The sequence below is a fragment of the Xyrauchen texanus genome, chromosome 20 (genome assembly GCF_025860055.1).
Source record: "Xyrauchen texanus isolate HMW12.3.18 chromosome 20, RBS_HiC_50CHRs, whole genome shotgun sequence".
Taxonomy (NCBI): Eukaryota; Metazoa; Chordata; class Actinopteri; order Cypriniformes; family Catostomidae; genus Xyrauchen; species Xyrauchen texanus.
The window spans coordinates 27572974-27861331 of record NC_068295.1 but is presented as its reverse complement, the minus strand read 5'-3'; the positions used below and the strand labels follow the sequence as shown (position 1 = coordinate 27861331).

The window sequence follows — 288358 nt, the reverse complement described above, 5'->3', positions numbered from 1 at the left end:
TAAGTTAATAAATCCAACCATAGGTGCTTATTGATCCATGATAACTTGCCTGCAGGCTCTGATGGAGCAGCTTCTAGTTACCATGTGAAACAGTTAGAGGAGCAGAATGCTCGTCTGAAGGAGGCTTTAGTAAGGTGAGACTGTATTCAATGGTGAGAGTGAGCTCAATTATTTGAATGTGCTCTGTGAAAATCAATGAACCAATAATGTCAACTTCTATGTGCTTTAGGATGCGTGACTTGTCTGCATCAGAGAAACAAGAGCACTCAAAGCTCCAGAAACAAATGGAGAAGAAGAATTTTGAATTGGATGCTCTAAGATCTCAGAAAGAGAAACTACAGGAGGAAATGAAGATGGCTGAGAGAACGATTGACGAACTCAAAGAGCAGGTGAGTTGAGGCTGAATGCACTGACACATATTAGACCTTACTCAATGTCATGATTTCTAGAAGCCTTCAGTATTCCAGTGCTACTTTTACTTTTTCAACTTTCCAAACTGAGTTTGGAGAATATCTAACATTTATTAATAGTTTAAATATTTACAGTAATAGTTTAAATATTTACAGTAATGTAGAAAGCACCCTTACAAAAAGTACTGTGGCAGTACCTTGTTACAGTGAGGATATCATATGGTAATTACCTGGTATTTGATTTATACCATGGTACTGACTGATTACTATATACATGGTATAAGAAAATTCCATGGTACTGCCGTAGCATGTTGGCGTCATTTTGTTTTAAAAAGTGGTGGGGACAGTTTTGAGTGGGGGTACAGACATGCTGGTTGTGATGTCAAAAAGTTCAAATAAGTTCCAAACGTAAGATTTGGAGGAGCTTGTTCATCTAGGCCTGTCAAACAAACACATCCCAAGGATATATAAGGGACTGCTTATGGACATCGTGCCAAATCTGTTTGAAAAACTTTACTACACTCCAGGACTATATGAACCAGAGAACTCGTGAATACTGTTTGGATTAATAGTCATTCTTGATGACCAATTCAAGCGATCCATTAAATATATCACATAATGTAATATAAATGTAACTTTACATTGGCCGCTGTCGTCTTGGGATTTTGTTGCTCATTTGATGAATACATGGATCAGCAAAGCATCAATCAGGATTACTGATTAGTTGTGGGGTAAAATGTACACCTCCAGAAAAAGGAGTTCCGGGTTCTAATCTGCCCCAATATAAGTTATTATTTTAATAAACCAAGATTGCATCAGTACGCCAGTGGATGTACTGGATATCATGAGAGGGAAAACATTTGTTTATATTTATTTTGTGTGATTTCACTGGAAATCTGTGCGCACGAGAGAACATTGCTGCATGCTGTCACTCAACGCCACTGATAACAGCTGCAGTGAGCACTCATCATAACCTCCATAAAGATGACAAATTCCTGCCCTGGATCACTAGGTATTTTAACACTCTTGAAGGACATGGGATCTCCTGCTCAAGAACTGAAGATGTTTCTTTTGCATTAGACAAAAACTTCAAAAAGTGGTGGGGACAAAATTGCCTATTACAAAAAGTAGTGGGGACATATCCCACCCATAAATGACACCTATGCATGTCCAAATAAAAATGAAATTACAATGGTGCATATCCAGAATACATGAGCTTGGGTAGACATGTCACTCCAATATGTGTGTGTTTCAGGTGGATGCCGCTCTTGGGGCAGAAGAGATGGTGGAGACATTGACTGAGCGGAATCTGGACTTGGAGGAGAAAGTACGAGAGCTCAGAGAGACGGTTGCAGATCTGGTGAGTAATCACATCTTGGCATCCAGTGTACAGTGCGTTATGAGTTGCATTAGGATGTGTCTTAAGTACACTTGTATTTGTGTGTTTATGTGTCTGTGTGTGTGGTGATGTAGGAAGCCATCAATGAGATGAATGACGAGCTGCAGGAGAATGCCAGAGAGACAGAGCTGGAGTTGAGAGAGCAGTTGGATCTGGGTGCTGCCAGTGTAAGGGATGTGGAGAAGCGTGTGGAGGCGGCACAGGAAACAGTAGCAGACTACCAGCAGACCATCCAGAAATACAGGGAACTCACAGCTAACCTGCAGGTACTGCTGCAGAACACTCTACTTAAACACTATATCACATAAAAACACTTCACAAAATATACACTACATAAAAAATATATAACTTATACACACAATGTAAACAAAATCAAATTTTAAGTTAATCAAATACAATCAAGTTAATCAAAGACAAATTGTGCATAACACTGATTTGCTTAAATTTATACTGCTGAAATTACCATCTTGTGTGAATCTCCATGCTGGTTAATGATTCAACCAAAAATGAAAATTCTCTAATCATTTACTCACCCTCATGCCATCCCAGATGTGTATGACTTTCTTTTTCCTGCTGAACACAAACAGATTTTTAGAAAAATATTTCAGCTCTGTTGGTCCATTGTTGTGCAAGTGAATGGTGGCTAGAATGTTGAAGCTCCAGAAAGCACATAAAATAAGCAAAAAAGTAATCCATAAAACTCATTTGGATTAACCTATATCTTCAGAAGTTGTGTGATAGGTGTGGGTGAGAAACAGATCAATATTTAAGTCCTTTTTATTATAAAATTCCAAAAACCAAAGAAGGTTTTTTCACCTACACCTATCATATCGCTTCTGAAGATATACAGTATATTTGGGGCGTCCCACATGACTCCACATGCCGAAGTGTCCTTGGGCAAGACACTGGCAGGCTAGCGCCTTGCATGGCAGCTCTGCTGTGAATGTGTGTGTGAATGGGTTAATGAGACGCAGTGTAAAGCGCTTTTATTACCACTAAGGTTAAAAAGATGCTATATAAGTGCAGACCAATTACCATTTATGTTTAACCACTGAAGTCATATGGATTACTTTATGCTGCTTTTATGTGTTATTTGGACCTTCGAAGATCTGGTCACCATTCACTTGCATTGTATGGACCTACAGAGCTGAGATATTCTTCTAAAAATCTTCATTTGTGTTCAGCAGAAGAAAGAAAGTCATAAACACAGCATGAGGGTGGGTAAATGATGAGAGAATTGTTTATTTTTGGGTGAAATATTCCTTTAATGCTGGTTTAGCTGGTGGACAAGTATAGCAATGGATTTCACCAGCAAAACAATATTTTGCACAGTCTTTCTTGTGAGAAAGTATCCCATGTATTAGACCAGCATCTAAAATGTATCATACAGAATGATTTCACCAGGGACATGTGTGATATATCTGCAAATCACAGAAAGTGTACATGTTTGTGTGTGTGTGTGTGTGTGTGTGTGTGTGTGTGTGTGTGTGTGTTGAGCAGGAAGTGAACAGGGAGCTGATGAGCCAGCAGGAGGCCAGCACTGAGCAGCAGCAGTCTACTGAGATCTTCGATTTCAAGATTAAATTTGCAGAGACCAAAGCCTATGCCAAGGTTAATGCCCTGAACACAACACACACTCATCTAGACAGCTATATGTGTATCTCATATGAAAAGCATGAATGTGTGTCTGTTTGTAATCTCAGGCTATAGAAATGGAGCTGCGTAAAATGGAGGTGGCTCAGTCTAACAGACAGGTGTCACTGTTGATCTCTTTCATGCCTGACTCCTTCCTCAAACATGGAGGAGATCATGACTGCATCCTCGCACTACTGCTCATCCCACGACTCATCTGCAAGGTGACCTTTATACATATGTGTGTGTGTGTATACACTGTAGATGTGGTGAATAATTAAAGTACATGCCATTTTAATAGTTTTAGAGGAATAGTTCACCCCAAAAACATTAATGACAAAAACATTGTCATTATTTACCCTCATGTCATTCCAGACCCATATTACTTTCTTTCTTCTGTGGAACACAAAAGGAGATATAAAAAATAAATAAATATTGAAATTGCTAATTTCCATACAATAGCAGTTATTGAGCTTCTAAAGCTTGAAAAGGCAGCCAAAAGTGTCATAAAAGTACCCTTCTTTAGATCATGAGGTTTGATGTTATTGAAGTGTCATCGTATTGGATTTGTTTGCTGTTTACATCAGTTGATCAATGGTTTGATTTATTTAACCAAAGGATTATGTGAGTAACAATTGCATTTGTGGTGACGGATGGGGTGATTTTGTCACTTTGTAATTGACAGAACAGCAGAGAGGAGACAGTTAATTATTTTGTGTAGAGAGAGGTGGAATTGGATCAGGGCATGATGCTGGCCAGACCTGAACCTGATCTCCCATTTGCGCACCAAGGCTTAACATGTACTGTATGGTGCACATGCGCTAACTGCTTGGCCATGGTTCCAACCTGAGATTTTGAGAACTTGAGAACCTTTTTTTCTTTTTGCAGGTTTATATTGAAGGTGTTTGTGATTGAATGTTGCAGGCAGAGCTAATCAGTAAGCAGGCCCAGGAAAAGTTTGAGCTGACTGAGACCTGCTTACAGCGGGCTGGCATGAGAGGGGCTGTTGGAGAGCAGCTGAGTTTTGCAGCTGGACTCATCTATTCTCTCACTCTGCTACAGGCAGCACTGCACAAATATGAACAGTAGGTTTACACAAATGTACACTTTGGAACATAAACATCCGCAACAGTATAAAAGATTCAGTAAAATGGTTTATGTACACAGTTTTATTTCCTGTGTTAGCAGAGACTTTTGTTTACATCATACCTTGGCATGTGTACATGTTTTTTTTAAGGGAAGAGATAGCATTACTGTTTTTGTAAATGTATTTGAATGTCAGGTTGGAACCATCCAACCCTTAAAGGTACTAAGAGATTTCTTTGAGGCACATAGTAGCAAATAAACAAGTTATACACAAGCAGAACTGTACATTCCTCTTTGTTTTCTAAATTATGTCTGTGAAATTATTGACATTTATTACCTTTGGACGGACAAAAGAGTAAAACTTTTCCACAAATTTTTTGGTGTGTACTACGGAGCCCCTTAGAGGACAAAGCGAGAATTTACAAGTGAGAACGTAGTGCACAATGGACATTGTATTTCTATAGAGTGTGAGGCCAGAGATTACTTATCAGAATGAGATGAGTCATTTCTATTTAAATGAATGGGAGAAATTGGAACCCCCAATCAAGAAGCTCTAGCACCCAACAGTCAATGGGTGTAGAAAGGAAGTCTCACCTTGCAGGTAAAAGAGCCAATCACCTTTTAGATACAGACATCGCCTGTCAATCAACTCTTTTTTTTGTGTGAAGTTCGGTCAAGCAGTTAAACGCGATTGATTCATGTGTTAATTCACACTGCATTAAAAAATCTGTAAACTTGTTTAGGCAGAGGGATTATAAGACTAGTCTTAAACTTGCCACTACATGATACATTGAGTGAAATATTCGCTCAATTCACTGACTTTTGCAGCCAATTTGCTCTGTTACAGCTCCCTGTAACTGGGAGAATGGGATGAGATAAGCTGACTCTGGATCAGTGGCTCCGAGCAACATTCTACATCGATTGTGTACACAGAGAAAATGTCTTAGTTTCTTTAAAATGTCAACATTTTTGTTTTATAATAAACAATTAGTTTGATTCATGAAACAGTTTCTATTACATTTTGGTAGCCTTTTGAAGTTGTGGCATCTGTACGCACTGTGGATCAACTCAAAAAAAGTGTGCACTGAGATGACTTATGTGAAAAATATACATTTAGTCATCAGATTTAGCGTTAGACGGGCATTCAACACTGAATTTTACCCTGACTTCTGAACAGTACCGCTACTCCCTATAAGTAGTCTACGCTGTCTGCGTAGGGCACCAACTCCCAAGGGGGGCACCATCTTACCCTAGGAGGGCACCAGAAAGTCCACCGGCTGCCCTTACTCGCAGGTTATACGTTATTCAAGGACCCGAAAGCAGTTGCGGATTGCAGATGATCACTTCACGCTCATATCACGTGAATTTTATCTTTACTGTATACATATGGATGGGCTGACAATAAAACTCTCTTGATTTAAATAAAAATAAATTATTATTATTTATATTATATTATTATTATTCAAATGGTTGAAGTTTCCTGAACAGTAAAATACTGCAGACTGCATTTGTATGTTCCCATACAGTATCCCATAATGCATTGTGTAAAGTACTATAAAGCTTAATAACAGTACTTTTTGCCTTGAAATTCTCCTGTAAATTTACAGCAATTTCTTACAGTTTTGCCTCAAACCTAACAGACTTGAACTAAATGCCACAAAACTCCAATTTAGATTGCAAGGGGTCTTTAAATACAGTAAACCTGATGAATTTAGAAAGGAATGATGCTCAAATGTCTCACTCTTTATCTCTTTGCTGCAGTGCACTCAGTCAGTGCAATGTGGAAGTGTACAAGCGTGTGGGTTCACTGTACTCTGAGATGAGTGTGCATGAACGCTCCCTAGACTTCCTCATAGACCTCCTGTACAAAGACTTGCTAGACGAAACTGTCAATGTGGAGCCTCTTACCAAAGCTATTAAATACTATCAGGTATAGTAAACATATTGTACTGCAGTTTTGTTATTGACATTTATTCCACTGTGACAATAAAGCAATTGCTGTATTACAAACTATGATTACATCACAGACAGAAGATATTACAATAATGATTTAATATCATTAGCAATATCATTGTCTCTTTGTTGCAGCACCTTTACAGTATTCATCTTGCTGAACAGCCTGAGGACTGTACCATGCAGCTAGCTGACCACATCAAAGTAATAAACCCATCTAGACTTACATATCCAGTACACACATTCACACAATCATCCTAAACGCATCTTTATATTTCTCTGTAGTTTACCCAGAGTGCTCTAGACTGTATGGCGGTGGAAGTAGGGCGTCTGAGGGCCTTCTTACAGGCAGGACAGGACGAGGAAGGGTTTTGTGTGCTGCTGAAGGATCTGGACACTTCCTGTAGTGACATACGACAGTTCTGCAAGAAGATCCGTCGGCGCATGCCAGGCACAGATGCACCGGGCATCCCAGTTGCCCTATGCTTTGGCCCACAGGTGCTGTGTATCCAGATCTCACTTATTTAGTAAAATCTTACACACACCTTTAATAAATAAGCTTTCCATTTTTCTTACAAATATTTGATGTGCTGCCATGTGTTTAGGTGTGTGAGACCCTGGCAGAGAGCAGAAGGCAGCTGGCCTGGGTGAATGCTGTGCTCCAGGAAGTGGCAGCGGCAGCAGCTCAGCTTGTCGCACCTCTCAGTGAACAAGAGGGTCTTCCTGCCCTCAAACTGGAAGACATGGCCTTTAAAGCAGCTGAACAGGTATCACATGAAAACATGTCCACATTTAACCCCTATATGAAAAGAAAAAATATATTTTATCTATTGACAAATCTATGACAATTCCTATGGAATGCATCTAGATGTTTAAATTTTGAATTTTCACATTCCCATCATTGTCAATTGTCACGATTCACTGTTGTCTGCAGTGTTTTTGCCTCTATCATCTGTTCCCCATGGACTACACTTCCCATAATTCCCTGCCCTCATCACTGCCAGCTGTCTTCTATTGTCCTCACCTGTGTTTTTTTTTTTAAAAGACTAATGAGTAAATGAAAGAGGACAATAGAAGACAGCTGGCAGTGATGAGGGCAGGGAATTATGGGAAGTGTAGTCCATGGGGAACAGATGACAGAGGCACAACACAGGGCAGACAACAGTGAATCGTGACATCAATGGTGATTCTCATTACTTGTACAAAGAACACTGTAATAAATTGTTTTTTAAATTGATTTATCTTAAATTAAAATAAATTAAAAGTACTAAATAAATACTATAATGATATGTAAATAGAATTTCAATAATATTTATAACCCCCCACCCCTTTAATTAAAAATTGTTGATGGGGTGCTTAATTATCATGGCAATAATGTCAAAATGCAAAAAAGCATAATGGTCCTAAAATAATAATAAATATAAATAATAAAACAAAATAATATACATAAAATAAATATAATAAAAGTATACAATATAATATATAAAAATAATTGATTATTAATTATTAATTAATGAATAATAATATAAATATAATTTCTAAATTCTTCCTTTTTGTTTTGGGGTGAGATATGACCCAGACCTGTTCTTGATGACCCTCTTAGGTTATGTAAAGTGGGTGTATTTTGTGTTACACGATGCTATAATGCAATTGCATGTATCATCTCTTGTTCAGATCTATGGGTCACAGGGCATAAACCCCCAAGAGTGTCTGCGTCAATCGTGCAGTGTAGTTATAGCAACCATGAACAAGATGGCTACTGCTATGCAGGAAGGAGAATATGACTCTGAGAGACCACACAATGGGGTAAGAAGGGCTCTTTCACTTAATACCTGTATAGCACTATGACTATGAATATTTGTGCATGGATCTATGGATGTGTGTATGTGTTGTTGTAGATATCTCCTGTGGAAGTCCGAGCAGCTGCGTTAAGGGCAGAGATCACTGATGCTGAAGGACTTGGCCTCAAACTTGAGGACAGAGAAACTGTCATTAAAGAGCTTAAGAAATCTCTAAAAATAAAGGTATAAACACTTACTTTAGACACACTAAAATGCATGTGATGGAATAAACAATAACATAAAATACTGTTGATTTACAATTATGCTTATGTCACACAATATGAAATATGGTTCTGCTTTAATGATCTCAGGCTTTTGCAGTATTCTTGACTATATCACTTGATCTATGTAGAGATCAACAAATGAGTTTGTGAAATGGTCTTGTCTCTAGGGAGAGGAACTAAGTGAGGCCAGTGTGCGACTCAGTCTGCTGGAGAAAAAGCTGGACAGTGCTTCTAAAGATGCAGATGAGCGAGTGGAGAAGATCCAGACCATCCTCGATGAGACACATTCACTCCTGAAAAAGAAGGAAAAGTAAGAGAGGACAGAGGGGTTTATATTTTGTCTAGTAGCTTGCAGCTCTCGACTGGATATTCACTGAAGCTATGCAGGGTTGAGACTGGTCAGTACCTGTATGGGAACCCTCCAGGTGCATTCCAATCCACCGATAGTGGCCTGTGAAGTGGACTTCACGCTGCATTCAGCCATCTTAAGGGAGATTTCAATTCCGAAAGGAGAGTAAATGTTGATTTGGAAGGGCACTCTGAACAGCTTAGGGTATAAGTGTACATCAATGCATTGTGAAGTAGAAAGGAAAATGTACTCACCAGTCATTACGAACCATCAAAGTAATGGTTAAATGGTGTGGTTAAAATAAACTATAAAATAAACAAAAGGGGTTTGAGACACTGCCGTTTTAATTAAGCTCAAAGGCGGTCGCACACTGGACGAGAAGAGCCAGTAGGACAAGGCATAGGTATCAAACACAGAGCATGTCGATGTAGTTCATTTGGCAGACAGTACACACAAAATGTTACCAAGGGTTTTTCCTTCTTCAACAATGAACAAAGTGACGTTGATGAGTTTGCATGTTAGTGTATGAAACTAGTGTAACTGCAGCTGAACTATTAGAAATGGCTATGTTAATTATGCAGTTATGCAGCTGGAAGAGATGTTAGTCAGTCCAGCCTGGGGTAGTCACCATATGGTCTGTTTGGTACCTAATCCCCAATATAGTGCAGGGATACTTTGTCCCTTTGGATGAGATGTTAAACCAAAGTTTTGACTCTCTATGTTTTTACAAATCCCAGGGTGCTTCTTGAAAAGATTAGGAGTGTTACCCTGGTTACCCACTCTATCCATCATTGCCTCCTAAAGGCTAAAGTTAAACTTGGTTTTCTGTGTGCCGCTTTCTTTATCAGCGTGCCACTTTCTTTATCAGCACAGTTTGCGAGGACTGTCTGTGTGCAGCCCGGTTTTTGTAGCATTTTTGTAGTTTTTATACCTGTACGCATCTGTGTGCATCCTCTTTGCGTACACCTGGAGTAGACGGTACTAAAGATGATAACAAAGCCGTAATATTGCTTCAGAAGGGTATACTTTGAAAGAATAGAAAAGGGTGCTGTAAATCAAAGTTTTTTTTTAAAGATTATCTTTTGTTTTTTAGGGAATTTGAGGAGACAATGGATGCTCTCCAAGCTGACATAGACCAACTAGAGGCAGAGAAGGTAGAGCTGAAGCAGAGAATCAACAGTCAGTCAAAGATGACCATTGAGGGGCTGGGAGGAAGTCCCGCCTCTGGCATCGCATCCATTGTGACGTGTGGAATCACTTCTGGTAAGAGACAGTTAAGGGAAACAGTTAAACTGTATTTAATTAAACTCAAAGTTTAAGTTTTGAACTCTAAAATGTCTCCATTTGTTTACGTCTTCAGTTTAAACTATTTAATATGTTTTCCCTTGTTTGTATCCCTTTTAGAAGAGCAAAAAGGTAAATTTGTTGTCAGCGACTGACATTTAAATATCATCTGTTTCCTCTCTCCTTCTCTCTGCTTACCTCTTGTTGTCCCTTCTGGCACCCATTGTTTACTTTGCATGACCCATGTGTGCATGCAAGTTATCTTGGCATATATTACAGTATACCTTTATATATTTAGTATGTGTTTTACACAGATTTTACAAAATTTTATGTTTGCTTTTCTCATATCACATTCTCATATACTTTTTAAACCAAATGCTATTTTGAAATATCAATGATTGCAGCTGTTTTATTATGACACCCATTTAGTGGATTGTTCTGAAATTCTTGATTGGATTTTGTAATGTAGCGTGTACCTAGGAGAATTTGTTCTCACCCTTTTACATGCTTATTTAATAAGGCAGGCTTATTTTAATAATTTGGTCTTTCTTAAAATTCTAGAGAAACTTTATTGTATCTGTAGACTGGAGTTGTATCTGTCTATTTATGTGCATTCTGTGTGTGTGTGTGTGTGTGTGTGTAAAGGTGTGTGTGCAACTGCAGGAGTGCCAGTAATAGACTCTCCACTCCTGACTCAGCAGATTGAAGCTCAGAGACTCAGTATAAAGCATCTGAAAAACGAGAACAACAGGCTGAAGGTCTCTCCTTTACACTTACACAGACAAAAGCACAGACCCACCATGCAGGCACTAAGAATTTATTCTCGTGTGTGTGTGTGTGTGTGTGTGTGTGTGTGTGTGGACTGCAGGCAGAAAAGATGTGTGCTCAGCTGGCATCTCTCCCTCCACTGAACGTGCCAAAGTTGGGCTGGAGAGAGGGCTGCAGGCCTGAGGTCTTATCTAGTGCCCTCTACCGCAAAACAGACCAGCTGCTAGATACTCTGCTCCAGATGAGTGCCAATGTTAAAGTGGTGGACATCACAGGAAAATCTCCAGGTCTGTCATAAATAGACAGAAACAAATACTAATTTCTTTGCAATTGTGTTAATGAGTGTTTGTATTGATGTTTTTGTTTACAGTGAGCCCCAGTGCCCAACTATTAGAGCAAACAGCAAGACTGCAGTCACTCAGTGACACTCTTGATAGGCTAAAGGTAAAACAAGAACTCTATCCTGCTCTTCTTTAAAGGAATAGTTCACCCAAAAATGAAACTTCTCTTATTATTTACTTACCCACATGTTGTTCCAAATCTGTTTTGCATAAATCTGCTATTGTTTCCATTGAACACAAAAAAGTGATTTTTGAAGAATCTTCAAATAGTTTGGAGAAACACCATCTGTATGAAGATGATGCGGCTTGGACACATCATCAGTGATGAACCCAGGCTGTCAGGTGTTTCGGGTCTAATCATCAAACACCCTCACCTGGGTGACCCAACTGGGGATGATCAGTCCCTAGCTTGTGTCCAAGCGGCACGCTACAACATGGATACCCCTTCTTGATCCACAACCATCTTGAAGCTTTTTCCCTGCAACCCTCTGATGCCAAGGAGCCTGAGTGCCCGGTGCAGAGACTCCCCTGGAAATCTCCTACAGCCCACCTCGATAGGCTCACAGTGGGCCTTCCATCCATTCCCTCTACAGGCCTCTAGCAACTCAAGGTAGTTGGCCCTCTTCCGCTCATGGGCTTCCTCTATGCAGTCTTCCCAGGGGACTGGAAGTTCCAAGATCACTACTTGCTTTGAGGAGTCAGATGTTAAGACCACGTCTGGCCTGAGTCTTGTCTTCGCAATGTGCTCTGGGAACTTCAGCTGTCTCCCGAGGTCCACTTTCAGCTGCCAGTCACGAAACGTGGCTAGAAGCCCTGTCGAGGTCTTCCGCTCTGCCTGCGTTTTCTCCCTGATGAAGGAGATGTTGTGCCTTGCTGGGAGCTGCTGTTTGCTCTGTTGTATTCCTGTAAAAATGGTATCTGCTACGGCCTTCAACACCTGGTCATGGCGCCATGTTTACCTCCCCTCTCCTAGGGCTTTCAGGCAGCAGCTCAGGATGTGCTCTAGAGAACCTCTTGCCAGCCACAGTGGGCATGCTGGAGTTTCCACAAGACCACAAGTATGCAGATTCTCACTGGTTCTGACTTCCAAATTTCTGTCCAGGTGATCTATCTGGTAGATGCATGGTCCCAGGTCATCCAAGCTCCGTGTTGATAGATCAATGCTTTGAACTTCCCTGGGAGTCCTGACTTGTCCACTGCTGACAGCCATGATTTCAGTTCGCTCTGTGTTGACTGAGCCGCTGCGGTGTCTCTCAGGGTTCTTTCGAAGATCTTCCCCAGGCTCTTAATGGGCTTCTTGGACACTGATGGAACTAGGATTCCCTCCAGGTGGAAGCGATACTTATCGACCACTATCCCCTTCCTCAGGACCAAGGACCTGGATTTGGCTGGCTTGAAGGCCATCCTTGCCCACGTGATGAACCTCTCCAGCCCGCGAAGGAGCCAGCAGCATCCTGTCACTTAAGTTGATGTGACTGTCAGATCATCCATGAAAGCTCGTATCGGAGGTTGGCGAATACCAGATCTGGACAAGGGGCCCCTGCATTCCACTTCTGCTGACTTGACGAGCATATTCATTGCCAGGGCAAACAACACCACTGAAATGGTGCAACCAGTAATGATGCCTTTCACTAGGCGATGCCATGCCGATGTTATTGTCCCGGAGGTGAATCTCAAACTGAAGCTGCCATAGTAGTCCTGAATGAGTTCTTAGATCTTCTCTGGGACATGGTATGCTGCCAAGGTTTTTGTCACCAGCTTATGCGGAATGGATCTATAAGCATTCGCAAGGTCAAGCCAGAGGACTGACAGGTTGCCTCTGTTTTCCTTTGCTTCACTAATCAACTGGGTGACCACTCCTGTATGCTCTATACAGCCTGGCACGCCTGGAACTCCTCCCTACTGCACTGTGGTGTCTATATAGGAATTCCTCAGGAGGTACTCGGTGAGCTGGTTTGCAAGGATCTTGAAAAGGACTTTGCCTTCCACACTTAGCAGCGAGATGGTGCGGAAACTGCGTGATGTCACTCGCCTTCTCCTTTGGTATCCAAACACCTTCTGCATTCCTCCACTGCTTGGCTACCTTCCCCCTCCACCATACTACCTTGATGAGTCTCCATAGCCTCTGCAGGAGTCTTGGACAATGCTTGTATACTTTGTATGGCACTCCACTCGGCCCTGGAGCTGCACCTGTCCGCGCCGCTCTGACTATATCCCGGACTTCTGCCAGGGTGGGCTCTTTGTTGTTAAACTCGATGGATGGGTCTGGTGGTGTAATTAGCTCTCCAAGGGGGGACAGGTCTTCCTCTCTCCTACTGTCACTGTAGGTGTCACAGATGGCAATACTGTGGTATTTTAATGTACACCATGGTGTTTATATGATAACTCCAATGTAGCCTACATTTCCAAAAAGCCAAAAATTACAATGATACTTTTTTGGTACTTTAAAGAGCCCATATTATGCTCATTTACAGGTTCATAATTTTATTTTGGGGGTCTACTAGAATAGTTTTACATGCTTTAATGTTAAAAAAAAAATGTGTTTTCTCATACTGTACATTGTTGCAGCACCTCTTTTCACCCTCTGTCAGAAACGCTCTGTTGGATCTCTTGTCTCTTTAAAGCCCCCCTTTCCGAAAACCCCAGTCTGCTCTGATTGGTGAGCTGGCTCAGTCTATTGAGCATGTGTCAGAAATGTAAAGCCTTAATGTAAAGGTGGGCATTATGCAAATGTATTGTATAGTGACATAGCTATTTCATGGACGTAATGGCAGGACTGCATACCAGGCCTTTCAGGCAGTCCAGGAGCAGTGTTTTCTGTGGGAGAGTGTAACTCCCTTTGGAGTGGACTTTGTAACTTTGCAGACCTTTTACATGCCCAAACAGCTATATAACACACTACAGGAAAGGTAAAATCCCAAAAAGCATAATACAGCCCCTTTAAAGCTGAAGTGTGTAATTTCAGGGACACCAAATGGAATAGCAAAAATATATATAAATTTTTTCAAAACCGCATACTGAATAAGCCCCTCATCTGCTGTTGATCAAACAAAGAGATAGACCCACCCCCAACTCACGCCATTCCATTGGTTAAGTATGGGGCTATGTATTTTTATGGTTCTTTTATAGTGTTATTTTCTTGTAATTTTTAGAGCTTTACAAAAATCTACATTCACTGAGCACTTTATTAGGAACATGAATAAAGTGCCTGACATGGTTTTCTACTGTTGTTGCCCATCCACCTCAAGGTTCGACATGTTTTGCATTCTGAGATGCTATTCTGCTAATTGTACAGAGTGATTACCTGAGTAACTATAGCCTTTCTATCAGCTCAAACCAGTCTGGCCATTCTCTGTTGACCTCTCTCATCAACAAGGCATTTTCGTCAACAGAACTGCTGCTCACTGGTTGTTTTTTGTTTTCTATAGACCGTTGTGTGTGAAAATCCCAGCAGTTACAGAAATACTCAAACCAGCCCGTCAGGCACAAACAATCATGCCATGGTCGGAATAACTGATCACATTTTTTTCCCTATTCTGATGATTGACGTGAACATTAACTTAAGCTCCTGACCCGTATCTGAATGATTTTATACACTGCACTGCTGCCACACGATTGGCTGGTTAGATAATTATACGAATAAGCAGGTATACAGGTGTCCCTAATAAAGTGCCCAGTGAGTGTATGATAAGATTCTTTAAAAATACATTTTGTGTTCAATGGATACAATAACAAATACAGGTTTAGAATGACATGAGGGTGAGTAAATGGTGACAGAAAGCTTTGGGTGAACTATTTCTTTTAAAGGGATAGTTCACCCAAAAATTTAAATTCTCTCATCATTTACTTACCCTCATGACTGCCATCCCAGATGTATATGACTTCCTTTCTTCAGCAGAACACATTAGAAGAAAAATAGAAAAATATCTCAGCTCAGTAGGTCATTATAATAGAAGTGAATGGTAACACGATTTTTGATACTCCAAAAAGCACAGACAGTCAGCATTAATGTCATCCATATGACTACAGTGGTTAAATGAATGTCTTATAAAGCGATACAACCGCTTTTGGTGCGAAAAGATCAATATTTAAGTACTTTTTAATTATACATAATCGCTTATGCACGTTCACGAGAGGGCTGAGGTCACATGGTCTCTCGAGTGAGGTATTGGCGTTGGCCTGTTCACATGAGAAGTGACGCATGCACGACACACCCAGAAGAGCAGCACTGTTTACAACTGAGTAGGAGGAATGCTGTACAGACCGAATGCCATAAACAAATTTAAGCAAATTTAAACAAAGATGTCAGAAGATTTAGATTGAAGAGGAGATACAAATTTTTGCACTGCCATATTTATTTGAACCTGAGTACTCTGACCAGGAGCACAAGGAGATGGAGGAGGCAGACAGAGAGCTCAGGACACAAGGTGGTGCACATGTTGCCAATGCCAACAGAGGTAGAGTGCATCTGCTGCAATGAATACCATCGCTGGAAAGACCGTCTGAAGATTTTATAAGACATTCATTTAACTGCTGGAGTTATATGGATGACGTTAATGCTGATTGTCTGTGCTTTTTGGAGTATCAAAAATCATGTTACCATCCACTTGCATTATAAGGACCTACTGAATGGAGATATTTTTCTATTTTTCTACAAAGTGTTCTGTTAATTCATATACAGAACATCTGGGATGGCATTAGGATGAGTAAATGATGAGACAATTTTCATTTTGGGGTGAACTATCCCTTTAAACAATTTTCTCTCTTTCTTGTAAGGATGAGGTAGCTGAACATGTAGTGACTCATAGGCCTGGTGCACAAGTCTCATCTGACTTTGCCACTTTTCCCTGCAGTTCATTTGTGAAGGTACAACAAATACTAAAATCTTTTCAAAACGGACTCTATACATACTTTTTTGAGATTTAGATCTGTTGAGCATCTCTCGTTCTGTCTCTTTCTGCTCTCAGGCAAAGGAGGAGAAGAAAGGAGATGCTGTGTTTGTCGGGCGTGTGATGATGCCTTGTACCCGAGGGCAGGAACAGGTGCATCGCCTGGTACTCTCACAGCCTCAGCTCCAGAGAATTCATTGCCTCCTCCAGACTTAAAACCTGCTTTTCATGATACTAGCCCCTGTCGCCTCTTTCCAAAAACAAAACCTGCTCACTCCAATTCTATCCCAAATAATGTAAGACAATAGTTGAAACAACAGGCTCAGTCTAAACTGATCAGTACAGATAATTAGTGTTCCAATTAAAGGTCCTGGCTTTATCTGTCAATCATTTATGAATAATGGAGAATTTATCTGTGACAGTTTTTTTAATAATGTTTCAGACAAGGAACAACAGACATTACTGGGTAAAGGACACAAAATGTCATCAGTTAATGAAGTTGTAGATTCAGACACCTGGTAATCTTTTGGTGTGATTATATCGAGCCCACCAACATTTTGAAAAGTTATTTAAAAAAAGACAACAAATTTGAAACATGAGATATGCTAAAGAACATGGCATGAACTGGATGATTCTGCATGACCTCTGCTGCTTTCTATTTTTATCCATTCAGTCCCTTTCTTCCCAATGAATGTCCATTGATCCTTGTTTAGCTTGCTGGATTAGAATTCAAACCATATGTGTCTATAATGTACTAATTAATAATCAGGCATTTCAGATATAAAGGCCGCTACCAAACCTTTGATTCTATCATTTCATATACAGGTGTATATCCAGAACATTTTGAAAGGGGAGGCCAAGGGAGGTAAATCCTTAATCAATTTCTTCAATAATTTGCAACTGTGCATAAATGTAATGATTTGATATAAGACTGGTACATTTCCCTCTTCAAAACATCATAAGGGGCATCTTGGCACATCGACCTTCCTACATTCATACAGTGCAAAACAGTTACCTGAGTATCAGAAAATGTATTCTCTTATTCACTGTTCATATATAATCAATCAAGGATTTAACAGCTCAGTGTGCTTAAATGTGATACTTGAATGTGCAATGCCAATGTGCTTTTGTTTACTTGCAGTAAAGAAAATACAAATGTCATTTCTGTCTGAAGGGTCAGAATTAGTGCCAAGCAAGGGAGAAGAAACAAACATCAAGCCAGTGCTGCTGTAAGTGAAGGGGATAGACAGGGAGAGGAGGACATTAGGAGATGATATTTAAAAACTTTTTAACTGCTGTATATTTGCTCAAAGAGGCTGTCAGTATTCAAATTGGAATCAAGTTTGCAATGGTATGCTTTGTTACTATTGTCTATTGGTAATCTATTAACTGTATAAAATGCGTACTGTTGCCTACAGTATTGTTGAATGTGTTGGCATATTACAAATATTGTGACTCAAATAATTCATTTAAAAATAAATAATAAATAAATAATTATACTATCAAAAAATGTACTGTATATTGTTTGAATTGGTCAGAACGACAGTCATGTGCAAAAGGCACAGAAACATTTTGTAAAATTACAATGTTTTAAAAAAATAATGGCATGCAGGGCTCACAAAATTTACTAGCCCATATAAAAAAAAGATTCTTTTTTTTAAAGTAGAAAATTGGTTAGGAGTCAAAACATCAATCATCAACTTTTTCAAAACACAAATATCGACAATCTGACATAAAATAATCAAATTAGAATCATGAATACAAATATGTATCTGGTTGTTACTGAACTGAAATTTCTATGAATTTGTGTGAACAGTATGGAACATGAATCAGCCTGTGTCAGATTCTGAATCTAAAATATCAACTGAAGTCACAGATGCTAAAATGCTTCTCTATGTTGAGGGCACAGCATCTCCTTCAGCTTTCTCCTCCACTGCATCAGTCTCCACTTCTCTGCTCTTTGTTCTTGCTGGGGTTTTAGGCGTCTTGAACCTCTTCCAGAAAACATCCAGGAACTAACTGCTTTGTCATGGCAAAAAGATTCAACCAATTCCCCATTTATAGAGAGTTGCATGAGATCATTCAGTGTTTCAGACTGTAGAGTACAATATGAAAATCCTCACACAGATGGCTGTCTATGGACTTAGTGTCAGCATTAATTTCACCAACAACAAGATATGAGAGAGGTGTTCTGGATTCTCAGTGAGGAGATCTTTGTACAAGCAATCTAGATTGCTACCCCGGTGCTCTGAAAGCCATTTGACGCTTTTCTCTGATTGTTCCGGTAAAAGATTCTAATCATCAGGAGTGTTGAAAACAGTGTCACCTTGTGGCGGGTAAAATTATAGCAGCCATAAACCCGAGCGCGTCGCTCGCTCTGTTGTTTGATCCATTAAGCAAATAAGCCTGACAACGCTTAATGTGTTCATTTTCTGATTGAATAATTCACATATTAAAGTGTGGCAATAAATTCGATATAATAATAATATCAGAGTTATTTGAGGCAAGTAAATGGTGCTATAATTATTTTATGCTGTTTATATAGCAGAATATATGATTGTGTGTGTGTTAGCACATGGTTTCAAACATTCTGACACGCAAAGTGAAGCATTCACGTGAAAGTGGAGCTTCATTTTTTATTGATCCTGTGTTTCTCTTAAAACAATAGCTCCTGCACAGAGATTCATGACAAATTGCGCTGCGTACTCGATTTGAAGCTAAACTTCAATGTGGACAAATCAGCATGATCAAAAATTTCCGCGATCGTATTTTTCCTTAAAATTACAAGTCAAGAGAGTGAATAACGTGAATCAAGGGAGGAATTTGACTACACCATTTCAGATAGCCCGTTGGGCAGCCGCAGGCCGGTGATGCATTTTGATAGCCTGACTGGAAAACACAATAGTTCGCTAGCGATTTTGCGAGCCCTGGCATGGATCATATTCATTTGTCAACTGACTTCATTCAAAGTGCAGTAAACATAAAACGAAATCAATATTTGGTGTGACCAACCTTTGTTTTTAAAACTACACCAATTCTCCTAGGTACACTTGCACACAGTTTTTCAAGTTTGTTGGCCATGTAGGTTGTTCCAAGCATCTTAGAGAACTTGCCACAGTTTTACATATCAAGCCTGTTGCAATTGCTTTTGTCACTTCATGTAATCCCAGACTGATACAATAGCCACTTTTCCACCATCGGGCTATAGTGCGAGCCAGGGCTGGTCAACTGGTCAGCCGGGGCCAATAGCCTCGGACCTCTAGCCGTGGCCCAAAATCGATCCACTTATCGGGCTAATAGCCCTGCAGCGTTGCCCTAAAACCCACCCTTAATATGCTGCCCTAGTGCCAACTTCAACCCCCACTCATTTCACAAGCAAGAAGGAAACTCAGATTGAGGTATCAGACTCTGGAGACTAGCGAAATGAACAAAGATTTTAACTGTGTGTGGCAGGGCGGAGCCGGGTCGTGATCCTACACACCCGATCCCATATTAGGCTAATTAAACCTCCTTCCCGGGTTTCGGCACCAGTGTAAAGGATTCAATGGAAAAGGAGGAGGCGAGAACCGGCTTTTCAATGTAAATAATAGATTAAAGACAAACTTAAAAGAAGACACAAACACACACATGATGGACATGTCCGTAAACGATCTCTCTCTCTCCCGCACAATCCTCTGCTGTCGATCTTTATCCCTCGGAGGCTTAATTAGCCTCATATGGGACCGGGTGTGTAGGATCACGACCCGGCCCCGCCCTCCACCCTACCACACTGTGAAAGCAAATGTTTAAAATATTCCAGAACATGCTGTGTGCTGGATAGGCTACTCAACTTGGCAAGTTTGGCGATAATACACTTAATCGCACCTTTGTTTCGCCAGACACCATCAGTCTGATGCTGCACTTTCTTATCAGCCCAAATATGCAGAAGAGACACAAATTTTGTCTACTGATCAGTACTGACGATTCTCCTGTCTCCGTTGGTCTGTTGAGATAAGCTTATAGCTAAATTTGAAAAATTGGGTAATGAGTATCTCAAAACCTCTGATCTGACTCAGTGAAGCTCCACCTTTGACACTGACCCCACCTCAATCCCCAGTTAGCCTTCGTTGGCCCAATGGTAATCGGGTGCTTGGCTATTGGCCCAGAGGATGAACGATGAAGCCCCAGAAGTGACAGTGTGAACACAACTGGACCTGGTATGCACTAGCAGGCCTTCATTTGGACTGAAAGTGGAAACGCAGCTATTGATTTTGAGATCCGATCTGTGGGGCCATACCATCTGATGCAGAACTCCTTGTTTTCCTTTTATTCTATTTGCAATAGATATATTTAAAAATCTTACATTAATATTTCCTATTGATACACTAAATGAGAAGATATAAAATAACCATCTTAAGACAATTGTTTTTGTGAAACGTCTTATGTTAAGTATTTTTTTTTAAATTCAAGTAAAAAGCCACTACCATCAACGCTCCTCAGAGGTCCAAACGTGCATCTGGAAAGCAGAGATAAAACTGAAATGTAAAGTATTTGCATTGAGTTCAAAGCCAGCAATGAATTACATTATGGGAACAGTGGGAATGGTTTGCTGAAGAGCCATAAAATTGTTGATAGCTCAAACTATTTTGAATAAATGTGCACTCTTTTTGTTGGTCTTCTTACAAAATAGTTTTATTTACCACAGTAGAAAGGCACAGAGCTCTGCATTACTCTACTGGAACTGGAAGTTCATTGTCTTCTTGACATTATCTGACATCAACTGGGTTATATGAATCACCTTAACAGCTACAACTTTCTGAGAGACTGTCTCTTTTAAATTCATAGCAGATTGGCTTGATTGACTCAATGATTCTGCAACATATGGATACCACAAAATTATTGGATGATAACAATGCAGTTCTCAACAGCAATGACACCAGCAGTGTAGGTAAAATCTCAGAGATCATGAGATGGATCACTATTGCTCTTGCACTTCCTGGCATCAGCTTTTCTATATACCTCATTGGAATGCAGGCGAAGAATGGCAAGGCTGCTCCAGTCTACCTCATCACTCTGATTGCATCTGACATCTTCAACATTTTTGGATGTCCAAAAGCCTCAGTGGATCCTCCTGCTACTGAGCAAATATTTTACTTTGGTATCATCTCCAACAAAATGATCTGCATTGCTCAGGAGCGATATCTCTTGGTAACTTGCCAGCAGTATAACGACTGTTTCATGAAACTCATGCAGTCAACCATGATTTCATTAGCTGTGTGAGCGCCTCCGTTTGCAATACTTTTTCTGGCTTTGAAGGGATACCATCTCTTATTCTTCATAGCTCTTCTACTTCCACTACCCCTGCTGGTGTGTTTCTTTCTAGAATGTTTTAGAGCTTTAAGGTGAACAAAAAGACCAGTACCTGTAACTAACAGAAACAAGATATTGGGTATGCAGGCTGCTATCTCTTTACTTGCCATTTGTCCTTAAAACACTGCTAAATGCAAGTTCCTATGTATACTACCTAGAACTTGTTGCTGATCTACTCTTGTACTTTGGCCCCCTTGTAGACCCATTCCTCTCAATCTTTCTTACAAATGGAGTCAATAAAATTTTGAAGGCCTTCCCCTGCTGTGTGAAGAGTAACACACAGGATACAGACAATTTGAATACAGAGACCGTGGAGAAGGTGTCTGGGATCTTAACTCTGCTCTAAATGGCTTGTGATGAGGAAAATTGGAAATGAACTCAAAATGGGAAACCAAAAATATTTTGTTAATCTAGATTGTTTCTTGTATTTTACATAGTTTTTATTTGGCTCAAGTCCACAATTCAATGCCACAAAGATCATGTTCAATCTCACCCCAGAAACAATGCATGAGTTCAGGCAAACTGGTACAACCGAGTTGAAACTCACCAGTTTAAATCTATTTAACATTGTATATACTGTTGATTTCTAATGTGTTATTGTTAATTTGCTGAGTTTGAGACTAAGTGTGAAGACTCAAACTGCATCCACATTTGTGTACTGTCAGAGTATGTATTGCTATTTGATGAAGAACACACTTATCAGCTGTTAATAAATGTCGTCTTTAGGTATGTAGGTGAGTTGTATGAAAACATTATTGGATGTACTTCCACTTCCATCCGTGAACATGGGCATTGTCCCATGACCCAAATATATGACCTAATAACAACAACTCAAGTACAATTTCATTAGAAGGAACAACTTTCTATTACTTGCAGTTGAAAAGAGCCGCCCTGCTCATGGAGAGCAAGAGGTCAATTAAGCAAATAGGTAAAACAGAGTTGAAACTTACCATTATAATCTTAACTGATATTGTGAATACTGTTGATTTGTATATCCAAACAGGGAAATATTGCTTATTTGACATGAAGACGACAGTAAGTGGACAGACTCAAGACCACAGTCCAAATACCTGTGTTCCTCAATACCCTTCAGCTATACTGTCTAGAATACTGATGCAATGCCTGTACATAAGAGATTTACACTAAACACATTGGTAGATTTCCATTAAGTTTTCCAGGATTAACTCTAGATTTGAGGACAGAAAGTTGTATATTTTCTTTAATAATCATAAAATGGAATACAAATGTTGTCTCAAATACATAGAAGACTCTAAAAACTAAAAAGGTGTAAAACATCTGAGGAAAGTTTCGTAGGATAAGAAGTCTGCCACTCATAGCAGACCAAACAGTTAGAGACAGAGTGCAGAGCTCTCTTTAGCACATAACAATAAAAATCTTCAGGCACAGTCACCATAGTGTAGGATGTATGTCATTACAAAAGTGTGGAGATTTGGCTTTTGTAATCAGCACACACAACACAATCATATATGGATTGTAACAAGAAATCTGTAAACAAATGTTCTCCTTAAAAAATGTCATATTCACTGACTAGGCGCTTTCTGTAGGAATGAGGGGAAAAAGGCCATCGAGCAACTCCAGCGTAAGGGGCCGTTCAGACCAAACACGTACTTGCACTAAAAAAACCAAAACTTTGCGCAAAGAATGAAACAGAATGCAGGTGTCTCGAGGTGTGTTTTTACTAACTTGACACGTCGTCTTATTAATGCAAGACTATGAAAAAACAGTGAGATTTGGTGGAATGGTCAAACGCATAGCATGTTTACATAGAAAAAACTTAAAACAGTAAAGACCGACATTAATACGCATTCGCTGTGAACGACCCCTAAAAATAGCATAAAAAAAAAAAAACAACAAAAAGAAAGGTGAATAAACAGAGCATTGTTCAAAAAGTATTCACGTCCTGAGTTTTTAAAACAAAACATAAAAGGCCCAAAAAAAGTATAATTCCAAACTCATGTAAGGTTTTACAGTAAACAAGTTTGATTGTTTTCAGGCCCATAATGGTCACTTGAGCATACTTAAATAAATCAGTTAACACAGAGGGTGGGGCTCATCTATTCCGCTGGTGAATTGCTAGTCTGTCAGGAAAGGGGGTGGGGGGGTCTATTGGCAGCAGGAGCTGTGGTCCAGCTCTAAACAGAGATGGCCTGTCATTCAAGGCAGCAGCGTTCATCGGCGCGGTTGGTGTCGGGTTGGTCTGGGTAAAGGTGCCACGGCATAGGAAGGCGTTGAGGCAGAGGCTGCAGCGTCCTCTGCCTCCTCCAGCTCTCCCTGGAGCTCCTGACTAACACTGGACTGCAGTGCTGCCGGTGTCAACCACTCCTTTGGCAGACAGCTCTGCAGAAAGGGCACACAAGAGCTGAAGTAGGCCAGCCGGTTCACCCAGCGCGGGATCTCTCGACCACAGAGGATCTGGTACAGACATCAAGAGATAACATGAGATTTTGGCTCTTTGTGGCAACATGGATCTATCCAAGAAGGTATGTTCACCCCAAAAATAAAAATTCGGTCATAATTTACCCACCCTCATGTCATTCCAAAACATATGTTAGGTTTTCTGTGTAACACACAGAAAAAAACAAAAAAAAAAACAGGAAAGCATCATAAAAACATCTGCCATTTTACATGTGATTTGTGTGAGAAAGGGAATAAGTAATTGTTGTAGCGCCTGTAGTGTTTATTCCACCAGGAAACTGTCACCATACGTACAATGAGCCACGCAAAAATCATTTTGCAAAAATGAAGGTATAGTAACGTGATTCTAGGAGAACAGGTTGGACAAAATTGCAGAGTTGTCAGTTTTGGATGAAAATAATCCTTTATCATTTAATAGATTATAGTTCTTTCAACTTACCTCTGAAAGTGCAGAGGAAAAATGATTGCAGTTCTTGTGCATAAGGTGGTAGGCGTTACCCTTATATTCCTTTCCCATTTCCTCCACAATTCTCTCCACATCCTCTTCTGTGAAGTCTGTACTCCCCAAAACAATGGCTTCTCTGATAGGGCAGATAAAAAGGAAAGAGGTGTGTGTGTGTGTGTGTGTGTATAAGAGAGACACCGAGTGAAAAAAGAGGAAGTGGTTTTTACTGACATGACCTTTGAGTCAGATCTGTACAGTGATTTCTATTCTAAGACTCACTTAAATTTGAACGTCTCTCCGAGTTCTGTTGCATCACCAGGTGTTATCTCAAAAATACCTGAAAAGGGATAAGGGTGCCCTCCATAGGCAAACTCTGCAATAAAAGGGAAAATGTAAGCATTGGGATACTTTCATCAGACTTTAAATCTCAAGCAACTGTATCTTAAGGATGTGTGTACTGTACATGTGTCAGTTAAAACATTTATGAGTACATACTTACTGAAACAAAGATTTCTGCTGTAAAAATCTGCTACAGGTCAAACTGTTATCTGTCTGACCTGTAGCTCAGCTGCCTATATATCTGAAAGTGTTATTCAATATTTAACATACTCTGGCTATGTGCTTTGATTAGTCTATTGATCTGGGTGTTTTTATGTTCACACAGATGAAATTCAAGAATGCAAACATTACAGATTTGCCAAATAAAGCCTCCTCTACTTATTCTAAACTGTGGAAACTTTTGGGGGCAGTACATGGCAAACAATTTCAAGGTATTTCCTGTTGCATCAACAAGACATCTATGATGTGAGGATTAGTCATATGTTCAGACAACCTCCCTTTCTTTCTTTGATGCAGTCATTGAAGATAAATCCAGGATTACTGAGTAACTTGACTCATTTCTGTGGCTGAGTCATAGCAAAAGCCTTACCTCTGCCATAGATCTCAATTCCTGAGTGAAAGACTCCAATTCCCAGAGAGGTAGTGAAATCATTGATCCAGTACTAGAAGGAAATAAAACATGTGAGTCACAAAAAGTAAAGTGGAGTTGTCCTTCTGTTTTGATATTGAATTGTTGTTTAATGACATGGTCATGAACAGTGGTTAAATCGTATATTATGTTTAATAATGGGTCTTTGTTTACTCAAATTCTCATTCCTTATAATGTACGGTTCATAATTATGGACTTTAGTTCACACTCTCACAAATAAAGACTAAACAATATCAAAAAGACATCTAACATTTCCATTTGAAGTGAGACATCACAAGCCAGCTATAAACATTTTTAAAGAAACTGGGCCTAAAATGAATTATGAATGTTTCAGTTTAACTGAGTGTCTACCATGTAACTATTAGTAATCAATTGGACTATATGCATTGCTAAGAGAGTAAAAAAATACTGATTCAGAGCCAAGGCTATTCAAAATGAACAAATAGTTACGTTTGAATATGTACGGATTCGAAAACCTTTGTGGTCACACCCCAATGTGTCTGATTAACCCTTTTCTTGTCTTAGGACAGGTAAAGTATGTGCTATAAATTCTGCATGGTTTTGGTACTAGAATCTAACAATGTGACTTTGTCAAGACCATCAAAACAAACAAAATAAGAAACCTTTTTTATATATAATTTTTTTTAAGAGAAAGGTACATTTAAAACAAATTGTTCCTTCTATTGTCTTAACTGGGCAATTTTGACCCGTACAGGAAAGGAAGAACCAATTGTGGCCCCTCACCTTCAGACTTTCTGGATGTTATGCAGCTTTAAATGCTAAGTGGGTGAACAAATCTTTATGACTTGTTACTAAAGGACTTTTGGTGCTAATTTTGGATATATCGCTCTTGTTTTTGAACACATCTCTTGTATATGTGATGTTGAGCACTCGTGATGTTTGTTAGTTGACAATCACAGTGACAACATAACTGATCTATATCAGACATTCGAACCGTTACACCCCTTTTGTTTAAAATAATTACTAATAAATAACTACTTTCTTCTGCAGAACATAAATGAAGAATTTTAGGAGAATATTTCAGCACTGTAAGTCCACACAATGCAAGTGAATGGTGGTCATAACTTTGAAGCTTCAAAAAGCACATAAAGGCAGCAGAAACGTAATCCATATGACTCCATCTAGTTAAATCCATATATTTGGATGCAATATGATAGGAGTTGGTGAGAAACAGATCAATATTTAAGTCTAATTTTTACTAAAAATCTCCACGTTCACATCTGTAAGTCACATGTAGCATCTGTTTAGTTTAACTTTCACATCTGAAAGTGGAGATTTATAGTTATAGAACCGAAGATTTTAATATGTCTCATCCACAGAGCAGAGATATTTTTTTTCTAAATAGTCATCACTTGTCTTTAGCAGAAGAAAGTCATACACATCTGGGATGGCATGAGGGTGAGTAAATGATGAGATCATTTTCATTTTTAGGTGAACTATCCTTTTAACTAACATTTTAATAGTAAGAATGTTAATGTATACACACACAAAACAAAGATCCCCCATTTAGCCTTAACAGACTGTAGAGGCAAGTGCTGTTAGCGAGCACCTATGAAGGCCGGAACGGTACACAAGGGGGTGGGTGGCCAGCACCAAGCCCGACCGCCTTTGTCTCCCCAGTGGCGATGTTTACACACCGGTTCAGATAATCGTCACTGGTGTTGGCCATGAGTGGGAATCGAATTGAGGTCACCAGGTTCATAGCGCGCACGCACACACACACACACACACACACACACACACACACACACACACACACACACACACACACACACACACACACACACACACACACACACACACACACACACCTCAGTATAGCATTCTGACATGATATTCTTCTCACCACAATTGTACAGAGCGATTATCTGAGTTACTGTAGACTGAACCAGTCTGACCATTCTCTGTTGACTCTCACCAACAAGGCATTTCCATCCGCAGAACTGCCACTCACTGGATGATTTTTGTTTTTGGCACCATTCTGAGTAAATTCTAGAGACTGTTGTGTGTGAAAATCCCAGGAGATCAGCAGTTACAGAAATACTCAAACCAGACCGTCTGGCACAAACAATCATCCATGCAATTATCTAATCAGCCAATCATGTGGCAGCAGTGCAGTGAATAACATCATGCAGGTATGGTCAGGAGCTTCAGTTAATGTTCACATCAACCATCAGAGTGGGGAAAAAATGTGATCTCAGTGATTTAGACCGTGGCATGATTGTTGGTGCCAGCATGAGGGCTGGTTTGAGTATTTTTGTAACTGCTGATTGGTTGAGCTGACGGTTCATCACTATCATTCCAGGTTTTAATAATGCATTGGACAGTTCTCAACCCAATTCCAGTGATTTCAGCAATCTCCTTAGTTGTTTTCTTTGCTTGATGCAGGCCAATAATTTGCCCCTTCTGAAACACAGTAACATCTTTTCCACATCCATGGGATGCATCTTCCGATATGGCTGTTTAAGAAACAAGAAGCTACACACTGCATCAGTTAGGGTTGAAACAATTGTTGCCAGCTGAAACATATTAATCACTACAATAATGATCCAATCATAGGCTCATAAGGAACCACTTATTTAAATCAAAATGGCAACTTTTTTTTGGTCAGGCAGTGTATTTAAAAATGTTGCTGACTTGCGAGTTACCAGCATGCATTGCAACAAGAATAAATTATGCGGTTAGTGGTATAGGCTTATTTTTAGCATTTGTTTATTTATGCTGTTATTGTTGTTTTTAGTTGCCACTGTTAGTCAATTGCGGTGTGGTGATGTAAGGAGCTTATCTTTTAAATTAATGAGATTTGTTGGTTGTCATTGTTGGTCTATTGTGTGTCTAAGTCAAACAATTACGTACTTGCCTTGTAAGACATAATTTTCTTCAGACAAAGATTACAGTTAGACTTATAAGATTGAAAGGAAGACAAAATGAAAGTTCTCGTATTGTGACTTGATAGTTGGCTGAACAAGACATTTCTATTTTTCCTAAAAAAAAAAGTGCATTCAGTATATGGTGGTCTGCACTTATATGGAGCCTTTTTAACCTTAGCGGTATTCAAAGCGCTTTACATGGTCTCATTCACCCATTCACACACACACGACGGCAGAGCTGCCATGCAAGTCTAGCCTGACACTGGGAGCAACTTGGGATTCAGTGTCTAGCCCAAGGACACTTCGGCATGTGGAGTCATGTGGGCTGGGAATTGAACCACCAACCCTGCAATTAGTGGACAGCCCGCTCTACCACCTGAGCCACAGCCGCCCCACAACATTACAAATTCCCATTGTCTAAAAGCAATGTTACTGAAGACAATTATTAAGACAGTTGTTAAGAGAGTTTTTTTTCCCCCAGTTTTAAACATTAGATGGCACCTTCCTAAACCCCTGTAACACTGCAACAAGTTGTTTAACATTAGTGGGAAAAGATTTGATGAAGTGGATGTGCAATGTGGGCCCATTTTGACTGCTGGAAAAAGCAAAAGAGATTCATTTGTGAAATGGGCATAACCTTTCAACTCTAAAATATACTTTTCTACAAGAAGAATTTAGAAGCTGAGATGTTATCAAATGCCAAAAGTGACTGAAATATCTGTAAAATGAGAAATCCATTGCTAATGTTTAACTTTTTAAATTCTGTTACCCCATTTATATTCAATATAATATTCAATATGTCCATTTCAATACGGCTCAAAAATTAACCCAAGGACAAAAAAGGTTTGCACTTTCTTAAGTCAGTAAGAGGGTTTTTACCAGTCTGTTGTTAGAGAAAGTCGGTGACAGCTGCCCTCAATTGATTACGTGTCACTAAAAATACAATATCAGCAAGCCAGCAGGTTTCTAGAGGCAAGATAACACTCTGTGGCATAGTTTCAGTGCATTGCACAAAAATAACAACATTTGTAGTACATTCTTACCAACACCTAAAAGCAGCCAAAATGGACCCATTCACAATTTTTCCAACACAAACTGCTCCATATAACAAAATAAAAATTGTGGTACAGTGATAAGTTAAGTGTAATTACCTTCTCTTATGTTGTAACATTTTATTTTGTTTAGCTTTAGGTTCATGAATTCCAAAATAATCATTACAAATATGTGTAAAGGGGTGACAGTTATCCAACCCTCCTCCTTCAGGGTTGTGAAATAAGATACTTATCCCTTTGCCCTCAATTACATTAAAGCTTATTAGACATATCCTTCATCATAGAACTGGGGATTAGTTTCTCTGAGATCTAACACCTCAGCAACAGAGTGATTTTCTGCAATAGTATTCTCATGTCAATAGAACCGTGATTAGACAATAAAATAAGCTCAGGCATGAACGAAGTATTCGCCACTGATCATTTCCTATGGGAACGGCTGGGGGCCTCTTCGTTTCAATATGACAAACTAAAGCCTCATTGTTAAGCTAGAACATGGGCTTACGACACCAATGTCTTTCAAGAAAACAAATATCTGAAGACATGTGTATCCACAGATATCATGGACAAATTACACTTAACATGACTCAAAATTACATACTGGACTTGTCTGTTAAAGACAGATTACTAGTGACAAAGTTCTGATTTCCACTTTCAGATATGTAGCTTTATTGGACTGTTGATCTGTCACCCATTTGTGTTCTTGGGTTAACCATGGCCATACAACTTGTACTGCAATTCTTAGGCAAAATTAAGATTTATTACTTTTCTTTAATTTGTTTATATATATATATATATATATATATATATATATATATATATATATATATATAAAATAATATTATATATATATATAAATATATATATATATAAAAATATAAATATTTTTTTTTCTCTCTTTCGGAAGTGGCACAAATAATCTACTCTTAAAGGGATAGTACACCCAAAAATGCTAATTCTCTCATCATTTACTCACGCTAATGCCATTTAAGATGTGCATGACTTTTTTCTGCTGATCACAATCTAAGATTTTTAGAAGATTTTATAGTGAAAAAGGAGTTATATTTTGGTCTGTTCTCACCAAAACCGATCGGATCACTTCAGAAGACATGGATTAAACCACTGGAGTCATATGGATTACTTTTATGCTGACTTTACGTGCTTTTTGTAACTTCTAAAGCCTGATTACCATTCGCTTGCATTGTATGGAACTACAGAGCTGAAAGATTCTTCCAAAAATCTTTGTTTGTGTTCAGCAGAAGAAAAACATACATCTGGGGTGGCATGAGTGTGAGTTAATGATGAGAGAATAACTTAATCTAGTCTTCAAAAAATTCTAGTTTTAAAGTAATAGTTCACCTCAAAAAGACAATTATGTCAATATTTACTTTTCCCTATGTCTTATTTCTTCCGTGAAACACAAAAAGCTAAAGTTTTCAGTGACTCCGGTGTGTCAAGCACAAAAAAAACCACACCATAAAACTACAGTAAAATTAGCCCAATTGTAACAACCCAATCAAAGTCTTCCAAAGCAATAAAATCACTTTGTCATGACGCTTGTCTGGTCAAGAGCTGCCATTTTTTATTTAAGTGCTTTAGTATTTAATTGATTTGAGAGCATTAGATGATTTAAATTTAGTTCTGTTCTTCTGCTCAAAGTAATCATAATGCTTCAGAAGACTTGGAATACAGTGCATAAGTAATTTCAATTAATTCTACTTGGTTTTATATTGTTTTTATCCTTTTTCAAACTTGACAGACCAGAGTCACAACTTGGTGTGACATAAATGACTGAATTATTCCTTTAAACTCTATGAGAGAGCAAGGCCTAAAATAGTACAGTAGCCAAACATACTACTCTGCGCAAAGAAGCATGAGAAAAGCATACCGTATTTCCATGACCCTGTTTCTAGGGGTCACTGAGACACGAGGCAAACTAAAATTTTAAGTGGAGACTGTTCACGTTACTCTTCGATAAATGACACTTGGAAGCTTGTCAATTTTTCCAGTTATTCGTTTTAATCTTTCACTCACCCACTCATATTGTTCAGCTATAGCCCAACAGTCTAATTTAATTGTCATTTATATATATATATATATATATATATATATATATATATATATATATATATATATAATTATATTATTTAGATGCATACTAGCCTGATTTTGTACCTCTTTAGAGAGCATCTGAAGACGTTCTCCATCACTTCACAGCTGTCTAAGATCACACAGGTGGAGTCAAATGACAGTTGAATTAACTGGGTCGCAGCTCTCAGTTGATGACACTGAACTAGACTGTCAGATTGCAGTGTATAATATTATTTAGCTAACAAACTTGATGATTTGTTACTGCAAATTTAGAGACTGTGATATTGTTAATGAAAGGAAATAGACTGGACATGATAAGGTGTCAAATCCATTTAACTCAAAGTGCCCACACTGCACACGTTTCTGTATCTCCTTTCCATTGCTTTTACAAATGGAGCTGAAGTCTTTCAGAATCGCATTTTAACTTCATTGATGTCTGTGGTGCCCGAAAATGTTGTCTTATCATCTTTTGAGCCACAGTCAATGGCTCTGGGCAAACTTAAGACAATACTACACCTCAGTCACAGGAGCGAATTACTTATATTTGAGGATCATTGATTAAAATTACATACCATATCATAGACGTTCAGAATAACCGGCTCGTTTGCCATCACAGGGATGTCCGTGACGTGTTTTCTTTCACTTTAGCTGCCGACCAGCTGCTGCTGCTCTCCCCCTCTCGCCTTTTCACTTCTCACCACACGTACTTCTCGTTCCCTTCAAAGCACCGTTGCTTCGTCCTTTTGACCTTTGCTGGCTTATAACGGTTTAGAGACATCTAAGAGCTGGTCTTGAAAGTTTTTTCCATTTATAATTTTTTTTAGGCCACTTTTTTGTTGTCCAGTTACAAGGAGTAGCGACGCTGCTATGCTAACTACCGTTTAGCTTCATGACCAGCGGAGAGAAAAATTAACGATAGACAAGGATAAAATAAGAATATCCTTAAAGACTCAGCCATTCAGACGACGACGAGACCTTGCACTTGAAGGGAAATGAAAGCAGATGTTTGTCAGTAAAAGAATGACGTTTTAGCACCCGAGATGAGAGCAGCCTTCCCCGTTTTGTTTGCTGGTGAACTGAGTGCGCGTGCTTGATGATGATGCCCAACCTCACAGCAATGTAATACTGTCACTCAAATGCTTTTATAGAACACAAACAACATCCACTGGCTACACAGTTTATCTTTATATTAGTGCATTTTGATATGTGCTTTGAGTTCGTGGAATTAATGCAACGGTGGTTACGATAAATATGCACAGCCTTTTTTAATATGTACAATGCTATTTAAATGTATTTAGTCCACATTTAAAATCTGGGATTCGAAATCTAATTTGAAACCTTTCTAAATCACTAATTTTGACATTGACACATGCTAAAAAGGTTACATTTTCATGTTTTCATTGAAGCACACACAATGCTTTTTAGAATGTTATTAAAATCATACTGGGATAGCATGGATCTTCTGATTTTCCCAAAATTTGTGGAGCAAACTTTATGGGATGAATATAGTATCAAAATTATTCACAAATGCATAAACACTTATATGTCAATTTGATAAATGGCATACATGCATCTTACGATCCACATACAGATGCCTTTCAAATTGTGCCTGAAATTCAGATTTGTATAAATGTAACACAATTTGCGTGTCTAACCAAAGGAAGACGTTCCAAATTAAACACAAAATGGCATTGTCAAGCATTGAATGTGCATTTGTTGATCAAGTGACATGTGTGCATCATCCGTGTCAAATGTTTTGACTGTAGCCCTGAATGTAATTTTAAATGTAGGCAACACAAGCTTAGGTGCAGCTCAACAACAACAAAAATATTTCTGTATGAATATGCAATAATCTTCATGACGCAGCAGGTCTACGAAGAATGTAGGCTACTCACAATAATATTGCTACATATTGTTTGAAGTCCATGTGGCGTGACACGCTACTAGAGAAAGGCAGCTTGTGTCACTCTGGAGGAAAAATTAAACGTCAAGAAAAAAAGCAAAGCAGCCTTTTGGACTTTATTGAAAAGAAGAATAATGGTGAGGATTTACTGATGTTACATATATGTTTAGCTTAATGTGTTTAAACTTGTGGGCTGGTCAAGGATGTCCATATGTAGGGTGACCATGCGTCCTCTTTTTCCCATACATTTCTTCTTTTTTGGACCTTAAAAAAGCATCCGGCCGGGATTTCTAAATTTGCGAAAATGTCTGTGATTCAGCTTTAGTTACATTATGATGTGCATCTGGTCTAATACATCATTGTGTGTGTGCGCGCGCGCATATTTGCATCGCTTTAACCCCTCTTTGTAAGTCCCGCCTTCTCGCACACCAATTGGTCGATTATAAGAGTCTTGCAGCAACTATTGGCCAAATTCCTGCCTGTCAATCTCTCCGCGAACACTATTGTGTTCGCTATCAAACAGTTGCTTGACACTGTCAGTAGCAGCAAATGACAGCTGAGTGGAAACAATGTCCAAATGAAAGTGTAAATTTTCAGAAGATTTGCAAAAACAATTCCCATGCTTTCGTCCATGTCGAGATCCATGGGAAGCAGAATGTATGACATGTAAAGCTGGCACTTATGTGTCAATTGCTAATAAAGGTGCAAGTGATTTAGAAGCACACATTAGCTCTGCGATGCATAAAGGCTCAGCAAAAGGTGATGAAAAAGTTCATCAAGTAAATTAATGGACTACTTTTTGTGACCAGGTAAAATTGTTTTCACATTTCTTCAATTTCCATGGCCATTCAAAATAATAGTAATGGTAAATGAAGGTGCAACCATATCATCAAATATTTTATTTTAGTACATGGACACTCAAAAGAATGTTGGACTTTATATTTATTTATATATATTTATGTAATAAATATATAATAGAGTGTCTTTTTCACTGTATTAAAGTTTGCATTCATAGTAGCACTGTTGTGAACCCTATTATAAATGATCTTCATTGGGTGTGCTAGTCCACTTATACTAGTATTCAGCAACTGACTGACTTAGATGTTCATATTAGAGTAAACTAATGTTACACCAAAATAAATTGTTTTACTGTTTAATGATAAATCGCGAAATTTGCCATTTTTGAGGTACACATTGAAATTACCAATGAACAAATGTACTTCAGTGTTTCCCATTAATTGACTAGACTCTGGCGGCCGCCACAGTCTCATAATGAGCCAAAAACATTTTTGCTAATCTAAAATATTTTTGCACTTCTCAGTCTCATAATAACATAAAATGTTACAATGTTTGTGAACAGGTTCGTTGAGCAGTGGAGGAGTCAGGAGACAGCGAAGCAGGTTTGAGGTTAGTACTTTAATTTCTAGGACATGAGGAGGTTTGGGGCTTAGCCTGGCCCCATTAAAGCGGGTGTGGCTTTAGGTGACACCCCCCCCCCCCTTATCTAATTAAAATAAACACGATCTACCTTTATGTTTTTTTTCTGCACTCTGGCACCTTACTTACAATTAAAGTACAGTGATTCCCACAGGATTTTCTGAGTATTACGATTCCTGGTTGTCTGCCCCGTGTTTCTCGTGTCACCTCTCATGAACTACAATTCCCACAATTCCCGGCCCTCATCACTGCCAGCTTTCAATCATTGATCTCACCCGTTTGTCATTTGATCTTCATTACCCCTCTGTATTTAAGCCCGGTTGTTCAGTCTTTGTCAATCGTTGTTTGTAGCTGTCTGGATGTTGATGGTTTGCCCTGCGCACTCTGTTCATGTACCCTTTGAATGTTTTCGTGTTTTTGTTTCAGTTTTCCCATCGTGGATGTTTCCTTTGTTCCTGTCTGGTTGTTTTCCACTTTGATTAATAAAGACCCGCATTTAGATCCGCACTCCTCGTCTGCCTCCTCCTACTAACGTTATACTGAGAGTTTGGGGGGGGCGGACCTCTGCTTTAATTTTTCTCTCGTACATACGACGGTCACCGCCGTTGAAATGAAAACATAAACACAAACAATAGCACACTCAGAGCGTGCCTCAGCTGCTGTTAATTAATTACCATTGACACCTTCAAGCTTGCCTACCGACTGATCTCCAGCAAGCACGGAGAGAGAACTGATCGCAATTACATCAGGAATTAATAAATAACCTTTGTCAACTGTGCATTTATATCACGTAGTACTCCTGCATTCTGTTTGTCTCTCACTATCAGTCTCACCTTCAGCTAAGTGGAACATTGCATGCACAGATATTTGCATATACCACGATACAGAAACTTTTCTACCGATTGACAATTTATTCCATCACCATTCCGCCCAGCCGTATTGGATACTACAACATTAAGAACTGTACTCATGCTTTTATTACACAAACAGATATTTCTAGAAACTTAGTTAAGATTGAAGTAGCAGTCTCTAACGCTGACCTGGAACAAAGACTTGTTTTCCAGGTGTTAGAATCCTACTAACTAGAAAGCTTCGAACATTTAATACAAACATATTGTCACCAGGATTATTATTTATTTTTTTTTTTGCAATTTAGAATGTGACAGAACATTATCCTTGTGAATAAACCATGCTCTGCCTGATGGCACGTCTGTAAAATGACACGTCATCTAGTGGTAGCTGCTTTTATTACACAAAGTTACATGTGGATCATGCAAGGCAAACCAGCGGAAAGGAAGTCTCAAAATTCAAATGAATGAAACCCAAAACACACTAAAAGATGTCAATGAATGCACATGTCACTTGATCCACAAATGCACATTCGATAATTCACAAGAAGTTTAATTTGGAACATCTTCATTTGGCTGCATCTACAAACTGTGATTTTTTTGGTACAAAAGGGAACATTTATATTCACAAATATGTCTCTATTTGAACAAATAGGTGCACATTCATTTAATAATAAATTATGCAGAGACAAATAAAATTACATTTTAAAAGGCTAATAAAATGCGTTTTTAAATTTTTCCCAAATTGGTGGGTAGACGTGCCCACATTAATTAATTAATTTATGACTTATTCAGTGGTACTTGTTTGTGTGTGGGTCAGCCATGATAAAAAGAGTGAAACAAAAGTCTCAAAATTCAAATAAATAAAACAGAATACACCATTTTGTGTTTAATTTGTAACGTCTTCCTTTGGTTAGACATGCAAATTGTGTTACATTTATATAAAAGGGACCATTAGTATTCACAAATATGTCTCTGTTTGTACAAATCGCTGAAGTTGAAAGGCATTTGTGAGTGGATAATAAGATGCATGTATGACATTTATCGAATTGATGGATGTTTATGCATTTGTGAATAATTTTGATACTATAGTCATCCCATACTTTAAGCTTGAGCGCATACTACTATTAAAGCAAAACCCAGACAAAAAAAATACTAGGAAATTCTAAAATTCATGTTAAAGGAATATTCCGGGTTCAATACAAGTTAAACCCAATTGACAGCATTTGTGGCATAATATTTATTACCACAATTAGATACCAAAATGTGATTTTTTTTTTCTTTAAAAAAAGAAAAAATATGGGTTTCAGTGAGGCACTTACAGTGAATAGGGCCAATTTTTGGAGGGCTTAAAGGCAGAAATGTGAATCTTATAATTGAATAAAAGCACACATTAATTCTTCTGTTAAAACTCATGTATTATATGAGCTGCAAAGTTGTTTAAAGCAAAGTCATTTTTGCTTTTTTTTTTTTAACTAAAGAAAAGGAGAGGCAAGTCTAAATAAATTTTTGTGGTAATCAACATTATGTCGATTTAGGCTAACTTCTATTGAACCAGGAATATTCATTTAATTTTTCCACGATTCACTGATATTGTTATGCTGAAAATATATGTTATGATAAACAAAAACATATATGCCAATTAAATTAGAAAAATGCAAAATTTAAGTATTTTCACAAGTGGCAATGTACAGTTTATTAAACAAACATTGGAAAAAAAATGATTTCTAAACACAAATAACAAAGCTCACTGTGAGAGTATTAATTTCATTGGGGGGCTGGGAAGGGAACACAAATAAACATACATTGGTTGTGTGATTTTAAATAAATGTGGCACTGAGAGTAAACTAACAGTATCTGAAACTAAATATAATAATTAACTATTACACTGAGTAATAATTCACAGATGTTTTTTTCTAAGCATGTTTCGAAAGACGGTGACATATTTGTAGAAGATGAGACACAGCATGATGAGTGTGATGCAGGTAAGAATCAAAACCACATACATGGGCAAGCGCTGGTCCTTGCTGTGAAGGAAGCAGATGAATATGCATGAAATAAAGCAGACAGGAAAATCCTCCCTCCATTAACTACACTAAAACATATACATTATTAATGTGCAATTTGCAAACATAATAAGTTTGAATAAGTTGAGTTTGAATGACTAGCCATATTTTATGGTCATTTTCAGAGGTATAACACAGGAGAAATGAATAGCTTACATTTTGATTCCATATGTTTTAACAGCAAACACAGCACGAAGATCACAAAAGCTGAGTGGAAAGAAAAAAACTTCTCACATCTCTGTTGTACTGGACCACACTGATGATAAATAATTTCTGCCACCATGTGGTCAAGATCCTGAACTACAAATCATAAACTGACAACTAGAAATTACTGACAAGTAACCTCAAAAGCAGCACCAGGAAAACACGTAACAATATGTAAAATAAATGTCTAACCTGCAGTGGTTTTCAAAGTTTCAGTTGAAAAACTTTCCGTTGCAATTACCTTTGTAAATTTAAGCACCAACCAGACATAGATTACTTTCAGCTAAAACAGATGAAAGTGATTTGTACCTGTAATTTGGGTCCAGAATCTTTACAATAAAGACATAAGTAGCACTATCTTTCTGGGAAAAGGTGAGGTAATTCCTGGAACTCTTATTCATAATTTCATAGGGTTGGTCAAGGTTTCCCAGTTTTTTAGAGGTATGAACAAAACAGCTCCTGTAATTCTTAAAGAAATTAAACACATGCCCTTTTATTTCACTGTTAATAAAATAATTAAATAGTAATCATGTAATCAGATGATTACACATATCTCCAAGGAGAAAGCCAAGGTTATTAAAACTAAATTGAGATACAAACTGTAAATGATACCTACATGAGGTCCCCAGGCCTCTTCAGAATGCTTCTTGTCGACAAGCATGGATTTCCATGTTTGTGCCTCATGAAGGCAAGCTACCTATGGAGCCAAAAGGGAGGTTTGTGTTTCTAAAACAACATAATAACAAGCACACATACTGTATATGCCTGATATATATTACCTGTTGCATGGTTGCATTAAAATAATAGTCTTTTCGACCAAACTTCTCCCACACTATGAAGTTGGCATCAACACTATGCACAAATGTGTCTCCATCATACCTAAAGAAAAATTTAAATATCATAAGACATATAACATTACACTTTATATCCAAAGTATAACAACTGCACTGCAATATCAATCTATTTTCTCATAGAGCATTCAGTCTGAAGCATTTAAAAGACAATAAAAAGTGGATATGTAATTGATTGGGGAGGTTTAAGGACTTTTTTAATTGTTGCATTTCTCTAACACTTTGCTTTTGTCATACTCACAGATCGATATCAGGGCGAAAGGCAGCTTTGTAGTTAATTTTCAGCACACAGCCAATCCTCTTCCAGTCATAGTGCACAAGCTGAGGGACATTATGAGAACTCATGACTATCAGTTGCTTCACATGTGCTTGTGGTGGGAGAAAAACTTGTTTTTTTTAGAAAACCATGCTGTCATAGCACTTGTCCTCACAACATAACCTACACCTCAACAGAACTTCAGCTGACATAAAAATATTTGCACTTCTGGCGCACACATTAATAGTTGAATAGCATGGGAACTGACAGAAAATAAGAGACTACTAGCTGGTTTGAGTCATTGCTTTCCTATTCTTGATAAAAAATAATGATCAAACTGATGTCTCCTTAAAGCAATGTAAAAGTCAGACTTCAGCTAACTTTAACAAGTGAAGAGGCTTTAAAAACATGCTTCGTAAAGCTTTGAAACATTTTGAAACAATTTTTTCAGATTCCAATGCAAGCATACATCATTCTGGCCAATGTATATATAATGGGGTGGTGGCGTAGTGGGCTAAAGCACAGGGCTGTTAATCAGAAGGTCGCAGGTTCTAATCCCACATTGTGTCATTGAGCAAGGCACTTAACTCCAGGTTGCTCCGGGGGGGATTGTCCCTGTAATAAGTGCACTGTAAGTCGCTTTGGATAAAAGTGTCTACCAAATGCATAAATGTAAATGTAAGTCATATGAAACATCTGTTCCGATATACACAAGTCCAGATGTTTATGTGCTGTAAGTAGTTATAACTTGCATGATATGACTTATATGATAGCCGTAGATTGACCATATACTATTTGCACAATGTTGTCAAGCTAAACTGTTTGCACAATGTTATCAAGCTTATTAAGTAAAATAAAGGTGTTTTAAAACCTATGTGGTTTTTGTGTTATTCTTCTTCTTTCAAAAGGGAAATTTGACTTAATTCACAGTAAGACAAGATTGCTTGTATGAACATATTATTATTATTTTTTTTATACGGTATATAAATTGGCAATATTGGAATGTTGTTGCGATGATGTCACAACTAGCCCGAGTTGTTTTATTTTTTATTTATTTTCATTACTTGTACTGTTGTCAAGTTCCAAATAAAGAGAAAATTATATAAGAGGAAGTATTTTGTACTAGTATCAGTAGTACTAGTAGAACATAGTATCTAAAAATATCAAGGCCTACTGTGTCACACGAGCAGGACGAATTCTCACCAGATCTTCCAGTTTTGGGTTTCTCAGCACAGATCTGTAAAAAAAAAATTATATATTGAGGGGGTTAAGTGGTACAGAAAATCCAATACACTTTATTAACAAGTGCCATGTGTTTGTGCATGTTACCCTGGAATGGTATATTTCTCAAAGGTGTGCATCTCGCATGGAATTTCCTGTGGTCTACACACACAAGGCACAAAACAATAACTCAGTTCAGAAGGTTTGACCTACGACATGATTTTACGATATAACATAACTTTTCTGAAAAATATTGTTACATTATTAGATGACACTTACTTTACTACACGAATGTGCCTGTTTGGTGGGCACCCCACAAGTAAGTGAGAAACCTACAGAAAATGTATAACTTTTCAGTGCAATAGTATCTAGTTTCTCATCTATTTCTCACATTTACCACTACCAGCAACAAGAACAATACCAGCGAAACAACTTATTATTACCTGATTTTTTGGCAGATAGCAAGCATTTCCAATCTGGGTTGGTAGCAGCTCCATAGAGACAGTACCACTTGATTGCGAGCTGTTTTTAATTATATGACAATATGTTTTTTATGATAGTTGGAAGACCTAACAACTAATAAAGTTGAATTAGTCTGCACAATAATCTTATTTTCCACTGACATGCATTTTAAAGGTGTAAGCACTCACATTAGACCTGAGTTGTTAGGCCTGCTTCTAAGGTGTGTTTCCTGATAAATAATAAATGTCTGGAAAAACAACATATTAATACATTGTTCTACCAGGTGAAAGAAACAACTATTTTTTTTTAGGAAAAGTAGGAACAGGAATTTTTAGTAGCAGTCAACATTATGCCACAAATGCTGTCAATTGAGCTTAACTTGCATTGAACCCTTCAAGATCAATTATCTGAAATAACTAGCTATGGGCATTGTTGCTTAACAAACAACAAGCTATCAAACAACTACTAAAATCCAATTTTAAACAGTTCAGTGCAGAGTTTTCTAAAAGTGCTCTTGTTAGGAGATCCTTTTTGTCCAAACCTTGTTTATAGTTTCCACACCACGCACACTCTCAAAATGAGTCCTTGATGTGATTTGCAGCAGATGTTTGTTGTTCATGTGCAGCTTCACATCAATTCTCTTACCTACATGGTAGACTATCTGGAAAAAAAATCAGGAACTGTCCCATTATGTTGTTCTATATTAGACACCTGATGTACTTGGTGTACACAATGTACCACCAGCTAAAACCACTAACATTCTTCTTTGCATCTGTAAAAACTATCTTTATTTACTAGTCCTGGTACAAAATGAAATAAGTTACTAGCTCTGTAGTACTCTGCATGACTAAGGGAGAGAGGAGTACTTCTGTGAGGAAATATTTCCCACTCATGATACATCAGCTAGTGTATTCCAATTCACCTGAGCCCACAACTCCTTGCGATCTCCCTTGTCCATGAAGTAGACACGCCTCTTCATCTTGTGTGTGAAACCAATAAAGGGACAGACGTGGACCCCTCCTCGCATGGCACTCCTGATCTCCATCAGCAAAGGGTATTTCTGCACATGCAGACCACTGTCTGACAATATTAGCATGTCGATCTGATTCTTCTGGTTTAGATAGAGTACCATTGAACTTCCAGAGTCAATCCAAGTAGGAAGCCGCAGCAGTTTATTTATACCAGCTTTACAGAAGAACAACGCATTGTTCTCCATCTTAATCAGCATATTCCATGAGTGGTCTGCATAGATAAGATTCAAATAGAGTGAAACAAAGTTAAAAAAATACTTTTAAAATTAAACATGTTTTAATTCTCCTTTTGCTTTGTAAACTAAAAAGCTTTTTCAATCAAAGTCATATTAGAGATTCAAATCCATCTTCATTGGCACTTCTGATCATTTAATATCTGCCACTCACCCATGACAACTTGATGAATGTGGCTCCCATTGGCTGCTTGGCTTAGGCTGGAAAAATTAGTTGGTTGCATGTATCCCCATTCACTATTATTGTGAAAACTATAGAGCATCACATCTTTGTTCCACACCAACAGAGTTTCCAAAGCTGAGCCTACAAAGAACATCTGAAATGGGCCCTGAAGAGCATCCTGCTCTTTGAGGTTACTCAAGAAAGTGCTGGATCTCCAGATACCTTCTGTCTCATAGAATGTGATCAGGGAAAGTCGTACAGGGTCGTCATTGTGTGTGTACATGACCAGTGCGTCCAAAGCTTCTGGATGGGAGCCAAACGAGGCAGTAAGGATGGTGGCAGTTTTGGGAAGACTCAGTACCTTTGTCATATAGTTGTTGTTATTCTGCCAGTCCAGACTTTTTCCACCTACATAAAGTTCATGGTCTTTCCATGCAAGAACTGAAGCAAGTTCAAAGTCCTACAAGGGACATTTAAGTAACAGTCCACATTTTAGTAACTGAAAACCCCACAATATTTGTTTAAAGCAAATCATCAGTTCAATCACTACTTCTGATTTTTACAAATCAGAAACACGTACTTGCAAGGGGTAGTAATCCACACACTGAGTTCTGAAATTGAGGCCTTTAACCCCATGATCCAACAATTTATTTGGATTCATCCTCAATATTCTGTCCTTGTTGTCTCTCCAGAGAAGAGCATCTCCTACGCGGAATATTAAGGCATTCTCCAATAGGGCAGCCTCAAAAATTGTAAAATAACCCTCAGCTGGCACATGCAAATCTCCAGGGTCGACCTTGACCTCCTCATAAGTGAGGAAAGCATTCTTGGTCATGAAAGTGCCTTTTTCAGAGAGTAGTAAGGCTCGGTAAGGGGTACATACACCCCATACTAAAGACAACTGGCTCCCTGTTGGCAGGTATAGGGATACCTCTCTATCACCATATGGTTTCTCTGGGGATGCCATGTAAAAAGTATGTCGACTAGAAACAACACACTGTCCATGAAAAGAGACTGACTGACCAAATATGCAAAAACTATGATATTCAGGGTTACCAAGAAGCCGAGCTTCCCAAAATCTGAAACAAATTATGATTGTGATTGATGTTGTCATCTTATACAGGTAATTATTATGAATATGAAACAACATTAAAGTAATATTAATCACATAATAAAAATTATATTAAAGTTATGCTCAATCGATAGCATTTGTGGCATTATGTTAATTACCACAAAAATTTATTTAGACTTGCCCCTCCTTTTCTGGGTTACAGTAAGACACTTACAATGAAAGTAAATGGGGCCAATCCGTAAACATTAAAATACTCACTATTTCAAAAGTAGAGCTACAAGACATAAACAATATTCCTGTAAACATAATTTTGTGTGCTAAAATCACTTGCTAACCTTTTCTGTATAAAGTTATAGCCAATTTTACAACTTCGTTGCCATGACGATGTAATGCCAACAAACTCTAAACCCTAAAATTACTGTAAAAATTACGATATAAACAAATTTACAGCTCAAATAATACATGAGTTTTAACAGAAAAGGGAATGTAAGTGCTTTTATAAAACGATTGGCTTCACATTTCTGCCTTTAAACCCTCAGAAATTTGGCCCATTCACAAGACCTTTGCTGTAACTTCGATCTTTGTTTTTTTTTTATGAAAAGGATTGAATAGTCAAATGTTTTTGTGGTAATCAACATAATGCAACAAATGCTGTCGATTGAGTTTAACTTGAATTGAATTCAGAATATTCCTTTAAAAAAAATTATAATAAAATGGAACAGAATTACCCCTGATTTGTGAAGTAACTCTGTACTGTCTGAGAGGATGAAGATGACTCAATGACTGGATATGCTCCACTGATGAGGAATTGCTTAGTAAGATATCTAGAATGCTAGAAAGGTACAAAAGTGTATAAACGGGGAGCTAAAAATTTTGCAAATTGGAAGAATCGTACATGGAACTCAGTACTCATAACAGATCATTAATATATTGTTGATACATAACCAAATTATTTGATAGGTCTTTGGTCCTACTATAGAGGGAACAAGTGCAGTGTTGTAAATTTCAGTCCTTTCTGCTCGGTCTGGATCAATGATCCATATTCTGACAATCTAAAGTACACACATAAGACACCAGTATACATTATCTCAACTAAAGGAAAAATTATATTTGCTTGGAACAAAGGAAAGATTTCTGATCCAAGTAAATGTCTAACCTGGGAGTCACTTTCAGATGCATTTCTGTTAGTCATGAAAAAGATAAAAGCAATAAACAAAATATTTATATATTCTTTTTGCAAGTATATTTCTAAAGCATGTTGTACATAAAGCAATTATTGGCATTTACAGTGTAATTTAAAGTTGAAAGATGAAATGAACAGACTTATTTGAGCTGGTAAATACCTGAGCTCAGGAATAACAGCATACCACGAAAAGCGGAAAAATGAGTCACTTATATAAAGGTGTCGCTCCTCTTCCCCTGCGGACACATCCTAGAAGAAAATAACAAAATAAAGGGCTAACTGATCAAATGAAAAACACATAAAACATAATTGTGTGTGTGTGTGTGTGTACTTACAGAAACCAGTGGCTTTACAGTGGCAAATCCAGAAGATTCGCACCAAATAGCAGCATTGGGTAAGCTAAGTGGATTAAATTTTGGCAAACATAAATGTACATTAAAAAAGTATTTATAACATTTACTATACATTATTAAATATGAATAGACCTATACATTATATGTGCTTTACCTCTTGTTATTGACGTCACAACTCTCAGGGTATTGCCACTCTAAAAAAGAGGATCCTTCATACTCTAAAAAAAACTACATAAAACACAATATTTGTAGTTTTTAACATAACTAAAATAATTATATTTTTATTTTTGAAGTGATTCATCATCTGAATGTGTTTATGTTGGGTGGTGAGAAAAACATTTATTTAGGCTTCTAGGATGGCTAACCTTAAGTTAAAATACCATAAACAAGACCATCCCTTACAAATATTTACCATGGTAACAGTTTCCACACTGCACTTAAGTATTGATACTGCCTGTACAATAAAACTGATAACTTTGTATTAGCCACCATTGTTATAAAAAAAATAATAATATTTTTTTTTAACAAAATAGCAGGAAATTGTTGAAAGCTTCTTAGAATGCTTGGAGACCTATACTAATGTATAATGATTTGTGTGATTTTATAAGGGACTTTCAGTCACTTACAGCACTGTGTGTGGTGTATAACTCTTTCTCCTCGAAAGTATTCTTATATCTGATAAAAAACAAGCACATAAACAGTCAGAAAATAAACATACTGTATATATAAAACAGTTGTTAGCTATTGTTATTTGCTAGCTTAGCTGAGTGCCTCCATAACTGCCATTTGATCGCTGGAGTTTTGAGGTTAGTAATTTACCTCCAGACTCCATCACCAATATGAAAATGTGTTAGTAAAAGGCATGTTACCACTCCCAAAAATCCAAACATGTTGTGGCAGTTTTTCCAAAATATAATGCTTAATTTGTTGACATTCGAAGAACACGTCAAAATACTCGCTATGGACTACAGGTGTCGCTGTTCACAAAAAAAAAAAAAAAAATTTTTATTCGTTCACTCTTTGTATTTGTAAATCTAGATATAAATGTATCCACGCACTGTGAACCGCTAGATACGTATAAATATTATATATTTTACAATATAATTTGTTTTTGTAATATATGAGTCACAACAGTTCTCTTTTTGAAGGATAATTCCAATGTTGGGAGTTATTTAAAGCTGAAGTACGTGACTTTTTCTGTGTTAAAATACTTTCTTCTATACCAGCTTAATATGCAGAGACAAATATTAGTAAGCCATTCATAAGTTAATTTACTAAAAAAAAACTGTAAGCACTGTGTTTCTGTGGTATGGTGAAATGTCTCTGATTGTTTTGAGAGGCCCGCTTAGAACCCACCTCAACAACGTTACTCTACCAATGGCGTGAGTTGGGGGCGGGACTCTTTGTTTGGCCAACGACAGAGGGAGGGCGTATTCAGAAGCTGTTTTGAAAATAACGTTTATTTTTGTAATTCCATTTGGTGGCGCAAGTTGCGCAGAAATTACATACTTCAACTGTAATGACAAGGTAATTAATTACTGTAATTTGATTATTTACTGGTACAAAAATAGTGTAAACAGTACATTTCAAAGACTTGTAATCAAATTACAGTTACTGACTTTCAATTAAGTTAATTATTTTTGATTACTTGGGATACATATTTTTCTCAAATAATTGTATATATGAAGAATACATTTCAAACATTGATTACATTAATATGTAGATCTGTTTGGGTTTTGTGATGCTGAATGGTGCCTCCTAAAGCCCCAGGTATACTTTGTTTTTGCGCAATCCGGACAGGATTGTGCCTGGCCGACAGCGTTGCCATTGTGAGTATACTTTTCTGACCACAGCCGAGGACCGCGTGTGCGATTCAAGAAAATCTAGGCGACGGGTGCTCAAGCTGCGCTGTGCTGATGATGCAATTTTCATCACGCATACAATGCGCACACCTGAAGCATACTTTGGCCTTAACAAGTCAATGAACAGTAAGGAAATATAGACATTATTTTTTATCAGTTTAGTGGAAAAACAAAAGCTTATCTGTGAAAAGTGTTGTAGAAAGTAACTTAAAAGTAATGAATATAACTTTTTTCGACTAAGTAATCAGTAGTTGTAGTAATAGTAATCTGATTACAATTTTAGAGTAGACATTAGTCATTTGTAACGAATTACTTTGGAGTACATTCACTGTCTGATCAGGGGGCAGAAGAGGGCTGTGTCTAGAAGGTAACCGTGTGAATATCAAAGTATCGCGAGACTCGTTTTTGTTGTCACTGAAGTGAGGGCTAAGGCTAGATTTAGGTGTAGGGTTAAGGTAAGGGTTATATTCAGAGGTAGGGTTAGGGTTTCTGTGGGACTCCAGAGAAACATATTGTACACAGTGTGTGAACGTCGCATGCGAATCTCGCGAGACCTTTGTCATTCGGATGGTTACCTTCTAGACACGACCTCGGAAGAGCCTTGCGGAGCTGCGGGCAGAGAGCAGAAGAGGATACAGTCATGTCAGAAAGCGGGAATGCACAGTCGCAGGACGGAGGATCCCAAGGCGATGTCACGGCCAGCCGGGTGACGACCCCAAATGTGGGAAATAGGGTGACCGTGGTGCTCGGAGCTCAGTGGGGTGATGAAGGGAAAGGAAAGGTGGTGGACGTGCTGGCCCAGGATGCAGATATTGTCTGCCGATGTCAGGTAGCCTACTTTTTATGATCACTATATGTACTTCAAAAAGAGGCACTTATCTCGCCAGATCCTTCTTTGGCGGCATACATCTGTTCACTTAACCCCGTTTGCTCTTTGAATTACTTTGAGAAGGTTATCTAACATTCATTCAAGATTGAATGAGGAACCTGCACGCTAAGGGTTTGTTCTAGGTCTAGATGACATTCGTGGAAATGAACAAACATATTTGTCAATATGTCCTGTGAGTTGTGCAGTTGTTTTAATGGCGTGACTACATGGTAACAGTGGCAACAACACAATGATTGTTAACTATAATTCTCACACATACTGTACATTAATATTAATTGCTGATCAGTCAGCTTCATACGTACTGTAGGCAGGAGTAGTTTTGAATGTTATTTATGTGTGTTATTTCTTGTTTGCTGGCTAGGTTGTTGTTTGAAGCAGTTAGCTGATGTATTATTAAAGCGGAAATGCACAAAGCGCCCATTCTGTTGGCGACGCGACAAATGAACTGTCTGGACTGCGCGAGAGCGACGTTGATTAAAATGCATTGATTATAATTAGAGCTCGTTCAGCCGAGTCGCTAGCCGTGTAGATGGTTGCTAATGTCACCTTGAGTACATTATGTTGTACTGAAATCAACGTGATGTCTGACAGATCGGCCTTGAAATTTAATATAATTCTAGTGCTCTGCTTAAAAATATTTAATTGACTAGAAATTGCTGTTTTTTTCTCTTTAAAATTATATATATATATATATATATATATATATATATATATATATATATATATATATATATATATATATATATATATATATATAAAACCCTGTTTAAAACTGATATAATCCTATGGCTAGTAATTGATTTTAATGTATTTTTATTTGTCTTATTAGAGTAAAATGAAAATGCACGGCTGGGACAAAGAAAGATTTAATTGTGCACATGCTACCATTTGTCAACATATCTTCCATTGCATGTCAGAAGGAAACAGGTGTCACTTTATGAGCCACTAATGATTTGCAGATGTAGAACTGCTTTCACTCATTTCAAGGGGTAGTTCACCCAAAAATTTTAATTCTCTCATCATTTTCTCACCCTCATGCCATCACAGATGTGTATGACTTTCTTAACACTTCTTCACAAACACAAATTAATAATTTTAGAAGAATATCTCAGCTCTGTAGGTCCATACAATGCGCAGAGCACTAGATGGTGCTGTAGGAAGTGTATTAGAGTCTTATGGATTACTTTTATGTTGACTTTATGTGGGTTTTGGAGCTTCAAAGTTTTTTCACCATTCACTTGATCTGTATGGACACACATAGCTAAAATATCCTTCCAAAAACCTTTGTTTGTGTTCAGCAGAAGAAAGAAAGTATATACATCTGGGATGGCATGAGGGTGATTAAATGATGAGAGAATTTTCATTTTTGGGTGAATTATCTCTTTAACTGATGTTTAAACTGTTGTGCATATACACTGGCAGCCAAAAGTTTGGAATAATGTACAGATTTTGCTGTTTCGGAAGGAAATTGGTAATTTAATTCACCAAAGTGGCATTCAACTGATCACAAAGTATAGTCAGCACATTACTGTTGTAAAAAACCACCATCATTATTTGAAAAAAGTCATTTTTGCTCAAATCTAGACAGGCCCCATTCCCAGCAGCCATCATTCCAACACCTTATCCTTGTGTGATCATGCTAAATTGATAATTTGGTGCTAGAAAATCACTTGCCATTATATTAAACACAGTTGAAAGCTATTTATTTCATTAAATGAAGCTTAACATTGTGTTTGTGTTTGTTTTTGAGTTACCACATTATGCAATAGACTGGCATGTCTTATGATCAAAATTAGGTCAGAAATGGCAAAAAAGAAACATCTTTCTGTTGAAACTTGTCAGTCAATTATTGTTTAATTTATTAATTTATTATTTATTAAGTTAAGATTTCATACAAAGGTGTACACTACAGTCTTCAAAGACAAAAGACAACTGGCTCTAACAAGGACAGAAAGAGATGAGTAAGGCCAGATGTACAAATAAACAAGAGGATAATTACATCAGAGTCACTAGTTTGAGAAATAGACACCTCACATGTCCTCAGCTGACAGCTTCATTGAATTCTACCCACTCAACACCAGTTTCATGTACAACAGTAAAGAGAAGACTCAGGGGTGCAGCCTTATGGGAAGAATTGGAAAGGAAAAGCCACTTTTGAAACAGAAAAACAGAAAAAAAAAGGTTAAAGTGGGAAAAGAAACAGACACTGGACAACAGATAATTGGAAAAGAGTGTTATGGATCTTAAACCCATTGATCTTTTGTGGGATCAGCTAGACTGTAAGGTGCGTGAGATGTGCCCGACAAGACAGCCACATCTATAGCAAGTGCTACAGGAAGTGTGGGGTGAAATGGCACCTGAGTATCTGGACAAACTGACAGCTAGAATGCAAAGGATCTGCAAACCTGTCATTGCTGCAGGTGGAGGATTTTTTCTTTGAAGTAGTTTAAGAAATTGTAATAGTAATTGTTCATGCTATTAATGTCCTGACTATACACTGGGATCAGTTGAATGCCAATTTGGTGAATAAAAGTACCAATTCCTTTCCATAAGAGCAAAATCTGTACATTATTCCAAACTTTTGGCCGCTAGTATGTGTAAAGTTTTTATTTTTTGACCTGCCCAAGGTGGGGTTCTAAGTTTTTAAAAACCACAAGAAAAGCATTACATTTATTACATTCAATTTCCATAAATGTAAAATGGATTTTTTTGGGGATTGTAGACCTTGTGATTTTGAATCCATTCCTAAGGTTTGTCAAGAAATTACTCCAGAAATATGCTTCCACCAACAGTTGTGTTTTCATGTCTTATGCTAGAGCGTACACCACAGCACAGAGGTAGCAGGCTGCTTTACGTCCCCTGTCACAATGCATGATACTGATAACAGCTTCACATTGCTAGGATTCTCTAACATGAAGTTTGTATCTGCGAAGGTTGTGACTGCATTAAAATAAGCCCCTCAGTGCTGCACTATGCAGACTGTCATGTGTGTGTCGTGCAAATGGATGAGACAGACAGCAGATAGTATAAGGATTTTTATAAAAAGTGCTGCACTCAGCAGTCTGATTGGTTTTCCTTATGGGCAGATGGAATGGAAAAAACCACCATGCTGTTCCTATGTCACACCAATTTGGGAGGATCAAACATCAGGCTACCAATTCAGACTATCTAAGTATTGTCATTATAGATGTATGCAGCGGAAATAAATGTTTCACCAGGTCTGCATTTAAACTTACAGCCAGTACAATAAAGACTTTTAAGACTGTGACTTTTTTGTGTCCTGTTAAGACTGTTAACAGGACACACTGTAAAGAATAAATACTACATAAACAATTGGGATCTGTATCGGACTGAGTTTATATTTTCTGTGTTAAGTTTGGGTAAAAATCTGTGGAAATCTGTGTAATTAATTTAAATGTATTTGAATGTGTTAAATTGAGCTGAGAGTACTACACTCTTATTGGTCAATGTAAGCATGATCCAATTAGCCAAATTATCAATGAACAAGCAAGGAGAGGGGAGTGTGTAGAACTGAATGGTAGTTTTCCGCATGTACAGTCATGTACATTAAATGGCATTGCATGCAAAGAATAAAATAGCCCACAGATCTATGATGACAACCAGCTACATGCTTTCATTCCTGCCTCTTATGTAATAGGAATGCACTTGTGTTGCATATCTCAAAAGTATTTGATGTATCTTGGTTTATGAAAATCCTCTAGTCAAGTCCTACTGTTCTTTTGGATTCACATTTCTTTCTTGATCTGTCACTGTATCACCAATTCTAAACACAAGAATGAAAGGCCTTCTGTTGCTTTGGGAGACAAGTTGACTTTCGCTTCTCTCTTTAACAAAAAATATTTGAGTGCATTGAGCTGTACAGATACCACAGTATAAAACTGTGAAAAATCTAAACAAATGTTTCAAGTTCAATACAAGTAAAGCTTGATCAGTATCATCTGTGACATTCTGTCGAATACAACAGACAACTATAAGTTAATTGTGTGTACAGTAATGTATTTACAATGGGATTTACTGACCTTGTCTGTGCACAGTTAAGGAGGGGGAAAAGGACTGATTACAACCACCAATAGTTTGGTTCCTGAAGTAAAACTCCATTTCATCATTTCCATAGACTAAACGATTTTCAATGATAACTTAAACTTTTAAAGACAGGCCTGGTTGTTCATACATTTTGTTTCCATCAAAATTATTTAAACGTTTTAATCACAAATCGTTGAGTATTTCCATCCACTATGTCACACTCATTTTCTTGAGGGAACTCGCCTTGTCTTGATGGGGCAGCATAACCTCCTTGCATAGAGGATATTTTTTATTTGCAGCAATTGTACTTTGTTTATTAAATTCTGCCAGGAGAAGTCACAGAATAATTGTAATGTAATTCAGGCTGAAATTCACAGACGGAGATTATTAGGAGGAGGAGGCCATGATATATATAGGGGCCAATTTGGCCAGGACACCAGGGTTAAACCCCTACTCTTTACAAGAAGTGCCCTAGGGATTTTAGTGACCACAGACCATCTTCAGTTTAACGTCCCATCCGAAAGACAGTGCTTTTTTTTACAGTATTGTGTCCCCATCACTATACTGAGGCATTAGGACCCACACAGACCGTAGGGTGAGCACCCCCTGCTGGCCTCCCTAATACCACTTCCAACAGCAACCTTGGTTGTCCCCAGGAGGGGTCTCCCATCCAGGTACTGGCCAGGCTCAACCATGCTTAGCTTTAGTGGGCACCCAGGCAATAGCTGCAGGGTGATATGGCTACCGGTACAGGTTCACGAATGATCAAAACAAGTAATCGCTTTGTGAATAAACTGTTTCCATTACCTTAATGTGCATTTTAACTAAAGCGAAACTCTAGAAAATCCACTTTCTCTTAGGGCATTAAATTGTATGCGAGTTTATTCGCATATCAAGCGTTTCCATTCAGGATTTCTTATGCACATTTTGAAATGCGCATTAAAAAATTTGGGATGGAAATCCAGCTAATGGTATATGCTTCCGTTGAAGCCATCAGTCTGCATTATTTCAACTTCATTGTTTAAAAAACATATTTAATAGCACACTTCCTGTTGAACAACTACATTACCTGTTGTCCAACTGAGAACGCTTCACTAATCAGAGAACCTGCGGACAACAAAGCCTGAAAAATAAGCTCGGAAGCGACTGCTCATTGTGAATGATGCAAACAAGTCGGTCTCCCTGCACTCTCAAACTACTTATATATTTGTGTATATTGGAATATTTCACAATAAACTTAAACTATATTGTTTATATACTTATAATCAACAACCTAAAATCAATCGTTTAATATATATCCATAGTTTTATAATCAGTTATATCATTCACAGTGCTTCATTGTAGGCTGTACCTTCATGAAAGACGGTAAGTAGGCCTAACTCTTTAATGGACAATTTTATCAAAAGTCTATGGAAGAAATGAATGGGAAAAATACTTCCTGAACCAAGACAGCTGAAAAAGTGGGTGGGCAGCACTGTTGCACTCTATTACGATGGTAAAGCTTTATCAGACATCCATCCTCCTAGAACAAAAGTCTTACTAAATGGACGACAGACTTTGTATCTCAAATAAAGCACATTTTGTATAGAAGTATTAACTTCAGCACTTTAACAAAAATACGAGCCACACAGTTTAGCTCCTAAACTCTCCGAATGCCTTAACTCATAGACTTCCATTGTAAGTGCATTACTGTAAATGCGTTTTTTGTCTGTTTATATAAAACTGAGGGACAAGTAAAAATTATTCTTATGTGGTAAGTGACAACATGTAGATACTGTATATAAATAGAGCTGATCTTGTATTGAACCAGGAGCATTTCTTTGTAAACAGTAGCCAGAATTTAAGAAATGCCTTTTATAAAATGCAAGTAAAATGAAATACAAAACATTATAATAATAATGAGAAACCAACAAAACCAAACTAACATCACAACATCATATAACCTCATAAAATATTAAAAACACTTCAAATGTTCAGGTAAACTAATTTATTAAACAGGTGCAGTACATTTTCAACAACTTGTTTTAATGCATCGGACTGCCTGGTATGCGCGGTGTCATTGTGGGTAGTAAAGTGGTAACTACCAGTAAGCCCTGTATAGGAGACCTTTGCCCTTGTTCCTCCAGACATTGCAGCAGATCAGTCACACTAGCCTTTTTTAGCCTGCAGGTTTGGAATATGGGACATCATCCAACACAGCCTGACACTCCAATACAGAGACAGCCAAAGGAGCAAAAGTGACAAAGATCACATGAATGTTTTCCCCATGTTATAGACTTGGCTCTGTTGAACAGTCAGTACATTGTGGTTCTATGACTATTATTGTAAAAGTTTCCAACAGAACGTTCCCATAGAAACCTTGTCTTGTAATGTATGTTGTAATTTCCCTTGAAGTCAACATGAAATTCAAATTGACACTATTTATTTTAAGACATGTTCCTGGTCTTACTGTGCATGTCTTACTTAATTCCAAAGAAAAAACTTTCCTTTTTGGCTGACATCACCAAGCCCTCTTGTTTTTGAACCCGTCCTCTCCAACCACCTGTCATATAGAGACCACTTTTCACAATCCAATCAATTCCCAATGGATATAATTAAGCCCCACCCCACATCTGGCAATTTCACTCTGAAACATGTGAAATTCTTGAAATAAAATAGGTTGCGAATCCTTTTCATCTTGATTTCAAGTGCATTTATAATTGTTACCAATAATGTAACGAAAACCATGCCAAATATAATTTGCATACATGCTTCCCAAGTGTCTAGATTGTCAACATGTTGCAGAGGCCAGTATGATATTTTAGTTCAGCCTGTGGCTAAACTTCCCAGACTGGTCCCTTTGATTCAAAAGCAACTTTGTAATAAGAGCTCATAGTAGTAACACTAGAGTGCCTCCTACAACACTTTTGGTGTATGGGAACATCGTAAATGGATCTAAAAAGGAGAGTCATCTATACATACACCAATAAGTTGGTCAATGGAGACCTTTCCAGAAATAGCTAAAAAGACTGATTTATTGAGAACACATTGTTTGAACTCCCTCAGATATGCCATGAGGTCAGAGCTGATTGAGGCCATGTTGAAAGCAGACACATGTGAGGAGGACTCTTGATGATTCTTAAAGATTGAACATTTTGCAGTGCCAAGTGTGTAATCTATGTATACCCTGCTCTATGCACCAGCAAGAAAAGGAATAAAATTTGCATTCTGTGCTGTATGTAATTTCTTCTGAATATAAATGGACAATTTAGCACAGAAATAGCAACATAGGAATGACCATAAAACAAAAACAAATGTGATTTCATTGCAAGAATCTATCTCCTGAAACTAGTTGTTGAAACGTTTCTTAAGTCCTCAAGATAAAAGTCAAGGTAATTGTGTGCACTACTCTCATAGTAAGTGAATGTGATGTATCAACGAGAAGAGATAAAGCTTTTCTCACTTTTAACCCACACCCTGCAACCAAATTGTTTACATGCTTCAAATTGTAAGAGTTTAGAGTTTAAAATCTCACAATTGCATGTATGCATGTCTATACCATTCCATAGTAATGGTTGATGTAAATTCAACTCTATTGAATATTGTCTTGAAGCATTTGTTGTTTCACCTAAAGTTACTTTTAGTCATTTGACTGAATGAATGGGATGTTTGTTGTATTATGTTTGCTATGAAGGCAAAAAGTAAAGCTTGAAAGTTCTTTATAGCTACTTAAAAATGTCATAGGACATGAAGGATTCACCTTCAAACTGCACAATCTGTTCTTTCACCATCAAAACTATTTGTGTGAGTTATTCTAAAGGAATAAAAAGCAGGCTTATAGTGATTCAATAGACTTTATGCTTCTATTCTCACTGTAGGGAGGCAATAATGCTGGACACACAGTTGTGGTTGATTCAGTGGAATACGACTTCCACCTTCTACCCAGTGGTATTATAAACCCAAAGGCTACAGCCTTTATTGGTAAGTATGCCAAATTACACCTCGTCTGTTTGGTATGTGAGTTGTGCGCACTTGCATGCAATCAGTGCAGCAATACACAATAGATCTTTATTGGTGAATTGATTCTCGCTGTACCCCTTACCTTATTGTTACAGGACAGTTAGAGTGCCTGGAAGCTGGCCAGGCTATTAGACTAATATAGCAGAGTGCAGTGTATGGCCATTATTTGCAGAGATCCAATTTTGCTAATGGCCCTAACTGTGCTCTGCCATTCTATATCATAGGTCAGCACTGTAGAGATTAGTATGATCTATAGGAAATGCATAGTAAATAGTAAAGAGCACTTTACCACTTGAAGGGATAGTTTAACACAGAAATTAAAATTCTGTCATTGTTTACTCTACCACATTTTGTTTCAAACCTGTGTAACTTTCTCTCTTCTATGGAACAATACGGGAAAAATTTAGAAAATGTTTTAAGCTGCTCACATCCATATTTTGAAAGTGGAGGGGGCAATGAGCTGTTCAGCTTCAAAATGGATAGCAATGTGTGAGGAAAAGACTGAAACTGAAGTCATTATTGACAGAAAAATCTTGCCTTGAAAATATAGGTTGACAACTGTGGTGGTCACCATTCAATTTTATGAAGAAAAAGCATTTCCGCTATAAATTACTCCTTTTTTGATCCATTTAAAAAAGAAAGTCATAGAGGTTTTTTAAATTTGGGGGTAAACAATTACTTTAATGCTTTTATAGTTTGTTTAGGTTTCAGAGATCTTCACTGATCTTTGAACACAAGCATTTGAGCGAGAGCCAACCCTTCCAGTCCAATTGGCGCTGGTAATTTGCACTTAATTTATAATGGAAAGTAATGACTGTCAGTTTCTCATTTGATTGCAGGTAATGGTGTAGTCATTCACCTGCCGGGCCTTTTTGAGGAGGCAGAGAAGAATGTGCGTAAAGGGAAAGGTTTGTCTTAAGGATTTGTCTGTTTGTGCCCTTGGTGGGCGTTGACATTCAGTAAGATTAATTGACAGGAGTCTAATTACACTCACTATCTCACAGGTCTGGAAGGCTGGGAAACGAGGCTCATCATATCTGACCGTGCACACATCGGTAAGCTGACAACTCCTGTGAAAAATAAACACTACCGATTTGATTACATATCTCATTTTCATATCCCAGAATTCAAATCACAGCTTCAAAAACTTGTCTTGTAGTGGTGTGTGGCAGGGCGGAGGGCAGGGCCGGGTCGTGATCCTACACACCCGGTCCCGTATTAGGCTAATTATGCCTCCCGTGAGGGTTAAAGGTCGACTGCAGAGGATCGTGCGGGAGAGAGAGATTGTTTACGGAGGCATAATTAGCCTAATACGGGACCCGCCCCACCCTCCGCCCTGCCACATGGTGTAAACTATTTTATTTGATTCGGATTCTGTAATAAACGATGGCGTGCATTATAAAATCGGAAATTTAAGATTTCAGTTTGAAAATCTTCCATTGACTTGTTCAGCATTTAAAATGTGATGAACAGGAGTGACTGCATCATACTATTTGCTAACTGATTTGCAAATATTTTCTTTCACACTAGGCAATTTGTCACTTCTTTATGCAGCACCAAAGTCTAAAAACTAGGGCTATGGATCAATAAAAAAATTACTACTAAAGAAAAATTTTTATCCCACAACTTTCTGTGATTAATCGTGAGTAATCATGGTACATCGTACATTAAAACAAATATAAAAATATCATCGGAAATACATTTACTTTATACATTGTCTCCAAGAACTTGCAAGAAATTCATTTATTTATTTTAATTATTTAAATATCTACATGTTAAAATTTTCATTTTGAGGACAGAGTCAAATTGGACACCTTTTTAGAGGTATAAATCTTTCATACAAATGTATGTACACTTGCCATAAAATCAGTGGACATCCTGTAATTAAAAGTTTGACAAAATCTTCTCCCGTTTGTTTAGTGGACTTTTTTTTTAATAACTGGATCAAATTGGCAGATTCAGTTAATATCACGACGTATTGTCATGATAAACTTAAGTGTACATTCCAATTAATTATTAATTACATCATTTACAGATATACATCTAATTAAATGCTTAAGTTTAATTAGCTGAAGTGTAAAATCTAAAAACTATTATATTCTCAGGCTGCTGTTCAGTCTCTATCGCACTCATGCTGCGTTTCAGTTGACAGTGAGAGAGCGTTTTCAACTTGCCCATATCTCTCCCACACCTGGCTCACCGCTTGCGGGTGACATCTTCATTCTCCTTACAGTTAAGGTCCTGTGTTTATTATGCCCGGGACATCTGTCGCACATAATGAATAAGCGTGCACTGCTCCACACAATCAGTTTCTGTGCTAAGATGTGCAGTCCAGCGTGTGCCTCCTGGAAATTTATATATGCCAATTTTAGCCACAGTATCGGCATTTCAGGAAGTGCCAAATAAATAGACACTGAGATTAATTGTAGGCAAAACATGTATTTTTATGGTAAGCCTGTCTTGGCTTGTTGTGTTTAAAACACTGAGAGATGAGTTCCAGCACAGTCGCGCTCTGTCTCACTGTAATGTATACGCTCTCCTGCCTCCAGTGTTTGATTTCCATCAAGCTGTGGATGGAGTCCAGGAACAGGAGAGGCAACAGCAAGCTGGCAAAAAGTAAAAACCCTGCTTGATGCACATGCACACATTATGCTAGTTACATGTTATGAGTTTATGAAAAAAAAAAAAAACGCTTTTCAGAGATGAGCTTTTTTAATCTCTGGTTTACCATAGTGACAGACCACAGACTATTTTTACATTGCTTTTATAATGGACAAATGTGATATTCTAGAATAGTGGAGTAGATGAATGTTCCTATATCAGAATCCTCAATTATCTTATCCCAGAATTTGTTTGAGCAGGGGTCTCAAACTCACATTAATTTGGGGCAACTAGCTAGGTGGTGTTCTCTGTTTCTATACCCAGCCCTCATAATTTTCCTTTTTGGGTGAACTATCCATTTCATGGTGGAAAAATATATGTATATGTATTAGGACACTGTTTAACAATTTAAAGAGAACTAAGGCTCAATAAAGAGAAAAAAAAAACTAAATGCAGAAAGTGAAAATTGATTGCAGGCTGGATTTAAGGATAAACTGTTAAAACTTGAGGGGGCAAACCAAATGTTGTCCTCGAGCTGGTAGTTTGATATCCCTGTTCTAGAGTATACTTGTAAACCTAACATGTGGAGAATGTTTGACCATAACCTTAATGTCTTTTACAAGTAACCCATCTAAGGAGTGTGAAGTCACAAGTCTTGCCCTTGCCTCTGCTTCTCTACCTAGTTTAGGAACAACTAAAAAGGGTATTGGGCCCGTATATTCAGCAAAAGCTGCTCGCAGTGGCCTGAGGATATGTGACCTGCTGGCTGATTTCCAGGAGTTCTCAGAGAGGTAAGGGTGTGCTAAATTTTTCAACTGTTTTACTGATTCATGCCACATTCAAATGGCTATTAAATCTCAACTTTTGTAATAACAGTTACCTAATACACACAATATTATACCAGATTCAGTGAAACTGCAAATGATCCTGCTACTAATGTATCACAGTGTCATCTGAGCATTTTCATGTCCTGTCTTACAGATATAAACATTTGGCCTCGCAGTACAAGTCAATGTACCCTTCTCTGGAGATTGATGTTGATGGGGAACTTGAGAAACTGAAGGTGAGATGTCTAGATGTGGTCATACCAGATTATACCTTGTAGATCAAGACCTTTTGTGATGGTCACTTCATGTAGATTAGGATTACATGATTTTAAAGGATTTTTATAGGATTAAAAAAAGGGAGATTTAAAGTAAAGGAGGTTTATGCACCCTAAGTGAGTGGTCACAGGAATAAGAATGGGAGTACAATCGTTAAATGGTTGGCTTGCTTTGCCAGTTGTATGTGGATAGGATAAAGCCCATGGTGAAAGATGGAGTCTTCTTCATGTATGAGGCTCTACATGGACCTCCCAAAAAAATTCTGGTGGAAGGTGCCAATGCTGCCTTGCTGGACATCGACTTTGGTGAGTAATGTATACATTGATACATGTAGTACATTCCATTCCCTGAAGGTTTTGTAAGAATATGATATGTGCTAACCAGCTCACAGCCATTTGTATACTTCTGGGAAAGTCTTCCACTAGAAGATGCATTACTAAGTAATTAATTACTGTAATTTAATTAGTTTTTCAGTTAAAAAAATAAAATAAAATAAGGGGTTACTCTAAATTGTTCTGTAATTTAATTAGAGTTACTTCTGATGTAATTGTGTTAAATACTGCGTAGACTATAGAACAATTCTATATAAAACAATAGTGAATTTAAAAAGGAAATTTAACATCTATTGTTAAAATATATGTTCTCTAATTTAACGCTGCTCCCTTAAATTCTTTGGCCAGTTTGTGAGTAATTTATTTGATTTTATATGATTTATTTGAAAAAATTAAAAGACTATTTTACAAATCTTTATTGTAAAGTGTTTAAACAATGTTTTCCATGCTTGTTCAATGAACCATAAACAATTCACGAACATGCACCTGTGGAATGGTCATTAAGACACTAACAGCTTACAGATGGCAGGCAATTAAGGTCACAGTTATAAAAGCTTAGGACACTAAATAGAACTTTCTACTGAAACATCAAAAGAAAGAGGCCCAGGGTCCCTGCTCATCTGTGTTAAGTATGCTGCATGGAGGAATGAGGAGTGTAGATGTGGCCAGGGCAATAAATTGCAATGTCCGTACTGTGAGACACCTAAGACAGCGCTACAGGGAGACTGGAAGGACAGCTGATCATCCTTGCAGTGGCAGACCACGTGTAACAACACCTGCACAGGATCGGTATATCCGAATATCACACCTGCGGGACAGGAACAGGATGGCAACAACAACTGCCCGAGTTACACCAGGAACACACAATCCCTCCATCAGTGCTCAGAATGTCTGCAATAGACTGAGAAAGGCTGGATTGAGGGCTTGTAGGCCTGTTGTAAGGCAGGTCCTTACCAGACATCACCGGCAACAACGTCGCCTAAGGGCACAAACCCACCTTCGCTGGACCAGACAGGACTGGGAAAAAGTGCTCTTCACTGATGAGCCGTGGTTTTGTCTCACCAGCGGTGATGGTCGGACTTGTGCTTATCGTCGAAGAAATTAGTGTTACACTGAGGCCTGTACTCTGAAGCGGGATCGATTTGGAGGTGGAGGGTCCGTCATGGTCTGGGGTGGTGTGTCACTGCATCATCGGACTGAGCTTGTTGTCATTGCAGACAATCTCAACACTTCCTGCAGGCTCATCCTGACATGACCCTCCATCTGATTATGTTCATACAAATATTTACAAATGTTAAGTTTGCTGAAAATAAAAGCAGTTGAAAGTGAGGATGTTTCTTTTTTTATCTGGATGAGGTTGATTAGGGTTTTTAGAAAGTAATTAGTAATAATTAATGCAATTACTTTTCAGACAGAGTAATTAGTACAGTAATCTAATCACGCTGTAGAAGATGTAATTAGAGTTAGTAATTAATTACGTTTTTAGAGTAACTTACCAAACACTACTTAGGCTAGTTAACATCAGGCTGTTAAGATTTGGAAGATACACCTGCAGGTGTTGTTCTTGTTTGGTTTTGATTAGTTTTGTTTTTTGTTTGGTTTGGTTTTTGCATTGTTTGTTCTATGTTTGTTTTGGGTTTTGTTCTGTTGGGTTTGGTTTGGTTTTTATTGGATTGTAAAAAAGAAAAAACATTACAAGGTTAATTTAATTTCTAAAGTCTTCCAATAGACAAAAGGCCTAGAAACATCAGTGAAGTAGATTTATTATTTTTAATGGTTATTTCATAAAATGTTTTGATTTTAACACTTTGTAAATAGACTTAGACTTTGAGAGATACAGGGCCTATTACTGTATATTATAACATTGTCACTACATTGTTCCTGTACATTTTATACATATTATATAAATGTTGACTGAGAGCCTGATGTGATGCTGTTTTTTCAGGTACGTATCCCTTTGTGACCTCCTCAAACTGCACAGTTGGAGGGGTGTGTACGGGTCTGGGCATGCCACCTCAGAACGTTGGCAAAGTTTATGGAGTTGTCAAGGCCTACACCACGAGAGTTGGGATCGGGGCTTTTCCTACTGAACAGAACAACGTGAGCTACTGACTGCCTAACTGCCTCTTTTGTTTCCACCCCGTGTTTGGATACTTAATGAGGTCTTGCTACTGTTTACATTCAGCAGTAATGACCCTGACTTCTGTTGAGCAGGTTTAATGTTGTTGGTGGATTTAATTAAGACAAATGAGGGCAAAGGAACAGAGGAGTCAGCAATCAATCACACTAGATGACAACAATGAATATCCTGTATTTGTGATGTGTGATATGAACTACCGTCACACTGATATACTGTAAAACAGTATATGATCATCATAAATACTTATATGTAATCATAAATATAATCAACATTTGTTGATGTTTGCTATGTGTGATATGCTGTTCCTTATGAGTTTTCATTACAGTGATATAATATGTGCAATATATATATATATATATATATATATATATATATATATATATATATATATATATATATATATATATATATGTAATCCAGTAATCAAAAACATGGAATCATGGAAATTCATTGGGAACCCTGTAAAATGTTATGTGTCTGATCTCGGTCAAGAGTCAGTATCTAAATGATTAAAATACTTGATTTTGCTTCTTACACTTCGAAATGGCTCCATCTAGTGGAAAGAAGGGTTATTGGGCAAAACAGTAGTTTTGCATAAGCTAAATAAATAAATATAATAAAATAATTTTACAGTATATCATTACAGTAGATTATTTGTGGCACATATTGTCGGCACATAACTTAAATACTTTATATACTTTTATAGTCGATATTCAAGTACATGCACTTAAATACCAGTCATTAAAGTACTGTTCATTAATCATGTTACACTGACATGTATAGGAAACTGGAGAGCTCTTACAGACAAGAGGCAAGGAAGTGGGGGTGACTACAGGTCGCAAAAGGAGATGTGGTTGGCTGGATCTGGTGCTTATCAAATACGCCCACATGATTAATGGCTTCACAGCGTAAGTGATCAGCAGTTGTTTATAGCATCTTGAATCTGAATTCATGTGAAACTGCAAAAATGTTGTCGTCTCACATGAATCCTTCTACGTGTCTCTTTAGCTTAGCTCTCACCAAACTTGACATCTTAGATATGCTTCCCGAGATCAAGGTTGGTGTGGCATACAAAGTAGATGGTGAAGTCATCCCTCATTTCCCAGGTAAGCAGCACTTTTCACATGTTACATATAGATTTGAATAAAAAGAAAACCAAATAAAAAACATGGCAGGGTTGAACAATATTATATATATATTCACAGCAAACCAAGAGGTGTTACAAAAGGTGGAAGTCCAGTACGAGACTCTCCCTGGCTGGAATACAGACACATCTGCTGCCAGGACATTTGAAGAGCTTCCAGAAAATGCTAAAAAATATGTGCGCTACATTGAAGAACACTTGGGTGTGCCTGGTAAGGATTTTAAACCATCGTTCTTACATTTCTGAACTCATTTAAAATGCAGTGGTGTTGTTGAATTGCCATTACATCCAGCTGTGTCATGTACCTATATTTTTATTTATAGTAATATAATAATATATAGCATAGCATTTTATTATTATAAAAATAATTAACATTTTAAATATTAGATATTATAATATGCATCTATATAATACTCAGGGATGTGATTCTTTCAGAATTCTGTTTTGTCCGAACTAAAATGCGGCCTGCATGAATTGGGTAAATCCCTTAAAAAAGGGGGGTTGTTAATATTTAATCTGTTGTTCATATGTTATTGACATTGTCCTGTCTGGTTTATTCTTAATAAGCATTTTTCACCCAAACAACTGTGTTAATCAGTGAATATTATGAACCTTGTTTGAGGTCAGTGGGTCACATGTCCAGAGAGCTATAGAAAGTTGCAGAAATTAAAAACAAAAATTGTGTGTAATATTTAAAGCTAGTGAGTGGATGTTCTTAAAGTAGTTTGAGGGTTGTAGGTCACATGACCAAGGAGCTATTGAATTTAAGAATTTGTAATAAATAATTTTAAATAGTGCAAGATGTAAATATACAAAAACAAAGTGTCTCTTCTATTGGGTCAGCTAGAACAAGTTTTGAAAGTTTTTGGAGTAATGATAAAGAGCTATTGAAATTTGATCACATGCTTGAATACTACATTTAACACATTTTATTAAAATATAGACTATTTAAAATATTAAATATTCTATATTATAATCATTTAAAATATTTATTTATATAAAACTATATTTAAAATGTCCCATATTTTAGTATATTATAAAACAGTTAAAATATAAAAGTGTATTATAATATAGAATATTTATTTATTGTTATGCTATATATATATATATATATATATATATATATATATATATATATATATATATATATATATATATATATAAAAGCATATTTTAATTTAATATTTAACATATTTAAGTATAATATAAATTAATTCAAATATAAAATATGTATTATAATATGTTATATTTATTCATTTGTAATGCTACATATAAAAACATATTTTATTATAATATAAATATTTAAACTATTAAATATTATATATGTTATCATAATATATATATATATTTTTTTTGTGGGGGCACCAGTGGCTGTCCTGGCTCACTTGGTGCTCTGGCCAAGATAAGTTATGACCAATGGAGAGACAAAATACTTGGAAGTAATTTATGCAAGTGTAAGACCGGATAGTGTAGTGGTACAGTTTTTGTTTAGTGTGAAAGGGGACCATGGTTTTAATCCATAGTCCTGATTTAACATTTAAGCAAAATTGCTCCTAAACTTGACAGCCAGTAAAAGTGAAAAAGGGTAGCTGTGAAATTTTGTTCCGTGATGAAAAGTCTGAATGTGTGATTTGATTCTTATAATCAAAGATACACATAATTTTTTGTGAAGTTGCATTTGAGTTCCACTTGGCTCAAAAATCTAAGGGGGCATAGACATGATGCCTCTGGTTAATTTACATGTAATCTATGGTATTGTTATATTCAGTGAACCTTTGACCAGATTAAAATGAATGTTGTCGGGTAATAATTAATGAGATCTTCCATCTTTGCCTTAGTAAAATGGATTGGTGTTGGGAAGTCACGGGAATCAATGATCCAGCTCTTTTAAGAGGCTGCTTGACCTGCATGTAGCACTGGCTGGATGTTCTGGACTCATCAGGACCTTACAGAGTCTGTGCCAGGGAAAGGAAGTTGCATCACACGTCACCTCTCCAGCCTGAATGCAGTTTCTTCATGGCAAGAGGGTTGGACATTCTTTTGTCACATTATTAATTAATTGTTAATCGAAAAGGGGCTTTCAACTTACTAGTATCCATTGGTCTGCAATGTCTTTGCTCCGTACGAAAAGCTTTTTTTTTTCTGCTCTGGAATTCCGAGCTATTTTAAGCTCAGTATCTCCAACTTGAGTCTATAAACTGTACTGTATAAGTGCTACTAATTTAAACAGTCAGGCATCAGTAGTGATGTACATTGTTGTGTTGATACTGCAGGTTTTCCATACAGGATGGTTAAAGCGATTCCTCATACTGTACATGTTACGTTTTTTTTTTCTTTTATCGTACAAAAATCAACTGTTATGCAATGTGTGCTATCACACTTTGTCCTTGTTTTAAATGGACTGTAGATTGTATTGTTCAAGTCAACTTAAATTAAAAGTACAGTTTTTAAAAAAACTGTTACATATTTCTTTACCAGATGCATAAAAACAAATGATTCGACTTATATAATTCAACATTCTTTTATTCTGAATGAGAAATGTTTACAATACCATCTCAAAATGTAACACTATCACAGTGGGTGTTCTAAATTGTATTGCCACATATTATTGAAACATTATAATCTACCTTTTTATGGAACGGAAACATGCAATGTTGTTTCCATAAAGTTTAAAGGGATAGTTCACACACAAATGTAAATTCTCTCATCATTTACTCACGCTCATGCCATCCCAGATGTGGATGACTTTCTTTCTTCTGCTGAACACAAACAAAGATTTTTAGAAGAATATTTCAGCTCTGTAGGTCCATACAATGCAAGTGAATGGTGACCAGAACTTTGAAGCTCCAAAAATCACATAACGGCAGCATAACAGTAATACATAAGAATCCAATGGTTAAATCCACCTTCTAAAGCGATATAATTGGTGTGGGTTAAAAACAGATCGATATTTAAGACCTTTTTTTACAATAAATTTCCCCTTTCACATTCTGAAAGTTTCTCACCCAAAGTGATTGCGTTATTGTCTTCTTAAGCAATTAATCCACTGGAGTCATATGGATTAATTTTATGCTACCTTGATGTGCTTTTTGGAGCTTCACATTTCTGGCCACCATTCACTTGCATTATATAGACCTACAGAGCTGAAATACTCTTCTAAAAATCTTCATTTGTGTTCAGCAGAAGAAAGTCATACACATCTGGGATGGCATGAGGGTGAGTAAATAATGAGAGCATTTTAAGCCTTTAAGCATGAATATTGTGAATTTTAGATAAAAATGTATGGTTTTGAGGATAAAGCCACTTTGAGTAATGATATAATAAGATAAAGAGATACTTATGGACTGTCAAAGTATAGATTCTAAAGATATTTAAATGCATTTATACACCAACGTGGAAGGCCACCTCAGGACGTGCAGTATGACTGTAAAAAGCACTGATGTTTAAATGTTGCAGACACTCCTTTTCTTCTGTGGTTGCTGCTGCTGTAAGAGGTCAGGTGTATTGATGACTTTCAGTAGTACATTTACAAAACCTTTAAATGTTAGAAATTATCTAAGCAATCGAATGTAATAATTACTACAGCTTAATTTATTAGAACTGTCATGATTCTGAAACCCTGGGACATTTTTTCGCTTTCTATTGACTCAGATTAAATTTTGTATTCTGTTCTGTCACACCCGTAGTAAATATCCTTCCAATAAATAACCAATATAAGAAAAAGTGTGCCTTGTTAATACAGAAGAACAATGAAACTTTTATGGATTTTAATTGATAAACCTCAATATTTTACCTTTTCAAGGGCATTTGTGTCGTAGCCATTTGCCAAAAGTGTAAAGTACATGTATCCAAAGAGGTATCTTAAATGTTAAATGAATGCTGTGATATGAAGAGCCTTTGTAAATGACCCATAATGACCGACAGAAACCTGTTTCAGATTTATGATAAAATGCAGTTTAGGTTTTGCTCATACCTGCTGAAGAAATTATGTTTATTTTTAACAACGTCTATTATGTCACACATTTCCTCTGAACAAAATAAACAGAGTCACTACTAAATTGCAAGAAATAGTCCTAGGACAGGTGCAACATTCAAATCACATTTTGGGCAAATATAACTGTTTTTGCAAAGAAAATCTGTTCTTCAAATTCTTTCTTTTGAATTCTGTATTGTGTTGCTGCTGATTGAGTTTTATGTATGTATACAGAAAACAAAGCCATATTCCATTGATCTTTTATCATTGTATGGTGTTGTTATGTACACTCTGCTGGTGGTGATACTGATAGCTGTGCATGTTCAGCTTGTGGAATTTGCACAAGAGTTCACTCATTTTGTAATTAAAAATAGCAGTAATTATCTTGGATGGGTGGCAGACAACTATCTTTCGATCCAATCAATAAAATATGGTGTGAATTTTTTTGTTGTGTTTGTTCAGTTTTAATGTAGTATACTAACGAGACAGAAAATTACAATGAAACCGCCCACATGAAGCTCTCTGTCTTGTAACGTTGCTATATGTATTTGATGTTTAATACTTTGCCACCAGGGGGAGACATTCACCTTATAATAAACGTTGAACAGGACCGGTTCACCGCAATCTCTGTTCTTTCAGCGCTAATAGATTTCATATGATAAACACAGAGAACTCTGTTATATGTTTGACAAGAACAAGTGCTGGCACGATACTACACATTTATTTAAAGCAACAATGAGCACATGTTTGAAGTGTAGTTTATATAAAACTAATAACTAAACCTTTTTGTCTTTCTTTTTTTTTCTTTGAACATTAAGATTTTTGATTACAGTTTACAGTAACAATTTACAATAAGTTTACATTTGTTAACTTTGGTTAATGCATTAGGTATCATGAACAAACAATTAAAAATATTGTTTACAGAATTTTTTAATCTTTGTTAATGTTAGTTAATACTGTAAATATAAAAAATGTCATTGTTAGTTCATGTTAGTTCAGAGTGCATTATATAATGTTAAAAAACACAAATTATATTAGTATATGTGTATAGTATATGTTAGTATATTTATTAGTATTGTATTACTATATGTTGAAATTAACATGAACTAAGATTAATAAATGCTGTAAAATTGTTGTTCATTGCTAGTTTATATTAACTAATGTTAACAAATTGAACCTTATTTAAAAAAAAAATTAGATATATATATATATATATATAAGTATAAATATTCTATCACATATAAGATGAGGTCAGTCAAACTGCATGCATAATAATGATAATAATAATAATAATAAAAAGAAGAATTAGACAATGCTGTTTCAGATTAAGTAGAGCATGTCATTTCATTTCCCAGCTACTACAGTAGAGACCACTGGACTGAATGAGTGAGACCATTTTTAAACATTTTTAATAAGTCAAAAGTGATTTGATTAGCCAATATATTTAATGCAGAGGACATAGGTATGTTGATATTGCTTTAGAAAGTTTAGGTTATTAATAGAAAAACAAAGAATGTTAGCATATTTCCATATCTTCATGCTAGATAAGAATTTCTGAAATCAAATAGAGATGTTTTGTTTTCACAACCAGAATCTATATGTTAGATTTATATGTGTTGGCCTGTTTGGCTGGGGAAAGTGGCTGGATATAAATGTACACATATGTGCGATGTAGTAGGAGGTGACGACTATGGTGAGAATGATGAGATCTCTGCTTTTCTTTCTCATACTGTACACCCTGGAGATGCTTGATTCACTCATTAGATATTCATTGCACTCTTCATAAAAACAGACCTGTTTATAAATCATATTAAGTTAACCTCATTAAAGGAATATTCTGGGTTCAATACAAGTTGAGCTCAGTTGACAGCATTTGTGACATAAAGTTGATAACCACAAAAAATTATTTCGACTTGTCTCTTCTTTTCTTTAAAAAAAAGTCAAAATCAAGGTCACATTGAGGCACTTTCAATGGAAGTGAATGGGGCCAATTTTTGAGAGGTTTAAAGGAAGAAATGTGAAGCTTCAAATTTTATAAAAGTACTAAAATGAATTCTTCTTTTAAAAGTTGTATATTATTTGAGCAGTAAAGTTGTTTAAATCATCATTTTCCAGGATTACAGGTATTACGTCATCATAGCATTGAAGTTGTAAAATTGGCTTTAACTTTACTCAGAAAAGGTTAGTAAACGATTTTATCTCGTTTACTAACTCGATTTTATCTCGTCTTTATCTCGATTTTATCTCGTCTTTATCTCGATATTATCTCGTCGACATATTGTTTGTCTTATGACTATACTTTTGAAATAGTGAGTATTTTAATGTTTATGGATTGGTCCCATTCACTTCCATTGTAAATACCTCACTGGAACACACATTTTTCCTTTATTTTTAAAAAAATCAAAATTATGCTACAAATGCTGCTGATTGAGCTTAACTTGTGTTGAACCCTGCATATTCCTTTAAGATTTGGATATTTCTTTTTTATGTTATTTCTTTTTTTAAAATGTTCTTTATCATTATTATGTTTGTTTCATTATTTTTGTTAATATTGTGATATTTTTGGCATTAAAATTTAGCAATTACAGTAGAATAATAGGTTAATTAAGTGCAGCCCTCCTGTTCTCTAGATATCGGCATCGGCCATTGAAAACCCATATCGGTCGACAACTAATTGATATATTTTGTCATATAAAAAATGTTATATAAAGAAAAATTATGGGATTTGATTTATTAAGAATAGCAGCAAAACATATTAACTGGCATTATTTGTGTAATATGGTTTTAAAACATGAAGACAGATGAGTGATAATTTGGTTTAAGAATAATAATAATATGGGGGATATAATATTCCCTCTCACAAGAAAAATGCTTCATATAAAAGCTATGTTTTGAATATTAAACATTTTCTTTTTACACCAAAAAAATTAGTAGATAAATTCAAGGACATTGATGCCTGCTTTCAAATGTTAAAAATGTGCTTCAAAACCTCAGATACACTAAACATGTAATTTATTAATGTAAATGTCATTACAGGTCTTCCTCTTGTTACAGCGGACTCATTTCACAATACAGCTCTGAACTTTTCACTAAACACTCTACACAGACACACACACAAAGGGCTCCATTCTGGTCTAATGGTCTGGTGAGTGTGTGAAGAGAGGTTCAGGGGAGGGCCAGATATGTGTGTGTGTGTGTGTGTGTGTGTGTGTGTGTGTGTGTTGTGTCTGTGCGTTAGTAGGTTTACACACTCATTAGAGCAGATGTGCTGCTTCTGCAGTGGCGGCTGCCACTTCCTCCTCCTGGCTTGTGAACATGGGCAGCTGTTGAGCAAAGGGCCAACGTCTGCCTGACCCCTGACCTCAGCTCCACCCCAACCCCCAGCTCCAACATGGGGCAGGGCCAGGGGCCTGCCAGATGGGGTTTGGCTGAGTGTAATAAGGGGGTGTTTATGAGTTTAGAATACTAGCTGTTGCTTTTGGGGGGGAAACTTGTGGAGTTTGTATTTGTATGTGGGGCATAAGTGGAGGGAGGGGGTTATGTGAAGCAACATTATGGACGCAACACATGGCACAGTAAAACATTAGCCTGAGAGGGGTTTTGGAAGTGTTTACAAAGAGGGGTGTGCATTTTATTTGATCGTTCTGTAAATTATAAATTATACCTACGCACATGGGGATCATTGCTGGAATTCAGAATACTTTGAAGCTGTATGGAAGTCCACACATGGAACTCTTACTCTTCCCAGCGTGTCCCTCTATAAGTTTGTTGTCCACCCTGTGGCTCCAAAGTAGTGCGAGACTGTGGCCAGCTCTGCCTGGACATTTGCTTCTCCGTGTCTCCAGAGCGGACAGGTGTTGGCGTCAGCAGCGTCCACACTCGTTTCTGCAGCTGCTGTGTTTGTCCCCACACACACACAAATGCACTCTCATACACACCTCCCCCAACTGACAGATGTAGCCACACCACCCAACTAGCTTTATGGAGCCAGAGCTGTTTTGACTTTAAATATTTGCCCAGGAGGGATTGCCCTGTTTGGGCAAGGCTTGTAGAGCAGCATGTCTGGGTGTAATAGGACGAGAAGAACATGGACTGGCCGATATAAAGGCATGGCCTGCACAAACACATAAACCTGCCAACAGAACTGGAAGTCTGGACAAGTGTGAAGCTCTTGTAAAGTCTCAGTCTAAGTTCAGAAGTTCGGCTCTAGTGATATGTGAGGGATAGCTTATATCACTAAGACACTACATGTACACCAGCAACTTATTACAATGTGACAAGAGATGCTATCTGAAAATTGCAGTGGTTGTCAACAGGTTTTGTTTCAGCTGTGACCCAACATTATACCAAACCTGTTACCATATTTAATGTAGTCTGGATCTTGTAGTTTTAATCATGGTTTTCTAAGATGAGGGTATGTAATGCACACCTTTTAATTTTTCCACCTGTCTAATAGCTAGCTTTGAAAAAGTTACGTTACACAAACTACCACAGAATTTGAATGGATAGACAACCTTTGAAATCAACAACAAAAGTTTGTCCATGAACAGACTTTTTGGGTTGTGCCCTACGAGTTGAGATAGGCTGTTCTATAGAATACTGTCATTTATTTGATTTATATGTCATTGACAAATAAGGTTGTCTGAGATCTTTTAAAAATATAGTTTAAAACACATGTCAAGAAGTAGAAATGTAATCTTTGAGTCCATGTTGGTTTTTATACATTTAAAAAACACTGATAGCATTTTGTACAAAAATATAAACACATTTTTAATGAATTTAAAGAACAGTCACCCCCAAAATTTTATTCTCTCATCATTTAATCACCTTCACGCCATCCCAGGTGTATGACTTTTTTCTTCTGCTGAACACAAACAAAGATTTTTAGAAGAATATTTCAGCTCTGTAGGTCCATATAATGCAAGTGAATGGTAAGCAGTCCTTTAAAGCTCCAAAAATCATCCAATAAAGGCAGCAAGACTCCAGTGGTTTAATTTATGTCTTCTGAAGAGATGCAATCACTTTGGGTGAAAAACAGATCAATATTTAATTTCCTTTTTTTTTTTTTTTACACATTAAATCTCCACTTTTACTTTCAGAATGTGAAAGTTTAAGTGAAAGAAGTGAATTATATCACTTCTGAAGATATGGATTTAACCACTGGAGTCGTATGGATTACTTATGCTGCCTTTATTAGATTTTTTGAGCTTCAAAGTTTTGGTAACCATTCACCATCCATTGTATGGACCTATAGAGCTGAGATGTTCTTTTAAAATCTTAATTTGTGTTCTGCAGAAGAAAGAAAGTCATACACATCTGGGATGGCAGTCATGAGGATGAGTAAATGATGAGAGATTTTGTAATTTTGGGTGAACTATCCCTTTAAAAGTGTCATTTAAAAAGTTTCTTGCACATTGAATATGTGTGACTATAAACATATTAATCATTAATTTCAAAAAACTTTTCAAGCATATTTTTAAAGGTAAAAAATTCATGAATGTCAAGTCGTTTTCTCAAGATTGCTCCATGTGACCTAAATCTTTTTTGCCTTTTCATAAAAAAATATCATAATATCTGATATCTAAAAAAACTTTAATGACCTTGACACTCAAGAAGGTCCTCTATGTTTTATCGTTTTGTTGTCACATGATAAAAAATGTCTACCTGCATGTTGGTTTCACCAACTGACTCTGAATTGGTGGACAAAAGTTTTAAAAATATTAAACATATTTGTAACCAAAATTCTATCACTGGTTATTTTTGGTATAGAAATAGTAATGAAAAAGTATTCCATACTTTTTACATCAACAGTCTCCAGACAGTTGCACCACTTTAAACCCCAGGAAAAATATCAAAATGACTTTGAAATTGAATGCATGTTCATCACAGTAAAGCTGTATTCAATTAACAGTTTTGTGTGAATGGCATTTTTGTAAGTATTTTTGTATCACAAAAATATTATTGTCACATCATTGTCACAACGGAAATGTAAGAAATTTCAAAGCTGCCCTAAAAAAGTGAAAGCTAATCCAGCTGGATTCATAGCCTAAGAAGAAACGTTAAAAGGCACTTTGTCACCATCTGGGCCAGTACACTCCCTTCCCATTAAGAAGCCACATTAAAGAGCAGGTACTGTAATTGTGAGAGCTGGCCAATAGGAGTGCAACCAGCAATACTTTCACTTGTCCAAAGAGAGAGGAAGGCAGAGGGGAAACAGAAAGGGAAAAACTTTCCTAGCACAGTGAATTCATCTTGCAACAGCTTCTAAGGACTGCCAAACAGATGCCAGTACAATTGCTTGTCTTTTTTCCCTTCTTCCCCTGCAATCTAAGTATGGCGCCCATATGGCTGCAGCTGAAGGAAGTGATTGTTAGTATTGCTCACTTTGTCAGTGATTCTGGGTGATGTGGGAGCAATAATAATAATGCGATGTGCAGATGTGTGTTGGGCACAGACACCAACGGCTCATTGAAGACGGTGACTCTTCACTTATTCAATGTCTGTGGCCTGCTGTATCTCAGGCTGGGACAGTGAGTTAGGCCATACACACCCATCAGATGACATTTATTTGAAAGGAATCAGCAGATATTTTTGTTGGTGGAACTTCACATAATGTACGGTATGCATTCACATGTGTACATTTCTTTTACACATTTCCACCAACAATCAGTGGGTGAAAAATAAACTAGACACAAAGACACAAAGCAAGGGGAAATCAAGATTTTCTTCCTTGAAAGCAGATTTGTGTAATTTTCAGATGTTAAAATACTTTCCTATCCCAGCTTAACATGCAGAGACAACTATAAGCCTTTCATAGGATGATTCCCCATAAAAGTGTTAACATGGTGGATCTGTTGCACAGCAACATTGGCTTACCTAATGGTGTGAGTTTAATGCTGGGACTATCTTGTTTTAAAACCGTCATTATTTTTGCAAACATAATTTTGTACTCTTCAGCTTTAACAAACTTAAATGTTGAGGTCATGCTAATCTTATTTGACAAAGTTGGGCAACACATGTCATTCCTGTGGTGTAACTAACTGTAAAGTCTGGCATGTGTCAAAATTTGAAAAATGTTTAGTCTGCCAGTAATCTGATACTTAGAAGCCAATCAGTTTAAACAGCTGTAGGAATCAAGTCTTTCTGTGAACTTGTGGCCCTCGTCACAAATGGCCCATTAACCTTACAAACACAGTAGCACTTTTTGCAAAATTGCCTGCTACAAAATCCCAGAGCACTGTTAAACTCTGTTTACTGGAGCACAAGCCCTAGTAAATTTCAGCTGTGCACCATAAAACGTTTTACTGATAAATCCTTGTCTAATGAAGTAGATTACTGTACCTGAGAAACAATTGTCAGCAATTTCAGCAATTATGACGTGTGTTCCGTATTTCTGTATGCGTTTTAGAATCTGAACTGGGTCAATATATAATTGTGGGAGATTTTGAGTTTGAATAATTCTGGGAAAAAATATATTTATTTACAAAATATTATTATCTTCCCTGATAAATCATCCCTGAAATATTTTGTTTTTAGTCATTGCCAAGCTCAGGCATAATTGATTTCATATATTTAGTTTTAAAAACAAGAAGTTTACTCATTATTTGGTCAACTATGTTACGGACAAAACCTATAAGTTTTAACTTTAAGTAAATGGCAGACATTTAAAAAAATCATTACTCTTGGAAGAATATGTGTCTATTTACCTACCTTTTCAATTAAAATACCCAATTAATTAAGAAAATACACATTTTGTTCAACTGAAACCCCAAATTTCAAGTACTGAAGTAACCGGTCTGTATATTTTGTTTCCAAACTGCTTGATTCATGATAATTTTCTTGATGAAATTATGCTGTGGTATATATTTGACAGCTACTCAGTTTCTAAATATTTACTTGGAGATTAGGGAACCATTGAAATACATATATTTTTTAAAAAAAATAATGGTAACTTAATTGACAGCCCAGTATCATAGTTGACAAAAGTAACATAGTTGACTGGACATGACAAAGTAGGATGATGTATTTAACAAAAACAATCCTAAACTATATCAATTATTATATGTTAGCTAATCTTTTATTGCATTTAATCAAGACCTGTTGAATATTTCATGATATAAAGGAGAAATACAGAAGCACATCAGTTTACAAGGATCAATCACAACTTTATTAACAAGCACATATATCATAAGCAAGAGATCCTAACATAGAAAACAACAACAACAAATGTATCAAAAACAGCACTTACACAAAAATTCCACCATGTAAACATTTTGAAAATGTTGTTTGTGGAATGAAATACAGTAGTGCATTGTATTGAACAAAAAATAATAGTGCACTGCAATAAATAACAATAACCAAATAGTGTTTTATTCTGTTGGTTAACAGAATAAGTGTGCTGCTTATTTTGAAAATCTTGTTTGTGGAATGAAATACAGTAGTGCATTGTATTGATCAAAAATTTAATAGTGCAAACAGTTGTATCTCAAAAACATTCATATGTCAGAACCCAAGTAAAACACTGGCATACCCTCCAACTTCCAGGCACCCATGAAACCGGCGGAGACAGAACACACTCCTCATTTTCTAACCCAAGAACATGGCCAATTATGGTTTGTTTTTCAATGACTTTGTCAGGCTCAATCAAGTACACATATTTGTACTTTGAGTGTGAGTGTGTGTGTGTGTGTGTGTGTGTGTGTGTGCGTGTTTTTGTGATTTACGAGGACAATTTTGTAAGTTACAAACTGGTAATTACAAGGGTATTATGCTATAAATGTGATTTATGAGGACATTTCTAGTGTCCCCATAATTCAAATCGCTTAAAAATCATACTAAACAATGTTTTATTGAAAATGTAAAAATGCAGAAAGTTTTCTGTGATGATTAGGTTTAGGGGTTGTGTTAGGTTTAGAGGATAGAATCTATAGTTTATACAATATAAAAGTCATTATGTATATGGAAAGTCCTCATAATGATAGGTAGACCAACATGTGTGTGTGTGTGTGTGTGGTGTGTGTGTGTGTGTGTGTGTGTGTGTGTGTGTCTTTATCTGTGCGTGTGTGTATATCAGAGGTGTATAGTCCAGGTGCCAGAAAGTAGAAATCCTGTCCAGCAGCTGTTCCAATCATCACTAAACCAGCTCCTCAACCAGGTAGATGAGCTCGTTAGTGAAAACACCTGTTCTAGATGTAGAGGCAGATCCAAAAACATGGCAGGATTTTTACTTTCTGGCACCTGGACTATACACGTCTGGTGTCTATATGTGTGTGTGTTTGACCGTGTGCTTGTGCCACGTGTTTGTTAGCGTGTGTGTGCATGTCCTTAGCCATGAAGATGTTCCCACACATCTCTTTTTATTTCAACATGACGTGCTGTCACGTGCTGTGGGGCAGGAATCAACCTGAGCACATCCTCAAATGGATACCAGAGCGCATCCTCTCGCATTGGCCAGTAGTAACGATTGTGTCCCACTCTGTGCATGCACTTAACATGAACATGTGTCTCACTCACTTCAACAATGGTTCCAGGGTAAACCTCATCGTCATATCTGATGACACGCCACTGACCAACAATGTCATCTCTATCCCACTGTACTTCAAGTTCTGGTTGTTCTTGGTGCAATGCAGGAACAGCAGAGTTGACTTTGAAGTCGAAGGCCTGAGTTTGGTAACACTGACATTGCAGAATCTGCAAGTATGCCTCCCTTTTTGCAGGATCAGCATCTCGCAGTGCACGTAACGGCGCTGCTTTTCTGCAGCAGATAATCGTGGCATTTGCCTGAAAACAAGTTTTTCTTTTATAATATTTATTGCAAAGTATTTTATAGTTACTGTACAATTAGAATATTAAATGAACTCCTGAAAACTATAGGAACACCAAGAGTAACATAGGTGACTGGTAACCTAGTTGACATTTTTGCTGTTTTTAGGGATAAAATCAAAATGGTTGCCTAGCACCAGACACCACATGGCATTTTACGGAGAGGTTCTTCTGATTATTATATGTTCAACTGAGTAAAATTGAAATTCAAAGTTATTTATGAATTCATTGTAGTAACATTGTTGACATATGATAAGTACACATTTGCCCCAAGCACTACTTTAGGTGAAATAACTGAAAATGTGGAGGGAGAACATACCTTGGAGTCTTGCTAGTTTTCTCTTCAGGAGGAAATGACATCATGTGGAGCAGGTCATGTGATTTGGAAAACACACTCTTCCTTGAGGGGTGTATTTGCTATGGGTAACTTAGATGACAGCGACTTCTCGGACACATATTCAATTTGTCAATTTCAATTGAAAATGTGACATATTGCCCAAAAAGACACATTGTTCACAATTACCTCAACTTAATGTAAATAATATAATTAAAACTGTTTTTGAATAAGTTTTTAAAATGTTTTTTAGGTAATGAGATTGTGGTTGTAATTCATTTGGACGGTTATTTAGTTGACATTTTAGGGATATCTAGTAAATGTTTATAAATAAATGATTATTTCCATAATAATTAACTATGGAATTTGTAAAGACAAGATCATGAAGAACACTGAAGACTTTTACAATTTTATTTTAATAAGCATGTTTGCGAGATAAATCTCATGGACATGAAAACTCCCTCAATTATATATTGACCCAACTAGTGATGTCCGATTCACGAATGAATCACTCTTTTGAGTCGGTTAATTCCAATGAACTGGAGATAGAAAGGGATAGCTCAACCAAAAATTACAATTCTCTCATCATTTAAACTTCATGCCATCCCAGATGTGTATGACTTTCTCTCTTCTGCAGAACACAAATGAAGATTTTTAGAAGAATACTTCAACTCTGTAGGTCCATACAATGCAATTGAATTGTAGTCAGAACTATGAAAGTCCAAAAATCACATAAAGACAGCATAAAAGTAATCTATAAGACTCCAGTGGTTTAATCCATGTCTTCAGAAGTGATATGATAATTGTGTGTGTGAGAAACAAATCAATATTTAAGAATTTGTTTCTTATAAATTTTCTCCCTGCCCAGTAGGTAGTGATATGCATGAAGAATGCGAATTGCCAAAAAAAGAAGAAGAAGAAGAATGTGAAAGTTACAGTGAAAGTGGAGATATTTAGTAAAACAATTGATCAGTTTCTTACCGACACCTATCATATAGCTTCTAAAGATATTAATTTAACCACTGTAGTCTGTATTTAAATGCATTATTTGCATTTCTTCTAAAAATCTATGTTTGTGTTCGACAGATGAAAGTCATGCACATCTGGGATGGCATGATAGCGAGTGAATAATTAGAGATTTTAATTTTGGGTTACCTATCTCTTTAAATGTTAATTTCATTAACAGTTTTTTTTAGATGTGTACACTGGAGTACCATGTAAATACTATGGTACATGAATAAGGTAATCATTTAAAACCATGGTACTACCATGATAAAAATGTACAAATGCTTCTCCCTCTGTGCTGTTTTTGACATAAATAGATAAATAACATTTCTCTCCCAGGGGAACATGTCCCTAGACCCCCTTAGATAATAAGAATACACCTTTGTTTTTAATTCATGGGGGAGCTGTGCCCCAGTACTACTAAAAGACTAGAAATGCCCCTAATAAAATCTGACACTTGTCTCGTAATTTAAAAAACTTGTTTCATTAGAAATCAAACCATTCTTGGAGCTTGCGGCCCCCATACTCTGCAAACACAATAGCACGTTTTGCAAAAATACCTGCGAAATAAACTGAAATAATCAAGAGGCCTTTTGGAGGACACATCAATGCTAAAAGTACCAGTACCACATCCATCCTCCTTCAAGATTTCTTTTCAGTTCCCTGCCAAGGTTGCTGTGCTTGTGCGTGGTGGATAATGCAGCATTGTGAGAGGGAATGTGGCGTGTTGGCTGTGCCAGGTCCCACAGGCTGAGCCCACGTTCTCTCTCCCTAACCCAGTTCAGAATGTGTACATTAATCCTGCGAGTCGGCCTCGGGCCACTGTGAGTTGCTGCAGGTTGGTGGAGGTGACAGATGGGCCTGCACTGCCGGACCTCACAGTGAGCAGAGAGGTTAGCAACTCAGGCTGAGATGACAACACTCCTCATTGTACACAAACTAGCTTCTGACAGAAAATGGTTCAAAGTTTACGTGGCATAAGAAAACTAGTGCTGCATTTTATTTCTTTGGGGTATTTTGGTCAATTTATCATAGTCCATATAAATTATATATTCCATCATATTGGAATACACAATACACAAATATTCAGTGTTCTCAAGTTATACAATAGTTTTGTCTGAGGAACAGGCCTAAAAATAACAGATCAAAGTAATCCATAAGACTCCAGTGGTTAAATCCATGTCTTTAGAAGCGTTTTGATAAGTGTGGGTGAGAAAGTGATCAATATTTAAGTATGCATGTAGAATGCAAATAGCCAAAACCATGATGAGAGAATTATCATTTTTGGATGAACTATTCCTTTAAGCCGCTATCTCTGGCTGGTCTAACTGTTAAAATTAAGGCTTATCCCTTAAAACCCTTAAATAAGTTTTATTGGTGTAACCTTGTGTATTCAGGCTGATCCAGTCATGTTCAATAATAATGTTGACTCAAATCAAACCAGCTAATTTAGATGTTACCACATTAAAAACATTTTTCCCTCCAGTGTATTCCTTTGAAATAGCCAGAGGGGAGCAATGTGTATTATATTTACTATTGTTTTTCTTTGACCATGTGTATTTGATGGTATAGTATGAGTTCTTTACTGTCATTGCCATAGAGGATATCTGAGACATCTGAGGGTGTGCTATTCTGCTGTAACAGTATGTGTGTTCTTTGTGTGGAGTTTCAGCCACATGTGTAAAGAGACTGTGAGCCCTGCTGAGTCACACATTTGTGGTAGACAGGTGTGGGGTCTCTTTGGGTATGGCCATTGCAGGAACTGTGTCACAGAACACTAAGGACAAGGCTTTATTACTGAACACACACACTGAAAAGTGTCATCTTAGGGGTCCCACAGATCATGTGTGTGTCAAGCTCAAGAGAGCAGTGTTGACCATGTGTGAAGCATGACCTATTCATACTCTTTTGGAAAGTGTGGGCACCTCTGCTGACATCTCTTATTACTCATTCAAAATGCAAATTAATTCTGCTCATCATTGTCCCATTAACTTTTTATTTATTTATTAAAAGCCATTATTTGCCCTGTAGAATTGATTATTTGGATACATTTTTACCTATATGAAGAATGCAAAACATATCAACTGAATCAATTAACTGAACAATTATAATAACAATTATACCCAAATGTAATCATGGAAGATTACCTAAAAGGTGTGATTTAAAAGAGTACGTTTCTGATTAAAATTTTATTTGTAGATTACATTTCAGAAGTACCCAACAATGTTGGCCGGTCCCTATGTTGGATTATATTTGGGGGATTAGAGCTGTTGAGGGTGTTTTCTTCACATTTAGTAATTGAAAAGATGATTTTAGCATTATTTCTTAATAAATAAATAAATAAATAAATAAACATTTCATATTGTTGACACATTCAACAACACCCGCCACTGAGACAGTAAATACAGATATTTGACAGCTACAGGTCACTGCAATAAACTCATAACTGGATAAGCCTTGAATAGAATATTATAAAATATATACAATATTAGATAACATATTTAAAAAAGAAGAGGCATTTTATCCCCCAATTTAAATATCTGGGGCATTTTCGAAGAATGTACCATCCATTGACCTGTTAGTTAAACTTGATAACTCTTCTGAATTGAGAACCAATGAACTTTGCACAAAAAAGAAGGTATTATTTAACAAGACATGGACACCATATTGTAGGTTTATAAACAGTGCCAGTTTGACTTCATAAGGTCACAGTGATGAACCCTGGAAAAGTGCTGACTCGCTGCTGACAAAATTCTGCCAAGACGCCCATATAAATAACCCATGCCCTGCTGCCCACTTATCTACAGTGGGCAGAAGTAATACCAACAGCTGGTTCTACTAGAAAAATAGACAGCCAACCAAACGTGCCACATCAAGGGTTTGCCATGTGTCCAATATGATGTGCTGAATGGCTAGAAGCCTGGGAAATACTTAGAGCAATCTCAGTCATTTTATTAACCAAGGTATAGGTGCAGAAAGTAATCCTCTCACCAGTCCAGTCTTAAAACATTTATATTCAATATAATATCTGATTGAAGTCTTGTATTACACTGGCCAATTTAAGTAAGGCATAATGTACAGTTAGAGAGTCATTATCAGCTAGAAATCATTGTCTGAAGGGGTTTTGCGATAATGACCAGAAGATTGTACATTATGGCACTTATTACACTGTTTCTTACCAAATAAATAGACATGAAATATTGATTGAGTTGAAATTATTTTATTATGCAAGAAAAAAAAGAGGCTGTAGAGTGACGTGAAAGACATGAAACTAGTATAGCTTCTATGCTAGAAATCTGTTTCCTGTGGCAATGGTCAATTATACATTATAAAGTGGACATTATTCAAATGTCCACTTTATGGACATTTGTATAATGCAAAATGCAAGCAATTAACAATCAGTTTCAGAAAGCCATGTAAAATGTGTTAACAGAACACTGATATCATGACTTTTCATATATGTTCCTTGATTATATAAAAATATATGATCTAACTATATAAAAATGTTAAGCTTAGAATATTCACTATACATTTACTACACAGAATGTGTAGTAAAGAACAAAATATGTTTTGTTCTTCTGTTCATACTTTTTAGGAAACTGCTAACATCTCTTCACTTACATTCCAATACCATTAAAGGCTATTTGATTTCTGTAATTGTGTGCAAGACACTAGACTTATGAGCTAGATATGTGCTTCATGTGATATCATATAACTTAACTGGCTTGATTCACATAAAAAGCATTATTTAACATCACTAAATCAACCTGAATACATTAGACTATACATCAACAAAACTGATTTTAAGTTACCTTATGTAGAAATCCTTAAAGGAATATTCCCAGTTCAATACAAACTAAGCTCAAACAACAGCATTTGGCATAATGTTGATTATGATAAAAAATTTATTTGGACTCGTCCGTCCTTTTATTAAAAAAACAAACAAAAAAAAACAATAATAAAAAAAAAAGCTAATATTTAGGTTACAGAGAGGCACTTACAATGGAAGTGAATGGGAAGGTTTAAAGGCAGAAATGTGAAGCTTATAATTGAATAAAAGCACTTAAATGAATTCTTCTGTTAAACTCATATATTTCTAAGCTGTAAAGTTGTTTAAATAGAAAATATTTTTGGTAATTTTAGGATTTGTTGACATTACATCGTCATGCCAATGAAGTTGTAAAAATGGCTCTAACTTTACACAGAACATTTTAGTAATTGATTTTATCACACTAAAATCATGTTAACACACATTTTGTCTATAACATATTATAGTCTTGTGGCTATAACTGTGAAACAGTGAGTATTTTAATGTATACAGATTAGCCCCATTTACTTCTAGTGTAAGTGCGTCGAAACCCAGAATTTATCAAAAGAATTTAAGAAAAGGAGGGGCAAGTCAAAATGATTTTTGTGGTAATCAATATTATGCCACAATTCCTGTTGATTGAGATTAACTTGTATTGAAACTGACATTTTGAACTGAACTTTTTATAGAGTAAGAAAGTAACAAACATTTTGTGCAAAGCGTACTTTATTTGTGCATAATTATTACTGAATTTACCACTCAATCCAGACCCCCCCACACACACACACTAAGAATAACACACAATAAAATCGTGTTTTAATTTATGCACAAGTGAGCTCCACAGAGAGTGCTTATGTGCTGGCTGGAGTGGAGAACCTTGTTCTGCACCCCTCATATTCTTACAAACAGCACCACAAACTAAAGACACACAGACAAACATAAACACACTCATACTAACATTGAAGTTAGAGTTGCATCTTCTTTTGTTGGGGGACGCAGGGTGCACGGTGTACCCCTCCCTAAATAAAACATTTTCCCCCATACAGACCCATTTCCCCCTCCCCTGACAGGCTGCAGGACCACAGCATTGTCTGAAGGGCCATGACAGGCCGCTTGTTGCTTGCCTTCTGTCTGCGAGCGCAGGGCGCTTGACAATGGCTGCCTTTTAAACCAAAGCAGACAACTGAAAAAGAGACTACGTCCTCCTTCCTGCCTGCTTTTCTCACCTTTTATCTGCTCAGCCCTTGTACATTTTTTGCCCTTTTTTTCCTTTCCTTTTTCATTTCTCTTATGTAGGAATTAACGCTCCTTTCATTCCTTCAAAATCTTTACATTTTAATTGCTTTGATTTTCAACACTTTTTGACTTATATTACAGTATGTTGTGGAGGAGAATCGTTCAGTTTAGAGTAAATTTTAGAAAGGAAATCGTAGTGTGTATCAGTCTAAATTAAATATTTGACTAAATAGTAATATTGAGATTACTCTGTAAAAATGTGCATTTTGTGGTAACATCTAAATTAGCTGTTTTTTCCCTAAGTGAAATATATATAAAGAATATATATATATATATATATATATATATATATATATATATATATATATATATATCTAACATCACTGAATCAACCTGAATACATTAGGTTACACCAACAAAATTCATTTTAATGGCTAGATCCGACAGAAATAGCTCCTTAAGGTAACAAAATTGCCGGTTACCACATTTACAATGTATGACACAATGTAATGCTTGATTATGTTTACCAATGTTTATATTCATTAATTAATAAGATTACATAATTGCATAGATTGCTTACCTATCTTGTTTAACTCTTTGAGTTTGGCATGAAGATTTAGTTGTGGCTTACTTGTTTGTGTGGAACGAACACAGTTTGCTTGTCGTGATCAATTTGAGTTAATTTTCATTCATACTTCTAAAGGGTTAGTTTTCACCAAAACCTGAAAATTCTGTCATCCTTTACTCACCTTCATGTTGTTCCAAACTGACTTTTGTGGAAAACAAGATAAGAAATTTAGAAGAATGTTAATGCTGCTCTTTTTTTCCATATCCAGTCGAAGTGAATGGTGACTGAGGATAACATTCTGCCTAACATCTTTTATGTTCCACAGAAGAAAGAATGTCAAACAGGTTTGGAACAAAAACAAATGTATGAAACGCATCTGCAGCAATTCCTCTTCGAGAGCCACTACATGGTGCAAGCAAAGGCCATTCGAGCTTTAATAGACCTCTACTTTCTATTACTTTGTGCCCTAATCTTCATTATATTTTGAGCTGGTCACAGAGTATATGGTGAGGCACTCCATAGCTTGGGCAGAATCAGTCATACATCAGTGCAATGGCTGCCCTGTTGTGCCATGTGTGCTGCGCTCCCCCATTAGGCTGGCATGCAGCTCCCTCTAACTTCTGTGGTGGAGCTACATATAGAAGATCAAGCTTGTGATACACTCATCATGTGAAGCCCACTACCCTTCGGCACAGCCAAATGTTTCCACAGCTGCCCCTTTTGTCTCTGCTCCTTGAGTAAACAAAGGACAGATACAAATTAATGACCTAAATTTATAATAAAAAAGAAAGAAAAGCATTAAGCCCAAACAAAACCTAAAATGTTCTGTCTTGCCAGATGTTAGGAACTTGCAAAATGTAAACGTATCCACCAATTAAATTGAAGCTCTTATGAAATTAATTAAATGATCGCTGAAAGAGCTCTGCAAGTGCAAGACTATCTAGAAATAATCTTACTCAATAGAACAATAAGACTCTCATCTATTCAGACAATAATATAACAGCAATGTCATCTATTCAGACAATAATATAACAGCAATGCACACCCACCGGAAAGGGGTTCATAAAACCAAAAAGCATTCAAAAACTAAATGCAATCTTGCACCAATTAGAAGGAGGTGGTGTGTGTGTGAGAGAGAGAGAGAGAGAGAGAGAGAGAGAGAGAGAGATGGAGAGAGAGAGTGGGGAGGGGGCATTACAGCACAAGACCATCTGTGACAGTGGCCTGTTGAGTAATGCTCGCCGACTTAAAAGTGGTCAGCCTATAGTGCTTCTGTAGGCCAGGTTTGCTGAACAGCGAGACATTAGATAAAGCTGATTTGTTTGCTGGAAAACTGTACTTGAGGAGCTTTGGACGCAGGCGGTGTGTGTGTGCAGGGAAGGAGGGAGGCAGGGGGAGGGGCTGGTCTTCGACAAGCTGCTGCACATTTTCCCAGGTCCAACCCACGCCTTTGCTGGTGCACCAGCCAGACATTAAAGCAGAATATACACAAGTCATGTAAGATTGCGTACACACACACACACTCATCCGGACAGTATACTCAATCCACAGGCCACACGCACTGGAAAACATTTTTCCCACCCACTCAAATATCTACAGTAAATACGATTTTTTCACTGAAGGAAAATACAAACAGTCTCACCAATCTATAAATCATCACTTCTTTGGCAATTTTGACAGATATTTTGACAGAAAAATGGCACGGCTCAGATTTGAAGGTTCTTATAATTTATTGCAGTTTGCACACAATTTAAAAATTTCACCAACAGCACACCAAAAAGTACAAAACTAAACAGCCTCATAATTTACTTCCCTTGAAAAAAAAATTAAACATACTATGATTGTCAAAGCTAAATGTCTAATTCCATAAAAAGAACAATGTCAACATAGCAAAAAATCTCAGAAGTGAAGCATTTACATGTGAAGACACATCTTCTTTTTGAAACCGCGATTGTCCTTGAATTCAACAGATATATTTTCTTCAATTCTATTCTCTCCCATTCCCTACTCATCCACTATGTTTGAATTGTTCTTCATACTGTGGTTCCTGGGTTTCAAGTAAACTAAAGGGGTGTCTAATTTATGGATGCTTCATAGGCCATTTCACAGCTTAATTTCCATTGAAGAAAAGTCAAAGAAATACATCCAGTTTTCCAACGTTTCCAGTTTTCACCCTCTGAGTAGAAGTAAGCTGATACCAGTAGTTAAAGGGGGTCAAGTACAATAGTAGAAGCCAACATACGACATAAAGAAAAAGAAAAGCATAGAAAACAATTCAACCCCACAGTTGATATTTTTTCTGTCACATTTTAGAGTGCAAAAGGTAAAAGTACCACCGTGCAAAACGCCATTAGGAGCGTGTGCTGCTGGAAAAGCTCAACCTTTTCACAAGCAGTTGCACCAGCCAAATACATGGTAGGCCAGTTCCTGAGGCCTTTTTAGGCCCGTGTGCGGCACACTTCTGCGCTCCCCAAAACATGTGCGGAGCCCACGGTCCTCTTTTACTAAAGTAGTTTAAGCATTCCAGCACTATGTGTGAGACTGATCTATGACTACAGAGCTAGCCAATATATTTATCCTTAATCTTGGCTTTTTATTTCTAAATTTAACATTGAGAGTGTTTTTTTTTTGTTGTTGTTGTTGAAAAAAATAGAAATTTCACATTCTTAAAAAAAAAGAAAGAAAAAAAAGAAACCTTAATATAATTTTCCAAATGAAATTATTTCAAAGAAAAAAATAAAACAAACATTTTCAAAATCAATCATTATATATACGATATTTAAATCTTTAACAATCAATTTTTTTTTCTTCAAATGTAACAATGTTATTTCAGTAATTCAATTAGGTTTATAATTAGTCTTATCAATTACTTAAAGGCCTCTTTTGAACAATATTTAAATTTAATTTAGCTTTGAAGGTGCTACCAACCTTGCCAAACACGTTCTACCCAGAAAAAAAATCCACTTATGCATTGAACACAAACACACGCACACACACAAACCACTCAGAACAGAGTGTGTCGAGCTTTATGCTGTTTAAAGATCCTTCAGCTTTCTCCATATAGATGTACGCTGATGAGGACACCCATAAAGAGCTGTACCATCAGCCATGCAAAAGTGTCTACATGGCATTCGAATCTGAAGCAAGTGCCAATTGAAAAGATAAATAAATAAATTACAAACAGAGCCGACATGATTCAAATGACAACAGCCAGTAAATGGGACATTCTGAGATAGACAGCAGTTGAAGACCTGGCACTGGGAAGAGCAACGTGTGAGGAGACGCTAGCAGGGGCCACGCTAGCTTTCTAAACAATAACTATAGCAATTCAGCCTCTGCTGACACCTGGCCCCTCATTCACCTCTGCATCCTACAGCGAGCATAAACTGATTCACTTTGTGTGTGTAGATACTGCAGCCTAACGTCAGTGCATTTCCACAATCTTCACAGCCCAGAATAATCACATCTTCCCAGAACCCCAAATTCATTCTCTAATGATCAGGAGTAAAATCAAATCTACCAAGGAATCAAATTAAGTCATTAATTCATTAAAAAATACACTCTCTGATGCAAAACAACAACGAAAAAGTAAGTAAAAATAAAATTCATGCATTTTCTACAGCGGTAATATTAAAGGTATTTTTCTTTTAACAGACAGGTGCCCTGACTGTAAAGAATCAGTCAATTACAGTGTACAGCAATACAGCAAGTCACATCTTTTTCAATATACAGGTCAGACATCATGCAAAAACAGATTCCGTTTTAAAAAATGAAAAAACTTAAAACACTACAGAAATCTCTAATATGCAGCCAATGTAAAAAAACAAACCTCAGTAGCAAACAAGTGATGTGGAGAGACGGCAACTAAAAACCAAAAATGACATCAAATGATATTAAGAAAGGATAGATAAATGCAGTTAAACTGATATGAAAAAGGAGGCTGTACATTGCATGAGTGCCTTTTTGTCATCCATCAGTCAAGTTTTCTATAACAAGTGAAAAATGTACAAGAGCATAGGTAATGCGAGCTTAGAGCTTCTGTTAAAGACTTCCTTGTGGGATTTAAAGGACTGACCTGCTCACACACCGTGTGTATGTGTGTGTGTGCAAGCAAATGAATACGTATGCACGCATAACCAGTCAGGTATGATATTTGCAAATTATAGTAGTGCACTATATATACACATACTCAAACATGAGCTGAATGTGTACAGGTAAATATATGACCATAGTACCCGTTTAGTGTGTCCTTGGTTTTAAACTCCTTTGTCTATTACCTGAAATATTCACATGCTTTTCATGGCAGATGTTCCTTGAAAATTTAGGAGTGTATAGAAATGTACTGTAAATGAAATACAGTTTAAATCCCAATGTGTTACTGAGACCAGCACCCATGTTTTATAAAAATCTCAAAGGAAAAAAAAAAGAAAAAGAAAAGAGGCCCTTAAGAGACCAGAAAATATATTAAAAGAAAATCAGTAGTAACATTTTCATGTGCTAGTAAAGTGCAATTCCACAAGATTTGCAATGTACATACAAGAAAAATGACTGATTTAGACGCTTCTGCCATCATTCTGCCCCACTCTTACCTCTCTGTCCCCCCAAAATGCCACTCAGTTCTTTCTTAATTTAACAAGCAGTTCAAACAGTCTGCCATTATATGAGTTTTCATTTCCAGAGTTCTTGAGAACTATCTTCCAGCGCCCAATCTCTGACAGTGGGCAGATTGAGTGTCTCACTCTTCACTGAAAGCGAGTTGACAAGTTCGCAGTGAAACTTGCGAATGTGTCGGTAAAGGTCCCCTGATTGCGTGAAGCGCCGCTCGCACCACTTACAGGCGTGTGGCTTCTCACGCGTGTGCACGACGGCGTGTCGGCTCAGGTTGTGCGAATACTGGAAGCTCTTGCCGCAAGTGGTGCATGTGTAGGGCTTCTCGCCCGAGTGTGTCCGCTCGTGGCGCTTTAACGTGTACATGCAGGAGAAGGTTTTGCCACAGATAGAGCAGGTGGGAACATTGACGTCACTGGCCGGCTTGGCCCGTACGCCTTCCTGCTCGCGAAAATGTGTGCTAAGGTGGATCTGCAGGATATGGGGGCTGGGAAAGACCTTGTTGCATAAAGGGCACATAAAGATCTGAGTATGTGGGGCCCCCAGCATGCTGGAGACATAAGGCAAGAGGGAATTCTCAACCCCTGCAGCCTCCTGCGCCCGCTCGCTGTCACCTCCTAGGACATCCGGGTCATCGTCTCCTCCTTTGTCCTCCCGCTCGCTTGCTAGCGAGGCCTCGCGCAAGGCAGAGAGGTGAGCCTCAAGGCCCAGTCTGCGTTGTGCTATGAGGCTGATGTGGGTTCCGTTGGTCCTAGGTGGCTCCTTCAAACCGCTGTGTTCCATATCATAGTCTCCACTTACAAGTTCGTCATCCTCCGAGCCCGTGTCCTTCTCCACCTTTACCTGGACAAGGGTGCTCTGAAGACTATCTGGGGTCACTGAACTGCAAAAATAAGGGTTACCAGGCATGGTCTCCCCAGCACCACCACCCAGGCTAGACTTCACAGAAAGGTCCAGCACACAATCTGCATCGGCAGAGACTCTCCGAGATGCCGTGGAGCGTCGGGACAAGGAGCCGGTGGAGCTTCTGGGGCTGCCGGTAGGGGATTTGCCAGTGCGAGGCTCTGCCTCCCTTGGGCTAGTCGTGGGAGATGCGGTCCGATCTGAGGGCAGACGCATCCACATGCTGCCCGGCTCCTGAGGGCTGTCCCTCTTGTTCTCAATGTCCTCGTCGTCGCTCTGCAGCAGGTCGGCAGTGGCTGGTCGACCCGTGCTTCCACCCTCAGAGAAGCTCTCTACCTTGTCCGAGCAGCTGGAAGCATCTTCCTCTCGCTTGGTGCTGTCCGCCTCGGTCGTGGCCTTCTGCTTAAGCTTCTTCTTGCACACCTTGACGATGTCGTACATGTGGAGGAAGCTTGCGGCTGCCAGCACATCCTCCACCGGAAGCGATTTGAACTGGAGCTTTCCTTCGTACATGAACTCAAGCAGTAGAGCGAAGGCTGGGGCCGTGACAATGTCGCTGTTCAGATGAACAATGTCCCTTTTGTCTAGCTGGTCCTTGTAAAAGAGATGGAAGTACATGCTGCATGAAGCCAGCACTGCACGATGGGCTCGAAACTGGGCATCACCGACCAGCACCGTGGAGTCACAAAGGAATCCCTGATGCCTCTGCTCGCTCAGACACTGTAGTAAATGTCTGCTGTGATCTGGAAACTCCATGCTGTCTTCATAACCTGCAAAAGACCGCAGATGTTAGAGAGGCTCTGTAGAACAACAATTGTTTTGTCTGCAGCTCTGTGTGGAACTTTTTCCTTTCCCACCCGCTCCGTCCCTCTCTCACTCTCTCTCTCTCCATGCACACAGACATACTCTCACACTCCAATTCTTTCTCCCTCCCCTCCTTCCACCCCTCTGGGAACACTGGAAAAATGTTCACCACAGTACTAACATAAAATTATTTTAAAAAGTAAATTCAAGGAGTATTATATCACAACAAATATTATGTTAATTATCTTTTCCTTTCCATGGCCACTTTAATTTGACATGTTTTATACCAATTTCCAAACTAATCGTTTTAATTGACCATGAAAGTTGGACAATAAATACAAAAAATTTAATGGAAAATATCATTAGTGAAAATTAAATACAATAAAGGGAATCAGCCATGTGTATCCCATTGGAATTATTTTGAGTCTAATGGTGTGATGTAAGAAGCTGAAGTCTCTAAGATTCCACAGATGTCGATGCGAGAGTATCTTTCCTGTCTTTGCACACTGTGCTCCTGGAGCAGTTATTTATAATAACCCACTTTGACCAAGACGCCAAGTATAGGTAACAGACTTACAGGTACACAAACAGCTCACAATCATGGGCACACAGCATAAGTATATTAAGAACCATGATCTCTAAGGTTAGGACAGCTAACATCAGTGTGACGTTTGTAATCGTCCAGTCAACAAATAAATGAAAATCTTGTAACCTAAAAATGCAACCAAAAATTTAAAAGTTTGTTTTAATATAAACTACAACTTAAAAACAGAGATCAAATAGATCTAAAGAAATATAAAACACACCTGTTACCCGCAGAGATAGTTCCTGTCTAAAAAAATGCACAGGCTTCATGTTCAATGAGCGGACTCATTTGAATCTTCATTTAAATCTTATTGGAATACCAAGCCAAACACCCCGCTCCCCCAAAACAGCGTTCAGACCCTCACTAATGAGGGGCTTATGGGGGGATAGGGGGAGATAACAAACCTCTCGCCAACCATCTCCTCCCCCTTTTTCCCCTCCCAAAATTTTGGGAGAAATGAAACATCCTCCCCAAAGAGGCGGTCCACAGCAGATTTACAATACAATCACATTAAGTGCCCCGTAGTCCACATCAATCCTAATCCTTAAGATGGCTAAAAATAAAGATTGCAGGACAGCTCAAAAGGTAGCAGCGATCAAATTAGGAGACTGAGAGGACAGAGAGGGACGGAGAAGGAGGCTTATGAACATCTGATCCAGCTGACTGAGACCATATGGCAGCTGCTGCCCAGATAAAGAGATTAAGACTAGGAGGAGTGCGATTACAGCTGTCTAGCCAATTCAGGCAGTGTAAATCTGCAAGTTCTAAATTAGTCATTACAAACAGAAAAAAAGGAAAGAGTTGAGCAAACGCCTGGCAAAGGTAATTTGAAAAAAAGAAATCAATTAAAAAAGTTGCAAAATAATTGTTAAACACATTTACTACACATTACTTCATCACTTTAAAAGACTTTTGTTTACATGGAAGGAAAATCTTTTTTGAGGAGCAAACCTGCCCCAGTCGGAGCACTGTTAAACAATATTTAACAGATTATCAGCATAGACCATAAACACATTAAACGATATTTTACAATCTAATCTACCAACACTAGTGTGCCTTCACAAAAGAGCAACAATTTGCCATTGAGAATGAAGTAACTGACAAACCAGTAAACAATTCAATAATGAAAAGCTTGCCTGGAAACCTCTTCATGGCAACAAAAAGTGTCACTCGTCCCCAGCTTGGTTATGCTACACCAGCACAAAATCTTTCACTTCCCATGTCACACAACACACACTTAGCTGAAGGCAGACGTGCGAAAAGACTTAACGAAAGCCTAGAGAGCACCCTATTCAAAACACATCCCTGTTGCCCAGACCCCCTGGTACTGTACCTGCAGTACGCATCAACTTGATTAAGTCCACTGTTGTGGTAGCGCCGGCTGTAACTCCCTTCTCAGAATCAATGAAAGGGGTTGAGGGAGGTGGTGGAGGAGAGAGAGAGAGAGAGAGAGAGAGAGACAGAAAATCAAACTGTGAGGGACAGATGCAAAGTGGAGGAGATGTTGGAGGGGAATGCGATGCCTCCTCCTGCACACAGATCCGCACACACACTAACTCCCAGTCTGTGCGTTAGAAGAAAAGACTGGGGGATGGCAGCCTGTCAGCTGCTCTGACATCATGTTCAGATGGAAATGCTACCTCCAGCTGTGCTCCTTTTAGTGCCATATGCTACTCCTCTCCACTCTTGCCACCAGCCTCTCCTTTATACAACTTTGTTTCTCTTTCTCTCCCTTTTAAAAACAGGGAGGAAGAGAACCGTTTTTAGGTGATTCTGTGGAAAACTAGCCAATTCCCCCTTTACTTGTAATTTCTCAGCAAAGAAGAACTTGGAAATGGGTCTGTCTGAAAGCAGACACTTTTTTTCTAACCTAGTTTCCAGCACAGAGAATTTAAATACCATCAAGTCGCCCCCCCCACTTCTTCCAGTAACCATAAACAAAGGCCAGCACTGCACATTTGCAACTGACAGATCCACGCAGCTGATATTGTTTTCGAGTTCTTTATGGTTCACTGGCCGCGCCATTACTGTCATTCATTTTACTAACCCTTTGGACAACTGACAGAGGGGGAAAAAATTAAGAAATCAGAAACAATGGGAACAATCATACAGGCCTTATAAGTACGCTTTAAACAAAAGGCACTGTATTCCGTATTAGGCCAAGTTTGACTAACAAACCACTTTTATTTTTAGATGTACGTTGTTCCACGTTTAGCCCATCCGTTTTCATTTTCAGAAACTTTTCCGTTTGAGGTTTTTTTTTTTTTCAGTCACAGTCATTAAATAATGTTTTTCAAACGTGTATCTAACAGGTAGGAGTAACAACAAAAGAATGAATAGTTTCCTAAATCTGTCAGGTATTCCGGAAGCGCACACAAACATGTAAATTGCACCTAGATTCGTTCACTCGCGCGCTGAGACTTTATCAAGAGTGAACGCGAAATGTTCGACCTTAATAAACAGGCTTGCTTATCAATAATATTATATATTTTGTTTCACAAATCCATCGGTCAAAATGAAATGTAGGCTACATCGTATATCGCAAATTAGGCTACAACATGTCGAAGTTTCTTCTCTTAACATACTTATTTGAATAGTGCATAGTTAGCCCTCGACTTGAGCTCATACTATAATAAAAAATAGTTAGATAAAAATCAACCCCAGATGTCCACCTCGTCTTCTAGGCAGAAATTATATTATAGCTTCACTCGCCGATCCAGCAGGCTACTCCTACACAAACACACGCACACACAGCACTGCCGACGGTCTTTCTCTGGATCCTGAACCAGTACATTCAGGAAAAGCTAGCTTGTGTGGCTAACAAATAAAAAGTAACCATTCAACCAGCGGTGTGACATTTCTGCAGCAGGCCCCGATGATGCCACGGCCACTAACGCGACACGCTCTCGAGCAACTCATTCTGCGCGTGCGGACAAACAGTCGCTTAAAAAAGATCGCTACTTTCCCCAAAACAATCCACCCCGTGCCTCTAACCCCCCTTCGTCTGCTTAAAGAGGACCTAGTATCAAAAGCACTTACAGACAACAAGGTCCACCGTCTTCCTGCTTCCTCCGTGTAATCCTCTCGGCGAGAAAAATAACTCGATTGACTTTCAACAGCTTTCCATAACAACCTGCAGTGGCAGGAAAGACGGAGCAGGCGAGCGGAGAGACGAGAGCTGCGGCAGCCAGATGTTTCCGAGCTGTTGCTACTCAACTCTCCTGTGAAGAGGAAGCGCTTGACTGGCAGCACGAAAGCCAATGGAAGAGGCGAAAAGAAACACGAAGACAAATTGGAAGCTGCCGCCGAAGGGGGAAGAGGGAGGGCGTCTCTTTCTCGGCGTAGGTTGACACCAGGCAACAGTGAGAAAGCAGAAAAAAGGCCGAGCGAACTGGTTCCTCGAGAAGACTGGCGCAGAGCGCTGCGCGAGGGAGATTGCGCAATGTTACGTGGGTACTGTAGTCACGGGCCGAGCAGCGGTGAAGAACAGGTGCACTGCATTTCCTTCTGCGCGGTCCGCGGCCACACTTGACGAATGTTGCCATTTTTAAGTATTGCCTGTGGATGAAGCACATTTTATGAATTACGTGAAGGCTTGTCAAAATAAGATTAAAAGAAAAATCACAAAGCTATAACAATTACAATTATGAACAGATAATGGAATATTTGCGCTTTTGTGAACAATAAATATTAACAACAACTATAATAAATTAATAATAAACAATACATTTTTGCTATTGTTAATAAGAATTATATTATTATTATCATTATTATTATTAAGTAAGCTAAATATGTCCAAACGGTTTACTGAAATGCTGCCAAGGTGTTTCCTTTGTTGGCTACTTTAATTGCTATGCTACCAGGCGAAATCATACATTTAGCCTATTCACTCTCCATCCGCGAACAAACTGTATTAGGCTACTATACATAGATAGAAGGTCAAGAGGGCACTTGGGCATTATGCTGTGGTTGTGCCGTTTCTGTTTACAGAAATAAAGTGTTGTCGTTATGACCATCATAAGACTAATAAAATCGACCAATCTAAGACAGTTCACCTTGAATTTGTAAAAATGTAATAAATAAATGTAAAAAAAAAAAAAAGTAAACATAACCAGTAATGCTCTTTATACTGAAAATATTAACTGAATGAATAGTTCAATTTAATACAATTTGATCTGAGTAAATGGATCAGTTGATAAGTAATGAATCTAATAAATTACCTACCTAATTGGAAAGAAAATGACTGCAGGACTGTATAAATTGTATACAAATAAAACAAAACATAATCAAGTAATGAACTCAAGGGCAAAAATCACACTTTTCTCCAGAGATTTCTGTACTTACTGTATATTCCATATAGGCTACAGTGCGTGTCATAAGCGTCAACAGGTGAACGTTTGCAATGCTAAGTAGGCCTATGTGCAACGGTCCACAGATGCGCCAAGTTCACTCAGGACCCTGTGAATACAGTCACGTGTTTGGCATATTTGGCTGCTAAACGCCAGCCCACCCAACAGCATCCCCGGTCCCACACTCACAACGCTGCATTTGTCCCAGTAAACTAATTGGCGTTACTAATACATTTCAAAACAAACCACTGTCCTACTGGTGCTGGAATCTTGACATAATAACATTATAATGTAATGCAAATAATGGCCTCATTAAGCTGATGTGGCAAATGAGTCGAGGCGCAGCGCGTTTGTGATGGTTTTCAATGTCGTCGTCACCCAACACCCAACACCCAACACCCTTGTTCTGTACCAGAGTTATCTGACAATCATCTGTCACCCTCACGCATAAATTATGATTAAATATAATGTTACCTTAAATAAGTTTTTATGCTTGATAAACCCTTTCGAAAAGGGTTCCTTTCATCTTTGATTAGTCTGAAAGCATGAATACTACAAAGTAGTGCATTTTTTAGTCAATAAAGCTATGGTTATGTATAATTTCAGAACAAAAGACGTTGTTCTAGTACACAAGGTACACATAGTACCTTTATTAAGCAGTAAAAAGCACTCCCCAAACAGTTTTTATGGCAAAAATGTGATTCATATTATTACTATTAGCATAACTGTTGTTAGTTCTCCGCTCCAGTATAATAATAAGCAGGCCTTTTTGATCCCAAATGTTTTTTGGAGATGACAGTCGCTTGAATATGGCTATGCCATATTCAAAAGCAAGGCTGATATTTGAAATGTTATTTACTGGCGCTCTCCCCATCTGTTCAAACTGAAGTCAAAGATGTGAGACATGATCTACTGTGCAACTATAGAAGTGTAGATAAGTCATTTAGAAGGATAGATAAGTCATTTTATTTTATTATTACAGTCATATAAACAGTCATTGTTCCATTTATCAGTAAATTAATGATTGTTTATTTAGTCAAAATAGATAAGAAAGCATACAATAAATTTTATTTGGGACATAATTACATTTTAAGCTATAAGGGTTATTTCACACAGAAGTGTAAAGTGTAATTTGGAAGAAGTCTTCCAAGTGTTAATGTATTTATACTTACTTACACATGCTTGAAAAATGAACACACTCATTTAGAAAATGTGAATTCACAAATACATGTATTTATAGGAGAGCTGACGAATATACATTGACTAATCAGGTACTTCTGCATTCCCACCTCTTGAGGTCACTACAGAATCCATGTTTGTGCACGCTTTATTGCACCAACTTAAATATGGCAGCTAAAGCTTTGAATTCATTCTAACACACATACAACTGCGCATACTTTACAGTTTATAATATGCATATATTAAAGTAAGGATACGAAAAATAAGGAATAATATAAGGTATGTAGCTCTGTACAAGTTATTGTACATGCTCCTCCTAATTATGCTAATCAATGTTGCCTGAAGGCAGGACATTTAATGTGGACATGGGCTATAAAACGGGCATGAACAGATGTTTATACTGTTTAGACATTTTTGATGGGATTAACCATGTTCATGTCCAGCCACACAGCTGCACCAAACCCTTAGTTGTATTAAGAGGATAAATAGGACCCAAAAATGAAAATTCAGTTATAATATACTCATCCTTATGTTGTTTCAAACCCATTGACTTTCTGCATTCGGTAGAAAACAAAATGACAGGTTATGCCGTGTGTCCGTTGCTCATTCACCATTCACTTTCATTGCATAATTTTTCCATAATTAAAGTGTCTGATGTTTTATAACGCAAATTTTTTTTTTTGCTACAACAGATGCAAACATCTCTTTCCTTTGAAGAGTCATGAACAAAAACTGACTGAAACCATAAGGCTTTTTATCTTTTGTAAGCAGATTTGCAAGCAGACAATTCAGTTGAATTTTACGGGAATGTACTGAGCCCTTTATTAGGAACACCTGTACACCTACTTATTCATGCGATTATCTAATCAGCCAATCATGTGGCAGCAGTGCAATGCATAAAATAATGCAGACATGGGTCAGGAGCTTCAGTTCTTCTTCACATCAACCATCAGAATGGGGATAAAATGTGATCTCAGTGATTTCGACTGTGGCATGATTGTTTGTGCCAGACGGGCTGGTTTGAGTATTTCTGTAACTGCTGAAACCTGAGATTTTCACACACACAACAGTCTCTAGAGCTTACTCAAAATGGTACCAAAAACAACCAGTGAGTGACAGTTCTGTGGCCTTGTTGATGAGAGAGATCAACAGAGAATGGCCAGACTGGTTTGAACTATCAGAAAGGCTATGGTAACTCAGATAACCACTCTGTACAATTGTAGTGAGCAGAATAGCATCTCAGAATGCAAAACACATTGAACATTGCGGCAGATGGGCTACAACAGATGATGACCACAACTGGCACTTTATTAGGACCATTGTGTTGTATATCCGTTTTCTTTGCACCTACGTAGTGTAAGTATCATATTATTTCAGTGCTGGTAGCCATCTGTGCATAGGAAGGAACCCGAAAACCATCATAATATTTAGTTTAAGACTGGCTTATGAATATGATGAACTGGACAGCTACCTCCTATACATGAATACATGCTGCTAGGCCCCCGGGAGGGCAAGGAATCTTTACTTATTGATCTACCAGAAATAGTGGTAAGGTATGGTGCACTGAAAGAAATGTGCAGTCGCACATACACAAACAAATATAAACCCAATATCACATCTGCAGCAGTGGCACGATGAAACATCAGTCTGGGAATGTCACCTTATTCCACACCCAGCACAGACAGGCAACAACAGAAAAACTTGCTCCCAGGGGAGAGGAAGAGCTGGAGAGATGAAGCCCTATCATCAGATGGCCGATCACACAGTCTCAGGAGAACAGTGCGATTGTTTATCTGGAGCTCAGTCTTTTTTCTCCTCTCTTGGGACACTGCAGCAGCACGCCACCCAGTGCACACAGCAGCCTCACAATTATTATACCTCATAATAATTAACATTTAATGAAGCACCCAGCCATATGGAGGAATTCATCTTTAACTGATGAAAACATGCTGATAAACGAAGGTTAATGCTGTGTGATAAATAACACAGCTGGAAAAGGACTATGGCTCTGTGCTGAAGTACAAATGTACAGAGCATGACAAAATAAATCATAACTATGTCAGGCTCTTATTTGCTTTTAAAAGTAGGGTAAAGTCAGCATAAATTTCCAGTCGAAATAACTATTTTTAACCCTCCGATGCATTAGATATGAAACCACAAAATAACAAAAATGCCTTAAACTTTACTTTACAATAAAAATATAATAATTTCTATATTTTAAATGTTTTCAAAACGTTCGCATTTTCAGAGTTACTCGTTTGTCCACTGCAGTTAAGAATGGTAGCAGATATTCCAATACACCGAATAAAATGTTTTTAACACAAAAGATGTGCTTCATGTGATAACATTTAAATGAACTGGTTTAAAAATATTAACTAACATCATGAATCAATCTGAATACATTAGGATACACCATCAAAACTATTTGAAAGGGTTAAATGAGGTAAACAGATTTTACAAGGTCATCACCCTCGGTGATGGAAATTCCAACTTGGTGCATCCCAAAATGCTCACTTCTGCACTGTTCTACATCATTTTGTAGTGTTAGTAGCATAATTGGTAACACTTTACAATAAGGTTCCATTCGTTAACATTAGTTAATGTCTTGGGTATTATGAACAAACAATGAACAATTCAATGTTTACAGCATTAATCAATCTTTGTTAATGTTGGTTAATAAAAAAAATTAACTAATGTTAACAAACACAACTTTTGATTTAACAAATGTATTAGTATATGTTGAAATTGACATTAACTAAGATTAATAAATGCTGTAAAAGTGTTACTGCATAATTAGTATGTTAACATTGAAAACAAATAAAACAAAAGTACTATGTACTATGAGTACACAGATGATGCAATTTTTCAACAGTTAAAAAGGAGTCTGGAATGTTGGATGCTTGTAATAAAAATAATAAATTAATAAACTTTCATACACTACATGGCTGAGTGCATAGTACTGTAAATGCATTGTGTATAGTGTGCCATTTGTAAGGGTTAGATCAGTTAGAGACTGATTTTTATTTTTTAAAAATAAATAAATTCCAATGACATATAAAGAGGACAGTCATTTAGAATTATTGGTAAGGGTCAAAGGTCATCACCCATGGTGGTTTGGATGTCATGCTGGAAAGCCAAAAGTGGAAAATGCCTACTTGATATCTCCAACCATAAAGGCATTCCATTGCTTGATGCTCCGAAGATGACATATAAGAAACAACACTGAAACCCTTCTGTTAGCTTAGCAGGTGCGATTGTTACCAGAGATGTCTCTTAGCAACTGTAACGAGTCCTGCTCGAAATGCTCCATTCGAACCGTCATCTCTGGCATGGGAGGTGGGCGTGCTAACAAGCAGTCTAAAGGCTACAGCCTCTAGCATCAGTCGCTAATGTGCCTCTTGAGGCCAGGGGAGTGAGGTTTACACACACTGCACAGCACATACCTGTTGATTACCATCACACAATCAATTTGATAGTGCTGCAATGCTGGCATTTGTTATACAGGTGTACGATTATCAAAAGACAGTATCATTTGCCATATTTTGAACACCTATCTCTGCAAATGTTTAATAAATGGGCATTGCTATCATGTAATGTAGGAACATGCTTGTGTGACGTCACACACTTGCATCTCGGGAAAATCGTTTAGAATTTCCGAGCAAGTTTTAAAATTTGGAAATTTGACTTCAAGAGGCATACCATTGCACTTCTCCCAGTGGGAAGATTCCGACATTCCGAGTTGACTGAAATGCAGCATGACATCACACCGTGATTGGTTAAAAATGGCTTGTAAAAATCTGATCACTGTAGTGGACACTATCAGAGGGTTAATCGCAAAATGATTGAACTCTAAACATCAAAAACAATACATAAAACATAAGAAAGCATATACATTATGTAATAATAACAAATATGCATATATTTTTGGTTTTGGAGATTTCCAGATCTCTTTAAGAGGAGAGAGACCACCGTCTCTCTTCTTATAAGTGGAAAAAATATTAGACATCATGATATTAGCAAACTTGGTGTAGGCAAATCAAGGGCTCATACTCCATAATCTGCCAACACAATTTATGAATTGCACCCTCCTCATAACACATAGTTAAGTGTAATGAACGTAAAGTCGCTTCCTGCAGATCGCAGGATCCAGTGATCTTTTTAACAGAAGCTAAGAACAATAACATTTCAAGTAAATAATTCATGACCTACCTGTCTTACTTGCAACCCTCTTATTAGACAGGAGAACAGCTGTTCTTTCCCACAGCTCACCCGAAGCCTCTGGAGGTGCTGCATCTGTTTGGGGGGAGGGCACATCCTCTGGGGTTCAGGCATCAGGGGAAACTGCTGTGTGTTTAACTTGTTTATCCACAGATGGTGAAGATTGGGCAACACAAAAAAAAAGTTGAAATCCACAATGCCTCTCTCTATCAAACAATTCCTATTTACATGCATACACATGTTCTGATGACAGCAATCGTGATCGAGTTACTGCTCTTGGAGTGGATCATGTGTGAAAACAGTGTAATAAATATTGCGGTATGTCTAGGCTATTAATATGTGTTGGGTTATGATTTCAAGGTCTGATACACATTCACATTTCCTTGTCTAATCACATCTGCCTATAATTGAATCTGGAGCAGTGTGGGGTGCTCTATATGCCATTGGTATTTCCAGCAACCCTTCAAAACTTTTTGAAATTCAGATGCTCTTCAAGACTCATATAACTATATGGATATACAAATCACTCTGCATATTATGCCCAAATCTTAAAGCAGGCCAATGTTCATTTGTCACCATCTTGTATTTCTTTATCTTTATAATATGGTCTTAAAACCCACATCCTGAAATTCCTCCCTCCTGAGACCTGGTTTTGGACTCCAGCTTTTTCTCAGGCCTGTAGGGGGATGTTTTCCTAGGGTAGGTGGAACACAGATGCGCTGCAGCTCTTGCATTGCTGGGAGAAGAGATGGCTGACTACCTTTTGGCTTGGAGGCACCATTAACCAGTTTGCTATCCAGATGTCCATCAGTGAGCAGTGGCCAGCTTTGTGCCAGTCTGAGCAGTCCAGACACATACATCTGGGCTAGACCATTATATTCTCAGATTCAGCCACCCAAACGCCCCCCCGCCCCAACACACACACAATCTGTTATTTTTCTCTGTCTATGAATTCAAATGGATGGCTGAAAAAAAATCTTTACGTTCAATTTTTGTAAGTGTACTGTAAAAGGTGGTAAGATGTAGTTCTTACCCTAAGTATCTATACCTCATCTCATCATACCCCTAAAGTTACTTTTCTTGCTGGTGTAGCCTACTTTTATTGATGTTGATTTTAAAATATTCATCACGATTTTTGAGGTGAAGAAACAACACAATACTTGACTCAATAATTTAAATTGTATATTTTATTAGGTTAAACCAACAAAAGTAATTTCTAATGTTACGTCATGTAGAAATAAATCCTTGAGGTAACAGTTGCACATTACCAGCTATTATAGTGCAATTCCCTGCAAAGGCAAAATGCAGTAACTACACATTTCGTCTAAAATGAGTAATGACCTAATTGCCTCAAGTATCATGGTGACATCTGTTAAAGTACATTTGCTCTGTGATAAAACTCATGTGTTTGGATGACAATTAAATCATGGGGACGAGAGAGATTTCTCATCCTACCAACCAGGAAATCAGACTTTAATTTCATTTTGGGGTTATACAAAATTTAAGAAACAACAATGTGGCATTCATGGAGCTCTTAGTTTTTAATGAACCTTTTTGATTGAACACTTTTTGTTGTATTTTTGTATTACAAAGACTATAGCTTATTTGAAAAGTAGAGAGTATAATGGATTTTTATTTTCAATGTATATGTGTACTTCAATGACCTTTAAATAAGTGCTGTAAGGAAGTTTGCTCCATTGGCCAACCCAGGTGCCACCCGAAAATCACTATGACTGGCCAGCTCCAAAGTCGGAGGTGGGCATTCAATACTGCCAGACAGAACCAAGTCGGTTTAAAACGGTGCAGGAACTGAAGCAGTATCAAGAAATGACAGGTCATTAGGTGGACTCCTGGAACAGTGCATTCAGACATTCAAAATGAAAAATGGCTTGAACGTGCACTATACGTTGTGCAGTATTTCATATCTGCGTGAACGGGACCACTGAAGCGTATGAGGGAGCATTTCAGTATAAACAGCAGTTAAATTCACTAATTTAAAAATATATACGATATGTGTAAAAGGTTTTAAAACACTGTAAAAAAAAATACAGTGACCTAATTGCCTTGGGTATCTCAGCGTGTAAAGACGCTGACTACCACCCCTGGAGTCGTGAATTTGAATCCAGTGTGTACTGATTGACGTGGTGAGTTGTGCGTGGATCAAGGAGAATAGCATGGGCCTCCACACTCGGTAACGCACTCAACAAGCCACATGATATGATGCGCAGATTGCCAATTAGTCGAGTCACTACAGCACCACAAGTACTTACAGCGCATTGAAAATTGGGCATTCCAAATTGGGGAGAAAGGGGGGGAAAAACACTGTAAAAATGTCCAGAATTTATCATTTAAACTGTAACATACCAATTTATTGATGTGATCTGGGAAGATAACTGAACTCTGCCATCTCCTTGTTCAAGACTTGTGTTGTAACATCGGGGAAGTTGTTATTGTTTGCCAATTTAGTGTCACAAATTTGGCATGTTACTTGATTTTAATCCAAAGTAAAATTCCAGAAAACAATACTGGAAAGCAGATATGTTGAAGGGCTTGTGTGATTGTGAAGACAGATGAACAAATAGAGCAGATTTACAGATGCTGACAGAATACAAAAGACTCTGAGTCAGGTTGATGATCGTTAAAATGAAGTCATTTTATAATTCTTTTGTAAATTGTTTGAGTGCAGTTAGGCTTCTGAAATGTGTAGTAGTTCAGTGGTCAAGGAAATAAACACAGTCTAAAAATATTCCCTGAAAGTAATCGACTCCAGCTTTGGAGTCAATTCCAGCGTCGGAATCAGTAATTGTTGGAATCGATTTCCAGCCCTAATTGGATTGCACAGTTTGCACACATTGTTGAATAATGCGCATGCCTGACAGAAACACAGGAAATAAGTATTATTGCTTAATATTATTATTGCAAAATATTGCTTTGTGGCTATATGAGCCTTTGAGGCTTCTTTTGTGTAAAGGATAGCAGAAACACTTATCAAATCATTAGGGCTGGGGAAGGAATACAGACACTGTCGATATAAAGATGTAAACAATTCACATAGAGTGAATATATGAGCAATAACTGGAAAATAACCAAACCATTCTATCAGAAAAGATCTCTGCTCTCTACGAGGTATGTGTTTATATACTTTACATTTGTTTACAAATATATTTCAAGGTGTTGTGTTTATAGGCCCTATTTAAAATTAGTAATTTTATTCTACATTGCTGTAGTTACCTGATATTCCCTGATGTTTTGACTTTTATTCACTTTTGCACACATTCTGGCCAAATGTTTATTTTTTTTTCATTGATTTTGTTGCTCTAAATAAATATTTACATACATATGGGTTGTTGAAATGGAATTTAAAGCATTGTCAGTTGTGTTCTGTTCTATTAAAAATATCTAAAACTATTTTAAACAGCATTTTCTTATTTTGTGTTACTTTAATGAGTAACGCTTATGGTTGTATTTGCTAACATTAGTTAACTACATTAGTTAATATGAACAAACAGTGAACAATACTTAATAATCTTAGTTAATATAGTATATATCTACATATATTAGTATATGTATAAGTTAACATTAGTTAATACAATATGAACTAACATGAACAAACAATAAAATAAATATTTGTATAAATTGACAGACATTTCAGAAAAGCAGGTAAGAATTGTAATTTCCTGAATGGGCTAATGTTTTCCTGAAACATTAACCATAATGCTTTTCCTGAATGTTTGATATGATACAGAGTGTGTAAATATTTAAGAGTATGCAATGAATATAATTGTCTATTTATATGTGCATTAATTTGAACTGTTACATGCACTAATGTGTTATAATGACCCCCCCCCACACACACACACACACACACACATGCACACAACCTCTGCCAGTGCGAACATTTGCCTTGTGGTACCAATTCCCAGGAATGCCTAACCTGTGCCAGCTGTTAGAGACAAGCTACCTGTGCCAATTGTGGCAGGAACCGCCCACCACATCATCTGTTCCAGCGTTTCCATCTGTAGCATTTGTACCAATCCTCCTCTCTCTGCATCTGGACCCTTCAAAGAAAGCTTTCCAATAGTGCCGGCCTTGACTATGGCTGCCAACCAGGCCAGATGTTCGAGCTGTAAGCCCCGGGCTAAATCAATGTAGTTCTCCGCTCATTATTCCAGGCCTGATGAATTGCAAGTGGCTTTTTTTTTTTTTCAGCTCACTCTACAACAAACCATCCATCAGCAAGAGAGAGAGAGAGAGAGATTTGAAGGGATGCAGTGGTGGAGCTGTCTAAGGAGGGGGTTGCAGATGTGTCTTTCTGGACATTTGGCAGATGATGGGAGTGCTTTTTGAAAAGAAAATTGCTCCTGAAACAGAAGGGAACTTATTAGTAATCCTAATACAGAAGACTAGGATGTCTATTTTTACTTGGAGTACAAACAAATATTTTAAAGCATTATGCTAGACATTTAACTAGCTGATTGCAGTACATTTGTTATATAGCAACTAGTTATGCACTCAAACATTATGATCAATATTCACACTTACTGTATTTGGCTTTCATTTATCCATTTTGTCATTTCTGCACCACTAGCGCCACAAGGTACCTTGTTTTTCCATATATAGTTTTAAAGACCAGCTGTAACACAAGTATAAACCATCTCATGTTTCCAGAAATATATAAATATAGCATGAATAACATAAAATAACAATAATGTTTTCAAGGGAATGATGGTAAGTGTTGGATATTTCCTCTGTCTCAGTATGCTGTTGATCATGGCAGAACCATATGGATACATATATTCACACTGCACAATTATTAAAATGCTTACAATGAGCAAGTACTGTGCACACACATACACCCTTTAATGATATTCTCTGCAGATGCACAGACATAAACAAATATTCAATGCTTGTTTGAAGATCTGGATCGACACCTGCTCATATATCATTATCAACATTTTCTAAACCTACAGAATCAAAATAATTAAAAGTGAACTGTCAATTTCCACAGTTATTCATAATTCAGTTAACCTGTACTTACAGCTTTCTTTACTCAGAAGCAACTTGTTATGCAAATTTAATTAAAATCTAAAATGGGCAATGAAGAGTTAAAGATGCTAATTTGCTAATTTTTTTTCTGTGAAAAATGCAGAACATTACAGTTGACTGAGTTATAGAACATTTGTCATAATCCCAATGTTAAAAAAATATTTTAATATCTCATTGCTGTGACAAAGCATTCAAAATGTGATCAACTTCCTGTGTGAAGATGCACTTGGTAACTCACCAAGATTTAGAAGAAAATATTCTCTGCATCACAGAAAGCTGCATGTGATTGTGCCCCTTAGAAAATGAGCCAAAACAAACATTTCTCAAGACGTGATGAAAAGAGAGAAGAGAGGCAAAGTCATCCAGTTGTTCTAATTCAAATACAGTCTGGGCCTCCAGATGTGTATTTATCAGCCCCCTTGTCCCCTGCAAAGGCGTGTTGGGCCCTCAGGGACAGTGAAAACCAATATCATTGTTAAACTTAGTTGAGTCCAGCTGTTCCCAGTTGTGTTCATCCCGAGGAAGAACACACCATAGTGACTGAAAAAATATATTTACAATGACAAACAGTCAATGCAAGAGAGATGGCATCCCTGTTCAAATCTTTAGTTGTTTACAAAATAATTTACTTTATAGTATAAAAGGAATATTTTTTTCTGTGGAACACAAAAGGAGAAATTCTGTAGAATCTTCACACATATCTTATCCACACAATGGGCCTCATGCATGAAACTTACGTAAATATATGAGTAAATTCGGTGGAATGTGTGTGAAAATTGACCTTCCAGAAAACATTCTCCCTGATTCACATATGCTGCGTAAACCTCAGAAAAAAATTAAGATAAGGTGTATGTTAATGATTGCCAATTATTCGTAAACAGGACGCGTGTGCACACTCATTCACAATTATCATAATTCATGCCCACAAATTGCAAATGACACTCATATAAGGATGACATCATGTAGGTGAGCGTAACACTTTCCACTAAGGAAGGGACAGGAAACAACGTCAAAGGTAAGGCTTCTTTTAATCTTTTTTTTTTACTTTCACACAATATTATCACACAATTCGTTTCTCTTGGCTTAGTGTCGGGCTCTCCCTCTCGAGGCTCTCCGTTTGCAGCTTTTTATGCCGCTGTCCTCACGCTACTGCAATTAGACACATGTGTTAGACATAATCTAGCTCAGGTGTAAGCGCCCTTACTGCTTTTCTCTCCCAGACGGGCGCTTGACCACGCCCCCGCTGCCACAGTGAGTATTATGATTTCAACATGTCTACACAAAAGAGGTTAAAGAACATTTTAAAAAAGTTTTTAAAGTTTTACTGGCTTTTAAGTTTTAAGTGCATTCAAAATGCAACATTTTGTTTTGTGCATTTTGTTTTGTTTGTATACGAACAAGTGTGCACAGTGGTGCTTCAGGTCACAGAAAAAGGACGCTTGGCAGCAAGTTACAGATGCTGTTAACGTGATTTCATCCATTAACTGAACAGTCAAGGAGGATAAAAGAAAATGTTTCGACATGAAACTCGACTGTAAAAATAATTTACAGCATTAGCTTACACAGACAAGAACTTGCACGAACTGGAGGAGGATCACCATCATCAACCTTATCCATGTCCGATGAACGCATCGCCAGCATCATTGGTGAAACCTCTCTGTCAGGTATAGCTAAATGGTGAAATCGTAAGGATTGGCTAATTCATATGACTTCGTCCGACTTTCACTACAGCCAATGACGTCGCTGGACATCATTTTCATCTAATATGGACAATTATTGCTTCTGTCACACAACAGCTGATTGGTTTGGGAAGTGTTTGGTAAGAGCACAATTTTAATAAGCATGTCTTTAAGGCTTCGTGCACGAGTCCCGCGCTTCCGCATTAGACATCCAGGCAGTTGAACGTGAAGAAATTGTAAAAATGTATACGAATCTCTATGAGGAAATCATACAAAATTGCCAACACGTGAAATATGTTCGAATTGTCATGACACTGGGTTGTATGGATATGGAATTTCATATTAACATATAAATGGAAGGAGATAAATAAATAGAAAGTTGGTTCACAAATAAATTTATTGAGATCCATAAATAAATGTAAGGAGTTTCACGAAAATGAGAGGAATTCACAAATCAAAATAATGTGATTTCTAAATATATGTTAGGAGTCTCACAAAAATAAAGTGAATTCACAAATAAATAAAATTATATTTGCAAATGTATTTTCACAACTTGAAACACAACTTTCCAGTATTCATTTGTGAATAGTGCGCATTTATTTGTGGATCGCTTCCTGTGCATTTGCGGATGGCATTTGTCGATTTTGAAACAAATCCAGCCTCAAGATGTGCACACAATTCTACAAACAGGTGGACTCCACCCATCGTATACTGAAGCCAATCTGATAATGGCCACAACACTCTATCTTCAACCAATCATTCTTCTTTTTACTATCAGGGCGGGACCAGAGTCAAAGCTCTCATGAGCATGGAATCAAGCACATACCTTTAAAGAAATGGACGCCATCAGAGGAATACTTTGATTTAAGATTTGTATCATTTTCTCTCAGCTATAAACATGTATAATGTTGACGGCTGAAAATGTCCCATTTGTAGAGTGTCCTGATCATAGCCAACCTGGCTGAATATGAGTCTGCTATTTAAATTTTAACCAAGTTGCTTGACTGAAATGTAAAACCTTTACTATAAAAGGGGGGGGGGCAGTCTTGTTTCAGTGATGATGGAGATGGGCTTTAAAAGGCCACCAGTGCGACAGACAAGGAGAGAGACCAGAGACGCCATGTGTGTTCTGAAAAGCCAATACTTGTTGTGAAGCTGAAGACAACTGCATTAAAATTGACTCACGTGGACTGTGGAACCGGCTCCCGTGTCCTTCCTATTCGAACCCATCTACACATATATTTATGAATCTCATTCTTTTTATTTTTGAATTAATTTCATATTTGTGAAACTCCTTATATTTATTTGTGGATCTGATTAAATTTATTAGTGAACCAACTTTTTATTTATAAATCTCTTTCAATTTGTATGTTAACATGAAACAAAAATAACCCAATAGGGTTGGCTTCAGTTGATCTATTTCCTGAACAGTAGTCTAGATCAGTGTTTCTCAACTGGTGGGTTGTGACCCAAAATTTGGTCACAGGTCTATTCGGACTGAGTTGCAGACAGTGCCATGGTTTTCCCATTGAAGATATTTTCAGATTTCGGATTCCGGATTTCCCTCAATATTGCAGAGCACAGACCTCAAAACTGATGTGACCAATTTCAATTCTAGTGAGACTTTTCTAGTTTAAAGCGTTACGGAGCAAATTAAATCGAACCAAACAGTAGGCAGCCTTGACATGCCAAACAGCAATGAGGAGGAAAGAGCAACACTGCTATGCGCTAATGTTTTTTCATTATACATCAACTTTAGAAAATCACGATTTCACGATTTTACATGAGTAAAAGTAACTGTTATATTTTTAAACAAAATTATAGTTTCAGATGAAATAATCTAAAGGTAGAATCTATTAGACCTGAATACCTTTTATTTCTTCAAAACATTGTCAGCCACAGAGGCTTTCTAGGTGCGCTTAATTTTTTTGACCAACAAATGGCAGTAAATTGAGTTATGAACCTATTTTCAATACATTTGTATTGAAAGCCACGTTGCTTCTGGAAGCTTCATTTTCCCATAACTAATTTAAGGTGTAAAATGAATTAAAATTAGCTTTGATTCACACAAAAAACTATCGATTGGCTTCAGAAGACATATACAGTATAGGAATGTATCGCCAAATGGCCAACAAGTTATATGGACTACTTTTATTAAGCCTTTATGGTGGGAATTTTGACCTTTTTTGAGCTTGTCAGTCATGATACCTATAAAATTGTTTGGCGCATATGGAGAAGAGCTGTGTGAAGATTCTTTAAAACATCTAATTTTGTAATGGGACAAAAATAGGGTGAAACATTAATGATACAATTTCCATTTTGGGGTGAACTTTTAAAAATGAAAGAACGGCAGATCTATTTAGTAAATTATTGACATTCCCTTTAAATTGGCTAATGTAAAATGCTTCTCAGAGAAGGTACAATGTAGTTCTCTCTCTTACTCAGACATGACCTTGACATATGGCTTGGCTCCCAGTCTGAGAACCTTGGCTGCAAGGCTGTGATATTGGATGGCACACCATGGCAACCCAGCATGCATCTGGAAAAAAAGGATGAGCAGTGGGTGTGGCCTAAATGTTGTGTGTGGCACCTAGGGGGGTTTGTGGCACTACTGGCATCATGACGATTTATCAAGCCTAGATTTCACACCCCAGTAACAGCTGCACTGGCTGGGGGCCGTGAGAGACTGCCTTCCTCATCCAGCGGACCTGCCAGAGGCCACCGTGTCAAATACAGAGCACAGCAGAGAGCACACTGAGTCTGAAGAAATGCCACTTTAACAAAATATACACTGTTTATGTCAGGCAGGAAGAATCCAAAAGGCAGATGATAAATTACCCAAAACTTCATTTTAGAGCCAATAAAGAAGTAGCAGACTGGGAGAAAGATTAAACGGGGCAGAGCAATGGCGATGGCGATAGCTGACCTGCAGGGGGTGCTGAGGACCAGGGTGATGGAAAGAACAGCCATGAGAAACCAATGATGGTGATGAAATGAGGGCTGAGAGACCCAGGGAAAATGGGGGTCGTCACCAAGGCCAGCAGGTAATGGGTTGATACCCCCGCCTGGGGCTGGGCAGTCTGGGAGCCAGGGGGAACCAGACTGGGAGATAGGAAGAAGGGCTACTACTACTACTACTACTGAAGAGCTCAGAGGCAGCCTGTGTAGGAGTCTGGAGCTGGTATGCAGCAGAGTGTGGGGGGTGGGGAATCAACAGGCAGGAAAAAACAAAAGAGAAAAAACAGATAATAGTCTAACTTTGAATTTTTTTTTGTATTTAATCAGTAACCTTACTGACTAAATACTAGCAGACAATAACTCCCAAGAGAGAGATGGCATTGATCAAACACACAGGACAAACTGGCTCTGAACTGAAGAAATATAAGGTATATATAAAAGGAGAGGGGTGATTAGGGAGATGGGGAACAGGTGTCACTGATTGGGAAGCAGCCATGAACATCACCCCTGTGAAGAAACCCCAGTTCACAAACACCACATGGCACCTGTAAAAAAAAAACCACTGACACGTGAGGAAACAAAGCACGCAGACAAACAGGGAAAGATAAAAACCAGGCTGATCTGCCCGAAACCCCAACAGTACCTCCCCCCCCCCAGGAGAGCTACCTGATGCTCCTAGGTGGACTGACCTCAGATGCTGAAGGAACTTGTCAGTATCCCAACATCTGTCCTCTGGACCATACCCTTCCCAGTCTACCAGGTACTGATAGTCATGACCCCTCTGCTTCATTTCCAGGAGCCTCTTAATGGTGTAAACAGGGGCCCCTTCACTGAGCCAAGGAGGAGGAGGGGTGGTGGCAGGGGGACAGAGAGAGGAGCAAAACACAGGTTTGATGCGTGAAATGTGAAAGACAGGGTGAACACGCTTAACAGACAAAGGAAGGCCCAGGCAGACTGCGACCAGACTCAGAACCTTGACCATCGGAAAGGGTCAGATAAATTTAGGCACAAGCTTTTTGGACTCTACATTTAGAAGGATATCTTTAGATGATAACCAAACCCTTTGACCAGTAACATACCTAGGGGGATTGGTACACCACTGATCTAACCAGGCCTTAACGCATTCCCCTGTTTTAACAAGAGCTGCCCTTACCCTCCTCCTGTTGCATCAGCAATGCTGGATGAAGGCATGGGTGGAGGGCACTGTTATGTTTGGCTCCTGTGATGGGAAAAAGGGGAGCTGGTAGCTCAGGCAGCATTGAAAAGGGAATAAGCATGTACACAACACCGGCAACGAGTTATGTGTGTATTCGACCCACGTAAGCTGCTGGACCCAGGAGGAAGGATTCTGTGAGGCCAGACAACAGAGCACCAATTCCAGATCCTGATTGGCAAATTGGAAATGGTCCTAATCTTGGCAGGATCTACCCGCACCCCCTCAGTGAGACGATGAACCCCAGAGATGGAACAGACCTGGCATGAAAGGCACACTTCTCCACCTTAACGAAGAGCCCATTCTCCAGCAACCACTGCCACATTCACCTGACATGCTGGATGTGGTCCTAGAGAGACTGGGAGAAGATCAGTATACCATCAAGGTACACAAACACAGAACTGTTTACCATGTCATGAAGCACATCACTGATGAGTGATGGAAGATGGCTGGGGCATTAGACAACCATAACCAAGTACACAAAATGCACAGTAAGGGTGTTGAAAGCCATCTTACACTCATCCGCCACCCTGATATGAACCAGGTGGTTAGTATTGCGGAGGTCCAACTTTGTAAAGATGGTCACCCCCTGAAACAACTCGAAGGCCGAATACATCAGAGGTAAAGGATACCTGTTCTTAACAGTGATGTCATTCAGCCCCCAAAAATCAATGCAGGGATGCAGCGAACCATACTTCTCCAAGAAGAAGAATCCCATCATGTCTGGAGAGGAGGAAGGGCGGATGAGACCGGCAGCCAGAAACTCCCTAAAGTACTTCTACATGGCCTCCAGCTCTGGAGCGGACAGGGAGTAGAACTGACCCCTCTGTGGAGACGTACCATTCAGCAGGTCGATGGCACAGTCATAAGGGTGGTGAGTAGGGATAGATGCAGCCCAGGACTTACTGAAGACCGCTCTGAGGTTATGGTATGTTGAAGTTACCCCAGACAGAATGACCAGCTCTGCCTGCAAGACAGAAAGTGAAACAGTGGGAGACAAGGCAGACTCCAGACAATGTGCATGGCAAAAAGAGCTCGAAGACATAACAGTGTTACCTTCCTAGCCAATGTGTGGATGGTGCTTTACCAGCCAAGGGTGACCCAAAACCACAGGAGCAAAAGGGACCTTAGCACGTAAAATGCAACCTCATCCACACGGTTGCATGACACCCGGAATCACACCATGACCGGAGAATGGGAGATTTTGGCCAGAATATCCCCACTCAGAGCACTGGAAGAAAGAGTGGCACCAGGGGAAGGACGGGAATACCCCGCTTGCAGCCAGTTCTTAGACCAGGAAGTTACCTTCAGCTCCAGAGTCAACCAGGGCTGAGACATGATGTGCCACTTTGCCCCACCTCAAGACAGATAGAAGGAGTTTGTGGTGTGCAGGGACGTTCTTCAAGGGGGTAATGCTCACCAGTGTGTCCCTCTATACTGGTGGGCATCCCACACAGCTGTCGCCAACTCCCGGGCCCAGCCAGTGAGCAAGGTTATAACATAAGCCATCTTGGAACTCTCAGTGGGAAAAGCAAATAAGAAACGCACGAGGCGGCCTGGGCAGGAGTCTGGAGCTGAAATGCAGCAGAGTCTGGGATGGGGAACCAACAGGCAAGAACAAAGAAAAGAGGCTCAGTTTGTAGAGCGGGTCGGCCTCTAATCGCAGGGTTGGTGGTTCGAATCCCGGCCCACACAACTCCACATGCCGAAGTGTCCTTGGGCAAGACACTGAAACCCAAGTTGATCCCAATGGCAAGCTAGCGCCTTGCATGGCAGATCTGCTGCCATTGGTGTGTGAATGGGTGAAAACTAGGCTGATTTGCCCGAAACTCCAACAGTTTAAGTTAAAGCTCTGTTCATTTTGTTTTTATAAAACTGCCTAAAAGGCAATATGTTAGTATCGGTCACCATGTACTTTCTTTACATCTTTTTGCCATACAATGATAGAGAATAGTGTCTGAGGGTAACATTATGCCTAACATCTCCTTTTGTGTTCCATGGAAGAAAGTCATAGTTTTGATACAACATGAGGTTGAGTAAGTTGCAAAATAAGTTTTTTGAGGTGAACTGTCCCTTCAAAGGTTAAGTGCATAATTTCTTCACCGCAAGTGGCTTAAAACAATATTGAAAAAAATTATATAATAGATGAATCTTGTTTTCAAACAGATTTCCCAAACACACCCTCCATCTGCCATTGGTTAGATAACAGATAGCCCCTGCTCAAAATCAATTCATTGGTTAATGCAATGTTGCTATGCCAGGCTTGCCAAAATGCTCCAACAAACAGAACAATGTTTTGAAAGCACCAGAGAGCTGCAGTGTTAACACTTTTCAGGTAAATCAACCTTTTAAAGGCTTAATTAGGGTTTCAAGCACGAAGTGATTTTACTCAGTGTAAATCTTTGCTCAGATTTTATTATTATTATTATTATTATTATTATTCTGTCTTAAAACTGATCGTGGTGCCCAAACCGTAAGGCGCAGAGACATGAAACTTGGTCAGAAGGTAGTACTCACTGTCGCTACTCAGGCAAAAAGCCTTTTGGCCGATCGCCCGATCGGTGGTGATATATTGAACAAAACAAAAATTTTTGTCACAAACCAATCAGCTTTCAGCAGCTATTAGACGAGGTTAACAAAGGCCGATCGGAATGAATCTCGAGTGTCTTATATCAATGGAATCTGTGGTTCAAGACGAACAAAATGTATGTCTCCAATTTCATTTTTGGCATGAAAACGTTTCCGCCACTTTTGCGAACTAGTACTAGGCTGTTCATCCGATCTGGACCAAACCAATGCCAAATTATTCTATGAAGTGTCAATATCATTAAATATATATAAAAAGTTTGAACTTTCAATTCACGATTCTTTCAATTGAACGAAATTAGAAACTTCACTAAACTTGACATGCTTATGTATGGGCTCTATCTGAGGACGCACAAAAATATGCACAGTTTTGGTGGTGTTCTAACAGGGAAAAACATGAAAATGGCAGTAACTATGGAACATTTGTTTAAATATATGTTTAAAAACACGGCCGCCATTGGCCAATCAGCTTTCAGCAGCTATTAGACAAGTTTAGCAAAGATTGATAGGAATGAAATTCTGTGGACCTATTTGACTCATAGTTTTTTTTTTTTTAATTGACCACTGGGTGGTGCTATCACGATTTTTGTGCACTTCAACTGTTGTACATAATGCAGTGTTTTAAAAAAACAAAAGTAATTCATATCATATGATAGCTCTTCTCATTGTGAACAACTTTGCCACAAGAACTATTGGTGTCCGTCAAACCGTTCGTTAACTATTTGAGATTACGTTAAAAACCTACTTGCAAACTAGTCCTAGGTTTTTCGCTTAATCCCAATGAAGCAAGTGTCACAAGATTCTCTGGAGTCTATTTATAATAATGATCAAAAACAATTTTTACTTTCGATTTTACTTGTCGATGGCATGCAAAATATAAGCAGTTGACTTAGCCACTGCTACTTAAATAGCTATAACTCTTAAACCGAATAAGATATTGTCACGAAATTTGGCACACTTATGTAACATCTAATTCTGAGGACAAATCTACAAAGAAATGGGGCTTAGCCATTTGGTGGCACTATAACAATGAAAAAATGTAAAGTGGATGGAAGAACATTAACGCTTTTCAGATTGAGTTGAAATTTTGTATGCAATTTGTGCATTGTCTTTGTTGCATAATGTTTGAGAAATGCCTAATGTAGTCCAGAAAATGGGCTTAAAGGCCCTACGGTGCTTTAACCCTGATAATTGCTGCTTGCAGCTATATTTACAATTTATTTAGCTAATTAAATTGGGATAGAAGAAAGAACAGTGCCTAAAAATCTAAATAATTATACCCTTCATAATTATTGAGTTCTAAGTCCTTCTACCTCAGTAGATACAGGCAGAAGTTAGGATCTAAAGTAATATTCATGTCAGTTCACTCACACCTGTGCACTGTAAAACAACACAGGCCATAAGCATTCTTTAACATGTACTGTATGCCAATAGCACAATGTAAAGTCAGATATATTGGGCCATCGGGTCAATAGCCAACTCAAAGTAAGTCTAATGTAATATTGCTTTATCTAACACAAATAGCTCAAAAAAATAAATAAAAAAAGATATTAATACAAAAAGAACACCTTGGTAATTATTATTTCCTTCAATTAACCAAGATTAATAAATGCCGTAAAAAGTATTGTTGTTGTTAGTTCATGCTAATTAATGTTGGTAGCTAATGTTAACACATTTTAAAGTGTAACCACTTTTTCTGTGTTCCCAAAATATAAACAACTAAAGTTTTTATTTATTAACTTTACAGAAATTAATTCCATCATTACTGTAATGGGTGACATGATGAAACTGATCCACATGTTATGCCATGTCACTTACTAAATTACGCTATATAGTTGAGCCAACCAAGTTCAGTAGCATGGAGTGCAGCACACTTAATTGACACTGTTGGACTGTAACACCACAGCAAACATTATATAAGTTTTCATGTTTCTTTTTTTCTTTTTTTAATGCAATGTCTAAAGACACATGAAACTATTTAGAATACTCAAGTTTACCATTGTGCATTGATCTGTCAATCACACACATATAAATACACCCATGCCCATGTGGCTTCACCTGGCCAGGGGAAGGTAATATGTGGATCTCATATGAAATCCTCTTTTATCACACATGCATTCCCCCATTCCAGACGGGCAGCACAGACGCACAACCCTTCCCCTGACAGTGCATCACTCCTGGGGGTTAAGACGAAGGTATAACTTGCCTTATCACTCACCCTTTACCCACCCCACTCCTCCCCAGTCCCACTAAGCCTCTGCCCAGTTCATACTGACCCTTCCCAATGGACAAGAGGGCACTTTGCCAGCTGAACCCTGAGAACATTCAAAGATGACAGAGAAGCTCAGGAGATTCATCCATAGTTGCTTTTATGTATGTTCAGGTCTGTGGTCGCCAGAGCCTCTCGTGGCCCTGGATGGAGAGAGGGACAGCTGTAGGCAGAGATGGTACATGAGATCAGGAAGAGCAGCTGTAGCCCCATTCAAAGGTGTGCAGGACAGCTTTATCTTTTCAGATGAGGAAACATATGGCCAAAAATTTCCATTCTGGTTCACCTAACTGCATTAAAGTGGCTAATGTGGCCCCAGATTGATGGATGACAAGAAAGTTAGGATACGCCTATATTATGTTGACCTACAAACTGAAGCATTTTCTGGTAGAAAGTTAAATAGAAAACTGGTCAGGTTTCATTAAATTATTTTCAAGAGTGAAACATGACACAAGAGTAAAGTAATGTTTAGCTGACATACATGTGTCATGACCTTTTATTTGAGGTGACCAAAGGGTGAAAAATAAAGGTTTATTTAATATAAAAATAAAATCCAAAAATCCAACATAAACCTCCCAAAAGGGGGAAAAAACAGACACAAACTAAGCTGTAAGGGAAAACGTAAAGTAATTAATTCAGGTTGGGGCAGAGGTTACAGGGAACAGGACTGACCGGACCGAGAACAGGAACAGGGATGAAGTAGGATCGATTATACACCACCAACCACCAACATACAGACAAGACCGACTGGAAAACAAGACAAACTGGCACTGGACAGCTAAAAACAAAACACCCGAATGGCATGATTGCACAACACCAATGAGCGCACATCGACAATAAGGCAATATGAGCACATGCCAACTGACACACAAGGCGAGGGAATGCGTAGCAACACCAAACAAAGCGATGCTATGCATTCTCACACTTAACAAAACCTGAGTGTACATCTAAATGCAAACACCATGCAAAAGCACAAAGCAAGTGCAACGTGTGTCCATGGTCACGAGAGACAGACATAGATTATTGACATGAGTGCATACCGCTAAGATAACAAGCGCAATACACTCATGCCAATACAAGAGACACGGAACATGAGAGTCTGCATCCCGACACTGAAAAACCGAACCAGATAGAAGAGTCAGGATCTAGACACCATGGAAATGAAACAAGACCGGCTGAAGAGTGCACGGCAGGGAAATAAACTGAAACTTTGCACTTACACCAAGACAGACAATGAAACACAAGACAGACATGGGACGATGATGTCACGGTCCTGTCAAACAGAATCCCAGACTGATAGAGTGATGGGACTGTGACAATGTTGGCTTTTCTCTGTGACCTTACTTATAGAAGATTCTCACCTACAGTAGTGAAGTTTCTTGGTGTAACAGACTTTCATCATGAGTTCCTGTGAAAACCCATGTGTGTGCAGCAATGTCCAGAGTACTATGGGGAAACTACACACTCTCTCTCTCTGTAGGTATGGACAGCTGATGGAGGCACGTACAGGGGGATGTCTGCCAGGCCTGCTTTCCTGTGGGTTTAAACAGGCCATTCCCCACCTGTGTCACAGCACAGGACTCTTGTCTTACCTCTGCTGTACCCCCCACTGCCATCTGGAACAGTCAGCATGGGCAGGGGGCTGAGCTGAGGCCAGAGCCTCAGGCCGACCACTTACAAAACAGCTTTAAACAGAGATGCGGAGCACTTTGTCCAGTGGGATCAAAAGCCTGACAGAAATCTTCCATTTCAGCAATGCCCAGGTGATACCTGGACAAACACTGAGGTCTGCAGCAGCTGTGGTTAACATGCTGTGCTTTGAAAAGTACAGAGATCTGCTCTGAGAATTACATGGGCCTCTTGTCCAGTTAACATTGAGAACTGAAAAAAGGGGCAAGTGATACAAAAAACCTGCACAGAAATAAAGAAAAACATATATTAACCTTAAGATATACATAGATACAAACATAGGCCTAACATATTGGTAAAACTACTTTAAAACAACAGTGAAAGCAAAGAAAAACAAGTTCAAATTATTCAAAGAGTTCAAATTATTAGGTTGAATATTAAAAGAGAAATGATTAATGCAAGAATTTTTTTTATTTTTGTGTATTAATGGACATTGTATTTTAAATGTTTGTTAAAACTCAATGTAAAAGACAAAAAACATGAAACATCTAAAACTTTTCAGTAATATTGCGGAAGTACAAGCGGCATGAAAAGATGGATAAGAGGGTAATAATCATTGTGCTGTCATCTTCTAATACAGGTAATTACAGGTAATATTATCTTGTTCGAACTTCTGCTTCTGTGCCCTTGAGCAAGACCCCTATTTTATCCAGAGGTGTCATTGTTTGACTCAATAATCTGACTAATTTAGGTGGATAATTACACCTTTATTTAAAGTACAGTTATCAACTAAGAGAAATCATGAATGTAGTTATAACAAGGCTGCATAAAAAGACAATGGCGTTGCGGTGAGCATAACTGACTACAGGTCTTGTAATTGAACATGCAATGCAAATTAACCACAACAACAAATAAATGCAAATGTGTTATAAAATGCACAGAATATAACAATGGTCAAGTGTGTTTCAATTACTGTATTTTTTTTAAATCTTTTTTAGGTGTTGTTGGTGTAATATAATGCTAATGTATAATATTTCACTAATACGTAAACATATCAACACGTGATTTAACTGCTCTGGTTCTAGTGAATTGCAAAAGGGTTTGGGTTTTCTGGTAATTTGATTACCCTTAGTATTCTTTAGCAAAAAAAAAAAACAACAAAAAAAACCTACTAAAATAGAAAATAATTCCTTATAGCAACACATTCTTACAATGTGCTCATCTGTTGCAGTTCTGTCTCTGACCACTCCAATGTTTGGTGCAGTTTTGTGAGCCTAGTAACCTACAGAATGTCTTTCGAGGAAATGGGAGGTCCAGACACATGCAGCTGTGATGTAGTAATCAGATTTTATTACTACATATCACAACACCTGGTAACACTTTATTTTGATGGTCCCAAGTAGATATTTAACTGATTATATGTGACTATAAAGTGACTAATCAACTGGCTTGCTATAGTAAGCAGTGTTTCAGCAAACATTCAGTAGACTTTCAGTAGCCTGTATATAGATCTTTATTAATGACCTTTTAATGAACTGATGTTCTCATCAATAATGTAAGTAGGCCATTAATAGAGATCTATATGCAGGCTACTAAAAGTCTACTGAATGTTTGTTGAAACACTGTTTACTAGCTACTGCAAGCCAGTTTATAATTTAGATAAAGTCACTTATAGTCAGATAAATATCTACTTGGGACTGTCAAAATAAAGTGTTACCCAATACTTTAATAAAAATGAGTTGGTAGTGATTGAGTGGTGAGATTTTCCTTGGTGTCAGATTTATGGCTCCTCTGGTTCTTTTACACACTTTGAAAATACAACATTAGCACAAAATATTACAAAAGCATATAGTCTGAAAACATACGTAAAACATACAGATATCATACTGTAGGCCTACATAGAAATTCTGGAGCACAGACAGAAAAAACTCCTGATAGGCCTACCACTCAAAATAATCTATTGTAGTGTAATTCCATATTTTAAGGCAGTTATTAATTTATTTTAATCATCAACATATCTTAATTAGAAATAAAATAATATCTTAATTTCATTAAATGAATCGCAAATTCGTGCAGTTTCTACCTCCTACGTGCGCGCGCGCACACACACACACACAATCACACACACTACGTACTAAATAAGGCTTCAAAAGAAACTTTCAAAACAATTCACATCCTGCAGCCTATTAATCTATTTTTTTATTTCCATATTACAAAAACAAAAGTAAGCATTGCATTAAAGAAATACAGGAAAACATATAAATATATCACATCTAAAATATTAAATAAGGAATAAAATAAATTATATATATATTTAAAAAATATAATCAACTAAATAACAGAAATGTATGAATCAGTAAGAAAAACAAGTTCGTAATATCTTAGAAATGTATTGTTGTTTGTAATTATTTTAAGAGTTTAAGAGACTGTTTAGAATTAGATATTTCAACTAAAACGACTTGGTTGATCGATCTGGTTAAAGGAAGATAAGTACTACAAAGAAAGGAAAATCAGCATTTCCCACAGTGTGGTTTTACATAAATAGGCATAGAAGAATAATCATTCGATGACAGTATTAACTCACAGTTTATAAAAGGAGACACATAAGAACACAGATAACCAAAATATGCATGTTTACACCAATAAAACAAATGATGCAGACTTTATCCTATAGTCTATGCACTCACGGGATAACGTAACTACGCTAATTCAAAACACACTCAGCATTAGGCTGTTGTAAATTAACGAGAGAGAGAGAGAGCGAGAGAGAGAGAGAGAGAGAGAGAGAGAGAGAGAGAGAGAGAGAGAGATCGTATTCAGTAACCGAGTCTCAAGTCATTAAATGCATCTCCTTCTCCTCCATCCACAACAATGACACCGAATGATGCAGAAGAGATGCATCTCATAATAGCTCTCGCGAGATTTCCCTGAGCCTCACAGCACGCGCAGCCAGGAGCGTCTATGGAGCGAGCGAGAGACGGAGCAACCTAACCTGGCGCGTGTACTGTAGCGGGAGACGCGGGGTGAGAGAAGGTACCATGTCTGTGACGTCAGGAGCTGTCCTGAAAGTCGTCAACTCGCTGTGTTGGCGTGCCAGAAGCTGAGAATCGGAGGCAAGGAACTACCGCAGCCTTTTCGCGGTTAGTCCCATCATACAGTCCCCTTTCGAGACAACACTCTTGTAATGACTACTTGAGAGCGTTCTCTATCTGTAGGCGTGGTTCTCCGACTTTTCCGTCCATCCATGCTCCATTCGAGCTTTTAAGGAGGACGCGCACATACTCAGGGAAGCTGCGAGGCGAGGGGAGCCCATTGGTCTCCCTACCAACGCCAGCGCCAGGTAAAAAAAATCCCGCTCTAACACGAATGTTAAATGTAACACTTGATGGAACGCCTGGCATACTGTGACGCAGCTTCGATACATTGTAGCATTAAATTACTCGATTATTCAGCGTATAAATACGAAGCGTGCTGATGCTGCTGCTGCGGCGGCGTGGATGTTTCGAAGCTGGGAGAAATTAAAAGATGCAGCTCTGCTAATGGCCTTGCGAGATTATGCCTAAACCCACAATTTCTCCCCTAAACCATTGGCAATTTAATTGGGATAAATGATAAAGAATCGACAATGAGGAGGCGTTATTGAAATTACTGTAAATTGTGACAGGTACAGCAAGCCAGTTGCTTATTGCATTAAAGGGACTGACAGACCAAGACAAGAAGAAAACCGGCCAGCAGGTTGCAGTCCTGTAGTCCTGTCTTTTCAACGAAGTAAAAATCAAATTTCCCGCATTGGCTTTAATATTAATGTTTGTAGGTGTCACGCCCTCTTGTTTACATTCTGTGTGACGCCTCCAGCAAGCAGTATCCATGGAATAATGATGATGGTATATCTGTGAATGACCATCTGTGTGATTCTGTTTCTGCTTAATATGAGCATAATTCTGTGTAAGAATGAAAAAATAAATAAATAGAAAAGTCTTATTGCAGCCATGGCAAGGTGTGTGTGTGTGTGTGTGTGTGTGTGTGTGTGTGCGCTCATGAGTAGTGATTAGTTTAGTGGTAATTCTTTTGAGGAGCAATGTGAGTACTTATATAAGTCTTGAGACAGAAACCTTAACACATAAAGTAACTGAGAAGCACATGCCAACCTATAAGTGCATACCTTGCTTGGACAAAACTTGACCTGTATGTATTATTCCAAGTTTACTTAAACGGAGGGATTATTTGCATTAGGTGTAAATAGCACCTGCCACACAGTGCACACTAGTTGCACTCCAATAGTCTGGTAGGAAAAGAAATTGAAGGCAAAATGCTGCCACTATTGTCACTGCAATTGTGTACTGGGTAGATGTGCTTATGTTTGTGTGGACGACCTGTGTTCTAATCCACCTTTTGTTCCACCTGTTTCCACTCTTCCACTGGTTTTCACTAATAGTTTCTTTAATATCATTTGTAATAATTAATAAAAATTAATATGAAGGTTGAATTGTCCACAGTGATTTGGTCACAGTGAAGGTCGATTTGAGAGAAAGGTTTGATCCAGGTAAAATTAACCATGGTTTTACAATAGTAATACGACAGTAACCATGTTTTTTTTGGTGGAAGCCATATGCAGTTAACCATGGTGTTATTACAGTAATATGGTATTAATATAGTAACCATGTTTAATTTTGTGGTTATTATGATTTTAACTACAAAATACAATGGTGATACTATGGTTATTGTTGTTAAACCATGGTTAATTTTTGTAAGGGAAGGTTAGGTTTAGGGGTAGTGAATGATGTTGGGTGCAGGACAATTAATAAACATATAATCATGCTGCAGTGAAGCCACTATAATGTACAGTATGTAAATATTTTATTAGGGTTGCAAATAGTATCTGCCACTATTTGCATTGGTGTGTAAATAGCTTTTAAAGTTCAAAGAAGATGCTTTTTGTTGCTATTTACACTTAGTGTAAATTGCCTCTGTCTCACTTTAAATTGGTCATATGATGCAAAATAACATTTTCTCTGATCTTTTGAGATAAAAGTTTTCTTTGAACTATAAAGACATGATGTAACTTTTGTTCAAAAACGTGGCCTGCTCAGTCACGGTGAGGTAATAAGGATGAAATAAAATAGATAATATTATTCCAATAGATTACTATTAACACCAGAAGAATTTACGATAACCAAAAAAAGAAGATCAGAACAATTAAGATATTACAGACATTTTAAAACTTGCTTAGATAAATTGTCTTAGAGTATTGTTGGTTTGCTGTCTTTAATCAGCCCATCTCAGTTATCATTTAGTAATTTTGTGATATCTAGCATCATTTCTATCAATATTTTGGCATACATCAATGCATCCTTTATGTATAATTTAGATTTTAAAATTACTAGTCACAGTGGAAGGGTTAAAATTCTTCTGTGTGCTATGTACTTCATGAAAGCATAGACCAGCCTGACGCATTCTTTGAATATCCTGTGAGCCTTATTAATGCAAGAATTATTTTGAAGGAAGTCTTTGAGTACCTTAATATAAAACAAGAGAAAAATACATTATTAAATTGACCTCACATTAAGTGCTGTTCAGCTGTATGGAGCAAGAGAGACATTGAGAGCACTCTTGATGGTTGCAGCAGATTAGCAAAGGTCCACAGAGTCTTTAGACATCCGCATCCGCTGGTATTCATTCACAAATTTCTCATTTCCTCTTTTCAGGTTTTTAGACCACAGGGTCCTTTCGGTTTCTGTTACAGTGTTTGTGGCTCCAGCATTGGCGGAGGTCTTCAGACAAACTTCTCATTATTCATGAATCTCTCTGCAGAATATATATATTTTATTTTTTATTTTTATGTTGCATGCAAACAGAACTCCAAACATAACCAAATGCTGAGGCTCTCTGTGGCTGCAAGTAAATAGGTTTATCTTGTGAATCTTGGTTTGACTGTTCACCTTAATTGCAGTGATATACTCTGCGAGACCAGTTAGCATCAATATAAAGATGTTCTGTACTCCCATGTGTGACTAGTACAGTATAACTAGGCCTAGATATTTAGATTTAGGATATTCAGGACTTGATTGCTTTGAATATGAACTATGCAATACATTGCCATTATATTCAGAACATTTTCTTCTATATTCTGATGCATCACATTCTTTGCATTAGTTAAAAGAATAGCTAAAAGAGAAGAAAACATTTTAAAAGGGGCATTAAAGGGGCTTGTAAATAACTTATTTTGAATGAGACTATGAGAGTGTAAATATCCATGTAAATGTAGTAATTGACCAGGGTTCTTGTTTATCTGTCTCGTGTGTTTAGTATTCTCTTTGAGGCAAAAACTAGCAGCAGTTGTAACGGGAGCTCATTTGCTTTGCTTAGGGGTAACATTAGCACTGATTAGTGAAATTAGAATATTGCTTTGAATGGCCAAGGTTTCACCCTCAGCAATTTGCTGTTAGTACTCGAAAGGAACCATCAATTATAAACACTTTCAAGAATTTTTTCACTGCAGGAATTCATAAACTTCATCTCTGTTTCCATAAGCAGCACTCTGTGTTTTCCTAATAATTTAGGATGATACTACATTAAACAATTGAATACAATTGAGAACAATATAGCAAGGGTAGATCTTTGTATATGTATATATTGCATTGAAGGCTTACAGTGGATGTTTGGATGTTGCCCTCTTGCATACTGAGAATGATTGATGCTGTGTGTCTGTGTTTGTCTGGGCTCACCAGGAGAGCCCCTCCTTCTTAGGGCTACTCAAGAATGAAATGATTATCTCAAGGGTACTCCCCTCATTTGTATGGAAAAATTGTATTTGGTGTGGCAGCTTTGGGACATCCCCAGATAGTGCTGCAGCGATAGGCAGTGATGCAGTGGAATTGTGTCTCCTGTCACTCAAAGGAAGCTATAGAGGAATGGAACATTTGTGTTACTGCCATTATGTAGAGGAGATGGAGGCTTGGTTGGTACAGATGAATAGCCCTAGTAACAATTATTTATTTTTGCGATACTGCTTTAGTGTTCTTAAATGTAGTGTCTTTTGCATTTTTCTTGTCACTTTATAGTGACTGGGCAATTTTACATCCTTTTAGGTGACTTAGTGCTGGTGTAGTCTTGCAACTCAGTCTTGTATGTCAGTTGTGGAAGGTTTTTGAGTCTGTTATTTCATAGACATTTTCTATTTTTGTGGAATTTAATTGTAAATGGTTGTCTTTCATTTAATATCATAACTCAAGCTTTATTATGAGGCATTTCTTGATTTTTGATTTGATTATTTGTTTTGTGAAATATTTATCGCCCTCACTAGGAATGTCAAGATTCAGTAATTTTCATAATCGATAGTTGAGGTAATATGTGCATGTAGCCTGCTCTTTTTTTTTCTTCTTTTTTTGGGGGGTATTTTCCCCTCCTTTCTCCCCAATTTGGAATGCCCAATTCCCAATGCACTCTTAAATCCTCTTGGTAACGTAGTGACTCACCTCAATCCAGGTGGTGGAGGACGAATATCAGTTGTCTTTGCATCTGAGATGTCAATCTGTGCATCTTCTCATGTGGCTTGTTGAGCGCGTTACCACGGAGACCTAGCACATGTGGAGGCTTCACGCTATTTTCCGCAGCATCCACGCACAATGTGCCCCACGGAGAGTGAGAACCACATTATAGCGACCACAAGGAGGTTAACCCAATGTGACTCTACCCACCCTAGCAACTGGGCCAATTGGTTGGCCTGACGATAGTCACTCAGCATGCCCTGGATTTGAACTTGCGACTCCAGGTGTGGTAGTCATCGTCTTTACTTGCTGAGCTACCCAGGCCCCATGTAGCCTACTCTTTAAATAGTTTGAAATTAAGAAGAAATGCAAGTATTGGCATTTTCCGCTTAAAGCATTCTTAGTTCAGTGTATTTTAATACATTAAGGCTAATTTTAGTACGAATTTGTTAATTCTGTTAATAATAACTTGTATACAAGATATATAACTTATATGGAATATCATATTTGAGTTTATTAAAACTTCACATTGTGGGATATTTCGGACCTTTGGACTTATTTTATTTTAAATTAAGTCAAATCATAACACAATGCATAAACACAGTACACAGCCGTTTCTCTGGTGCTAGTGAGAATTCAGGTGAATGTGCTTTCCCAGCATTACCTGATGTTATTGTAGGTTGGGATGAAACAAGGAGAGCAACAGATCAAAAGTGCTTGTTGTCATATTGTACTTAACACGCTATCATGGTGAATGCAGAAAACAAAATGTTTAATTATAGAGAAACGCTCCAACACTGATTACATAGAGCTGTTCAGCCATGACGTCAATTTGTAGGTGAATCCGACTTTTTCCTATGGGTTTTTGTACGTTTTTTCCCTTCAAATTATGAGTAAAATAAGGTCTGTGGTAAAAATTACTTGACGATATGTTGACGTTTTATTCTACAACATAAATTACACACTTTTATACCTCAAACATGAATTTAGAATTCCCATCTGTCTTAATTCGCCACTCTCTATTTTTTCCTCTTCTAGAAAGTCATTCAAATGTAACATGGGACTTTTTTTTGCACTTTGAGCAAATGGGTAAGTGAAAATAATATTTGCTGTGATCTCCCATTCACTCCCGTTCACCACTGTCGAAGTTTACCCTGCAAACATTTACTTCAGCATTTCAAATCCTGGAGTGAGAAAAAGGTCTATTGAGTATGATTACTTACATCTACATTTGTTAATGTACATTTTTGATGGTAGGATTATTTTCTGATAAAAAAAAATCACCATTTCACAATTTTTACGATTATCTGCAAATTGACCTATTATGCAACAATAAAACCCTCCACAAACATATCACAACTTAAGTTTTATTGCAGCATTCATTAGGCCATGCAGTTAACATTTACATATTCCTACGTCTAAGTTGAAAACAAGTAGGTAAAGTACTTGTATTTAAGTAGGTGCAATTTTCTCCATCGGCCCTCTGAAAGCAAAACGTACTGTATCTTTTCAACAAAAAAGTATGTAAACCCTTTCAATAAATACAAATAAAAAATAAATACCCAACAACCAAAAACAACTATAACTTAAACCATATGTTTAAACTAAAATGGTGTCAGGCTAGGAGAACTTTCTTTCTTTCTTCAGCAATCTAACAATCAGCCGGATAATCACAGCACTTTTACGCTCACTGAAATCTTATTCAAGAAGGAACAACTATTTGGAAGCATCACATTCGCAATATAAAGCTGAAACCCCCAGTTTTAAGTATTTAAACTTAAAATAAACAACTCTTCGGATTTACAGTTTCAATTCAGTGTTTGACTTTACCAAAAAGTAAGTAGTACACTACATATAATATTTGCTGTGTTTGTAAAATTATTACCTTCATCTGGGCATGAATCTCTGGATGGAGATCCCTCAGGTGCTGGAACATATTAGATGTGCTGACACTTTTCGTCTGCACGTTTTTCATACTGGAGACCCATCTTCAACAACTCCTGTGTTATTTTTCAAAATGCTCCCAAATAGCTGATTTAATTAGCTTTTGTTACTCATTAATTAGGCGAATATAACTCCGGGAGATCACGTTGTTCCGCCATGTTTTCATTGTGAGAGTTTCACGTGCGCTGAAAGTTCGTGTTTTGCACGTGCCTTACCTAGACTATCAACACGTGAACTCTGTTATCATAGTAACAGCCTCACAGACCAGCCCAAAAGACTAATTTTCAGTAAATTTTCTTAAAATAGACAACATAATTGTTTTTATCCGTAGCTTCCAAACTCGTATAGTTTAAAACCAACATTTTAATCGTGGTTAATTGTGAAATCGGGTAATTGCAACATCCTTAGTCCTGAAATTAATTAATCAATCGATAAGCTTAAGTGAAATTATTAATTGTCGATTAATTATTAACTTTATTAGCCCCCACAGAGCCTGGATACATGCATTCTTAAAGCAAAAAATTATGAAAATTGGGAAAAAGACAAAATTCAAGACAGTGTACTTTAATATTTTAATGAGGCAATGAACAACTCATCCCATCAAGCACTGCAAATTATGTAATCGAATAAAAAGTAAGGTACAATATAGATTGACTAAGTAATTAATTGATTATAAGTTTATTGGAATTATCCACTTTTTTCCTGGGAGTCTTACTGGGGAAAAGAATGTGGGTGGGACTTCTGCCAGAAGTTGCTCTACAGCATTCCCTAGCTCTGGCTGCAGTCACTTTAGACCCTGTTTACAGCTGGTAATGAGGCTTGTTTCGGATGATCCGATCACAAATGGAAAGTGCTAAAGTAAACTGGGTGCAAAATGCTTTGTGATTGGATCACAAAAACATATACAGAAGTAGTGTTACGATCCCTGGTTGTTTGCCCCGTGTTTCTTGTGTCGCCGTCACTGATTCCAATTATCATGATTCCCGACCCTCATCACTTTGTCATTGTGCTTCTGCCCATGTTCTGATGTTTGCTCTGTTGCCTGTCTTGCCCTGTTCATCCTGCCGTGTTCATCCAGTCCGTGTACCTTCGATGTTTTCATGTTTTAGTTTCAGTTTTCCCCCCATGGATTCTATTACGTAAGTAGGAGAGGCAGACGAGGAGTGAGGATCTAAATGCGGATTTATTATTAATCAAAATGAAAACAAACAACACTGGAACAAATGAAACATCCACGGGGGGAATACTGAAACTAAAACATGAAAACATCGAAGGAACACGGACGAGATGAAGCACTACCTCTCACCAGTCCCCATACCCGGTTTAAACTTACCTGTAGATTTAAAGGAAATAACCATCCGATTGGAAACATTTTAAAATCAATTACATACCCAAGTATGAGAACTTCCTGGCTCTTCCTGAGTGTGTCGGTCTGATTTGAACATACAGGGTGACAAGCACAAGTACACACATCTGTAGCTGAACAAACAAAAGTACTCCACTAAAACAACCAATAATTTTGCTTAAAATGTTGCATTTGTGCTTAGATTAAAAAGCATCTGCACCTGGGAGAAACAGTGCGCCGGATTTGTTTACGCTTTCTTTGTCTTTATTACTTTTTTTATTACGTTTATTCAGTAAAGTTCAGAAAACACTGATATAGTGATTGATGTATGTTCTCATGAAATCATTGCGGTGAGACCGCTCTCACCGCAATGAAAGAATGAAAGGACGAACACCGCAACAACTGCTGTGTTAATTTGACAACAGAAGTAATGCCCACATTTCGCGGTAAGCATCATGGGACGTTGGAAAAAGGTGGATAGTTTGAGTGAAATTGACTCAATATTGTCAATCGCAATGTTTCATGTGAGTGGGTGGTATAATAAATATGTTTCCTTGGTAATAGTGACTTCTTTGATAGGTGGAGCTCGCTTAAGGATAATGAGTACTGTAGTTCTTTATAGGAAATTTGACTTAAAGTTCACTTCTACAGAAACATACTGTGTATAATTGTTTAACAACTTCTGAGCTCATGGTAGGTCAGTCATAAAGAATTTGATATGTTATTGTTAAAAATCTATTTATCTATGGGACTCTTTTCTTCCGGAACCCTAATGTTGCATTCTATTATTATGATTATTATTAGGAAGAGTTTCCTGCTTATGTTAAATGATTAAGGACTTCACTCTTTGGTCCTTGAATCACCCATGCACTCTCTTGACCATACTAACAGCAGATTAAATTCAATTGGCACAGCATTAACTCTGATCTGTAAAGAGGCCCTTGATTTAGCATGCTCCATATCACTAAACTGTTCTTCTTTTTCATTTCTAATTCTGAGCTCGATTGTCTACTATTACCAAATGAAAGAAGAATGCTCAACATTTCTTTTCTGACCCACAACATGTTTGACTTAAAGTATGAATTTCATTTGGGTTATTCTCATGACACTGAGGACATTGGCATGGTCTAAATATCTTTAGGGGCTGCTGCATATCCAGTGACCCAAAGATCTAGGACAAACATTATGTGTTAATTATCTCTAAAGGGGTAGAGTAAAATGGGACTCTTTCAGGCACCTCTTTAATGTGCATCACAATCAGTGGTGAGAGTGGTGTTGAGGGACATTTTCTTTTTTTCCCTCAGAGAATGGTTGTCAAATGTTGAACATTCTCTGGTTCAGCTTAGGTAAAGACTTTTTCTCTTTCTCCGCTCCTCTGTTTAACTATTGGACATGTACACTGTTTGTGCTCCTAACATGCTGGCTTCCCTTTTCTATACGCACAAATTTTATTCTATAGATTGAACACGTATGGCTGCTACTGCAAAAACAAAACAGTTTGACCGTGATAATGTTACCTTTCAATTTAGCATTGTCAAGTCAAAGTAATGGAGGCCAATATCTCCTCAACCATATTTCTGTTTGAAACTGTTTGATTATTCTGTTTGTTTTTTGTCTCAATTTCCTTAAATCCAGTCATCTTTCAGATCGGAAGCAACAGCTAAAGAAGAAATGTCTCACTCTAACTATGAAGCCATGGAAACATATAAAATATTAATGTACCTATGTTATACTGTACATATCCATGGCATCATAGTTAGAATGTTAGATTTTTACCTGCATTGTATTTGATGTTTCACATTTATGGAATAGTTGAGGTGTATTTTCTCACTAGAAAAGCCATTTGGAATATGTTTGGAAAAGCGTTCCTATATAAGACCTCATAATATTTCAGGGCCCATTTATTAATTATAAATGGTAGTTTTGTGTTTCTATTATTGTAGTTTTTAAGAAACACCAGGTTTTGGCTATAAAATTAAAACAAAACAATAATCAACATTTCACTGACACAGTACAAATAAGACAATCAACACACAAGTATCAGAAAATGAGTACATTAGTAAATACTAAATGACCACTGAGATGCCATGAACATCTGCTTGCCCAGCACAATATACATATTCCTGTGTGTGTGTGTGTGTGTGTGTGTGTGTGTGTGTTTGTATATATGTATTCATACTGAATTCATACCTATGTCCATATATAATACAATGTACTGCATATTCTCAAGCATATATATGTAAGTATATATATATATATATATATATACTTACATATATATGCTTGAGAATATGCAGTACATTGTATTATATATGGACATAGGTATGAATTCAGTTGAAATATGTACAATGTATCTCAAAATAAGAAGACAAACCATTTGTTTTTATTTGAAATTATGTCAATGAACGTATATTAAAAAGCACGTTGTTCCAGTCAGAGGGAGCCTTTAACATAAATGCTCTTTTCCTAATTGCTTTTCTGATTACAGGAGTGAGAAAGAAATATTGTGTAGAATGCCTCAATTGGTATATCGAAGAATAGCGTACTAATAACTGTTGTAAGTAATGAGGATAGTTGAAGTGTACACATTTGAAAATGAATGGTAACCAGTTAATACTGTATGTAACATTTTAAACAACAGTTATTTTTTAAGATGTTTCAGTGGTTTATTGAGACCAGTTAAGTTTTTATCACTTCTCTCTTTTTCAAAAATAATTGCAATTGACATTGCTCATGCGCAACAGAAAACTGCAGCACATAATCATTGGATAAAAGCATCTGCCAAATGAATAAATGTAAATGTAAATAATCAGAAAGAGTTTGCCAACTCTGTAGTCCCAACTCTGACCTATATCCAAATTTATATGCACCGTCAAGAAAATTCAGTAGCAGTCTAGAGCCCTGCATGAGACTATGTTGTGGCAAATGCCATTTGTTCTCACATGTCAAATGATTGATCATGACAAGTTTGAAAAACAAGCCTGCAAAATGAGAAATTACTTAGAAATGATGACAACGTTTTCATTTTTGTGTTAAATATTCCTTTAAACATGTTTCATTTGCTGGTAGACTAAATTCTGACACCATATTTTAAACAGCTTTGTAAATATAGGCCTGCAGTAGCTATCTGTTTGATGAGCCGTCCAATTTGATAAATTAAAAAGACAAAGACACTTTCATACAGCCCAATGCTCTCCTTCAAAAGAAACTACATCTATCTCGGGACTTCATGTTTGCTTATTTACTCTCACAGTCATTTGCCTCCCAGACTTTGTTTTAAGCAACTGCGTTGCTTGTAAGTGTTAAACCCTTGTGCATGTTGAGAGTGAGAATAAGAGAGAATAACATTCTCAGACAGGGAAATCAGAGAGGCGGCAGGGGGCTTGTATGTCTGCTTTTACAATGACTGTCTGTCAGATTGTGTAAGAACGAAGGGGGAGTTAAGAGGAAGAAAAGAGTGAAAAACCACACATTCCTTTTTTTTATGTTTCTTCCAGGCTGAGTCACTGTCGAGGAGTGGGAAGATCTAGAGAGGAAGAGAGAGACAGCACCACGGAGAGAGAAAATCAACGGAAGGAGGAAAAATCTGCTATACCGTGAGGCAGCCAACGAGCAAAACAACAGAGCGAGAGAGCAGTGAGGGAGGGAGAGAGACTCTGAGGCTGGGAGAGCTGACCCCCCCCCCCCACTCCTTCAGGAGCTGGTGCGTACTAGCAGCGAGTGCAGTGTGACTGAGCCAACATGAGCGATGTCACCATCGTTAAAGAAGGCTGGGTGCAGAAGAGGGGTAAGTTGCTTGTCTATCTATGTGTCTCGTTAAATTAAGCAGGTCGTGAAGTGCGTGGTTGTGTTTCTGCGTCTGTTTCTCCAGGGATGGCTTGCGCTATCATGGGTGGGCCATACTGCTGTAGCGTGCCACGGCATGGCTTGAGTCTGTGTCTGTGGGAGCCGGCATGTGGGTGTGCCTCTTTACACGTGTGTTTGTAAAGATGCACACATTGTGGGGTGTGCCTCTTTACGCGTGTGTTTTGTTAAGATGCACACTTTGTGTGGGAGTGTTTTAGAAAACATATGTGCATGTTTAAGGGAATGGTTCACCCAAAAATGAAAATGAAGTATGAAACCAGTAAATTATCTTTTGTGGAATGCAAAAGGAGATGAATGAAAAAAGCAATGCATGTGAATGGAGACTTAGGCTAACACCTTGTCCTAACCAGACGCGACATGATAAGATTCCAGTGACAAGTACTGTCTGTCCACACCAGCCGCGACACGGCACCGTGATATTCCTCCACTAATATGAGGATAATTGACAGTAAAATGTTGAAAACAGAGCAAGCATAGACGGAACAATCTGTTTATTGAACGCAACTCCTTTTCTTACATTAGCTCCATAATGCTTTCTACGGCAAGCCCAGAGGGGATAAATACACAATCTCACACATACGCAGGGCAAAGTTACATTATAAATCGCATCCATATTCAGTCTGTTACTATTGTTTATGTTCACGCGGTACTCCTGTTGTTATTTCGCTGATCTCCACGTGACAGGGAAGCAGAGAGAAAGTTATGAGCCAGTATGTCTCACCTCTGCCATTCTACAACCGTGTGTGTGTGTGTGTGTGTGTGTGTGTGTGTGTGTGTGTGTGTGTGTGTGTGTGTGTGTGTGTGAGAGCTCCAACAGAAGAGAACGAGACCTCAAGCACAACATTCAGTAGGTGTTTGAAAACCTCGGCCAAAACCTAGTTGTTCTGAACTTGCTAGTGAGATGTAGGCTATAATGTACTGTAAAAATTATAATTTTAGATCTATTTTTTGACTGCTCTGCTTGGCGCTATGTCGCAGATATAGAAACCATTTCAAAAATAGAAAGCCCTGTCGCTGTCACTCGTTGTGTGTCATGGCTGGTTAGGACAAAAACTCTGATTAACATGGAAAAGATACCTTTTATCATGAGTCGCGGCATCACATCGCGTCTGGTTAGGACATGGTGTAACAGTCTCCTTTTGCGTTCTACTTAAGCAAGAAAATCATGCAGGTTTGGAATAGCATGAACGTGAATAAATAATGACAAGAGTTGTGATAATTTTGTTTTTTTGGTGAACTATCCCTTTAAATGTGTCTGTCTGTGTAGGAAATGCATTCAGACTGGCATCCATCATTCCTCACTGCGCTGCTCTAACATGTCGGGCTGCTACGTTTGATGGGGTTTTCTGCGTGCACGGATGCACTCAATCATTCTTTTATAGAATGATCTGTTTAAGTAAAGTATGGTAATGTTCTATTGATTTTCATCAGTATGTCTGGCAAGCGAGTTGTTTTGGTAATAAAGCTTGATTTCTTTTATATTTTAGCCTTTTTTCATATTCCATTTGGAAGTATAGACTACAAGGACTGTTGTGTAGAAAAACACTCACTCACTCACTCACTCACTCACTCACTCACTCACTCACTCACTCACTCACTCACTCACTCACTCACTCACTCACTCACTCACATTCATGTGGAAAGCCACTGTGTTTGTCAGACTTGGATCCATATATATTGGGAATAGTCTAGGTTACCTAAAATGGTGACTACTTTGGATATTTCTCATTGGTTATATTTGTTTTTGAATCTCCTTCCCTTTATGCTTTCTTGTCTTTTTCTGACTCATCATCGCTGTCTTAATGCCTGTTTCTTTAGCAGTATGTATTCTATACTTATATGCACCAAAGTACTATAAGCAGATTTACTTGCAGACCTGTGCAAATATCTATACAAGTGTTTTCATTCATTTGTGTGCATGTAGAGTTTCATTGGGTGTTGATACTTCCCTGGGCCAAATGCTGTGCCCCCCTGATTGGATGAATAGCCATTGGACCATGTCTGACACACCTGAGTTGATTGAGATTTGCCTAGGTACCAACTGGCTCTGTCACTTTAGCAGCTCAAATAATTTTTTTATGGGGAAAATACAACCTGCAAAGTGAAGGGTAAATAGCTATGTTTCCATCCAAGTTGCGAATAAAATGTATGCGTAAAACCATAATATCACAAAAACAATGCGTGTAAAGCTGTGTTTCTATCCCATGTGTTCAAAAGAACAAAATCATCACTTCCAGAGAAATTGTAGCCACTGTGACTCTTTTATTAATAAAATATTGCGGTTTAGAGCGCACAGACAAAACATTCGAGAAGAACTTTGTCTCCATGTCTTGGAGTGACATCACATCACACAGTTCTGGGAGCACTATGTGTGTACGTTCCTCATTCCTTATGTCTTTGCCATGAGTATATTTATAATATATTTTTCAACATACCTTGAAATAAAGTGTCAATAAACCTGCTCTTCAGCATAGTTCAAGTTTGTATTCAACTTATTTGGAAATGCTTTACAGGCTATTGATTATAAGAACACCGTTATTTCAGGATGGCCAGAGCAACATTTCAGATGCAATGATTGGTCGGCTGGTTAGACCAGTTATGAACAAGTTATTTGGTCACATGCCTTTTTTTATGCGCTTCTTGTTTACCTAATAAATCCAATAGGAGTTTATTCTGTGAATGTGTTTCCATCATAGTATATGTGCATTTCTTCTTATCTAATAAAACATTTATCCACCTCAGGCAAGGTATTTTTATTTTTTTTATATTTTATTCACATCTTGGTGTTTTCATCCAGCAGTTTTATGCGATATTCCTGAATGCTCACAAAAATAAGTGGATTGACAAGAAACCCAGTTAATGGAGCTTAAAGGAGCAATATGTAACATCAAGCATTTAAAATGGGTACTGCAGTCCAAATTCAAAATATTGGAGAGAGTTGTCTACCCCACCCCCTCCCCAGACTCTAAGCTCACGCGAGTTGCCTGGTTGCGAACATGCAACAGGAACGAGCAAACTGACAATGGCAAGTGATCAGCTAATGTATACGTTTGCAATGTTTTTATTGTTTGCAAATGATAAACTAGCTCATGTGTATTTTTTAAAACTCTGTCAATGTTAGCTAGATGTATCGCTGGCTTCCATGGCTGCAGCATTCTGTTTTTGCCTGCTAAATTGTGTCAAATCTGGTAACCCGGGGTGTCTTAATACTTGTGGGAAATGGGCAGTGGGCGGGATCACACAGGCCAAAACACAAACAGAAATTCCGGCTGGAACGGACATTTCAAAGTAGAATATACTGGCTGTAGCATTGTTTTCAAGAAGCCAGTATTTCAACATAGCATGTTTCCTAAAACTCTGATAACATATTATTAGAATTTGATGCTTTAGTACAGTAAATGTATTACATATTGCACCTTTAATGGTGGATGTGATATGTGACTTTTTTCCTATTTTCCCCACAAATATGGTATACCACTGCAACTATATTTTCAGAAGTCAAGACTCGTTTAAGCCACACTTATTCTGTTCTCCTGATTAGTTCTATTTGATTTCTTCCTTTTAATTCAGGGTTCCCATGGTCATGAAGAACTTAGAATTATATCAATATCAAGGAATTTTTAATTGAGATTCCCGGGAATGAAAAGGTCATGGAAATTAGTAAAAGTCTTTCAAGATTAATGAGAAAAAACAAAAAAAAAACCATTTTATTTTCTAATATTACTTTGCCTTAAAATGTTGGATTGCATGAAAAGTAAAAAAAATTGCCTGCTAGCCTGTGTAGTAACAGCGGTCTGCCGACAGTTTTAATGGAGAAATTTGTACACTAATAAGTAATCATCTAATAATTCAAATGATTTTTCCTGACCTACAATTAAAATCCACTTCAGTAATCTCTAAAATGACTTAAAAATTCCTTATCCAGTAATTATAAACAAGCTGAAATCTCATGGAATAGTCATGGGAATTCATTGGTTAGAAAGTGTTAGAACCCTGCCAAATAAACAATTCTACATAGTTTCCAAACATAAACAAAACCACTTAAGGCCAATTTTGTGCTTTCAAGCGCATGTGTGCAGAAGCCCTGTTGAGTCCGTTTTGAAATTCCCGCCAGTTTGTGAATTCAGGGCAGGGTTTGAGGGTGGAGAAGTTTGTTATTTTGAATGTTTGTATTTGTTACGGAGGGGTTTGGTGTAGCTCTGGGCTGGGAAATTGGCTTCATTCTGTTTGCATTGGCTGCCTGCCAGGCAACCCTCTTCTCCTCCTCTCTTTTTTTCCATTTTGTCTCCACTATTTCGGTTTCCATTATAGCTTTTACTTTCTCTCCCTGTCTCTCTGTCTGCTTGTACTTTAAAATTTTGTTGTTGTCTCTCTCGGTCTCATCATCTCTTCTCTAGTTCGCTCTAATCTTCTGTTTTTTCTCTAGCTGCCTTCTGGTGGAGTGTAGAACACCAGTGTCGCAGTACAAGTTTTTGTCCCCCACCCCCTCTCCTCAGCTAGGCCTGGCCGGTGCATCCGAGCTGTGTTTTTTTGTTTTTTGAAGAAAGGACTGAGTGTGTCACAAGGAGAGCATAACAAAAAGCATGACATAATTTCCTGTTTACCTCAGTAATGAATGGGTCACAAAGAAAAGGGCCAGCTTAAGACAGCGGAGATCCTCTATTCCAACTCTTTCCCCTCTCAGACCTCTTTGTCAATTCTTATTGTCTAAACATTCATCAAATCACTGACTGCAGCTTTTAATGCATCAGCCACATTCATTTAGTCCCCTTTCAAAATACGTTATCATAGATCTAAAAATCATGAAGGTTTATTTTAGAGTCTTTAAAGAAACGTGTGCACTTTTAGCGCCATTAGTGTCACCAAATGCAATTTAAAAAAATCTAAATCAAATCAGTTTTCTGAACACTCCCCCTGTCTTCCATTGTTTAGACAAACACATAGTACTGTCCCTAACTTTTGCCATTGGTTTAGCCAATGTGTCAGGCTGGTTAAGCAAAACACAGAGCGCTACAAAGCTCAATGTTTACACTTCTTGGGGTTATCACCCTCCAAATGGCTTATTTATAGTTGTCTGTCCATATTAAGCTGGGGTAGGAGAACGTAAATGTAACATTGAAAAAAGTTCCATTGAAAATATTCAGCTTTAATTTGACAGATTTGTTTTCTCTGGTCCGCATTAAATTAGTGCTGATTGCGAACAGACTTGTTTATGAGAGTACTTTGAATGTCTGCATAATTGTTAGTACTGCATTTGTGTGTAGCTGTGATGTTGAGGTTAGCTGTCAGGCTCCATAGTCGAAGAGCAGCGCAGCGCAGAGGAGTCACATGGTTACTCTGCACTCTCCTGCAGGACCGCTGGAACACTCTGTTCTGAGGAAAGGATACAGCCACATGAATGAAGCTGCTCTCACTCTCACTTGCTTACATGATCAATGATGCACTCACTGACTCTTTCACTCACAAATACACTCACAACTAGTGAACATACTAGCATATGGATTAGGGATGGCCACGAAGTTTGACAAGTTGACTAGCGATCCAACTATTGATTGTTGACTAGTTTATATATATATATTTCTTCAAAAATCTAGATAATCTTTATTAAGCTTAATTATTTTTCTGTTGGCATTTTAAAAAGGATGAGTGTAAAAGTGCAAATTCTTATGTTTATGAACACGAAGAATGCTTCACGTGTGAACGGCACACAGAATCGCATCTGATCAGGGTGTAGAGGACCCTATTTTGTTCTCTCAGAGCTAGAAAGAAGGTCAAAACAGCTGAGCAACATTATACTGTTTGTGAACATTTGAAAACTGCCCACACCGCTGGGGGAAATGATTAGAGGAGCATTTAAATATGAGATGCTAATAAAATGTGTTATCTATGATTACATGCTTTTTTATATGAATAGAATACACGTAAGTAGTGTTGTCACGGCAAAATTTCAGTAGTCGGTACCGATACCTATTTCGATGTGAATGTGCTAATATGATAAAGTGCTATTGAACTCATTTAGCATATTTTAAGTTACATTTCAATGTAAATAATAAATTAAAAGATCTGGATGTTTCCTTCAAGTATTTATAACGCTTGTTCAGCAGGGCCCTAGCCTCATTTTTTCCTTATTTAAATTATTATAATTGTTTTCTCCAGAATTTCATGTTTTAAAGTTTAATTGAATTTCATTATCAAAATAGTGTCTAATCAAAAAATCGTGCTTTTATTTTAACAAATTTTTGACGGAAGTTTAACCTCTCCGGATAAACAGTTCGCTGCATGGCTCAGTGTGATCATTAAAGTGCAAATGCTGTGATTTAATTATATAAATTATATAAAAATAACACTTCAGAGTGGATTAGTGCTCTACTCTTTCATCTCTCATTCAATGTGAATGATTCTCACAGTCTGTGGAGTTTCCAGTGCATGACCGGTCTGCTTCACACATTCATTTAAAGCTCATGCAGTTCATACATAATAAGATTGCTGCATTTTGCAGTTTAAGAATCACACTAGGCCATATCACGATTTTAATTTGGTTAGTTGTGCATTTCAGTGAAAAAGGAGTAACAGAGCACATGCTCAAATATGTGTGTGAGCATTTTAAAGCAACCATGTGTCAGTCATAATGTGCTCTGTACTACCGGTACTGTAGAATCACTGGTATCTTTACATCTTTTTTATTTTAGTACCGACTTGGTACTGAAGTACTAGTACTTTTGACAACACTACACGTAAGATGTTAAAGAAGCTGCTTTACCCACTCGATGATGATTTAAGTAATATATATGCAGTAGATTATGTGTAACTTGTCATGTTTACATTCTGCATTCATGACGCTAATATTAATGCTAACACGCTGTGGCCCACCAGTATGCACCAGTTACCGTCCGTTATTGTATTTTATAGACCTTTGTCTTGGAAAATGTCTCTACATGAACGATCGTACTTAAATTTACACCAGCTCGGCAACACTGCACAGCAATGTATTCATGTTAACTGATCTAGTTTGAGTGAAGAAATCAACAGGAAAAAGACCTATGACTCCGGAGGCTGCTCAAAATTCTTCCGTGCCATGGAGTGCCACTCACATAGTTTTCCATTTAAATTCAACTCAAATTGTTATTAAGGGACATTTATTATTATTTACTTAAGCCATGGATAGAAGATGCATTGTCTATATATTAGGGGTGTATACAAATTTTATTTGAACTATCTTGATATCAATTCTTAAATCCCAAGATCGATCTTTTACTCAATGCGCACGCAACCCTCTACACAATGAGAGGTAATCACTCACAATTTCAACAAGATTTTGTGCTATCTGACTAAAAATGTATGTATTTGGCAACTGGCTGGTAAATGTATAGATTTCACTAACCAGTAATTGTGTAGTATAGTGGTGGAGTATTCAGCAGCGAGATCCTTTCACTGTATGTTGAGCGTAAAAGTTGTTCCGTGTAATGTGTGTCCAAAGACGAGATCCATGCAACCAATTTGTCTTTGAATAATGTCTGTTTTAAAACCCTTTCTGTTCTCTACATTCAGTTCTTGATGACAAACAACAAACATTAATTTTAAATAACATTAAGATTGAATTCTAATCATGCATAACACGAATGAGATTAAGCCATTCAAGTCTCTCACTCTTTACAGAAATCCCGGAATTCTTAAAGAAACCGTACCGGTTATTAGTATGTGTTCAACAAATCAATGTAAATACTTGTAAATTGTACATTTATGCAATTAATCAATGAAGATGTAACAAAATATTATATTTGCAATACAATAAAATTATTAAAAAATAAATAAAAGTTTATTAGTAAAATATTTTTTTTTCTTAATGTGCCTAGTTAGAAGGACCTCTGTATAATTAACAGCATTAGCTGGGAGATAATTTCTTTCAAATGTAAGCAAAAGGGACATTATAACTAAAATATACCCATATGAATCAATATCGAATCGAGAGCTTATGAATCCAAATCGAATAGGGAAATCCGTATCAATACCCAGTCGTACTATATTTATCTTTGTTATAGCCTACACAATGTATTTTCATTAACAAGTATGTCTTTTTGTGGTTTGACAGCTTGAATTAATCTAATTCAAGGCTATAGAGAATTTACATAAAAAAGGTTGCCATATCTAACCTGCAAACTCATTAAGCCACTTTTTTATTCTTAACGAAGTGCAAAAAGCTTTGTAACCTTTATCTGTATACGGTGACTAGATTCACAGTTTTGGACTGCCACCTGCTTGGCATGGACGCATCCTGTGTGCAGTACTTGTGGCTTGTCCTACCCACGGCACGACGTGGCATGCTTCTTCTTGTCCACTGTGCGAACGGCTTTTAAATGTGGCATAAGGGACCGTTACATGACAAGCCAACATAATGTAACGTTAGGATTGCAAGCATCAAAGGGACATGGAAAACAGGATTTCCTTGCTCTTTTAAAATAAGTGTTTCTTGCACTATGTAGACTCCAACGTTCATAACGAAAAGCTCCCTCGTCAGTCCACCTATATCATTTATGGTGTCCCAGCTGTGACTATGACAATTGATAAGCAACTGTACATTTTATCAGTCATTTTGGTTTCTTCTACATGGCCCATGTCCACAGTGAAGTCTGAAAATGTTATCCAAAATGTAATTTAATTAAACACCAAATATGTTCTATTTGGTTATGATATTGTTCCGTTGCATTTTTTCTTTCAGTGTGGACAGACAAATTATGTGTTGCATCTGGTGCAATCTTCAAAAACGTTATGGTATTGTTGTGGCAGTGTTGTTTTTTGCATAATCAGTGTAGAATATCTTTACATTATTGTGACGAACTAATTGGGTGTACTCTTTAATATGTAAAGAAATGCATACCTTTAACTACACATTATTTCAATATAAATGTATAGCTTATTAAGGAACACTTTATTATTAACTACTATACTGGATAATGTAGCTTGGACAGTAATTCCAGTATAAGTCATCAGTAATTCCAGAACAGTAATGAACAGTAATTCCTGTATAAGTCATCAGTAGACAAGAAGTTGTTTTTTCTTTTTTTTTTTTCAACTTGTATCTGGACTTTAAAGGATTCAGATCTCTTTTTTGTTAAATTTTGTTGTGAGATATCAGCTCACTTTTCATTCACACAGTTATTTTTTTGGAACTCATTCAACTTAAATATTATTATAATTTGTAAACTAATAATAATATATTGTAATAGTAATATATCTCAATCCTGCACCTTTAACTTTTAAACCCTCCTACTTTTATTTTGACATTCTGAACTCTCCAGGAAGTTCTGTAAGTGTGTCTGTTTGTAGGCAAGTTCACAGAGGTTTAATTTGCTTCTTATTCAAATTCTGGTAAAATGCACCTCCGGTGCCATTCTAAATGCATATTATAAGTGATCTGAACTATTGAGCATCTACATCCGATATGTTGTTCGTGAGTAGCACTCACGAAGCAAATATTGTGCACCACGCGAAGGCTAAAAATAGCCGCAAGTGTGTGTGTGTGTGTGTGTGTGTGTGTGTGTGTGTATGTAAACAGAGCAGCGCCATTCAATAACGCGCTGGAGTTGTGCGTGCGTTTTATATATTTACTTATTAAACACAGCCATTTGTGATACCTGATCTGTCTAAATGCTGCAGTATCGGAGCTGATACCTATCCAGGTATCGGATCGTTGCATCCCTAGTATTGACATCAAAACCATATAAACATACAGTATTACTGTCCACTTTTACATATCAACACATAGTCAATAATTAAGCAACATTGCCCACCCCAATAAACTACGTCAAAATGTAGAAACCAATCATAACAGAAGCCATTTACTTGGAGAAGTATTAAAGTTCAGAGGGAGAGCAGAAAATGACCATGTAAAGCTTTTTTTTTAATTCAAGAAAATTGCATTATAACAAATTCTTCAAAAGTGTAGGATATGGACCCTTTAAAAATCCTGTTTGACGTAGGATCATTTCACAGTTTATATAAATAATTCATCTTTAAAATGGATAGTTGAGAAGGTACATTTTGATGGAGTATCTCACTTCAACTTTGTTTTAAACAAGTGCCAAATTGAGTCAGAGAGCTGTGGAGAATCATGAGCCGCTCCTCTGCATCATCCTAATGCTTTTTAATTTCACGTCAGCTTTACACAGTCATTCATCTGAAGTCCTCCCACCTCCCTCAGCCGTGAGGGAATAGCCTCCCTGTACCCAAACATATCTGCTGCTGCGTGCTTTGGCAGAGGCACACCTGCACTGTCTCTCTCACACACTAACAGCTGCCATCCCCGCTCTCCTGCCAGTGTGTTTTTCAGACTAGCATCATCACGTATGAAAAGAGATACTGTGGCCCCCTCAGTCATGACTCAGTCACATGGCTTTGTGTGTGTGTAGTTGTTTTTCTGTTGATTTGTATAAGTGTGTGTTCAAGAACAAGGACAGGATGGCATGCTCGCAGAGGGGCTGATGGCTCTGGGGGTCAGGCGGTATTGTAGCAGCAGGCTGAAGGGTCGTGGACTGAGTCACTGCGTACCTCCAACTGACTGACTGACTGACTGCAGAGTTAGTCATCTTACTAAATAGAGAGAGAGAGAGAGAGAGACATTGAGGTTATGAAAAGCAGATGGAGAACAAATAAGGAAAGAATGATGAAGTGGATTAGGCACTCATAGGGTTGGGAATCAACAATCGTAAATACTGGAACCAAACAATTTTCATGACAGTCAGTTACACTAATAATTCTTAAACGTCTGCAATTTTTTGCTGATTTGGACAGAACACTGCACCAAACTTCTCAACTGAATTTACAGCAAACATACAATAAGAACAGTCTGTGTGTTTACATGCACACCAATACACTGATAACTACCAAAAATAAGCCCATTCAAAAAAAATCGGACACCACAAGATAACCAAGTTTACATGAGACTTGAAATCATTGGGTTATTCTCTGCTTGTGACGTAAAAATGTAAACAGACATGAGCAAAACACATGAGGAGGTGCGGTGTCTTTAGCCCATCTGTGCTATATGTGATTTAAATTAATTGTTTCTTTTTTTGTTGCTTTAATCAACAACTGACTGTAAAGAAGAGAAAGGGTATTAAAAGATACATTATTCAATGACAAATTGATTGCGTGAATCTTGTCTTTGGAAACACAGAATGAGTCCCAAATGACAGAATGACAAACCAAATCTTTTCTTCCAACAGCAGTGAAAGGAACCCTGTGCTAAACTTATTGCCACTATAAGCTACTTCTCAATCACTAATGGGTGAAATCTGAAAGTTGACCAGCCAATGGCTATTTACTAGAGATGCACCGATTGACCGCCCAGGGACCGGAATCAGCCGATTTTCCACATGCTTGGCCCGGACAGGTTACCGGCCGGTCAGCCTAGCGTCTTTCCGATTCCAAGCCGGTCCATTTTGTTACCAGCGGCGCAGGCAATAATGTCACAGCCGCATGTAAACATGTCATTGGTGTGGAAGTTCTTCACTGTGAGTGAAGAATACATAAAGTTCGCAATTTGTAATAATTGTAAGGCTAAAGTAAACCATGGGGGAACCACCACAATAATGTTCGGATCAACAAACCTAATTAGACACTAATAACACCATCACCCAGCTGAAAATGCCCATTTTAAAAAATAAGCTAAAAGAGGGAAAGCGGCTAAAGCGAGCCAGAGCTCAGAGCCAGCCACAAGTCAGCAGTCTCTCCTATCTTTCCTTGGTATGAGTAGCTAAAAGACCAGTCGTGTTGCCCGAGTTGTTTAATCTTGTGTCATGTCACACACACAGTCTGTTACAAGCATACCTGTCAACATTTGGGTACACAAATCCGGGAGAGGGGAAGGGGGGTGCTGGATGGCAGAGGCAGGCTAAATACTATACAAATTGTGCCGTTGTGATTTAATGTGCTGAGTAACGTAATATTTCCCACTGTGTCTGATATTAAAATCAGTGTGACACACATTGCAAAAGGCGTGGGCATTGTCGATATGGCTTCGGGATAGGAAATTAAATTCTTCCGTCCAGCTATTGTTAAATTGACGTGTGTGTGTGTGTGTGTGTGTGTGTGTGTGTGTGTGTGTGTGTGTGTGTGTGTGTGTGTATATATATATATATATATATATATATATATATATATATATATATATATATATATATATATATATATATATATATAATATTTATATAATATTTATTTATTTATTATTTATTTATTTATTAATTTTTTCGCTGGAGCACCACCTATGTCTTCTCCTCCCATCTACCAGCGATGCTTGATTCAACTTCCCGCGTCTACTGCCTGTGCAGATATCAACAGCGCAACTGGGTTTTGGTTGCCAGGTTGAGGTCACAAATGTTTTTACATTTGTACGATGTGTCGATTGTGTGAGTAGGATGCGTTTCATACAAGATCTTGCAACTGGTCAACCTTGGATTATTCATATAATGTGGTTTGGGCAATACAAATTACGCGAGTTTCCCGGGAGAAATAACAAAACTTGAGGGGGGCGGGAGATGGGTGTGAAATACGGGAGACTCCCGGGAAAAACGGGAGTGTTGACAGGTATGGTTACAAGCCGATCCCGAAGCAGCAATCAGTTTTACAACTGATATTTGGACATCTATCCTAAGCTTAATGTCAATGTTGAGTGTATTGGACACTTCATTTTTGTTCATAGGCTTGTAATTGAAATTGTTTTGTTAGACGAGTAAAAAAGAGAAAAAGGTCCATTTATTAAAATAGTGGAAAATGACATCTGTTATATAAAGCAACTCATTTGCAGTTAATTGTTATTTCTACCTCTTTCCAGTCACAGAGCACTTTATTTTGAAAGTTGTTTAATTGAGAGAAGATCCTGTAACTTAGTGCAGTTTGGGGGAAATTGTAATGATTAATAATTACTTTTATTATGAAAATAATATTTTGCATTGAAGAAAGGTAGATTTTGTTTGTATATACGGTCAATAATAGTTCTTAGAAAGAAAATCGGAATCTGAAAAAATCGGTATCGGCAGGTCACACTTGCAAAAAATCGGAAATCGGAATTGGCCAAGAAAATTGCAATCGGTGCATCTCTACTATTTACACACATTTTTAGTCACATAGCATTAAATTTGGTTGCATATGCAATTGATTTACTCTCATTGTAGAGGTTTTCTGCATGGAGTAAGATCGATCTTGGGTTTTAAGAATCTATATTGTTCAAACGAAGATTGCAAAACATTGGAAAATCTATGTTTTTACCCAGTGATTTTGGATCAGCCAGTAAGAACTCCAGTGTAGGTGTCTAATCTGCGAAATGGGTTGTGTTGATCGATCAAAATATTTTGAGCAATTTTTTTTAAACCATTTATGACTAGACACCTTGTTGGCATAGTAAGTATAATCGGTGTAAGATCGTGTATGTAAACACACTCATTGTCACAAATAAATGAATTATGAGCTGATTCTTTTTAATGAATTAATCAAAACGATTCACAATGGAGTCATAGACAGTTAATGGTTTAAATCACTCACTGAATTCAGTGGTTAATTAATTAACATGCCATTTCTTTTGCCACTACATTTAATCAAATCTGACTCAAGATTTTTGTAATGTTGTAATAATTTTTCTTTTTTTAGCCTTAAGGTGCTCTGGTTATCAAATTTAAACACCTTATTTCTATAGGGCTAGTTATAATTTTCTGACTGTGCTCATGAGTAGACCACTTTACTGATTTGGAACTGTGTGAAAATGTTTGTTTCCTACTCCATTACATATATTGATTTCCTTTCATCTGCCTCTTAATGATTTAAGAATCATTTTGATTCTAGGAATATCTGAAGGCAAACCATGCAAGCTTGTTTCCTAATATCAAACATAATTAGAACAGGAAATATATTGTATATTACACCTGACTTTGTAAAAAAATGTTAAACTCAAGAATTTTAATCTACATTGTACTTACGTTTACCTTAGTTCTTCAATTGTTTAAGCTTGGCATGTGCAATGCCGTAATCACAGGTAAGACCATGGATGGCTCCTCATGTGGTTAAGTAGTTAATCTTTCTGATGAAATAAACTGTTTATTTGTGATGAAAAAACAAAAAAAAGCCTGGATGCATTTAAAAACTTTACTTTTATAACTACAACTGCCACAGTTGTAATGAAAAATTCTGTTATAGTTTACTTTGAAGTCTTGTAATAGATGACGGTTTATGACACAGTGTTTGCGCTATCCCTCATCAGTGCTATTCAGATTGATGGGGATGTCTAGCCATTTGAATTGGTTGAGTTGCTCTATAGTGCTTAAAAATAGAAAAGTCTTAGTAGAATTCAAATTGGTCGCTTAAGTTTTGTGGTCTGCGCCACGTTATCGAGGGAAGACAATTTACTTGAGCATGTGACGCGTGCGCACCTGTTCGCTCAAGAGATACAGTTGTGCACAAAACCAGGCTTAAATGGCCCTGTGCACGTCCGCATTTGACATGAAACTCATAATATTTAGTGCTTATGAAGCAAGATGAATATAAAGGAAAAATCCTGATTGTCAATGGTATAATATACTGTAGTTTGGAACAATTAATTGGTGCTTCCTCAAAAGTATTAAGAATTGTTAATGTTTTCATTGTTGAATTGGAATTGGAATAAAAATCATTAAATTCCTTATGATTCCCATCACTAGGCACACAGCATTTTGTTATTCTTTTTGGGGAAAGTTAGACTGAGGTTTAAGGCAGGAACTGTGTACGAAAGAGCTATACTAAAGGTCCTCCTGATATCATCCCTCTAATGCAGAGAGAGAAGGAGAGGGGAGATAAAATTGTATACTCTGTGCACTGTATTTGGTAACGTTTTTCCAAGCCCCACAGTGATCTATCCGGCTGTCTTGCATCTTGCATGTTTTAGTGATGAGGCAGTGATGGATGGGGCGTATGAACGTGTGCAGGCCTCTGTGAATTCAGTGTGTCTGTGGAATATATGTATGTTTAGGCAACCGCAATCCGGACCAATCACAGAACAGTCCTTTAGAATTTCAACAGCACATCTATATTCCAAAAATGTTTTGTGGATTGAGATGAAGCTTGTTACTAGATTGTGTCTCCAGCTAATTTTTATTTCAAGCATTGTTGTGTAATAATGGAAATCAGCTGGATTAAGTTTTGTTTTGGTATGGCTTGAAGCTCTATAAACACAAGTATGGGAGGGATCTTCCATCCCCCATCTTTAGAAAGATTATGTTTGTGTTTGTATACAGTTTGATGTTTATGCATAAATTCAACAAATATGAATGGCATTCTCTTATTAATGTTTCTCATATTTTTAGATAATCCTGCTTTGAAAGTAGTAAACTTTCTTTTTTTGTGGTGCTTGCTAAAAGGGTTTTATGAAACTTCTAAACCTAAGTATTACGTTTTGACACAACTCCCACGCTCTTTGTGTTATGGTTATGAATGATACCATAAATCACACGGCTAGTTTAAGAGAAGTGAGCTATTACTCTCCTAAGGTGTCAGAATGTTTTTATTTTTTTTGCCTGGCAGATGAGAAAACTACCAAAAAAAAAAAAATCCTATAGATTTGGGGTGCTTTCAAACAAGCACTTTTTGTGCACACCCAGGGTTAGTTTGACTTCAAGGTTTGGTTAGTATGGTTGGCATGAATGCTGTTGTGCAACTGCGCACCACATCTGAGTCCCCTTAAAAAAAGTGGTCTGGGGTAGGGGTCATCTGAACTCCAGTACAGTTTGCTGTTGAAATGAATGCAATCATCCTAAATGGCGGAAGTGAAATGTTGTTGTTGACAGATATTTTGTGTCTTTGCATGCTCCCGATCTCAATTATTATTATTATATAATGCATTTCTAATACCTGCTTGTCTCCAAATAAGTCGCCTTCAAAGAGCAGCTCACATTCTTCACATGTCTCACAACGCATCAGTGGGCCCATTTTACACTTTCAGTGTATGTCGCAGCAGATATATACAAATGCCATTCTGTGCATGTAATCTAAAGAGACAAATGCTTCAATTACACATTGAAATTGACATCATCTCCTGACTTGTTTCCCAGTTACAATGGTCAGCAGCTGCTGCTAGTACTTGTGTTGATGACTCAATCATACTGCAGTTCAGACCTAAATAATAAGATGTGAATAGAGGCCAGCAGGGGCAGGAGGAGGAGTGAGGAATCAAGCTCTGGTTCAGACAAATGTGTGAAAGAACTATAACATTAAAAGAGGAACCTTTAATTTTATAAAGGTCATACCATGTTTAGGGACCAGAATATGATAGAGACTTGGATGTGCACTTTGTTTTACTTTATCAGTAAACAATCAGCAACCATACAGAACACCCTTGTAATGCAGTAGCAATCGCAAAGCAACACCCTGGCAACCACCCAGAGCTCCCTATTTTGGTGTAGAGCTTTGCAGAGAAAATCATCATTAGACGTTTCATCAGAAAATTTAAAAATATAGTTTCCAGTTATTTATAAATGTCAAACCTCTACATTTATGTATGTTTTTATGTATGTTTTTTTAAGTCTAATGTCTGGATCTAATGTTGTTAATGCAGGAATCAGGGTAAACATGTGCAAGGACTGCGAGTAGGCTCTGTTAGCCTCTGGCTTCTCAGAAATTGGAACCTCTTTGGGACATTTGGAATGACAGCACCTCAGGGGCAGGTCATTTCTGTCAGCGTGAGCTAGACACCAGTGGACTGTTTGATATTGAAGCATGAAGGATCTCACTGAGAGCAAGAAATTGCTGACACCCGCTGCACTACAGGCTGAAGTCGGTGTCATTGGCCTCTGGGTTGATGCTATGCATGTCTATGAGGTTTGTGCTCTTGAAAATGGATGGAAATGGCCCTTATTGAGCTTTAGATGAGTTTTCAATAATGGGTTTTGTTTTGATTTGCCAAAAGAATCTTCAAAGGGGTTGTGGCCTAAATGGTGCACGGTGAGCTGTGGTGCTCATGCAGGTAACGCAAGTTCAAATCCGCCTCACAACATTTCTTTGTTTGTGTGATTCCCTTTTACTCCACATATTTTCCTGTCATCTCTGTACTCTCCTTTAAATAAAAAGTGGTGAAAATGCAATAAAAACAACAATAACAACAACAACAACAAAAAAAGACTAGCTGATTTAAGGGACCGTTCACACAGGGCACATTTTTTGTGTTCAAAAACAGCTGGATGGACCGAAACTGAATGTCTCATGATTATGCTAGGTGTGGAACACTATGAGATTTTCATGGTATGAAATGATATTTACTATTAATGATTACTGTCCAGGTTAACAGTAATAATTAGCTTTTCTACTTTACTTTGATTCTAAACAATACCTGAAAAAGAAAGCTTTAATTGGAAAAGTTGTTTCCTTAAAAATTTTACTCATACTTTATATATTATTTATTTAAATAAAAAATGATTATTCATTTACAGTTATTTGTTGCTGTTATATAGACAAATTCTGAAAAAATCCTTAGTTTATATTCCTATAATACCATGAATGAGAAAATGTCAATGGTATGGCATCCATTTGTTTTTAAAATCACAATATACTGTGAAATTGTTACATCCTTACTTGGAATGCATTTTTTAACTTTGTACAAAATCTTAAAAATGCAACCCTCATGGCGAGAGATGCTAAAATCAAGATGCATTGCGTTGTTCAAAGACATCCGTCAAACATATTCTCACAGAAAAACAATTAAACACTTCAGACTGACACTTCTTGTTTGAACGAGTATGAAAAAAAATAAATGGAAAAATTGGTCTTTTACATAGCCAAGTAATCCCAGACAGTGGACTTCAAATTTTGTGGCGGCGGAAATAAAGGTTCAGGCTCGGACATGTCTGTATGTTGCACTCATGCTGCACTCATGCTGCACTCATGCTGCACTCATGCTGAGCTCTGCTCGTGCTGGACTTCTGTGCTCGTGATGCGCAGCATTGCTACACCTGCATGTCACTTTTAAAACTGAGTGACAGTCAAATGCAACACGAGGAAGGTGCAATTTAAAGATTTATTTTATCTAGCGAAGTTTATAGGATTTTATAGGATTATATAGGTGTAAATGTCGCAGATTGTATCTTAATTAAACTGATTAGGATTTTAGTAAGATTCTGAAAAAATCTGTCTTCGTCTTCATGCAATACCCAATGAGAAGATTTCAACAGTATAATAACCATCTGTTTTAAAACCGAGGTATATTGTGAAACCATGAAACCATTACATCCCTAGTGCTCATATAAGGGTTTCTGCAATACCAAAAGTTTGGCTTCGGTACGATACCAGCCCTGTTTCCTCGGTATTGATCCTAACTCGATTCTCGGGCAACAAATTAAAAACAATATTACAGAAAATGATTGACAATGTTTTATAGATAAAAAATTATGCCTTTTATCTGTTTAAATTTTTCTGAATTCCATGTTACATTTTTTTATTAAATCTTATGATCAAATTTTGTTTAATCAAATACATAATGTAAATATTTGATCAAATAAAAATATATTCATTTATAAATAATAATTTTGGGTAAAATACAAAAAGGATGCACAACCGAGCTTAACAGTATTAATGAAAACATTAAACAAAAACAATCTGATTACCTGAGGCTGCCATGGCTGAATCACATTATGCTGATTTTCAGTACTGGTATTCAGCTTTTGTGATATTGCTTACAGATGATAATAATACTAATAATATAAAAATGTAATATTATGTTATTGTTATTATGAGTATTATTGCTACTCTTTGAGTATTCCACTTTTATACTGTAGTAAAATTTGTATGTCGCAATATCTTCAATTTCACACATTAAGTTAAATAAAGCACTCATTTCAGCGGGACTTTTATTTTGAAAGATCTGTGAAGTTTTTCCTGTTTCTGAAGGGTTTGTTATATCAAACTTCCCACAACTCGCAAGCTGAAATCTCCAGCGAAAAGGGTCATTTGAGAGTTCACAGCTGTTTATACACTAAACACACTGCTCTGCAGCTCTGCAGATGGATACTATTGGACACACTGCATGAACTTCAAGCAGTAGTAGTGTGTGTGTTTGCACACACCTGTGTGGGTAAAGGAGTGGACAGAGCAGAGTTGAGCCTCTCATTCATTCTGTGGCACGCAGTGCATGTGACTGTATATTATTTAATTAAATGATATCCTTCTGCTGTTTAATGATCACACTTGGCCATATATAAACTTTTTTTTTTTTTATTATACAAATAGTCTTTGATTTAATTTCAAAACTCTCACATTACATTATATTTAGCTAATGGCAGCCTACTTTGATATGGTACCGAAATTAACAACAAGATGATGTAGTATTGCAATATTTTGATAGTACCGGTATACAACGCAACCCTTGCTTACATATGAGGGTATTGGTTTTGAATTACCTCTGTCCACTTGTGTGGGACTTTCTCTTGTGTTGTAAATTGGAGGGTAGTGTTTCTCATAAGTCAATGATGAGCCCGAGCCCATTAGGAAATTAGTAAAGCATGACAGAGTTGCTCATGGTGATGCCTGTCACACTAACACACATGCCTTCTGGACTTGAGTGATCATCTTACCCCCAGCAATGGATCCCCAGTGTTGACACATATCTGCATGTGCTGTGGAATATCTTACTAGATTCACCAGTTTTATCAATATTTCGTGTGAAATCTCATCACGAGTCTTGTATGGACAGGTCCAATGGTTTCTCTCTGGGCTATAGGAGGCTCAGTCAGACTATGGGGGCTCATGGAGGGTTGACCAGATCACATTTGTATTTCAGACTTGACTTTCATGAAGCAGACTGTTGGCTCTTTCCATCAGCATGAATTACAAAATGAATACCGGAAAGGAGATGGTGTAGGATGTAGGAAAACATGTTTTAAGCATTTTCCTGGATATGCCAACAGAATCATGCATCAACTACCACAGACAATACTTTTGACTTGTACCTCAGTTTGTAGAAAGTCTGGGGGCTTTACACAGTGTGTATTTTTTTTGTGTGCATTTCAATGTTTATCCTAAAGCGATGTATTGCTCGATAGACTTCCAGAGTAAGCAGATTACTGTAAATGTGATTCTTGCTTGCTGATTTTTCTATTAAAGAACAATAGATTATTTTTGAGAATGATGCTGTCAACAGATTTTACTTCAGTTCTTTGACTCAAAGTTTGAGAGACACACATGCAATGCAATCCAAAAGCTTAAAATAGTGCTGAAAGGACATTGTGTTTCAGAGAAGTGTGGTGTATTAACTTCAATATTAGAGGTAGACCGATATATTGGTTTTACTGGTGAATCTGTGCCGATAGTTGTTTTCTGGTCAGTTATCGCCAAAAATATATGCTGATTGTTGCGGGAAGTGTTTATTTATTTATTTATTTATTTATTTTATTCCTCATCAATATACCTTACCCTAACTCTTTATCTAGTGAATTTATTGGCTATAAAAAGCTTCATTTGGTAATCTAATGCAAAGAGCATTGCAATGAAGGTAGTTTCTGTCACCAGTCCCTGGTGTATTTCATGCTTAGTTAAATGTCATGCATTAATCCTCAAATCTGAATTTTTCTGGTTATTATATGGATTTTGGATGCACAATACACTGCTTTTGAGATGTTATAAATTTTTTAGACATATCTAAGACATATATTTATCATTCTATAAATTGATTTATAAAAATGTATCATGCGATTAATCTTTATCTGCCTTTTCCACCACCTTAGTTATTAGTATCGGCAACATCCACTATCAGCGAGTATTGCCGCTGACTACCACCCCTGGAGTCACGAGTTAGAATCCAATAGGTGTGTGCAATATATATCGTCTACGATAATATCGCAATTGTTGTTTTAACGATATGCGAAATCACATTATCAAGTATGTCACTCATTTTCAAAAACGATTCAAAAAGCCATATTAAGTGTCCACGAATTCACTGAGTGCTGCAGGAAAGTAGTATATACTACTGCACATGCGCATTCAGATTGTGATGTTGCACATAAGATTGCGGTGTGTATGACAGATGTTAAAAATGAGTGAAGAAACTGCAAGAGGAGAAGATCAACAAACATCAACAACCTTCCAACCCACTCTTATTAAATTGCTAGATGTTGTTTGTCATCAATAGCATGGAGGTGGTTTGGTTTTGAACGGTTAAATGCTAGTCAAAAGACGGTAATCTGCAAACTGTGCCAAAAATCGGTTACAGTCGAAAGCAGCTCGACGACCAACCTGTTTCACCATCTTCAAACTACTCACCACACTGAATATGAGGAATATGAAAAGCTTTGAGTCAACTGAACACAACACGCCTGCAGCAGACAGGGTAAAAGCAAAAAAACACACTCAAACTTTGGCTGAATCATTTAGCAAAAAAGATCCTTGCGACAAAAAAAGCGACAGATGGAAAGATATAACAAACACTGTCACTAATTACATCGCAAAAGACATGGTGCCAATTCAAGCGGTTGAGAGAGATGGTTTTAAACAACTTTTAAAAATTTAGACCCAAGATACACACTGCCTTGGCTTTTTTTTCATCTTTGACTTTATGCAAAAATTTACAGAAGGGTGTAATTTCTTTACAAATGCAATACTTGTTTTGTTTTTTCTTGTGCTGTGTTTGAAAGTTTGCATTTGGTGACTTATTACAATGTCATATTTTTGCTTCTTGCTTTTATGCTGCACAGTTCACCTTACAGCAGAGCAGTGTTTTGAATTGTTCTTACAATATCGCAATACCCCCCAGGGCTGAGTGACTCCAGCCAGGCCTCCTAAGCAACCAAATTGGCCCGGTTGCTACGGAGGGTACAGTTTCATGGGGTAACCTCCTCGTGGTCACTATAATGTGTGGAACTCGCGCTCGGTGAGGCGCTTGGTGAGTTGTGTGTTGTTGCCACGGAGAATAGCGTGAAGCCCCCACACGTTTAGTTCTCCATTGTAACACGCTCAACAAGCTACATGATAAGATGCATAGATTGACTGTCTCGTACGCGGAGGCAACTGAGATTCGTTCTCCACCACCAGATTGAGGGGAGTTACTACGCTACCATGAGGACATAGAGCACATTGGGAATTGGGCATTCCAAATTGGGGAGAGAAGGGGAGGGGTAAAAAAACATTTTGGAGTATTCACTGGTACCATATTAGGATTACTTAAAACAAATATGTTACTAAATAGAATATTTACTGTATGGAATGTTAATTAACACAAATCACATGACATTTCAGATGGAACTCAACCGAGAACACATCTGATTTATCTTTCGAATACTCAAGCAGTCAAAATGACCAAAATGCACATTCTTAGTATCTTAATGATATTTATTGTTTGTCTCAGGTCTGATGTCTGATTTGTCTGGTGTATGATGGCAATCGGCCATTGTATCTCCGCGTGATTCATATAAACATGTTGGTGTGAAGTAGGGCTGCACGATATATCGTTTCAGCATCGACATCGCGATGTGCGCATCCGCAATAGTCACAGCGCAGAACGTGCGATGTAGTAAGATAAACATATAGTCTACAATATTTTTTTTCCAATAGTAAAAGTAGCATTATATCTGTCTGATATTACGTAATTTACTCCGATTTATATGGAGGCCCAAACCTGCATAAATAATAAATGAATAAATGTAATAATAAAAAATAAATAAAGGAATAAATGTCTTGATAAAACAAATATAATTCGTTTTTAATTAAATTTATTTCTGAATTTATTATTGTGACTTTATTTATTATTTTATATATTTATTTTTAACTTTATTTTTATTCTTTTTAACTATAATTATTTATTCAATTATTTTGCATATTTTTTTATTTATGTGTTATTTTATTTTTTATATTTATTTATTCCCACATATATTTTTTCCATATTTATATATTCCCATATATATTAATTTATTTATACATGTATTTATTTTTACTTTTCTGTGTCCAACATGGAAATGAGGGAGGCGGTCCTTGCGGGGAAACCTTTTGCAGAGAGTTTAACAATCCTGGATGTGCTTCGACATTCATACCAGCATACAGCTCTCCTAAAATATCAATAAGCACCACTACTCTAAATGAAACAGTCATTTGATGCGCGGTTATCGACTTCATTCGCAAGTTGCGCAACTTTCTAGACATATGTGAAGAGTCGGCTATGCTTTTCTCAAAACAAGTCAAGAGTAATCGAGCACACGCTTCAATCTATAATAAGCCAATGATAAGCAGGACCCGCCCACATCATTATCATACAAGAGACAGAAATGTAAGAATAAATACAAAAATAAATAAATTTGGGAATATTTAAATATAGAAATAAATACATGTGGGGATAAATAAATATAAAAATAAATGAATGCATAAATAAATAATAAAAAAAACAATCATATCTATATATGAAAGAATAATTTTTTTTTAAAGAATAAAAATAAAAAGAGAAAATAATAAATAAAGGAAAAAAAGTCATAAAAACGAATTATATATTTTTTATCAAGACATTTATTTAGAATTTTTTTTTTTTAAACTTTCATTGCTGCACGTTGTTGACGTGCAGGCTCTGCTTGCGCTTGATGAAATGATGAGCGAGGAACAGGCAAAAAGAAATGGAGGATTTGGTTGGAAAATGAAATGCATTGTCAGTTATATGGAAATATTTTGTCTACAGACAGGATGATGTTGACCAAAAACAGGTACTTTGTCGAGAGTGTCTTGCATTTGTTGCCACAACACGAGGAAACATGACCAGTTTGTTTAAGTCAGCGCCACAAATCTTTGTATGTCGAGTGCAAAGCCAGATCTAAATGCCGTCCAAAGCAAAATAACATTTCTGATGCCTTTGCCAGTGTTACACCATAGGAGAAAGGTTCCAAACAGCAGAGAAAAATCACAGATTCAGTAACATTTCACCTTGCGAAAGACATGGTACCAATTTACCAAAGAGGGTTTTAAAAACATGATCCGGTTGCTTGACAAGCAGTATGTAATACAATCATGCAACAATTTGTAAAGTTATTTCTTTTATAAACATTTTATTTTATGTTGTATTTTTGTAAACCACTCTGGGTTGGTGTATAGCTGCACTTTCCCAAAGGGTTTAAATTAAAAGATATTTATTGTTTATATTTCTTTAAAAAAAAAAAGAAAAAAAAAAAGAGGTTTGTAATCTAATTTTAAATTTCTAATAAATTACTTATTTTGTCATTCACATTAATGCCCTATTGTGATAATGAAACTTCCTTAGTGTAATGCTCTGTTTTAACCTGGTTGGGTACAGAGATAAAGCCTGCTGTAATCTCCTGGATCCCTTCTCGACACTTCATTCACAAATGAGCCCCTTTATTTTAGGGTAAGCAACATGCATTATTAATATCATAACATGTTAGATCATTGACTTTAGGGTGAATTGATAGCGGAGTATTACAGGAATACAATGGAACCATGGTTAATTACACAGTGTATTAATTATTATAATAAAATAAACTACCCAAAATAAGTCAAAAAGTAAAAAGTATTTTTTAATTAAACTTTTCCATGAAGATGCAGTTCTCTACAAAATCACCCCAATCATTCTAGAATAATTAATTCATCTCAAATAGAGCTATTCAAGTCATCTGGCGAAGTCATCCTATATTTTTTCATATCGCAATATATATAGCAGAAAAACTAAATATTGCAATGTCAGTTTTTTCCAATATCTTGCAGCCCTAGTGTGAAAGATATTTGTAAAAGAATTTTAAGATTGCATCGATATGAATAGTCAAAGCCCCTAATGTTGGAGGTTAAGACTTTATTAGGACTTAAGGACTTTATTGCGCATAACTTTAAATATCTGTGTGTGTGTGTGTGTGTGTGTGTGTGTGTGTGTGTGTGTGTGTGTGTGTGTGTGTGTGTGTGTGTGAGTGTGTGTGTGTGTGTGTGTGTGTGAGTGTGAGTGAGTGAAGGGGAGTGAGTGCAGGCAGGCATTGACTCCAGTCTGGAGAGAGTTCAGTGGGTTCAGTTCTGCTACTGCCGGCGCCGATCAGGTGGCTGTGCCGGAACACAGAGATATAAATCACCCCTCAACTGTCTCTGTGTCCTCATCTCCTTTTCTCTCAACAGCATCACCTGTCAAAATAGCACTCCTCTCTTCTTTTCTTAATTCTTGCTGCTAGTGATGTGCAAAACTACATATTTTCAAAATCAACTAGTCGGTGGGTTGCCTGTATAACTATACAAATAGACCTCGATCGGACATGTTTCTTAGGGGGAATTTGCATAAGGTGCATACTTCCATTCAACTGAGTGCAACTGAATGGAACAGACTGCAGGTTGTCTTGAGACACATTTATAATATTTCGACTTTTTTTTACTTGATACACACTTTGACCACTGCTAAAACTTTCAAAACTAAAACATATGTACAATAATCTAAATAAAGTAGTCAGTTAGTTGCCCTAACTTATTGATTATTCCGTGACTGTTGGACAACTAGTCGACCATCGTAACTCGTCTATGCCTTCTAGTTTGCAATCACTTAGACACGTTCTGCTTGTACACAAGCTGAGACATGTGAACACACACACACACACACACACACACACACACACACACACACACACACACACACACACACACACACACACACACACACACACACAGCTATCCTTATGAGGACTCTCCATAGACATAATGTTTGTTATACTGTATGAACTATAGATTCTATCCCCTAACCCTCACAAAAAACATTCTGCATTTTAAAATTTTCAAAAAAACATTGTTTATTATTATTGTTATTATTATTATTTTTTACGCTATTTGAATTACGGGGATACTAAAAATGTCCTCATAAACCACATTTATAGCATAATACCCTTGTACTTACCAGTTTCTAACCCAAAAAATTTTCTCGTAATCGTTATCCCGACAACATACGCCGGAACTAGACTCTCTCTCGTGGACGGCCGTTACTGAAAGCCAGTGATTATAGTTTATGAAGTTAGAAATATGGATATTTGTCTTACGAAAATGCATCGCTTCACTTCAGAAGGCCTTTATTAACCCCCTGGAGCCATATTGATTACTTAAATGATGGATGGATGTGCTCTTTTGGGCTTCAAAATCTAAGGTACCATTCACTCCCATTATAAATCTGGGAAGAGCCAGGATATTTTTTAATATAACTCCGATAGTGTTTGGCTGAAAGAAGAAAGTCATATACACCTAGGATGGCTTGAGGGTAAGTAAATTATGGGATAATTTTATTTTTGGTTGAACTAACCCTTTAACTGTTTGGAATATGTAACGATACACAAATTCACTACACAATATGATACGGTTTAAAAAAAAAACAGCGCCCACAAATATTTCATTCAAACTTATTCAAGGATTCAACATAAATATTTTATAAATCATAAATGACACAAAAGTGTCTGACATTGGCAACAAAAAGTAGAGCTCTCTCTATATAAAGTAACTTAAACAACAGCACTGCATTTATTTTGATCGTTTGTAATGTGAAAAACTCACAATTTTTAAGTTTTTCTTTTCGAACAACTCAGTTTTAAATCAGCTTTATTGAAAATCATGCCTTAATGTCTTAAAGCCCCCAGAAAGCAAGTTAAAGTGACTGTAGCAAGGAAAAAACTTATTTCAATGTTAATTAGTTATGAAAAAAAAAAAACTTGAGAGGAACCTGACTTCTGGCTTTAGTATATATGTACATACTCGAATATTATTTAGCGTCTTGAGCAAAAAACAATCGGAAATGTTTTTGTCCTCTTCCCCCGGTTGCATGTAAACTTTACCGCTGTTATTACTGGCTTAGAACATGTGCACAAGTGTTGTACTCATACCTGTTAACATTTCAACGTCAAAACCAGAGAATAATAAGTCTCATGTGATCACTGGATTCTTACGTTGTCAGATTTTTGAATAAGCTTGTTTTCGTTACTTATGAGCATTTTACTCGTGTCATGCTCCATGTCATCAGGGAGAGGTGGCTGTTAAACTTGCTGCTGCTGTTTTTGCATCGCAAATACACAGATTTGCGTGGTGATGTCGGCATAAATAAAATTATATGTTTGATGTACTGTAGTGCTGGGACGTGTTGTTTGGCAAACGTTTGGTTACGTATGTAACCTCCGTTCCCCGAGGGAGGGAACGACACGTTGTGTCGGAGAAGCGACACTAGGGGTCTCTCTTGAGCGCCGATATTCACCTCTGATCTTATTGAAAAGGGCCAATGGGAGTTGGCAGTCAGTATTTGCATACCCCGCCCCCGGACATACGGGTATTTAAGCGGGGCAAATACGGGAGTTCATTCAGGATTTTTCTGAGGAGCCGGAAATGGTCCGGCCACAACAGTGGCTCGGTTCAGCGACATGGCGGAGGAAAGACACAACGTGTCGTTCCCTCCCTCGGGAACGGAGGTTACATACGTAACAAACGTTCCCCTTCTGTCGCTCTCTCCACGTTGTGTCGGAGAAGCGACACTAGGGGACCCATTCCAATCTTGCCATGCGCTGAACCTTGTACGTGGACCGCCGATACAGAGGCGGGCAGGGATTTCATCCAGTGCCACGCATCGTCTGTACCTGGCTGCACGTACTCTTCCCCAATGCCCCATAAGAACATCGGAGTCCTTCTAGTTACCCTGGGAGGGGAACAAGGCGATGTTTGCCAACATGGGAACGGGCCAGCCTGGCTGGGCCTCTTTTCTCTCTATGTTTCTCGCATAGAGCAATCACGGCCGGGGCCCTTACACGCATATAGGCAAGGGGGTCTTACCCAGACCCTGCGGAGACCACACCTGCCCTTTTTCTTGGGGAGGAAAAGTGGTAGACACGTCACACAGCCGTCTTAGGGCTCGTGTGGAAAGTATGGTGCGGTGGTAGATCCAGCCTCGAAAGGGGGGAGTTGCTACAGCACGGTGACCGAGGCAGCAGTAACTGCCTAAGGGAGACACGGGGGTCCGCTCGTAAGGGGACAGAACCGTGGAATTACACACAGGGGGAGTCCGAGCAGGAGGCCTTACCTGTGGAGCACCTATACCAGTACAGGGTAGCCATCAGGGTACCCGCAGTGGCTTGGGTCGGCGAGTTCCTCCGCCGAACCGCGGACCCGGAGGGCTGGGGAGGAATCGACCAGGGGCCCGACTCGGAGTGGGGCGCCCTGGGAAGGAGGCACACTACTTTACCTTGACGACAGGAAGAAGGGCGCTGGGCGCAAGCAATCCACCCGGCCGGTCGGTCTACGTGTTACCGAGTTCTACGGGCTCGGACCTGAGAAAACACGAGACGCAACCGACTCAACGCGGAGGTTGTAAAACCTCGCGAAGGTGTTGGGTGTTGCCCAACCCACGGCTCTACAGATGTCTGCTAGGGAGGTGCCCTTGGCCAGTGCCCACGGCCAGTGCCCACGGCCAGTGCCCACGAGGACGCAACACCCCTTGTTGAGTGAGCTCGGACCCGCAAGGGTAGGGGCACGGCCTGGGTGTGATAAGCCAGTGTGATGGCGTCGACAACCCAGTGGTCGAGCCTCTGTTTGGAGACGGCATTCCCTTTCTGCCGTCCCCCAAAGCAGACAAAGAGCTGCTCAGAGCGTCTGGTGCTCTGTGTGCGGTCCAGGTAAATGCGCAGGGCGCGCACTGGACACAGCAACGAAAGGGCTGGGTCTGCCTCCTCCCGGGGCAGCGCTTGCAGGTTCACTACCTGATCTCGGAATGGTGTGGTAGGAACCTTGGGCACATAGCCCGGTCGCGGTCTTAGGATCACAGACGTATCTGCCGGACTGAACTCCAGGCAAGTGTCGCTGACAGAGAACGCTTGCAGGTCCCCGACCCTCTTAATGGAGGCGAAGCGATCAGCAGGGCCGTCTTAAGAGAGAGGGCCCTGAGTCCAACTGATACGAGCGGCTCGAAGGGAGGTCTCTGGAGTCCTGCCAAGACTACCGAGAGATTCCAGGAGGGAACTAGGCCTAGCCGGGAGGGATTCAACCTCCGGGCGCCTCTCAGGAACCTGAGGATCAGGTCGTGCTTACCCAAAGACTTGCCGTCTACAGGATCGTGGTGGGCGGCGATAGCGGCAACATACACCTTGAGGGTGGACGGGGACAGCCTCCTGTCCAGCCTCTCCTGTAGGAACAGAAGCACTGACCTAATCGCGCATCTCTGCGGGTCTTTGGCTCGGGAAGAACACCAATCTGCGAACAAGCGCCACTTTAGGGCGTAAAGGTGCCTGGTAGAGGGGCTCTGGCTTGATTGATGGTATTCACAACGGTCGCCGGTAAGCCGGCTAGCTCTTCCGCGTTCCGGTCCAGGGACCAGACGTGGAGGTTCCAGAGGTCTGGGCGCTGGGTGCCAGAGCGTGCCCCGTCCCTGAGAGAGGAGGTCCTTTCTCAGGGGAATTCGCCAGGGAGGAGCTGTCGCGAGGAGCCTGAGTTCCGAGAACCAAGTCCGAGTGGGCCAGTAGGGGGCCACCAACGTGACTTGCTCCTCGTCCTCCCTGACCTTGCACAGCACCGGTGCAAGAAGGCTCACTGGGGGAAATGCGTACTTGCGCAGCCCCGAGGGCCAGCTGTGTGCCAGCGCGTCTGTCCCGAGGGGATCCTCTGTTAGGGCATACCAGAGCGGGCAGTGGGAGGTTTCCTGGGCGGCGAACAGGTCTACCTGGGCTTTGCCAAACCGTTCCCAAATCAGCTGGACCGACTGGGGGTGAAGCCTCCACTCCCCGCCTGGCAGGTGTTGTTGTGATAGCGCGTCCGCTACGACGTTGAGCTTGCCGGGGATGTGAGTGGCACGCAGCGACTTGAGTCTTGGCACCTTGGCGATTTATGTACGCCACCACCGTGGTGCTGTCCGATCTCACGAGGACATGTTTGTCCCGAACTAACTGGAGGAACTTCCTGAGAGCAAGAAGGATGGTCAGCAACTCCAGGCAATTGATGTGCCAAGGCAGCGGGGCCCCTTTCCAACGGCCCGCTGCTGCGTGCCCGCTGCACACGGCACCCCACCCAGACCGGGAGGCGTCGGTTGTGACCAGGACGCGTCGGGACACCTGCTGCAGGGTGTGGGGGCGGGAGCCGGGCAAACTGAATTGCGTAACCGAGTCGAATGGTCCGGTGCAGCCAGCGTGATGCGTTGGGAAGCGAAAGCCACGCTTCCCAGCTCTGCGCTAGGGGCACCAAAGGGACGAGTATTTTGTACGTACCTGGCGGGCCTCGCGAGCGGGCGAACAGGTAATGCAGCGTCGGGCGGCTTCATTGCGGCCTGAGGCTGAGGTGCTGAGAATAGACTCAAAGCATTTACCTTGCTCGCGCACCGGCAGGGGCGGGTTCTTGACTGAGGAGGAGGTCTGATGTTGGCGTCCTCTGGACTCGCTCTGAACTGGCCGGCCGGGGACAGTCGTGGGCAGGCGGAAGGCAGGATCGCGCGTCCGATGTACCGGGACTGTTGTGATCTGAAAGCACATTGCCGTGAAAACGGCATTTGCGAGCCAGGTGACCCAGAGGCAAAGGAAATAGCTCTTTTATTGAGAATGTGGGTACCACAGCCCCGCCAGGGGTGTGGCAAATGAAAAAACAAAGGATTCTCCTCCCGGCCCTGCACCGGGGCGGACCGGTCTTACCACCTCCGAGCTAACGTCTTCGGCTCTGGGTCGGCTGTCTCAGGAACGCTTGGGAGCCTTCCGGGTCCTGGAGGGGTTCGTGAGACAAGGGCGCGCGCCGCCTCGCGGAGTGCTCGACGCTGGGGCTGAGAGCTGGGCCCGGTTGAGGCGGAGCAGGAGCTGGTTTCTCGCAGGGGGACGCCTCGGCGGGCAGACGGGCAGGGCCCGTGAGCGGCAGGTCTGCGGCGGGGCATGATGTGCTGAAATGGCCTCCGTCTGCTTCTTCACCGCGGAGAACTGTTGAGCGAAGTCCTCGACGGTGTCACCGAAAAGGCCAATCTGGGAGACAGGTGCGCCCAGGAAGCGGTTTTTGTCAGCCTCACGCATCTCGACCAGGTTGAGCCAAAGATGGCATTCCTGGACCACTAGGGTGGCCATCGTCTGTCCGAGTGCCTGCGCTGTGGCCTTCGTCGCTCTCAGGGCGAGGTCGGTCGCTGAGCGCAGTTCCTGCAGCACATCAGGATCAGGTCCACCCCCGTGCATGTTTCTGAGAGCTTTGGCCTGGTGGACTTGCAGGAGGGCCATCGCATGTAGGGCAGAGGCAGCGCGTCCAGCCGTAGTGTAGGCCTTCGCGTTAAGCGAGGATGTTGTCCTACAGGGCTTGGATGGGAGTACGGGGCGACCCCGCCAGGAGGTAGGGCTACCGGGGCATACGTGGTGTGCAACTGCCCTATAAACCTGGGGAATCGCGTCGTACCCGTGGCGCTCTCCGCCGTCGAGGGTGGAGAGAGTGGAGCGGGTGGCACCTAGACGAGCGGAGAGCGGGGCTCTCCACGTAGACGTCAGCTCATCATGCACCTCCGGAAAAACGGGACCGGGGGATGCGAGGCCGCTGAACGGCGCTGCCCCAGGAACCAGTCATCCAACCGTGAAGGCTGTGGGGAGGATGGAGGGTTCCAATCCAACCCCACGCTCACGGCGGCCCGGAAAGCATGTCGGTCATCTGAGCGTCGGCCTCAGCCTGGGCCTGCTGGCCCGAAGGCTGCAGTCCAGGTGAGTCCTCGGCATCAGACACAGCACTCTCCGATGCAGCTGCGAGCTCATCTGCTTCGGGCTCGGGAGGATAGACGGCCGGGCCGTGGAGGCGAAGCCGCTATCGCCAGCGTGAAGCGACGGGACCAGCGAGCGTGTCGGGAACGGGAGGTTCGAGGGGGCTACCGGCGAAACTGCACCCGCTGCCGCCTCAAATCGCCTCAGCGCCAACCGCATCGTCCTCAATCCCGTGGGAACAAGGAGAAATGCGGGGTGCAGCTGGGGTGGCTTGCTTTCTGTTGAAAGCACGCCGCGACCGCAACGTGGTCATGGTCATGTTCTCGCAGTGAGAACATGAACCATCCACAAACGCCGCCTCGGTGTGATCGCGGCCCAAACACACGAGACAGCGCCTGTGGCCGTCTGAAGCGGAGAGCACTCTACTGCATCCAGGAACAACACAGGGGCGGAAGGGCATCTTGAAAAAGACGCGTTCTGAAAAGAACGTTCAGCGCCGCTGTGTTTTGCTCTTTTAGAGAAATTACTCTTTTAATAGGAATTGCTCTTTTAATACACAGTGTGTGTGTGTGTGTGTCTGCGCTGTCGAAGCGCTCAGGGGCAACAATGCATGCCGTGCAAAGTAGAGAAAGCTGCTGTTGTGCGCCGTCAAATCCAACTGCAAGCAGATCGTCAGAGATACAGGAACGTTCAGGGTGTGTATTCTCGCAGCAGATTGCAAACAGACCATCGGCTCCGAAGAAATTTTCTGAATGAACTCCCGTATTTGCCCCGCTTAAATACCCGTATGTCCGGGGGCGGGGTATGCAAATACTGACTGCCAACTCCCATTGGCTCTTTTCAATAAGATCAGAGGTGAATATCGGCGCTCAAGAGAGACCCCTAGTGTCGCTTCTCCGACACAACGTGGAGAGAGCGACTGAAGGGGAATTACAATTTTCTTGCAATTTTCCATTGATCTTCTCGTCTGTGTACTGTGTACTGTGTAGATCTGTTGCTCTGTTTTCCTGTGAGTCCTCAGCCCCACCTCTCCAGTGAGGAGACTGTTCCGTAGCTCTCAATATTGCACTGCTTGGTTTTAATTAAAGTATATTGTGTTTGTTTATGTATCATATGATACACGTGGTATTGTATAGTGACGATATGATACAATATAGTTTTACACCCCTAGTTTGGATGTTGGTTCTTTAAAGTTTAACAGAAAGTGACTTATCATAGTGTCATTTCATTGGGTGTGCTTTGAAAATTCAGTCTGTTGCGTTATAAATGCGACCTGGCCTGTACATTAAAAAAAGCCCAGAATGAACTTCAGGATGTCCTTTGCAATATGACACATTCACTGTCTGCACTAGGCACTTCAACAGCAGCAGCAGCAGGCAAGCCTCTTACCCTGATCCCTTTGTTTTTTACACACCTCTCTGGGTTAGGACAGGGCGATATATAGAATATTAATGATGTAATCAAGATAATTTTGCTGACAATGTAAAATTGACCAATATCGCGATGATTTTAATGTGATTTCATTTGGCCATTAAGTTTCATAAAGAGCACATCAGTGGACTAATTTCACGACCCTTCAGGGCTGCACAATTAAACAAATTAACATCAACATGGCAAGTTGGTCATAATCCATTAAAGACTATGATTTAAAGACAGATAAACATGGTCTATGTGTGATTCAGAACAAACCAGTGATGTGCTGATCTGAGCACGGGCATGACTGCGCTCTCAGATCAGTTTGCGTGCATTGTGAAATCAAAGTAATGCAGGTTCAAGCATTCGTGCAATTCCAAACATTAGTAACAGCTATTATATTAGTACTATAATATTATGTTAGTACAAGTTATTATACAAATCTATAAACGCGGCACAGAATATCAGAAAAGGAGGAGATTACAGCGTTTCAGGAAATGCAGAACATTGTAAACTGTCAAGTACACATAGCCTTTTCTGTGTCATGATAAAAGCTTGTGAAATTGAAGTAAATACGACAGCACTTTCGGTGTTGCAATAAAAGCCCCCAGGTGAAGATGAAGTAAACAGGACAGAAATATATTACTTTTGTATAACATACAAGCATAAATACAATGATAATTCAGCATTATATTATAATAATCAACCGTAATAATTTAGTATTATGCAACGTTCAACTGGGGTTTCAAAAGTAAGTCAGTGAAGTAGCATTGCACAGTAAAAACCTTTGAAGGTAAACAATGCTTTTTATTAAGCTACTATGTATCATTGTGTATGAAATATACATTTAAAGTGCATGTCAATGAAAATGATTGAATTTAATTCTTTTAATAAACTAATTATTAGATGTGTATTTAATGTCTTTAAAATATTTAATCTACTTGGCTACAATGGCTGTTTGGATGAAATGATGGTTCCTCTGATAAAAACAAACACTTGAGCCATTTTAGAGTAAATACATATTTATCATGATATTTAATGAATATCGTAAATAGGTTGAAAAAATATTGAGTTATAATTTTTAAGACATATCGCCAAGCCCTACTCTGGCTAGCTCAATGCTCTGCCAAGGGTGCATGCTCTCTTTGTGGTAGTGTCTGTGTCCTTAAAGAAGAGGAATCCTCATTACATTGTGAGGTCTCAGAGAGCAAAAGGCTAATGGCATTAGGAGCTCACGTCTAGTAAGCAGATGAAAGATTATTAGAGCTTTTCTTGACCACTGTTTTTCCTACTGCGTAATACTATGAGGCAAGACAAAGGTCACGTACCAAGACAAGATGCAATGATAACGTCCAGTGGGATTAACTGGTTTTAAGCATTGGGAATTGAAAACGGTTAAAGTTTATTATTTTAAAAAGCAGAACCTAATCATTTTAAATGATGCTCTGTTCTGTTAATGGCTCTTGAATATCTGCATTAGTCCACCAATGCAGACAGAACACTACCAAAATTACTTTTTTTAGCGCCACTGTGAAGAAATAGTTTTAGCTGAGTTGTGAGAAGGCTGGGGAAAAATATTTTCAGATTAATCACAATCTTCATTTGCTTAATCCTGACATTGATTCTTTAAATCACAAGGTCAATCTTTTACTATGCCAGGAGTGCTTATTATATAGCTGGACAGTGTTCAGTTCTGTTAACTGTTCCGTTAACTAGACAGTCACGGGATTATCTTGTATACATGCCAAAAGGAAGAGAGTGTAGAGAGAGAAATTTCTAAACAAGAATCTTAAAGATCACTTGTCATTTCCTTATTTCGGTACCTATGTGCTCTTCGAGTGCCTGACAGGAGGCTCATGTGTCCAGTCTTTGTACGTGCGTGCTGTGTCCACCAGCCCTACATGTGACCTTGCAATCTGAATTAAATTTGATGAGAGAAAAAAGCTGGGGCACTGCAAAATAATACAGATACAGCAAATAGATACTAGTGTCCTCTTTGCTGATTTTATGCAACAGCTAACATACAGCATGACATGGGTTGTCCAGTTCACAATAAAATTTCTGCTTTAGTCATTCAGACAACTGCTGCTTTATCACAACTAAATTGGATCAGAAAGAGATTTGACTTCACTTTTATGGCTAAGGATTGTGTGAATGAATTGGGTTGTTATTTACTCTGATCTCTTGATTTTAGGTAAACTGAAAGATGTCTTAGTTTCTTTAAAGAGGAATCAAGTGTGTACAGAGTAACTACATTATTTCTGGTGGCAGCAAACTTAACAGTTTTTAGAGACAAAAGGCATAACTGTTGGATGTAGTTATTGCACAGCCTGTTGAACAAGATCTACAGCTTCAATGTGATTTTCTTATTTTTTTTTACCTTTGTTCTTTTAACCTTGATTTATAAGCAACATATATCTAAGCAGCAGCAATATGAGTGCTTAACAAATAAGCAAAACTTAATAAAAATTGTACCAAAATGTTTAGCACTAGTATGTGTTCGGCTGTTCGCTGCATGTCTTTTCAGATTGTCCTTTCCCTTAGTGCATTTTACACATACTTACACTTTCTCACACATTAAAATACACATCATCTCAGCCACAGCCTTCTGTCGCCTGTGTGGCTGCTGTCACCATCACCATTATTCTCACATTAAATTACCTTAATCTCATCTCACCCACAGTGCAATTCCTATTCCAGTCCTGGCCAGCAAATAGAATTTGGATATCGTATGAAAGGTTGGAATGCCTTGTATAACATTTTTAGGAGGTTTGGAGGGTTCTACTCGCCATTTCAAATAAATAGTCCTAGGTGATATACCTGCTATTAATATATTTGCAGTGATTTTGCTGCCAATATAAAGAAACATTGAGTATTGGCTAGATTTAAATGTGCTTTTTTTTGGCCATAAAGAGAAAATCAGTACACAAGTTTTTTAATCCTTCCTGAGAGTGTTAACGGGGTAGTTCACCCAAAAATGAAAATTCCCTCATAATTTACTCACCCTCATGCCATCCCAGATGTGTATGACTTTCTTTCTTCTGCAGAATACAAACAAAGGTTTTTAGAAGAATATCTCAGCTCTGTAGGTCCATACAATGAAAGTGAATGGTGATCGGGCCTTTTCAGCTCCAGAAATCACATAAAGACAGCATTTGTTTTAAATGTGCTATAGAAATAAATGTGATTGATTGATTGATAAACATAATCCATCAGACTCCAGTGGTTTAATTAATGTATTCTGAAGTGATCCAGTTGATTTTGGGTGAGAACAGACCAAAATGTATATCCTTTTTCTCTGTACATCTTAACAGCAGTCTCCTTGCCAATCATGATTTCAAGCTCTATTACACTTTCTAATGCGCCATGTAGTGCTCTGCGTATTTGTCAACACTAGGAAGTGCAATTGTACTTGAAATCATGATCGAGCCTAGAGATTGCAATGACAAGATGTGCAGTAAAAAAGGTGTTGCATTTTGGTCCGTTCTCACCCCAAACCAACTGAATCGATTCAGAAGACATTAATTAAACTACTGGAGTTTTATGGATTACTTTAATGCTGAAATTATCTAATTTTGAATCTTCAAATGCCTGATCACCATTCACTTCCACTATATGGACCAACAGAGCTGAGATTTTCTTCTAAAAATCTTCGTTTTTTGTTCAGCAGAAGACAGAAAGTCATATACATCTGGGATGGTGTGAGAGTGAGTAAATTATAAGAGATTAACATTTTTGGGTTAACTATCCCTATAAGACAGATGTTGGGTAAGTTGGCAAGTTCAATTAATTCCAATTAATCAGTTAAAACTGTCCATTTCAATCAATGGATTTAAAACTCTGATGCATCATCACTGAAATATTTAGGCCTTTTAAGCAATTTCATGGTAAATGTGTAAGTATCGCAATGTATATTGATTATGTTTTAGCCCTATTGCCCAGCCCTAATCCTCACTCTGTCTGCTTTTGCTCTTTTAACAGAGTACGCTTAAAATTTTAATCACCAAAGCACTAAAAGTTTACTGCTCCATTACTGTGGCAGGCATACAGGCAGGTTTTCCTTGTAAAGAGTGGCACAGGGACAGGCCAAAACTCATATCAGCATGCAGACGGCTTGGCCTCATCGATTGATGGGGCTGCTGCTGCCAGCCGGTAGCTGCTGGTGCTGCTGTTGATGTGCGTGTGTGTGTGTGTGTGTGTGTGTGTGTGTGTGTGTGTGTGTGTGTGTGTGTGTTGCAGCAGGGCATGGGCTTCCAGCACGCCCCATTGGCCATGCCTGTCAGCTTGTTTACGCACCAGCTGAAGTGATGACTAGAGGTACAAGGACAGGCTCTGCTAGCACGCTTTAGCCACTGCGGGCAGCCCGACCCAAAACAAGAGCTTAGACCGCACACGCATCCATCACAGTGCTGGCCTGGTGGCTGCTGTTTGGGAGCGCTCATACAGGGTCATTAGAGATTGAGGAACCTGTCAAATTTACGATGCTTGCTGTTCTGCAGATACATGTTACAAGTTGATAACCTTAGCACTGATCTAGTGGGACCTGTTTGGCCAGGTGGCCAGTTTTCTCTCTCTGCCAGGTTGCTGGTTAGATGTACATTGGTTTGATTGGACTTTGTAAGAATGCTGGCACACATAAATATAGGAAATGGCATTTTTGCCATTTTATTTAGGGGTTTGAACAAATCCCTAACCCTAAGTACCATAATTCGTACTTCACCATTTGTGCTACAGACATAAATAATATCTCAAATCTTGTGACTTGATTAAAAGGAGTGTGCTATTGCTTTTCTAAGACCCCATTTAGACCTGGTATTAAGATGCATTTTGGACAATCCATTTGAAATGGACCAACATTTAAATATTTTGAGATCTGATGTGGTCGAATGGAGTCAAAAACTTATGTGACCACTTTGGGGTTGTAGTGCAAATGCTTATCTGCTTTTGAACCGCAGTGACGCACCGTCTACTCACCTGTCAATCAACCAATGTGTTACAACAAGTGTTTTAACCTTTGACAGTAATGTGCAATTTTTTTTTAAAAAGAGCATATATATACACTGGTTGCCAAAAGTTTGGAATAATGTACAGATTTTGCTGTTTCGGAAGGAAATTAGTACAATAATTCATCATTGTGTCGTTCATCTGATCACAAAGTAAATTCAGGACATTACTGACGTAAAAAACAGCACCATCATTATTTGAAAGCCATTTTTGATCAAATCTAGACAGGCCCCATTTCCAGCAGCCATCACTCCAACATCTTATCCTTGTGTGATCATGCTAAATTTCTAATTTGGTACTAGAAAATCACTTGCCATTATATCAAACACCGTTTAAAGCAATTTTGTTCGTTAAACGATGCTTAACATTGTCTTTGTGTTTGTTTTTGAGTTGACAGTATGCAATAGACTGGCATGTCTTTAGGTCAATATTAGGTCAAAAATGGCAAAGAAAACCCGCTTTCTCTAGACACTCATCAGTGAATCTTTGTTTTTAGGAGTGAAGGATATACAATGCTTGAAATTACAAAAAAACTGAAGGTTTCATACAAAGGTGTACACTACAGTCTTCAAAGACAAAGCACAACTGGCTCTAACAAGGACAGAAAGAGATGTGGAAGGCCCAGATGTTCAACTAAACAAAAGGATAAGTACATCAGAGACTTTAGTTTGAGAAATAGATGCCTCACATGTCCTCAGCTGACAGCTTCATTGAATTCTACCTGCTCAACACCAGTTTCATGTACAACAGTAAAGAGAAGACTCAGGGGTGCAGCCTTATGGGAAGAATTACAAAGAAAAAGCCAAACAGAAAATCAAAAAGAAAATGTTAGAGTGGGCAAAGAAACAGACATTGGACAACAGATAATTGGAAAAGAGTGTTATGGAGTTTTAATTTAACCCCATTGAGCTTTTGTGGGATCAGCTAGACTGTAAGGTGCGTGAGATGTGCCCGACAAGACAGCCACATCTATAGCAAGTGCTACAGCCCTAAAAAAATTCACGCATTTAATCTCAATGCTTTCCTGAGAAATGCAAGCTTGTAGTACCACCTGTTTACTCCAAAGGGCAGTAAGTGAAATTTCAGCTGTGTGAGCAACACACAGTTTATACAGTGAAGAAAACAACATTCAGCGGACACGCAACACAAATGTGCGTTACGTTCTTGCATTCAAAACACTTGATGATTGAGTATTAAACTATATTTAACTTGTGACCTAAACATTTTACTTTTATGACGCAACACACCCGAGACGTGACACAAGCATGTCTGATGCTGGTCGTATGGTCTTTACCTCACAAATATTTAATTACCAGTAAGGTTAAGGAGGTGTCCTTTAAACGGTTAAGGAGGTGTCCTTTTTCTTTGCTTTATGAAGATGTTTTATTTGGTTTTCACAGTTTTGATAACAACAGTGTAAATGTATGTCTATAAAGCCCCTATTTGCACTTTTTGGTAAAGATGGATTGCTGTGAACTGTATGCCAATGATTGTCAATAATATGGTAGCAAACAATACATTGTATTCTAAAGCTGCTTTTTGTATTGTCTTATTAATGATTAACTCTTCTGCCACAAGAATGTAATGCATGAATATTTTGTTATTTTATATATATATATATATATATATATATATATATATATATATATATACACACACAGTATATCTAATTTTGTAATATTTAAAGATAACTGTATAATTATTTCATTATTATATATTGAATTATTGTTATATGAGTGGCTTTCTAAGCAAATATTTGTATATGCGATTAATCGCGATTTAATTAATCGGGACACCATGTAATTAATTTGATAAAAAATTTTTATCGATTGACAGCCCTAATTTTTACATAACATTTTAGTTTTGTAAGGAAATTTAAATGTAGCTACAGTTTATATTTGTCTACACAATTTCAAGCATCTAATAATAAGATGTAGATCAAAGAGTTTAAAGGGAAAGTTCACCCAAAAATGAAAACGCTCTCATAATTTGCTCACCCTCATGCCATCCCAAATGTGTATGACTTTCTTTCTTCTGGTAATACCACAAACACAAACTAAGATTTTTAGAAGAATATCTCAGCTCTGTTGGTCTTAACAATGCAAGTGAATGGTGCCAAGACATTTTGAAGGTCCAAAAATCACATAAAGGTAATCCATATGACTTCAGTGGTTTAATCCATGTCTTCAAAAGATATATGATAGGTGTAGGTGAGAAACAGATCATTATTAAAAAAAATTTTGTTTTTACTTTCCACTTTCAAAATGTGAAAGACTGTGAAAGTGAAAGTGGAGGTTTCTGCCGTGATGCTACTGCACCATATGTCAAAGCACAAGGCTACGTCTCTGATCATGTTTATATTTGAGAGTGTTAGAAGGTTTATAGATCAGCATCCCTTTATGTCCTCATGTGAGCATGAGGCATGTGATGTTTTTAACCCAACAGGTCCCTGCAGCTCAAGATCTGCTTACCTACCCTCCTCACCTTACCTGCTTGAGCTCTTGAGTCCTTCCTGACCTCAACTCACAGCCATCATCTGCCAGCCTGACCTTTTAGTACCTTTGAACTTCATGTATGCGCCTTGAGTGCTTCTCTACTGTGATTGTCTATCAGGACCCGACCTGTCTTTTCCTTACCACAGCATGCTTTCAACATCTGAAATAATTGGACATTTATTTGCATTCATTTTTAAATGTGATTTTCTGAATTTTAATATTGAAAAACCTAGCATATTGTGATTTACATTTAGGCATATGGCAGACGCTTTTATCCAAAGCGACTTACAGAGCCCTTATTACAGAGACAATCCTCCCGGAGCAACCTGGAGTAAAGTGCCTTGCTCAAGGACACAATGGTGGTGGCTGTGGGGATCGAACCAACAACCTACAACAGTTTAGTGCTTTAGCCCACTCTAATATAATAGAAATATTAGCTAATAATTCTACTTACTGAAAATACAGATACATATGCTGCTTACTGTCACTGACTACATACATTTAAAATATTTTTAATTAAAATGTTATTTTTCTCAAATAATATTGCCTCTGAAGACATCTAAATATTCTTTTCAAAAGTACATATTTAATGTAAGTGCATGCTTATCCAGTTAATTAATAATAATAATATACTGATGAAATCAAATCAGGTGTGCCATTTGACATTTAGCATTATATTCCCTCATAGCATTATTATACATAATGGCCGAGTTCGTATATGGTAGTATTGCATACTACCATTCTTCTCGTACTTCTTTTGCCATATTGGTCTATGTTAGTATCCAATTCCGAACTCAGCGAATGTTCAGCATTATATATTGTAGATTATTATGGCACTATCATTAAACCTCTGTAAACTTGAAATTTCTCTCACGCAGTCAGAGCATATCACTCTCGTGCTTCAAACGGACATTTGTATGCCTGCATTACGTAGTCTCAGGACATCACACACATATTGGATGAAGATGCTATAAAAAAAGTTAAATCTCCACAATGCGCATCGTCACAGTTTTGAACCGCAATGTATTGCACCACGATAAACCGTTACACACCTAGTTTTATTAATATTACCATGATCTAAATTTGCCCAAAGTACACAAATGCTTGAATGTAGAGAACTGTGCAACATTTTTAGGCAGTTGTTAAAAATTAATAGTGATGATGGTTTCTAATAATTTTGATTTATCAATTAACTTCATACAAAGTGCAGTAAACAACATAGGCATCTTTACATTAGGGGTAAATGGGTCTAAAAACCCACCAGAGGTGGTACTGTTGTGCAAATTGCATGGGATCATCATACATTTATTTTAAGAAATAATATATTTTATGCAATTTAAACTTGTTTTATGTCCATTTATACAAATAAAATTTAGATTCTATTATTATTAAGGTCTGTTGGGTAAAAGTAATTTAATCGTTCTCATTTGCTATAGATGACAGAAACCACATATGAATGTGGTCAAAAACACATGTGACCAGATTGCATTTGAGGTGTACACAGTAATCCATCCTGAATGCATCCCGGCAGCAGGGAAGCACCACCCTTCACCTGTCAATCAACTGCTGCGCTAAAACCCTAAAAATCAGATACCCTAAAATCCAAACACAAAAGAGACACATATTACCTGTTGGAAATTATGCCTGTTAATACGCATCTTAATGCATATTAATACCAGGGAATAAACATGGCGCAGCTGGAATGTGAGAGACAAAGAGTGAAGACAGAATTTGGAATGATCGGTCAAATAATTGATTATGTGATTGTTTGTGCCCCACACTAAATAAAAAACTAAATCACTTATCACAGGTACACTTGCACACAGTTTTTCAAGGTTGAAAACAGTAGGTTGTTCCAAGCATCTTGGAGAACTTGCCACAGTTCTTCATATTTAGACCTTGTATTCTGTCTCTTAATTTAATCAGACTGACTCAATGACATTGAGATCTGGGCTCTGTGGGGGCCATGCCATCTGTTTCAGGACTCCTTTTACTACTTCTGTTCTATTTGCAAAACCTTTTTGGGAAATATTTAATTTATATTTTGTAATGACACACTAAAGCAGAAGTTATAAAATAACTATCCTAAGACAAATTCTTTTGTGAAACATCTCATGTGCTAAAGTAAAGACTTTTGTACAGTACTGTCTGGTAAGTTGCATTTTATTAGTTGGACTTGTGACCCTTTTTTGTTGAGAAACTGGATTAGAGGATCTCCTGCTTGGAGGTGCAGGACATGTCATTTGATGGCAATGTGTTGCCTTTAGTCCTATCTTCACCTTCATACTGATCCAGCAGACGTTGTCTCTCTTGGAAAGCTTTCTTGGGAAATCCCTCTTTCCAGAAATGTGGAGTCATTTAAGGTTAGGCAGAAGGAAGTGAGTCCATTAAGCTGTGAAACCTCAGAATCCCATGGGGCAATGCCTGAGGGAGCCACGCCTCCTCCTCTTAAGCGATCTCATTCGCTTGGCAGGATGGGAAAAGGCGTAAGAGAGAGTGAGAAGATGAAGAGCGAGAGTGAGGAGGATAGAGGAAATGCACTTATTGTGAAAGCATTCAGGAAGCTGTTTTCCTACTCTGCCACAGATGAAAAAGAATGGTTGAAGTGTTAGCTACAGGGCACTGTCAGGCCACTTGACCCTGCAACATGTGTCCGTCCCAGCAGGCTGCAGGGGCTATAGAAGGTGATGTGTCACTCCTCTCACAGTCACAGCGTGGGACAATCCACTGTCACTTTCTATCACACATCTCCCTTCGCTGAAGGTTATTCACTAGATGTGCCTTTATTCAGTCTCTCTGTTTCAGACATGTTAATTACTTCCCTGCTAGCATCACACTGTCATCCACGCACAGACCACATTAAAGTACCCAAGGGTAAGAGGCCATACATAATTTTTTGTCTGCTACAGCAGAACCCTGGCATTCTGCTTGAAACTGGGCTTTTGCAGCTCATGATCGCTCTCATAGCCCCTGATCACAATCAGATTTCTCCACAGATGCCGACAGAAAACTCTTTTTCGCTTTATTCACATGCAGTCTGCAGATGCTTTTGAACTTTTCTAGCTGATTGCTTAAGCTTTTACACTGTTATCAGCAAGCCTATAGAAGCAATGACTGCAGAACTCCAGAAAGAAATAATTGTCTGACATTCATAACATTTTACACATATCCTTTGTATGTTTATTATTATCTTTGGCTAAAGCCTTTGTTCTTTCAGCTACCAAGTAGGCACTTTCCCACTGCTGTGACTAAAGCACTTTTAAGGTACTTTTCCCCAGGATTAGTACTTTTCGTTGTTTTTGCACCTGAGGTACAAAAGTTCCTGTAGCCGTTTTAAGGGACATTTTTAGCTCCTAGTTTGGGGTAGGTACTGGGATCTGACATAAATCTAAACCATCATGAAATCTAGTTTAAATGAGTGAAGTATTGTTTGCCTGTTAGATGTCTTTATTTTAAGTCAATGAATGAGTATTTCAGTACAGTAATTTATGTTGAGTTATACACACTTTTATTGTAAAATATTGAGTGGATTATAATTTTATAGTGCATTATTAACTTTATAGTGCATTATGTTTTCCACTGAGTTCAGCATGTGCAGGACAAAGCATTGCACGCATGGCTCACACGACCAGTGTAAAGACAACCTTAAGAAATGGACTGCATCCAAAAACTGGAAAATGCTGCCTTCTGAGGCTGTATAATGAGGTAGGGTGAAATAAGTTGCTTTTTAAACTGTTCAGATACCTGTTTCCTTAAGAGTTCCATTCATTTAAATATGGTGTTGTTTAAACCATTAACTGATTAGGCAGCTGCCTACATTTACAGATGCAGCAAAAGTTAGTGTAAAACAGCCCTAACAAAAGTGTAGCTCTGATCCTCATGTCTTCCGTCTTGTGTTGTTGATTTCATTGTTGCTATTGAATCGCTCGTGCAAACAAGGTCAGAAGAAAAATGGTTGCTATTAGATGATGTCACTGCGGGGGGTTACTTTTGTAAGAAGCGAATGTAAGAAGGAAGCAGTCTCCTCTGGTGTGCCGTTCATCTTAAAAGTTCTCATCTAGAAAGTTACTAAGGGACAAGTACCAGGACTATAGATGGGAAACAGGCTAATAAGAGTGTAGTAGCTGTGATATTTATATTTTACTGTTTAAATCCATTCCACAGATTTCCCACCAAAATTGACTTGAAAATGTGAAAACAATTTGCAGATTAAATCTGGGCCTAGTTATAAGCCATTTAATAGATAGATTTTGTATCTGACTAATGTTTTTCTTTCTAATCAACTCTGTATGGACACATAAGAAAAAGAATCACCATAAGCTAGTATTTTTTTTTTTACTCAATACTTTTCTTGGCAACTCAATGCTGCTTTCTAAGTAACCAGATTAAACACATAGTGAAATCTTTCTGTACTCATCAAGAAAGACACACTTTCTTTTTTTAATTTTTATTAATTGACCCACAGCAGGCAGAACTGAAACAACAACAAAGCATTGAAGAGAGTAAAGTAGCAAAGGATTCTGACTAGGTCTTTTGATCAAATGCAGTGAGCTGCTGTCTGTGGGGGGCTATTTTTATATTGCTGTATACTCTATACTCTTCCCTTAGCTGCTGCAGTGCTAGATTAATGCTGGTAAATTGAAGTCTTCACATACTGTATGCAGTGGCTCACTCTAAACTTGTTTTTCCATGAACTGCTGCTTCTGATGAACTGCTGCTGTATGACCGCATTATGGATCAACATGTATGGCTGCTGCTACTGTCAGAGCTATCCCTCTCCCCTCTGGCACTATTCTATGTCAGAGCTTCATCGTACAGCATTGCATCGACAACAGAAAGAAAAACAGCAAGCTTACGTTTGCCACTCTCCATTCAAGAATCTTATTTATTTATTTATTTATTTTTTTACTTTATGCAGGTCTAGGTTATGCTTCACTGTGATCGACTAGTCGCACAACAACAGTCGTTTATCTAGAGTTTTTTTAATATTCTATATTCTATTTTTAGTTGTGATATTTTCAATGTGCTGTGCTTTAGCTGTTAGACAGTTTGCATGTAAAACCCTATTCAATTTTTTTACAAATTAATCTTCACGAGCGCTGCATTTCAAAACTGTTGCATTCTGTTCCATTCCGAAGTACGTACTTACGGTTTAGCTGTTTTTGAATGCAACACATCTTATTTAAATGCCTCCTAATGGCCTAAACACACTCTAGGCAAGTATGTGAATGCAGACGCTTCAACCTATGCAAGCTCAATTTCATGCGTCATGTGTTCCAAAATGTATCAGACAATTTAGAGTGAACTGTCTACTTCTACGGTGAGTTTTTTCTTTAAAGCCTACTGTCATGGTGGAGCAACAGTTTGAAGAGAATATTGCTTAGCAAATAAGGTCAAGTCAATTTATTCATAGCAACTAACCTGAAAAATAACACATCTAGGATTAATGGCACAAACTTTTTAAGATAACTCTATTGCCTCCTTGAGTACTGATGTTTGTTATCTATACAGTAACTAAAGGAAGCATGTTATGTATGTTGAACCTGACCTCGCATTGGTAGTGTGTGGCCAAGCTCTCGAACATTCATGTGCATACTTGTGTAAAGTATGTTTTTGGTCTAAGAATTGGATCCGGTCAACATCAAGTGAACCCGAAACCAGCCTAATTATGAAGGGCTTGTTTAACACCGATTACTCAACTAGTTGTTCAGACAACACGTCTGACTTGTCATTTTGCACATCCCTAGTCTAGGTTAATTTGTGTTCTTCCAAAGTGTAATCACTCACCATAAGCTGTTATTCACCGTTATGTTTTGTTATTTTACATACTATGTTCCTTAGCTCTGTTATAGTAATATATACATTTTTTGCAATGCAAATCATACTTCGGCTGCTCCTTGGGGATAAGGAATCTGTATTTATTGTGCAGGATGTTCAGTTTAACCCTGCTGTTCTATTCAGTAGCACTGACTTCATTTACACAGTTGTTTATTCAACTGCTCTGTCACAAATCCTATTGCATGGATAAACAGGCAAGGGCTTTAACATCCACTACCCCATGAGGCGCACCCTGCATGTAATGTCTGACCCAGCTGCATCATTTAGGCAGGTTGTCACCTTGTCCTGGGCCCGGCTTTGGATCACAGCAGCTGCTGGGCTGTTGTGCCCTCGAGATGGGGTCTGGAGAGGGTTGGCAGGCCCCCACAGATGAGAGAGGACAGCTCCCCTTAGCGCTGAAGGGGCCAACCTGCTTCTTGCATGTAGACCTCTTTGTATAAAAGCTCTTCCAGGAACAAAGCGGGCAGCCGGATGTAAAAAGCCCACAGATGCCACTAAGCGAAGGGGCCATATCAATAATAATGGACAGCAGACAAAAAGCTGGGCCCGCTGTAAGGATTAAGTCCACTTGGGCCTCCTTCTCTCCTGTACAGTATGTCTGGGATGGGGTTAACCCCTTTCGAAGGGCACCATTGCGCATCTGCTCTCAGCTAACTCGTGCCAAAATGTGCGTTAAGTGCCTGGAATTCTACTGCATTATGCACCCCATGATGTTGCCAAGGAGATGTTTGCTCTTCCAGAGTTCAGGCTCTATTGTTCACTTGAAGTGTCTGAATAGACAACACAAACAGTTTCACTTATCCATTGTTATGTGTGCTTGGTGTTCCACATTTCTTCCAAATATTTAGTTTTGGTGAATATAAATAGTTATTTTTATTTTATTTATGCTGGCCTCAGTCAAGTCTTCTAAAGGTATTGCAGGCTTTAAAATATTTGAGCTGTTAGCTGAAGTGAGTTTTGCAGCTGGTAGCAGCTGATATATTAAGCAAAAAAAATTAAGTCTTAAAGCTTCCTTAGTGTCCCTTGTAGGTGTGCCAGATGCTTCTTTCACCAACACATTATAGAGGAAATCACAAAAGTTTTGAAGGAAGAAAACTGTCCAGGTGGCAGACGAGGATCTCTTGAGAACTGAAAAGATCCAGTGATCTGAAGAGGACTTGTATTGACTTTCTTATACATTTTTCTCAATGTTTGTTTTTCTGTTTGATGATAACAAGACCATAGATTTTCCAAGTTTTCCCAATTTTCAGACACAGGCTTAAGGCTCACCTCTTTCAAGATATTTCTCCAAGTAGATCTGTTGTTATTATTAAATAATCATCTAATTGGGGTTATTTCAGAGAACCACGATTATTGTTCATTTCATAGTCCAGTCATATTAAAACATTTTTAAGCGATTTTATAATTTTAAGCAAATATATATAAATGCCATAAGCGGCGCGTTTGTGTGTCTCATTCAAATGAACTGTGACCGTCTCACTGACTCACACTGCTGACCGCACTGAGAGCATCTCTTAAAGAGCGCATGAAGATTAAAGCAATGTGATGCATGTCCGAGGTGTATAGTAATGAAGTACAAATACTTCGTTATTGTACTTAAGTACAGTTTTAAAGTGGTGGTGGCGTAGTGGGCTAAAGCACATAACTGTTAATCAGAAGGTTGCTGGTTTGATCCCCACAGCCACCACCATTGTGTCCTTGAGCAAGGCACTTAACTCCAGGTTGCTCCGGGGGGAATTGTCCCTGTATTAAGTGCACTGTAAGTTGCTTTGGATAAAAGCATCTGCCAAATGCATTAATGTATGTAAAATAATTGTACTTTACATGAGTATAAATATATCTCTTTGGACAATTACTTCACTACATTTTGAAGAGAAAATTAATACTTTTACTCTGATAAATTTCTCCAGAACCTTTCGTTATGTTTGCACCTGAACACCGCATAAAAAAACTAAATAACAAGCTGTACATGCAAAAATGCATGCAGATCGGCGATAGTGATGTCTGATTCATGAAAAAATTATTTGAGTCTAATCTTTTAAATTTGATTCCTTTGAATCTATCAAAAAGATCCAAAAGCGTTCTGAATGTTTCTTTTTACGAATCTGAATCAAAATCACAATCGAAGCATGCGCCATATAACGTGTTCTGTCATCTGTCTCCACTTGGGAAGACCAGAAACTGCTATTGTGAGTTTAAATTGTTTTTTTTACTAATTAATTTTATAAGTTTTGGCTTAAACATTATGACAGCTGTGAAATAATGATGAAGTTATGTTATTAGTTTCCTGCCTTACAAGAAAACTGTTCATATAAAAGTTAATCAAACGCGTTTACCTTTTACATTTAACAAAGGTGCGATGAATAATTACCAGTGCTCACAAAAATGTCTAACAATGTTTATTTTATTAACAAAAGTGTTCTTTTTGCTTTTTAGCAAATTGATGCTACAAGTATGTGGTTACTAGGGTATTCTGGATGGTTGCTGGGGCATGGTATGCAGTTGTCAAGGTGATCTGCCGTGTGTTTTAGCGCATTGCTATGGTATGTGGTTGCCAGGTTGTTACTATGCTGTTGCTAATTTGCTTTCTGTGTTTTTAGCTCATTGATATGCTGTTGCTAGGGTGTCTAGGTGATTGTCAGGTTGTTGCTATGCTGTTTTTAAGTTGTTTTAACTGTGTTTTAGCACATTGCTATTCAGTTGCCAGGGTGTTCTGGGTGGATACTGGGTGGTTGCTTATTGGCCCAAATTAAAAGAGCCCAGTCTCTATTCTGGTCACTAAATATGACTCTGCTCCCTACTTCAATGTTACAGTTCGTTATGGAATATTTTTTTTATTCTCAATCATATGTCTAATCCCTTTATATTTCTAGCCAGTATAAAGAATATTTCAGTTATGTTGTGGTTTAAACTGCATTCAGGTCCTCCTAGGAAGTTCGTACTTACAAGTTCAGAAGTTGTAATTTCGATGTAATGAGTGTTCAAGTGATACACATTGCATATTAGGTGTGTCTTATTTGATCATTCTTGTGTGGCCACATATACTGATGGGAAATATCATTCTGTAAGTCTGTCATTTCACATAAACTTCCTAAATTACTCTTATTTTCTGGCAAGCTTTATTCTTCATTAGTAGGACAAAAAACCCATTCAATTTAAACTGTACAGTCACCTATTTGCTTGATTCTTGTTGTGCTTCTTAAATTGACATGCCCCCGTCTCAGAAAATTGGCACTCCAAGACAATTTCACTGGATTTATGACTTTGTGGTGGTGTTCATATACATTAATCTCATAAATATGATCATTCTGATGTGACTTGAAAGCGTCATTAAAGGGAGTTCACTCAAAAAGGAAAATTCTCTGATAATTTTCTCACCCTCATCCCATCCTAGATATGTATGATTTTCTTTGTTCTGTAGAACACACATACACACAAATTTATTTTAGGAGAATATCTCTGTTCTATAGGTTTTTTCAATGTGAGTGAATAGTGGCTAGATATTTGAAGCTCCGAAAAGCAAATTAAGGATGCATAAATGTAATCCAAAAGACTCCAGTGGTTTAATCCATGTCTTCTGAAGTGATCCAGTTGGTTTTGGGTGACAACAGACCAAAATATAACTCCTTTTTCACTGTACAATTGCCATTACACTTCTTATAGCACCATCTAGCTCTCTGAGCATGTCAAGCACTAGGCTTGAAATCATGACTGTGTCTTAAGACAGCATTGGCAACATGTACAGTGAAAAAGGAGTTATATTTTGTTCTGTGCTCATCCTAAAACAACTGGATCTCATCAGAAGACGTTGCTTAAACCACTGGAGTCAAATGGAATACTTTAGTGTTGCCTTTATTTCTGTTTTGGAGCTCCAAATATCTGATCACCATTCACTTGCATTGTATGGACCTAAAGAGCTGAAATGTTCTTCTAAAAATCTTTGTTTGTGTTCAGCAGGAGAAAAAATGTCATAAACATCTGGGATGGTATGAGAGTAAGCAAATGATGAGCACCACCAATCAAATAAGTTGCCACAGGTTTAATTAGCTTTTTCCGTAATTTATGCAATTTACTTGTACTTTTGATACTAGTAAATTAAAATCAGTTACTTAAGTATTTTTTTCATGAGCTACTTTGACTTTTGCTTGAGTCCATTTTCATGAAGGTATCTCTACTTGTAAGTATGAGGAATGGATACTTTATACAACACTGATGTACGTGCTTGCCTGCAGATGTCAAACCCCAATGAAAAGATAAACTAGGATTTTGATAGTGAACACAACGTGCTTTGGTTTCTCTTCAATTTCGTTTAATGGAAAATGTTCTTTGTCATTGTGGGTTCATACACGCAGTGCTAGGCTAATGACAGGTTGTGACACAGAGGAGATGGCCACTCTATTTCTGTGGATATGATAGAATGAAGAAACAACATATTTAAGGTCTTCCTTCATGCTAAATAAGGGCTATTTTAATCAGAGCCTCAAAATAACATGTGAAAGTGAATAATTTACGATAAATATTTTACAATGCATAATATATTATAATATACAGTTGATGAAAAAGAGAGACAGATATTTTAAGTACTGTATTTGGAAATATTTTGATATTTAAAATATAATTTTTCATGTCATTCAAAAGTTTTTAAAGCCTTAAACTGACAGCTGTCCTTCAGCCATGAGAACTACTTAAAGAGTACAGCTTGATGTTTGGACAAAAAGGATATTCGTTAGTCACTAGAAACCCCTAGTTGGCCCAGTTTAATCCATTTAGACAACAGTGCTTACATGTTGCTTCGCCTCTTGCTTATCACTTCCTGTTAGCCAAGCTGGTCTGTTTTGGACTTGCTGTTGTCCTACTCTGAGAAAACCACAAGACCTTACTGTCTCAATGCCAGGAAGTGTAACTGCCGTTAGACAGTTTCAGCTTTCTCTCAATTAAGAAAGTCCATCCTAAGTAGCAACAACAAAACAACTAATCATCTCTCCTCAGCATGACTGACCTAATAAAGTAAACAAAATGTTTTAAGGTATGTAGGAAAAGTATATGGGATTTGACATAATGCCATTTAGTGGATTTAAAACTACATAGTACAACCATACACACTTTAATATGCCTTTCTGTACCTCTGCACAGTTCTTGTAGTTTACAGTGAATAAATAAATGTTCAGACATACTGTATTATAACAACACTAGGCCACAGATTAATCTAAAAATAGATTGCACCTGTGCCCTCTTACAAGATCCTCCAATGACTTCATACACCTTTCCTCTATGGCATATAAGCTACTCTAGAGAGTGCAATACCATGTTATAACAAGCTTTTGACTTGAGATGAGGTGTTACATAGCAAAAACTCAAATTAATTTGACACAATACATTTAGACAATTTCTGTACTCATGACTGGGTAGAATAACACATATAGATCATCATTGTTTATAACATCTGCAGCAAGCACCAAAGAGGAAACTGACATTTCACTGCTGAAGCAACTGAATGAGAAGTGGTTATTTTGGGCTTTGCTCAGTTGAAAGTTTCAGTTTGAATGTGTATGAGCAATGTTAACACCATATTGAGGGTAGATCCCCATCCCTCTTAAACAAAGAGTTTGATTGTTGGACCAAATGCAGAGGTGTTTCTTTAATGACCCCTGAGAACTGACTGCCCCCCCCACACACACCCCTACCATTTCCAAAACATCAATAAACCCCACCCCCTCAAAAAAAAAAAAACTGTCTTTGTGTTCAGAAGAGGGTTTTTTTTTATTTTTTATTGGGATGCAAATGAGGAAGTCCATGGTGCCAGTCTAGCTCAACAAAACAAACATTTATACGCCTCTATCATGGTTTCCTGTTTTCAATGGGACAACTTCACTCTTGGACAACTTAATACAATTAAGGGGACAACAAAAAACATAATGAACAATGAACAAGTGTTTCATTGTTGTGGTCAGTGCACTAAACACTTTTTATATGGCTCTATTCAATACAACCCTTAAAAGCAGGCCGAAAAACATCTCTCTTATCAGTGTCTTATGTTACAAGACTGCAGATTGACTAACTTTAAAAAAAAGTTGGTCAAAACAGAAGCCTCTTGTTTGTTCGTGACCTTGCTTGAGCACCAATGAAAACCCCTTTTCTCAAACTCCAAAGTCAGACATTTTCATTTGCAGGCTTCCTTGGACTGATATGAAATCAGCAGCTGCAATCTGAATGCAATCTCATTGAGCATAAAAATTCTTAACATTCAGGATTACATGGATGCCAACATCGACCAGATGCAAATCATGAAACACAAGAAAGAGAATTAAGTACAGAAAATCCTGCTCACTTGCTTTTATAGCACATAACTCTAACATTACCAGACATGGATATTACCCTTCGATATTTAGTGATAGGTGACAACAGTATTTTGCTGCATGTGAAATCCAGAGCCCTGTCTAGTTGCTTAAACTCTGCATGACCTCACATCCATAACTTGGCTCATGTGTAGGGTTGGGGATTTGATCAAACCCCTAACCCTAAGTGCTTAACTTGTCCCGCACTGTTTGGCATGAATAATACCTCAGATCGCGGCAAAACAACAGACCTCTTTAATCACTCCTGCTTTGTCCAAGCTGTTGAAAGCACTGTGAGTGGGACACGTCGGTTTTTGCTTTACTGTAACAGTGGAATCATTATTAACATTGGTGTAGCAGATGGTTATATTTGGAGTTTTTGGTTTTGTTTAGGTCCTTCCTATAGTCCCTGAACTCCCTTAAGTGTTTTTAAATTTGTTTATGATTTGGCCAATTGTCTGATTGTCTGCCTGCATGCATCAATTCGTGCAGATCTTCTCGTAGACTATTTTTCCCCCTCCATAAAGACCATTTTGCAAGTAGAATGCTTGTTTCGTCTGTGTTACCTGAGCACTTTTGATTTCTAATCATTTTGTGAGTTTTTATTTTTTTAATAGAGTGAAGAAGTACACTTTGCTGGAGACGGGAGCTACTTTGATTGTTTGTGAAAAATTTGTTGACAAAACATCCCACCCTCCACCCCCTCACCTAATCAGTTCCCGCGTGGAGACCAGCAAGCTTTTGGGGCCAGTGTCGAACCAGGTTTTTGGCCCCAGAACGTCTTTTTCTGCGGTGGAAACGCGCGGAACAGTTCAAGAATTCGCACCAGCTCAGGAATTCGGCTTTGAACCATGTCAGTGGAAAAGTGCTGTGTGAGTCTGAGCATGTGTGCAAAAAATAGGCCTTTTTATTTTTTCATTAAAAACAAATTTGAACCTGACCCAAACCTGAAGTCATACTTGGAAAAACTGACCCGAACCCAGCCTGAAACCCGACAGTTTCTCGGGTCCTGTCAGACATGGGTCGGGATTCAGACCTCTACAATAGAGCGCAGCAATGACCGCTCACTTTTTCAACTGCCTTTGTTCCAAAAGTATTTTCTCCATAGTGACATTAAAATTCTTTAATAAAGACTTCCCAAATTGTTTCCACAAATTTTTAAGCACACAATTTGCAAGAATGTATGGATTAAACTTTGTTCTGACAGAAACGTCTGGAATTGCAAAACTTGTTAATTAGAAGGGATGTATACAGTACAGTGTAAAAGTTTTTGGCACTTGTGAAAAATGTTGCATAGAGAGAATGTCTTCAAAAATAATACCATAAAAGAGTTTTCATTTATCAAATAACTTCATACAAATTCCAATAAACAAAAAAAAAAAGCTAAATCGATATTTGGTGTGACCACCTTTGCTTCAAAACAGCACCAATTATCGTAGTTACACCTGGGTACAGTTTTTCTTGGTTGTCAGCAGATAGGATGTTCTAAGCTTTTTGGAGAATTCGTCACCGTATCTAATTAGGTTGTCTCAATTGCTTCTGTCTCTTCATGTAATCCCAGACTGACTCATTATTTAGTGGGGGGCTCTGTGGGGGCCATGCCATCTGTTGCAGGGCTCCCTGTTCTTCTATTCTTTTCTATTATATTTGCAAAATAAATTTGTGAATGTAATATTTCCTATTGACACACTAAAGCTGAAGATATAAATAACCATCTTAAGACAAATGTTTTTGTGAAACATCTTATGTGCCTAAGACTTTTGATCAGTACTGTACTTTTGGCTAAATGTTTTAGTAAGTATAACACAATACTTGGTTTAAAAATCATTATAAGAATGATAGTTTGACCCTTACCGATATAAGTGATGTGCACAATTCCAACACCCAAATTTCGCAACTTGCATGTCTCGTTGTAAAAGTACCGTGAGAAGTTTATCTAGGATGCTGAAAGTTTTATTTCTCCAAAACTCTTTGTGGCAACACATCACCGATGCAACTTCAAAAATATGCATGAAATTAAACATCTAAATAATTCCATTCTCAATTCTCATAGGGACATACATATAGGCTACATAAAAAACATTCCAAAATTAATGGCTTGTAATTTTCATGAATTTCCTCACTATTGGCAGGTGATTTCAAAAATTTAAATTTGGACACTGAATATGACATCTATGATAATGTAAGTAATGTTAAATGGTCTGCTTTGATATTTAACCTTTTAAGTGTAGATGTCAATTTGTTCCAGTCCTAGGGAATGTAAAATATCCAGAAAGACATTCTCTAATTTTCAGATCTATACTTTGATTGGTGAAGCTGTATTTAATGGCCCTTTAAATGCTAGACCTCATTCACTGGTAGCGGTGCATATAGGACAGCTGATTCATGCTGAATAGAACTGGCTGTTCTGTTTAGCTCCATTAAGATGAAAAGGAACAGAAGGCACCGTTCCTGCCAAACTAGTGCCCAGACAAGGTGGCCGTAGACAAGTTTGATGGGGGCGAAAGTATTCTGTCTATGCCTATAAGGAATTATTCTGCACATGGTTACTGTTCCATCCCACGTAATTCACTCCCCTTTATGCATATAGCAGTCAAGGTTGTTGAAGTAGGTTTTTTATATTCATTCATTGCACATATGTGACATAGTTTAATGATTTTACAGTTCAATTTCTATGAATTTATTATACATTTGTTACTCTAGCTCAAATAGTAGAATGCTAGAAATGCCAACGTCATGGGTTTGATTCCCACTTACTGATGAAATACAGGTGAAACTCGAAAAATTAGAATATCGTGCAAAAGTTCATTCATTTCAGTAATTCAACTTAAAAGGTGAAACTAATATATTATATAGACTCATTACAAGCAAAGTAAGATATTTCAAGCCTTTATTTGATATAATTTTGATGATTATGGCTTACAGCTTATGAAAACCCCAAATTCAGAATCTCAGAAAATTAGAATATTGTGAAAAGGTTCAGTATTGTAGGCTCAAAGTGTCACACTCTAATCAGCTAAACACCTGCAAAGGGTTCCTGAGCCTTTAAATGGTCTCTCAGTCTGGTTCAGTTGAATTCACAATTATGGGGAAGACTGCTGACCTGACTGTTGTGCAGAAAACCATCATTGACACCCTCCACAAGGAGGGAAAGTCTCAAAAGGTAATTGCAAAAGAAGTTGGATGTTCTCAAAGTGCTGTATCAAAGCACATTAATAGAAAGTTAAGTGGAAGGGAAAAGTGTGGAAGAAAAAGGTGCACAAGCAGCAGGGATGACCGTAGCCTGGAGAGGATTGTCAGGAAAAGGCCATTCAGATGTGTGGGGGAGCTTCACAAGGAGTGGACTGAGGTTGGAGTTACTGCATCAAGAGCCACCACACACAGACGGGTCCTGGACATGGGCTTCAAATGTCAAACGTCTTACCTGGGCTAAAGAAAAAAAGAACTGGTCTGTTGCTCAGTGGTCCAAAGTCCTCTTTTCTGATGAGAGCAAATTTTGCATCTCATTTGGAAACCAAGGTCCCAGAGTCTGGAGGAAGAATGGAGAGGCACACAATCCAAGATGCTTGAAGTCCAGTGTGAAGTTTCCACAGTCTGTGTTGGTTTGGGGAGCCATGTCATCGGCTGGTGTTGGTCCACTGTGCTTTATTAAGTCTAGAGTCAACGCAGCCGTCTACCGGGACATTTTAGAGCACTTCATGCTTCCTTCAGCAGACAAGCTTTATGGAGATGCTGACTTCATTTTCCAGCAGGACTTGGCACCTGCCCACACTGCCAAAAGTACCAAAACCTGGTTCAATGACCATGGTATTACTGTGCTTGATTGGCCAGCAAACTCGCCTGACCTGAACCCCATAGAGAATCTATGGGGCATTGCTAAGAGAAAGATGAGAGACATGAGACCAAACAATGCAGAAGAGCTGAAGGCCGCTATTGAAGCATCTTGGTCTTCCATAACACCTCAGCAGTGCCACAGGCTGATAGCATCCATGCCACGCCGCATTGAGGCAGTAATTAATGCAAAAGGGACCCAAACCAAGTACTGAGTACATATGCATGATTATACTTTTCAGAGGGCCGACATTTCTGTATTTAAAATCCTTTTTTTTTTATTGATTTCATGTAATATTCTAATTTTCTGAGATTCTGAATTTGGGGTTTTCATAAGCTGTAAGCCATAATCATCAAAATTATATCAAATAAAGGCTTGAAATAGCTTACTTTGCTTGTAATGAGTCTATATAATATATTAGTTTCACCTTTTAAGTTGAATTACTGAAATGAATGAACTTTTGCACGATATTCTAATTTTTCGAGTTTCACCTGTACTTTGAATTCAATGTAAGCCTCTCCACACTTAATCCCAATGGAATGGATTTAAAAACAGAACTGAGAGAACAACACACTCAATCTCGCATAATTATTTTTTACCAAAATATGTAATAAACAAACATGCAAGGGCTGGGAGATGTGTAGTACTTTGCAGCCTTTCAATTTTGCAGAAATTTTCCTTTTGGAGCAGATTCCATGTGGGCTTGTTTACAACTTTGTTTTTCCTTGCATGACTAGCATTCGCTAATCATATAGCTCTTTGTGGATATACATTACCTCCTGCATGGTTGGCTTAGTGTCAGTAATTCACAGCCCTTTTTCTCTAAATCTTTTAGCCCAACTTTTACACAAAGACTCCAGCAGCCACCACACTCTTGTTAATTATAGCAGCAGCTGCTTACAGAGTGGCCTCCCTAACAGCTTTCTCTGTGGGTTAGAATGTGTGTGAAATGGAACACCTGTTTGTTGTGGGGTCTCCAGATGACTGTCGTTGTCAAAGCCCACAGATGGGGGAAAGCGAAGGAGACCCGGCTCCCACCCATACGCTATTCTAGCCCAGGTTCCCTGCTGATCTGTCTCGCGGTCAGGCTGGAGAAAAGAATGAGACGATCAGCTGGCTCACCCCAGAAATACCGCAGCAGACTCTGCTTTTGTTGTCTGTTACATCCTCCCTCTCTTTCTTTGGCAGTGACCCATACTGTAAATCCAAAGACAAAAATGATACCAATACTCATTTATTTTTCATTGCATTTTCGGGCTTGTCACAGTTAGGCTTTTATTCATGGGACAGACAGGAAGTGATACGGAGAAGAATGGGCTCATGTGGGCAACTTATGTTGCCCATATGAGCACTACAGCTTGGGAATATCTGGGATGGTGTTAGAAAGCTAGATGTCTAGTTGAAACTCTGCATCTGCCTACCCAATGTATTATATTTTATTCAAGCTGAGCTCTTTTAGTGAAATTGAGACCTTTTTACCAAACAGAACAACTGGTTTAGAGGAGCCACTGTGAGAATTCAGACACTGCCCTCTTGTTGGCAGACAATTGTTAGAAAACCTCTGCTTGCATGAGGCAGCCTGATCATCTCTTGATTCTTAAATTCAACAAGAAATCAGAATTGACTTTGTTAATGTTTGATCCTGGTCTTATGTACTCGATCCATTGGTCTTTGTGTGTGTGTGTGTGTGTGTGTGTGTGTGTGTGTGTGTGTGTGTGTGTGTGTGTATATATATATATATATATATATATATATATATATATATATATATATATATATATATATATATATATATATATATATATATATATTTTTTTTTTTTTTTTGTATTTTTTTTAATAAAAATGTTATAATTTTCCCGCCTTTTAAACAACCTTTTTCTTTTCTGCAGATACCTCTTATTTTTCAACCCCTCTCCTCCAACTACCGGTTGGATCTAAGCCACACCCTAATTGCACTTGTACAAAAAAATGTCCTCGTTGAAAATCCTGCTTCACTCGGAAATACATCACATTATGGAAGTAAAATGTGTTGTGCTTAATGCCGACTTTCAATCCCTTCCCATTTTTTTACTGTATGTTAATTGTGCAGCTCAATAGATCGCAACAGTCTGGTTCCAGAAGAGAAAATCCCATTAACTTTCTCCATAGAGATATAGATTTTCAGTGATAACATATAACCTTTCTACACAGACTTACCATGAGCTCAGAGGTTGTTAAGCGAGGATAGATGCTTGCGTAGAAGCCTCAACTCATTGTTATTTCAACTGCATAAAAAAAAATAATAAATCAGGTTTAATAGTTGAATTCCTGGTAAAGAACTACACTATCCATGAATCCTGAAGAGAAATACATCAAATAAGTCTGTTAATTCTATAGAAAAGAAATATTGCAACAGAAGAGCTCAGGAGAGACTACCCACTCCCATAAAGCATTGTGAATGACGTAATTGCCTCTACACACTCTTAAGCTTGTTATACAATATATTTGTATACATCTGAATTAAAAAATATATATTTTATGCTTAGACTCTAGTAGTTTTATATTGTACAGTATTATTTTATTTTATTGTCATTTGCAATGCCTTGGTTTTGAAGTTAATTTCTTCATAAAAAGTGTAGTCTTTTATCTTTGTTTTTTTCAGGTTTTTATGTACTTATTTGCTTTAAATCGAAGTTTGTAATGTTGTGATTAATCGCTAAGTTATAACATTTTCGTGTTCTTGTCCGGTTCAGGCTTAAAATGATGGTACCAGTCGGATTTGGGCTTCATTTTAAGGCCCTTGCAGACCTCTACTAAATTGGATTTATTGAATAAACAACAAATCTTTACTCTGATTTAACATTGCAAGTAGGATTGGAGCTTACGATTATTTTGATAATCGATTAATCTAATGATTATTAGAACTATTATTCGTCTATTCGGTGATTATTACAATGATTAATCATTAGCTCTTAACTGATTATTCAGCTTGTGCCCCAACTTCAAAGGTTGTATCAAATGTGCTTACTAACAATAAAGAGGACAAAATCATCTTTTAAAAATTTTAAAAACATCTTTTTTTTTATTCAGTAAAGAAATTCACTGTAAAAACTCCTATTGTTATCAAGTCTTTTTGTCTTGTTTTCCATTTAAAATTGTATAAAAACCCTAAAACAAGGTACATTTACTTGAGAAGCAACATATAAGATATTTAGGCTTGTTTTAAAAGTGTATTTTTTTTACTTTGTTATGCTTCTGAGGGTGCATTAAAGACAAAATATACTTATATTCAATATATATTCTCTGAAAGCAAGTATAAATATCTTGTGAATGCGAATGCATCTTTTTTTAAAGGATTTTTAGATATTTAAAAAATATCTGTACTTTTTTGTATTATATTCAACGTTCTCAGATAACCATTTCTTCGAGTTTTATATATTTATGTTGGAAAACAAAAACAAATCAAAAAAATATTTTGTTGCAGTTTATAATGGGACAAAGACTCTCTCACCTTTCTGTTCACTTCAATCCATCTTTAACTCAGAAAAAAACAAACTCTGTCTTATTAATAAAGCTGCGTAAGAAATGCATATATTATGATTCAATAAGTCGTGAGACATCACGTTATAATCTAGCTGCATTAAGCGTGAATGTTCGAGGGACGAGCATCCCTGCGACAGAGTGTGCCTCAGCCATATGCAGTTTCAATCTCTCCCCCTTAGATCAGGACACTTCGCACAACTCATAGAAGAGGTGCTGACCGCACAGATAAATGCCAGTTTCAGAGTTTGTAGTTATTTACATGATCTGCTTCCTTATTATTTTAACTTTAATAAAGCTATAACGTAAGAAATGTAACTGCATTAAAGATTTAACATCAGGGTGTTTCCTTTAATGACGCTCGATACGCAAGTTTTGCTCCAGCTTCACTTATTCCACAACGAGAGTGCTACTGTATTTACTTATTTTTGCATGATAATTCCCTCATACTCTGTGATCTACATCACCTGTATCAGCCAGGGGCTTGTGGGGGTTGAGAGAGGCTTTACTGTAGAGCAGGGGTGCCCAATACGTTGATTGCGATCTACCAGTCGATCGCAAAGGCAATGCTGGTAGATCGCACAAAATTTAAATGTGCTTTCGTTAAATTGTAATTAAAAAAAATAATATATATATATATATATCTTTCCTTCTTTTAGTTTCTGTCTGACTTGCACTTGACGAGTACATTTTGACCAGGCAAGATTTTTGTTTATTCAGTTGCCATGACAACTAGGTTCGGGCCTTCCATGGGCTTCTGAGAACAGAGCGGGAAATTGCGAAGCTAGCAGTGTTTGAGACTAGCTACCAGCAGCTACTGTCTGATTCCATTCAGTGCAAATCATCAGAATAAGGTAAATGCCCTGGCTATTGTAATCTATTGTCCTGTAGGTGTTTTGGGTTTAGTGTTAAAACTGAATATCAACATTGAACATTATTACATATATATATATATTTTTTTTTTAATTAATTACAAGATTAATTCCATGTAGGGATACATACAGTATTCCCAACAAGCATTTTAAAAAAATGAAACTGTGTTTTGTTTAGTTGGTAGATCTTATTGAGTTGGCCATTTAAAAGTAGATCATCATGCAAAAAAGTGTGGGCACCCCTGCTAGTTCTGTATGGTCTGCATTTGTTGCCCTTCTTATATCTTAGGTTTAAGGCTGCATGGCTTCTCTATGTTCGATGCAAAGCTTGTAACGAAAGCCGAATAGTTTATGGAAATTTCTCAGTAATACAAGAGGCATACTTATTAGTTGTCGGTGTTGTGGGCACAAATATAATTACATTTAACATATGCCCCCTCAGTTCAACATGACAGAGCATTAGTGGTACATTAGTTCTACATGGTCCTGACCTTAATTCCGTATAGCAAAATTCGACCCTGTCACCCAGTGGGTGTTGATGGTAATTTAATTTGAGGTACAGTGGTCCACCTTCGTCCAACCCAGTGTGTAAGTAGGCTAATTAGGTCAAAGGGAATGGGATCTAGTAGCTGTAGCTCTATACTAGGACTATTCTGTATGTGAATACACTAACCAGGTGTAAGAGGTCCAGAATTTGGTTATGGTAAGGGTAAGGTTAGGGTTACTATAATAATTTGTCTGAAAATGACTGGTGAGGATAATGCAAAAATTGTTGTTATATTAAGGCACTTAAAGTACACAATAAACATTAAAATACACACTGCTTCAAAAGACTTAAATGTTATTCCTATTATAGGTGTTGACATAAGGCTAGTGTTATAGATTTGCTTACTGACCTTCTTTGTGGAAATGTATATTGCAACTTCATTGTCATGACCACATAACGCTGGTGAAGCTGCTAATCCTGGCAACTTTTGCACAATATGAGCTAAAATGCCAGACAGGGACGTAACATAACATTCTGTAAAGCATTACTGAGATGGAATAAACTCCAACCGAATTTCATCCACCTGCAAAAGTATTCCCATTTCAAAAAATATGATTTAGACAACTTTACAACTATATTTATATTACTTTACAACTTACACAAACTTTACTTTGGTTTACTTCCATTGCAAGTGCGTTAGTGTAATAGTGATTTTTGCTTTAGAAATAAATGTGGCGATTAATTTCTGTGGTTATCAAAATTATGTAACAAATGCTCTTGAAAGGCCTTAACTTAACCTGGAATATGCTTGTAGCAAAATGTGAATAAATTGACACCATTGTACAAAAAGGAGTACACCAACATAAACTAACAAAAAATGTCCCCTCTTTATCTCTGTCCTAGCTATCTCTTTTTTCCCACCTCCCCTAATTCACTACCTTTCACTCACTGAATACCTTTTTTGTCCTGTCAGAACACTCTGATATAGTAGTGACGGTCACTGTGACACAAAGTGACATTATTTCTCTTCCTATTCTTGATAATCTTGAGTGAGGGAGGGAGTCTCTCTTTGAGGGTCTCAGTGACTGTGCTGTTTTTTCAACGACAGACAGAATTTCTCTGCTAGAGGCTTTTGCGATGGACTTATCCATAGGCTGAACCACCCTTTTAGATTTTTGCTACATTTACAAAGTATAACATTTTACCTTACAAGATAATACTATATCCAAATTGATCTTTAGTTAAAAAATTTCACATTTCTCATTTTTTACTCATGCACTTGCTTGGGTGGCTTATGAGGCGTTCGCTAACCCTTTTCTGATGAACATATAGATATGATTATGAATCAAATTGCACAGTTACATTTAAGAAGGCAACATATAACAGCACAGAATAAATCCTTGGACTCATTTATCCTAGCACAATAGCTCTAACAATTACTCCTCTTCCTTGCTCAGCTTGGGTATTTGAACTCAATTATGCTTGTAGGCAGAATAATGTAAGTGATCTGTACTTTATAGTGCAGCCACTTACTATACAGTAAAAGCTTTGTAAAATAAGCTTTGCCTCTCTCAGCTTACATTATGTACAGAATGAGACAGCGGCCCTCACAGATGCTCCCAAGTGTCTGAACACACTGTCATTTCTGCTTATTTACATTTAATGAGCTTATTTTTCATTTCATGCCATTTGGTCATACTAATTATTACCATAATATTACCAGTGTTGTGTTTTGGACATGGAACCATGGTAGAACTATGTTTCTGTGGATATGTGCCATCTTAGAGTCCCAGAGGGTGCATGGTAAAGCATGGCCTTAGTCAAGTCAAGTCAAGTCAAGTCAAGTGGTTTTTATTGTCGTTTCAACCATATACAGTTAGTACAGTACACAGCAAAACGAGACAACGTTCCTCCAGGACCATGGTGCTACATAAAAACAACAAAGGACCAACACAGGACCACATGAGACAACACAACGAAATAAAATACCTATATAAAAAAAAAAAAAACAAAAAAAAAAAAAACAAACAACCTACATATACCTATATAAAGTGCATGTGCAAACATGTGCAAAAAGTACAGGACAATACAACAAATTTCTGACAATGAACAGGACAATAGACAGTGCAGCGCCGACCAGTACTCAGTAGTGCAAAAAGATGACAGTTTCTAAAAATGTAAACATAACATACTATGAGATAATGTTCTATGCACATAGCAGTTATTGAGGTAGCAGGCAGTTATAAAGTGACAGTAATTAAAGTGCAACTCAGGACACGTGTGTGTCAAACCAGTCTCTGAGTATTGAGGAGTCTGATGGCTTGGGGGAAGAAGCTGTTACACAGTCTGGCCGTGAGGGCCCGAATGCTCGGTACCTCTTGCCAGACGGGAGGAGGGTGAAGAGTTTGTGTGAGGGGTGTGTGGGGTCGTCCACAATGCTGGTTGCTTTGCGGATACAGTGTTTTTTGTAAATGTCTTTGATAGAGGGAAGAGAGACCCCAATGATCTTCTCAGCTGTCCTCACTATCCTCTGCAGGGCTTTGCGGTCCGAAACGGTGCAAGTCCCAAACCAGGCAGTGATGCAGCTGCTCAGGATGCTCTCAATAGTCCCTCTATAGAATGTAGTGAGGATGGGGGTTGGGAGATGCGCTTTCCTCAGCCTTCGAAGAAAGTAGAGACGCTGCTGGGCTGTCTTGGTGATAAAGCTGGTGTTGAGGGACCAGGTGAGGTTCTCCGCCAAGTGAACACCAAGGAATTTGGTGCTTTTGACGATCTCCACAGAGGAGCCGTCGATGTTCAGCGGAGTGTGTTCACCTTGTGCTCTCCTAAAGTCAACAACCATCTCTTTTGTTTTGTCGACATTCAGGGACAGGTTGTTGGCTCTACACCAGTTCGTCAGCCGCTGCACCTCCTCTCTGTATGCTGACTCGTCGTTCTTGCTGATGAGACCCACCACGGTCGTGTCATCGGCGAACTTGATGATGTGATTCGAGCTGTGCATTGCTGCACAGTCGTGAGTCAGCAGAGTGAACAGCAGTGGACTGAGCACACAGCCCTGGGGGCCCCAGTGCTCAGTGTGGTGGTGGTGGAGATGCTGTTCCCGATCCGGACTGACTGAGGTCTCCCAGTCAGGAAGTCCAGGATCCAGTTGCAGAGGGAGGTGTCCAGGCCCAGCAGGTTCAGCTTTCCAATCAGGTGCTGGGGAATGATTGTGTTGAATGCTGAGCTGAAATCTATGAACAGCATTCGAACATATGAGTCCTTATTGTCTAGGTGGGTGAGGGCCAGATGGAGGGTTGTGGTGATGGCATCGTCTGTTGAACGGTTTGAACGATCACGCAAACTGCAGTGGGTCTAGTGAGGGGGCAGCTGGGTCTTAATCTGCCTCATGACGAGCCTCTCGAAGCACTTCATGATGATGGGTGTAAGTGTGACGGGACGGTAGTCATTGAGGCAGGACACTGAAGACTTCTTTGGCATGGGGATGATGGTGGTGGCCTTGAAGCACGTTGGAACGACGGCGCTGCTCAGAGAGATGTTGAAGATGTCGGTAAGAACATCTGCTAGCTGGTCTGCACATCCTCTGAGCACTCTGCCAGGAATGTTGTCTGGTCCAGCAGCCTTCCGTGGGTTGACTCTACGTAGAGTTTTCCTCACATCTGCCGTGGTAAGACAGAGCACCTGGTCGTTGGGAGGAGGGGTGGACTTCCTCGCCATCACGTCGTTCTGCACTTCAAACCGAGCGTAGAAGTCGTTCAGCGCATCTGGAAGGGAGGCATCTTTGTCACAGGCAACTGATGTTGTCCTGTAGTTGGTGATGGCCTGGATGCCCTGCCACATGCGCCGCGTGTCACCGCTGTCCTGGAAGTGACTGTGGATTCTCTGGGCGTGTGCGCGCTTTGCCTCTCTGATTGCCCGTGACAGTTTGGCCCTAGCTGTTCTTAGGGCTGCCTTATCGCCTGCTCTGAAGGCGGAGTCTCGGGACCTCAGCAGCGTGCGCACCTCCGCAGTCATCCACGGCTTCTGGTTGGAGAGGGAACACATGTAATTATAATTGTATTAAGAAATGTATCTTTATAATGTGAATTGAAATATTTAAATATTGAATACACTGTAAGTCCTTCTTATTAAAGTATGTAATGGTAATATCAGATTTCTTTGGACATGTATCATGATAGTACAAAGTTAGGTTTTTTTTTTTTTTAAGTAGAATGTAAATACCATGGTACATTAATATGGAAATCATTCAGTACCATGATATTACCATCTAATACCTTCACTGCACCACTCAATATCACCACATTGTGGTAAACAGGTTTTTTTAATCTCATATACTGTATCCTTTCAAGGCAGAGATTGTGTTAAGGAGGGGTGGAATTAGGACTGCAGAATTCCCTTTACAATTCTCTCTTTACATCACTTGCCAATTAAGTAGTTATTAGTTTGGCTCTTAGTTATGTGTAGAGATGGCAGAGAGGAGAAAACCTTAGCAAAAGTAGGATCTTGTATTAACCATGTAAATGATGGTTAGCATGGCTTTCAGAGGAGATAAATGCTTGCCATATGGTCTGCAGCCTGTGTCCAAGTTTTCAAATCAGCAGATCTCATCCCCCTCATTACTGCTGTACCTAATAGGGATGGGGGGAAGGGGGGGTTGTTCATCCGCTGCACGGGTTAGTTGAAGACTGACGTTCAGCCTTTCAATGACTAGTCTGGTCCCTGAGAGTGTGAACAAAATAGACGCAATCATAAATTAGCAGATAGGCTGTGCTGGCATTAACTCACTGTGGAAGCTCCTGAGAGTCTGTCTGGCAGCTTCTGTCTCACTTCTGTTTTTCAAATAGCTGTAGAGTTCTAATATCAGTCTTACTTACTAGAGAGCAACTGCTTGGGTTATTGCTGCTCATAAGGGTGAATTGGACTGGTCGTATTAGTCCAGAACTGGAGCTATGTTTTTTAGTGCGACTGTATGTAGGGCTGAAACGATTTGTTGATGTTATCGAAAATGTTGACAAATATGTTCATGTCGAATAGTTGTTTGATCTCATTTAACGTAACATGAGATCACAATAAACTAATGACGATGTGTGAGAGCAGCACTGCTGTTCACACCTGAGTGAGGAGAGGAAGAATTACACAGCTCACATTCCAGATGCAATCTAAACATTCCAAAAAGCTTCAGGTGATGTAGATCGCAAAGTATGAAGGAATAATACAAAATAAGTAAACACAGAAGCACTCTCGTTGTGGAATAAGCAAAGCCAGATCTCTTTAAAGGAAACACCCCAGTGCTGCATCTTAAATGCAGTTATATTGTGGCAGTGAGGGTGTGGTCGAGCGTTCGTCCGGAGAGAAAGCGGTAAGGGTGCACACATCTGGGCGTTATAATGTCTAACACCTGTTTCTGAACAAGAGAAAGTTTTGATGGTCAACGACTCCAACCAAACATCACACTTTCATATCAATATTTTGCTATTATAAAAGAGCGGTTTTATTGAGTGACGCAGGATGCTCAGACAAAAGAGGATACAACCCAGCAGTTAATACCATACAGCCATCAGGAAATGCTATTCCAGATGGCTCATTATAATCTGATGGTGGGTCACTTAGGGCAGGATAAGACACTGAACGGACTGATTTAACGGACTTATTTAAGAAACATGCTCTTAAAGCAAGACTAAATATCTTATATGTTCCTTGTTTTAAGGATGTTTAGACAAAAAAAAACTTTTTTGCAGTGAATTTCTTTACTGAATTAAGGTTAATAAAAAGTAGTTTTTCCCTTTAATTCAGTGAATCTCATTTAGAGGTATTTTTAAAAGATGTTTTGATCCTCTTTGTTGTTAGTAAGCACATTTAATATAACCTTTTAAGTCATGGAACAAGCTGAATAATCAGTTAAGAGCTAATGATTAATCATTGCAATAATCGCCAAATAGTCGAATAATCATTCTAATTATAAAAATAATCGTTATTTGCTGCCCTAGCTGTTTGTAAACCGCACTTAACGCAGCACACTTAAGTCTCTAATTGTAAAAGATTATAAGATGAAAAATCCTGAGTAGCCATCACTTATAAAAAGATATTAACCATGTTTTTACACTTTGCACCAAGGTAATACAATGTTAATACCATAAATACGGTAACTATGGTAAATGTTCAATACCATAGTACATATCAAAATACCAATGGGTGCAGTCTCTGTACTATATTAGTTTAAATAACATAAAAAAAAATTATATTATCTGAGATAAGCAAATAAGCAATATTAATTTTTACCTAGTTAAAGGAATATACCAGTTCAATACAAGTTTAGCTTAATCAACAGCATTTATGGCATACTGTTGATTATTACAAAAAATAATTTTGACTTAAAAAAGAAGAAAAAATCTGGGTTCCAGTGAGGCACATACAGTGGAAGTGAATGTGGCCAATCCGTAAACATTAAAGTTTACTAGGAACACAATGGTCCTAATAAAGTTCCAGACATGGTCTTCTGCTGTTGTAGCCCATCTGCCTCAAGGTTTGGCATGTTGTGCATTCTGAGATGTTATTGTGCTCACTTAAATTGTACAGAGGGGTTATCGGAGTTACCATAACCTTTCTGTTAGCTCAAACCACTCTGGTCATTCTCTGTCGACCTTTCTTATCAACAAGACTTTTCTGTCTGTAGAACTGTTGCTCACATATTTTTAGTTTTTTTTTGCACCATTCTGAGTAAACTTTAGAGATGTTGTGTTTGAAAATCAAAGAGATCAGCAGTTACACAAATACTCAAACCAGCCTGTCTGGCACCAACAATCATGCCACGGTCGAAATCACTGAAATGTTTCCCCATTCTGATGGTTGATGTGAAAATCAGCTGAAGCTGAACTGACCTGTATCTACATGATTTTATGCATTGGACTGTTGCCACACAATAGGCTGATTAGATAATCGCACGAATACATTGGTGTACAGGTGTTCTATAATAAAGTGCTCAGTGAGTCTATATAAACAATTTTCATGTTAATATGATTTTAATGTTGAAAATGCACTTGCTAACCTATTCTGTGTAAAGTTATAGCCAATTTTACTAACGGTAACTTTGTTACCATTATATTGTAATGTCAACAAACCCTAAAACGATGGAAAAATGACAATTTAAACAACTTTACAGCTCAAATAATACATGAGTTTTAACAGAGAAATTAATGTAAGTGCTTTTATAAAATTATAAGCTTCACATTTCTGCCTTTACATTTTTCTTTTGAAAAGGAGGAACTAGTCGAAATATTTTTTTGTGGTAATTAACATTATGCCATAAATGCTTTGGATTGAGTTTAATTTGAATTGAACCCGGAATATTCCTTTAATCCAGACTGAACTTTTAAAGTTCTACTTGATATAGACCATGTAGGGTACAAGCTGCATTTAAAAAGGGGAGTAAATACCCTAAATTATCATTCCATGTGTGTATACGGAATCCAGGAGTAACTCCTAAAATTTCAAAGGCTAGTAATAAGTAATAACCATAGCAACATTTAGTGTGAAAATTGGCGAATAAATATGCATGCTGGATGTACTGTATAAATATACTGTTGATGAATGCTTATTTATATATATATATATATATATATATATATATATATATATATACTTATTTACTCTTGGCAATAAAGGGCTGGTTGTGTGTTACATAAAGAGAAAAAGTTCTGGAATATAAGAATTTTTTTATAAATTCTTTCTTAACATTGCCCTGGCCTGTGAGCTCTGCCACATATGTGAATTTACAGCTTAACTCTTTCCATGAGCCCCTCCATATGGACCACAAAACATCCAGATTACATCAGATTATTTGTGGAAAGAGGATTTTAAAAGAAGGGAATATCTTTAAATCAGATGTTTGTTGACTATGCTGAAAAAATAAAAAAGTCTAACAGCATTAAAGATTTATAGTAAAGTGAATTAGAATTAAAGATATATTATTGGTTTTGTAAATATGTGCTTTACAGCAAATGGATTATGAGCAGAAGCTGCTCTTAAATCAGCGAGAGTCATTTCACAGCCTTGCGTGACCTTTCTTTTTAAATATGTTTTTGGGATACGGCCAATTTATCATCAGCATCATGATGCTGGTAAGTGCAGTGGTGGGCCGTGCATTTAAAGTCTAGGCCTTCAGTGTGATTCATGCCATTAAGAAAACACAGTTTCACAATGAATAAAACACCCTATGCCTTTGGGCATTATACATTATTCTGCAGCTAACTAGTAATATCAATTTACATTTTAAAAGCACGACCACTCACGAAAGCCAGAACTTGAAATGACACTTAATGCTCAAGCAAGCCTAATTTTAAATGCAGCTTGACTGTTTCGTGAAATTAACTTCTCCCGAACAGACATTAAAAAAATCACAATTTCTTTATATGAATCTACCAAGGAAGTCCTGGATATTACCTGGAAAAGTCTTTCTAATAATATTTGTGATTTAAATGTTGCTTGCAATAAATTTCATTTTGTCAGGGTACACTGTAATGCTGCTTTCCATTCAAGTTGGATATTCCTACTTGATATCTCCGACCATAAATGCATTCCATTCCCCGATATTCAGAACTGCAATGCTCCCGTTAGCTTAGCAGGTGTTTGACTCTCATTAGAGATGTCTCCTAGCAATCCAAGCTTTAATATCATGTAATGTGGAAAATAATTAATTTATAATTTATAAATCAATCTGATTGGCTGATGAATCTGATAATCTGACTTTAGATGCCCATTCATTTGCACTGTTGAGGGATTCTGTGGAATCTCTGAAGGCTTGAAGGGTGGAGCTTAGAATCACGTGCTGCTTCGGATTCGGGCATGCGATTTGTGAAACAGTTGTCACACTTCGCTTGTCAGCATTAAGGAATAAATTCTGACTGGATAAACTTTTGGAAAGCAATTTAAAAATACATAGGCAAAAAGGTGTTTGAGAATGAAAGGATGAAAAATATTTATTTATTTGGCATGTTAGGCCAGCAGAGAAGGCTTTGCTGGCCCCGAGAAATCGCCACTGGGTAAGTGGTCTGTACTCTGGGAAGTGATGTCAAGCACAGAACACTTCAGTAGGGAACAGTGTGAGACGAGGCCTGTACTGTAGCAGGACAGATGTGGGCTTCTGTGCAATGCAGCTGTGTTGCTGTGAACTTAGCCTGGGGTCACACACATCGGCTCCTCACCCTGCTGCCACATCCATCAATGTCTCTGCATGTCCTCAGCATGGCAAGCTGGGAACTCGCCACTCCCTTCAGCACTATGCAGACAGGTGGAGAAGCAATGAGAACAAATGAGAACAGAGCAGAGTACAGTGTGTGACACTGTATGACCAAAATCTTATGCCACAATATGAGAATTTTACATCACAGTAATGGAATATAATGCAGTATAATAATTTTTTTGGAAATTCAGCCCAAAATGTTTTAAGATGTTATACACCGATCAGCAACAACATTAATCCACCTGCATAATATTGTGTAGGTCCCCTTCGTGCCACCAAAACAGTGCCAACCCACATAACAGAATACCATTCTGAGATGCTATTCTTCTTACAACAATTGTACAGAGCGGTAATCTCAGTTACCGTAGACTTTGTCAGTACAAACCAGTCTAGCCATTCTCTGAGACCTCTCTCATCACTGGATGTTTTTTGTTTTGGCACCATTCTGTGTCATTTCTAGAATCTGTTGTGTGTGCAAATCCCAGATCAGCAGTTACAGAAATACTGAAAACAGCCCAACTGACAGCAGTGCAATGCATAAAATCATGCAGACACTGGTCAGGAGCTTCAGTTAATGTTCACATCAACCATCAGATTGGGGAAATTTGATCTCAGTGATTTGGACCGTGGCATGGTTGTTGGTGCCTGATGGACTGGTTTGATTATTTCTGTATCTGCTGATCTCCTGGGATCAGTTGAATTCACCTAATTCTAATCTGGGATACTGTTTAGTTCATATAGAGTGCGGATTGGGATGCAGGAATTGATTTCATCATAGATACCGCTCAACCACCATGGAATGGCATGTCCTCCACCAAATATGGAGACTTTCGAAAACACTTTTTTAGTACCCCATACTACAAAAAACTGACTTTAGTAAACAGAAAAAACTTTTTTATTAGAATCAACAAAGCTGTCTACATTGGAAGCATTTGTCTGCTGTAAAGTTTTCAGAATAGACTAGGCCTAAAGTTTTCTACTTGGTGTCAGATTTTAAAAATTGTGCTGCGGATATACCATGATATAAATAGTATAGCAGAATCTCTACCGTGCATGTTGACACATTTTTGTCATCACACAATATATAGTGTCTTGCTGCACAGCCCCGCTGTAGAGGACTGGGAATTCATATTTTTGAATTAGCTTCCAAAACTCTCACGAGTTGTTACAGACTCATCTCAAACCCGATCTAGTTCAAGTTGTTTCAGTTTCATCCGTTTTCACACGGTCTCCCACAAACACAGTTCAAGCAGCACATCAGACCATTTTGCATTTCAGGCAGGTTTTCTTTCTATTTTCGCACTCATTAATGACCCCTCTTTCACACCCAGATCCTCTCTTAGAATCTCTGCCCAGCTGTGCTACAATTCCGGCTGCTGCAACACACACCAGGGCTGACAGAAGGTGTGTGTGAGTTTATGAGGATGATTTGAGCATATGTGGTGTAGCAGAGTGGCCTTGCACTGGGACGGCTTACGCAGCTGTATTGTGGGGGCAAAAACAAAGAGTTATTATTGTTTCTGGGGTGAGATGGTGTTATGAGGGGTGAGACAAGGGGGTTGTGTGTGCATGTGTGTGTGTGTTGGGGATGCTTCTGATTGGGTGATGAGGCACCACTGCTGTTGGAACTAATTGTTGACTTGCCATCTGCCGTCAAGAAAAGTGTGTGTAAGCGTGTACTCCCCATAGCTGGCTATTGAGTAGTCTGTGTTGCGGATAGACAAGGTGGGAGAGATGTAGTGTATGAGAAAGTGAGAGATGCTTAAACATGCAGATGTCGCACAGCATAATGACTGGAACTTCAGACTCAATTTCGGGCCATTGCCTGTATGACTAGTGTCGGAGGAGACTGGAGGGTTTTGTCTGCGAGTGTGTCTGACACTAGAGTTGTTTGCACTGTACACATCATCTCTTTAAATTGGAAAATGATTCACTATGCTATAGGGCTGCAACTAATGATTATTTTGATAATCGATTAATCAAACGATTATTAGAGTGATATCATTAGCTCTTAACCGATTATTCATCTTGTGCCCTGACTTAATGGGTTGTAGTGAATGTGATTATTCAGTAAAGAGGACAAAATCATCTTTTAAAAATACCTCTAAATAACAAAAAATATATGTTTATTACATTTAATTCAGTAAAGAAATTCACTGTAAAAACTCCTATTGTTATCAAGTGTTTTTGTCTTGTTTTCCATTTAACATGGTCTAAAAATCCTTAAAAAAAGATACACTTACTTGAGAAAAAAGATGCATTCACCTGAGCAGCAGCATATAAGATATTTAGACTTGCTTTTAGAGAACAGATCTTGAATTTAAGTATATTTTGTCTTTACTGCCAAGTGAAAAAATACACTTTTATACAAAATACACTGTAAAGCAGTCAATGGAAAGGAGGAGGCGAGAACCGGCTTGACAATATAAATAATACTTTTAATATAAAATTTAAACAGAAGACAAACACACACACACGACGGACTTGTCCGTAAACTATCTCTCTCTCCCGCACAATCCTCCACAGTCGACCTTTATCCCTCTCGGAGGCTTGATTAGCCTGATAAGGGTGTGTATGATCACGACCCGGCCCCGTCCTCCGCCCTGCAAAGTATTGCTGAGATAAAAGTGAAACTAAAACAATTGAAAATGTCCACAACTAGTTGACCTAACTAATCGACTATCTGGCTTTTTGATGACTAGCAGGCCATCGCGTACCCATCCCTACTTTGAAGTTTATTTAGGAAAATTCCACTCTTATCTATTATTTTTTCTTTGCGTTTGTCTGCACATTTAATTTCCTCCTTAATACCTACTACAACAGACCAAATGAACATCTAAAAGAGTCATCTTTAACTTTCTGTTTTTATCTCTTGCCAGCCAGCTGAATGGTTCAACAATTTTTTTTTTTAGGTTATTCATAATTATTTGCATGTTAAAAAGGATTGTTTTGACTACTTTGAGCCCATTATTCAGGACAGTTTTTTTTTCAGGACAGTCATCCAGCTTGCCAACTGCAATTAAGTAAAAGGCATTGATTTTGCAGTCTATACCCAAATGATTTTTTGCAGCTACAATTGCACAGATAATTGTTGTATTTCATATTACCATTTCAGTGAAATTTCAGAGACCAAAAAAAGGAATATTGAGTTTTTCCCTATTCAATATATGTAAATCAGAGGCTTTTCATAAGAGTAAATTTTCTGATTGTCTTTGTCTCAGATTCTATAAAAAAATGTCCTGATAGGTTACCAGAAAAAGCAGTTGACAAATAAAGTTTCAGTGGGTGATGCCGATACAGAGAGTAAAGTGGATGATGTGATATGATAGCTAAATAAGATGTATACATCGCTGAAATTAAAGTAACAAATTTTAGACAATATTTTCTCAATTAAAATTTTCACTCAGTACTAGGGGTGTAATGGTTCGAATTTCTCACCATTCGCTTTATATAATGGTTTTAGGGTCACTGTTTCAGTATGGTTCAGTATTTGCTTTGTTCCGGGAAAAAAATATTACTGCCAAATTCAAAGGATAATCTATTTGGTAAACACTTCAGCAGGTTTGCCCTTACACAACAATCATTGTTTTACAACAGTATTTTTATCATATGTGGAAATCCCACATGAACACCCCAAATGCTTTAGTTATTGTTTCATGTCTGTCCAAATTAGCACTGGAAGGGAGTGTGTGCCGTTTCAGCTCACCTGTGGCTCTTTCCCTGGGTGATGTCGGCGTAAAAGATTAATCATGTATCTGATTACTATAACGGCATCTTAATGCCATTAATGAAAGCGCGTTATTGACGTTCACAACAGATTACAGCCACACTAGAAAACAGGAAGAATGTGTGTGTGCGTTTTAAATAAACACTCATCCGCATTATTGACATGTCTTTTGACCATCGCTGTTGCAATTGACTGCAAAAAGAAAATGTTCCCAGAAAGAAGAAACGCATGGGGCTTCAGCGGCTTGTTTTTTCCACTTGCCATTTTCAAATACACACAACGCTTGCAGAACAGCGATGTCCTAAAGTTGACCCATGTGAAACACAGGCAGAGCGTATCCATCTAGCAATCAATTCAGGTGCATTAGTGGAGTTTATAACTGTGCCTGTTTGACACTTTGTTTTCTTGACCAAAATTTCATTAAACGTCATGGTAGGTAAACCGACCGTGTTGCCAATGCTTCCCGAACTGTGGGTGGTGAACCGTACTGTTTGTTTTTTTTATCGAGAACCGTTACACTCCTACACAGTACGTGCTCTTTCATTCTGATCCAATCTTTTATTTTTTTACTGTTTGCCTTTATAAACATGTGTTTAGGCAGTCATTGACCATTTGCGTCATGTCTTACTGAGACATGGTCTTGCGCCATGAGTGCTATGTTTTAAGATGAAGTGTTAAGATAAAAGAAGTTATAAACATTTGAAAACATGTATTTAAACATTGCGTTCTATTTCAAGCTTCTTTTAAATGCGAACACACTGTGTGAATAACATTCTGGTAATAATCCAAGCAAGGAAGGCTATTGCATGATGCATTGCCAATATTCTTAAAATGGTGAAATGTTGGCCGATTACTCCGCCTTTCACAAGAATGTAACCAGCCTATCATAGAATCTATAATCTCTATGGTATACACTGTCAAATATTTGTTTAGGACCCATTGGATTGCCAAACTGGCAGATCCCAGAACCTTTAGGCACCCTTTCAAAAAGGTTTGTCAAAAAGTTTTGTAGGTTGTCAATGGTTCCTCCTGTGACCCCATCATAAAGGGATTGCTTTGAATCACATGCAACTTTTTACTTAACAGTGCACTTTATGAACAGTGCTTCATTCGGTTCTTACCAGTAGCAACTCTGGGAAAGACAAACACATCAAGAACATTAGCTGAGAGTGAGACTGGTTTGTGAACTCAAATGTCAAATCTGCCCAGGCTCCATTGCGAGGCCTGAATAAATCTGAATGAAAGCTGGTGGTTGTGCTCATCCTACACTTGAGTGTTGGGGTGTGTTTGGCATTGTGTGTGTGTGGTAATGTATGGTGGGTTGATGGGGGGGGGGGGGGGTTTCAGGGTGGGATGGCTCGGTACAGACTGGATTGCGAAGTGCTATTTGTTTACTTCAGCTGTGGTGTTCATCTCTGGGGAGATGGGAGGCAATGTTGGTTACAGGAAGAATAGAGGATGAGGTATGCTTCACAAAGCTGTGTGTGTGTGTGTGTGTGTGTGTGGGAGCAGAGGCTGCGACAAGGGCTGGTTAGACAATAGGGCCGATGGGGTTTCTTGGATTGTCCCCCCATTGCCAGCTGTCTCCCAGCACAGCAGTCCACTCTGGTGGATGCACTGCTGAATAAATAATTGCAGCAACCCCTGCTACCCGCCTGTGATGGCCATTCAGAGGAGCAGGGGCCAGAAAGTGCACACTTGGAAGCTTTTGCACCTGTTCACCACTGGCCTGATAGTGTAGTTCTCCACAGCCCTTTTGGACCCGAACTGTTGTTTCTGTCTACTTGTGTGTGGCCCCTGCGAAAGAGCCCATTTTCTTTCACTGACTGTGGGCCTTGTAATTAATTTATTTGTCACCTTTTTGCATAGATATTTGTAGCTCTAATCCATTGAAGACCTCGCTCTACCTCTACTTACTAAGAAACTAAAGCAAATTTGTTTTATTTGGTGCTAGAGGTTGTTGGTTAATATGCGTTTGATCGTCACTTAAGCCAACTTGAAATTGCCACTATTTCAAGTATTTAAATAAGTGTTCAAAGTTAAATTCATGTCAGTGTTAAAATACTTTCTCCTAACCAAGTATAATATGCAAAGACAACTATAAGTAAGCCAATTGTAGGTTGATTTCCATCAAAAGTGTAAACACTGTGAGTCTGTGTTGTGCATCTCGACCAGCCCGAAACGGCAACATATGTTCAAGCAATGTCTTGAGTTTTGGGCAGGGCTCTCTGTTGGCTATGGATTGTTCAGAAAACAGTCGTTATTTTGGGCCAGTTGTGCAGAAATTACATACTTCACCTTTAACCTTGTGCGATCCGTGTCCTTCTGCGTGAACATTGTATTTTGGCTTCGCTTTATGCATTGCCTAATTTAATTTAATTTCAACTGACTGATCTCAGTTCTGAAGACTCTGGTCAGTAAAGGGTAAACAAGTTGCTACTAGTTACAAATCAAAAGGGGAAATGTAAAGTTCACACAGGAGTCACGCTCGGGTCTCAGGATGTTAAACACTATCGATTACATCTGTTTATTGCCTTAGAATAATAATTTTGACCTAGCTTGTAAAATACAAATACCAAATGTATTCACAGAAATTCAATTACTATGGAAGTCGATGAGACAATCATTGTACGTTACCCCATAGGCTTCTATTGTAAGCATTTTTTGTTTTGTTTTTATAAACTGAGGGATAAGTTGAAATTATTTTCTGTTTGCCACAGATGCAGAGCTTAACTTCTATTTAAAGGAATGTTCCAGGTTCTATACAAGTTCAATCGACAACATTTGTGATATAATGGTATTTCCCTGATTATTTAAAAAAAGCAAAAATCGCATTTTCATGGAAGTGAATGGGGCCAGACCATAAACGTAATTTCTTTTATTTTATAAAAAAAAAAAAAAAAAAAAATCATGTGTAGCCACAAGACATAAAGAATTATACATGGTAAAATTATTTTATTTTATTAAAAATAACCTGGTTGCTAACCTGATCTTATATCCAGTATTACAACTTTACTGTCATGAAGACGTAATGCCGTAAAGTTGTAATATGTCGTTTTTTTTAATTAGGGATGCTGAGATGTTGGTAGTCAAAATGATGACACAAATACTGTTGATATTTAATTTGTATTTAACATGGAAAATTCCTCTTAAGTAACTTTGTTGTTCAAACTGTTGTAGTACATCCCATAAGGACAAAACTAGCTCCATTATTCACATTCAGAAATTTTTATTTTATGATGCTCATATATTTGAATATGTGTTTTGAATAACAAGAACTGCATTTCAAACAGTCCCTGAGTTTCAAATGTGTGGAGCCTGTATGTATAATGCATTATCCAGAGGCTACAGTAACATGTGTAAGTCACCCTATGAGACAGCCCTAACTTAATGAATTAATTATGACTATAATGGCAATCCCATCAGTGTGTGAGCAGGTTTAGGCAACTTGTTGATATTCTGAGCTGACTGTCCCATGAATTGAAATGAACATTAAAATGGACCAGTAAAATGGGCAAGAAAGCTCCTTTGATCTAGTCTCGGCTTCAAAGGGTTTGACAGAGAGCAGCGCTACTCTCACTGGAGAGAGCTGTAATCCATCGCACACACAGACACACGCTCACACACATGTATTTTCAGTGCGGCCCCTCACAATGGCACAGTGTAAAATAATCTCGCCTGCCCTTCTCCTGGGGGACACGCCTTTCACCAAAGATTGTTCCCTGACCTCTGGCTGCTATGGCAACAGTTGGGAAGTTCTTCATTGTTGCGTTGCCTCTTATTCTGAATGATTCATGGATCGGGTTCTTTACAGCAGATCTGTTTAGTGTGACCCGCTATACTTGCCTCCACTCAAGCATTATGGACTATGTCCAATTGGCATGAAATGCACATTAAGTTCAATTATAATTCTTAAAATGCTATGATGAGCGTTTCATACTTTTTTGCTTTATGACATGAGATAGAGAGGGCTTTGAAGCATTATTCAGTGGACCCAAAATGTGTCACCCTTAAAAAAGTTACTTTCCAAATCACTTTTTCTAGAAAAAGTTTTTGGTTTTCCTCTCAAATTCAAAATTTCTATATTTCTTCCTCATTCATTGTTGCACACACTTCAGTTGCCATAGAAACAGATGTACATATGAATTAATATTTTTACTTTGTACATGACTTTTTAGTGCAAGTAATGTACTTAAAAGTAATTACTTTCACCGAAAGTCAGTAACTGTAATCTGATAACAAGTATTTAAAGTATTTAAAATGTAATGCATTTCATTATATTTTTTATTTTTTGGACTACAAGTAATTAGATTAGATGAATTACTTTATAATCAGATTACACCCGACACTGACGTTCACATAAGTGTACTATCTGAGTAACCACAAGTTTATTAGCACTTTGAGATTTAGTTGAAATGTAAAGTGCATTATAAATAAAATGTATTATTATTATTATTATTATTATTATTATTATTATTATTATTATTATTATTATTTGATCACATTACCATAAAATGTTCCACTAATGTTTGACAACAAATACAAAAGTGTTCAAATACATTTGTCTTAATTTTGAACAGTATATCTATTGTTTAATACATAACCAACTTTTTTTGGTTGAAAACATGTTTTGCTTGAGAAGCATGCTGTGCTAGGTTCATGTAGAATAAATTATTCTGGGTTCAATATTTTGTTTCATACAATTTAATCTGTGCTTATCTGTGTTGTCCAACATTTAAAATTCAGGTGACCTTTGGTTGTTCCTTTGCATCTTGGAATGCTTTAGAAAGAAGGCAGCCACTGAAGATGACTGCAGATAATGCCACAAATGATGTAGCCCATTTAATTTGAGTGACAGATAAATTAGATCACAAAATGGATAGTCAGATCAAGTTCAGTTGCTCATATTTGATTAACTGACCAAAGTTGCTGCCAGTTCCTCCAATAATATCATTAATTAGCCATATTTTATTGAGGAAACACAATCAGAGGTGAAGGGCAGGTTCAGGGGATTCATCCCAATACTCACCATGACATCATCATTTGATGTAATAAAGCCTTTCTGTTGCCACCCTATAATATTTTAAGAGGCATTTACAAAAATAACCCTTTCAAAAAAAGCTCTAGTTATTTGGAGGTGAGAAGGGTGTTGCATATCTCTCTCTCAATGGTGGAGGCTGACCGCACCTCTCTTGTCCGAGTGTCACGTTGACATTTATCTCTCTCTCTCTCTCTCTCTCTCTCTCTCTCACACACACACACACACACACACACACACACACACACACACACACACACACACACACACACACACACACAGGCAAATGGAGAAACTCACGGTTTCGTTCAGATACTCACGCTGAACCATCAGACTGTACAGTGTCTGTAGTTCAGTACCATCTAGTGGCTGCTTATGTTACTACACTGTAGAGTGTAATTGACTTGAACAATTGAAGTGCACTACCAATGAAAAGTTTGGACACACTCGACTGAATTTGTTTCTTGTGATCTTAAAAACCTTTTGATGTTAAACTTTATTCTTAATTCTTAATGTTTTTGTAGACAAATATAAATTATGTATACATACTGTATGATTTTTTTTTATAAAACTAAAAATAATACCAATATCTAACAAAACTTGCATTTATTTTTTTAAATGGATGAATTTGACCAGATAGTGAAGAATAAGCAGACAACAAGTGACCAGTGTACATGCGTACGATTTAAAAATAATTTTATGTAAATATCTTACACATAACAAAAACAAACACATTACAGCAACATACATGCAAGCATACTTTTTTATATAAAAAATAAAAAAATATGTTAAATGTGATTTGTTAACTGGAGAGCTTTGTAGTGTTTTGTAGATATAGAAATTCTAACAAGTGCTGCTGTAAATGCTGTGAGTTTCCTTGTAAAGCAGTTAAACCTTAGGCACAACTCCATCACTAATAAATTGATGTGGAATGTTCCAGTTATTCTGTTACACACTCGTGATTGTGTGTGATCTTCATGTTATCGGGATGGTCTCTCTGTACGGGCCCAGTGCAGCAGCTCTCTGCACCAGCTGGGGGGCTGGACGAGCACCAGGAGGGCAAGCTGTGTGCAGCTGGCGGACTGAAATCTGTGCAGGCCTCATGGGAGCTTCCTGTCCCTGGGCACCATCGTTTCCCTCTCTCATCCCTAACCGGCCTGACGGCTCTGCTGTATAGCCGCTCATAGTCACATGACTCAACTGCCATCATGCAGGGGTCTGCAGCCGGCATCTGCCCTCACTCAAACAGACGAGTCCCTGATGTAGACAAAACGGCCTTGGGGAAGATTGGCTTCGGCACATGTGATGAACTGTTGTCTCCGTTTTACATAATGGTACATGTAATGTAAAGGTAAAGTGGCAAATAGAAGAATTGCAAAAACAAATGTTTCCAAATGGTATTGTTTGGACAAACATTTAGTCGTGCCCCAAATTCACTCCAATTGTTGAGCCAGAAGTTGACATGTCGGAAGCTACAACAAAGACATATTTTGAAAGTGCCACAGTTTTTACACCCTTCATAAAGCCAGCATTCAAATGGTTTACTTATAGTTGTCTTTGCATAATAATTGTTTTAAATAAATAAAACTACCCCTTAAGTATAATTTGTTTGTAATAATTCATTTTTAGATCGATGGTAGGACTATATGGATGGCAATTAACTTTTATTTCTTATTAATATAATATTTTAGCTTAAAATGTATGTGATTTGTATACGTTTAAATTTAGAATAACTAAATATTTAAAGTTTTTTTTTTTTTTTTTTATCCTTTTTTTCCTCACAATTTTTTCACTTTTGTTTTGCATTCACTGGTTCAGTTTAAATGGTCCCGTGGTGACAAATGCTTTTTTAAAAGTACAAATATTTATGAGCTCATAAAAACTGCATGTAAAATAACTATTAAAAATTACCCAAAATGTATTAAAATAATTTTAGATGCTAAAATGCTAAGATAATTTTCAGCTACCCATATGCTGTATGTGACGATGTAATTTAAGTAGTGTGTTCTACAGATGTTGAACAGTTGTTAGGCTTCACTGTAAATGTGATGTGTATCCAGCAAGTCATTAGTTACTCTCAAACTTTCAAACTCTTTAGCTTGTAAGACCATAAACCCCAGGCATTCTATGCCTGTATGGTCCTTCTCACACGCATACTCTTAATGCTAGCATGCAATGAGAGTTTGTGAGGGTTACTCCATGCAAACACCCATACAGACACTCCTTCCTGCTGTGGTCTAATGACAATAATTCAGGTTAAGTGGATTGGCTTGAGCCAGCCCTGGATTGCATATAAGTTGTCTGAGAGCCTCATGTCGTGTCCACGACTGCAGAACCACTGGCTCAACCTGCTGTTCTCACTGAGGACACACAGAGGACATACACTCACAGACAGTACACATAGGCATGCAAACATGTCACAATGGTCAAAGACATCTGTTTATGTAGAAAAACAATAATAAAAACCATTAAAAAAATAAAAAAAACTGCACAGACGGACACAACACCACATCTTTTGTGAATGGGAATGATTAAACATTTCTTGAACGTTCTTACCTGTTCTGATGTATACAAGAGAACATGACTTAATCATGGCAATATTTGCTGATTGCTGTTATGTAAATCCAGATTTTATCTGCATTGATACTATTTTACATTGTTGATAATGTCATTCAACTCTACAAAAGCATTTAAATCCCATGCAATATTTGCATATCTAATGGTAATATATCGGGTAGGTGGATGGGGACTGGTCATATGCACTTTTCTTCCCTTATATACTCTAAAATGTTCTTAAGGGTCGTCTTGTTGTAAGTGTGGGGTAACGTCCCCTTGTTTACACTTTCTCTGTCAGTATAGCAATGGTGGATCAGACACCAATCTGTCTTGTTGTGTCTGGCTGGCTTAAAAGGTGATATGACGTCCGTCTTTGTAAAAGGATCAGTCTTTGCTGGCAATTCAGGCAAAAATACTGCAAATCCTTGGAGCTTTGCCACCACTAAGTATTGTCAGTTTTCCTCCACTCCTCCCCACCTTGGCTAAGCCCTAAAATTGTATTTGACAACTTCACAGCTGCATTACTGTCCAGTGGAGCTGATTAGCAAGTCTGAGTCTGTCCTGGTGTTAGTCACGTTTGACTAGTACAGTTACATAAAGGAATGGCTGAGTCATTTGAAAGTCAGTTGTCTTTTTTTCTATTCTCAACTTTTTTTGGTCTGTATTTTACCATCAGACGGATGCTGAGACCAGTCTAGGTGTGAATTTTCTTTAACCCTTAAATGCAAAGGAATTTCATTAAACACTCTTACAAATTCCCGGCACTTATATCTATCACAATTGGGTCTGCAAAATGCCCAGATAGTGTCAAATTTTCAAGTCTTTTTCAAGACAATTAGAAAAGAATAGAATAATCCTTATATGATATATTTTGATGTTTTATTTTTCATATACCAAAAAGAAAATGCAATATATCAGGACAAATAACAGTATTAATTATTTTCACCCTGAAATTTCATGATTTGAAACTGACTGTCAAAAACGCTTTGAGCCACACATAATCTACACAAGTCTTTCTCAGGCATTTATTGAGTCTAAATAGATGTACACCATGCAAAAGTAGTACACCCAAATGACAAAAGTCATATCAACTGTTCATGTGTTGTACTTGCTATTACTTCGATATTGTTTCTTCATCAAATAACATTATCAAAGTCAGTCACTGAAAGAACAGGGCCACATTGAGTAAGAAATAAATATAATATGTCCATGTACATGCATATGGAATACTAATTCACCGTTGTTGATAATTCAAAAGCAGAAAATCAATACGATATAGTATTTATTTGTATAAATATAGTATTAATTTAGCTTGTAATAAACAAATAAACATCATGTGATGGTAAACATATATAGATATGAAATAATCATAAAAATTTTATTTATGGAAGTGCAAAAAACAAAACCTTGACACTATTACATACCTAGGGTCTCTAATGACCCGATGCACTTTTGGTATTGGCAGAGGTTAAATTGGGCCGGAGCGCACCGGAGCGCAGCTCCGCCTCCTCAGGTCCACAACACACCCTGACGGAGCTCAGCTCCGTCTCCTTCAGAGGCGGCGGCAGCCGGTTTTGAGTGTAGCCCCGAATGAATTTTGAAAAGTTGACTGACAAATATGAAACCGGACAAAAGCCTATGTAAACCCCCGAAATCATAAGTTGCCTTATTTCATTGTGTTTTGGCTTTGCACATACTGCATACAGCCTGTAAAAATAGACATAGGCATAATCTAGCCTATAGAATAAGTTTCTTTGCTGTCGGTAGCCTATGGGCGACTCCGTTTATTCCTCTCTGTTGAATATGCAGCAGGTAGGGGAGGAGCTGACATCAACTAACGTTACTTAGTGGCGAGTTAACAGCAGTTAGCAGGAAAGACAGCAAAAATGAAGCAAATGAGGCTTCTAAAATTTCCGAAAGAAGTCAGTGGGTAAGAATTCTCATTTGTTTTTGTCCTTAAAGTCAAAAAATCATCATCTAGCTGGCTTTCACCCACAGTAGGCTAAACCTCAAGACGTCCACTACCGCCTGCCATCATATGTTATAGACTCCGGCCTCGTGGTTAGTTCAAGCTCCTGTCACGCCGGAGACCGTGGTTCGAGTCACATTCGTAGCATAATTTTCTTGTTTATCAGGTGTTGTTTTCGCTAAGGATAACCAATAAGCATTAACATAAAATGTATGTGTGACTTGTTTTGTGATATTAGTTTGTAGTAAATATACACTTTGAGGGTAGCAAAGATGTGCCAGAATCAGGCATGGAAACTGGTAACAATTAATCAGTCACTTTACTTTAGAGAAAGTTAAAAGTGAAACATTGTTTATCTCAATGATCCTAATCAAAGGATTTTGACAGATGAACATGGAGAATTATATACAGTTCGATGCCATGGTGTGTCAATGAACTTAGACTAAAATCATTCATGTATTGCTTTAACTTAGGATCTTATACATGATTTTGACTATTTATTTCAAAAAATTTAAATTATTTATATCAAAAAAAAATTTTTGCTTCACTTTACTCACTATAATATAACTCTTTTGTGATGACTTTATGGTAATGTACATGAAAATTCAAGAATCATGATAGATCTAAGGGCAATCCCACTGATCTGCTCTTCCCAATACATTTACTTCAATGGTATTGGTCTATAATTTGAAATATGTAGCACTTGATGAATTAGTTGTTTGAAGCTGATTTGCAATAAGTTATGTGCTGTATCTGTTCTTTTGCATCACAGATGATTCAGGGAGGAGAGAGGATGTTGAGGATAGTACTAGAAACTGTACTTAATATGGGCCCATTATTATCTCATTTATTACATAATATTACATATTTATACACATATTACACAGAAGGAAAGGCTCCTCATTACCATGGTTAGGTCAGTGTGCTATAGTCTTAAATAATTATAATAAATTAATGTATTTATGAAAAATAAATACTAGCTGAAACACATCTTGAAACTTTAAATGGCCACTGTTGATGTCTAATAATAATTCTAATAATTCTACCTTTAGATTATTTCATATGAAACTGAAACATTTTACTTTTACTCGTGTAAAATCCTGAAACAAATTTGTAAAGGTGATGTGTGTAATTATTAATATTTGTATCTATTTTGGTAAAGGGGCCACATCGGGCTTTAAGTAGTGCATAGGGGCCACATTGTAATGCTTTTGAGATACAATGTTCTGCATTGATTTGGTTTGTTGTAACTTTTAAGCCCAGAAATAGTTGTGTACTCAATTTTCTGAAGTGTATCTGTGACTAATGGGACTATTCTGCAATTGCCTAAAGTATTGTATTGCTCTACAAAGATAGATACTTTTCTATCAGGCATTACAAAACTCAATAAAGGCAGAGATTATACATTTATTTTGCCATCTCTACTTCCCTGTTAATTTATTATTCAGTTTTAATAATAATAATAATAATAAAAAAATGTATAGAACGACTAATGTTTGTCGCAAAGCGGACGAGTTTACTCTTTTTTTTTTCTTTCTAAAACTTGTCATGATGCGTTTCTCCTCGATGGTTTTTCAACACTCAACAGAATAACACAGGCAGCATGAATATGATAAATAATTACTGCAAGAGTTACATTAACACACAGACCACATTTCAAAGACTGCAAGATCTTGTAGATTTACACTCTACAATATCAGGAAGATAAGACCCTTCCTCTCTGTACATGCCACACAACTGCTCGTTCAGTCCCTTGTCATAACTAGACTGGACTACTGTAATGCTCTCATTGCAGGCCTTCCTGCATGTGCTATTAGACCTCTCCAAATGATCCAGAATGCAGCAGCACGTCTGGTCTTTAATGAACCTAAGAGAGCACATGTTACACCACTCTTTGTCTCTCTCCACTGGCTGCCGGTTCATGCACGTATTAAATTCAAGGCCCTGATGCTGGCATATAAAACAGTCACTGGGTCTGCTCCAGCATACCTAAAAACATTTATGCAGAGCTACGTTCCCACCAGAAGCCTCGCGGTCGGCTAAGGAACGTCGCCTTGTCGTACCAAAACAAAGAGGCACCAAAACACTTTCCCGGACTTTCAGTTTCATCATACCACGGTGGTGGAATGACCTTCCCAACTCAATCCGGAAGCTAACTCACTCTCTATCTTCAAAAACGGCTAAAAACACATCTTTTCCAAAAGCACTTAACCGGTCAATAAAAAAAAAAAAAAAAAAATATATATATATATATATATATATTTACATTTCTTGTTGCACTTAAATCTGTTTTGTATACTATTATGATGATAGTGAAACTTTGTAATATGGCACTTTTTGTACCACTGTCTCCCTAAGATGATTCGCTGATGTTCTTCCTCTTTTGTAAGTCGCTTTGGATAAAAGCGTCTGCCAAATGAATAAATGTAAATGTAATTAACATACAGGTGCGAAGGGACTTCAACGTTTCTAAATTGCACAAATAAAAAATAATAATAAAATAAGTGAATTGTAAAGTATTTGTCTTTGTTTGAATAACTACTCAACCCTAATTTACACATTAATACTGGAAAAAGAGCCCCTTTGGTGTAAAAACACATTAAGTAATTTTACGGCGGGATTTTAAATGATGACCATTCACCGTAAATAAGGGCTCCCCCTCCCTACAAAAGCCAATTTAACCACTGGGTATTGGCCTGTTTCACGTGACGTCACTGTATGACCACGCCGCCATGTTTGTGACCAAAATTCCATATAACTTAAATGTGCTGCGTTGTGGGATGTGGCAAAGCCGGTGAACATTTTGGTGCTATTTTGTAGGTACAGTATATATAAAGTTAAACAAAGTTTATATTTTAAGTGACACAGGTCCATTTAGCCAAAGTCAAGCAAAGAGCACGGTCTTTGCTCATTTATTCAGATATGTCAGTTATCTATACACATGTCTACTATGTAAAATATAATCGCTAATTAACATAATCGAGTTGTATACAATTAAACTGGAAATGCACACAGGATGATGTTATTCATAACATCCAGGCTGTATAGAGGTATGCCAGAATTGTAACACATTATAATGACTAAAAAGCCCTATCATGTGAATATATAGTACATAATTAATGTATATATACTAATATCAGTCAATAAACAATACACCATAAGTTCATGAAGCACAGACTTTATTCACACCACCAGACTACCACTAATATACCTCGGTTGCTTTCTGTGAGTTAAAAGCAGCTCTTACATTCATACAGCTGGGATTGATTACCATAAGGGCACATATATAAAGACAAGATAAAATCAATATGATCTCGAAAACTTTAAAATATGACTTGAATGCAAACAGAACATGTTTGAGTAATATTATAAGTACTGTTGTAGCAGGTATTATATTCTTATATAATAAGATAAAACAAAATTATCATAAAGCAAATATAATCAGAACAGATGCACTGAATTATGTCTTGGTTAACATTAAACATTAACATTAAATCTTATAGGACAGACCTCAGATTCAAAAACATTTTTATAGGCAATTGTAATTTGCACTTTTCATTAACTTCAGATGCTATTCAATATTATTTTCATAATTAAAAGCTAGAGAGTGTCTTTGCTTTTCTTGCTCATGATCCAAAGTCAAACATTACCAGCTAACAGTTTATGCCTGATTTCTATATTTATGTTTATGGAGGATTTTAAAGGGGAAAAAAGTTTTGATTCCAAATAGAAAACAATCTAGTTTTAAAGAATAGATCAAAACAGATTTAAACTTATAGTGTGGCTTTTCAATGACTTATTCCTAATTACTATAAGTGTTGAACATGTTACATTTGCCAGAATGTCTACCTCACCCAGACATTTGAACTGTTCTCAACAATAATTGATAAAAATCAGATAAATTCTTTATTGAACATTCTTTGCTAAGAACTTAAAACACATTTTCATTTAATTTGGTATTTATGTGTACAATTTAGATTTGTTAATAATGATCATGAGAGGTGAAAAAGGAGAGGACGTTATAGCAGGTTTCCCAGGGGTATTTTTTCAGTTGATATTTGTATTGTTGTTATATACAAGTTTTTTTTCTTAAATGATGATGGTTTAAGTACCGTTGACTTGGGGAAGGGGTCATTTTTTCAGCTTCAATTTGGAATGGAACAACATACAGGACATCCTGGCTAATATAGTACAGTTCACATTTGCAACCATGCCAACCGGGGATTTCTATGTTGTAACAGCAATGATGTGCAAATCCTGTCAGTATTGGCAGCTATTCCTGCTCCCGCCAAATGATGAGGGGCACAGATTTCTTTGAGCACTAAGGCTAACTCATTTTAACACATTTTAATATTAACTAATTTTAGCTAACCTAGCTAATGTGATTTCTGTGTGATACATTCAAAGTCTCAGGTCATTGGATAATGAGAGCATCTTCACAGCTAGGGGTGGGCGATCATATCATATCACGATCTTATAACACATAATCACAATTCACGATCTGAATCATGATCTTCCCAATTTTGAGATGTATTATAGAGAATATCCAGAGGGCAGTGGTGTCTCAGCGGTTCAGGCTCCAGAAGGTCAGGGGTTCAAGCCCCATCACCGCCAAGACACCACTGTTGGGCCCTTGAGCAAGGACCTTGACCTTATCTGCTCCAGGGGCGCTGCATCATGGCTGACCCTGCACTCTGACCCCAGCTTAGCTGGGATATGTTAAAAAAAATAATTTCACTGTGTATATATGCAGAAATGTATGTATAATGTGTGACAATTGATCAATTATTTATTTTTATTTGTACAATTTAAAACACAACATTGAATTAAAGAATAAGTTGTCAAATTGTCATTGAATGGTCTGAGTTTAACTTTATTTTAAATATGAAAGTTGTAATCAGCAGTCAGTAGATGCACATTAAATAACACAAGATCTTAAAGTACTCAGAAATTTACAGATAACTTTTCTCTGAGAAATGTCTGACTGTGCATAGCCAAACCACTGCCACACAACTGATGTTGAGTCTTTTTTCGGCACCAGCTCCTCATCCGTCATGCTTCTAGTTCATGTTGAATATTTTTTCTAATACGTCGCCATGCATGAAAGACACATGATAGAGACACGTGGTATAATTTGGCCAATCAACACAGCCATTTAGTAGGCAGTCATTGTTTTGGTTTTAACATTATTACGAGGACATAAAAGATCGCGATCTCTACAATTCGCTTGAAAAGTAGATCGTGGTCATCTTCAAAATCGATCACGATATAAAATCGTCAGATCGCCCACCTCTGTTCACAGCTGGAAGGCATAAATTCCACTGAACTTTGATGTTGTTTCACTTTTCTCTTTTAAAGAGTGAATAATGTTGAACTTTTCAAGAAAAAAAATGCATGTTCTAGTGTGGCAATCGAAGTGAGCAGCTGTTTGCCCCAAGAGCAGAGTGCTGATGTGAGACAGTTATTTGCGCATGCGACAGTAGAAGGCAAGACTCTCTCAAGACTCGAGATGAAACGTGGATAAAATATATTTAAATGTCTGCGAAAGTCAAACCTGTATACACCTTTCTTGGGACTTTGCATGGATCAAAAGCATTTTTTTATATGTTTTTCTTGAGATAATTTTATGGGTGATTTTCTATTCACCGCCATTATTTTCTCCTGCTGATGGTCACAAATATGCTTATATTAACAAGTCAATATAAGCCATGACATTTTTTTGTGTAACAGTATTTATACTGTAAAATAAAGATTGAGTAATATTAAAGAGGTGAGGGGTACAGGGGCGGAATGAGGTCTTGGGTCTCTAAAGACCCAAGGTATGCATTTAGGGGTTAAATTGTTCCAAATACATTATACTTGTAATCAGGGTTCCCATAGTCATGGGAAACCTGGAAATATCAGAGAATATTCAAATAAAACAAATATTTAATTTAAAATGACATTATAATTTATGAATTAAAATGTAACAAATTACAAATGTAATTAAATTAAACATTTAAATGGAATGCAATTTTAAATCATGGGAATTTATATAGTCAGTATAATTTTGACAAGTTTTGCACAGTTCTGAAATATTTCATCAGCTAAAGATTGTGCTTTTTGAGTGCAATCTCTATAAAATGATTTTTAAAAGGAAGCTTATATTCCATAATATTGTCAGTGAAAAAGCATTTTGGTGAGTGACAGTGTATTCTGTCAGGGCACCACATTTTAGCGATCTTACTAAGTAGTCTTTTCCCACGTTTTATTTGATGAGACAGGACTTTAGAGGTAGAATGAGAGGGAATTGGATGGGAACATGACAGCTCAACATGTTGAAGTCTATGCAGTAACCACTAGGCCATATATCAGACTAAGAAGCAATACTTCTGACATTACTTTCTCTGAGCAACTGTTTGCTGTATTTGTTTGTGTGTGAATGAGTCAGTGTTAGTGTGTCCATGCTGCGGCCATCTCTGCCAAACTGACAAAGTGACTCCAGCCGCTCTCCTTCAGCAAGCTGCTGTGGTACTTGGTGAACAAAACACACACCAATCCCCAAAACCAGCCAGCTCTCCCTCCTGCGCATTCTCTCCATCCATACCACACCACCAAATGCTGCACACGTCTCCGACCATGTGCCGGTGCCCGGGCTGTGCTGTAGCGGCTGTGAGGGCCTGTGCTCAGGCGCACTGGTGCTGCTTGGAGTGCCCGGCGTGTGCTAGAAAGCAACAGCCTGCCGGTCCCAGGGCACCCGTCACATGCCCATCTTTAAGCCATCTGCAAAGCAGAGCACTTCCCGCCAAAGCATTAAATTAAGTCCTTGTTTGGGCTGATTAACAAATGGCCTTGTTTTTCCGTGTTCCGTGGGCTTGTTTTTACCTCCTGTCCTGCTAAAGCTCCATCATGTCGGAATGAGCGTGGCAGAGTCAGCGAGACTTCTGCAAGTCTCAGGAGTGGTTTGGATGTTTTGAGGGGAAGTTTGCTCAGGATCGCGTCTGTCTTGAAAGAGGTCCGTCCAATTCCCCATCCCACAGCCATCAGGCTGTCACAGACAAATGAACAATTAATCTGGGCTTGTAATTGAATGGCACCTAGTATGATATTTTAATTGTGCAATTGGAGCCATTTGGAACTCAGAACTTAATTGGAACAGAGCGGCAGGGACTTTAGCGTTCCTGTTGCATATTTGCACACAATCGGTCAGGTATTATCTGCAAGCTTGATAGTCGGAGGATTCATATCATTGTATAAGTTCTACAATACCGCTTGGCAGTAAGATTGTAACCACATGTTCAGGATTCAGACAGAACAAATGTAATAACTTAAGGATCACCCATTGTAAAACCCATATTGGTTGAACACCCATCTGAATATTCAGGATGATGTTAATGGTAACCAATAGGACTGTTTTCTTTGACCAAACATTCTGGAAACTTAAGGGTTAGAAGCATCACCAGTACTTGCCAGACCAACTGTCCGCCTACAGTTTTGGATCTAAAGAAAGAAATTTCATGTTTGAGAAGCCAGTGAATATGGTTTGATGAAACAGCTCTGGCTGGGTTCGAACAAAATTTGCTTTTAGTCTCGCAGCCCCTTCTGTTAAACCCCTGGCTCTGTCAGCGGCACATTGATTGTGCACTGCTTAACAAGACACTGTGACACTGAGGATCAGATCATTGCTTTAGTTCTATTCATGTTTTCCGTTTGTATGGAACTGATCCTCCAACTACATGACTTTTTTCTCACTCCAAGATATCAGGTTGCATACCACTTCTGTTAACTACCAATAATCCCTCTCAGTTAAGTTTTATCTTTAGAGAAAATGCTATGGTCAGTGGATGGATAAATGAATGCAAGATTCATATAACAAGCAGCCGAAACGGTCTATATGTCAACTCACAGTCAATTTTTTTTTTCCATCATCCCATTTCCATTCTTTTTTTTACCTTTCGATAAGAAGGCGTATGCTTCTGTTCAGCTGTTCCCTCCTACCCAGTGATTCCTCATCCTCATTGAGGCATACCGGCGAAGACCTCCATCTCCTCAAATTAACATGAGCAGGTGTTTTTCTCTGATGTGTTAATTAAGAGAAGCTGGTGTCATTATGCTTAAAGTGGATGTTACAAATAGGACATGTTGTTTATTTTCTCTTCTGCTGAAAAAAATTTATCAGAGCTGTCACAAGGCTCATGTGTCACTTAGAGAAGATTGTGGCTAATTACTAGGAGTTCAAAATGAGAAAGTACATGTCCATGGATTCTTCCGCACCTGCGCTTTAGTGAATACCAGATTGTTGATCTTAATAAATAAGAACTAATTTAAACAGTTTAGTTCTGAGGTTAAATTCATCATATTTTACTGAACAGTTGTGTTGTGTTAAATGGAAGGATAAAAATAAGATATTTTCTGTTCTGATAGCTCTTAATTTAATTTTGTGCACTTATATAGAGCATTTTGCTGTGTATATCACTCAAACTGCATGAATAGGTTTTGCCCAGTCCAAATGATAAGAAACTAAAGATCTACATGATCTAAAATAAACTAAATTTGGTGAAGGAAATGGTTCAGGATAATTATAATATTTTCTAGACTCATCAAAAGACAGGAAATGGTTCCCTACTGTTCTACTTCATATTATTAAATGTATATTCTGGGTTCAAAACAAGTTAAGCTCAATTGACAGCATTTGTGGCATAATGTTGATTACCAAAAATATAAATTTCAACTCGTCCCTCCTTTTCTTAAAAATTGAGGTTACATTGAGGCACTTGGAACAATGGAAGTGAATGGGACCAATTTTTTGAGGGTTTAAAGGCAAAAATATGAAGCTTATTCACCTTATGCACCAGAGAAACTAGCGTGCAGCCATCATAAAAATGTTGTCTTTGATCTTCTGTTCTAGTGTGTTCTATATAGATTTCTATGGTGTTGATGTCTAAGAGTAATTAGCTAGCAAAGTGGAATTGCCAAAAGTTATCATGAGTATTTTAAAGTTTTCAGGGGATGTCATAACATCTGGAAGCAGAGCGGGGACATTTTAAAACAAGTTTCATTCATAAATACAGAAGATCCTACATTTATGATGTGGATGTACTGAAATTCCTCTGTGCTCATGAAACTCTTAGAGACAACACAAAGTCATTAAAAATATCTCTGTACTACACCTCTTACCATCTTCTCATGCCACTCATCCATTGCATTATAGTTCAGATGAGCAGACACACACACACACACACACACACACACACACACACACATATATAAAAGTGTACATTTTATTTTATATTGTGTTTACAACTATATTAATCACATTTAAGTAGGGCTTTTTGATATCGATACCTTGACTTTGATGTCGGTTCCTAAACAATACTTCGCGATACCAATTCTATGAAATCCGTTTTAACAAGATCACAAACATTACCTCAAAAAAATGTGGGCTTTATTTTTTCAGTTTGTTTACTTTTTTTACAGACTCAAAGACTCATCTCCTGAGTCTTCTGGTCTCCTCATGCCAGGGTCAGCAGGGGCAGAGGATATAACATTAATGTGAAGAGGAAAAAAACCAAAACAAGAAAGCTAAACTGTTAATTCTGCCAACCCTAAGGATAAGTATAGTTTAACAAGATAACTAGTTTAATGTGAGTTAAACCTGATCAGTTACTGTCAACATTAAAGCCTTTTTAGCATCGATTTAGCTAGCTATCTATAGCCATACATCCAAACAATATCTAACGTTACGTAGGTCCCAGTTTATAGGAATACTGTAGGTCACCATGCACAGAAATGTTAATTTAACATGTACAAAAGCATGTACCACTACAAGTTAGCCGATTTTGTTTGTTGGTTTGTATGCTAAACTGGGACACCAACCTTACCTGTCGGTGTCCCAGTCATAGCACCGCTGCATTCATCAGTAGTTTTGGATGAGGTCTCGTGTGGTGGGCATGTTCAAGGAAGCTCTGTGGCAGGAGGACGCTGAGAGGATGACTGCACCGGCTCTGTCTTCTTGCAGTCGAAGACGGAGCAACTTTCTGCTCTTTAAGTTTATTCCGTGCACTGTCAAGTATCAGATTTGTCGTGTTGCCGGTCTTGGCAGCAATTATCTTGTCACAAATATTGCATCGCGCACTGTTGGCATCGAGCCTGTTGAAATGTAGCCACACTTTTGATCTTTTCCACATCTTTTACATCTATGGGGGTTGAGACGCATACACACTACTGCATCTCTGGGCATAACCAGCGTAAACAACTTTTTTTCCTTGATGCCTAAACACAGCTGATCGCCAGCACTTTTAGATTTGGGCACATCTAGCATGCTACATGCTTATCACTGACGTTGACCAGATTAATCCCTTAGGTATCGAAATTTGGTACCGAACGACAAGATATTTTTCGATACTCGATTGTTTAGAGTTAATTCGATCAGTGCATAAAATGCATCAAACTCGTTACCCAGCCCTACATTTAAGCCTCTTAAAATGTATTGAAAAAGAACAAATAATTTCCTTAAATGTTATGAACTTGTATGTAAAATAATATGAGCTGTCCTGTTTTAAATGTCATGCCAACTAGACTAGACATTTTAACACAAATTATTAACCAGCTGAAACCATAAAACATTAAGCAGAATTACACGTATAACAATAAAACGCTTGTATCATGAAAAATTGCAGTGTCATAGCTGTCTGAATGTGATATGTTAGGTCCAGTTTACCTCTGTAAGTGTCACCTCACAAGCATTTTCACATAGTAAAGGGGTGCTGTAGACTCACACCATCAATTCTTGTTGAAAAATACTTTCTGTGCTCCCATACTTGATCAATTTTGATCGACTCTTCTCAGTATCTTCAATACAAACAGGAAGTCAGAAGACAAAATTTGGAAGAGTGGAGCGCTGAAGGTGAATTATTTTAAACCGTAAAAGCACTTGTATTAAATATTCTGTTAAAACATGTTATTTGAGCTGTAAATTCTATAAATCGCAGTTTTTGAGCGATTTAAGTTACAGGTTTTACGGCATTTGTAAAATTGGATATAACTTTACACAGAAACATAACTTGTATTGAATCTGAAATATTCCTTTACTAGGTTTGTTTATAATAAGTTATTAAAGGATGCTTGCTTCACCCATAAATAAAATCATCTTCTGTCATTTTCAGTAAGAACAAATACATTTATTTTTTATTTTACTAATGAGATATAGTGAACTACTTTAATTTGTGCATTTATGGTGCTTTTTGGGGTTTGAGTCACAATATGCTTTCATTGAATGGAATAGAGTGATGCGGATTTTGCTAAATAGGTTTTTTCCCTTTAATTTCCTTGGAAAACGTTTTGAATGTTATGAACTATTTTGAAGTTTGGGTAAACTTTTTTTTTTTTTTTTTTTTTTTTTTTTAAGGAAAAGTGGACTGTGTTCTGTTAGTCACATGGTATGATTATGAAATGTTACAGACAATCTGCAATTTTTTTCTTAAGCCCAAAAACAACATTATTTTCTGTTTTATTATACAGTAGAACGTGGCTTGTATTAATGCTGTCAAATAACCATCTTTTAGTTTTCAGGATATACTGAATTTGAAATTAATTCCATTATTCGGTATTAGAAATTAGCAAAATTAAGTGTGTTTGATTGCTGCATGCATCACTCAGCAGACAGATGTGATGTACATTATAACTCTTGAAGCTTGTTATTGGACCGTGTGTGAGTGCGGCTTTGCCCCCTGAGTAGTGATGCTGACACCCTTGTAATCCTGCTGTTTATTATTAGATAGCACGGGCTGTTGCACCAGAAGTTTTGCATGATAATATGGTGTGACCAGCTGCTCAGCAGATGTTGTTTTTTGCGGCTTTAGCATAGAAAGGTTAAAGGTATCTTTGCTGCCCCCCTGTGAGGATTCTCTGCCCCCTTCATAGTGCGCTTTCCTGCACATTTTACTGAAAGCCGACTTGGTGATACCAGCCCTGGTTTGGGTTGTTCTAACAGCTGTCCCTGGTTTAAGGCATATGATGCAATATCTGACATCTGGACTAGCAGTGGTAAACATGTTAACATTTTAATCCCAGTGTTTAGTAATAAGCAAAGTCATTTTTGACACCAGCCCCAAACAAAGAAGCTTTCTCAGTGAAAATGATTTGTTCTGTTGTTTTCATTTTTTATCAAAAATTTTTTTTGGAAGTATATCAAAGCAAAGTTTGAGAAATGTGTTCTCAATTGTACTGGATGGGGAAGCTGCGGTTGAGTTGTTAGAAATTGTGCGCTCATTTAAATACATAGATTGAGGTCATGCTTTAGTATTTTCTACATTTATAAAATATTTTCAATCATATATTACAATCCATCTCATCGTCTTTTCCAGGTGAATATATTAAGAATTGGAGACCTCGCTACTTCCTCCTGAAAACCGATGGATCATTTATTGGATACAAGGAGAAGCCACAAGATGCAGATCTACCTTACCCTCTCAATAACTTCTCGGTTGCAAGTAAGTGATACTTTCTAAGAAAGACATTAAGAGTTTGTCCATTCTTGCCCTTTTATGATGTTACAGAGAGTTGAATCTGCATGAATTAGTAGAAGAGTGGATTCCTTGACCCATTAGCATATAAACATGTATTGATATTGCTATTATTAATGTGACAATCTTCCAGCCAGGAATAGCATAACATTTGTCAAACTTTCCCAATGTTATCGTTGTCACAACCATTTACGTTTTGTGTTCTGAAAGTTACAGTATGTCTACATAGTGCATAACTCTTTTATTTCAAAGTTTGATTTAACATGATATGGTCCCTTTAAAGTTAACAATGTTTGAATCCCATTTTACTTCTGTAATTAGACACATTTCCAGGTAAACTGGATATTCAACAACAAAAAATGTAGGGCAGACTTTATGATTTTCTTCTGGAAATTTCTTAATTTTGAGAAGTAAGTATTCCATACCATAATGAAGTCAGGTGGTTAGAGGGGAGGGGTTGAAAAGTAAGATGTATTAATGAATAAAATCGAAAAGGGAAGTTGTTTCAGAGGCAGAGAACTTTAATACATTTTGATGAAAAAAAACATTTTCTCCCTGGTGCAACTATTGTATATAATCCTCAGCAAAGTGAACAAAACTTCAACCCCATTCTGGCAGAGATTTGCTTTCAAAATTAGAATTGAAACACAACTCAACCTCAAGCGCCACAGCATTGTGTGTATTATGCTCACAGTGCTGGCTTCTGGACACATGCTGTGAGTGGCTCCCCAATCCTCCATCCGTCAAAAGGCCCAGCCAGGTTTTAATCTAAAGGCTGGAGGAGCGAGTGGTGGCCATACATCGGGCCTGGGCCGCTTGGCAGTGGGAGAGGATTGCCACATCTGTTGCAGAAAGCTGTAAGGCCAGGTGGTGCTGGGAGCCTGATAGCCTAATGCACTCTCTGAAATGGCATCGTTCTCTGCCACCAGACTGCTTGCCTACCGGTCTCCGGACCACTCTCAATGAGTCCTGTACACAATCTAGCCAGCCCTGCATCTGCTCCCTAGCACACCACAGTCCATAGCCACCAATTAGTCTTTTTTTAAAGAATAATTGCAACATATGACAAATCACTTTGCATGTTCCATTTAGAGCACCTCCCATCACCAAAGATGGAAAAACTGCTGTACACAGTGGCCCAAAAAAGTATTCCAGGGTTCCATTCGGCATGGAAAACCTGGAAATATAAGAGAGTTTTAAAATAGAGATTTCCAGGTCTGGAAAAGTCACGAAAATAAGATAAATCCTAAAAAGTTATGGAAGTTTCTGTAGTGAATATAAACTGATTATGACCACTCGCAGCAAATAACGATGATCATCTCCTAACAACGCCACATGTCAAGGTCTGGGTAGATTAGATGTTAAGTGAACAATCACTTCTCGTAGTCAATGTGTTGAATGCAGGAGAAATTGGCTGGAGTAAAGACCTGAGTGACTTTGACAAGGGCCAAATTGTTATGGCAAGACGACTGGGTCAGATCATCTCTGAAACGGCAAGGCTTGTGGGGTACTCCTAGTCAGAAGTAGTGAGTACCTACAGACAGTGGTCCGAGGAGGGACAAACCAAATCCGGTGACAGTGTGTTTGGTGCCCACGGCTCATCGATGCGCGAGGACAACAAAGGCTATAACTTCTGGTCCGAACCTACTGAAGGTCTACTTAGGCATAAGTCACAAAAAATGTTAATGATAATTATGGGTGGAATGTGTCACAACACACAGCGTATGGGGCTACGTAGCCGCAGACTGGTTAAAGTGCCCATGATGACCCCTGTCCACCGGCGAAAGTGGCTACAATTGGCACGCGAGCATTGGAACTGGACCTTGGAGATGTGGAAGAAGGTCACCTGATCTGATGAGTCTCGTTTTCTTTTACATCATGTGAATGGTCGTGTATGTGTGCACCATTTACCTGGGCAAGTGATGGCACCAGGATGCACTGTGGGAAGATGACAAGCCTGTGGAGGGAGTGTGATGCTCTGGGCAATGTTCTGCTGGGAAACCCTGGGTCCGGCCATTCATGTGGACGTCAATTTGACATATGCCACCTACCTAAATATTGGTTGCAGACCACGTACACCCCATTCATGGCAATGATTTGAAACTTCCTGATGGAAGTGACCTCTTTCAGCAGGATAATGCGCCCTGCCACAGTGCACACATTGTTCGGGAATGGTTTGAGGAACAAAATAGAGTTCTAGGTGTAGCCCTGGCCTCCAAATTCCCCATCTGTGGGATGTGCTGGACCAACAAGTCCGATCCACGGCAGCTCCACCTCGCAACTTAGAGGACATGAAGGATTTGCTACCAATGTCTTGGTGCCAGATTAGGGTTGGGCGATGTCCCCTAAATTGGCAGTTGACGATGTTGACAGTAAAACATCGCGATGGACGATGATATCGTCGGTGGGGTGGGGCGGGGCGGGGTTATATAATTTCATATAATTTTCAAAAATTATATGACAAATTATAATTTTGTTATTTTACTAACCCAACTAATGACTCGTCGGCGCTTTATCAGTAGGTTGCACGACACGTGAAGCATTTTTTTTTTAGCTTTCACTTAAGAAGAGTTGTGCACTTTTTATTTTAATATATCTCTTTACATAAATACTATTTTCCACTTAAAAACTATAATTTCGTTATTTTACTATCCCAACTGACTCATCCGCGCTTTCCAATAGGTTGCACGTAAGGGGAAAAATATTTCTTCCACTTAAGAAGAGTTGTGCACTTTTAAGCACTTTTTATTTTAATATATCTCTTTACATAGATATTTTTTTCTACTGAAAAACTATAATTTCGTTATTTTACTAGCCCAACTAATTAGTAGCCTACTCATCCGGGCTTTTTAATATATTGCGCCTAAGAAAAAAAGTCGTCTTTGGGCAGCCTTCTTGCGAAGAGAGCAGCCACAGCCACGCTCACTGATGAGCAAAAGGTCGAGGCAGAAATGACCATGTACCTGCAGGAAATGGCCATTGATGGGGAAGAGGACCCGCTGACTTGGTGGAAAACGAACGACAAAAGGTTTCCGTTCATGGCAAGATTAGCACGGAAATATCTGTGCATATGTGCTACCAGTACTCCATCAGAGCGGGTCTTCAGCACAGCGGGTAGTGTAGTTACTCCAATCCGCAGCTTATTAAAACCAGATAAAGTGAATATGTTGGTATTTCTGGCCAGAAACATCGAAATTTAAACATGGTCTATGGTGAAAGATATTAGACTTCTTTACGCATTTTTCGCCATCCGTTGTGGAGCTATTCGATTTTGCATATTATTTTTTAAACGTTCATTTGTGTAGTTCATATGACCACTTTACAATATTTCAATAACATAATTTATTTTGTAGCCTGTGCTGAAGTTAATTGTGCTGCTAATTATAAGTGAAATGTTAATGCCGAGTTTCGGTCTGAGTGTTGTACCTGTTTTCCCGTTCTTTATTTGTTGTTCTTCTATGTTTTAATAAATGTGTGTTATTCATATTCACCTTGTTTCTTTCATTTGATTTGACATTATGGATTTATGGCCAAGGAAAGTTTTCTTTAAAAGTATTAACCAGACAAAAGTTATTTGACGTTCAGCTGGTCTGGGTTTATCTTAAACTGCCGCTTCAGTGTATACAAGAGCTATGTGACAATGAGCAAGATTTTCTGAGACACTACAACTACTAATAATTAATTAATAAAGGCTATTTTCTTGTAGCCTACAACATAAAATATTTTAATCTAAATGTACAGTGTAAGACATGTAAAAAAAGACAAGAAGCTAACAATGTCAAGATCAATATTTGTGCAGCCTGCCTGACACGGTATTTTCACAGACTAACACGTCACGTCTCTGGCATATACTACAGTATTTAAAATAGCATATATGCATTAGTTATATTCTCAATTTAATTTACAGAGCAATCCCTGCAAAGTTTTTAGGTTAACTATAGAAGAGACTAGGATTAGTGAGTCACACTAGCAAGACTCGCAAAAGGGGGCGTGGCATCACGATGGTGGCTCTACATCGTGATGTTGGTCAGCCATCACGATGGACGATGATATCGTCCATCGGCACAACCCTATGCCAGATACCACAAGACACCTTCAGGGTTTTTGTAGAGTCCATGCCTTGGAGGGTTGACACCGTTTTGGCGGCACTTGGAGGGCCAACATCATATTAGTCATAATGTTTTGGCTCATCTATGTAAATGTTTCAAGTTATGCTATGTTTCAAAGCATTTAATTGGCTAGAAATTGCTCATTGTGAGCGCGGTGACTATAAATTGTTTTAAAAATTCTCATCCAGTAATCCAAGCGACAGGGAAAATTATGGAAAAGTCATAGAAAAATCATGAAAAATGAATTGGTCAAAAGGTGTCAAAACTTTGTGGTATTAGGAGACTGCAACCACACTAAGAAATGTGTGAATGTCATTGCATTACATACACTATCAAACCATGTAACATTATTTTTAAAGAAACACACTTTTCAAGCAAAGCATTTTAACTAAGCTAAACTAACCAATAAGTTTGTTAGCTTTTAAATTATAAAAATAAAATAAATGTTCTTTTCAAAATTAGTGTAACATGAAATTATAATTTTCACCTGTGGTTACTGTGGACACATTTTATAATCAGCTATTGAAAATTGACAACTTAAGAGCTGACAAAGAGCCATTTAGTTTGATATTCTGTTCATGCTGTGTGACTGAAATTTGTCCAAAAGTGTCCAAAAACTTTTTAGTGCCACTGGATGTACAGCTGGAACAGAATTTTTGTAATGCTGGAAAAAAGAAAAAAAAAGATTTTCATTGCATAAAAATGGTCACCTTTTTCTTCAGAAATCACGTCAAAGCCAATTTCTCACTAACATCTGTGGAGCCTGACACCCTTTCTGTACGTGAGAAAACCTTTAAGAGATGTTCCGTGGTGTGAGTGGTGGAAGTCACAGCTTCTAGGCTTTTTAATTGGTATTCTAGCTTTGCTTTGTGACTTGCTTTTAGCAATGCAAGGGGCAGTGTTGGCTCAGTGGTTGAGGCTCAGGGTTACTGACCAGAAGGTTGGGGGTTCAAGCCCCAGCACCACCAAGATGCCACTGCTGGGCCCTTGAGCAAGGCACTTAACTCCAGGTTGCTCCGGGGGGATTGTCCCTGTAATAAGTGCACTGTAAGTCGCTTTGGATAAAAGCGTCTGCCAAATGCATAAATGTAAATGTAAATGCAATGCTAGTCATCTGTGATCTAAGCAAGCAAACAATACTGTCAGCTCTGCCTCCTCTGCTCCTAAAGTGTCACTTTCTGGCTGCTGGGACCTGTTTTTCTGCACTTATCTTGGGACATTTTCCCTGTACTGCCCAGGTAGACACTTCGTAAAGTGCATGGCTTTGAGACCTTAGTGGTGTCATCATTAACCTATCTGTCTAAATTTAGGCTGTGTCGTCATTCAGAGGTGGCTGAAATTGGCCAGCTCATTACAAGGCTGGCAGCATGGGCCGTTGTTGGGTTTCACCTGTCATCTGGGCTTTGTCCCCAAAATCTGCAGCGACAATGAGTCACGGCCCTGCATCACCTCCATTGCCTGTGAATTTGAATGCATAACAAAGTATTTTAGAAGTGAGTTAAACAGGATTCCAGTGTTTATGGAAAACCTGGAATTATTCGGGCCTGGAAAGGTCATGGAAATGAGAAATATCTGTTCTAAAATATTTAATGTGATGGATGTTTCTCTTTGGGAGTGGTTGTGTCGAGTAAGAGCTGAAACATACTCTTAAGGAAGTACGTGAACGCAGACACATCTGCAACGTAAGTTTGAATTCATAGGTCGTTGCATTCTGAAATGTGTCACACCGAAATTCACTATTTCTTGCATTCCTAACATTGCTGCAAGGGGCGTGCAGTGAGATAAGTGTGAACTGTCCCCTTCTTCAGTGAGTTTTCACTTTTATGTCAACTACTGTCATGGTGGAGCAACAATTTGAAGAGAATATTATTGAGCAAGTAAGTTAGTCAATGTATTTATAGCAATTGCAAAAATAATCACTGTTTTTAACCCTTTAAGCTCTGAGGTAGTTTTTAAAGATTTCCTGTTTCAGTGACATAATTAAAGGAGGGTCAAGTGTTTGGTATAATTTTAAAGAAAACTTTTCAATTTTTTTCATGATATGAATTATGATAGACTCATAGCCTACAAAACTTGGACAAAAATAAATGAGTTGACATTATATACCTTAGGGTGTAAATAAAAGGTGGCTCCAAAAAACTGCTTTTGTTTTATTCCCAATCATGTCACTTATAACTAAGTAAAATCTTGTTTTGAAACAACAACGAAAACAAAAGTTATAGCATTACAAATATAACTTATCCTTGTTTCCAAAAATGTCTCCGTGTCAAAAAGCCTCTCCAAACAAATAAAACATACAAATTGTACATACTAATTACACATGCAAACTCTACAATGATTAAAGGTTTGCACAGCATGCAGACATGATTTTAGTAATGAGATTTCACAGAATGAGTTTCATTCTGTGCCATTTGAGTCATCGAGTCTGTGTCATGTACTTGGCGCCATATCCTGCTGGCAAAATGTAATTACAGTGATTGATCACATGACTCTCTGACCAAATATGGAGGACTGTCTACACTGGTTGGAGCAATCTGAACCCAATCTGATTGGTTTAGTGTTCCCTGATGCGACATCATTTCTGATGACGTCATCCGATCCAGGAAAGCTAACGTGTTTGTAGCCAGATATCAAGATAGCCAGATGCTGTGTGCACTGTAAACATTGTGCTTTGTGTGGGTTATCTATTGATCTATGCATCAAATTACATGGTGTGTGGGTTCATTTGAAAGATAATCACCTTTTCTCAGTAATGGTATGTGAAATTGTATGTTCCCTTCCGAGGGAACTCGCACTGCGTCGTTGAAAACGACTCTTTGGGGAACGCTCCTTAGCGTGCGCCTCTGAAGTATGAATGAAACTATTCCAATCTTGATTGGTGTTGCGTCATGACGTAACATGTGACGGCATAACCGGATGCATAAAAGTGACGCCGGCACACATACACATTAGCTTTCGCTCTTCAGCAAGCGCTCTATGTATATTGTTTGTCTTATTTGGTGTTGTTTGTCCTATTTAAAAGAATTATGGCCACCAAGCAGTTCAAGAAGTGCGTGCACCCCTGCCCTCGTTTTATTACGGGTAGGGACACGCACGATTTGTGTGTGAACTGTTTGGGAGCGCAGCACTGCACAGGCAGCTCTCGAGGGATCTGCCTGTGTAAGTTGTGAAGCACTACCCATGAGAGTGCTGCGCTCCGGTTGGCGTGCTTTGATGAGCACGGTCAGGCTCGCGTTCCCCACGGTTCTGGTCCCGCGTCTGTTGAGGCAGCGGCGATTGAGATCGTGGGGTTCGCAGCGAGTTCTTGCAGATGAGAATGAGACTGCTGCGGCACTTTCTCATTCTTCATTTGAGGATCCCGAGCCTACTGTGAGTGGTGCAGAAGCCCGCGTCGCGGCTTCTTCTGCCCACGATCAGGTCCCAATGCTCGAGCTCTCTGCTTCGAGGAAGTGGAAATGCTCAGCATTGATGCGGACGACCGTGAGCACCCAAGCACGCCGGTTTTCGGCCAGGCTTTTGAGGAGCTGATTCAGGTTGTGGCGTGCTGTGGCCAGACTTAACATTAGCTGGCCACAAAATGAGCAGGAACGCACGTCGGAAGCAAATTAGGCGAGCGTTTCCTGCAGCACGCGTCACAACCCCAGCGCCGGGGTTTGCCGTTTTTCCCGATCTCCACAAAGAGATCTCGAGATCGTGGGATAAACCACATTCGTCCCGTGTCTCCACCCCCAGTGTGGTCGATTACAGCGATGTTTTAGGGGCACGGGATATGGGCTATGGGAAGATGCCTGGTGTGGAGGAGGCTTTAGCCGGTTACCTCTCTCCTGAGTCGGCATCTTCCCTTAAAACCCGGCGCTGCCTAGTAAGCCCTGCAGAGATACATCTGCATTAATAAGCAGGGCTTACATGGCGGCAGGTCGGGCTGGTTCGTGCCTGCACTCAATGGCGATTTTGCAGGCGTACCAGGCCGATCTCCTGAAAGATTTAGACGAGGGGAGGGCCAACTCCGAAGATATCGCGGAGTTGCGCAGAGCCGCAGATCTGTCTCTCCGGGCAACTAAAGAGACGGCCAGCGCTATTGGCCGCTCTATGGCAGCTATGGTGACCACGGAGAGGCATCTGTGGCTAAATTTATCGGGAATAAAAGAAAAAGACAGAGCTTTTTTGCTTGATGCCCGCTCTCGCCCTCTGGCCTGTTCGGCGACGCCGTTACATCGGTCGTCGACAGGTTTCAGGAGGCGAGGAAACAATCTGCGGCGTTCAAGCAGTTTCTCCCCGTAAATCCAAGTCTAAGTCAAGTAGGGTGGGGCAAACACATCAGCCCCAGCCTTCAGTCAGCTCCTCGCACTGCGCAGAGCAAAAGGAGAGCGTTCCTCTAGAGCCCCTCCTCCAGGAGCTTGGCAACAGAGGAAGCGCTCCCAGCGAAGCCCTCCAGCCAGGGGCCGACCTGAGGGACGTCCTTAAGGCTAGGAGGGCTTCGGGGAAGAGGTCCTAACCGGGGTGTTAGAACCTCGGAGGGCTGCCCCCCCCCCGCTGTTCTCGCAGCGGAGTCCTCAGGAAATCGGTGTTGGTTTCCCGCCGTCTCTGACGCTTCGGGCCACACCAATCTCCAGTGAAAGCACACCGTCAAAAAATAAAAAACACACATCAATTGTGGTCACAAGCACTGTATCGACCAAATCCTGCCGGTATCCCGCTTCAGGAAGTCGAGAACAGTGCTCGAAAAACACCCGAGACCAGCCTCGAGAGGCTGGTTCCCTTAGTAGATTTTGTAGAGGCATGGAATCATCTTCCCAACATATCTGCATGGGTCCTGCATATAATAAATTCAGGGTACAGACTGCAGTTCGGGCACCGCCCCCCCAAATTCTCTGGGGTGGTGCAGACTACAGTGGTTCCGGAGCAGGCTCAGGTGATGGAACAAGAAGTGCAATCTCTGCTGCTGAAGGAGGCCATAGAACGTGTTCATCATTCAGACATTGAGTCCGGTCTTTACAGCCGGTACTTTATAGTTCCAAAAAAGGATGGGGGGTTGAGGCCGATTTTAGATCTCAGAGTTTTGAACCGGTCTCTGAGGAGGTTCAGGTTCAAAATGCTTACTATTCCTGTCATCGTGAGTCAGATCAGATCCGAGGACTGGTTTGTCATGATAGATCTAAAAGACGCCTATTTTCATGTGTCCATCCTTCCATGTCACAGGAGGTTCCTGAGGTTCGCTTCGGGCGAAGCTTACCAATATCGGGTTCTTCCGTTCGGCCTAGCACTATCTCCCGCACATTCACCAAATGTATGGATGCAGCTCTTGCTCCACTGAGACTTCAGGGCATCCGTATACTGAATTATATCGACGACTGGCTCATTCTGGCCCAGTCTCGAGAAATGGCGATTCGGCATCGAGATGTCGTTCTTGGCCACATTCGAAGTTTGGGGTTGAGACTCAACACAAAAAGAGTGTGTTACAACCATCCCAGTGCACAACGTTTCTGGGCGTTGTGTGGAACTCTGTTACGATGCAGGCATGCATGTCTCCTGCACGTATCGAGTCCCTTATGGCGATGGTGTCCGGGTTAAAGCTAGGCCAGGCCATCACTGTAAAGCAATTTCAAAGACTGCTGGGCCTCATGGCAGCGGCATCCAACATTGTACCGTTGGGCCTTCTACACATGAGGCCCCTCCAGTGGTGGCTGAAAGCCAAGGGGTTTTCCCCCAGCAGGAATCCATTTCGTATAATCAGAGTAACGCGCAGGTGCCTTCGTTCTCTGCTAATATGGAAGAAACCTTGGTTCCTGTCCCGAGGGCCAGTGTTGGGAGCGTCATGTCGCCGGAAAACCGTTTCGACAGACGCCTCCTCACTGGCTGGGGCGCGTCATGGACGGCCGCTTTGCCAGGGGTCTGTGGCAGGACCATCATCATTCTTGGCACATAAACTGTCTAGAGATGTTGGCTGTGTTCAGGGCTCTGAGGAGCTTCCTTCCAGACATCAAAGGTTACCATGTCCTAGTACGTTCGGACAATACATCAGTGGTAGCTTATCTGAACCGACAAGGAGGACTCAGATCGTGCCCTCTGTGCAGACTGGCGCATCAGATAATTCTTTGGTCCCAAGGGAAAATACTGTCTATCAGAGCAATGTATATTCCGGGGGTTCAGAATCAGGGAGCAGACATCCTGTCGAGGCAGGGGCTGAGGCCCGGGGAATGGAGACTTCATCCAGAGGTGGTGAAGTTGATATGGGACAAATTTGGACCATCAGAAGTGGATCTGTTCGCGTCTCGAGAGACGTCCCACTGTCCACTTTGGTTCTCCCTCTCACATCCAGCCCCACTGGGGTTGGATGCCATGGTACAGGCTTGGCCGAGGCTTCGCCTGTACGCATTTCCCCGATCGCTCTGCTCCCGGAGTCCTGGAAAGGGTCCGCCAAGAGGGCATCAGTCTACTTCTGGTTGCCCCCATGTGGCCGGCCCGAGTATGGTTCTCAGACATAATTTCACTCCTGATAGCTCCGCCATGGCAGATTCCTCTGAGGAGGGATCTGTTGTCTCAGGCGGGGGCACAGTCTTCCACCCTGCGTCCAGAGCTGTGGAAACTGTGGGTCTGGCCCCTGAGGGGGTTCAGTACCTAAATGCTGGTCTATCAGCGGGGGTGGTTGAAACCATACTTAGCTCTAGGGCTCCGTCTACTAGGAGATTATATGGCCTCAAGTGGAATGTGTTCTCCACTTGGTGTAGAGAACATGAAGTAGATCCAGTTAACTGCCCGGTGGCTTCAGTTCTGGAGTTTCTTCAAGATCGTTTCTCTGCGGGTCTCTCCCCTTCCACACTTAAGGTGTACGTGGCTGCCATTTCGGCGTTCCATGCACCACTGAGTGATGGGCCTCTGGGGAGGCACCAGCTGGTCATTTTTTTTCTCCGTGGTACATGGAGGATGAGACCGACAACCAGGTCCAGGGTTCCTGCCTGGGACATGGCGGTGGTTCTCGAAGGGTTATCCCTGGCCCCCTTCGAACCCCTTCAGTCGGCTTCACCCAAGGACCTGACGTTCAAGATGGCTTTTCTTTTAGCTATTACCTCTCTAAAGAGGGTGGGTGATCTTCAAGCCCTGGCAGTGACGCCAGCTTGCTTGGAGTTTGCCCCTGGCGGAGTTAAAGCCATTTTACACCCGAGACCTGGCTATGTGCCTAAGGTGCCGTCTAACACGGCACGGTCTATGGTCCTGCAGGCTTTTCATCCTCCACCTCATGTGTCGGCAGAAGAAGAGAGGCTCCATTTGCTCTGCCCTGTCAGAGCTTTGAGCGCTTACCTCGAGAGGTCCTCTTCTTGGAGGAGGTCGGACCAACTGTTAGTGTGTTTTGGGTCACCTAAGAAGGGGCTCCCTGCCTCGAAACAAACCATTAGTAATTGGATTGTTCAGGCTATTACCTCGGCCTACAAGGTGCACAATTTGCCTTCACCTTTGGCCGTGAGGGCTCATTCAACTAGAGGCATGGCGTCCTCTAGGGCTGTCTTAGCGGGAGTACCCCTCCAGGAGATCTGTGAGGCAGCCGGTTGGGCTACCCCGCACACTTTCATCAGGTTTTACAGTCTGCACCTCCCTAGTACGCCTGGCGCACGTGTGCTCTCGTCCTAGCTGAGTGCCTGAGTTCAGTTTCACCCTAGGGCAGGCCTTTTTTCGGTGCATGGCCTAGTGGGCATTTGTTCCCCAAAGAGTCGTTTTCAACGACGCAGTGCGAGTTCCCTCGGAAGGGAACGTCTCGGGTTATGACTATAACCCTTGTTCCCTGAGAAGGGAACGAGACACTGCGTCGTCCTGCCACGCCCCTCAAGGCCTGAGAGCGGCTTGCTTCATCGCTAGGCTAATGTGTATGTGTGCCGGCGTCACTTTTATGCATCCGGTTATGCCGTCACATGTTACGTCATGACGCAACACCAATCAAGATTGGAATAGTTTCATTCATACTTCAGAGGCGCACGCTAAGGAGCGTTCCCCAAAGAATCGTTTTCAACGACGCAGTGTCTCGTTCCCTTCTCAGGGAACAAGGGTTATAGTCATAACCCGAGACGTTCTGTTTATATATTGTGAAGCAAAAACCCAGCATATGAGCAGCACTTTGTTTGTCAAAGACATGTACTTAGCTATTTCTCCTTATATTTTTGTCTGTGAGTAAAGTTGTATTCTAATCTTTGAGAGCTTTCTAACAACAAATGACACATGGATATTTGATGAGTTTGATGTTTTTACTGATTACAATAATATGTACACTGCAAAATGTTTAATAGATTACCAAAACAGGGGTTGCCTGGGTAGCTCAGCGAGTAAAGATACTGACTGCCATCCCTGGAGTTCAAATCCAGGGTGTGCTGAGGGACTCCAGCCAGGTCTCCTAAGCAACTAAATTGGACCGGTTGCTAGGGAGGGTAAAGTCACAGGGGGTAACCTCCTCGTGGTCGCTATAATGTGTGGTTCTCGCTAGGGCTGCAACAACTAATCGATAATTATCGCTAATGGAAATCATCAACAACAGATTTCATTATCGATTTGTTGGATATTTGCTGTAGGCACGGAGAAGCCCCGTCAGTGACGTCACTTCACAGCCCAGTTAAAATTATGAAACTCATTTGAAAAACAAAGGAGATAAGATGTAGCGGAAAAAACACTGACGAGGTTGTCCAGCGCACAAAAGCTTTATAAACACTTCAAAGAAGATCATAATATGCCTACAGATTAATTTGTACTGATTGATGCATCAATCGATAATTTGGTCATCATGATGGCACTGCGGACCTCAGTGTGAAGTGCTTCTATTCTTTTGTTGTTTTTTCCTGGTTTTTGAATATTCAGAGGCTTTGCTGGACATTTTAGTCGGAGATGCAGCTTTGCTGTTCAAGTGATGTAGGATTTCTGACACGCAACATCAACCCGCTAGTGATAACAGTATAATTGTTTCATGCGACTTTCGAGGCCCCGATGTTATACGCTTACATGAACCAAATCCTTACACCCTTTTATCATTTCAGGTTTTTGAGTCTTTTCAAGCGCTACAGTGAATTTGCACAGGGTTTACAGATGATTGTACTATATTAAACTTTATGTAATGCTGAATATAATGTTGTGGCAGTGTGGAGGGCGGGGCCGGGTCGTGATCAATACACACCCGGTCCCTTATTAGGCTAATCAAGCCTCCGAGAGGGATAAAGGCCGACTGCGGAGGATTGTGCGGGAGAGAGTGATAGTTTACGGACATGTCCGCCATGTGTGTTTGTCTTTTAAATTTATCATTAAAACTATTATTTATGTTGTCAAGCCGGTTCTCGCCGCCTCCTTTCCATTGAACCTCTTTACAAATGTATAATAATGCTAAGGGTCCTGATAATGCCACATCATGTAATGTCTGATTTCACTGGTAAATTTATACAATGGCAAACATTAATTTACTAAAATAACAGCCAAATTATTTTTTAAATAATAGTTTAGAAGAATGTAATCAGTGAAAATATTATTTTAAAAACTATAATATTAAAATAAATATATATAATCAGTGACAGTGTACAAGCATAAAGTATCTAACATAATTATGTAATTTTCAGCTGGGCAGAATTATTTACATTTCTCGTGTCACTATTGCCCTCTGTAGGACTGATTTTTTTTTTTGTCCCATTCCATCCCCGATGGATCATTTTACTCTTAAATGATTAGCATTTTCGTTAAGTTTTACAAGTAAAGGAACTGTTTCACATATATCCTGGAAGTAATAATAATAATACATTTTGAACTTAACTTCTGATGATTCAGGCTTTGTTCAAAGTTTTGTGAGAGTATAGAATCGTTAATTCAGTAATATAAAGCAAACCAAATCCTTACATCCTTTTATCATTTCAGGTTTTTGAAAAATCATATTTTAATAAAATACTGGAAATAAAATAAAATTCCAATCCGATTAATCATAGAAATAATCTAAGATTAATTGAGTATCAAAATAATCGTTAGTTGCAGCCCTAGTTATCGCTCTTGGTGGGACACGTGGTGAGTTGTGAAATTTTTTTTTTTGGTTATAATGCCTACATGTGTTGTAAAGTAGAGCTTCTAAGCTTTAAAACTTTTTTGTTTTGGTCAAGACTGTAGTTATTATTTTTTAAAATGATTTGTTTTTCTCGTAGGCCCACCGACGGTCCCGGAATACCCGCGGGCCCGTCCAAGCTTAAACAGGTTTCCCAAACACTCATCATCTTCCATTGGTTGGAGAACAGATAGTCCTGCCCTATATTCTTACATTGGTTGAGCCAGGGTTGTGTTAACTAGAATGCTTAAACAAACAGCAATGTTTTGATAGTGACACATTGTTTAAACCTTTTCAACCATATCAACTAATAATGGCTTACTTGTATTTACTGACATTTGACTATTTTCATATTAAACTAGGAAAGGAAAAAGTATTTTACAGGTTATTAAACCAGCAAATATCTGAATTTTTAAATGGATATGTCCAGGCATAGAAAAGTAATGGAAATTAATAGGATATTGAAAAGGTTTCTTGAGGAAGAAAGTTTTTTAGTAATGCTCAGCCGTATTATTGTCTTGAAATTGCTCTTTGTGAGTTCAGTCTCTATAAAATATATATTTTTTAAATCATTATCCAGTTAACAAGAACAACTAAAAGTTTAATGGAAATTAATTCCTCAAAAGGTGTAGGAACCCTGATTTTAACACTAAAGAAAATGACACACTTTACTGTAAGTTCCCTTTGACTGGGCAATGGCTGTTGTGGCAGAACTAAGCGGCATATATTAAATGTTGTGCCACATTCCAGCAAATATACCTTTCGTCCATTCATCATGCTGTGGCACTCTCCCACCCCGCTGCCTCCTCTCTGCTAATGGGCATTTGTTTTACATCAGACTCCCTGCTCCCCTCTGTTTATCAAATAATGCATTGTGACAATAGCAAACACTCACAGCCGGAGTTTGAAGTTAGAAAATGGGCTGAGTTTACTCTAGAATTCAGGTCAGATGCTAAATTCAGCTTTCTCTCTGGTTGCTATTCAGGAATGTATTTTTATACTGTTTTTATTTATTTATTTATTTTTATCCACAGTGACTTAGGTGCTGTTCTCACAGGACACATATTTACAGCCATCTGCAGTGTTTTGGAATTCTCTTTTTATGTAAACATAGACAGATGTCTTTGAACGTTATGACACATCGCACTGCTTTTCACACAATGTGTAAAAAACGTTGATTTTTAAAAATGTGTCTTGAGACACCTGCATTACTTTCCATCTGTTGCACTTAATCTAAGAATGCATTCTGTGTGAACGGCCCCTAAGTGCTTTTAAAGTATGCATTTTATCAGTATGTGTTCTCTGGGAATCAAACCCATAACCTTGGCATTGTTTATGCCATACTCTACCAGTTGAACTACAGAAACATTATATCTATTGGGTTCTCTATTTCAGAATGCCAGTTGATGAAAACAGAACGACCAAAGCCGAACACTTTTATTATTAGATGTCTACAGTGGACTACAGTCATAGAGAGGACATTCCATGTGGACACGCCAGAAGAGAGGTGAGACCAGTCCTCAATGTATAAGACATGAATAGTGACAGCATAATTTTTGGGGTTATACATTCACAAAATACACCATGGTAACCATATTTACATTAATTAAGATAGCAGACAAGTCATTTTTATTTGTATAGCGCTTTTCACAACTTGCATAGTTTCAATGCAGCTTTACAGAAAAGTATGCTTTAACGGACAATTAAGCTGTAATATCTGTAATGTTTTTTAGTCATTATAGTTACAGTGGCCCCAAAAGTATTTAGACACTTAAGTCACATTGAAAATGTATGAATGTCAATGCATTAAATAACAAGATATCAAACCAAGTGGCATCTGCAAACAATTGATGCTAGACTTTTTTCTCAGAAATAACTTCACTTTCCTGATCCATTTTTGAGATTGATTTTAACCACCAGATCTTGAGGTGAATTTCGATAGTTATAATGGATAATGCAGCGATTGCATTTTGTGTACAAGTTTAATGTAATAATGATCAAACTAGGAAGTCAAAAAAAGAGTAAAATGTAGTATTTTAGCAAATTAAGAGGCTGTATTTTTTATTTTTTTTTTAGATATGAATTGGCATTTACAGACAGCACAGCACTTCCCATAAGAACTAAAGGAATAATGAGCTGTTTGTAGCTGGCAGTGAGACAGAAAGAACTTGCATATTTATTTATTCACTCAAATAATAGAGAGAGAACCGGAATAACTGCTAGAGTCCAGTAGCCCAAATACAGCTTCTCTGACAGTTATATGTATCCTGTCATTCTGTTCTAGGGCTGGCATTATTGGTCAGGTCGTAATTGGATCATTGAACTTTTGGAAGGTTAAACAGACCATATACAGTAAAGTCAGACAGCACAGAGAGAACAATTAAGAAATGGTATAAAAGAAGTAATTGTTTGAGATGCCAAACAAAGCATTTACTGTAAATAGATTGGGCTGTGCAGTATGAGAGTGTATATATATTATACGAAACTAGAAATGTGTCAACCGGTGAACAGAGTTTCATATATTGTTTTTTAAAGGAATATTTCAGGTTCAATACAAGTTTGTGGCACAATGTTGATTACCACAAAATATTATCTTGACTTTTCTTTAAAAAAAGCAAAAATCTGGGTTACGGTGAGATACTTACAATAAAAGTAAATGGGGCCAATCCGTAAACATTAAAATACTCACCATTTCAAAAGTATAGCCACAAGATGTAAACAATATGTGTTAACATTTATTTTGATAAAATCACTTGCTAACCTTTTCTGTGTAAAGTTATAGCCAATTTTACAACTTCGTTGCCATGATGATGTAAAGTCAACAAACCCTAAAATGACATTAAAAAATTTAAAATGAATACATGAGTTTAACAGAAGAATTAATTTAAGTGCTTTTATAAAATTATAAGCTTCAAATTTCTGCCTTTTAAACCCTCCAAAATTGGTCACATTCACTTCCTTTGTTAGTGCCTCACTGTAACCTCGATTTTATGCTTTTTTTAAAGAAAAGGAGGGACGTGTCGAAATAAATAAATTTTTTGTGGTTATTCACAGTATGCCTATAATGTGAAAATGTTTTTCACTGAATCAAGATGCATTTATTTGTTATGAATAATCTTATCTTTTGATTTGCATTCATCCAGTTTCAAAATGAAGTAGCTTTCTTTTTAAAAGTAATGAAATCTTTGTGCAAATTTCCAGCAAAATAACTATATCATATACCATTAACAAAATATGAACTTACTTGACATACCATGATATAATACTTTGGTCATACCGCCCACCTCTATAAACAGATAAGCAGCATCTAAAACAGACAAAACAATATAAAGAATCAGAGACGTTGTATTTTCACTGTGCAGTTTATTCTCATACATTCTACTCCTAACTTGCATGTCTATCTATCACAGCACACTACAGTCCAATGAGCACTTTGAGACACACACACACACACACACACACACACACACATACACATACACAGTTTTTTTTTTACTCACAGCTTTGAGCAGGAGTGGGACACAGCGCACTGGCAGAGGCCCAGAAACGGCAGGCCTACATGTGAGAAGGAGAGATGTGGCGGCAGCTGGCTCCACGCCAGACTGTATTCAAAGCCTTTATCTCTCATTAGCAAAAACCGCTCATTATACACCAAACCACTCCACACCCATTCATCAGCATGACCTTGTGGGGGTACACGGGGCCCTTTATATACATGTTGCTGTATTAACCTTCTGAGTCTTTAATTCAGCTTGTAGTTGCAAATTCATATCGATTGAAATGTAGTTTCCACAACAAAAAGTGCAAGAACATGAATAAAAATTGAAACATTATGTTAAATATTTCCATCTCTTATTCTTTTTGAGGGCTCCCCACAATCAAATGGAAAGCACAAATGTTCAAATTTGGCATTTGTAGACTCAGTTAGTTCAGGGTAAGGATGTCAAAACTACTGGTACTTAGTTCCAAGTCAATACTTATTAACGATACCAGTCTTCACTTTCTACAGGATCAGTGGTATGGAGAACTGACTCAATGTGGTACATCACATGTGCTTTGTAATTAGTGCGTGTATCTCACCACAATGTGGCTGCACGTGATCAAACAAATGCTTTTCTGTGTCAAAATACATGCCTTGGAGAGGTATTAATGTGAACATAGTCAATTAAGTAAAGGTAAACAGTTGGGGCAAAAATTCAGATATGTTTCAAAAATATCAGATCAATTGTTTATGCCTTGCAGTGTAAATGCACCTGCCGCTGTCTATTATGTCATTTATGGTAATCCAAGAACAAATAAAAAGAAAACAGAAAAGCACTCAGTGCTCATAATTTATTTCTTTGTCCTTTACCACTGAATATTTACTTGAATAATTATTAAAAAGCAGTGTATTCATTAGAGAAATTGTTTTTTGGTGTGGACTACTGAAATTTTGGTACTGTGACAACACTAGTTCAGCATGTTGCTGTGAAACAATAATAAACTACGAGCTTCGCTCAGATGAATTCATCATTATTAAACTAACACATGCTCACAAACATGAACGCACCACTGATTCTATACAACAGATGTTGTGCTGCATGACAAATTAAAACTCAGTGGAGGAAGACAGTGTTTGCAGAGTGGGGTGGCTTCCCCACTCGCATTACATTATATTGTTAGCTAGTGAGAAGAGCATTATGAATTACTCTGATGGTCCAGTCTGATATCTTCAATGAAATTAAAATGTTACAATTACACTGTCAGATGATTTGTGTCTTGAAAGCAGGACAAATGAAGCTGTAACATTTTACAATAAAATTGTATGCATTAAGACTGATGCAATAGTTGACATGAACTAACAATGAACAATGGTTTTACAGTGTTAATTACTCTTGGTTAATGTTAGTTTCTAAATATACAAACACAATTGTATCATTAGAAGTTGTGTATGCTAAAATGATCAGTAATATAAATTACATACTAACCAAGCAATAAATGAGATATACTCTTGAAATGTGAAGCCGTTGTTTATTTTTATTTTTAAGAAATTTCAGAGATATGTGGACTTTGTGTATGTGTGTTTCCACAGGGATGAGTGGGCAGAGGCGATCCAGATGGTGGCAGACAAACTCCAAAGACAGGAAGAGGAACGTATCCAGTGTAGTCCCACCTCACAGATAGACAACATGGGAGAGGAGGAGATGGACACATCTATCAGTCACCACAAACGCAAGGTGCCTTCAAACTCTCTGCCGTAATGCCTAAGTATGATTTATTTGGATGGTTGTACTGGGCAACATAAGCCTGGGACACTATTATTGTCAGATAAAAATGATTAAACTCTCATTCTCAAAAAAAACAAATGAGTTTTAAAGGAATAGTCATCCTTTACTCACACTCATGCCCTTCTATACCAGTTTGGCTTGCTTTCTTCTGTAGAAAACAAAAGGAAAATTTGATCTCCACTGTAGCTGTCAAATAAGTTATTGCGCCGTTATGTGTCATATCAGCGATGTCAAAGCTAATGCATCGCTTTTGAACGTGCCTTTTTATTTATCTTGTTATTAAATCTTATTACAAGATTTTCTGTTAAATACGACTTACATTTCACAAGGGGCGGCTGTGGCTCAGGTGGTAGAGCGGGTTGGCTGCTAATCGCAGGGTTAGTGTTCGATTACTGGCCCACATGACTCCACGTGCCGAAGTGTCCTTGGGCAAGACACTGATAACCAAGTTGCTCCCAATGTCAGACTAGTGCCTTGCATGGCAGCTCTGCCACCATTGGTGTGTGTGTGTGAGTGAATAAGTCACAGTGTAAAGTGCTTTGAAAACCGCTAAGGTTAAAAAAGCACTATATAAGTGCAGACCATTTACCATATGGATCACTTTTATGGTGCTTTTTCGTCACTTTTGACAAAAGTCCCCATTACAGTCTTCACTTTTTATATTTCATTCGTTATTTCTCCTTTGTAGTCCACAGAAGAATAATGTACTGTAAAATTAGAATAAAGTGTACGTCATACAGATTTGGAATGAATTTCGTGTAAGAAAATAATGGCAAAATAATAATTTTGGGGTGAACTATTCCTTTAAGGCTGTGTATTTCTGTGAGTTTCATCATTTTTAAACATCAAGCTAATGTACAAATATGTCAGTGTGTTTAAGTGGCAGTTGAGTCTCTGAGGGGAAGGAAGCTGATTTGTTGTTGCATTTTTAGACATGGGAGCATGCATGTTAACAAACTACAAAACTAGAGCCTAATTATCTCCATTGCATTTCAGAATGTCTGACAATTTAATGCTTTTTCTTTTTTCTTTTTTTTTTTGCAGACAATGAATGACTTTGACTACTTAAAATTATTGGGAAAAGGCACTTTTGGTAAAGTCATTCTTGTAAGGGAGAAGGCCAACGGGAAATATTATGCAATGAAAATTTTAAAGAAAGAGGTTATTATAGCAAAGGTAAGATTCATAAGCACTTTTTTTCTTTTAAAGAATTTAATTAGAATAAGTTTTGCTCTGCTCGATCAGAACAAAAAACATTCTGCATTGTATAGTCTATTTATTGCCTAAGTTTAGAGAGTTATGGTTAATGATACTTTTCCACTTAAATTTTGTAAAAATCAGTTATGAAAGTATAATTTTTACCCCCTCTTTATCAGAAGTTCCAGGATCCTTTGTATTGGAATCTGACTCAATCTAATGCCTTCACTGTACATTTGTACTGTAATTAAACATGGCTCAGAATGATTGAAATTATTCTCTTGACAAGTTTTCACATTTTGTCTTTCTTTCTTTCTTTTTGTAGGATGAAGTGGCCCACACGCTCACAGAGAGCAGAGTACTGAAAAACACAAGACACCCGTTTTTAACCGTGAGTGCACGTTTACTAATGAAGTATCATACAGAACCCACATTCAGAGTAGATTTTCCAGCACCTTAAAGCTTCACAATGCTTTTTTATATATGATTGGCATTTCCCTGGAGCCTCATTATAATGCAGAGAATAAACTGTAATAAATTAGCGGCCTAAATGTAGCTGTGCATCTGTTGAGAAGTCGCCAGTGAAAGGGAATTTCTCTGACACTCCAGATGCTGTTGTATGCCACTCAACGTACACAGCAGGTTTAGCAAAACACTTTACCACTGTCACTCAAGATGGTGTTCCCTCGTAAACTTCACCTTCCCTTAAAGTTAGTATCAAGACCTGAAAGAAAGAGCAAAGCTTTCGAAAATGCTCCTTTCATTGTCTCTCGAGACGAGCGTTTCTCTCACCGCATATATTTTGATGAGCTCTCATGTTGCGTATGTTTTAGTTTTGTGGGTTTTTTCCTCTAATGTTGTTTCTTCACCTGCTGTTTCAGTCTTTGAAGTATTCATTCCAAACAAAAGACCGCCTATGTTTTGTGATGGAATACGTCAATGGAGGAGAGGTACGTGTGTCTTGTCTGTCTGTCTTTTCCTCTGCATTGATAGACAAGCTATTTCTGTTGTAATGCTGTCACAAATTTGTACTTACTGCTGTGTTAAGCGAAAATTTTAAATTTGATCCCATCTTATGATGCATTAAAGCAGGATCAGAAAAAACCTTTTCAATTAAGGGGCAATATTTGCCCCCTCGGATTGTTTTCCAGGGGCATTTTTTTTATTTGAAAGGACCATTTTTGTCTAACCTTTTGAAATGACATCTTTTTATGTCAAATACTTAATTTCAGTTGAATCAATTAATTCAATTTGAATAATATGATACTTTAGGCTGTTACCAATAAAATTAAATCCAAATCAACTAATATTGTAGGGCTGGGTATTTGCTTTGATTTCCCAATTTATTTTGAGTCAATTAGATTCCAATTTTGATTGACTGAATATCAATTCATTTGGGAATATTTAATTTAGAATGTCAACAGGCATGTTTCCATAATTAATTATTGCCTGATCTCTAAACAGCATAATGTGCATAACACATTCCAAGATCACTTTTTTTTTTTCTCATTCACACATTTCCAAATATTTTGTTGCAAGTTATAAGTTAACATAGCCTACAAAAACATATAATGCAGCAAAGGATTATTGTATTATTAATAAAGTTTTATTTAACAATAGGGTTAGTTCACATATCGAGATTAATTAACATATTCATATTATTATTAAGTACATTTTAGCACTTGGCTACATTATATTTTCTGATTTCCCATACTTGATTAACTTAATAAATATATTACATCCACCACTCCTGCACTTTTGACCTCTAGCAGGTGAGGAGGCTTTTCAGACAGACACTGTAGCAGGATAAGTGAGATGGGCTGATTGGCAGGGAAGTACAGCACAGGGAGCGAAAGTGTTACTCGCCAGGACAGTTTATTTTGATTGAGAGGAGCAAACGGTTATGGAATTTAGCTTGGGAAAACGACACCGAATTGATGCGGAGTAGAAGCGGTGTGCCTGTCTCTGTGGGTCGATGTGTGATGATCCGCCACTAGACTCGGCAGACTTGGCAACATCTGCACGACAGACAGTACGCTGCAAATAATCATCAGCGAAAATTATTATGTATGTATTTGTAACTATATCAGATATTATTAATAAAACAACAGGAACTCATTGCGGGGGCATTTTTGCCCCCTTATTTTGAAATCCGGGGGAATTTTTGTAAATTTCTGTGACATATTTGCCCCAAGCCCTTGTTAATTTCCAATCCTGATCCACAGTTTAAAGAGGCCTTTTCACATCTTTTGATAAGAAAAAAAGACCCTAGCCCTAACAATTTGAGATTGACCAATATTGTTTATTAACGACAGAAAACAATACAGATTATATTATGTTGCAGTGTTCAACATTTGGTTTGTAGGAACGATTGCTGTTTTTTTTATTTATTTATTTTGCATTTTGACAGTAATAACTAGATTAGATTAAAATAATCATTAGACTACAACAATGATCGACCAATATGTTTTTTTAATGGCCAATCCTGATATCTAGAGAGCAGGGTGTCTGAAAGGCCGATATAATGCTGATATATTTGATATCACACAATTAAATATGATAGTAAATGTAATGCACATAAAATTGCTAAAAAATAAACAAACTTTTATTTAGCATTATATTTACAAAAAAATTCACACAAAAACTTTGACTTTATCAAATATATAAAAAAAATCTTGATGGAAGATATAATCTAGATGGTATATTGCAGCTTCTACTGGTCTCTGTTTAGTCATCCAAAGAAATTGTTTAAAAATATTAAAAACAGAGGAAACAGTACTGCACACAGTAGTCCAGTAACCACGGAGGGTATGTGCGCATGAACAATCTAATTTTTTCACCAAAATACTGCATCAAGCTAATTGTATGTACAGTTCACAGTGAATATTGTACTAATATCTACCAATTACATATAGTGCACTTGAAGCACTTTGAATTCAAGGTTGCTCTCAAAAGTGGGTCCAGCGAGAGCAGCAATCTCCTGACCATTTCCAGTTTACACGGCAGGGTTTGACGCCTTTGAGTGTCATGGACTGTCCATTACACAGATTTGATCCAGGCTGATATAATATGCCCTTCAGAAGAAGATATATGAGAGCACCACTGGACTTTTATGCTTAAAATTCTGTCTTTCTTGCTTTAGAATGAATGGCCGTTGCATACAAATTTGAGTAATTATGCAAACAATACTTTAAGTAAAAAAATTACTAATTTACTCACTCTATTGCAATCCCAGATATTTATGACTTGCTTTCTTCTGTAGAACACAAATTAAGATTTTAGAAGAATATTTCAGCTCTGTAGGTCCATACAATGCAGGTGAATGGTAACCAGTCATTTCAAGATCCAAAATCACATAAAGGCAGCATCAAAGTAATCCATACGACTCCAGTGGTTTAATCTATTAATAAGTCTTCTGAAGCAATACAATCACTTTAGGTGAGAAACAGATCAATATTTCAATCATTTTTTGCCATAAATCTCCACTTTCCCTATCATAATTTGAATTTAAAAGTAAAGATTTATGGTAAAAACGGACTTAAATATGAATCTGTTTCTCACCCATATCATATTGCTTCTGAAAACATGGATTTAACAAGTCTGTTTTACTTTTATGCTGCCTTTATGTGATTTTGGGAGCTTGAAAGGTCTGGTCACTATTCACATAGTAAATATAATGAGAGTATTTAAATTTTGGGGTAAACTATCCCTTTAAGTAGAAAACTGAATAGTTAGAAAAAATCTTGGTCAAATCTTAAATAAAAATTTCTGATTCAAATTGTCTGTAATATTCCTCTAATGGTAATGTGTTATGTTGTGGTGTGGTTTTATTATATAAAGGTTTGTAGTTGCTCAAGATATAATTGAAAAAAGTTTGCCAGTCTCAATGTGTTGATGTGGCAGAGCTCAGGATTTCATCTTGAGGGGCTCAAGTTTTGATAAATGAAATTCCACCACCAAGGGTGCTGTTTAATCAGAGAAGCGGCAATCACACTCTCATTCCCTCAGCCTGCAATGTCACCTGCTCCCCTGCCTGGTCCAGCCAGAGCTCCTCACCTCCACACACTGTGCAGAGCCCATCCGTCTCTCCCCTTTCAGCCTTGCCACATTCACAGCTGCCAGTGCTCTGATGAAGGCACACCTGTCCATGGCCACCCCGCTCTTCCCGGCACACTCCCCCCTCCTTCAGCTGATCAGCAGAGCTGTTAGCGCTCCCCGGACAGCCATATTCAAACATCCCACAGCAATTAATAGGCACACTCCCCTCAGTGGGATTCTGTGTCATTTCTATAAGGCGAGTTCAAGTGGAGCTCAGGGCCAGACAGTTGACAGAAACCCTTGACATCTGAATGGGGAGGGGTGAGAGAGAAATTGGGGAATACTCTATAAAAAATATGAGGGAGATGATTGCAGGGGATGGAGTGCTCGTGCCACTTTAATGGAATGTTAGCCCATGAGCATGCAGTGCTGCCTTTAACAAGATTGGTGTATTGATTAAAATGCTGATTTAACAGGCCGCGCCGGCCGGTCTCTGGAAAGCCGGGGATGATGTGCCAGCTGCTATCTGGGTTCGCCGGGCGTCCTCGGAGGGCCCCGCCATCTATCATCTCAATATGGCGATGTGAGGCAGTTTGTGTTGTGTTAATTTTCTCCAATAAATCAGTAATTATTGCAATCCTGTCCCTGCTGTTTACCCTGCAGCTGTTTTTCCATTTGTCGAGAGAACGGGTGTTCTCGGAGGACCGCACACGCTTCTACGGCGCCGAGATCGTTTCCGCCCTCGACTACCTGCACTCTGCCAAGATAGTGTACCGGGATCTCAAGGTAAACACAAAAAAGGAAACAATTCATATATTTAGAGAGACGATTTTGTTCCGTTTGCAATGCCTTTATCCATGTGTATGTCATGGGACTTGGAAAAGGTAATTAAAAGCTCTAGAGTTTGGGGCTTTCTTCTTTATTTTTTTGGAAACATCCAACTCTGGCGGCTGTGGATGATGACACAGTGATTTGCTTGCAGTCTTGGACCAAACCAGTCGTGAAAGTGCCAGCAAACTTGGACAAACAGCTTAGCTATTAAAATTGAAAGGTTAAATTAATGTGGCATGAAGTTTCTTTCCACTACAGTGGAAAAAATATATTATCCATGTAGGCATAAACTATTTAACTACCATTAACAACTTTGTAACTATGTGGTTACAATGCAGTTCATTTTACAAGATTTGGTTTAATTTTTTGCTAGATTTGTAACATTGTAACTTTACTTATATTAAAATATTTAATAGCAATGCATGTTTAATGTAAGAAGAGTAATGAAGTGGTTCTAAAGATGCTTAAAACATATTGAAACAAAGGAAAGAAACATAAGGAAATGAAACTTAATGTAACTTTATTCAAGCAGCCTATAATTTAAATAAATCCCTTATATTGAAAGTGAGACATGTGATTTCAGCATATGATTTGAAATCCATGATTTGGAGTTTCAGAAAAGCTTAAATGTGATGCGTGTAATTTTATGTTGAAGCACATTGTTCCACCTATGCTACATTGATATTTACTGCATACTGCATCCATCCAAAAATTTTATCTTTTTTGAAAAACTCTATAACATTTGAAAGGTTGAAGTGTTTAGCTTTGATATCTGATCACTGTTTTATAAAATGTGGGAATTCACACCTTCATTATGAACTAGGTCTACTCGAGCACATATAAATCCAATCTGTCACACATATGTAAACTTTCCATGGCAATCATCAGTGTACAACACTCAATTGTATTTTTAATTAAAAAAAATATGTATTGATAAAATGTTCATTGTTTACATCAGAAAATTATCATGCATAAACGTTCAAAACACCATGGAAACTGAGCAGCGTTTTTGTTGTACAAATGTATATGATGTATTCCCAAGTCTTACAAACAAAATAAGCCCGCATCTAAATATCTTTTTTTTTTTTATTATTAAAAAATAATCAAACATTCTGTCATCTTGATACATGCCTAGACATAGAAAAAGCAATCCTCAAATTTTAAACATAACTTATTGAGACTTTGGCTTTAAGACCATTTCTTTTCTGGTTTGCTATGGCACATTTTAATATATATACACCGATCAGCCACAACATTAAAACCACCTCCCTAATATTATGTTGGTCCCCCTTGTGCTGGCAAAACAGCACTAACCGGTATCTCTGAGATTCTGTTCTTCTCAACACAATTGTACAGAGCGGTTATCTGAGTCACGATAGACTTTGTCTGTTCGAACCAGTCTGGCCATTCTCTGTTGACCTCTCTCATCAACAAGTTCTGTGGACAGTACAGTACTGGATGTTTTTGGCATTCTGTGCCAGACGGGCTGGTTTGAGGATTTCTGTAACTGCTGATCTCCTGGGATTTTCACACTCAACAGTCTCTAGAGTTTACCACGAATGCTGCCAAAAACAAAAACATCCTGTGAGCAGCAGTTCTGTGGACAGAAATGCCTTGCTGATAAGAGATAACAGAGAATGGCCAGAATGGTTCGAACCGACAAAGTCTGCGGTAATCCAGATATTCGTTCTGTACAATTGCGATGAGAAGAATATCACCTCTATTCTGTTATGTGGGTTGGCGCTGTTTTGGCGGCACAAGGGGGGCCTACACAATATATATCCCAACTGGCCAGACATAGCTAAATTGGCTCGACCAGTAGTGTAAGTTTGTGGGCGGGACCTGTGGCATACGGGAGAAATGTTTAGGAAAAATGTTTGAAGTTTTTTCTTTTTTTTTGCTATTCAGTTGGGTGATGCTAGTGGCACAAAATTACATGCTTCACCTTTAAGCAAGTTTTGGGAGCTTTGTGCCAATGGTCAGTCATTTTTAAATCAACATTTTGAACAAATTGACACTCTTTTCCTCTCTGTCCAGCTGGAGAACTTAATGCTTGATAAAGATGGTCACATAAAAATTACAGACTTTGGCCTCTGCAAGGAAGGAATCACTGATGCTGCTACCATGAAGACCTTCTGTGGGACGCCAGAGTATCTGGCACCAGAGGTAAAGACATCCATCAATAACAAATCCTGCTATTATCCTAGAAAGAAACTGCCAGTATTAATCAACAGAACATATGTAGGAGACCATAAACATGCTTAACCATTTTGAAGGAGTCAGATTTATGATATCAAATAATGTTATGAAAGTCTAGTTATGATGGCTTGAATAATTGAATGAGATCCTAGTAGAAAAGTAGCTTTAGCTGTAATTACTGTGGTAATGTTTCATATAATGTTATATCTAAGTTTCCAGATTTTTCTCCATCTATCTAATTGCATTTTCAAACTGTATCACTATGGTGCATTCAAAGGAAATGCAAGTATTTGTTCATTTGGCGAGTGGGGGGTGAGGATAGCCCCCTTTTCCTCACCTGCTAAATACAGGCGGTGCTTCTTTTATAAATAACACATTTTAAATTATGTTTGTCTGTTCTAGAAATACAATCTGATTTGTTAGAGAATAGTCACTTTTGCCTTTTCTTTGAACTGTTTGCATAGCATCACAACAGAGTCTCTAAGTGTCCTTGAAATGACATTAAAGAAAGTTACACGTCACTGTATAAGAAGGCTGATGTTGCATTTGCTTATCTAATTGTATAAAGAGGTACTGTATGTAATATGAAAGTTACTTAATATATTAGAGTCATCATGAACTAAACACTGTTCACAAAGCATCAATAATACTCATGCATATTATACAAGGGGTTTCAAACTGGGGTCCAGGGACCGCAAAGGGGTGCTAGGGTGTCTGGAAATTTTTTAGAGAAGTGTAAAAATGTATTTAATTTTTCTTTTTTTACTTTTACCATATTTGACATTGTCAGTGCTCCTTGGCATATTATTTCTGCCTTCTAAAGACTAATCATGTCACTACACTATTTTTTTTATTATTGACAGATAATAGTGCCTTTATATTTATATTGCCTATATATTTTAGGGTGGGGGCCCCTCCCAAGAGGATCATCATATTTGGGGGTCCTTGGTAACAGAAAGTTAAAAACCCCAATTAAAATGTATTTTATGTACTTTTCTTGGTACAGAGATTATGTCACAAGCACATCACTGTATACCAAATTGTAATGCACATCAAGCTCTATGTAACTGCTATTTAAAAGCTCCTGATAATGTATTGTGCTATATTATGATACACATTATAGTCAATTGTATGTTCTTGTAAATGAGTGTAGGGAATAATATAATGCATTGTAATATTTTATTTTTGATTACTGCTATGTTATTCATAATGCATACATAAAATACACAGCATAATATACATATCAATGTTACTGCTATATGCTGTGTTTAATGCATTACAACACATGACCAACACCAAATTTCATATAAAGTGTGTTATAATACATTATACTTCTTAAAGGTGCAAGTATTATAATGCATTATAACGATGGCTCCTATTATTTCTGAAACAGTATAACAGACTCCACAGTCTATTAAAAGGCATTATGAATAACTTAATTAAGCATTAAGGATACCCCTGTGATACATTATATATCCAGGCTTCGTGAAATGTGCGACCTTCATTATTTATCAGTAACACAAATACATACCACCTATTGAAACCAGAGCACAGATCATGTTTTTTCAATGGCATAAATAAGGATCACACTTTTTTAATTTCATCTGTAGTTTGCTGTTCAACCTTCTGTCCAAGCAGAGGTGTGCACAATGCCCAGATTGCAGTGGCTAAATCCATATTTATAGGCAGGAGGGGGAGAGCGGGCAGGGGGCGGCAGTGGGAGTGAAGGGGGATATAGATTCCACTCAAAAAAGTACGGAAGACAATTTGGCGCAACATTTTGTTTTGCTCAGCCCAGCCGCTGTGCCAGAAGATGATTTGAGTGTTGGTTATTTTTCACAAGAGTATGTGATTGCACAAAAAAGTACATGCTAAACAGAGGCAGATGGTGGCAGATGGGGAAGGTTGGAAGAAGGTGGCTGGGAAACCTGGAAATCTATACTGCTGTACTGGTGTAAAAATAACAGAGCACTGCCTGAGCCAAGTTCTGGAGATGCAAAGTAGAGGGTGATTAGAGAGCGAGAGAAAGAGAAAGGAGAGAGTGTGTCTGAAATATATGTAGAAAAAAAATATTTTAGGGTTACAAAGGTGAAATTGGAATAGTTTTGCTTAAAAAATTTGGCCACCAAATGTTTTACAGTAAGTGTTAATGAGAATGAATAAAGATTAATTTACAGAAATACTACTTAATGACAGATAGTTTTTAGAAGCTGCATGTCATCTGTCACATCTTGAGCATTTAGTAATTAAAGCATTACTACACTGTGTTTGCAACCAATAAACAGCATTATTGCTGATTTCCAGGTGTAATTGAGAGCACACATAAGCTTTATCTATATTAGTTTACAGGACATGCATCAGAGCAAAGTTTCTTTAAAGCAAGTCGGGTCACTCAGCTTCCATATTTGTAACGCCTCTGTCCAACTATTTTCAGTACAGCTCCTATCATTTTTAGTGGGGGAAACAGAAATCTACAAAACTGATAGCAGAAATGATGTTAAAATAGTTCTTATTAAATTTGTGACATCACAAATTGTGCTTCTTTAGCTCAAATTGCACAACAAAAACACTATTGTTCAGGCTGGTCTAGGTAATCCGCAAGTGCGTTCTTGAGTAAACATCAGGCAAATTGCTTTTTTGGTACCACTTTATATTAGGTAACTAATTTTTTTCCTACAAAAAAAATATTGGCTACATAGGTGTTGAATCTCACATATGAATCTCTCGCAAGATTCGCATTTGCTGCTAGCGAGGTTGGATACTGGTAGGTTTAGTGTAAGGTTAGGTTTTGGGTGGTTAGGAGTAGGGTCAACACCGTAATTACAGATGTAACTACTTGTAGGTACATTAAATGCAAATACAATGTAAGAATATGTAAGTTCAATGTATTAAATGCTTATTTTTATGTTAGTGCATAGTTAAAGACACAGTGTAGAGTGGGTGTTTTTTAAATGTAAGAGGGGCTTGCAGCATTTTGATGCCTCTAACAAAAATCTGATTGCCTCTTTTAACTGCAAGGTGGGACTACAGTTGCCATATTTTGCGTTACTTTTTCTCCCTTTCATATTTACAGTATATGAGTGACCCGTCTCATCCCCTTATAATGTCTATATGTACAGCTGCTAAGTCGTAGGTAAGCATACATACATACTGCGATCATCCACACGTGTTTATGTTTGCATATATTTGTATGCACTTTGCACACCATGATCCGCGGGTCTGTGTGCATGTGCGTAAGCATTCTCATGTAGCCCGGGCCAAAGTGGGATAAGCTGATGGAGGCTGTCTGTTCCACTGCCCTGCTGAGGAACTGGGCTGGTGAAGCCACAGGCTCTCTGTCCCACTCCCTCCTCAGCCAACCTTGCCAACGGCCCCAGTCCTGGGAGCAGCAGCCCTGCCACATGGCTGTCCGAGCAGGGGCCTGTTCCTCCCCTGTGGCCGCTCCTCCTCGCCTGTGGCTCTGGAATGAGGAAACCCCAACTGGCTCTGTGTGCATTAATCGCATCCCTGCCTGCAGCCGAGCTGCTCCCGTACACTCCCAGGACAAACAGCACAATCCCGCCATACGTGACGCACGCACACACACACACACACACACACACACACACACACACACACACACACACACACACACGTTGTGTTTCCATGTTTTATGGGGACTTTCCATAGACATAATGGTTTTTATACTGTACAAACTTTATATTCTATCCCCTAAACCTAACCCTACCCCTAAACCTAACCCTCACAGAAAACTTTCTGTATTTTTACATGTTCAAAAAAACATAATTTAGTATGATTTATAAGCTGTTTTCCTCATGGGGACCAACAAAATGTCCCCACAAGGTCAAAAATTTCGGGTTTTACTATCCTTATGGGGACATTTGGTCCCCACAAAGTGACAAATACACGCTCACACACACACACACAAACACACACACACATAAACACACACACACATAAACACACACACACATAAACACAAACAGAGCCCTAATGTTCTGTCCTATACACATTTACACTCATGTTTGGTTCCAGAACACACAGTCCTGGGCACATACGCAGACACTCCCTTTATGCCTGTATAGTTCTTTACACTTTTACAGGCTCTTATTAAAGCAGCACCCATTTACTGCAGTAAAAACACTATAATGTAACCCACTAGAAAATAACCTACTAATTATGTAATGTTTCCCCTGCACACCGTATTAGTTCAGTAGGTGGCGGTGTGGTGCTGAACAGAGGGAAATAGTTACACTGATTTCTTTCGGAGAAGAAGACAGGACTCGTGCAGATCGATAGAGCTGAAGTGTTGCTTCAATTTTCTTCACTGAAATAAAAAAGTTAAGGGTAAAAAAATAGGTGACATATATTTGACAAAATAGGTGAGCTAGTTAGAAGGGTTTTCCCACCAAACTTACTTCTAATGCAGGGATAACCGAGCAAAGTGTCAAAATTACGACAAGGAGTTTACCTATTTTTATGATTTTTCTCCGGTTGTTTTTTTTTTGATGCATGATTCGAAAAAGAGTTCCATTGGATAAATTCATCATCGGTCATGTGAGGCAGAACTGCAGAGGGCGCGACTGATCATCTTGCCTGCACTACGGACTGCTTCCACTCACCATTTCTCCATTGCATCGTACAGATAAGCGCGAGATCTCACCCCACTAAAACAAAATTACTACCCGGGTAGACGGACATTGAGTTAATTTTTGTTTTCATATTTTCCCCACTTGTGAAAAAAAAGAACAGAAAAAGTTGAGAACTAAGGGAAATACAAATTTTCACAACTCAAAGGACATTGTATGTAAAAGATTAATAGAGCGATATTGGTTGATATGTATTGTTCAATAAATGCCGGCTTTATGTTCTAAGTAAACTATCTTGGTACTTTAATTTATCTACTCCTTCTGTGAAAAGTTCCTTAGAAAGGCAGCACTTCAAGCTACATTATAATAAGTGCCCCTTACATAATTTGGCGAGCCAGCAGCCAGGAGGAGAAATTAGATTAAATTGGTATTTGTTTACATTGCCGGTCAAACCTGATTATTGACCTACTGTAATAAATCTTTCTTTTCCATGGTAACATTTTTTCTTTTCAATTTGTTTTGAAAATTGTGTTAAAGTCAATGCAGCCATGGACACGGAACAAGAGTATGGTGTGAATTTGAAAATGGCCGTGTATGTTGAGGGTATTACCACAACTGATACTGATGAACAGATAACTGAATCCTGTTTAGTGTTTGGGCTTGTGAACAAAGTTCTTAGGGTAAGGCAAACAGGACAAGAGAATGGAGTTAAAGCTCTAGTTGAGTTTGAGTCGGAGCAATCAGTCATTGACCTAGCTCCTAACGTCCCACAATATCTATCTAGTGCTAGAGATTCTAATATTATGTGGCGTATAGATAGAGCTTATAAAATAGATTCTACTCCTGAGAAATCCCTACCCACAGTGCGAGCGGAGCTTTTAGGCTCAAGTAACTCTGATAGTGAGGCAGATTCTGATGACAGTAGGACCCCTTTAGTCCGTAAAGCACACACTAAGTTTTACCCAACCCAACATGCTTCCCCTATATTCACCTCTACAACAAGGAAACAGATAACACAATCAGCTCAAATCAACCAAGGAACCTTAAACAATGACATAATCCATCCGCCTGGCCTTCAGAGGATCATCGTAGAGCATGTTATTAAAAATGACAACTCTAGTGCCTCAAGCCAGGGATCTAAGCGACTACGTCCCTTTTCAGGCAAGCTTCCTAAACCTACCAACGAAGCTGACTTTCAGACATAGTCTCTCCATGTGGAGCTTATGATTCAGGATAAAACCCCTGTTGACATGCAGCGACGTAAAATTCTAGAAAGCCTGCTTCCCCCAGCCTCTGATTTAATCAGGCAATTAGACCCAGATGCAACCCCTCGTATGTGAAGCTCCTTGACTCAGCCTATGGATTAGTTGAGGATGGGGAAGAAATTTCCGCAAGATTCCTCAGCACTCATCAAAACACAGGAGAGAAAGCCTCAGACTACCTGCAGCGGTTACAGGTGCTTATCACTACAGCTGTGCTGAGGGGCGGCATTGTGAAAGCAGCATTGTAAACAGCTGTTGCGACAGTTTCGGCGTGGATGTTGGGACCAGTCCCTTATTCTAGCACTGCAATTAGGGCTTAAAACTGAAAACCCGCCTGATTTCTCTGATTTCCTACTACAAGTTAGGACAGAGGAAGACAGGAGAACTGCAAAGCAGGATCGCATGCAACGTCATTTAGGGAACACGAAGCTCAGGTCCTCTACGAATATGCAACTCGTGCATGAACTGCCTTTCTCTGATGATGCAGGCGCAAATGTATTCCAGACATACGTCACAGAAACTGAAGCTTTACGGAAACAAGTCTCTGAACTAAAAATGCAACTTAACAAAAAGAAAGATCTAAGGAAGCAAAAGCATGCTAACAAAATCCAGAATTCAGCTCAAGATACCCCCTCAGTTAGGGTAGCTGAAATTCAAGCCCAACAAACAGCGCCAAAAACCAGGCCGAAGGCTTGGTTCTGTTTCAAATGTGGCAATGATGGCCATCTAGCACGACAGTGTGAAAATCCCCCAAATAAGCTGTTAGTTGATCAGAAATATAAAGAACTCAAAGCAAGACAAAATGAATGGGAAACCAAATATGACCATTTAAACTGGACAGGGTCGCAGTGGAGGGACTAACTGCACCCGGAAATATAATGAAACGTCCCACACAAACCAAAGGCACGAAAACCCTCGTCTGTGAAACACATTCCTCAGCTCAGTCATTGGATGGTGCTCTCCCAAGAGGGTTGATAGGGCCAAAATGTACATCGACTGTTGTAGTCGAAGGAGTTCAATGTGATAGCCTTCTAGATTCAGGTTCCCAGGTTAGCACAATTTCTAAATCTTTTCATGAGAGCTATCTCTCACATCAGCCCATTTTCCCCATTCAAGACCTATTAGACATAGAAGGCGCTGGTGGTCAGGAAGTACCCTATTTAGGCTACATCCAAGTCAACATAAACATTCCAGAGCACATCATGGGGAAACCTGTAGAGATTCTTACCTTAGTACTGGTCGTGCCTGACTACAGAACCAACATGGACGTCCCCTTGTTGATAGGTACCAACACCCTGGATCCACTATATGAAAAGTGTGTACTTATTCAGGATGGTTGCGTAGAACACGGGACCAACGGTGGTCAATGCACCCCACTTGTGAAACAATTGTATCACAGATTCAAAATAAATCAACAAAATGGCAGAGTAGGGACTGTGAAGCTGCAAAGCAAAAAGAGTATCATCATTCCTGCAGGTGAAAGAGTGGCTTTAACTGGATATGCAAAACATGTCCCAGTAATTACCGATACTCCTCTTATGGTAGAGCCCCCCAAATCCAACTTACCTGCTGGTTTCTTGTTCTGTAGCTACGTCATGACAAGCCCGCCATTTCCATCCTTCAAGATGTCTGTTTTGGTAAAAAATGAAACCGCACATGACATCAAATTATCAGCAGGTCATAGCATTGCTGAGTTATCCTTTCCTAAAGCTGTGTCATTCTTACCAGGTCACGATGACAGAGTCACATTGAGTGAGCCATCCCACCTGACTTCATCCTTCGCGACGTGCAATTCCATGCATGTGTCTGATTCCGGTAAACTCACTTTTGACTTTGCAGACTCTCCCTTGTCTGAAGAGTGGAAGGAGAGAATTACCAGGAAGTTGAATTCAATGTCAGACGTTTTTGTACTAAACGACCTTGATTTTGGTCATACCACTGAGATCAAACACAGGATACGCTTGTCCGATCCATCTCCATTTAAACAGAGGCCCAGACCGATTCATCCCTCTGATTATGAGGCTGTCAGACGTCATTTAAAAGAGCTTCAAGATGCGAACATCATACGCGAGTCAGAAAGCCCCTTCAGCTTCACCAATAGTAGTGGTGAAGAAAAGAACGGTGATATTAGGCTATGCGTCGATTACGAAAACTGAATAGACAAACCATCAAAGACGCATATGCATTACCTAACATAGAAGAAGCCTTCTCAGCCTTGAACGGATCTAAGTGGTTTTCCATCATGGACCTCAAGTCTGGCTACTATCAAGTAGAAATGGAAGAGGAAGACAAGTGCAAAACAGCTTTCGTGACACCTATGGGGTTCTGGGAGTTTAACAGGATGCCACAGGGAGTTACAAATGCCCCCAGTACTTTTCAGAGAGTAATGGAGAGGTGTATGTGTGGAATGAACTTGAGAGAAGTCTTAGTCTTTCTTGATGACGTTATCGTTTTCTCAGCCACACTTGAAGAACATGAGGATCGATTACTCAGAGTTCTCCAGAGGTTGAAGGAATCTGGCTTAAAACTTTCACCAGAGAAATGTCAGTTCTTCAGAACATCTGTTAAATACCTCGGTCATGTTGTGTCTGCTACTGGGGTAGAGACTGACCCAGCCAAGATAGCTGTTCTGACGACGTGGCCTAGGCCTAATAACATCAAAGAGCTTAAGTCTTTCCTTTGATTCCCGGGTATTATAGGAGGTTCATAAAGGACTATTCCAAAATCGCAAAGCGTCTAAACGACTTAACAGCTGGTTATCTGCCACCAAAAAGGAAGTCAGCCTCCTCATATAGTAGCTCAACACGTCTCTCAAGTGTAGATTTCAGAAAACCGTTTAATGAGAAATGGACGTCAACCTGCGAGGACGCATTCAAGACTCTCATTCGAAAGCTCACATCAGCTCCTATCCTTGGGTTTGCTGACCCGAAAAAGCCTTACGTAGTACATACAGACGCAAGCACTCATGGTCTTGGTGCAGCTTTATATCAAGAGCAAGAAGGTAAATTGAGAGTAATAGCTTATGCGAGCAGGGGACTCAACCGCTGTGAACGAAGATACCCTGCACACAAACTCGAATATCTATCTTTAAAGTGGGCTGTCACGGAGAAATTTTTTGATTACCTCTACAGAGCAAAATTCACTGTGGTGACAGACAACAACCCACTGACGTATGTACTGACGTCAGCCAAGCTTGATGCGGCAGGCCATCGCTGGCTGGCTGCCCTTTCCAGTTTTGACTTTAACATTCAGTATAGAGCTGGGAGGAAGAACCAAGACGCAGACGGTCTCTCAAGGCGCCCACATCCTCATGATGAATACCAACCTGACTACGCTTCTCAGGATGAGGATACTCGCATTCAGCGTTTCCTTGCCCAGTTCCTGCAGAGTGACAGAGGAGTCGATTTTCCATCCGATGCTGTGAAGGCAGTGTGTCAGAGGTACCAGCACATCTCAGCAGCAGGTACGGAGATGAACTTCCAAATGCCGGTGGAATGTTTAGCAATCGAGGCCTCTGCCATTCCTGTAGGATTCTGTCAAGCTGATGTGCTTGGGTCATGTACGTTGCCGCAAATGTCACTTCAAGATTGGGCATGTGAACAAAGGCAAGACCCAATCATCAGTAGAGTAATAGAGCTGGTCAAAGCAAGAAAACGACTTCCATATAGGCTGAGGTGTCAGGAGAACCAAGAGGTTCAGCTGATGTTGAGAATAATGGAGCAACTGGTTTTCTCCAATGAAGTCTTATACCGAAAACGCATAAATAAAGGTGAGCCTTTCCATCAACTTGTCTTTCCGAGGAAATACAGAGCAACCGCTCTAGAGAATCTCCATGATGCTGTCGGACACATTGGTACTGACAGAACTTTGGACTTGGTTCGTGCCCGATTCTATTGGCCTCGTATGGCCATGGACGTGACTGGAAAAATCAAGACCTGTGGGAGATGTATACGGAGGAAGGCACGGGCTGAGAAAAATGCTCCCCTGGTGAATATAAAAACAAGCCGTCCTTTGGAGTTGGTCTGTATGGACTATCTTTCACTGGAGCCTGATGAAAAAGGAACAAAGATTTTCTTGGTCATCACAGACCATTTCACTAAGTATGCAGTAGCGGTTCCCACAGCAGATCAGAAGTCAAGAACTGTGGCGAAAGCTTTATGGAACAGCTTTTTCATTCATTATGGATTCCCCGAGCGATTGCACAGTGACCAAGGTCGTGACTTTGAATCAGCCCTGATCAAAGATCTGTGTATGCTACTCGGCATTAAAAAGACAAGGACAACACCTTATCATCCACGTGGAAATCCCGTGGAGCGGTTCAACAGAACACTTCTTGAGATGTTAGGTACCTTAGAAGAGGGAGACAAGGCGAGATGGAGGGAGTTTGTGCAGCCTCTTGTCCATGCGTATAATTGTACAAAAAATTATACTACTGGCTATTCCCCATATCAGCTGATGTTTGGTCGCCAACCAAGACTCCCAGTTGACATCGTTTTTGGGCTGAGCCCTGAGGGAAGCAATAAACTATCTCATTCTGAATATGTCAAGAAGCTGACGGAAAGTCTAACTGAAAGCTGTCGACTAGCCAATGAACACAGTTTAAAGGCTGCTTTACAGAACAAACAGAGATTTGACAGCAAAGTGAGAGAGTCCACACTGGTAGCAGGAGATAGAGTCCTTGTGCGGAATGTCGGCATTAGAGGGAAACACAAAATTGCTGATCGATGGAGCAAAACCATATATACTGTTGTTAAACAGATCCAAGATTCCCCCGTCTATGTTGTCATCCCAGAACATACAAGTGGACCTGAAAGAGTTTTACATAGAGACCTGCTTCTGCCATGTGGATTTCTTCCATCCACTGTCAAGGAAGTATGTCCCAGAGAGTCTAAATCCAGACAGAAACCTGATTCCTCACCTTTACCCGTAGATGATGGATCTGAAGAAGATGGAGAACTGTCTGAAGAGGAGGATGAGGTTGAGTATTACTCTCTGTACGACCAACTTTCGACTTCCACTATTGCTGAACAAGATGGAGGAATTCTACAAAAAGAAACCAGACTAAAGCAAAAATCTCATGTTGTAGAGTCCACTGAAGAGAATACTCAGATGGAAAATGAGCCTGTCTCTGAAAGTCAGGAAGCGAATGTGAGTTTTGATGTCTCTACATTAAACCCTGTAGCTCCAGCATTCGAACCTGAGGGTGTTGGAAGTGATAGAAATAGTGAGGTTAGTCAAGTTCAATACTCACCTGCACCTGATATTGTACAAGCCGAAGAAAATACTCCTAATGTTCCTGCAGCGGAATTGAGTGAGCACTGTAGTCTTCGAGACGTATCAGGAATTGGATTGAGGTTAACAGAGGAAAGTGGAACTGAAAAAAAACATAACAGGGTTGTTCCTGAAGAAGACGTGACGTTGAGAAGATCCTCTAGGGATAAAACAGCTCCCAAAAGGCTGACCTACCCAACTTTAGGGAACCCATTAGTCACAGTTATACACTCCATTTTAACTGGGTTAGACCAAGCTTTTTCCCAAACCTTTTCCCCTGACACTGTACCATACATATGTCATTTAACACCGTTAGTATCTGAAATAGTGTAGCGTGCAACAAGCGAGGACACTTGTAGATTAAGGAGGGGAGGATGTAACCCACTAGAAAATAACCTACTAATTATGTAATGTTTCCCCTGCACACCGTATTAGTTCAGTAGGTGGCGGTGTGGTGCTGAACAGAGGGAAATAGTTACACTGATTTCTTTCGGAGAAGAAGACAGGACTCGTGCAGATCGATAGAGCTGAAGTGTTGCTTCAATTTTCTTCACTGAAATAAAAAAGTTAAGGGTAAAAAAATAGGTGACATTTAAGAGCTAGTTAGAAGGGTTTTCCCACCAAACTTACTTCTAATGCAGGGATAACCGAGCAAAGTGTCAAAATTACGACAAGGAGTTTACCTATTTTTATGATTTTTCTCCGGTTGTTTTTTTTTTTGATGCATGATTCGAAAAAGAGTTCCATTGGATAAATTCATCATCGGTCATGTGAGGCAGAACTGCAGACGGCGCGACTGATCATCTTGCCTGCACTACGGACTGCTTCCACTCACCATTTCTCCATTGCATCGTACAGATAAGCGCGAGATCTCACCCCACTAAAACAAAATTACTACCCGGGTAGACGGACATTGAGTTAATTTTTGTTTTCATATTTTCCCCACTTGTGAAAAAAAAGAACAGAAAAAGTTGAGAACTAAGGGAAATACAAATTTTCACAACTCAAAGGACATTGTATGTAAAAGATTAATAGAGCGATATTGGTTGATATGTATTGTTCAATAAATGCCGGCTTTATGTTCTAAGTAAACTATCTTGGTACTTTAATTTATCTACTCCTCCTGTGAAAAGTTCCTTAGAAAGGCAGCACTTCAAGCTACATTATAATAAGTGCCCCTTACAATAACATACAGCCTCAAGTGGCTTAAGTTCAAAGTATACTTGGGTTGTCCGCATTGCTGTTCGCTTTGCGCACAGTGTTTGTGATGCAAATTTCGTCATCAGCAGTCTGCACAGGCTGTCCGTACGTGGCCCAGAGTTTCTTGACACGCGCACAATCCTCGTGTGTATGCATGCACCAGCTGTTGACTGTACTAAAAGAGTATCACATAGCAGTCATTGTGCGCATGTGTCGAATGTGTTCGTATTTGCTCATGGGGTATACTTTGAAAGGCAAAGTGGTAGACAGGGTGGGATTCGATCCGGAATGCAGAAAAATTAAGTATACTTTGGCCTTTATTGTTTTTATTAAACAGTGGCTACAGCATTATGACTGTACAATGTCTGAAATATAAGTAAAATAATAAATAAAAATAAAAATCACAATGCAAATCTCTTCCACCTAGTAATATAGTTAATCAGAGTAACTGCAGGTGATATTGTATATTATTTGCCATTCTCAAGCAATTCACTCTCGCATACACAGTCAATCTCAGTGTGATCAGCTGACCTCCCCTCAATAAATGCTTGGAAGCTACAGAAAATTCAGATTTTAGATCTTGTTGAATAAGTTGAGAAGGCCACTGGAAACCATAATTTAAACTGACTGAACAGAGTCAAAAGCAGACTGTAAATATTGAAATGCCAGTGAAACAGAAGATGCACAGCAGTAAATAATTGTGTTGTCAGCATAAAGATGATATCAAGCATCTGGTGTTATCACAAATATTATATATACTATGTGTATGTGTGTGTATGTATGTGTATATATATATATATATATATATATATATATATATATATATATATATATATACACACACACACACACACACACACTGGTGGCCAAAAGTTTGGAATAATGTACAGATTTTGCTATTTCGGAAGGAAATTGGTAATTTAATTCACCAAAGTGGCATTCAACTGATCACAAAATATAGTCAGCACATTACTGTTGTAAAAAACAGCACCATCATTATTTGAAAAAAATCATTTTTGATCAAATCTAGACAGACCCCATTTCCAGCAGCCATCACTCCAACACCTTATCCTTGTGTAATCATGCTAAATTGCTAATTTGGTACAATAAAATCACTTGCCATTATATTAAACATGGGTATTCGGTTTGTTAAATGAAGCTTAACATTGCCTTTGTTTTCGTTTTTGAGTTACCACAGTATGCAACAGACTGGCATGTCTTAAGGTCAATATTAGGTCTAAAATGGCAAAAAAGAAACATCTTTCTTTAGAAACTCATCAGTCAATAAATGTTTTGAGGAATGAAGGCTAGACAAGGCTTGAAATTGCCAAAAAACTGAAGATTTCATACAAAGGTGTACACTACAGTCTTCAAAGACAAAGCACAACTGGCTCTAACAAGGACAGAAAGAGATGTGGAAGGCCCAGATGTACAACTGAACAAAAGGATATGTACATCAGAGTCACAAGTTTGAGAAATAGATGCCTCACATGTCCTCCGCTGACAGCTTCATTGAATTCTACCCCCTCAACACCAGTTTCATGTACAACAGTAAAGAGAAGACTCAGGGGTAATTGGAAAAGAGTTTTATGGATTAACCCCACTGAGCTTTTGTGGGATCAGCTAGACTGTAAGGTGCGTGAGAAGTGCTCGACAAGACAGCCACATCTATAGCAAGTGCTACAGGAAGTGTGGGGTGAAATGTCACCTGAGTATCTGGACAAACTGACAGATAAGGATCTGAAAAGATGCCATTGCTGCACGTGGAGGATGTTTTTTTTATTTTTTATTATTTTAATTGTAATAGTCATTTTTCACTTTATTCGTGTCCTGATTATACATTGTGATCAGTTGAATGCCACTTTGTTGAATAAAAGTACCAATTTCTTTCCATAAGAGCAAAATCTGTACATTATTCCAAACTTTTGGCCACCAGTGTGTGTGTGTGTTTATGTATGTATATATATATATATATATATATATATTACACACACACACACACACACACACACACACACACTACCGGTCAAACGTTTTGAAACACTTACTCATTCTTTATCGTATATATTTTTTTCTTTGTTATATATATATTTTATAAATAATTATTTTTCTTTTTTTTTTTTTTTCACATTTTAGAACAACAACATTTAACACAAGTCATCAAAACTATGGAATAACATAAATGGAAATATGGGAATTATGACTAAACAAAATCCAAAATAAATCTAAACTGTGTTATATTTTAGCATCTTCAATGTAGTCACAATTTGTGTAGAATTTGCAGACATGTACTCTTAACATTTTCTCAATCAACTTATTGATGTATCACCCTGGGATGCTTTTTAAACAGTATTGAAGGAGTTCCCATCAATGTTGGGCACTTATTGGCTGTTTATCTTTATTATTTGGTCCAAGTCATCAGTTTCAAAAACGTTTTTGTTTTAAATTACATTTTAGTTGTATAATGAAATAATGTGTTGGCACAATTATATTTTTGTCTACAAAACTAATTTCAAACATTTGAGCATACGCCTTCAGATCAAAAGATTTTTTAGATCTTGAGAAACATTTCAGTCAAGTGTTTCAAAACATTTGAAATACACACACACACTCACTCACACACACTGCTGACTTTATTAGGTACACCTGTAATAACTGACCTCTCTCATCAACAAGATGTTTCCATCTGCAGAACTGCTGCTTACTGGATGTTTTTTGTTTTTGGCATCATTCGAAGTAAATTCTAGAGACTGTTGTGCGTGAAAATCCCAGGAGATCTGCAGTTACAGAAATGCTCGAACCAGCACGTCTGGCGCCAAAAATCATGCCTCGGTTGAAATCACTGAGATCACATATTTTCCCTATTCTGATGGTTGATGTGAATGTTAACTGAAGCTCTTGACCCGTATCTGCATGATTTTATGCCACATGATATCACTGTTGCCACACGACTAACTGACTAGATAGTCGCATGTATATATATACTGTATCAAAAGCCTTAGAAAGGTCAATAAAAAAGGCAGAACATGTCTTTTAGCTATCTATGGCTTTAATAATATCCCTGGTCACTTTAATGGCAGCACTGATGTTTCTATTGTTGTCTAAATCCAGACTGGAAATGTGACAAGATACAATTCCGGTTAAAGTCAAATATCACAAATGACATTCATTGACACTATATTTGAATTGAATGAGATTTGAGATATTGACAGCCACAGTCCCCATTGTGAAAAAGAGCACTATGGATATTCTGCAAAAAATCTTATGTGTTCCACATAAGAAAGTAAATTACAGAGTTTGTAACAACATTACAAATAATATGTTAAGAATGACAGGAAATTTAAAATATACACTGCATTCACACATGGACATTCTCAATGTGCTAACTAATCAGACATAGACTAATGAGACTGCTGTTGACTCATCCAGGTCTGCCTGTTTTTAAAGATCAGAAAAGAGACATCATTATAACACCAATCTGAGCATATGCTTAACTGGCTCTCAGCCAGCCAGCCTTGCCATTAGTCGAACATATTAATCACATCTCTCCACTCTGAAGAGCTGCCTCTCCGTCGTACACAAACTCCAGTCACCTCGTTTCTGCCATCTAGCCTCTGAAGGGTATGTGTAAGGTGTGTATGGTGATCCTCAATAATTGGGGCCAGGACGCTTGCCCAAAAGCACAGCTTTGATCTAACGGTGTCAGGAATTTTAGGACTGTGCTTCCAGGTTCCAAGTGTATAGTTTGCTGGATCATAATTGAGAATGTTATGCACCTTTTATCAGTCTCAAGTTGATTGGCCAGAGAGACAGAGCTGGCTCGTGCTGTCATGGGTTTGGTGAAAGAAAAATAAACATTACAATGAGGGTGTGTGATGTGCTGCCACTATCAGCTGCTGATATACATATTATATGATTAATTCAGAAACTCTCCTGCAGCTGTAATGACTTTTGTTGGAGGTAAAATTTAATAGGCGTTGTTACACATGAGCAACTTCTCTTCATGTTGTCTATATTTTTGAGAGCTTATTTAGAGTTTATCCACTGATAAAACAGTGCTTTGAATATATATTAACTTCATATAACCTACCAATATTTAGCACTTAATATATTTTATTAATAAATACATTATTTTTTATGATTGAATCAATACACAATTCTTAGTATTTCTTTTATATGCAGTACATTTGCAAATTTGAAAAGTATACACTATTCTATAACAGATTATAAATGCACATATTTTTGAGCAAGTGTGAGTAACTATTCAGTGACCTCTCACTTAATGTATGAAGGTCATTGTACTAGATAAATAATATTAAACCAAGTGGTATCTGCAAACAAATGATGTTAAACCTTTCCAATTTAAACATTTTTACAATTACTGGCCCAAATACTTTAGATTACTGATAATATTTGTTAATTGTGTTATATATGTTATATGTGTGTCTTTATCCTCAGGTGCTGGAGGACAATGATTATGGACGTGCGGTGGACTGGTGGGGTTTGGGTGTGGTCATGTATGAGATGATGTGTGGCCGACTGCCTTTTTACAATCAGGACCATGAGAAGCTCTTTGAGCTCATCCTAATGGAGGACATCAAGTTCCCCAGAACGCTCTCTGCTGATGCCAAGTCCCTGCTTTCAGGCCTGCTCATCAAAGATCCGAACAAGAGGTACAAACCACATGGCTGCTTTTCACTAGTAGCATTCATTGCAATAGCTGTCTTCACGCATTCCATTTGCTAAACTTCATAAACAAAAGTATGTGGACATCCAGACACCACACCACACCACTTGAAAACCATTGGCTTTATAGGGAGTTGGTCCTCTTTTTCTGCTATAACATCTAACCTTCTTTTGGGAAGTGTTCAGGTCTGAGCTTTGTGCAGGCCAGTCAAATTCTTCTACACAAGGCTCACTAAACATTAGGGCTTTCCACACTGGGCTTAACCCCAGGTTAATGACTTAAACCCTGCGTAAAGCAATGTTTCACACTTGTAATTTAGAATGTTTTAGAAAATTGTTTAGCAACACACAACCAATCATATAAAGCCTCATTACTTACGTCATTTAATATTCATACGCTTTGTACGGTTGCTGAAACTTTCCCCAACATTCACTCGTTGTTTTCGTCTGAGGGAAACTGCTAAAGTGTCAAACATTGATGGCAAACACGATAACTGGTCTGATAAAAAGATAGTATTCTGTGTTTTTGTTGCATATTTTTAGAAGACATTTCTACAGAAGAGCTGCTCAATTGACTGGTTGTGTGTGTGTTGCGAGCTGTATTCGTCCAGTCATTGTTATTGACACCACAGATATGCAAATAAGAATGTTAACCTGGGGTTTAGAAATGTACTGTGTGAAACATAAAACAGTTTTACCAAGGATTCCTTTTACCCTGGGTTTAGAATGGCCCGGGGTTAACAATTTCAAGTGTCTTGTCTTTATCGCTTTGTGCACAGGGGTATTATCAGGCAAAACAGAAAAATGATGCCCTCCTTTATTAAAAATGTTTGTCTGAGGAGGTTGCATGACTGACTGTATACTTATGCACCTTTTAAAATGGGTGTAGTTCAAATTAGTCATTAATTAGAAAGAGGTGTCCACATACTTTTGGCAATGTGGTGTAGATTTATTTTATATTTCACTTATATAGCAACAGTTGTTTTAGATAGGAAACTGAGAGTAGAACATCAGTTGCCTTTTTACAAAATATCTTATCCCTTCCATTTATTTTTTCCTTGGATACTGTCAGACTTGGTGGCGGTCCGGATGACGCTAAGGAAATTATGCGACATAGTTTCTTTACTGGAATCGACTGGCAGGATGTCTACGATAAAAAGGTAATTGAAGGTTTTATACTGTCCTAACATTTAAACAAGTTTTTTACCAAAAATGAAAATGATGTTGTCATTTACTCACCCTCAAGTCTTTCAAAAGCAAATATATTTTTTACTTCTGTGGAACAAAACCAGAGTTATTTATGGCAGAATGTCCAATACCATACCCTGGTGTGACCCCAAGTCCACATGCTATACGTAACGCATAATTTAATTTAATCCGACTAAATACTATTCACAAGACTCTAGACTGTCATTTAAGTGTCAAACTTCTGGCACACCGAGTCATGTGACACAACAATATGACGTCGATTTCTGTGAAGCAGTTCAACAGGCACAGTGTCAACAAAAGTAAGAAACCTCTAAGTTTTTTTCATTTAAGCCTGTTTGTGTGTAAAAAATGGCATCTCTAGTTTCGTTTGATATGCCGTTTCAAAAAATGCATTCATGTTTTCTGCATCAGCTCGCTGATAAACATAATGCCCACATATGTGATTTTGGGAAATTATTCCCTGAGAAGTTGAAAAATCAACCTTCAACATTAACATACCTGTGTGTCATTTCACTTCATTTGAATCTAAATTTATTTATATTTTATCACTGTTCAACACGCTTCTATTTGTTAACATTAGTAAAGGCATTACTATATTTACTGTGCATTTTCACATTGAGAATAAATGGGATCATCCAAAAGCTGAAACATTTTGCTTTCAGAGGCTTTATATGGAGTTAGGATGAATTTTGAACTGTTCTGAGACCAGTGCAGACAGACAGCACACTGCAAGTCATTCACTAAATAGGGAGCATCATATACAGTAGCTATTTATTCAGCTAAGTGCATTCACTCCTAACATCTGACCAAAAGTTCAGTTTCAGGCTGCAGATAATGTTTGGACCACTCAACATGTTTGGCAGACATGGGACAATGTTAATCAGTACATAGATGTAGAATTGATATTGTATCATTTATTTTAACATGGTTGGCAGTGATTGGATGATGCTGGCTATTACTTTTACTCAGAATTATTTATTCAGCTTTATAGAAAATCATCTGTAATGTCTTTAACATCTTAAAAACAAGAATAACGAACACTCCTGGAAACATAAACAATTTGATGGGGGGAAAAAATAAGGCTTTCTGTACCTTTTGTATTATTTAACATTTCCCAAATTAGTCCCACTGTCCATATATGTGGACATACATTTTTAGGAAATCTATTTGATCTAGACTTTGTTTTTTGTTTTTTGCTTGTTTATTAGGTGCTACTAGTTAAAAATCAAAAAAGGGAAATGGAAAATGCACACAGTAGTCACGCTGGGGTTTTAGGAAGACGCAATGAAAATGAATGGTGATCATGGCTGCCAAACTAGATTTTCAAGGCATGATTTTCAGTTAATAACAACTATAACAACTTACTTTTCAGTCTGTTCCTTGAGTTTCTCCTTTTTGGACCATGACAGCCCCTGGTCCCCTTTCCACTTTAATTGTTTAATTGTTTGGAATTAGGCAGCTTGAAAATTCTGTGAAACATCTACTTTGGTGTTCCAGTCTTCATGAGGGAGAGTAAATTATGACAGAATTGTCATTTTTAGTTGAACTATCCCTTTAAGTTCACAATACCAAAATAGTTTCAGTCATACATGTTTAAACAAAGCTCCGCTGCAGAGGTTGTGTATCTGTCACATGAACACAATGGCAGTCAGAGGTGGTGTCGTTCAAAGGCGTTAGATTGAGCCCTCCAGCTTGCTATAGTATATGCGGTGTCAGGTCTGCACAAACAGGTGCTCCTTGTTTTTTCATCCTGCTGTCTTCCTTCCTCAGCTGATACCTCCTTTCAAGCCTCAGGTGTCGTCAGAGACAGATACCAGATATTTTGATGAAGAGTTCACAGCTCAGACGATAACAATTACCCCGCCTGAAAAATGTGAGTTTCTCTGTTGTTTGTTTTCTGTCTCTGCATACATTGAGATTCATGTGAAAACACAAAAGTGCATGCAGACCACATACTGTACAGACTTTAAATGCTATTTTACTCTTCTCTATCGTGAGAGGTTTTTTTTTTTTTTGATGGCACAAATCATCCATTCAGAGCTCTCTTTTGGCTTTTTTTATTTAAGAGTAGGTGATATAACTTTTTTCTTTATTTGATCTGACTGGTAGTCATATCATAGAGGTTAACAAATGTTTCCATAAATGACCTTAATTGTTTAAATAACCTCATGTAATGTGAACAGTTTTTGGGGGTTCATCTGAACATCATGGTCAATCTATTTGCTATGTACTTTTATAGTCATTTTGAATACCAATTTAGATGGAAATAGAAGGCAATAATATTTTCAGTAGCAAAGCCAAAGCTTAATAGGTCTAGTGGATACTTAAGATGTGTGGGACCTATTAAATGGTAAAATGTCTTTTAATAAAGTAACAACCTTGTTATCACCTGCAAAATGTTAAATCTTCCACATACTCCAAATTCAACAGCTTGTTTCCTGTAAATGTGTGGGTGCCAGTTTTTTGGCATATTGCAGGCTTTTTATGACCTAAAAGTAGAGCAGATAAAGTTTTCTTCACAGCAAACTGCTGAAAACATTTTATGTACATAAGCTTGGCTGTAAATTACCTGTGATGTTAGTCGGTCCTAACTGTTATGTTTAACTGGTAGAGAATAGCTCCAGTAACGGCAAAGTCATGGGATATCTTGCGTACCCCAATCTTTGACTAAAGGGCAAAAGGTCTGGAGCATATTGCAGCTTATTTTTATTATTATTCTCTAGCGAGCAGATAGAAAAAATACAACTGATTTCTCTGCATCAGTGATGACGAGAGTGTTGTTGATGTGCTCAATGAGAAAAAAGATTTTCGAGACACTTTCAGAAACTATTTCAGTTCACCTGCTGGACAAGTTGACTGACAATATTATCATGTATACACAGTCTGAGGGGTGATTAGAAAGAATTGAGTGTAAATTGTTTAACGGCTAAAACATGTTATCATTTGGAACGATTACAATTTTATGCCACCGCATTCTATATATACTTGTGGTAAGTGCATTTGTTTAAAATGACTGAATAATGCACACTTATAATGTGTTGAATAACTGTTAAAACAAATGTTTAAAGCAAATGCTTGACTGTATCTGATTGCATGTGTATCTACTGTTAAATTTGCTCAAAACTCTGCATGTTACAAATTTAACATGATGAAATGGCCATTTCGGTGTGGAGCTCTCCAATTCTTTTGTTGTTTTTGTTTGTTTGTCCTGTGTTTAGTAATTTTTTCTAATCAGTTTTACCAGGGACGAACGGCTGTACATTCGGTAGCACATACTACACAATCTTTTCCCAGTTTTTGACTATTCGGATGTTTTGCTGGACATTTTAGTCAGTGGCGCAGCTGTGCACTGACTAAAGCACAGGACAAAGCTTTTAAGCACACTATGAGACGCAGGCAAGGGAATCGAGCCGGTGCTCTAGTCAAGCTCTGACAGTGCGGCTTTCGAACAGCTCTGCTGAGTATTCATCTAACGAATCTCCACTCTCTCCCTAACGAAATGGATGAATTACATCTCATCCATACAAAAAAGGACTTTTCAAACTCTACTGCCTTGTGCTTCACAGAAACCTGGCTGAGTGAAGCCATTCCGGACAGCGCATTACATGTGCCGGGCTTTCAGCTGTTCAGAGTTGATTGCATTGCGGATTTAACGGGGAAAACGAGAGGCGGCAGAACAAGCTTTTACATCAATGAAAGTTGGTGTACAGATGTAATAACATTAAAGAAGATGTGCTGTCCTAATTTAGAAGCGCTTTTTATCAACTGTAAACCTTCATATTCACTGCGGGAGTTTTCCTAGTTTATTCTGGTGAGTGTTTATATTCCTCTACACGTGTGCATGAATGCAGCACTGCAACAGCTGGACTCACTTATTATTATTCTCGACGATTTTAACAAATCCAACCTCATCGTGAACTGAAAAAAAAAAAAACACCACATTACATGCCCCACCAGGGACAGAAATATACTAGACCTATGCTACAGAACATTAAAGGATGAATATCGCTCTGTCCCTAGAGCAGCTTTGGGACTCTCTGATCAATGTCTGGTTCATCTTCTTCCAGCCTACAGACATAAACTAAAATCAGCTAAACCTGTAGAAAAGACTGTAAAGAGAAGGACCAGTGAAGCAGAGCTGTAACTACAAGCCTGCTTTAACTGCACTGATAGGAGTGTTTTTGAAGTTGCAGACCCCAATTTGGTTGCGCTCACAAATACTGTGACATTGTATCAGTTTCTGTAAGGATATGTGCATTCCTACTGGGACTTATTTAATATTCAACAATGACAAACCATGGTTTATGGGAAAACTCAGACAGCTTTGTCATGCCAATGAGGATGCTTACAGAAGTGGGGATACAATCTTATATAATCAGGCCAAAAACACACTGACTAAGGAAATTAAAGTGGCTAAAAGAAGCTGATGAGAAGCTGAAAAACAAGTTTTCAGCTGACAACCCTGCATCAGTATGGAGAGGCCTGAAAGATATTACTAACTTCAAGACACCATCCCCCAACACTGTAGGGAATCAACAACTGGCTGATGACTATAATGTGTTTTACTGTAGATTTGAAAAGCCCAGTCTTACACCCGCTCTGACCTTCATTCACACAAACACCAACACCTCCTGCAACCACCCTAGATCAAAGAACTTAATGACTACAGAACCATCTATCTGATGTCTGTGGTCATGAAGTCATTATAGAGACTGGTGTTGGCCCACCTGAATGACATCACTGGACCTTTTCTAGATCCCCTTCAGTTTGCTTATAGAGCAAACAGGTCTGTGGATGATGCAGTCAACATGTGATTGTATCATATCCTGCAAAAATTCTGGACAAATGAGGGACGTATGCAAGGATCCTTTTTGTGGACTTCAGTTCGGCTTTCAACACCATCATCCCAGCTCTCCTATGGAATAAATTAGCCCAAGTTTCCATGTCTATCTGCCAGTGGAGTACTAGCTTTCTGATGGACAGGCAGCAGCTATTGAGACTAGGCAAATTCATTTCCAGCTCATGTACTATCAGCACTGGTGCCCCCAAGGGATGTGTGCTCTCCACACTACTCCTCTCTCTCTACACCAATGACTGCACCTCCAAGGACCCCTCTGTCAAGCTCCTGAAGTATGACGGTACTGTCATCTGTCTCATCCAAGATGATGATGAGTCTGCATACAGAAGGGAGGTTGAACGGCTGGATCACTGGTGCAGTCATAACAACCTGGATATCAACACACTCCTAACAGTGGAGATGATTGTGGACTTTAGGAGGAACACCCCAACATTAGCCCCACTCATCATTCTAAACAGCACTGTGGCAGCAGTGGAGTCATTCAGGTTCCTGGGCACTATCATCTCACAGGACCTGAAGTGGGAGACCCACATTGACTCCATTGTGAAAAAGGCCCAGCAGAGGTTGTACTTCCTTCACCAGTTGACGAAATTCAACCTGCAACAGGTGCTGCTAATCCAGATCTACTCAGCTGTCATTGAGTCTGTTCTCTGTACTTCACTATCAGTCTGGTTCAGCTACGAAATAAGACATCAGAAGACTACAAAGGACAGTATGGACTGCTGAGAAGATTATTGGTTGCCCCTTGCGCTCTCTTCAAGAACTATACACTTCCAGAGTGAAAAAAAAGGGCTGGTAAAATCACTCTGGACCCCACTCACCCTGCCCACTACCTTTTTGAACTGTTGCCTTCTGGCCGGCGCTTCAGAGCTATGAGCACCATCAGTCACAAGATCAGTTTTTTTCCCTCAGGATATCCAGCTCATAAACAGTTAAAAACTATACTATAATAACATGCAATACACAGCCTAGTCAATTATATTATTTAGCATGTCCTACCTCTTCTGCATTACATTCTCTTGCACTGTATATAACAGATTTGTATTTGTAAATACTATACAAATATATTCTTTTGTTTTTTTTTGTCTTTTGTATTTCTATATATACTTAAATTTCTGATTGCTTTTTATTTTTATTTACGTTTATTATTATTATCTCTGTCTTGTTGTATTGTTTGTGCACTGGAAGCTTCTGTCACCAAGAAAAATTCCTTGTATGTGGAAGCATACTTGGCAGTAAAGCTCATTCTGTTTGAATGCTAAAGTTGTATATAAAAAAAGTGATACAAAGATGCATCGATATATATTACAGTATATTAAAGATATAAGAGAACTTACGATTAAATGCAAAAGCAAAACAATGCAGCTATATGGAATAAATTACGAAGACAATCCACATAAGATCTAATCATTTTTAAAGGGGATGCAAGGCAGTGATGCTGCAATATGAATGCTGCAAATGAGAAAAAATAAATAATCTTTCAGTTTTTAGGCATTTAATAAAAATGAACTACACATCCTCACTGCTGGTTCAGGATTTCTTACTTGAGTTACTTCAGTGTTTAATGTTGGTGGTCAAAACAGCTTTCAGGACAGGAAAGCTTAAGACAGGAAAAGCTGTCTGACTGATTTTTACAGTAAAGCTATTAGTTCATATTGGTCATACATGAATTTAAATAATGGTGTGGGAGTCTCCGTGAACGATTGCACAGGCACACTGAAATAGCAGAAACTGATTAGAGCCTCAGTGCAATGCAGCTAAGAAGTGCTGACAATTTCACAGAAATTACTAAGAAAACAAAGTAGAATACACAGTTCTGCTTGTGGATATCTAGTTGACTTGCTACTAAGTGCCTTAAACTAAACTCAGACTATCTTTCAAAGATTTGATGTCACTAACCTGGCAAACTGTGGCAAATCCAGTGATGATTCCATTCTCAAACCAACTTTTTGTATCAACCAAGAACCTTGCAAACAACTGTTTCCAAATCCTGCATGCCCATTATGTCAGAAGTGTCAACAAACCAGCCAATCAGATTAGTGCTTACTAGATATAACCTTTTCCAGTTTTGTGTGCAATACTGCATCAGATGATTCTATCGGTTTGATTTTCAGGAAGCGAATTGTACTGATAAAATGTATATTCCAAATGCAATGCAAGTCTGGCAAATGCATAAATGTATATAAATTACTGACTTCTGTTCCTCTCTCTGCAGTTGATGAAGATGGGATGGACTGCATTGACAACGAGCGACGGCCACACTTTCCCCAGTTCTCCTACTCGGCCAGTGGGAGAGAGTGAACGCCATGCAGCCGACACTGCCTCAATCATCAAGGTGTTACCACTGGAACAAATTAGGTCTTCAGCTTCTAACAACTCCAGCCATTTTGACCTTCCATGTACCATCTTGGTTCTTTCATTTGTTTAGATACACCAAGGGAAACTGTTCTGTTGTAGAGTAATGGTAATTTGCACTTTGGGACGGACCAAGGTCCAACCCATTCAAAGTCCTCGCAGCACCAGCCTAAAGGTTGGGTTCTGATGGGAGAACATTTGCTGTTTGTTAGGAGTTTATTTTTGTTTTGTTTTTTGTCTTATTGTGTCTCTCTTTGAGATTGAGATGTTGCTTCACATTCCTTATACATTGGGAACTGGTATCAAGATGTTCATCAGAACCTTTTTTCAGTCAGTTCAGATGATAAAATATAACTGCATGGCTTAAAATTCACATTGGTTTTATGATTACATCTCTCGGTACACTTTACAATAATCGAAGCGGAACAATGACTACTACATATCTCAGCTGCTTTTGTTGATACTGTTTTTAAGGTTTACTTTCTGTTGTATAAAGTCAAAACTGCCATATACAGTTTACTCAGGCTTCACAGAGGACATCTGTGTTTGAATCGGTCATAAGGACTAGCTCTACCCACACACTCCTCAATCATTCCACAACTCAGTATTCCTCAGTATAAAGCCCTGTGAACCTGAGCTATGCAGCATTTAACACCACTAACAATTACATACATTATTTATAAATGTCATGTTCTCTAATTTGAGAATGTCCTATCTGCTTTTTCTTTCAAATGTTTGTATCCATGTGAAAGGCTTTATTTCTGACATATCATTCTCTAAGAAGCAGTTTTCTGGCATTACATTGGAAATATAACGGCACAATTGGCTCATTTGGAATACTTTATGCAGCGTTACTGGGCAATGATACAATATTCACAGTTTAAGGGAAGCACTCCTAATACAATCGCACCGATGTTCAGATTTTTCTTTCACAACAAACCTAATTTCCAAAAAGCCAAATCTGCTTTAAGAACATTTGTAAGAAACCCCTTCCACCCATTGCTAAATAGTGTAATCGCAAAGTGGAAAATGAAAAATCCAGCAATAATGGAGCAAATGGCAGAGGAAGCACTATTATGTTGTTTTATAATAAGAAAAAATGTGACTTAAAACATTTAATTTATTTGTTATTTTGTTTGTCCTTGCATTCATTAAGAATGCTTTCTAAGTCTCCTTTTTGCAGAAATTATAAGAATGCACCTAAAAGGCTAACGAATGTATATGGGTCAATGCAAAAGCCTTAGTTTGTTTTTGTTTTGATAAAATTGACCAGCTTTCTTTTATGCCAGTGTAGTATTGTTTTCTTGTTCCCACAAAGGAGTTTCAGAACCCTCCTCAACACTGTAACCAGTCTCAGTATTGTTGAAATGTTTTGGTCATTTTTCCAACAATGAAAGGGCTGTTAAAAAAAAAAAAAAATGACACTCCCAGCAACAAACTAAACGATTACCTACAGCTGTCATTTGGCAATAGGCTACTGTATGTTCAACACTGTAACATAAGCATGGCGGTGAGCAAGCCACACTCACTATTGTGTTTTGCTTCGTGGCATATCATTTGATTTCATGAAATAACTTTTGAACAGAATGCCACACATTCTTGCTGTTGCTTCAAGAGGTAAACACAGTGAATGAGATGTCAATGTTAAAATGTTGTTTTGTGACAGTTACATGCTGTTTCCCAATACTTTCTAATGCTTTGCTTCATCTAACATGTGAAATATATGTTCGCATTCCTTTCTACAACACTATATTAGTCCGCAAATCAAATATATCCAGGTGGTGGCATCACAGATCAGTATACCAATCAGATATTAGTATAAAAAATCCTCAGATAAACATTTAAGTACTAGGATATCTATTTGAATTACGAGCAAAGACTGAGGATTTAACACCATTTGATGATGCTTGATGAAAATAGTTTAGTGAAAATAGAGGGAGGCAATATATTATATGGATATAGAGATTACAATTCAGTAATAATTCTATATATGCAGAACATTTCTTAATCTCTCAATAGTGTTTGGCAATAAAATGTACTGTCTGTGATGTTTGTTTCATGAGTGCAGAGATGGCTCTTGTGCGTGTTGCTATTGCTTTTGGTTTGAGTACATGTTAAAGTCCAGGCTGTGTGTACTGGTGGCTGTATTTTTTTTCTCACACTAGTCTCTAGTGATTTGTGCAGGAATGGCAAAAACTACTTCAATGTATATTTGGTATTACTCAAGGAAGTTTAGCCAAGTTTGAAAGCTCCATTATGGGGTTAGGATGAGCACATTTATATTGAGGTGGGATGATAATGGTATGTAATGAAAGAGGAAGGAGTATTTGGTCCCGTTTTTGTAGGTCATCTGTAGTCGGTTACAGTGGGACAACTGGTTTCTTGCATGTGTGTTAAGGACTGTTGTGGATCTGATTATTGTTGGTTAAAGAATGATTCAGAAATGTTCTTTTGCTGAACGCCCGGATATAATTTAGCTTTCCGCCAAAAACCCTAATGCCTGCATTGATTGTCAGCATTGTGAACTGTCTACAAGTGTAATGTGAGATTCCGTAGCATGGTACTGTTGCCCTATTAACAGATTTGTTAAGTCCCAAAAATAGTCCAGCTTAAGGATGTTCCTGCATTCAAACTGTGATGTCTCACCCAATAATGTTCTCTGACAACACAGTGGTACTGCAAGCAGATTAGCTGTTTATGTCATGCTCTGTCTTCCAACATGTACACTTTCCTTTAGATCATTCTTTATCCATTCCATTGCTTCTTTTTTGCAACTTCATGAGTGAATGCAACTTCCTGATTTGATTTAATAGGCATTTACTGCTGAAAGTGTTATTTTTAAATGTTGTTCAATTCAATCAGTTTTTGTTTTATTTATTTATAAGTGAATAACTTGAATATTTGTGAACTTTTTTTTTTTTTTGGTCTTATTTTCCATCTGGTTAGGTATCTTTTTCAATTGAAATTAGGAATTGGTGGAATTTTTTTTTTTTTTTTGTAAACCTTTTCTTTTTGTGGTTGTATGGACACATTGGGATTATTCAGTCATACTGTGACCGCTGTTTATCCATTTCATTAACTTAAATATGCACCAATGAGTCCTGAGCTTTTCCTCAAAGCATTGAGAGGCAGATAAATGTTCATAGGGATGGTACCTTGCATGTTAAAGACTATTATTGGTTATACAGAATTCCTTGTTTAAATGGAAGAAAGGGCCTTTGGCTTTGGCCAAATCAGTCATACACTTTTGTAATTCCATATATTAACACTCCGCTATGTATCTGCCTGTATTAGCACTTTCATACCCATTGCCCTTTTTATATAGCTCAGCAAAAAGAAAACCGGTCCCTGCTTTAGAAAAAAAAATGAATAAAGAGAGAAAAAAGAAAATATTTGAAAGCACAGATTCGCCCTTCATGGACCTCATGCTATTTTCTGTTAAGTAATTTTGATATGTTAAGGTGTAAATGTAGACCTGAAATGCTGCCAGGAGGCAAAACCTGGCGACACAGTGACATGCTCTTGTATTGTAGAAAAGCTGAGCTGTACCAATGTCACCACTTAAAAAGTTTTAAAGGGGTCATGACATGGGTTTTTTTATTGTATTATTATGTTCCCTTAGGTGCAATTATAGTATTAATATTTTTTTTTTTAAGAAAAACTTTTAAAATCTAGTGATTTAAGACCTTTTCCCACCCTGTTTCTCATCCTCTGATTCAAACAGTCTGTTTTGGGGGCGTTTTCCATTTAAGACTTCAGTGTTAACGCCCACTGTTATGATTGGCTAACGTCAGTGCCTATGTATCAATTATTGACGCTCCCAGCCAGAACAATATGCAAGTAAACTAAGTAAAAACACTGTGATTATTCATAATGAATGAAATTGCGCTTTAAAAAGTAGTTTAAAGTTTAAAATAGATTACTTACAGTTTGCGTCGTCGTTGTTCCCAGAATAGTCGGCACGGACTTATCTTTGAGTCAACAGTTTTCTGGCAAAGCCAGCATCATATTGAGATTTGTTCTCAAAACAGTCATCCTTAAAATGTACAGAACAAACGCTTAAGTTAACACTGCCGTGACTGGGACGTCCGCAAAAAATAAACTGCATCCATTTTTCCCTGACGCCTGGATCTTTCGGCAGCTTATTCAGAGGTTTTGTTTGACCACAGCCAGGAACAGCACATCTGTGTGGCATCGTAATTTTCCTGTGCACAAGTAGTCTCTGTCAGAGCTCGCTGTCCATCGACTGAACACTTGTGAGGCGCACGGCGATACTGAAATGAGCGTGAGTTGTCTTGCGCTTAAAGCGTAGTTATCTTGTGCTGGAGGCGGTCATATGCAAACGCTGTTACGCCACTTCTAACCGACACGCCACTTCTAACCATGAATCCAGAACGAGCTGTATTTTGAGCTTGATTAAATAAATGATTCGTTTAGAATGGGGAGGACGTCTTAAAATATTAAACTTGCAGGACGATTTAATGATACAAAGACCTCTTATATACCAAAAGATCAAGGCAAATTTGGTTTCTCATGTCATGACCCCTTTAAAGGGAAAACTTCACATGGAAACCCAACCTAAAAGTCATAAGTCCCTAATGACTAAAGTGGGGGGTGGGGGGGTACTGAACTAGTGTGAGGATGGGACTCATCCCTCAATGCACCTCAGTGTGCACACTGCTGCTACTGTTTGTGCTGTCTACAACAGAATTTCTCTATATCGCGCTCCTTTTAGTGTATTATGAATGAGCATGAATTGCAAAGTATTTATTTAAAAACAAAAAAGACAAATCTTTAAAAAACAAACAAAAAAAAAACTTTGTCCATGTAGCTTTAGAGTTTGTGACATTTCTTGACCTTGCTAGCTCTGTCATTAGATCCATGTTAAGATCTAGTCATGTGATTAAGAATTTTACACAGAAGGGATTAACACAGAAAACAAACATAAAAGACAAACTTTATTATGGTCCATCTTATGAAATGTAAAAAGAGGTTATTTCCTTGACCATACGGCCCTACAGGGAGGCGAAAAGCTGATCTGCAAGAAAACTGTTTTTGTACACTGTACATCCTAGTATTTTTACACGTAAATGTATATGATAGGGATGCACATTATTTTCCTTCTTACAGACTGCTTAAATAAAGCACTATGTCAATCTGCTTTTGATTAAGGTGCGTCTTTTTGGATTATTTTCTCTTGAGACATCATAGAATTCAACCAGGGGTGCAGTATCCATCCTCATGTCTGAATATGCATACTTCCTTACTATATAATATGCCTAAAGATGTCAATTGAGTAATAGTCCGAATCCTCAATATTCATAAAACAGTAGGTGAGAAATACTTGATTGACCTACTACATCTAATGTGCACTTTACTATTTACTATCCAATAATGATATATTTAAAATGATGAAGGAAAAAAAAAGAATGACAGAGAACCAGTGGCTCTTTTCAAATGTAAGTGTTGTTTATCCTCGTACGACCCACCATACACATGCATAGATATTGGATTTTGACTTTGCTATATGTAACACATGTTTGCAATTAATTTAAACTGCCTGATCTCAGTTCAGGAGACTCTGTGCTGTCAGTAAAGTGTTAAACTTTGACACACAGAGGCATGTGACCAAACAGTAGGGCGCCGACCACAGCAGATTCTTTGGGAGAAACGGCAACAAAACTACACCTGATAAGTGTTCTCCCTTTGTCTCCCCAATTTGGAATGCCCAATTCCCAATGTGCTCTAGGTCCGTTGTGACTCGCCTCATTTCGGGTGGTGAAGGACGAATCTCAGTTGCCTCTGCGTCTGAGACCGTCAATCTGCGCATTTTATCACATGGCTTGTTGTGCACGTTACCGCAGAGACGTAGCGCATGTTGGAGACCCATGCTATTCTCCGTGGCATCCACTCACATCTCACCACGTGCCCCAATGAGAGCAAACCACATTATAGCAACCACGAGGAGGTTACCCCATGTGACTCTACCCTCCTTAGCAACAGGGCCAATTTGGTTGCTTAAGAGACCTGGCTGGAGTCATGTACTGTTTTTTTTTTTTTTTAATTTTTTTTTTATATAAAGTGTTTTGGACCTTTCCTCATTCAAAACGCTGGAAAAAAAATTATCTTTCCAAAATATTTCAGTAGACAAAAAAATAGAAAATTTGACGTTTAATTCCCATCAAAAGTCAAATATGGTGCTACTGTGGCAAAGATCTACTTTCCAGAAGATTTTCTCAGTTATTTAATTTTGATTGATGCATAACAGTTTATGGTTCACAGGGATGCTGGATTTAATCCGGCCTTTGACATGTTCCAGTACTATTCCTTCCCCAGAGTTCCCACACTTTTTACCAATGGATTTCCATGACATTTCAATCATTTCTGATAATTATATAAAAAAATTAAAAACATTTTAATTGATATTTGCTAATGAGTCATTCAGACCAATTTGAGAACCAGTTTGACAAATTCTTTGAACAATATCAACTTATCAACTGAATGATTTACGTACAAATTGAACATCACTATGGCTTGCA

At 38.3% G+C, this 288358-nt stretch overlaps 6 protein-coding genes across 12 annotated transcripts in view; 3 read left to right on the top strand and 3 right to left on the bottom strand.

Moving 5' to 3' along the window:
• The window catches only part of LOC127661041 (dynactin subunit 1-like), a 37229-nt gene extending 19554 nt beyond the window's left edge, over positions 1 to 17675 (top strand). Inside the window, exons 11-31 of one of the 3 annotated variants that reach the window (XR_007972722.1) lie at positions 56 to 134; positions 230 to 389; positions 1666 to 1770; positions 1884 to 2075; positions 3310 to 3420; positions 3513 to 3665; positions 4366 to 4526; positions 6289 to 6457; positions 6616 to 6684; positions 6766 to 6978; positions 7086 to 7247; positions 8155 to 8286; positions 8379 to 8504; positions 8713 to 8855; positions 9988 to 10157; positions 10824 to 10936; positions 11047 to 11233; positions 11317 to 11390; positions 16064 to 16153; positions 16255 to 16472; positions 17002 to 17675. Coding sequence is in view for 2 of the 3 variants with exons in the window: in XM_052151591.1 (XP_052007551.1) it covers positions 56 to 134; positions 230 to 389; positions 1666 to 1770; positions 1884 to 2075; positions 3310 to 3420; positions 3513 to 3665; positions 4366 to 4526; positions 6289 to 6457; positions 6616 to 6684; positions 6766 to 6978; positions 7086 to 7247; positions 8155 to 8286; positions 8379 to 8504; positions 8713 to 8855; positions 9988 to 10157; positions 10824 to 10936; positions 11047 to 11233; positions 11317 to 11390; positions 16064 to 16153; positions 16255 to 16392 (2747 nt within the window). In the remaining variant the exon portion in view is untranslated. Of the gene's footprint in view, positions 1 to 55; positions 135 to 229; positions 390 to 1665; positions 1771 to 1883; positions 2076 to 3309; positions 3421 to 3512; positions 3666 to 4365; positions 4527 to 6288; positions 6458 to 6615; positions 6685 to 6765; positions 6979 to 7085; positions 7248 to 8154; positions 8287 to 8378; positions 8505 to 8712; positions 8856 to 9987; positions 10158 to 10298; positions 10781 to 10823; positions 10937 to 11046; positions 11234 to 11316; positions 11391 to 16063; positions 16154 to 16254 lie in introns of those variants that run through there. The other 2 variants (XM_052151591.1, XM_052151592.1) reach the window with 2 other exon arrangements.
• A 5023-nt stretch (positions 17676 to 22698) lies between these two features.
• On the bottom strand, positions 22699 to 32524 carry LOC127660275 (deubiquitinase DESI2). The gene is made up of 5 exons (XM_052150404.1): positions 31998 to 32524; positions 25335 to 25407; positions 24686 to 24779; positions 24401 to 24542; positions 22699 to 23958 (listed from the first exon to the last, which is right to left on the bottom strand). Exons 1-5 carry the CDS (start codon positions 32034 to 32036, stop codon positions 23716 to 23718), a joined length of 591 nt encoding a protein of 196 aa, XP_052006364.1. The 5' UTR covers positions 32037 to 32524; the 3' UTR covers positions 22699 to 23715.
• Positions 32525 to 37513: 4989 nt separating this feature from the next.
• On the bottom strand, positions 37514 to 45617 carry LOC127660570 (cation channel sperm-associated auxiliary subunit epsilon-like). The gene is made up of 24 exons (XM_052150897.1): positions 45528 to 45617; positions 45335 to 45383; positions 44863 to 44936; positions 44687 to 44754; positions 44516 to 44591; positions 44329 to 44353; positions 44147 to 44224; positions 43901 to 44004; positions 42681 to 43179; positions 42092 to 42560; positions 41596 to 41915; positions 41215 to 41334; positions 41057 to 41064; positions 40862 to 40969; positions 40655 to 40733; positions 40491 to 40543; positions 40320 to 40373; positions 40194 to 40227; positions 38976 to 39055; positions 38663 to 38762; positions 38500 to 38580; positions 38193 to 38350; positions 37836 to 37886; positions 37514 to 37640 (listed from the first exon to the last, which is right to left on the bottom strand). Exons 1-24 carry the CDS (start codon positions 45596 to 45598, stop codon positions 37514 to 37516), a joined length of 2886 nt encoding a protein of 961 aa, XP_052006857.1. The 5' UTR covers positions 45599 to 45617.
• A 1544-nt stretch (positions 45618 to 47161) lies between these two features.
• Positions 47162 to 65594, top strand: LOC127660863 (adenylosuccinate synthetase isozyme 2). Its single transcript, XM_052151308.1, has 13 exons — positions 47162 to 47399; positions 55361 to 55463; positions 56342 to 56410; positions 56507 to 56557; positions 58052 to 58118; positions 58787 to 58894; positions 59085 to 59166; positions 59385 to 59511; positions 61484 to 61638; positions 62462 to 62586; positions 62687 to 62784; positions 62884 to 63033; positions 64661 to 65594. The coding sequence occupies exons 1-13, from the start codon at positions 47211 to 47213 to the stop codon at positions 64711 to 64713; spliced, it is 1377 nt and encodes a 458-aa protein (XP_052007268.1). The 5' UTR covers positions 47162 to 47210; the 3' UTR covers positions 64714 to 65594.
• A 19692-nt stretch (positions 65595 to 85286) lies between these two features.
• Positions 85287 to 93830, bottom strand: LOC127661040 (zinc finger and BTB domain-containing protein 18). 4 transcript variants are annotated; one of them, XM_052151590.1, is made up of 2 exons: positions 93509 to 93830; positions 85287 to 89849 (listed from the first exon to the last, which is right to left on the bottom strand). In XM_052151590.1, exon 2 carries the CDS (start codon positions 89833 to 89835, stop codon positions 88237 to 88239), a length of 1599 nt encoding a protein of 532 aa, XP_052007550.1. In that variant the 5' UTR covers positions 89836 to 89849; positions 93509 to 93830; the 3' UTR covers positions 85287 to 88236. The 4 variants fall into 4 exon arrangements, with proteins under 4 accessions (XP_052007550.1, XP_052007549.1, XP_052007547.1 ...); XM_052151589.1 differs by lacking the exon at positions 93509 to 93830 and adding an exon at positions 91803 to 92469; XM_052151587.1 differs by lacking the exon at positions 93509 to 93830 and adding an exon at positions 91606 to 91782.
• A 26661-nt stretch (positions 93831 to 120491) lies between these two features.
• On the top strand, positions 120492 to 285774 carry LOC127660873 (RAC-gamma serine/threonine-protein kinase). Of its 2 annotated transcripts, none has more exons than XM_052151328.1 (14): positions 120492 to 120735; positions 131869 to 132158; positions 228536 to 228661; positions 244253 to 244364; positions 247929 to 248073; positions 249169 to 249300; positions 249647 to 249712; positions 250203 to 250271; positions 254023 to 254145; positions 256228 to 256356; positions 273170 to 273384; positions 274470 to 274557; positions 276377 to 276479; positions 281680 to 285774. In XM_052151328.1, the coding sequence occupies exons 2-14, from the start codon at positions 132113 to 132115 to the stop codon at positions 281763 to 281765; spliced, it is 1440 nt and encodes a 479-aa protein (XP_052007288.1). In that variant the 5' UTR covers positions 120492 to 120735; positions 131869 to 132112; the 3' UTR covers positions 281766 to 285774. The 2 variants fall into 2 exon arrangements, with proteins under 2 accessions (XP_052007288.1, XP_052007287.1); XM_052151327.1 differs by having other exon boundaries at positions 120492 to 120935.
• The last annotated feature ends 2584 nt before the right edge of the window (positions 285775 to 288358 follow it).

Coding starts and splice junctions, on each gene's coding strand:
- LOC127661040 (XM_052151586.1), bottom strand. CDS start 90,738: ATGAAGCCTGTGCATTTTTTTAGACAGGAACTATCTCTGCGGGTAACA. Junction 89,850..90,689: donor ACTATCTCTGCGGGTAACAG/GTGTGTTTTATA, acceptor GGTCTTTTGCAG/GTTATGAAGACAGCATGGAG.
- LOC127660570 (XM_052150897.1), bottom strand. CDS start 45,598: ATGTTTGGATTTTTGGGAGTGGTAACATGCCTTTTACTAACACATTTT. Junction 44,005..44,146: donor CTGCACTTGTTCCCTCTATA/GTAGGACCAAAG, acceptor GTACCTTTCTAG/CATTCTAGATATCTTACTAA. Junction 38,763..38,975: donor TTTCGCCCTGATATCGATCT/GTGAGTATGACA, acceptor ATTTTTCTTTAG/GTATGATGGAGACACATTTG.
- LOC127660863 (XM_052151308.1), top strand. CDS start 47,211: ATGTCAGAAAGCGGGAATGCACAGTCGCAGGACGGAGGATCCCAAGGC. Junction 47,400..55,360: donor ATATTGTCTGCCGATGTCAG/GTAGCCTACTTT, acceptor TTCTCACTGTAG/GGAGGCAATAATGCTGGACA. Junction 63,034..64,660: donor AGAACACTTGGGTGTGCCTG/GTAAGGATTTTA, acceptor TCTTTGCCTTAG/TAAAATGGATTGGTGTTGGG.
- LOC127660873 (XM_052151328.1), top strand. CDS start 132,113: ATGAGCGATGTCACCATCGTTAAAGAAGGCTGGGTGCAGAAGAGGG. Junction 132,159..228,535: donor AGGCTGGGTGCAGAAGAGGG/GTAAGTTGCTTG, acceptor CGTCTTTTCCAG/GTGAATATATTAAGAATTGG. Junction 273,385..274,469: donor ATCAAAGATCCGAACAAGAG/GTACAAACCACA, acceptor GGATACTGTCAG/ACTTGGTGGCGGTCCGGATG.
- LOC127660275 (XM_052150404.1), bottom strand. CDS start 32,036: ATGGCAAACGAGCCGGTTATTCTGAACGTCTATGATATG. Junction 24,543..24,685: donor GGAGAGACGTTCAAATTTAA/GTGAGTCTTAGA, acceptor CTGCCCTATCAG/AGAAGCCATTGTTTTGGGGA. Junction 23,959..24,400: donor TTTCCTCTGCACTTTCAGAG/GTAAGTTGAAAG, acceptor TGTCTGTACCAG/ATCCTCTGTGGTCGAGAGAT.